At 38.6% G+C, this 278,553-nt stretch overlaps 5 protein-coding genes, 2 long non-coding RNA genes and 1 other non-coding gene across 35 annotated transcripts; 4 read left to right on the top strand and 4 right to left on the bottom strand.

Moving 5' to 3' along the window:
• Positions 1–543: 543 nt before the first annotated feature.
• CLEC16A (C-type lectin domain containing 16A) lies at positions 544–97,511 on the bottom strand. 10 transcript variants are annotated; one of them, XR_011134752.1, is made up of 25 exons: positions 96,782–97,036; positions 87,834–87,962; positions 86,054–86,187; positions 85,094–85,242; positions 84,297–84,402; positions 82,655–82,778; positions 81,580–81,754; positions 79,947–80,000; positions 77,578–77,691; positions 73,356–73,584; positions 71,819–71,948; positions 67,367–67,467; positions 61,155–61,277; positions 60,152–60,261; positions 59,620–59,664; positions 58,869–58,919; positions 56,459–56,587; positions 49,735–49,855; positions 34,203–34,354; positions 33,261–33,465; positions 31,883–32,050; positions 17,535–17,681; positions 11,813–11,932; positions 7,036–7,686; positions 544–5,622 (listed from the first exon to the last, which is right to left on the bottom strand). XR_011134752.1 is itself a non-coding variant. In XM_068908890.1 (25 exons), the coding sequence occupies exons 3-25, from the start codon at positions 87,956–87,958 to the stop codon at positions 7,346–7,348; spliced, it is 3,153 nt and encodes a 1,050-aa protein (XP_068764991.1). In that variant the 5' UTR covers positions 87,959–87,962; positions 89,974–90,164; positions 96,782–97,511; the 3' UTR covers positions 544–7,345. The 10 variants fall into 10 exon arrangements, 8 of the variants coding, with proteins under 8 accessions (XP_068764991.1, XP_068764993.1, XP_068764990.1 ...); XR_011134751.1 differs by having other exon boundaries at positions 544–2,741; positions 5,503–7,686; XM_068908890.1 differs by adding an exon at positions 89,974–90,164 and having other exon boundaries at positions 544–7,686; positions 96,782–97,511.
• A 1,708-nt stretch (positions 97,512–99,219) lies between these two features.
• Positions 99,220–112,860, top strand: LOC104149715 (uncharacterized). The gene is made up of 2 exons (XR_011134753.1): positions 99,220–100,328; positions 109,483–112,860. It is a non-coding gene; the product is annotated as an uncharacterized protein (transcript).
• On the bottom strand, positions 112,049–161,566 carry CIITA (class II major histocompatibility complex transactivator). Of its 17 annotated transcripts, none has more exons than XM_068908881.1 (22): positions 161,352–161,566; positions 156,340–156,850; positions 149,396–149,472; positions 148,130–149,028; positions 138,731–138,874; positions 136,781–136,909; positions 136,275–136,334; positions 134,882–134,965; positions 134,188–134,247; positions 130,353–130,493; positions 130,158–130,214; positions 127,372–127,437; positions 125,209–126,916; positions 124,925–125,098; positions 123,981–124,052; positions 123,141–123,221; positions 121,570–121,662; positions 120,359–120,442; positions 119,376–119,459; positions 117,987–118,070; positions 117,302–117,394; positions 112,049–114,140 (listed from the first exon to the last, which is right to left on the bottom strand). In XM_068908881.1, exons 4-21 carry the CDS (start codon positions 148,428–148,430, stop codon positions 117,322–117,324), a joined length of 3,495 nt encoding a protein of 1,164 aa, XP_068764982.1. In that variant the 5' UTR covers positions 148,431–149,028; positions 149,396–149,472; positions 156,340–156,850; positions 161,352–161,566; the 3' UTR covers positions 112,049–114,140; positions 117,302–117,321. The 17 variants fall into 17 exon arrangements, with proteins under 17 accessions (XP_068764982.1, XP_068764979.1, XP_068764981.1 ...); XM_068908878.1 differs by having other exon boundaries at positions 156,340–160,273; XM_068908880.1 differs by having other exon boundaries at positions 157,753–161,566.
• Positions 161,567–162,188: 622 nt separating this feature from the next.
• Positions 162,189–173,516, top strand: TVP23A (trans-golgi network vesicle protein 23 homolog A). The gene is given in 7 exon segments (XM_068908903.1): positions 162,189–162,258; positions 162,261–162,384; positions 166,463–166,607; positions 167,518–167,607; positions 170,643–170,768; positions 172,451–172,580; positions 173,070–173,516. Coding segments are annotated over 7 exon segments (732 nt in total). The 5' UTR covers positions 162,189–162,203; the 3' UTR covers positions 173,132–173,516.
• On the top strand, positions 162,577–164,135 carry LOC138061104 (uncharacterized). Its single transcript, XR_011134754.1, has 2 exons — positions 162,577–162,991; positions 163,238–164,135. It is a non-coding gene; the product is annotated as an uncharacterized lncRNA (long non-coding RNA).
• On the bottom strand, positions 167,637–181,664 carry NUBP1 (NUBP iron-sulfur cluster assembly factor 1, cytosolic). Of its 3 annotated transcripts, none has more exons than XM_068908898.1 (11): positions 181,559–181,616; positions 181,366–181,470; positions 181,072–181,208; positions 180,749–180,817; positions 179,781–179,813; positions 178,741–178,831; positions 177,449–177,603; positions 176,057–176,167; positions 175,811–175,913; positions 174,980–175,063; positions 167,637–169,921 (listed from the first exon to the last, which is right to left on the bottom strand). In XM_068908898.1, the coding sequence occupies exons 1-11, from the start codon at positions 181,590–181,592 to the stop codon at positions 169,914–169,916; spliced, it is 930 nt and encodes a 309-aa protein (XP_068764999.1). In that variant the 5' UTR covers positions 181,593–181,616; the 3' UTR covers positions 167,637–169,913. The 3 variants fall into 3 exon arrangements, with proteins under 3 accessions (XP_068764999.1, XP_068764998.1, XP_068765000.1); XM_068908897.1 differs by lacking the exon at positions 167,637–169,921 and adding an exon at positions 174,261–174,426 and having other exon boundaries at positions 181,559–181,664; XM_068908899.1 differs by lacking the exons at positions 167,637–169,921; positions 180,749–180,817 and adding an exon at positions 174,261–174,426.
• A 2,787-nt stretch (positions 181,665–184,451) lies between these two features.
• On the top strand, positions 184,452–214,100 carry TEKT5 (tektin 5). The gene is made up of 7 exons (XM_068908393.1): positions 184,452–185,610; positions 186,139–186,222; positions 187,814–187,884; positions 189,956–190,099; positions 193,925–194,147; positions 209,421–209,575; positions 213,783–214,100. Exons 1-7 carry the CDS (start codon positions 185,050–185,052, stop codon positions 213,994–213,996), a joined length of 1,452 nt encoding a protein of 483 aa, XP_068764494.1. The 5' UTR covers positions 184,452–185,049; the 3' UTR covers positions 213,997–214,100.
• On the bottom strand, positions 198,058–204,113 carry LOC138061070 (uncharacterized). Its single transcript, XR_011134688.1, has 3 exons — positions 204,042–204,113; positions 202,020–202,134; positions 198,058–199,346 (listed from the first exon to the last, which is right to left on the bottom strand). It is a non-coding gene; the product is annotated as an uncharacterized lncRNA (long non-coding RNA).
• Positions 214,101–278,553: the final 64,453 nt, after the last annotated feature.

Genomic DNA, 278,553 nt, shown 5'->3' on the forward strand with positions numbered 1-278,553 from the left:
TGGAGCAATGCCTAGTTTGAGAAATAACATTTCTCAAGGAACAATTATTGATTGTAATTAATGCCTATATAGATGAAGAGGCTAATTAACAAGAATCCAACTAATAACTCAGTTGGATTTGATCCATATACTGAACTGGCAACAGGCACCAGAGAAAGAGGCAGAGGGTACCAGGATATATTTGTGGAAGAAATCATACATGACAGGCAAAAGGGTCCTTTCAAAGTGGTTCACAGACGCTAACTGCTGCCCAGCCACTCTTAACCCTTGGACTGGTCTACTTTCCATCACCTCTACACCTTCTTTGCTGCTCTCTCTCTCTCTCTCTCTCGCTCTCTCTCTCTCACTGCTGAGTCTCTCCTATGCACACAATACCAAAATCCTTCCGCCATTTCAGATTTCAGCTTAAAGATTAAAATGCTTAATGTTCACACATGCACAGTATTCTTAACTATAGCAAGCTTCTGCAAATTGTGCATTTCACTGTTATTGAATATCCTTGTGTACCAAAGCCAGCAACAGAACATGAAAGGAAAGGAAGGGTTCAGTAACACCATTTTTATTGCCAAGTTCCATTTACAAAGAAAGGTCTATTGTTCATTCTTGTCCAGGGTTTCAATAGCCATGACACATGATTAATGCCAGCAAATACAGACACAGCTACAGAAATCTGGATTTCGGCACCACACATCAGCATTTTCTAGCTCTGCTCCCTTCTCAGACACCTATTTACATTTTTCTTTAAGTACATTAGGTACTGACACATTTACTCTGAATGTCTAACATAGCTTACATTACATAGTTAATACTTATTGCCTGAAGAGAAGACATTTCAGAATTCAATTCACCCTGTAGAACTTTTTCAGACTTTTTTCCATTTAAATGTAAGTGCATGTTCAGGATGACTTTTTTGTAATTGATTAAAAAAGCATTTCAAACACAACATTACTGAAATATATTTCATAAGACGACAGTCCTTTGTATTCACTAAATGCTTTATGTAATGTTCAAAGCCCAAGTACATTCATTCTTCTAGAAAAATATGTTTTTTCTCCTCTTTGCACTTAACACTAACAAACTTTCCAAACAGCAGAGCAGCTCAAAATGAACTAAAGAGTTTGCAACAAAGTACCAACACACACATTCACAAATGCAGATATCTGCCTGAGGTTAACCCCCATAGTTTACAGTGTTTCCAGCAGGTCTCTTAGAGTCATAACAATCTATTATCCAGTGCTATTGCTGGGCAAAACAAAACTCTTAGAAATTCTAATGGTCCATACACTTGCAAGCTTGAACCTATTCTCAATTAACTTCATGTTCACTGTAAATATTTCTGCAAGCGTTAGTCCTTAAACACACCCAAACAGAAAAAGACAGACTCCCTCATCTCCTTTGATTCATCATATATACTTGGGTACCAGATGGCAATTACCATACCTTATACTGACTTTACACTAGTGTAGAAATCCAGAATCAAAAGCAATGGAGAAAAGAGAGGAAAAAAAACCAAACAGAACACAGCACTGCTCCCCCCCCAACCTCATGTATCTTAAGATCACTATCTTAAAGAATCCTAGGAACGTAATATTCTAGCCTGAACCTTGTTTAACTCTAATTTTTGTCACCAACAACTTAAAACTAACCAAGTATTCTTAGTCACTGTCTGCTTAAGCCCTATGTAGTTACTTTGTTTAAAAAAAATGCATTCCTCCCCTTCATTTATGCTAACAAAACAGTCACAGTAATGACAAGTTTTGCTTTTTGTATTCATTAAGAACCTATCAAGTTAGCAAATAAAACTGGTACCTCCATGGGGTATATTTATTATACAAGCAAAGCTTAGTTTTACATTTATAATACATTAGCAAACATAAAATACATATTTTATAACAACTTCCAAAGGAATCAAATCTGAGCAATGTGCAGATCTTTAAAAATTCTGGGAGCTCAAAATAGGGGCAATTCTGTATAAATGTAATATAAAAATACGTTTCCATATGAAAGAACATTCTGACTGAGAGTCAGTGCAGAACTGCATCTCCTCTGTGCCTCTGTTACTGGTCGAAAATGCTGAGCAACAGAAAAACAAGGACCTCCCCTTCGCCCCCCTCCAAAAAAAACCCCACACCTTAGCAAGTCCTGCTTGGGTCACCATCGATTTTTCAAGAGCTAATAGGACACAGTAAGAATTATAATATACATCTCTAATTTGTGCTGCCAATGTGGGGAAAGATGAGAGCAACAGAACAGGCAAGACAGAGAGCCATCCCTCTAAAAAACCTTCTAGATAATAAATATACAGCATCTAGGCTAGTGATATCCTACGGTAGGGTTGTCAGACAGTGACAGCACCAAGAAGCTCCTTCAAGAGGGACAGCAGTTAGGATGAGGATTTTAAACAAACCATATATTTAGACACCCGAGGTTATGTTGTCTGACAATGAGTAGGAGACTCATCAAGCAGACTTCTTATTGTTGAGGCACAATGCCTTGATCTCACTGCTGCCCCTATTCCATGTCTCTTTCCAAATCTTTTATTCAGCCATATAACTAATAGGTTTAGCTTCCTAGACAACAGCTGCCTGTGCAGTGTCCATTTAAAAGCAACTCACCATTAAACTTAAGCTGGCTAGTGAAGTCAACATCAATGTTTTGCATTCTTACTTTTTGGAAAAGTAGTACATACGGGTTAGCAAAATTATTCATTAGGCTATTCTGTGGTCATTTACCTATAACACCTGTGCAAAAAAAAAAGAAAAAAGAAAAAAGAAAACAGAAAAAAGTGACTAGAGTACAAGCAACAAAATGTCATTAGTGTTTACTTTTATGAAGTGGCTTCATACTTTTACATAAAGTTTGACCTGATTATCTAATAGCTTATCTATGTCTTTAAGCATACAGTTTTAACAGCTTTACATACTTTATGAAAAAAAAACATTTTCTATTAGCAAAATGAAACTCAATTACAGGGCAATTATTGAATTTCTAGATTGGTTAGAATAATCATCCAAGGCCACTTGCTGTAAGCGTGGAAATTACAGCTACTTGTGTCTTACTGCTTAATTGGAAAATATCACAGTAACTTAAGTCCTGCTGAGTATTGCTGATTTTGCTATAGCTCAACTACTTTAACTTTCTATTTTACGATTCTGTATGCAATAACAATACCTCAAATCCACAAAGGAATGTTTTTTCTCCCTTGTATTCTGTTACTGATGGGCAAAGGGTTTTTGTGAATCACTGGACATTGATTTAAACCGTGAGTATCGATTCAGATTTAAGTCAAATTCTGGATACAGAAGAAGGGGTTTTAAATGTCACGTGCCTACACTTTAGCAACAGTATTTCAAAAAAGTAAATTTCATTCTGAAAGATAGCCCTAATTTTTCCTCACTGAGTGAATTATGTGAAAGAAAATTCCATGCTGTAAAGTGAAGAATGCTGAGGAGTTTAACAGGTGTAATTATATATATATATACACACACACACACACACATATATATATATGTATATGAAACTTCAGCTTAGTTTAAGCAATAAAAGTCAGAATTGGAATTTATCACGAGTTAGCAGTGGAGAATATGAATGACCTCAGTCCTTATACTGTAGATAATTCATGACTTCACATGCAAATATAGGCTCCAGTAGGAATACATTTGACTAAGATTCTAACAAATTTGGTTTAATCCACACAGCCCATAAAATGAAGTACAGGAAACAATGTCTAGTTTCTTTCATTATCAGAAACACTTTGGAAAAAAAAATTCTTACACAAGTTTTACACTGCAAGTATTACTTCACTAGTGAGGCACATACATATTAGAATTAGGCGCTATTCTTCTCCCCTTCTTTACCAGATTACAAAAAGTATGCTGCCATTACTCTTCAAGAGGGAAAAGCTAAAATGTTGTCTGACATTGTACACTGGATGAGAGAGAAAAAAAAGGAGCCAATAAGAGGAAGCAAGATATGAAAAGTCTAGGAAGGCAACATATACTTCTGTTTAAAAAATAGTAATATATTGGTAAAATTTGATAAATATGGGAGGCATAGATCAGGAAATAGCAAAGTAATAATTAGTATGCCTTGACTTCACTGGCTTTTCTCAAGGGGATGGGAATAATAGAACTGTTTTATGTTAATATTCAGCAAAGCCATAAAATGTGGTTGAAAATAAGCACAGCCTTTACAAACAAACACTGAGAATTTAGCATCTCATACGAAATTTCAGCATTCTGCCCTGGACCATTTCTGCGTCTATTTTTAAAGTGATTCTAGTTTCCCTACCTTCCATCTGTGGTATTACATTGAAATATTGAGCCTGTGAATGGTCAGTTGTTTGGTTGCTCTTGTCCTTTGCAACTTATTTGGATTTCTTTAAAAAATGATGCTATGCTGATTCAAATCAACTTTTGTTTAGAAAAAAGTTAAATTTGTGGCTGCTGTGCTAATGCTTTCTTGGTTGAGTTTCCTTTTTACAGTGAAGGGGGGGGGGGTTAAGAAAACAGCCCTTGATTTTTTCTGATAATAGAGATAAATATGATGCTCTTCAAGGAACTGTAGATGAGTAACATCATACTTTTAGAGAGATAAAAGATTGCCAGATGACAGACATTTCAGCATCTCCAGATCTTTTACATCCTGAACAGTCCTACTGCTGCATGAAGCATGGGCAGGTTTTTTTTTTTTTTTACATGTCTTAATATTATAAACAAATAGAGAAAGTAATTGCTTCTGTGGCACAACCCTTCAGAAATTTAAGTTGGTCTTTACACTTTGCTAGTTTTTGTATAATAGCACAATACTGGTGCAGCTATTGGTGGCTGAAGTTTTCCTAGTGTAATTGCACATTTGCAGAGAGCTTTTGCCATAACTGCCGACAGATATCCCACTTCACCAGTCCTCATCCTGCAAAGCTCTCCCAGGAGTGGTTTACACAGTAGACCTAGTCTTCTATTTTCTCAATAGCAGTATCTATTTCTCTCAGCCCTTTCCTGTGGAGAGGTCAGTAGACAATTGGTCATGAGATTTAAAAGCCACTCCAAGTTAATGGAGAGCAGCCTTCTTTCCCTTTGTCCCATTTCTTGTTTTGTAGTATGGCTCAAGAGTGAGATTATGCATGCCCATTAAAAAGCCTCTTTGTGCATGGCCCTAAACTTGCTAGAACTGGATTTTAAATTAGATAAAGATCAAGGTTTTTCCTGTCTAAAATTAATTCTATTTAAGAGAACTCAGCAGCACAGTGGCGTTTTCTGTAATCTAGGTCAAGAGTTAAGGTTAACAGCTAACATAAAATGTTTTCAAATTAAGTAAGGCATCATTTTTTATAATGTTCTTCAAAATATTAGCAGAGCTACAGTGTAATACTGCCACATCTTAGAGTAAGTGTAGTCTGCAATCACTTCAGATAATAAAAATTTATGTGGTCCCAGTGGCCGAACTGCTACTGATGCCTAGGCTAGTTCAGGTACTGCAACAGTGACTGCAGTGTAAACTTACCCTAAGCATACGACAAAAAAGGTGGCTCTCATTCCAGCTGCAAGGCCAAATTCTCATCCCACATCCGTAGTAGTCCTGAAGATGCCTAATTCTCAGATTTCATTTAGAGTTTAAGCCTATCTGAAATGGTCAGAAAATTGGTTAATTCAATTTGATACAAAGTGGAAGCCACAGAAAACTAGAAATCAACAAGACAGCATGCTAAAGCTGATAAAGGAAGAGCAAATTTACTGTCTTTCAACAGCAAACATCCTGTATACGCACGTTTTGCAATGATTAAGTTACTACATTAAGGAAAAGACTGAAAAGGTGAGTGAAGTTATACCCGTGTATTATTCAATCTCAGATATACTATTTAAAATCAGTTCCAGTGTTCCATCTAACAGCCAGAAAGAGAGGCAATAAGAGAACGGAAACTGGAAGTAGGTATAAACTTTTCAGATTTACCTATTTGATACCAGATCAATGCAAGCAGACACACAAATCAGGAATCGAATTGCACTGATGACTGAAATCACAATAGCACGTAAAGCAAATAGTAGTCTTCAACCTTTGAGAGCCACAGAGCACTTGATAATGTTATGTGCAGACTAACAATAACATTCTGCTCATCTTATTACTAATTTAAATTAACACACATGGAAACTGATGAGAAAGCTTAAACTCCATTCATGTTAAGTTATGAATCAAGTCAGCAAGAAACATGCCAAACTTGAATCAAAACTTCCATTACTTTGTCAACTCAATATCAGGATCTATGAGGCAAAGTAAAGCAAGCATAAGCTCACAATCACTTTTATGTAGCAATTTCACTTAACTTTTTTTTTCTTTTTTTAAAAACAGTGATACTATCCCAGATAAAAAAATACCTTCCCTTTTGCATTTCATACTTGGAGTTATCAGTTAGATGTGGTGACCTTCGTCCTACATGAATATGCAAAACCAAAAAAAACCACCACCACCAAAAAGACCAAACCACTCTTCAACTGTTTATCTGCTTCTAAAAATTGTCCTTCAGGAGAAGTGATTTCATCATTCCTCAGATGAGTAGCAATTTGACTGTCAGAAGTGAACAAGCTATAGCAATCTCTTAAAACATTTTACGTTCTTCTGCAAAAGGTTAAGCGAAGACTAAGGAAGTCTCAAAAATCCCTAATGTTAACCTGAATAAGCCTTTTTAAGTTTCAGGCTTTTACCTTTAAAATAATCTTTGATATATATCTTGCTTTGAATCAAACCTTGAAATAAATATTACACATGGAAAATACAATATGGAAGTTTAGAGTCCTATGAAGACAACACTGAAAGTGGCCAAGCCTGCTGTTCTCATGCAGACCTCGAAAAGCTGAATGAGATCAGTATTAAAAAAAATTTGTCTCAAATGGAAATGATACATCTGTACAATAATATATACTTTTTTCCTCATCAATGGCATGTCTCCAGTTTCAAAGACATAATGATTCAATATAATGAAGCCAGGTATCCCAAAATTTCTTCACTTTGCTATAATACTGTAGAGCTTTTACAACTAACCTAGTTCCTGCAGCTGGAACTGTATTTAAAGAAAGTAGGTGCTCTGAAATACTTTCATGTTCTTGCATAACATAAATGGGTGTGGAAACATCCAGTTCAGATTCAAAACAGGTCCCCCCCCCCCCCAGTTTAAATATGCTGAACATCTGATGTTTATTCAAAAAGCTGCCAATATTCTCTTTCATCAGTGGGCCTCTTCTTGTGGACCAGATGGCCTCTAATGGTTCAAGAGGTATCTACACTTGCCCAAAAAATGACGAAGAACTTGGTTGCATATGCTTCACCACTTATCAGAGTCCAAAGGTTGCCTTCAGTCAGAACATTCTTCCTCTCTCTCTTTCACCTTGCAAACTTCAACTTCAGATTGCAAAGAGGAATGAGGAATGTAGTTGAATGTACGAATGCTGTGTGAATCAACTGGTGGGACCAATGTAAGCGACTCTACGCTTAGTGCATCTGTATTGTCATCCGAGATTAATGATATTGTGGGCTGCTGTGCAGGAATCAGGCTAGGGGACAGGTTTGCTGTTTCTATGTCACTGTTTTTTACAGCATTCTTGCTAGACTTTGAGACAGCTGAAAGAGTTTCATCAGTCAACATCATCTGACCAGAAATGGTCATCTGAGGCTGCTCTGGAGCTGAAGAGTCATCTGTCAAACAAAACATCAGGAAATAATCAACATTCAAGTTAGCATGTACACTGTACGTTCAAGCCTAACAGTGTATTAAATATTCATAAGGAACAGTACTCAGGTGGAAAATGCAGTTCTGTGAAGCACTATGCTTATACATTCACTTTTCAGTAATTAGAAATAAAACGTAGAATATTATGAAGGCATAATGTAAAATGCCAGCAGTAAACTGTTCACATTAGAAATGAGAAAATGTACATGTTTAATATCATAACGTGTAGCAATATCTGTAATATTCCTGGAGAGATTAAGTCAAGGGGAAGAATAAGAAGGCCTCACCAGAATTTAGTACAGAATGAAATGAACACCCATCATCCCCTATGAGGAAGCTCTTCAGAAATAACAAAGCAACCCCTGTAAAATTAATTTTCCCAAGAGGCTGCCTGGTTCTTGCAAAGCTATGGAAGTCATTTCTGTGCTCAGTCCATTCTCCAAATCCAGATTTAAGTGACAAGTGAACTATAAAAAATAGAACTATGGCAGAACAAGGAGGAGTATAATGGAACAATGTGCTTACTGTGACTGCAAAGTGCTGCAGCATAAGCCTATAGACTTTTCTTATATGAATTTTCTGCTCATAAGCATGGAGCATAAAACATGGATAAAATTAGGAATAAGCAATTGCATCGCACAGAAAAGTGATATGCTGCTAGCTCTTCCCACCCAATGAAAAACATTTCAACAGCTGTTTGTACTGCCCTTTTTGCTTTTAAAATCCTAGCTAACTATCAAGCAAACTGCTCACTGGCCTCAGACAGATATTGAATGAAGGGGATGGGGGAGGTGCAGCCTTATATGAGCAGGTCTTCCCAGACAAGTCAATGTTTTTCTTTTCAGATTAGGGTAATAGATGTCATTAAAGTCACAGGTATCCAGCTTCAAGACAGTCCATTTTTAGAGCTCTTATGAGAAACAGCATGTGTTCAAGTGTACAGGCATCTGCAGAAAAATCTATAAGGCAATGTAGTGAATACAGAATCTAAGAATTAGTTTGCTTTTTTAACACACAACCACCCTAAAATATATCAGTTTCAGTATGATTCCAATTATTCCTGTAAAATAACAGAAAACATGAACATAAAGCAAAACAAGGAAAAACAAAGCTTAGAATGGAATGGTTGCTCCCCAAGAAAGAAAGAAAGAAAGAAAGAAAGAAAAAGAAAGAAAGAAAGAAAGAAAGAAAGTTTGGAAAATCATGGACTATCAGTAAAAGACAATTGTTTTCTCATCTTTCTGCTGAGATAACCCAAAGATGTATTCTCACTTCAGAAAACCACTCAATTTTACTTTTTGCTGAACCTGTGCTAAAACTTCTTGCTTTAACAAACAAAACTTATAGACTGTAAAAAATCTTGTCTCTTTTTAAGTAAAAAGGATATAACTAGTTTTGAAAAGCTAGGACAGATGCAGGAGTAACTGCAGATACTTATTAGTTGTCAGGAAGCTTTAGTAAGAACTTGGTTCTGATAACAGAGGAAGTGATGAACAGTTTGCGTGGAAAATGAAGTGCTAAGAAAATAATGAAATAAAGCTTCATTTCTCTGAATTCCAAGATAAATGCTTACATTTAAATATGTAAAAACATTGAGCTTCTTTGCACTGGGGCTTTAACTTCTGAGCTTATAGAATAGTAAAAAAAGAATATAAAACACTACCAATGTTATTTTTGATCTATAAATATGGTAAAAATATTCACCAAAATTCAGGATTCAGACCCATGAGACATTCTGGTAAACGAAATATATCAGTGAATGATATTTTGGCCAGAAATAGTATACTAGAGCATATTTCTATTACAGTTCTTCATTTCACTTCTTTAATCATTCCTCCCATCCCCAACAAAACATTGACAGATTTTCCAAATCATTTATTGAAATCAGGATGGACAGAAACATATTATTTTGTTATGCTGTGCTGCCCCTAATCCTTCCATGAAGGATCTAAATGAATGCTAAAGGGACTCCCTTTTTAATGTCACAAAGGGAAAGGAAATAGTTGAAAAAAGTCTCCATAGAAAAGTATCTGGAGTCAATAAAGCCAAGTTTTCTGTCCAAAAGTCTGAAAACACATTCAGAAAAAAAGATAAAAGATACCAAAAAAGTAAGCAGAGCAAACTCATTGTGTCCTTTCATTTCAGCTGCAACATTTATAAGTAGAAAATGCAAAAGTAGAGCTTTTCTGTGGTACTTATTTATTATCAATAGCAGTAATTTTTCCTCTCCTCTACTTTCCATACTCCATTAGTAGCTGCTGAACTTCACTTCCTTTACTCTGTTATGGTATTTAAGGGCAGCAGTGATAGATTTGCTGTAATGCATGGCATAACTGCCAAAGCTACTAGGGATTAGCAAACTGCCACTAGTCGCTGCAGGGGCAGAAAGCAAATGCCAATACATGAGTTAGTTTTAAAGAAATATATATTTTAACATTTTCTAGAAAAGGCCAACAACTCTCATTATCTGGCAATATATTATCCTTCCTAAACAGATATGTAAGTAAAAACTGTACTCTACAATCACAGCTATAACTATAGCTACTAGAGGTACTCAAACCTTTGCGACCAAGCTGCCACAGATCCCTAGGCTACTTCACATGTATACTCAGGTTAAAACTACAACTGTAAACTTACCCTAAGTATGGGTTTTAAAGTATGATGATCTCCTATACCTTTGGATACAAACATGCTTAAGGAGGAAAGCAGGTAATCCTAGACTATGGATCAAGGAAACCAAAATGAAAACAGAATGCAAGGCTCTGGCATCTTGGCATAAAAATTTGGAATATAAGAGACATTACAATGAGAATCAGACCATATTCTTGATCTAAAGAGATTGTACACATAACAGTTCCTGGTTAATTGAATACATGGTTTCAGGACAATAATTGTTAATAAGAAAATCTATGAGGTGGAAAACTTCAAAGTGTTTTGAGCTCAGACTTGATTCAGAAAGGGATCCAAACACATAAATATATATTTATGTATGATCTGAAGTCTTACAGTCTACGAAACTGGTATAGACAATTAGCATGAAGATGCACCTTCACTGAAAAAGCCTCAAGAAGAGAATATCAGCTTTCTTTGGCTACAGAGGAAAATGAAGGGTTCAGCAACCTTAAAGTTTGTTCAGCGCTTCTGTAATGCAACAAAGGTTATCATTACAGAAAAAATTCCAAAACAAATCACACATAACAGAAGTTAAGGATGATTATTAGGGAAAGAAGGTAGAAAAGAACAGGACAAGGAAAGAATGAACATAATATACAGAAAAGTGTCCTAAGCTGTACAGCAATATACTATGAAAGGATAACAAAAAAAAAACTCCCCTCCAAGTCATTAAGTGAAAAGATGCAAAGCAAATCTATAAAAGTGACAAAGGGTGTTAATATAATATTAACAGAGCAAAATATTTTCATGCCATGATGGTGGAAAAAAAGAAAGAAATTAGATTCAAGTTAAAACAGGCTTTATAAATAAGATAGTTTGAAGACTATTTCCATCTTTTTCCTATCTGCTCCCACCCTCTCTTCCCCCATTCCCCCCCCCCCTTTTTTTTTTTTTTTTTTTTTTGCTTCAGGCAGACAATTAAACAGTCCATAAAGCCAACTGCCTGAATTTGATGATCTCAGAAAAACAAGCTTCTATCATCACAGTCTAAGAAGAATCTCAGGCTGAATGATTGACTGTTTTATGTGAGTTGTAAACACACTTCCTGCTGCTAGCCAACTACCTGCATTCCTGTCCATTTAGGAACCTGAGCTTGCTAAATTCCACTACAGCCATGGCTGCCCCTGTGCAAATGAAGACATAGCTGCTTTGAAGCTGGAGGTTTGATATATCATTTCCTGGTAAGCAGGACTTCCATCTCTTGGCAAGAGAGAAAAGAATCATGGAAGAAATTGTGAGTAAGAGACTTTCAGAAACAGCTAATTATTGCTACATGATTCTCTCAAAACAGTATAGTCAAATATTTAAGATACTTTCTTCAGTCCCCTACATCTCAGTCATTGCTGACAGCATGAAAAACAAATATCGTTATGTTCTATTAACTGTTGTGGGCTTTTGAAATCTTATGGAGGAACCTGCCTGAATTGATATTGCGTGAGTTTCGGTTGCAGTTGCTGCTTGAAGACCTAAACCCAGTGTCCACCGTGACTGTCAGCCTCCGACAGACTAAACACCCGCCGTCGTCCTTTCCTGCCAGATCTTACTAGAGGAAAACACAGTGATATATCATACGAAGGCTTTAACAATGAAACAAGGAAGGGAAACTGGAATGAAGACAAAGGATAAATGTTAGAGTAGCAACAAGAATAAGTGACAAGGACACATCCATAACTGCTGATATCTTGAATATAATTTAACTAAAGTTTTTTTTTGCTTATCTATCTGGAAATGTACATGATATGTTTTGGGCTAAGTCTTGCAGTTCTGACAGCAGTTACAGTAAGGTGGAACTGGCAGGCCTTTGCACTATAATATGACTCATGCTTTAAAAAATTTAAAAGAAGCTATCTTATTATAGATTCTGGTGATACAGTATTATTCCGATTCTCACTGGCAATAAATAAGAGGTGTACTACTGAGAAGCTGACAGTACTTCAGATCATTCAGCACTGCTACCCTAAGACAGAAAACTGAAGTATTACACTTGGATTATAATAAAGCCAAATGCAGTATTTTTAAAAGATAACAGCAGTTAAGATGATGATGCTCAGTGCATAGAAAGTTTCTGGAAAAGAAACTTTCGAGAAACAAAAGTATTTCTTCCTTACTTAGTTAGAAAATTACTAGCATCATAGAACAGAAACAGTCACAGCACACTTACTTTACCGATCAGAAAGGGAAGAGAGAGGGATGGTTTCAGTAAGATGGCAGGCAATGCTCTTACAGGTTCTCCATGCTTGATAAAGCATCCTCTCCTTGGTATATATAATTTTATTTCACAGACTGGAATACAATTGATTCTGTGCAACAAGAGATAGCTCTTTCTACTTGTTTTAGTTCATTTACCATCAATATCTGCCATAAGTGTGAAATATAGCATAAATGGCATAGAAGATCAATGCCTTCTGAAGTCCTCAACAGCCATTGCTTCAGTGTAAACATTTTCTTAAGTAATGGAGTCAATTGCATTAGACAGCTTAAAAAGTGATAAAATACAGTACAGATGAAATTACATATACATACTTCTGGAAGAATACTAACTTCCAGTAAGACAGTTTCTTTATCTTAATTCTTGGCATATATAAAAATAGGCACTTAACAAAAGTATATAGTTTCTGATAGTGCAGCCAAGAAGAGACTGTATTCTAAGCTCAGAAGCTTAACAATTAAGCTCTGCCCAGCGAGAGAACATTTTTATCTTATGCATAGCAACACAGACATATTCATTTGAAGAAAATTTTAAATATATATGTATGTGTGTGTGTGTATGTGTGCATATATATATATATATATATAGATAAAACCAACCTGACAGCAGTGTTTTCAGAACCTGATGCTGCTTTTTGTGTCTTGCTAGAGAGTCTCCTTTCTTTAATGAACATCTTCCACTTCTTCTATTTTAAGAAATTAAAATCTTGCAAAAGGCTAACCTTAATTCCCAAATATTGTAAATGTAGGAGCTGCTAGGCTTTAAAATACCTATGCCATGAAGCATTGTGACAGTGTTCGGGTAGGATAGTTGGTAAACGCAGGAAAAGTTTAATTTATTCATTACAAAGCAGATAATTCAACTATTGTTCTCTTACAGTGATTGAAAAATGCGTAACAGTCATACAATTTTATGTAAGTTTAGTTAACCACCCTCCTCACATTAAGTAAGATACTACGATAATGTTTATGCAGGTAGGAGTGATAGTAAAATATTCTGAATACAAAATGAAAGTTAATTTTTTTCCTGCAATACATTTCGCAAAAAATTCCTTTAGTATTTAACTGTTAACATGTGCACTACCTTGTAACATTGTTTTTTCTCCACTAACAAATACACAACTTTTCTGTATTTCATTCTCGTCTGTCACTGCTGTATGTAAGCATCAATGTATTATGTTCTAAATCTTACTCCCTGGAGCAACCCTAGGAAGATTACCAGTGCCATCTCAAATGCATCAAACTTTGTACAGCCTACATCTCTTAAGAGCGCATAGCCTGGGGCAACATAATCAGAAGTTTACTGTAGAAACAGCTGTCATGGTTTACGATGTTGCTCTTAAAAAGGTAGTTGGAGTAGTTTCCTTGAAGTCCATATACCCATCTCCCCCTTTTCTTGGCTGGCCTTCTTTGACTGAACTTTCTGGGCAACTTAGTAGATTCTCACTGTGTTCTTAATGGTCAACAACCTGATCAACCGGCAGAAGAAATAGGGTAGGAGGAAGGGAGGGACAGTGAGCATGTATACGTGCTCACATGAATATGTGTGCACACACATGCGTGTGCGTGTGTCTGTGTGTGTGTGTTTAAAATGGGATGGGAAATGAGAGGGGAGACTCAAATATGACAGATGGTGTCAGCATTCAAGTGCTACCCTGGGGCACAAGACAGATGTTGGTAATTCTGCTTGCTGTTCACCAGTTACTTGTTACTTCCTGCTTTGAAGAAGTGACAATCTTTCATGCCACTTCATATCATGCAAGCCTCTTCCTCTACTTCACAGCAGAGTAAGGCAGCTTAGTTTCAACAACAGTCAAGTTAACTGAAAATCGCTTAGTTTTACACTGAAGAGGACAAATACCACCAGAGCTGTTTTAGTAGCTCACTAAGTGGGTTATAAGAGCTGATATGGTAAGAAACATAGTGGTCAAGATACTGTCACTTAGTTCAGCAGCATGTATTTCGGTTCATGCCCAAGCCTTCAAAACAGCCATCTGGACAAGCCAACCAGATTGTCCCTTTCACTGTCATGCTTCTGGCAGCAGTTTCCAGTACAGATCACAATTACGTATAAATACTATAAAAAGGAGAACATTGATTACCAACTTGCAATAAACTGATCAAATCAGTTAACACAGAAAAACTGCTCCCAGAAATACAGATCACAGAATTGCTCTGACACTGAATATTAATGAAAAGTGTGTCAAAGCAGCCATCTGGGGTAGAGGGGACCCTTCCTCAAAAGGACCCAGCTCCAGAACCTAGGGGATTTCGGAATCCTCTCTAGTCTCAGGACCTTGAGACACCATTGGCTACTCAACTATAAGTATTTAGAACGTTACCTGTCCATTACTGGCTGCAAAGACATTAATGTTTTGGTTCAGACCAGTTGAGCAGTTTTGAAGAATTTTGCACACTTATTGTTTTAGTCCAGTTTGAAGAGCAGTTTGGATGTGCATGAACAAGTTTCCTTCACAAGGAAACTAAACGATAAGATATGGAACGAGTGTGCACAAAATGCACTTCAAACATTAACAGAAACGTAGTTCTGAACCAATAATCAGTCTTTTGGACAACTTTGAACCACATGCATGGCAGGGATGCTTGATCCAGGAGATCATTTAGTGGTTTGTGGTTGTCCCAAACCACATGCTGGACAAATGTGTGAACCTCAGCACCAGCTGTTTGTTTTGCCATTGCATTGAATTACCTGCTCATGCACATATAGTCACTGTCTTCCTCCAAGATTACTGCCCTCAGAGTAGACTACCAGAACAAAATCCAGAGTTGAGCTCAAAATTTATCACTGCAGCAATTCAATGCAAGCTGCTGACTTGGCACTGCCACAGCTGACGCAGACTCCTGTTTGTTTCCACCAATTTTGTTGAATGTCACCATCCCCAAGGCAATAGGGCACAGACTTCTTGTGTCATCACAATTAGATTTGCTAAATCATATCCTACCAGCGTCCCTAGATCCTATGCAAAAAAGAGACTCTTCTTTCCTGCATGACATGCAGCATTTTGAACATAATTTATGATTAAGCCACAACATAGGTCATACTAAACGTGGGCAGTTCATTCAATCTAATTGGTAAAGTGCAGACCTAGAAAACAGACTTTTCAAAACCTCCCTCTGATTTTTGTTTTTCAAACAATGAACAGCCTCCTCTCACTAGGCTTTTTTAATTGCAGGAAAAGTAAACAGAATTTTACATTACACAAATGCCTCTATACTGAATAAGTAGATTTTATTTTTGCAATTGCAGCCTATCATTATTCTTCTATGATGTACTATCTTGTTATGCTAGATAGGGAATTATCTACTCTGGAGCTACTCAGTTTTTCCCAGAGGTCAGATTATATGCATTTGGAAAGATCTCTGTCTGATACATGGAGTACAGTCTTGTTTGATATTTCTATGAACTACCATGTTACTTACAGCAACAAAAAAATTTTTTTTTAAACTCCTTTACCATAATTCTTTCTTAGTCACCGTTGCCAAGAACTTGTAGTTGCATTTCATTTCTTGATCACACTGAGGATTAAAATAGAACATAGGGCATAGCAGGGAAGGCTTTTGAGAAATCATACTGCTCCTTCCCTTTGCGTAAACTCCATGTATTTGTCTAGTCTCTCAAAAGACTAAGTAACAGTAATCATTTACCAACAAAGAAAATAAAATGAGATCCTTCCACAGTTTTGAATAGATTGCATATAACCCTCCCCTCCAAATTCTAGTCCAGAATTATGCATGCTGTAAGAATATTTTGACTATACGTGAGTCTATCATAACACGTTTTTTAATCTAGAGTTTGGGTGCTAAAATACTTTCCATATTGTTCATAAACTTGATAAGCAGCCTTTGTTTACCCTTTTAAGTGGTACTTCTTGCAAGAAGGATAGCCACTTCAGATATGTAGTGTACATTGATCTCCTGATGGTGCTCAGTGATACTAAGGCATTTTATGACCTAGAGAACACTAAATGCCTAATAAAGATTGCATCATTTCTGGTATGACTGCACAAAAAGTTAAATTTAATCTACCTGAGGCTTTCAAATGAAGGCAAAATGTTATGCCATAATAGAGGGAACTGGAAAAATCATTTCAAAGTGATCAACACTGAAGGTGACTACCAAAATGAGGCGACTGTTGCATTTCAGTGTGCATGTTTCACAGTTTCTTGCTCAGCCTCCAACTTGAGGCTCTGTACCATATAACTGGTATTCAGAACAAGCAGCTATAGGATGCTCTGATAACACAACAGATGAAGGAAGAATGAAGGAGTTCTAATGCAACAAGCCGTCCCAGTATAAACAGACCCACTAAGTATACAGTACATACACAGCTTCATGAAAGTTAATAATTGTCAGTTAGCTTCTGTGCTAGCTTCCTTCACACCAATGCAACAGCCTCCGCAGCTATGTTTTGTTCAACCAAAAGTTTTATGGCAAAAGCTGTACAGCATTAGCATCTGAATAATAACTGTTTTCAAGTATCTTATATTTGGCTCATAGTCGATTTAAAAAAAGTATCAGACAAATGTATAAAAGCAAATGCTGCCCAGTTCAGAAAAGATGATTCATGTGAAATCTCCTACTATAAATTTATGCAAACCAATACTTTTGGTTAAAAAAAAAAAAAAAGGTTGTATGTGCTAGGAGACAAATCAGACAAGCAGGAAGTTATTTCACCAGTATTTAAGATCATCACTGAAAGATGTCAAGTATTTAATGAATACAGAATTCCAGAAATCTGAAAAGATCACTAAAATTTGCACTGCAATTTACTTTAACTTACTGAATTATTGAGTTAAATACAGACTAGGGCTTTATGTTTTTAGAGCACTTGATCATTTTTCTAAACCAGTTAATTTTATAATAAACTACTGTATATCCCTTAGTTCCTAGGCTGAAAATAGTGATTTAATACCTGATGGGCTCTGTGCAGCAGAAGGAGTGGAATTTGAGCTTGCAGTCACTGAATCACAGCGCCCTGTACTTCCACTGCCACTGGAAGGAGATGGTGATGAGAGTGGTGATGGATTATGCTGATTTATACACTGGGCTACAGCAAATCCTGCAAGACAGGACAATGACATTTACTAATAAATAATTAGCTTGGAAGAGTTCACCTACGTCAGCAAATCGAGAAAGGGTAAGAGAATATTTCATCAAAATAGTGTCAATTTGACATAACAACTCAGAGGAGGTACCTTCTCTCACTTCCATCTCTGAAGTCTGAAACTCTGAATTATTCACAACTGAAATATGCTATCTACAACTGCTGATCGATGAACAAGAAAACAGAAGGTAAAAGATGGAAAACATTTTGAGAATACCAAGCTTGGGAAAAAAGTGAAAATATGTCAAAACCCTATGCAGTTTTTGGCATATTCGATAAATTAAAGGGCCACAGAGCTGGAAGTGATAACGGAAAAGGTTAAGACAAAAATCCTCAGATAGAAAGCCTGCACTACATTTCTTAGTGCAGTGATACTGTCTTTGGGAAATATTGTCTATCAGAGCCAATGCTGGCACTGGATTTAGTCCACCTTCTCATAAGCCAAACGTTCTCCAGTTTAGAATACAGGGCATTTGATAGAGTGTCTGATAGCTCTTTTTAAAGAAGTTTTCTTTTAGCTTCCATTCTAATGTTTCCTCATACTCTTCAGATTGTAGCATCTTCGTAGCATCTGCCCCTTCCTTTCTCCTTCCTCTGCAGTCCTCGCTTCAGTCTTTGACGTGTTGCAAGTTTTTTCACTTCAGTTCCTTGCCTCCTCTATGTGTAACGCCTTGTACACTTAATCCTTCAAGAAGCAATTTCCAAAAGTACTGAGGACCTGCAGCGCACACTGAAGCCCATCAGAAGCTTAAAACTTGGGAGAAGGAGTGCAACAAAAGAAATCGCATCCCTGACTTCTCAAACCCAACATCTCTGAATTTAATGACCTGAAAATGGGGTACTTTGCAATATTTAATTTCACGAATTTGATGAAATTCTCACAGCAAGCCAACATCAGAAGCCATAACTACCTGACATCTGTCATGTTTTCATTACAAAAAATACACTGAATCATAAAGAAAACAACATTATTCAATACATGGTTGCATACAATAACGAAAAGCAGCCTACTGCATGCAGAAGATGTGCTACAAGAGAGACAACGGAAACTTATTCTTTTGTTTACTGGTGAATGCACCTTATCATTCAGTCACATTCCACTAAAATAACTGGCCACAAGGGTGTCTCTAGTTAAAGTCCAGTAGCACAGCGGACACCTGCTGACCACTTAGTAGCAGTAAACAATTAGTATAGTTTGCTTCTATGGGTGACAATGATGATATCATAACATTATCCAAAGTGAATGCCACATAAAAAACTGCTATTTGACATGATCACCAGCTTTTATTTATTAATATCTATATTTTAAATAGCTGTTGCCCTAAACTGTGGTTAAGTGATGACAGACTACAAGAACAGTTTCTCCACATTAACTCATAACATTGTTTTTTGGAGTTTGGTGCTCGTAATTACCTAAGATGTATAAACAATTATTTCTAGCTTTAAAATCCATTTTGACTTCTTGCAAGCGGTCAGCTCTCAGCATTCGACCCAGCTATGTCCTCTGGGGAGCAGATTACGTTTTCTCGCTATGTAAACACACACAGATACTCTATCTTGAAATAGACCAACAAGCGTTAATCAGAGGGGAGTGAAAATAGCAATTTGTTTCTCTGATTCTTATTTCTTAAGCATTTACTTATTTCTATCATAGAGAAAATACACAGCAAGTTTTATTTTTACAGGCTCCTGATAAAACTCATCCATCACAAGCCTACATTAATTAATTGAAAAAGTAAAACACAATAATCGTATCTCCATTATACATGCTTTTAACCAAGCATTACCTAAAACTACAGTAGAACATAAAAGAATGACCATGTGATTTTGTTCAGCTCTCATACTTAGTTCTTTTCAGACTCATTATTTTTTATTCAAGTATCTTCTCAAACCTGCTCTATAATCCAGATCTAAGTAGTTCAGACAATTACGTTTCCAACACTCATGCTATATAATCTAATAAATTTTCTCCCGTGTTCTGTATTGGTAACGGTCTGTTTTCAGGAATGTTCACAATTCTAACAATAATAAAGATATACTCCTAATACTATTGTTTTCTGAGAAATCCTCACACAAGGAAGCGATCTGCATGGTATAGGCTGCAGTGCTGAACTGTGAAGAATGCAAATGAGCTTTGTGCAAGAGATGTTTCAAAGTTAAACAAAAAAAGAGAAGTGGAATTCTAGCTAGATCATATCCTAACTTAACTTTCTTACAGGATGTGAAGTATCTGATCACTATTATTAACCTACTGAGTTTAACAAATTACTTGGAATGTTGTGGGATTTTTTTTCAAGGTACATGGTAATTCAGGTTATTTAATATCTCAATTTCCAAACTGTTTTCAAAAGATCCCGTATCAGATTTCAACATGACTAAGTGGCATTCAGTATTTGTGAAAGAAAATAAGCTAATACATGTTTCAACTCAATAGTCACTCTAATTTCATAAGCGAAGAAAACCCAGTAATTAGTGTGTACTACCATTCCTATATAGTCTGATGGTATTCTCAGTTTCCCTCACCTTGAAATTATTATTCATAGTTTGCTATTACAGCTAGAACACCAGTCAACCACTGGCCAACACAATACTGTGTCATCTTTATTCCAAAAGCATTTTTCTGTAACTTACTAGAAGATTGTTTAGGCAACCCAAGCTGATGTTATTAGCAAAGCATCAATAACTCAGTAGAATGAGCACAGCCAGTTTTGGGGATCACAGAACATAACTTTAATGGACTTCTCTACTCTTAGAAAGTCCTTTCCAAAATTAGTGTTCAAGAAACACCCGTCCACAGTGCCACCTGTTTCCATAGGGAGAACCTATGGAAACTTCCATAGGGAGAACCTATGGAAACTTCCATAGGGAGAACCTATGGAAACTTCCATAGGGAGAACCTATGGAAACTTCCATAGGGAGAACCTATGGAAACTTCCATAGGGAGAACCTATGGAAACTTCCATAGGGAGAACCTATGGAAATAGGTTACTGGAACTGATACAGACATTAACATACGAAGAAAACTAAACAGTAGCCACCGATACTTGGAGCTATCTAAATATGGCTGCTCCAAAGACGATTAGTATCTGTAACAAAAAAGATTTTGTAACTTACATGGAGATATTACTGTACACAGACAATAAGTCTGGTTGACATGATTCACTTGTGATAGTTTCAAACTAAATATAACACTAATAAATTTCAGATATTTACAGATGATAAATACCGAAGGCATACATTTGACTAGTTTCACCTCAACATAAACAGAAATACAGGACTGTCTTTGGAAGATGGTTAGAACACTTTAGAATACTGGTCTTGGAGAAAGTAGTCATTTGTGGAGAGAAGCTGAAAGATGGAGATTGCCAGCCAAAGAAGGACCCAAAAAAAAAAAAGTCTAGTTTACCAAAAGCATGTTATTTTAACAAATTTTTTCCCCCTCAAGAATTCATTTTCTATTCACAGTTGACAAATAGACTTTTGTTTGATGTTTCAATCATCTTGTATTTTTGACTGATTGCAAAAAATTCCTTAAAGCTTATATTCTCATTTAACAGAGGCATTTATTATTGCTGGGACAGAGGCAAGTAAGTGTACTATGGCTTTCAGCAGTCCCAGAATCAAGGAAATCAGAGCACTTAACTTGTATAAACCCTCTGCCAATAGCTTACCAAAGAAAAGTTGCTCAGGGACAGTATAAAGGGCCAAGGCTTGACAGCAAATTTCCTTTGGCATAAACCCCTGCTGAAGAATACCAAGACTTGCAGCAAAATGCTCCAATTCTGAAAAACTTCAGAAATTCTTTTCACACACTTTCTTGACTCAGATATGCGGATCACTGGCTTGGGATGACCTGCCAACTCACTCGTGAATAGGCTGTTTGAATAAGTCAGAATATCTCCCATGAGACGAAATTAGTAAGTTACCCCCTATTGTTTCTTTCAATCAGTCTTATTCCCTTTCTTTTTCGCTCTGTTTTTTTCAGTTGAATTTTTAACTTAGGTTTTCATAGTTTTGTCATTACAAAAGTTGATAATTGTATGTTGAGCTGCATTAATGTTACAAAAATCCCAAAGGATCACAACTTACATTGTCTAGCATCTGAGAATACTATGAAATACCTGCTATAATTTACAATATGCTGTGAAAGCAAATTTCATGAACTGCCTTTGCCACACAATTCCAGTGAAAACAAACATTACTGTATTGTTCACTCTTGCCTGACTCTTCCTTTTGAAGATTACACACTTTGGTGTGGTTTACTTTGCAACTTTCCTCACAACAAGGTGCCTATAACAATTCCTTGATTTTCTTAGCAAGGCTTTCTTTTGACAGACAGCTTTTCCTCCAAAACCTTGGAAGCTTTTACTCATCCTTGCAAATTTGGTTAGCCATCAGCTTTTCAGAAGCAGAAGTACCTCTTGTAGCAAGAGAAATAACTTCAACATGGGTCAGGTGACGTAGGAAACTGTTAGCTGCTTCTGCCGCACTCCTCACTCTCCCACAGCAAGCATCAATAAAAAAAAGGTTACTTTCTATTAGCAGCCCCTGAATTACTCAAAATAGCCATGACATGTACAGTATGAAACACCTAACAACACACCACCCACTTGCTGTCTTTACTACATAGTGAACATTAAAGCATAAAGTATTTGACAAGCAGATATACAAGAAAGTGAATGCTCCACACAGTAGTTTATTCTTTTATTAGTTTATTCTTTTTATAGTCTCTTGTGGCACTGGATGGATGATTCACCCATTTTAGAAAAACTCCCATATGGGGAATTTTCAGGTGCCCTGCAGCAAGCAGCTAGTCAAAACTCAGTTTAAACACGTTTGTTAGAAGCAGCATAGAGCATACGAAAGCTTTAAACAGATGTTACTGCTGCTAAAAGCATTCTCCTGACGGGATGCATTACAAAGAAAAGCCGCCAGAGAGGCTGAAGAAAAGATGACATGAAGAAGAAAGGTAGCAAATATCAGTTCTGTTAATAGTTTGATTTCATCTGTTGTCCCACCTCTTACCCTGCACTGCCCATGGTTCAAGAATTCAAGAAATGGACTGAAGCACTTGCAGAAACACAATACTGTCTAAGCTGCTGTAGTACTTGGATCATATTTTTAGATGGATGAATGCCCCCTTTACTAAGCTTTTCTTGTATTTTAAGTCACAGTTCATCAAGTCCAAGATAAACACCACTTGAAAGAATCACATGATGACCATGGCAGAAGACATCTATTTTAGTTAGAAACAGAACAGCTTAGTTTCTGAAATGAAACATATTTATTTTTATGGAATAGTTAGCCGCTTACCAAACTGACTGATCTTTTACAATCATTAGATGAATTAAGTTAAACTGAGGCCACACACAATGACACCTGATAGTCTGCATAAAGTTTACCACAAACTAAACTACCTCAAATTTGAAGGACTTTACAATCAGGGCCACTGGTATATGTAATTTTTAATACAGGGTGTATTATGTTTACCATACATACTTCACATTTTTGAACACCAGTTATGATGGGAAACAAGGAATAATCAATGGACTTGTGCCCACATGGGCAAAGCCATCTGTCAGAATGAATAAATGAATGAATGAATGAAACCCTTTGAGAATAGTTACTAAAACAATTGGAATGGAAGCGCTCACATCAATATATTTTGTTTCCCATTCACTATTGAAAAAATTGTGGCCATCCAAAGCATTCTATGTCCACAGAAGGTTTGCACTGTTATTTCCAGGGAGAAGTCTCCCATCCTTACCAAAAGAGTAGAGAAAGTAGGCCAGGCCTACTGTACTTATTTCTCAGGAAGAGCTTGCCTGATTCAGCAAGACTGCCTACCTAAAGGTTCTGCAGAACAGTGCTCACACTTTACAGCTTCAGGTCCTTATGCTGAAGCATTTGCTTACAAATGATTTTAACATTTTTTCCTCTCCCTTCCTCCCATGAAACAGCTGTTTCACATAAGACTGAATTCATAAGACTGAACTCCTCTCCACATATCTGTAAGTGACCAGCTCCACACAGAATATGTAATCATACAGAGGGTGAAGTTAAATTATATTTAGCTCTATTTATCTTTTAATTTTAGTAGTCTGGAAAAGAAAAGTCATAAAGGAGAGAGGCCTACACAGACAAAAGAAGATGCAAATTTAGTGTGTTAGTACTACATTAGTAAATAGTAAAGAGACTGCAGTTTAAGCATCCAGCCATGCTAGCAACCCAAATGCAAACTGTCTGGAAACCACTGACTGATAGTAATCTACTACTGGAAAATGTGATCGATCAAACTAGAGCAGGAACGTTCATAAATTCTACGATGGTAGTTTCTTTTGCCATGTAGACAAACACAAAATATCTCATAACTGAACTCTACATCTCTGAGTCTTTACTCAACTCCTTAAGGTGTGAAGTTTCCTTCAAATGTTTATAGTGTCACTCAGACAATTCTCTCTAGCTATAGAAATTCTATAACCCTGAAGAGAGTCTTGTTTTCTTTCTGAATTATGTCCCTCGCCTAAAGCGAGATACGTTACTTGACACACTACCAGGTGTAAGGCTATCTTTCCAGAAATGGCCCTAATGTGTTAGGATGAGAAAGTTTGCTGAATGGAAATACTTAAACATTTCTTTGGCCACCATGCACACAGATCCTTCAATTAGTATTATCTGTGCAGCCACAGGTAACTCATCCTGTCTGAGAATTTAGCACTTTCCAAACCTGAAATTAACTTGAGAAGTTTATTTTCATCTTACACCTGTGTCAACCAAAAATAGCAATTTATTATGTGTTATTACTTTGGCGCTAAGGGAAAAATGTTAAGCCCAAAGCAGTCTGATTCTGGATACCAGTTTAAGATAAGAAAGGCTTGACATTTTGGTAGTATTCGGGGTGTTCAAAACTTTCACTGATTTTATTTGTAGATAACTGAGTTCAGTCAGTCTGTAAATCAGGCTCTAGCTCTCCAGGTGACTTCCAAGACTGGCAGTACTTTCTGACCACCATGAAAACTATTCAGAGTTGAATGTTGAGAATCTAAGAATCCAGAGAATTCTTAACGCTAGAAGAATCCAGTTCTCTGTGTTGATAATCAACTTCTCTACAGAAGATTATTCATCGTCTTTGGAAAATCCTCCCTCTCAGCAGTCATACACCTTCTGACTTACAAAAAGTAAGAACTGAGATTTTAGAGGCAAATTGAGAATTGAGATCCAGGGGTGGTGGTGGGAGAGATCCCTGTTTGTTGCAAGTATTTTCCTAAAACTGAAGTGCACATACCATCATACCAGCAGTGTGCCATTGGCAGTGTGCCATTTGTTACCAAAAATCACTATTGTGTGTGTGCGCATACATGTTTGTGTGTACATATGGTGAAACAATAATTTAGTTGCTTATCAGATAGCCACAGTTAGTCATGTAATGATCATACAGTAGTAGAGATACAGCAAAGAAAATCAACTAAGCACACCAGACTCATTTCTATACTTTTAGCTTCTGAATGAATAAAGACCTTGCTTGTGAAAGCACCTTTTTAACCTGCTTTCAGAGTTGTTCTTTTGTGGAGTTTTGAGTGTTGGAATACGTTTTTGTCTGTTCTGCATTCCACATGAGATGCTTCCTAAAAGCTACAATTCTGAGGCCAAACCAGAATCAAAATAATAATATCTGGAAAGGTACAAAGTAAAAGCTCCTTGCATAAGGTACAGTTATGGAAAAAGAACAAAAAAGACAATACTTTACCAACAGCAATAGAGTACTTCTAAATTAAAAAACAGGATCTATAAATGCACTGTACATAAGGCATTCACCATTCTTTTAGATTTGGAGCTGGCTTTAGGGGAACTGTTGCATAATACCAGGCAACACCTTCATTTAAAATCAGGTAGAGGGGGCTATGTGTCTAGCACATATCCAAAAAAATTGGCACGCTACATGTCAACGGAAAGCAAATAAAAAACCCAACTCCCCCCTCCCCCCCCCAAAATGAGGAAGAGAAAAAAGCTTATTAGGTTTAAAAATTATTCTCCATTATATTTTCTATGATTATAATATATACTTATTATATTATCTAATCTGAGGTATGTTACCTATAAACAGCAGTGATTCAGATTGCCTACGTCCAAGTATCCTTTCTTTAGCTTCTCTTATATTCTTATCCCCTAATACATTGCTTACCACCCTTTTATCTTAAAACCAGTATACATGATCTCCATTAAATGCCATTGGAAGTTGCTGGTACTAACTTGCATGCCTGAAAGGAGACATCTTGTACGTTGCATTGCCACCGGTCAAACTCAGCTCTAATGAAGTATATATCAGAAGCAAACATTTCCCTCCCCACCTCATGAGTCACTGTTATTAATTAGTGGCTCAGGTGTCTCAGTAAATTTCATCCTTCTGTGATCAGAAAGGTTTAATCAATAGAAATATAGCTTACTCATTTCCCATTGTGATATAGGAAGGCACCAGAAACCAAAACAAAGATGATCTCCTCCCAAAGGCACTGTCATCAGAGCCTTCTCAAGGTGTATTTCCACTCTATTTTTGTGGATTACCTTTAGAGTTGCCAAGGCTAAAATGCATGAGAGAATAGTCAAATATTAAGTGATGAGTATGAGAAGATTACACTTGCACTCCATCCTCAAAACACTACTGGATGAAACTGAACTGAATGCAAGCACAGCACCCCGTATTTAAATCGTCAACGATTCCTACTGTTTTGAATTACTTGCTCAAATCATATTTTTGCCAATATCTTGTGAGCACAGCTAGGATATTTTGTCCAAAGCTGTCTGAATTTGTCAGTCTTTTTATATGCTTAGAAGTAGTTAATCGAGGAATATTACAGTAAAAAGTTGATTATTGATGTGATGTGTTAGTAGATAACTTCCATTATTCTCCAGCAGGAGAAAGGAATCAAGAAATATTTTAAATGCACTTCCAGGCTATATAAGCAACTGCATCCTAGAATCATGAAGGAAGGGATGGGGATGCTAACTATCTCACACTTGCTCACTGTCATCACCTGGTTTTCCTTTGCTGAAACCAAGGGCTTGCTTCACTTGCCTACAGGGATGGCAGCTAGTGCCACCTGAGATCTTCTGCAGCAACCTATTTTGCTTCTAGCTGCTCCTTCAGAAGGGCACAGGCTCCCTCTCAAAGGGTCCTTTTAGATATCTGCCAGCCCCATCCAGATGTTTTATTCCTCTCAAAGCATATTAATAGGCGCTAAACAAACATGTTCAGTTAACTAAATCAAGCTTAAAATATCTCACTTTTAAAGAACCACTTGCCCAGATGCATCGGACCAAATTCGGAGCAAACTGACAGAAAGCAATACAACTTTTTTCCTAATGAACACATTTAAAATAAATTAAATGCTGAACTGAAAATTCATCTGAAATGCTTTCATTTATTTGAAAGCTAGAAGCATTCTAAATTCAAGACATAAGTCGTTAAATAACTACTTAAGTAAACTGCCCCGAATCTAATGTTCCTATGGTAGCTATGATTGATGGCTAACGTGAAAGTCCATCATACAGTCCCAAAACAACTTGGACATGACATACAGACATGTTGAGCAATCTAACCTCATTAGATTAGTAACAAGTGCAGATGCTCGTCACCTCTGAATGTCAAAGTCCTCATCAGTACTTTCCCTAAGGGATCTGTTTGCTTAATGTGGATGGAGAAGGCAGTTAAATTAAAGGTTACACACATTTGAAGAATGCATTCTTTAAAAAACATCCACAGTTTTACGCTCACCTTTGGTGACCTGCCAAAAAAGGGCACTTCATTTTTAGAATGCATAACATTTCACAAAACTAAACAAATTTTCTTCACATCAACCAGAACAATCTCACACACTGCTTAAAGAATTCTCTAGCTTTGCTTAAAGTTTTCCTAGATCCATCTCCAAGAAGTGATGCTAACTTTATATAAAATTCTCACCTATTTTTATTTAAAGAGATATAAAGCTACAGAAGGAGATTTTTTTTCCCCTCCAGATTTTAAAATTAAAAGACGGCTATAACTTTGCTTGCAATGGCTAATATGAACAAGAACTTTTACTCAACATTATTCCCCAAAATCTTGGGATAATCATCATATGCAAAGGTATGAATAACAGAGAAAATAAAAGCAATCCATTGATTTATTTTGTTTTTAATAAACATTCTCAGTGGGAAAGTTAGTTGTTGCAGTTGTTATATTATATATAAAGGTATATTTTGCAGGAAATATGTAAGATTTCTCTTAAAACACACTGAGCACATAATCTCAGCATACAGCTGGTATTTGAAATTGATATTTGAATTTGCTTGGAGCACAAGGTGTTTTTTTGTTTTTTTGTTTTTGTTTTTTGTTTTAAAAGCAAGATCTCTCTTCACCTAATGTCTACCAAAATCCATTCATCTGGTTTCTCTGAAAAAAATGTGATCCTTTACTGGCACAAAGAATGCTTCAAAAGCATCAGATGAATACACAACTAACATAAGATGGTGAACCGTTCAGTCACAAAAGCCGTCCCCAAATGCTAGAATGTTTTGTCAAGGGTCATGGTCATGACTTCGCAATGATAGAACCGATCCAGTGAATGACTTTGCTTCTGTTCTTCTCTGTTAAGAATTGTCCAGTTCATCAGGCCAGTCATCGGTAGCGAGTACGATCTCTCACCGTATTTGCATAATCCATACGTCATAGAAACAGTCATAACAGGGATGTTCTGAAGTATGGCGTATTACATTCTTGTCACCTTTCACTTATCTTGAACAAAATCTCTTTTTAAGCTACTGCACGCCTCCCCCTCAAAATCTCAAGCAGCACCTCTAAAGCAGATTTTAACTTTGGAGCACAACACAAAGATAAGTAAAAGGCAGTTTGATTAAGATGAGATAACTGCATATGCTACAGCAAAATAAGCAGAGCTTTAATGTACGTGTAGTATGACACAGATAGGAGATGTGAACCAGAGCTGACTTTCTTGCAGATTTTAAATTCATTAAGAAGTGGAACTAGAGAAGTGTTTCAGGAGTTGCACTAAAATTCTCTGTATGCAGTGAAATCTTCAGAAGGGTTGAAAACAGTATTGTCATTGTTTCATAATGTCTGAAAAACACATACAGCACTGTAACAGCTAACTCTGTCCTACTAAAAATGTTCAACCTTTTGCAAGTATTGCTAAACACGCAAGTATTTTTGAATTCAATAAAAAATACCATCACTGAAGGAAAGTGTAACTTATTTCTTATAATTACAGCTCAACTTAACGTTTTGGTATTATTGGCTTTTTCACATAGTACGAGCTTCAAATAACTCTTTTGAACAATAGGAGTTATTAAGAAACAAATATATGAAAACAGTGATTTAACTGCAAGTTGTTCAATAATTTTTAAAACAACCCCCCAAAAGTTTCTATTAAACTAAAAATCACAAATAAGCACAAAGACTGCTATGAAAATCAGTGTGAACTAGGAATCCTCTTTTATTCCTTACCAAAGGTAAGGAGAGAAGGAATAAGTCTTTTCATGAAGATAGCTACTTTGTAATCAGATGTAAAAGTATTAATACTTTTTAAAATCTTATTACAGGCTACCACAAAATGTGTCAGAAACCGCACACCTTGAGACACACATATCGTGTGTGCACTTGAGAGACACACACATTGTATGTCTGATTTCTCATATTTGATATCAAATAAGAGCTTAAAATGCTTTTTCTCCAGGTTTGCAAGTGCACACAGTAAAAGTCTCCAGTTCCTGGAGTTCAAACAAGTATTCTGCTGTTTGAACCACCTATCATGTGCCAATAAATAAATAAGTAAATAAAATTAGTAGATGAAGTCACTTGTTATGGCTAAGAGTGTGCTCTTCTTAGAGAATGCTGAATCTCAAACAGTAAGCAAGATCCAGAATGCTGGCATCTTTTCAACCACACCTTTTCCATGGAAGTCTTATGTCAAAAGCAGTAAGGAAATATATTTCCGTGATACAATATAAACTTGTCTGGGAATGTGACAACTTCCCAGAAAACTTGAACTGGGAATGTGAAAGCTTTTACGATTTCTGTTCTCCACATGCAGGGCTCTAGCAAAATATAGCTCCAATTTAGTCACAACACAGTAGAACACCTGCTTGCCAATCAGAGTGCCTACACTATATTTTACCTTCCCCCTTTTTAATCTGTAAATTGAGTTTAAAGAGACATACTGAGTTTTATATAATGACTGGCAGCTAGTAGTAACAACAGTCCATCTTTCTGCACTAACACAGCAAAATTAAGTAATTTCAAATAGTATGAGATTCAACTTCAAAATGACTGAATCCAGAAGGAGAAAATTTCATTCACTATTTGGAAGAAAAACCCTACAGAAAGGTCAGTTTTTGAAATAGGAAATAAGGAGCCAAAAAAAGAGAAAGCATCAATTTAGAATCATCCATTTAATCCTAGTTCAAAGCTGATGTCTTAGGAGGAATCGTGGGTCTTTTCTGTCTTGTTAGGTATAAGATAAAGGAAGCAGCACTCAGTATCCAGTTATTTTAAACACTGGTGAGATGATCATAACTTATCCAAACAAGGAACTATGCACAACTGACTGATGTGTTGCATATTGAGTGCGTGCAACATGATGATTCATACTCTAACTCAATTTGTAAAGGATGGCAAAGTATTAAGACACTTCCAGTGTATTTGAAGAAACTGCCAGGGATATATTGCTCACAGCACACCTGGAATACACACCCCGATATTACTTGTTCTCCTATGAGTAATTTTTTCCATAAGCCTCATCCTGGAATTGTGTGTTTGGAAACATATCACATGTATACTCGTCATTGTTTACACAAATGTTACAGTTCAGCTTTTGCAGAGATAAGCTACAAAATACGATGTAAGCACAGTCTGCAAAAAATTAATCTCAATATTATCAACAATTCTCAACAACTCATTGAAATTGAGTAACTTGGATATGTAAGAAATATTTTGCTTTGCTCATGTTCACTAGATGCTATATCAGCTATTGCTAATGGTCTGACCCGTTAAATGAACTTTATCAACTCAAGGTTCAAGGCTTTAAACAACTGAACATAACAGACAGAACCACTGAATTTACATTAAGCTAGCTAGTTGTAGTTATCATCATTACTTGTTTCTATCAAATATATTGTATTGGATACTTATATTGAACTCAAGCTGATTAGAAGTATGACAATCAACAGTCTTCTGTCCTCTGTTATATACATCCTCTAATTCCTTCAGACTTCTCTGTAGAGATCCCAATGCTTGTATGTCTGTGCACATACTCTGTGCTTTGAGTGCAAGCACCTTCTACAGAGCCATGGAATTTTCTTTTAAAATATAGGTGGCATCTCTAAATTTTTGCACATTGCAGGTACAGAAAAAGTTAACCCATTTATCAACCAGCCTTGCAGAATCTTGCCATAAGGACTCGGGAAGCTTTCTGCCAAGGCAGAGAACCTCCCCCACCAAAACCTATGAGAGAATTCAAAGGCTGAACCACACTTAACACTGAGACAGTAAAACAAGCCTGTTATCAGTCCTAGTCCTCAGATTAGGAGCAGTAAACTATGACCACTTTTCTATCTCAGAAGTAACCCACGCTCATCAAGAATTTGGAAAAAAATTATTTTAATACTGGACCCAACAGCCTTTCGATAATTATATGCATTATAAGAAAATAAATTAAATTCATAAGGTAAACGTACACCTCATGTGAGCATGAATTACAAACATGCCTGCGTTCTCATCTATAAGGCAGAACTTTTCCTAAGAACATGAGTTACCACACCTTGCTGCACTAATAGTCTTGCACTAGTTAGGAAATAACCACTATTTGATGGGTAGCTGTTAGAACATTTCTAAACTTTCAAGCTGCTAATCTGAAGCGTTTTTTGAAATAAGTATTGATGCTGTAAAGCTAAGTTAAAATTAATATCTCATTTAAAAGGCATTTGCTAAGCTTCAGAGAAAAGCTGGTTTCTATTAAACATGAAAACAAGTTGGCTTCATTTGTTGATAGTGTATAGCAAGCATGAAGCTTTAAAAAGAATCTAGTTAAGACTTTCAAGGTATGCTCCTTTTTAAGATCTATTTGAAACAGACCAAAATGGCATGATAATGAGTGCCATCTTACCTGGAACTTTGTCAACAGAGGCAAAAACAGACCGCTGCACTGTAGGATCACTGCTACCACGGCGTGACTGATCATAAAATCTAAATGGAAGGTGTTGGGATGTAGCTGCAGAGCTATGTCCAAAACCCATCACTTCAGTTGAAGGCTGAACAGGAAGATCCAGGAGAGCTACGTTTAATCACAATTGATAATTTTTGTTACTCAAAAATATGCAAGAGGAAGAGTAAGTGAAAATAAAGTTTATGGTTTTCCCAGAATCTTAACACTATACCAGACTGTTTAAAAATGCATGTTTGCATTTACCTCTTAATTACAGTTGCAATTACATTGGAAAAGAAGGGGGACATTTCTAGCAATCTTTCCTACCACATACACACTGAGAAGTGCCAGGATACGGTGCAGAAGAAAATGGGGTTACAGTAAACTCTCTGCATTACACAAGTCATAGTAGGAGCTATTAAAAAAAAAAAAAAAAAATCTGTCCTTCCCTGTACAAGTCATTCATTAGTTATAACTGAACACTGCAGAAAACCATTTAAAGAGACCGCCTGCTTTTCACCAGCAGAGAGCTGTCTTCGCACTACTGTTCTATTTATTTTATATCAAAATAGACCTGTATTAACTTCAAATTTGCATTAAGTTTTTTTTTTTTTTTTAAAGTGAAGCAAGCCATAAAAATATGACATAACTGTTCTGTAAGCTCAGAGCATAAGAGTGTTGTCAGCTTCCTACAGAACCATAATACACTAAAATAATTTGAAATCATCTACAATCTGAATAATTCTCTGGCCAACTCATTACAATTAATAGCAGCTATAACTTTCTCACAATTCTGATTGGTTAACTACTGCTCTCGGACAATCCAAGTAAGTGAAAAAGTTGTTCTTTTTCACTTGATCACCTACTTTCCTCTTTATATTTCAAAGCTGCCTTTGCAGTACTCACCCATTCATTCAGCTTGTTGCTAAGCTTCAACCTATTCTTCACTCATTTAATATTAAAATAATACTTCAACCACTGCTTTATTTACTCAAATTAACTCTTTCCTTCATCCCTTAATGTGCTTTGCCCCCAAACACTGAGAAATCTAGCTGCTGATACTCTACTCAGCTTTTCAGACTCCCATCACCACCATCTCCAAGCATTAATCATTATAACACAATGATATACGATTCCTTCTTTTTCATCCTTTGTGTGTCATTGATATATCAAAATCCGTATTTTACTCCAATAAAAGCTATTGCTTGGAAACTAGAATCTGGTTTAAGGTTTTCAGTGGGACATCACTTCTGAAATTTTTGTAACATGCTCTTGCATTACAGTGTGATTTGCTATGACAAATAACTTGTCTCAGAACCATTTGAAAATAACAACCAACCTGCTATTCTCTGCATTTTCATACGCCGAGCTTGGATACGACCTTTAGCAAGACGTTGTTTTGCAATAATACAACGAATGTGATCAGAAAAAATAAATGTAGCTTGAAGGATAGGGAAGGGCTTAGAATGAGGACTAGAAGCAGGTTTATGAATTATTATGTTCAGAGCCCTACTATCATCTTCTACTCCTGTTACCTGCATATCCTAAAAAGAAACAGAAGAAAGTAACTAATGAAAAAGTTAACATTTAAACCTATAGATCAAACACAAACATTTTTTAAAACCCTATGAATGTATCACTTAAAGCTCTTAAGAACACAATTTATGGGTCAAAAACAAAAGAACAACAACAAAACCCTCACAAGACAAATTGGTACTCCTAGACGCTCATTCTGTTAAAAATCAATTGGGTTATTTAAGCATAGTGAATTTTCAAGATATACAAACATTAATGCTGGTATAAGGTAAGAAAAAGATACAAATGAGTGAAACTTCCAAGCTTTTTAAAGTAGTTATATAAGCAGAGGCCAGTCTGAAGTGATAATCTGTCACTTTCCCTACCCTTATACAAGGATCAGAACTCCAACCCTAATGTGCTGATTAAGGAAAACACTTGGGACTTGATCCTAATTCTGTAGGATTTCAGCGTTCAAATGAACATATCCCAATTAACAATTAGGGATGCTTTCTTGAAACAGAAAATACATTGGGAAAGTTACCTCATTTTAAAGCATTTGTCTAAATAACCACATAAACGTCTTCAGAAAAATTGAAGTCACTTAAAAGCACAAATTAGAAGACAGACTTAAGTAACAGAAGAAACAGATAAGCATGCTACAGAACTAAAAATATGTAAGATAATATTGGCATTATTGTTTATACTACTTAAATAGTTTGTCAGTCAAGAAAAATATACGTACCCAGGTTAAAACCTCCCCTACCTGCAAAAGGCCGGCAAACTTAACGACTCCCCAGCCAAGCCTGGCAACATCTGGCTCAACCAAACTCATCTGGTAAATATCCACAGCCAGGAACCTTTGAACTTGACCCCCATCCTTTGTTATCACTGTACAAGCAATTAGATCACTGTTATCTGGAGGAAGGAGAAAGAGTTAAAATGTTAACATACAGAAAAGTGCGATCATCTTTGCAATATAAGTTCAGAGTTATTCATGTTTCCTATTCTGCATTTCCTTATTACATTCAGAGCTGCATTGAAAGAGCAGGATATATTTTACCCGCAGTGGTTCAAATACCTTGCAAGTTATGATACACACTAAGTCTGCCTTGTTTTCTTTCACTGTTCTCTACTCCCAAGCGTAAAATGTCACTTCATTTCAGGGCAAACTAGCACCAATGTTTCTCTTAATAAATGGAAGTCTCCAAGTCTTGTTGAAAGATCACAGATACAGTCCTATATCACTGCAGGCAATTATATCTACCCTTTTCATAAATATCAGTTACATTTTTTGCTGCGACTAGAGAATTTATTCCGAAACCTGATGCTGATTTTTGGAAGCCTTCTAACTTCAAGACTCTTCAGACTCTCCAAATAAACCATATCAATTTTTTTTCCAATACTCGTTACATGAGCTGATATCTTGTCCTTTATCAATCCCTTTTATGGATTTATATTGGGTAGTCATATCCCTTCTTAACTGTTACACTAAGAAAGACCCTCAAACAAGCCCCAGACTGCAGATGTCAAGAAATAAGTACTCGGTTTCCTGATCCTTTCAGAATCTCCTCTTTCTGTTCCAGTTCAAACCCATCATTCTTGAGATGGGACTGGAATCACGTTCTTCAAACCAGATGAAGTCTATTGAGAGCCCCAATAAACTGGCACTGACACCTCCCAGCAGACCTCCGCTAATCTTACTACATTTGCTTTTTCTTTACTTCAAATTAATACCATCATCTGCTTAAATCATTCAGATCTTTTCTCTCACCTCAAACCACCACAACTTATAGCAAATAAAAGCTTCCTACATGCACACGCTTTGTTCTCCTGTGTTTATCCTTTCTGCAGTTCAACTGCTAGACAGTACTCTTTCCAGTTTGATGGATTTGACTAGTTAGGTTGCAGTATTTTAACTATTTCTTGCAACAGTCTTTTTTAGGATGGTGACCATCTGATTTGGGAGTAGTGATTTCTTTTTGTTTTTGTATTTTGTTTGTACCTTAGCCATAATTTTTCAACACACCTATTCCCATTAGCCATGCCATTCATTAGTACTGCCAAGGCAACGATGGACTCGGCAGTTTGAACTTATTTATTCAAACAGTCTTTCCTAAAATGGGGAGGTTTATGCTACAAACATCAATTGCTGCACAGGCAGCTGAGGCTTTCTTCTCCTTTTCTATGTACACTTACTATTTTTAAGCACACTATATTTTTAGATGCATGTTTCAAATACACTGATATTGGCTTGATAAACAATGTCATTTACAGTAAGATGTGTCCTTCTGCAAGATTACCTCATTATTCAGATTACTTATCGCTATTTAAAGGTAGCTACTCTGACACAATTCAGAATTCAATGTTTCTCTAGCGATGTTAAATGCTCTTGCATGTGAAACCTGACTGCAGCACTGTCCAGGTTATTCATACAGTGCATGAAAATAATCCCACTGAAGTTTAATTCCACCTTCTGTATCTGAATAAAGTAATAAAAAACCTTACTATTTGTCCCTTTAGTTTCTCATGGAAGAGAAAAGAAAAAAATATATATATATATAAAAAATAATAAAACTAGAGGAATTAGCCAGATGGATAGGAATGAGGCTGCAGATCATAAGCAACAGTAAACTTTGACAAACTTATCCACCCATATAAGCAGGTAGCTAGCATTGTATTTCATACAAGAAACATCCGTGAGATAGATACAAGCTACAAGTGGGAGGGTACTCGTAATAGTGGCAGGTCATATAACAAGGGACAACAGCCACAAATTGTGGCTTGAAAGGTTGAGAAAATTTTTTTTTGTGATTGGGTAATCACTGCCTGTGCAGTCAGTAGACTGCTCCTACACAGCACAAAGTTTTTAATCAAGAGCTGATGTTTTTCTAGGAATTACACTTTGGTTCAAAAAGAATTAGATTCAGAGAAGTCCTACATAATGCACAGGATATATAAAACACACTTTTCAGGTCATTAAAACAAAACAAAAACAAAACAAAACAAAACAAGAGAATCCATATGAATATAGCTATTAACCTAGAAAGAATTTTGTTCAATAGGCTGATAGTGTATTTGCTCTTTGGAGCCAAGTAAATGAGGGGATTAAGACTGATATCATCTAAAAACAAATCTTGGAGAGACCTAGAATTTTTCAAGGTTCTCTCAGTAAAAAGAAACACTGCTCTCCACTAGAGTTTTCAGATAATAAACAGTAAATATTGAGCAAATAACGTGCTTAGAAAAAATAAAGTTCACATCAAAAATAGATATTCAGAGGGGTGGGGCAGAGTTTCAGACAGGCTGTGCATGACAAAAGAAATCTTAAGAAAAACCCAAAAAATAAAAAAACAAAAAACTAAGACTGGTTGCCTAAAAGAGGTCTGAAGATATATTTTTGCTCTCTGTTACAGAGTAAGTAAAGCATACTCCTCTTTTCAAGGGTATTCTCTAATTATATTTAAGTGAAGGTAAAGTCTTCTGAATAATTCTTTGTCAAGCACAGTAGACCGCATCAAGCTCTTTTAGATATATTTTCAAATTTGAAAGAAAGAGTGTTTACATATACAAAACTATTACGGTTTAACTCAGCTGATACCTCTGTTTTCATCTGGCTACAATTTTTCCAAATAAAGCATCAACTTATGCAGTAAGTGTAGCAGACAGTAAATTGGCTTTTAAATTCTGAAAGGATATTAGTAAACGAGGACGGCTTATCTTCTATATAGCTCTTATAGCTGGTACCTTTTTTGAAACAGCTTCAACAAGCAGCACAGAGTGTTACAGTGTTAACGAGCCCTTAATACTTTCAACACTGTTACAGATGTGTTTCAAAATAGGACTCTGGAGCATGTCTGTCTTCTCCACTTTGAGCCCCTTTCTCCACACCTCCTTTCATGCATTAAGGCAGTCAGCCTGCCAGCTTGCTTACTTCAATCAGCAGGAACTCTAGGAATGGTCATCTTATCTTCAATAGCTAAAGTAAATGAATTTTGGATCCTTCTGAGTATTTAATGTGAGGTAGCTGAAGTGAGGTTTTCAAAATATGTGCCACAACATCGAAGAGAGCTGTGAACCTCCCCAAAAACTGGTTTTGTTCAACATTTATGCTGTTGGTATCACACAAAACACAGATCACAGACAAAAACATTTGGAACTACTGCTGTAGAAATTCAGCAGCCTGACTACAAACATGTAATATTGACTAAGGCAAAGAAACCAAAGTATAAAAGTTATTTTCTAGATTGAAAAGTTTTAATTTTAGATTTGGCAAGTATATAAGGTACAACATTACTGTAAAAGTTTATCAAAGAACAGAAAGGAAAATTACTCATCTATTAGACAAATATGCTACAGGAAGCTTTTGTTATACAATATTATACAATAGAATATAGCCCATTTACACTATTGTTTCTGGTTCACAGCTGCTGAAAAGTCACATGATAGGCATCTTTTATGAAGAAAAAAGAGAAAATGCAGTTAAACACATTTCCAGCGAATTGATCTCAGAACACTTACAGCTACACTATAACTCAGTTATGGAATTATGCGTCTGTATGTCAGATACCCAACTACATTTAGATGAAAGAATTTCGAGCCAAGTACGTTTCAATACTATGAAAATTTGATCTGGGGATTGAAATGGACCACAGACAACGTCACTGATGTGACAAGCTACAAAAACATACAGTGTTGTTAATTGGGATGAACAAGAATGCTTACACAATTTTTCCTCATGCAAAACAGACCTTGTATCCAGTTTAGAAACTTCCAAGATGTGGATGCAAGACATAGTTCCTGGACTTTCTCCAAGAAAAATACAAGTTTTAGGAAATACAGCCTAGGAGGAAGAGTTCAAAGACTTCTGTTGCTTGCAGATTTAAATTAGGTGAAAATGTTACACGAACACAGACAACTATGTGCCTGTGGTAGCTAGAAGTCTTTAAGAACAAAATAAGATACTTTAGGAGATAGCCTAGATGTATCTGACTGCCTCAGAGCTTCACGTTTAGTTATTTCACGATTTACAGTCATCACAACACTAGAAATCCTCTGTAGTGACTAGAAACCTCTTAACAGAGGGATAACAGTCTGTATGTACTTAGCTGTCAGTTCAAGACAAGCAACAGGCTGCAGATAGCTAGTGTACCTCTTCCCCTCCCTCCCCTCTTTACAAAAAGAATTTTTTCCAAAAGCATGTAGCCACTTTGGTACAACATACTGCTTCACTACCTATTGTGCCAGTCTAAGCGTAAACACAACTTCAGAGTTACAATTTCGTACTTTGATGAAATGAGTTCAGAGATGAGGAATATGTTGCCATTCTAGAGAGCATCATATATTCAAATATTATATTGAAATTGTTTTGTAAACTTTCTGAAACTTTATGTAGGCCCTTGGAAACAATTATCTGCTTTGTCTAAAATGTTTTTGACCACCCACATTTCAACCATCTTGTTGAGCAGTTTAAGACTAATTACTTCTGTTACTCCTCAAAGTAAATATTCCTCTTGTAGAGAGGCTCAGAATTGCTCTCTCACTATATCTGCATTCACCCTTTTGTTCAGAAGAAATTCAGAATCTTAGTTCACACCACATGAGTCCTCCTCTTGGTCAGGATGGGGTGCCATCACCTTTCTCAAAGAGCTAAGCAGTGTTGCCCCGAGAAACAGCAGAAAAGAGCAAACATAATTACTAAAAGTGACTTGTCATCTTGACAGATAGCATATACAAATATCACTAAGTGAGGGATATAACAATAAACAGCCTCAAAGGCTCAGTCTGAGCATACTCAAACAGAAAAGTAACGAGAGAAAGTGGCTAACAAATACAGTTTGAAAAATAACATTGAATCTAGTAGCCACCACATAGGATTTTAAGAACACATCGGTTTTCCATTATTATCCCCAGTAATTATTCTTCTAACTATGAATTAACATTCATTTTTGTACACCTCAACTAATCCAAAATACAAGGAGTAATATATTATAGATGGTAACCATACATAGGACACTGCAATCAAGCAGAAGCAAGCTTGTTCCCAGAAATTATTTTGCTGTAGACACAAAATTACTGGTTGTCAGGCAGAGGCGACCCATATCACACCACTGTTTCCTTGAATTTTCTTGAGATTTTCAAGAATGGACATTTGATAAAATAATATTATTTAAAAAAAAAAAACAACTAATGATATAAATTCCTAGATAGTTACATGTACCAAGTTATCAAATACAAATTAACATCAGTTCCTAGACACATGGATTTTTAAAGTATTTTAAACTAGCACTCTTAAATCTGGCAAAGAATAGATCATTACAACAACTAAAAAGAAAAGCAATTGACTATTAGTAAGCAAAACAGGCTAATTAAGCTCTTTTATGTTACCACCAGTATCAGATTTGAACATCGCATACATGACATAGCAGATGAGTTCTGCCAATAAGCCTAGAAAAATCTTGCCTCCTGATGTTATTCAGGGCAAAAGTGGGTGTTGGCACTTAAAAAGAATGCCTCTGCTGGAATTTCTTATAAAAGATTTGATTTTTCCCCTCAGACACTTATCAAGTTTCAAGCACACTGAAAAACATTCATTTTCTTGTACCTTGTGCGCTAGCATTCATTAACTCACTTGGGCAGGCTACTGAAAATACTCTGATACAGAGGCAAGGTCTGCAAACCCTGTCAAACCTCTCAACTGGACAGGCTCTGTAATAAATTCCTGATTATGACAATCTGGAGAATAGATCAGTAGAAACTTCTGAGGAAGTATTTTTTCTGAGGAGGAAGCATTTGCAGTAGCAGGTGAAATAACAGGAGCCTTGTTTCACATGCAAATTTTACTAACTGGACAGTAGCTGGGCAATAGTTACATTTTGGTTAGGGAGAGCATGTTTGTTCTAAAGAACGTTTGAAGCCAATACATTACTTTCAAAACGGGAAGGAAATGGCATTCATTCACCTCTTGAAAAAAGCTGAGCAAATAGGAATTCTAAAACATCCTCTGAAGCATCCGTTAAACTTAGAAAATCCGGGCATTCCCCTCAGAGAAGTGTTTTTATTTAGGAAAGAAGTGAAAGCATACATCACTGTCAATTTCAAGTGAAAAACATATTAAACAAAAGACTTTCCATTACAGAACACTTGGCATAAACCCAGACAGCTTCCTGGCCTGTACTAGGAAGATCAACACCAGCAGGTCAAGGGATGTGGTCCTACATCTCTATTTAGCACTGGCAAGGCGGCATCTGGAGTGCTAAATCCAGTGCTGGGCTCCCAGTACAAGAGAGATGGACATGCTGGAGCAAGTCCAGCGAAGGGCCATGAAGATGATTAAGGGACGGGAGCATCTGTCATACAAGGAGAGGCTGACAGAGCTGGGGTTGTTCATTCTGGAGAAGAGAAGACTTGGCAGGGGGCATGGGGGAATCCTATCGATCAATCCATATAAATATCTGGTGGAAAGATGAAGCCAGGCTCTTTTCAGTGGTATCCACTGAGAGGATACTCATCATCCTTCAGAATGAGAGGACGAGGATGACAAAGTTCCACTTACACTTAAAAGATTTTTTTTTTTTTTTGAGAGGGTGGTCAAACACTGGAATGGTTTGCCCAGAGAGGTAGTATAGTCTCTACCCTTGAGGTTATTCTAATTGCAACTGGACATGAGCCTAAGCAACCTGCTCTAGCTGACCCTGCTTTGAGCAGGGGGGAGGAAGGGTAGACTAGATGACCTCCAGAGGTCCCACCCAACCTCAACTATGTTGTGATAAATATTCACAAATCTTTAAAAAAAATTGTTTAGTATGACAGCCTTTACAAAAAGTGTACATTTGGCAGAGTGGTTAAGGAGACTTAACTACCATGTTAACTTTTTTTAGTTAAAAAAAAGCTTTAAGCTTATTATCATTTACTTGCTGGCCATGGCATTTAAAACGTCGTCATTAACAGAACCAACAGCCTGAAACGAAGATCAAAGCACTAAGACTGTCAATTTGAGCTGACAGTGAACTTCACATGAAAGGTTAGCTGCTGTGCAAGATTAAAGCAGCCACCTACATGAGACACCTGCAAACGCTGCAGACAGACTAAGGCAGGCAGTTTTCATATAAAGTGCAACGGCTTCAAAACTGTTTACAGTAAAAAACTATACTGAAAAGTAACAGTACACACCATTCTGATGGCAACATACCCAGCAATCTAAAATAAATTCTGTGGAACACCTGACTCATTTCTAAATCTACAGTCATATACAGTGCTAAGAACCTTTCAACTACGGTTAACATTGAATATACGTGTATCAAAATATTAAAATGCTTCTTTATAAAAAGAACTTTAACCTTTCCCACCAAGCTTCCGTAGAGCACTGCCATTTTTCATTTAATATTACAGAGCTTCACCTCTATGGCCAGTGTGCCTTGACATACCAGGGAATACATTTGAGACCTAACATCACATTCAGGTAAAAACTGAAAGCCATTTTGATAGAATGAATTTTGTGGGATTTCTGAAAAAAATCAAAAAGTAGCTGAAATCAATACTGCATTTTGTTAATCTCTATTCCTTCTTGACACTATATGGGTACGAATCAGTATAACCACTGTAGGCATCCTTATGTTCAGAAAACTTTAAAAAGTACTGAAACTATGTAGATTGAGGGAAATTAGAGCAAGATACCCACACATAGTAATATTATAGTTAAAAAAAGGTACATATAATTTTAAATTTTTTGGCCATGTTCTGTCAAGCACTAAATCACTCTACAAGATATGGCACCTATATGACAGCATTTATCCTATATGCTTTATGCTGAAATGCTGGTATTCCCTCGTCTCTTGTTCTTGGGCAATGAAAAGGCTTGAACTGGAGGCTGTATCTTCATGCTACCATGCAAGTTAATTGCTGTACTACCTCAATTTAGGTAGCTTGGATAACAATAGCAGTGATAAGCAGTTTAGGAAGTGCTACCAACGAAAATACATAAGCTGATGCACATGTAACAGGGCAACTTCACTCAAAGGCCCCATGAATACAGAGTAATTGACAGTAGCCTTATGAATGATAATAAAATAAATTGTGAAACAGTGTGATTAATAAAGAGTATAAATAAAAAAAAAATCATGAAACAGCATGAACAGGCTTTCACTGTGGGCACTGCCTCTGATGACACTGAGCAACGAGTGTGCAACACTGGAGACAGAGAGGAGAAGGGAGTGTTGGGGTAGTAATCGTCCCAAGGAAGACTGTTAAAAAAAGAAAAATCAATCCTGGATACTCAACAAGTGACCCATTAAAATCAAATAGTATCTGTTTACTGTGAGGACCAGGTCTAAACATCTGTATCTGTGCTGAATAGTGCTATTTCAGTCATTTACTGACAAGGGAAGCTCCCTCCCAGGAAACATGATCCTGCTTCATGGAGATAAACACCACTGCCACTTCTTTACAATAGGTTTAACGCCTGTCACAACTTGATTTGATTAAACCTGTGCCTTTCTAGCTAACCAGAAAGGAAGAGTCTTCTGAAGCTGATATACAAAAGGCCATCATGCACTGGCTGTTCACAACGGATTCTGTCTCTGAAAGACAGAACATGAGAAAAGACAACAAAGGGAGGATTTTTACAGCCTTTTCTGATTTAGCTCGATTTTCTTGAAACAGGCTGGAACTCTATTCAAAAATCTTGAGATGCCAGAATGATTATTATTTACTCTTCTCTCTGGATACAGACTGTTCTCACTCACTGATAATGGAGCAAGTCATCTGTTTAACTGAACCTCTCTAAGTGTTACCTCTGGACAATTTCTTGTTTTCGAGTAAATGCTGGAGCACATGCAGAGAAAAGTTCTGAAAAATCTATAGCTGTAAGTACACATTGCGGTCCCAACATAAACACTGAAATCTTTAGTGAAGATATCAGGAAACAGTGCACTTAACATGAATATACTGCTGGCAGCCAACTGCCAACATTATGTGAATACCTTGCATTTAAACTTAAAATATGTAACATCAGCAATAGATAAGAAATACTATTGATGTACTGTGATACTGTTTAACTGAGTAACACTTTCTTACCACCGTTCATACTGTTTATAAATATTGCTATTAGCATTAGTAAACAGCATCTCTCTCAGCATCTCTCTGGAGCTACAGAAACATTTCTTCAAAAGGTTCAGGCTTAACTCTGGTACACCCTATAGATAGAGCTTCCTCTCTGTCCAAGGAATATACATACATGTATATGTATGTATGGATATGTACACAGACATTTTCAAAGTCCTATCAATCTTTTGGCTTCTGTTTTATCTCATACTGAAAACTGGTTCTGTAGCTAAAAATACGTGAAAAATACATTCACCTACCTGGCAAATAAAGCAAGGGTCGCAACGCATCTAGTTTTTTAATTAAAAAATAAAACAAAACAAAAACAGCTTAAGTAAACAGCCACAAAACTTTAAAATACATTAAGCTGGAAAAGACTCATTTTTCCAAAATATGCTAATGGCAGTGCCACACAATGGGGCAGATAGGAAGCATAACATCTGTTCTGTCTACTTTTGAGTAATACCCCTACTTCCAGGAGGAGCAATTTAGAATGGTTTCTTCTGTAAAGATAGACTCAGTTGCTGAAATCTATACTAATGAGAATTTGTTTTTCTCCTTTATAGAAGGAAGAATCCGCTATCTCAAATAGCATGAGTACAAAAAAATTAAATTTGTTCATTTCAGTAAGTTCCTGGTTTTGTAATCAAAAAATTACCTATGGCAAGTACAGTCATTTCTAGTTAACCACGCTTCATTCAAATTGTTTTACAAAAACTTAAAGTGAGTATAGGGAGGATACTTATTTGCAGGTGACATTTAAGCACTACTTCACATTTTTGAGTCTTGCTCAGTTTCGCACTGCAGTTGCAAGACCTCTTGAATGCTCTTCCAACGTGTCAGATAATAAATATGTACTTAGGAACTCTGCATTGCTACTATTATAATCTTGATAACAGTAAAATATTCACTGTAGAATAGACTACTGATTAAAAAGACAACACTAGAAATCACTAAAAACGATAGATACATTTCATAGCTTAAGATTTTCAACCTTATTCCTAAAGGAAAGAGTCTACTGGCCCTTCTAAAGAAGGGCACTGGAAGATTATAATTTAGCAAAGCAGTTGAGGGGACTACCAGCCAATACTCTAGGAATGACGTAAAATAGGTTAGTTCCTATGAAACGAGCTCAGTTCATTCCTGGGATGTACTACAGTTATGCGGGCATCTCTGCAAACTTTCATTAAGAAAGCAGAACAGCACAGCTAAGCAGCCATCCAAGAAGGAAAAACAAGCAAAAAACTTAAAAACAGCAACAAAGAAAAATATTTCCTGTCCTTTGAATACCAGTCAAAGCTAAATACACACTCAGTCAATCTCAGTGTTGGTATTTACCTGAAATACTGCCATTTACCTTCTCAAATAGCTTAGTAGTGACTCAGAAGAGAATCCAAATACTCTTTCTTATCTCAAAAAATTAATTTTAACTTTAATTTTTTACTTTGAACTTGAGCTTATGTTTACAGTGTTGGAAAAAATAAAATAATCCTCTGAAACTTAAAACGTGAGTCATCAGATAAAAGGGAGCAAAGTGTGTTTCTGTTCCAAGCTTTACATCATTGAAGGCAAAATGAGTCAGAAAATAGCTAACAAACTTTGCAAGTCAAATACATAAAGGTAACACAGCCTTAAGTCGGGCTCAGGAATACAGAGAAATCCCTCCACAAGTTTTAGTCAATGGTTATTCATTCTAGTCTGTCACACCACATTAGTGTGGCAACTCATCTCCAGCTGGTCAAAAGAGACAAGGCAGGATTAGAGCATGATTAAATCCGTGTCTCCTCAACACATCACACTTGCCCTCTTCATCAGTCTTAGGCCCGTTGCAGTGACAATTTATGTTCAATACCTCAGCCATATAGATCCTGAAAAATATAAAAACCATCTGAAACACTAACTTCACTGCCTCTTTTTTTCGCCTTTTTTGCCCTTTTTGCAGTTTTTGGACTGGTAAATTACGTTTCTGCCTTGCCAATGGTTTCATTCCTTACTAGAAACTAGGTTCCTTGGCACAGCTATCAGCTAGCATACAGAAGTAGCTATTTCTGTTCTTTTAAAAAAAGATAGTGGGAACACATACTGGACAATACAGATGCTTTCATATGACACAGAGACTGCTTAAATTTAGCTTAGCATTGTATGAAGTTTAAAGAGAGGGTAGTAAAGTAGTTCGCACATTTTCAGCGGCAAGGACTTTTAACAAACCTTTCTTACAGCTCAACCGTTTGCTTCTAGCCTTAGGACAGCAGGGAACTTGTGAAGCATCTAAAAAAGTCACTTCTGCTTGTTCAGAGAAATATTAAATTATAAAAGGAAACTGTGTTAGAATCTAATAAAAATACTGTGAAATCTCATCAGATTACAGATTAATAAACTGCAGCAGGAAAGAACAGACTCTCACAGGAGGAGTTCCTGCATGTTAAAGCATGCAAATGTATTTTGCTTGCTCTGCTGAGATACCTTTTTAAAGTGTTGAGGTCTAATAACATGGAGATTTTTTTCATTTTTTTTTTGTTCTTCTCAGTTCTGTACCTTAGAATAACACTTCAGTTCTCAAAAATGTACCCAAAAATGGCAACCGTGTTTTGCAGGTAAGGTAGTGGAATACATATATTTTTTGTGTATGCATATGCATGTACAGAGACACATGCTTATGAATGCATGCTAGTATTTATAAACAATAGTTCCATGTACACACATGTAAGCACGCAGACAAGCAGTTCAAATACCATTGTTGCTTTAGTCTTCCATGTTGGTCAGTACAAACGAACATTTTCAGTTAAGGACTATATAGTTAAGGTTTATGAATTCCTTAACAGACAGCAAGTTAGTTTAGAATAACAGTCTTTCAGATTTAATCAAAATCAACAGTACCACTTTAGTTTATACAACTTCTTAAAAATTTATGATATGCATTACTTTTTTAAATTTTAGAATATTTGATTCAAATTTAAGCAAATAAAGATACTTTTCAGGCTGACAGTTGTATTTACATAATACATATATACACATATACCCACGCTTAACTCTTTTAACCATTTATGTCTGACAGCCTGCGTTCAAACAACAGACTGTTCTGGACACCATTAAATATAAAGAGCAGTTAACTTTACTTTAGCAATTAAACTGGCATTACTTTCAAGCCTGTAATCAGAATTACAAGCAATCATATACAGCAGAATGAAGAATGAGTAATCTGCAATCTAAATTACATGTTCCAAGAAAAGGAGACCTCATATTTTGCATAAGCAACTGCCTTAGAAATGAAGTGTCATAAACAGATATCTGCAATGAATTGCACAATACCTGCAGTGTAGTCCATTAAATTGCATACTGAGAACAATCAGTTCTCCAGACTAAGAGATCAGCAAAAACAATGTTCTTTTACAGGGAGGAAGGGACCTAGCAAACAACATTTGGAAATAGTGTTTCAATTTGATTTACTTTTTGTTCCATATGTTCTTAAAAACTAGCAACTGCCTCATAATCATGTTTCCAGTTAACTTATGAACAATAGTTTTTGCAGTAGAAGCTGATTCATTATTTCACTTCACTCTGAAAGACAGTCACTATTACAATAAATCTGTAATTCATTAGAAACAGGAAACTGACTTAATTCTGTACTACTATTCCTTTAGAGTCAAGAGTAATTCAACCATGGACTTCATTTCTTATTTAACAACTAATAATCACGTATTCTGATCAACAATATCAGGTGCTGTTCATATTTTCTCTGGAAAAGTTCAGAATTTTTTTTTCTAAAAAATAAGGAACAAAAAAAGTTTCGAAACTAAAACTAAAATCTCTTGGATAGAAGACACAGATTTCAAAGTTTGTGTAAGAGTAAAGACTCAGAACCAACAGCTGATATTTAACAAGAGAGAGTAAAAATGCATACCCTTTTAACTATTTTAAGGATAGCCTAAAGCTTCTGAAAACGTTTGTTTGCTGTCAGGACCACAAATTATATAAATCCTCTACAAGCTGTTATGCCATTTTGTAACTAGGCACATAGGTAAATTTCAATCTGTTGAGAAAGATAAGGTGGGCATTTATATTATAATACCTTAAGGAGAAAGGCTAAAAGGGGTGAGGTTGCATTGTTCATTCTGAACAATTCATCAAGCCAAAACAATGCCAGTGCAAAGACGAAAACACACAACTACTGAAGAACACATTTTAAGACTCATTTCCTCTACATGTTTTCTTAAACATAAAGAAAGCAGGAATTGAGATGACTATATATCACGCTTCCACACCACTGGCTGCGTAGCCACCAAAGACGCAAACACTGGACTGATACCTTCTCATCTCTTGAACTTATCCCTGTAGATTTTACCGTAGCCTAATGCTCACATTTACTTAATAAAAGCATGTTCAGCATCTATAGCTTGTACATTTTTACCTATAAAAAGTTCAGTTCACTGCTTCCACAGCATTCTTTCCACATTTGCAAATAAATGAATTTAACCCCAAAACATTTTCCTGCCTGGAGCTTATGCCAAAGGCAATATCCTACATGGTCTCATTTTTGTATGCAGATATTTAAATACATTTTAAAAAATTATTAAAGCAACAATAATTTTTTAGAACATATATTTATTAGGTTTATCTTAAAAAAAATTAAAATCTTAAATTTCATTTCAGACTCCATTGAATTTGTGCAAGAAACACATCTTGGTCTAGGCAAATAATCTTAACACTAGCATGAGCTGAATACTAATACCAGATCCTATTTCTACGTTTTTACCCAAAAACTGTTATATGCTTTTATCCATTAAGCTACTGGAAAGCAACAGTGGTTTCACAGATTATTTGCTTAGCTCATTTGACTTCAAAGTTGCCATTCACTCAGGTAATTAATATTCTTGACAGACTTGAGATACGCAAAAAAGGTCTCAGATACTGGACATAATCCCATCATATCTACTAAGGCAATCATTCTTCTAACCTGAGTAGGATCAAGAAGCACTTAAGTACAGAGTCACAATATTTAAAGGCTCAAGTGTCAAATGGAATCTTTTGGGTTTTTTTTTTCCTCCTTCCTCTTGTAAGAAACATCCGAAAATTAAAAATCTGGTAAATAAATACACTCTATTTTAGTAATCATATGCTCCCCAAAGCTAAGAATGCTACCCATAAGTTCTTAATAAGGTAACTGCCTGAACACAAGTTAGACAAGCACTTAATGCTAATCAACTAACACCAGTATGCTGAAGCACATTTCTTCAACTTACTTTTTATTTAAAGGTTTAAAATAAGTGCCTCGTACTACCATAAGATTAACTTGAAACATGACAAGTTACTACTTCTCACGCTGTGCCAGTTTTGAAGACAACAGAAGTACAATTTTACGATTAACAGCCAGAGTTACTCTAGCAGGAGACAACCCAACTTAGCCAAAAACCCACTACCATTAAGTAACATGTATGGCCCTCTAGAGCTGTTACATTTGGTTGTTCAGTGAACACAGGCTTCTTGAATTTGGAGACAAATAGTATTGCTCAAGATAATATTCCTTCCAGCTTTTTTTTTTTTTTATACTACTTCAGTATGGACTGTGCAGTCTAAACAATACACTATGATGCTGCAGAAAGATGACACTTTGCCTGTGCTTAATAATAAGTATTATTTAATATCACAAGGTCATTCTGGATATTACTGGCCGATTCCCCTTGGGAATAGCTCAGTATGCTGTTCAACTAAGGGGGAAAAAGTTTGCATATGCCAGCTTTAAAATGACAGAACTGATGTATAGAAAAAGTACTATGGAGGAGAAAAAAATAGACCACAGCGTTGCTGTCAAGTAATTTAATTCCAGTCCCTTAAAGTTCCTGTGTGATTTAAGAATATCAGTGTATTTTGAATAGATGAAAGATGAAATTAGAATAGAAGAAATCCTCCTAGGATCTGAATTTAAAACAAATTTCCACCGGGAAACCACATGAAGGATTCAGAATCCTTTACCTGCTAATATTTAAACCTTGTGATACTTAAAACAGTTACAGCCATACCTCCCCAATCACTTGCAAAAAGTGCTTCCAAATCCAGTAGAAGATAAACCTAATAAAATCGTCAATTACACAAGCATGATAAAAACTATTTCCAGCCCCCCCCTTTTGTTTTTTTAAAAAAGGGAAAGCTTGCAGTTTTCCATGTCATTTAACATTTGAGAGACTGGGAGGACTACTTACTCAAGTCAAGAACATCATCTGTCTTTATTAGATCTTCCTCCCTTGTTAGTGGTAACTGAGTTTCTGGCTCGTCTCGCAGATGCAGTGACAGTGAACGGAGCATAAAGAAAACTCTGATTGCCTTGAGAAATTAAGAAAACTGAATATTAAAATACTGCTGCACTCAGTGCAAAGTGTTTTAACATAATCTTGCAAATATATACCCACTTTTATAACCCCTGAATTTGCTGACATGCAATAAGTCTACTTTTTAAAATGAGAAAACATTGCAAATTCAAAAGTTAATTAAAAAGAACAGAAAAAGTTGAAACATGGGCCATTTATTTTCAACTAAGTAGAACCAGTAGAGAGTTTATTCCATTGATACAATTATACATCTTGTGACAAAAGCAAATGATTACAGAGCTGTTTAAGCAAAAAGCTGTCAATTGTGGGATTTTTTTCATTACTATTTTAAGTCTGATTGTATCTACTAGACCTGTACTCTTTACATATAACTAAATAACCAACCTTCAGAGGCCCTTGCACTTTGGACTTGAAACAGTGGAATGACTAGAGTCAATCAGAAAAGTTATGATGTATAAAAGTTTGAGAGAAAACACTGGGGTTTTTTGAGCTTTAATTTGCTGGATCATCTAACACTAACTTGATGCAAGACAGCATTCTCTAAGAACTTCATCCTTTCATCCCTCTCTAGAGGTTCACACCAGGGCAAAGGATTCCAGAAGCTGTGCTAGTCCCAAAAAGCTTTCTACAGCTGCTCTGTGAAACTGATATTCCTGTTTTGATTTAGACATTAATGACATATGGTATATAAAAAAAAAAATAGATAAAGTGACAAGGAACAATTGTTTCATTAGCCCGTTTTTGAAAAACATCATTTATAATCCTCTGCAACTACAAGAATTCTGTTTTTTCAGTATAGAAAATGATTTTTCATTTGCTAACGCTATAGTATGTACATTTGTTTAAATAGCTTCCTACATAGGAATTCTGTAAATTGACTGCTGGTTTACCGTAAAAGCATCAAATTCATGGAATAGCTGCAGTGCCCAGGGAACTCCCAGCTTGCAGGAAAGTTTCGGAAAAAAACAACCTAAATCACTTTCAAGAAAACCCCTTCTCTCCTCCCTATTTTTAAAGGCAGAACAACTACGGTTACTGAGAAGCTAGAGACATAAGTGCTCTGCCTGTCATGTTGGTGATGCTTGCAAAAACTTTTGGTAAAAGAGGGATGAAAAGAGGAAAGCTGTGTAATTGACTCTTCCATGATTTGACATGAGAGTGGGTGAATTTGGTAAGCTGCTGAAATCTTAATAGGTGAATATTATTATTCAGTGTTGGGGGCAAGAGGGAGAGGAAGAAATTGTACTCCAGAATGAACAGACTAAGAAGGTCTGAGTAAACACTGTCGAGGATATCTAGCAAAAATATAACACTAACACTACTTCATGAATAAGAGTAGAGGCATTTTCTAATGGGAGATCTCAAGTTTGTAGAGATCACATTCAAATGCACTGTGAATTTCCTTAGTTAAACAGATTATAAAGCAGTTTCTTCTACTGGACGTTTTAAGAAAAAAAATCATTATGTTGGGTTTAAAAGTCTCTAAATTCAATCAAGAAGAGTAACATCTTTGCATTTTTGTTAACCCAATAGTTAAGCCCAAAAGTGTTTTAATTCAGGGAGCAGCCATTACTTGGCCTGCCTTTACTCACTTATTCCTCAACCTCCTTTCCCTCCTAGACAGGGGAGGGGAATAAAAGCATAAGAATAATTTAATATGAACATACTTTAACAAAATAAGTGAGAGATTTCTCCAGGCACGTGAAATGCAAGCAGCCCACTATCAAGTCATACTTCATCTTCTGTGAAAAATCAAGACCAAGATACCATCTAATCAACAGATTAACAGTACAGATCTACCAGAGCTATAGTGAAAATAACAATTTTAAAATGATTTAAGTTTAGAATACCAGAGTATTATAATTAGAAAGCCTCACTGAGCACTTTGGAAAAGTCAGACACATCCTTACTAGGGTAAGCAATTAGAAGTCTTTATGGCCAATCAGCATTTTGTTTGTTGTAGGCAGAATTATCCTGATGAAGAGTTTAAAAGTGTACTCAAAATGCATCAGATGAAGAACAAAAATGTATTTTTTTTTTAAGAATTGTCAAACAGGAGGAAGTGATGATTTTTCTGACACTAACTACATGGAAAAAAAAATAAAAAAATCAGTACTTGTCTTGCTTTTATCATGAGAAAAATTTCCGTACAGGAAAGTCACAAGTCTCTCAGAGACCACAACATTTTATTCCATTCATGAAAAGTCACATATAAAGCCTTTGTCTCCTTAGGAATAAAACCACTGACACTCACTGAACAAACTTCATGCAGCAAAATTAAAGGAAAGTGCACAAAAGATGTTGCTCTGATCATGACGATTGGTTGACGACAGACAAGCTCAAGAAGGTTCCTAGTAACCCATAAGTAATCTAGCAAGTCTGATAAAGCTGTGTATTAAAAAGACCTGTTGAAAACAGTGGCTTGGTATCCATATTCCTCACACTGCCCTGAAACTTACAGCATTTTGCTATGCATCCACAGCCCTACTATTTAAGAATTAGCAATTTATTTTTTATTCTATTCTCTACTTAAAAGAGTCAATGGTGACAAAGTTATTCATCTTTTTAGGCCTAGACTGGCTCATTCAGTTTACAAAGATTTAATTTTCTTCAAGGATAGAGAATTATCAATATAGAATTAAATCTTAAATCAGGAACTACTCAAAAGTTTTTATCCCATTCAAATTTTTCTATATTGTCTAGAAATCAAGGCAGAGCTGAATATCCATTCAAGACCTTTCAGCTTTCTTCTGAGCAGCTGAATCAAAAAAATCCTATCCAGGTCCTGAGCTGGCACGAACCATGGTGGAAACAGTATCAAGCAGGCAGAGCCGTATCTCCATCTGAGGTTGCAGCATACAGAACAGTATTTTTCAAATCTTCTCATTTGGTTTGTGGGCCCCTAAACATTACTCAGTGCAATGTGGGAATATGCTGTTCTGCATAAGAAAAAGAAAGCATTCTATTTAAGCTCTTTAAGCAATCTGTCACCACACTACAGTCAGCTGCCTCTCAGACATCTACTGAGGCAAGAGACAGAAAGGCAGCCATCATGATTACACACTCTTTACAGTACATCATACATTATATTCAGTACAGTCACATAAGAGCCCACAACTTGTGCAAGAGATCTCATTACAGTTTTTTCCAAACCTAGATGCACAAGTGTGCTACTGAGAACGTTCATTACCACATTTATGCCAATTGTTACGCTACTTTTCACCTGGTCCTCTGTCATAGGAGAACACACGGATTACAGCAGAAAGACACTGATACAGTTCCTCTTTCTTCCCTCCCTCTCTCTCTCTCTCTCCACATCACAGCATAAGACTATTTTACAAGGGCTTCACAATAATCAGAAATATTAACTACCCAATTGATTAGTTTTAATGCAAGTGAAACACAGGCAAGAATCATGAACCCTGCAGCTCTGAAAAGTTATCAAGCTGTATTAAAAGTATTCTGCTACCACTAGCCTTTTATCCCTGTAATAGAAACTCTAGAAGATTGTAAGGTAAGGAAACAAAGAATAATTAGGCGAGAGTGCTTTTTCTGCAACTTTTGTCTTGCAAAACGGTGTTAATTTTCCTTGCATGCATTCCCTACGAAATCAATGCCATTCATCTCAAATCATATAATGATATTTACTGCAGAATAATCTACAGGAGCAGGAAAGAAAATTAGAATTTTAGCCTTTGCAAAAAAACAAACTCAGCATAGATGAAAAGGGACTCCATGCTTCCTATAACACTGATAGCCCTCAATCTCCTAGCCATAACCATATAAATCCAAAAGTATGGGAGCTGGGTACTTTCTAACACTTTCAGACCACAATGTAACAATAGAGCTGTTTTCAGCTGACCCCTGTTTTCTAAGAATATATTTTCACAAACTTTGGTTAAAAAGGAACAAATATGAACGGCTATCTTCCCTAAAGAACTAATGCGTTAAGAGGAGATATACTTTGTGTTGATTCCTCTATATACACATACTATTTGCAAAGAAATAACAATGTGCAGGGAGACATCCCAATATCTTCTTATACTCCTGACAAACGGCATCCTCAGAGGTAGTTCAAGACCTCTCAAAAATCTCTGCTATGTACTCCAAAATGCAGAGTTCAAGACCCATTCTATCCACTACTTCCCAAAGAAGCACATAAATGAGCTTGCATTACTCTAGGTGACTGGCAAGCAATACCATTTTTAGGACTAAACCAAAAGTAAAAGCTGCAGACCGCAATCGGACTATCACAAATTCAAAAGAACATCTGATTCTGGACAGAACGCTTGATCAGGCACCAGCAGACTGTTTCAGAAAGCAGCCTTACAAACTAACATTTGCTAACATTTAACATCTTAAGTCAAAGAGGCTGGCTGGCTGGACTTTGAGATGAGCTGCTGAAAACTCTTGAGAGGTATCCTACTTTTGAAAGTTCTTCCTAAAGTCCTTACAAGAAAATGAAATGTCACTTAGAGGAACTTTCTACAGTAAAATAAGAAGAGAATCTAAAGAGGTAAGCGGTATGTATGGTTACTCTAACAAGTAAGAGCTATGGATATAAATAAAGTATGGGACGACTTCAATTGTTGAAGAAACAATTTGTTGACAACTTTTTTGAAATCACATCACGAAACGCTCATAACTGAATCACTATACCTCTGGAACTGTCAGCAGAAAACACCTTCTGGAGATTAAGCAGCAGCAGTGCCACCATGGAGGCCCCTGAAGTAAGTAGCTATGGAATAAGAACGCTAATAAATTCTAAAAATTCTGAGGCAATGTGATCAAGGGAAGGAGCACTGACAACAGTTTCTAATGAAAGAGAGCATTTGAGGAGTTCATGCTGATGAGAAAGACACCCCACCCCAGCCCCCAAAGAGGGCATAATTCCTATTTACAGGAATATTAATATTTATTTTTGAATTTCCATAGATGGGAGTTATTTCTTACTTAGCACAAGGAAAACCACGAAGCAGCTTCCATTAACAGACACTTCTAAGTAGTGTTCTCTTAAATGCCTCAGAGAATTCTAGGAAGCTTTTTTTGCTTTCTAAGAATTATACTGTTCAAGTTAATTCACAGTACTTTATCAAACTTAAATTGCTGTGATAACAAGCAGTGATAACAAGAGTTGTGTGGCTTATAATTAGTATTGAAAGCAAAAGTATTCAGAAGATTCCTGGAAATATCTTTTTTCTTCAAGAGTACTTGAAAGTGCTTACACAGAAACAAGCATAAATTCAAAGCTACCCAAAGAACATTGCAATTCTCCTCATGAGGAATGAGAACCATCTATGAGGAATACTCATATGCCTTGAATTATTCTTAATACTGAACAAGAACTTCCTAGATCATAGTTTTCAGAAAGAAAGAAATATCTGTGCGCTTCAGTCAATTCACTATGCTGTAGTTAGCGTCAAAGCACCTTCAGTTACTGAAGCCATATAATTTTCTGTAAACAGCACTGAAGCTTTCCTTCATTAGCTTTTAAAATATTTTCCTTCAACCAGAATCCTAGAGATATACAAATCACTTCATTATAAGTTGACTCTGTCCTGCTTCTTTGTCATTTCTTCTTAAGCAGTGTAGCCTTTCCACCCACTGGCTTCAACAATCCAACTCACATATTTACTCCCTAAATCCTTGCATTCAAAATTGTGTCTTCCAATACTATGAAGATCATCATGCTGTCCCTTCCTACCCCTCCCCTACACATCACGAGCCTTCAAAACGCAATACTTTTCCCTCTATTTTACCATACAATAATTCTTCCTTTTAAACAACATAAAAGGTTATGTCCACACTACTTTTTCAGTCAGACAGGAACTTGCTTTGCCCATACCCTGACTGGATAGAAATAACTCTAAACCAGGTATCATGTCACTGAATTAGTAATGTTGTGCAGTAATATATCTTTAAGACTTACCGGCACTAAAGGGCTTAGAGGACAGTGCCAGATAAGGACCAAGAAGTGACTACCCCAAGGTTGTTGATAATAAATAAATAAATAATAACCACATCATTATGTCAGCATCACCTCTACAAACTGTTACAGTCATTAAAACATATATTCTGCTATGTCTCTCCTCACTCCCAAAATCTCTGCTACAAATTACTCCACCAAGAGAAACACTCTAGTGCAGAACTTGATTTTTGCTATGTCTACAAATACAACCAAAATGGAGTAACCCAACTAGCTTTCAGTTGGAGATTTTGATTGTGGGAATGTAATGAAAGATAGAGCGAAATCTGAATCAGATTCAGATCAGAACCAGGAAATCAGAAAGAAAACTGTCAATATATTAATGAATCTCATATCAAAAATGCCTTTTCACGTAGATGTCTCCACTACCTAACAATGAAAACCGTAGTACGTATTAAAGCGACTAGATAATAGAAATTAGAGAGAAGGCACTTCTCTGCTGGGACAGGTGAAAATTAGATGGTCTAAACAGGTCTGTCTGCACTTAGTTCTTAAGATTTTATAGATGAAGATTTCAATCAAGCAGCTTTCAAGGAAAAACGTTTGTATTCCTAGAACTGCTCATCAGTGGTATTATCCCACTGTGAAAGAAAGAAAGATAGCCTTACTCACTCTTCGTGTCCTTTCCACATCTCCACAGGGCAATCTTTTCACAAAATCGATACCAGTCAGTGGCGTCCCCGTTGGAGGCAACAGAATGGAGGCATCCATCATCAAGTACTCAACATTCATGGGTTTAATCTATGAAAATATTTTTACATTTATTACTATATAGCACAATAGAAGCTTGTACCTTGACTTTCAAATGTACAACACGGTTGCATATTTTGAGAGGAAGGAGTTATTAGAGCACTCTGAGAATTTTTGATGCCATACATGTTATTTTAAGCTCTTTGCATGCAATCTCTATTTTACATTTGCTCATTGGTCCCTAACAGACTATTGCAGTTTCCACGCTGACAAGTCAGAGTAAGAACTGAAAGATTATATAGTAAAAAAGCTGTTTCATGATTACTGAACACTAAAGCCTCTATCGTGGTTGATTACAAGTTTTGACTCAAATTTTTCTTGTGCTTGAAGCAACTATAAAAGTTTCTTGTTTCTTTCTTTCTCTCTCTCCCTGCCCTCCCAAAAAAGAATTCTCTAGTCCCTAATAACGCAAAAAATTTTACATACTACATATTTTTCTTCAGTCTTACCACTAACAGAGTCTCTCTCTTACATGGTTGCTTATTTTCATGAATTAACTGTGTTTGAAATATTTATCCTTCCGTATAACTTGGATGAAATTGCCCAAAGTTATTATATATATGTCCGCTGAACACACAAGCTTCTTTTTGCCAGAAAACAAGATGAAATGGTTGAAACATATTTAAAATCCCTTCCCTTGGTTGTACAACATTCTGCATAGAAGGCCAGTGCACACACGTGGGCATTCTAAGATAGTCGACAGAACCTGGAAGCGTTCCTGTCAACTTTGCAATGGCCAGATACTACAGAATGTTTTAAACAAACTCTGAAACAGGAACTAGAATTTACACAGTGCGGTCTTAAGCTGCTGCCTTTCACACATAGCAACTCAAAAATAGTCTGTTAGTTAGTTTAAAGGATCTAGTCTCATGGCAATCCATATTCAATGTCTAAAATGCTGGATTAACAAATCCAGTTAACATGTAGAAAATCTAAAACAAAAATCTAAATAGATGACATGAGACAAATGAGAACACAAAACTAAAAGTTCTAACAAGCAAGTAAATGAGTAAGTACAATTCACATGAATGTACACTGGTTTAAAATGTTGAAAAAAATTAAGCTAATCACTGAAAGCAAAAACCAAAAAATAGAGACAAAGTACTACTGTATACCATTTATTTGCTCCTCTGAACTCAGTTTTAACTATGATCATTAGGACACAGCTTTTTCCTTCCTTTATCCTTCAGACAGCTCTCAGAGAAGCTCTCTACCATGTCATTTACACACCTCCTCTGATAAAAAGACATCAGTGTTACTTGGCACTTAAATTAGGTAAGCGTGTCATTTGCTGGCTAGGCAAATAAATACGCTTAAAGGAAAACATAAAGCTCAACTTCTAGGGCTCAGCTCTCTACTGGTGAGTAAAAAACATGCAATCTCAGCAATACAGATACCTATAGGACAGAAAAATCTACAAATATACTGAACTCGTAACATGAAAATAGTGCTAATTTTGGCATCACTTCTCAAGCTAGAGGGAGAGCAACATCCAACTACTAAAAAGAATAAACGTTCGGGGAACGTTTCATTAAGTATCTCTATTATTCAGGCTGACAAAATACATGTAAGGTGCTTCCAAGTATTAAAAGAGTTATTGCAATATATCAACTGTAAATTTTTTTTTTGAAAAAGATAATTAGTGGCTGCTAATTAAATCTCTCTACTACTGTGGAAAAAAAAAAAAGCCTGTAACAATACACACTATTTTTACCTGAATACTAACCTAATAATTGAAATAAATAATTTTTTTTCAAGTATCTGCAGATTAAATATTAACTGTATGAGACTAAGCTTTGCAGTATGTTAAAACTTCCACATCAGTGCTTCACACACAGTACAGCAGTACATCTTTTAGATGACATCAAAAGATCCTGACATTTTCTCACCAGAATCCCATTCTCTGCTAATAAGAAAAGTAGCATCACTCAAAACTGCAACCTTGCAGAGGCTCTAAAAGATATAGCAAGGTTTTCACATTGGTTAATAACTTCAAAAACAATAAATACAATGCCTCATTCCCCAAGATAAAGTAATTTTTGCAAACATGCCTTCAGAAAGTAATGGCTTTTATTTAATAAACAGCTGTGAAATTTCAGATAGATGGTTTATGTAAGTGTAAACATAACTCCTCAGAAACAAAAAAACACTTTTTTATTCTGTTCTAGAGATAAAGATACCAGTATGTCTTCTTACATATTCTTACTCCTGTGTTGTATCCGGGTTTGAGGGTGGGCTTTTTTATTTACTGAAAATTTTTTTGGCTACTTACTGTCATACTCCGGTATTCATCTTCAAACATATCCAGAAAAATTTCTTCTCCCTTTCAGAAAGGGGGATATAGACATATGAATCCTTATGGTTATGGAGCCATCTGTTTTCTTGGCTCTTAATTATTTTCTTTGGTAAGCTACAAATTAAAAATGAACCCTGTGCCACATCTTTCAGCAAATATTCCTCAAGAGCATTCTAAAAAGAAATATAACATATTAGACATTTGAAAACTGTCATGAATTTACTGCTCCTTATATAGGAGTTAATGCCTAGAGCTAAACATTTTACTTGTCTCAAATTGTTTACAATATGATAGAAAAGCTGCAGATGTCTCAAAAGTATAAAAGAAAAAAAAAGTTTAAATAAAATGAGATAAGATGCAACCAAAAAGCAATACCATGAAAGGAACATCTTCCATATTAGCATTAACAATAAAATCCCAGAAACATTTTTCTGAGGTTTGTTTGGTTCTGTTCCATGAAATACCTAGGAGTTGCAACAAAGGCATACGACTGCTCATTTGACCTCTAACACAAAGCCTTTGAGATTTCTAACAGTCCTTTTGCAAAGTCCATCAGCAGGTTAGGGGAGAAGAGGGAAACAAGAATAATCCTCCAATTGAACACTTTCTTCCCTGTCACAAATACGAATCCACCCCCCTGAAAAAGCCACCAGGGGCACTAAGCAGAGATTGGGTTACAGACTTGCTTCTAATTCCATATTACGTAAATGACTTACGGCATACACACCTTGTAAAAACGTCGCAGGAGATGAACACTTTCTTCTCTTGCACCCTAGAAAAGAGAACATAATTTTGTTTCAGGTAGTAAATACTCAATTTACTCAAAGTCCCTTTAAAAAACAAAATAGAACCCCCAAACCAAAAAACCCAACAAAACAGCACACCAAGCCAACACTTTCAGAGCAAGCTATGTCCCCATACTCATAGCTTTCAGCCCAGAACTCAGTAGAAAACAGTTCTTTCAAAACCTCTCTTCATTACATTGTGGAGATGTCTGACCCAGAAATTGTACAGAGAAAATAAAAACATAATTACATCTGAGAAGTTAAGGGTTTAAATAGCGAGGTAACAGAAAACGGAACACTGGGTATCAATTCTTTAATTTTGCTGCACAGAATCACCTATTGAAAGGTGTTCCAAAGGCTCAAACGTCATGTTATGCTTTTTGTAATCAAATACGAAACAAATTCATTCAACTATACAACAAGATTTAGACAAGTAATCTTGGAACTGGTAATCTGAAAAAAAAAAATACTTACCTCAAGGCAAGCAAGGTGAACATCTTTTATGATGCTGCCATTTTTAGAAAATACAAGTTGCTTAAGCAACAGACAGCCGAGTTCTAGTGTTGCCAAACGGATTTTTCCATCTACGAAAAGAGAATTTCAATATACAAAATAGAAGCAGTGTAAATACTGCTCTTTTCATTACTGGATATTTTCACAGGTTTCCACTCTTCTCTGCAATTGTTATAAACCTTCCTTCTCTGCTAAGGACGCTTACCTGACAAAGAAGGGTGCTGATGTGGATACACAATGCTGACAGCTATAAAGAATTCTTCCCAATTACTTAGAGTAATCAGGAAGAAACTTTAACACAGAACCACTCAAAAAGAAGGATCAACGTCATAAGCGCAGGGGAAAAGCGCTATGGCTTAAACAAAAAAAATCATGTTTCCATGGACTACTTCATTGAGCTTTCTATTCCTGAAAGCATAATTTCACAAAAAATGAAGTCAAGGAGAAATGTCTTCTGCAAAACAGTTCAGAGCTGAATATACAGTCTGTGATTAAAAAGACATCATAGACAAAGGGTACCAGCAATTTTCTGTATTTTTTTTTTTTTTTTAAAGACTTCACTGAAACTAGCACTGCAAGCAAAAGGCACCTCATGTGCCTCATGAATCATGTTTTCAGGATGATGCTCTACATTAAGAGAGGTTCACTTGCATCTCTTTCATCATTTCTTGCTGGGTATTTTGCTTACTTAACAAAGCAGAAAGTAGGAATTAAGACAACAGACCTCTGTACAGACCTGAGCATAAAAGCAATTATTCAGAAGAAATGCAGAGTTCCTGATTACTCAGCAACTCAGGGGAAAACTGACACTTGTCTTTTATAGTCCATATCTATTTATTGTTTAGCAAAGAACATGCTAAGCAAACCTTCCCACAAAATAAAGTGCTGGCTAGACTCTTGCCTTATTTTAAGCATCTCCAAAAATTTCAGCTTGGCAAGATGACAGATACTAGAAACGTGATACCTGGTTGTGCAGCATAATTCATTATCCTGATAAGGCCCTCTGCAAGTACATGATTATATGAATTTCTCTCTTCAGCATGTTGAGCTGGAAGTTGAATTCTGTCCAGCTTGATTGGGTCAATTCCTTTTGTGGGAGGATGAAGGAAGGGAAATAAAGAAGAAAACAGGAGTATGATTCAGGGTAAATACTTCATAGTGTACAACAGTTCTCTTGCAAGAGTATAAGCAGCAATACAAAACTATGCAAACTGGTTCTGCACTTGTCTCCAATACAAGAAAAATGAGGAACAAAAAGACTAAACAAACTTGTATATCACTGTAAAATGCCAGACTTAAAAAAGCCTACTAGCAAAAACACTGAAGTCCCAACAAAACAGTTGGGGATAACTAAATCCTTTTGCTCCATCTGGAATTATTACACCCTCTGTTTGCATCTAAATCAAATCAAAGTCAAGACACATTTGAAGAACATAAGGGCTAAAGGAAGAAAAGATAAAAGTCTGATTTTAAATTCTGGTTTAATAGTAAGTGATTAGTTCACATATAATGTAGAAACATAGGAATTTTACTTTGGAAATAGAAGCCTGTTATTCAGGGGACATCCCAAAATCCTAAATCACAGATTCTCACTGACTTGTGGTATTAGGAAACTAAAACTGTCTTTTCTCAACCTATTCCTGTAAAACAGTAAAGTTATTTCTCAGAATGGGTTGGTTCCCAAAATAGATTGGTAACTGTAAGAGGTCTTAAGTTAAAAAGTTATGGATTGCTGAGGATGTCATTGTCCTTGTTCTAAGGAATAATAAACACGCCTCTAAAATAGAAGAGCAGCGTAGCCCAGTTAATTTTTTTCCAACTCAGAACTCATAGTTAACTTCATATACCAATACTATTTGTGATACACATGTGTAATGAAGAAGTAAATCAGGTATTCGGAAAAATCAGTACAGGCTACCTTAAAGATTAATGACAAGTTATACAAGTGTTCTCTGTCATACCAAGACTGACAAAAAGAAAAAAAAAAAAAGGAAGCATTTAAGGCAGTTAGTAGAATATTAGTTTTCACAATAAACTAAGAGTTTACTAAAGAGTTACAATTTTCCTTCTGGAAGAAAAAACTGCTTAGAGTAACATACCTTACCTGTATGCAGATTAAGCTTTCACAGAGAAACATGGCCATTAACCATCAGAAAGCCATTAAGTAGACTGAGAAAACAAGGCAGGGGGAGGAGACAGAACTAAGCAGGTACCCTAAAAATTGTCCCAACTGAAATCACTATGAAGGAATTAGTATTCAGCATCTTTCATTTGATTGTCTACCTGCAAAGGATGCAACAGAGTCCTACATTCTTGAGATACAGTACATGCTCTAGGATCACATATGAAGGGCTTCTTTGGGGATTAAAAACGTCTAGGGCACAGTCTGCAAAGAATCTGTTCAGCTGCATTCACATACCTCTTGGGATTCTTTTCTCCTGTTCACATGGATATTCCTTAGTGGTGAGAAACATGGACGTTTTCTTTAAACTCATTCAAGAACGTAATGCAAAATGCATACTGAAAAGTCCAAATGGAAGGATCCTCAATCAAGCGCCTCACTAGAGGTCTGAGTTTGAGAAGCCTGCTCCTTTAGAAGCTAGGCCTGATACCAAAATTCTTGGTTAGGCTAGTGTAATTCATATTATTTTAATGTGCCCTGTTGTCCTACTCTTTACACTGCCAGAATTAGAAGGATGGGGTGAGAGGTGAAGTTCAAATTGTCCAGCCAGGAAATCACAAACACATCTGAAATGGGAGTATGCTGAAACAGAAAATCTACAATTCATTCTCCTGGGTTGCAGAGAAGACAGTCTTGTTTTATGTTCAATCACAAGAAGGCATCCTATGTTTCTTGTTCAAACACATAGGTAATGAACTGACTCAAGTGCTCAGTAAGGCATTTACCCTCTGTCAGATGGGCTAAAAACCAATTGATCAGATCCTAGACAAACAGGAATAATCTCCCAGAGATTTGCTGCTTTCTGAATCATGGGAAACTACTTTGCACTTCCACATTTTCTTAAATAGATCATCACAGGGACATTGTCAGCTACCACAGAATTTGATGCCCCTTTATAAAAGGGTCACTGGCCCTTACCTTGAGCAAGGCTGCACGGACAGGTTGCTTGCATTCTACTGAATGCAGATATAAAGATGGGTTTCAATCCAACCCTGAGGTACCTTCCATGATGACCCTGATACTGAACTTGGTGTAGGGAGGAACTCTTCTACAGAAACTGCTGAGCTTGTGAAGAACATTTAGCTCATGCGAGTCAAACAGAAGCTCTAGAAGTCAGCAGACTAAAACCTCTCCAACACACAGAGGGACTGATTGCGTGGCTCCTAAGGCTGAAAGCAATTTATTATAAGGGACAAGAAAAGCATGCTGGTGAAAGACAGTCAAGAGCAAAACTGGATCTCATTATCTGTCAAGCACCTAAGCTCTAGACAGTGTGGGGTGGTGGTGGTGGTGGTTAGGGTTTGCTTCCAAAGAGCAACGTGCTAATATAAGTTGTTGACCTGGAACACTAACGAGTATAGCCTGAATATTTGTTCACTTAGAGACAGCTGACATGACTGCTAAAGAATGAAGTGCCAATTTTGAGCACTTAAATGCATAAAATGCATCTAGGTATCTTCAGTTGCAGGGCCAAAAAGTTTCAGCCTCTTGAAATGTAGCTATTTCACTGCCTCTTGTAGTTTTCTCATTAACCAAAAATAAACAGCATAGAGATTGCTGAAACTATGGAGCAACAAGCTCTATCTGCTGCATTCTTCACTGTTTACAGCAATTCCCTACATGTAAGCAAATCATCTTTGACACCAGAGAGCATAGCCAACTTTTTTTCCTAGGAGCAGGACATCAAAGGATGACTTTATTTAAACTGAAAGTAAATACAGTGGGCTGAAGGATCTGCTATTTTATGGTCTTAAAAAGAACTCTCAAGAAATTCAATCCTGGTGCGCAGGCCACCTCCTGTACTCCTTTATAATGGCCTTAAAGGACTGCTGAGAACTCTCCTGAAGCTGCACAGTTACAACTAACAACTTTGGCCATGGTAAGAAAAAGAGAACCCATCTCTAACACTGGGATTTTATAGCACAGTCTTGATTCTCAAAAGTCCCTGAAGAGCAAGGCATTTTTCTAGAGGAAGTATATTGGTTCTAAGATCAGTTTTTTGGGAGAAAAACAAAAATCCACAGAGGTTAAAGTCAGAGAGGGCTAAAGCATGGCAAAGCTGTGGTGCTGCCTTTGGTGATAATAGTTGCACTGCTGCCTGCTTTCTTAAGAGCCTGTGAAAGCCCTGAAATTCTCTGCAAATGATCTCAGAGAAGCATCCCTTCATTCCCAGAGAAAAACGTCTGAGAAGCCATCAAGAGACTACGTCAGAGCAAGAGGGCGCAACTTTGGTTCCAAGAGTATTTAGTGGGTGAAAGAGCAACGTATGTGCTCAAGACTTGGAAGAAAATAAGACAGAGATAAAGAGAAAGTAACAGAGACAGAAAGGGACTATTTGAGGGCCATGGTTGGTCATTTTATATTAGTTGTTTTAATAGGTCACTATTATTACTTGTAGATATTATAAGAGAACAATGAGGGAAGACAGATAATTCCAGTTTTAAGAACAGGACGCTGTCCTGTCAATCTGAGAGCACCCGTTGCTTGCTGGGTAAGAAAGGGGCCCTGTGCTTCTGCTTCTTTGTATAATCATAGTTTAGACTTGCTAAAGGTGGAAGAGAAATCTGAAGGCACTGGTAAAATTGGTAAGTTTTGCCCAAACATTTGACCAAAGTACACATACCTTGTGACTGTTCATATGGGTTGCTTTCCAAGCGATTTGAGTAATAACCAAAGAATTACTGCTTTTACCCATATTTCTCTAAGAGAGGGAGTTAATGGGCATCCCTTCCCATCTGAAGACTGACAGGAGAAGAATCAAGTAAAGTAGCAGCTAAGACAAGAACGGAATGCTGAAGCTTCCCGATACTTTGAATGAGCAGTATTTGCTTTAACTTGTCCAAGAAAAAAAAAAAAAACAAAACAAAACCTTATTTATTCCTATCCACAGGTACTTGTTCAAACAACTGTCAGGCTGGAAGAAAACTATCTGTTTATAAAAACAAAAATTTCCCTTCCTATAAAGCAATTATGAGAAAATACAAGCAAGACAGAGATGCTGACCTGGTTCCAGAGTGAGCCAGGCATAGCAGTATACTCCATTATTACATTAATGCTATAGAGAAGCATGTTAAATAACAGTCCGCCCCTCCCCTCCCCCCCCCGAGTCCTTATATTTGCTATATTTGCTAGAGGAATCATAGCCACCTTCCAGATGCACTGAAGTGAACAAAGGCTAGCTTACACAATACAGTCTGCACGGGCATAATAGTCCAACAGAATGTTTCCACTGTGCTACCAAATAGGATGCTGCTCAACAGCATTCTAATATATTTTCTGTTCTCTCCAATCAACTGGACAGAGGCACTTAAGACAATACATCTGTGTAATTGAATAGCAGTATAAGGGTTTGGAGTTGGTTATTCAATTTACTGTAGTTCATCCAGCACTGAAAGAGACAGCCAGCTCGCTTGCCCTTCCTGAAAGAACCTTCCCAAAGCTTATTGGCAAATAAGTACCCGATCTCATATAAACATAAAAAAAATTGCAACGCTTATTTACCAGTCACAGTAAAAGTCAAATCAGATTAATATCCTTCAAAGTCAACTGTAAATGTACAGGGCAAATATTTGCAACTGCAAGCCAGCAACCCACATAAAATGACATTTGTAAACATACATCAATCCAAAACGTCACTTTAATCGCCTTCCACAGGTCCTGAGCTGCTGCAGCTACCAGTCTCCCACCCCTAACCTATTCAACGTCATATATCAGTCTCATCACACCCACCTCAGAACTGTTGCTGCAATACAGAGATAGACATTCAACAGGGAAGACTGTTTTTTCTTTGAATAATGCCACAAATTCTCTCAATCAGTTTAGTAACCCTCCTAATCCTAAAGGAAAGGGCTACCAACAGTTCAGTTTCACTTCTTTTCTTGCAAGTCCATAAATATTAAGTTTTCTTGCAGAACTTAAAATCTCATAGACCAAAATTCAGTTCATGAGTCTTCTCCCTCAAGAGCCTCATCACCATTCTGCTTGCCTTTTGGAGGCACCTTGAAGCTAGAGCAACATTCTTACTTGTGGGTGGCCATCATACTCATTGCCCTTTTGCTCAGCTCATTGAAGCAGCTCATTGTGTTTTCAGTATAAAGCTCTATAGAAATTATTATAAGCAGAAAATAACTTAAATTCAGCTCTTGATTCTTGAAATAAATGATTATTCACATGAATGAGATACTCACATAAAAAATATATTTGAAATGCAGACAAGAAAGCTAGTAAGTTAAAAAATAAAAATCCAACCACAATCACCCCTTAGGAAAGGTTACATAATCTCAAATCATATCAACTATAACGGGCTGCACTTTTAAGATAGTTTTGCTAGTTTGTAAAACAGTCCAGGCTCCTTGGGAGACTTGGGAGGATGTCAGTGTTTTGTGTCATAAAACAACTTAATAGCTTAAACAAGCCTTCAGTCAATTACAGTACAACATATGAAAAGGCCGTTGAGGAATCGCATGGTAGAAAAAAATAGCTGAAGGTCTGGCAAGCTGAATGCAAACTGGCAATAGCTGACTTCCATAATAAGATCTGATTCTCAAGCCTTGTGCATCATGCAGACATTTTAAGCATACAAAGATTTAATATTAACACATGGGGACAGGTCTTGCAACATTTTATGCTTAGACTACATGTAGCCACCACAGTACATGAAAAGTGGGGAAGAATCACAGAAGGAAGAATCACAGGGGAAGATTCAGACCCCTTATATATTCAGACTGAATATAGTGGCCTTCAACTGACATTGAGAGACTAAAAATGAAACACAATAATCCTATTCCAGTTCAAAGAAACTGTCATAAAAAGGAGATCCTTAACAACTTTTTACTTTCAGCACACTTATTTTCCCTCCTCATATTTTGTAAGGAATTGCTCACCGTTTAAAGCATGTATAAACATAACGTTAAATAGGCAGCATCTGACTGTTTACAAAAAAAAGAATCACCGTGACTCATTTAGTTTTCTCTAGGAAGAACAAAATTTCTTACCTTTATTGTGTGACATGGCATACAGAAGACAGAGCACAAAGAGAGCATAGTAATCATCTTCAGCACAGTCCAGTGCATTATAGACCATATCGAGAAAAGGCCTGTGGAAAGGGTTAACTTTGAGATGATGGAGAACAAAAAGACCATGTTTGCAGCAAAATGAATAATTGGTTATCCTATTCTACATGTAGCTAATGAAAGAAACAAACCTACAGTGATGCATGGTTTCAGGCATTAAGCAAGAATTAACCATTGTGAGATCAATCAGATTACAGTCATAACTTGTATTACTTTTTCTGACATTTTAACAGGATGTTACACAATACTTTCCCAACTAGTAACTGTTCACACATCTATGGGGTCTGTTTCTAGCATATTTATTACGTATGCAGAAGTGTTCTACTGCTTGCTGTAATGGTATACACGGGTAACTGTCCAGAGCTGCTACCACTGCGGCACGGAAAATGACTACCTTAAAACTCATGCTATACCAGCGTTGAAATGTTTTTACTTCTATAATAAGAAAGCTATTTTCACTAAAAGTTTAGAGTAGGCTAGGTTATACTAACAAAAAAAGTACCAAATTTTATAGTCAGTCAGTTATAGAAAAAACATAGAACAAGGAAGGAAAATTGGAAAGGGAAAATGAAAGCTCTGAACTGTAAAAGTTTTCTTCCCTGGTTTTAAGACTATGCAATCTATGACGTGAATATAGAAAACTATAAACATTCTTGAGTTCACTTCACCTGTACCCTGAAAAGACCAGAAAAGTCAATTTAATCCAGAAGCCGTTTAGACAGACCAGATGTGGCTGAGATTCAGCTGGTATTAGCCCAAACCTGGTGGCAAGGCAGCTGGGCTTCTTGTCTTGAGCTGGCTTGCATCCAGTCAGCTCAGAGCACCGTCAGAAATTGAATCCTCTGATCCGTTTTTACGGAGCAAGTGGCCAGGACACACAAGATAAGGAAAGTCACAGAATCACCAGAAGAGCTGGGTTTAGAACTTTGATTTAAAAAAGTGATAAGAATAACTTCTTCACTGAGTTTTAAAGTGCTTTCTTTTTTTAAAGAGTGAAAAAATCCTTATTTACATAACATGTTTCTGATACTTCCTGTAGCAATACACCAGCAATCCGAAATATTTTAACAGAGTAACAACATCCAAAGTAGGAAAAATAAATTTTCCCACCTTCAGACAGAGCAGTTTAGAAGCATTCACTACAAACTCACTGTTGTAGCTAACTGAAGGTCAAAAGGGCTACAGAATCCAACATACTTGTACAGGTATTTCAGATCTGTGGCACTCTCATGGTCATACTTATGTAAACAACTCAACTGAAGTCATAGCGATGTATTTGACACTTCCCTTCAGCTCTGCAACCATTTCTACAACATGCTCTCTTCCGCTAGAGCAAAGCTATCACAACAGTAACAGAACACACTGTTCCTCTGGTCAGTTCATGACATTGCAGCCACATAGTCACACATTTTGGATGTTAGATCACAAGCATCCTCTCTGATATAGTTAACTGACACTGAGTTACAAATCCTCTATACTCAAGTTCAACTTTGTTGTACTTAGCTAAGCCAAACTTCCCAAATGACATTCCTACTGTAAAAGACATGGAGAAGATAACTATTTGAGCAAAAGCAACTTAAAATATTAACAATATTGAAAATAAACATTTCAAATAATAAATGAGATTACCTTCAGTTTTCAAAGCACTCTCTAAGCATTAAACAAGCCATAAAGGCCTCACAACATCCTAAAATGGGGTGTATTACACATAGCCAAGAGAGTTCAAACTCAAGGTCATTAGCAGAACCGAGATATCCAGGCTCAAGAACTATTTAAATACTGAGTCCAGGCTCAAGAACTATTTAAATACTGAGTTACTTAAATACTAGACAATTCTAGGTTTGTTGCCAGACCAACAACTGATGGTAATTACCCCCAAAATAGACCTGAGAGGTCAAAGTCATATTTTAATTTTAGTAAAACCAATGGTTTATGAAGTCAGCTGCAGAAATACCAGTAACCCTTCCATCAACACTAATTTTATATTCTATTAAACTATTTCTATCATCTCTAATGCATTTGTCATTGTTTTTCCCCCACATATTATTTAAGATTTTTTGAATTACACAATTTTATGAAATCCAGAGAAATATGATCATAGCAGTGAGATGAATAATTTTCATGGTAGATGCTTTTTCATAGCATCTGTCTTTATCAGTATTATCACAGCGTATCTGAATAATCTATAGCCCAAACAACTTCTAGGAATCCCCACTCTCACTAACAGATCCCTATATAGGCTATATACAGCACAAACAGAATTAACTTCAGCTGAAAGAAAGCAGCAACAAAAGGGATAAGGTGGCATGAACGTATAGTGTTTTCCAAAATCTATGCTATGTAGTATATCATAAAAGGAAGTCAATTTAAAATAACCCTTAGCCTTAATCTACCGAGGAGTAAGGCACAAACTCAAATGGCACACAAAATACTTAAACTTTTTCCTTTTAGTATTCCCTCCTGTACTAAAAGGGCTAAGGGCAGTTGAAAGCTCGACTTACATTTTACATCTATAGAGTTTCACTATAAACTAAAGCCTTTTTCATTTGTCTTTCTACCTCTATTGTCCATTTTTTTTAAAATCACTTTTAACATCAAATTATAGGGTGTGTGGCAACTATTTTTCAGAAGTATTGCATAATTCTGAAACTATTTTCTTCCTTTATTAGTCTTCTATGAATGACTTCTTATAACAATCAGATCAGATGCCATAAGAAAATTCTTCAAATTATTTATTTTGGCCCCAGTGGAGCATCTCCACAGTTGAAAAATACAACTCATTAGGAATCAATATCATCATACGTATCAGTTACTACTCCAGTTACAAAATTTTCCCCCACTTGCAGTATGAGATAAAACGTTTTCCACTTTCCACTACTGCGTTGGACCTATTACTTTGGTATCACTATGAGTGTTGTAGATAATCAGTGAAGGAAAGAACCTCTGTATATTTAAACAACATTTCTGAGACTTAAGTATCATTTTAAATACTATATTTGGGATACAGAATACTCCCAAAGCTTAAGCTATAATGGTTCATCTTCCTATTACTTTCAATAATTCATTTTAATAAAAGCAGCCTAGCATATGCACAGAACTAAGACCAGAAATACCCTACATAAGGTCTATCCTTATCTTTAAAAATATTTCAGTCTTGCAAGTTTTTTTGATGCTATTTATTTTTAAAAAAAGTGTAGGATATTTTCAGGTCGCTACATACAGACTCAACTGTCCTGAAATGCAAACATCTGCCAAATGCATTGGGATCTCACATGTAAATGTTTCACATCTTTAAGAGGTAAACATCCTGGTTGCTTCAGTATTCAATGCAATCAATGACAATTTCATTCTGAAAGTAATTCTGGCATACTTAAGACAAAATATCGCTAACCTACAGCAATGTATTTTAAAAATCGTTCAAGTCTAAGTTCAATTTCACTTTTAATTCAATGAAATTGAATTAAAAATATTATTTTTACTAGTTAATGTAATCTAAGCTAAGTGACACACTTGCAAGTACTTTCATGTCAGAGATGACAAGTTCAGTTTCTTATTTTTAACGTTCTAAAAATAAGGACACAGCAGAATTCTCACACAAAGTATCGCATGTGCATTTAATACATTAAAAAAATAATCACAAATAAAAATGGACTAGACTGCATTACCAGTTTCTATTCTGAAATCAGGAGAATTCCTGTTCCCCAAAACCACTGAAAACTGAACTTTATTCCTTTGTTTTGAAGATATCACCATACAAGTTAACAGCTTTCAAGAAGAATGCAATTTCATTACTTATTCTATAACAGTTTCATTTAAAGAACAGCTCCTCTTAAAAAACAATCACCAAGAGAAGTGTTCAACAATCCTAAGGCACCTCAGAAATTGTACGTAGGTTAGCAGGGCTTATTCATAAATACTCACAACTGAAATTTTGCAATATTCAGCCCTAAACCAAGGAATTCTTATTTTATCTTTTTGTCTATAGGAGCATAAAAAATTGACAGATGCGCAAATAAAAGTTACTAAGAAAACTGTTTTTCTAGCTGAATTCAGAGGTTTTGGGAATTTTGGAATGAAAACATCTTTCATGAACACATTTAATATTCTGTTAATATGTTTAATGTTAGCTACTTAAGGCATCATAATTGCCTTAAAAGAAAGCACAAAGTTTATGAAGAAACTGGACCATAACCCAAACTGCTCAGTGGGGAGGCTATATTCCATCTTCCTATTGCCTCACTTACTTTTGAGCCACAAGAACCCCTGTAATTTTAATTCAAAGCAAATTTCAGGCGTCCGTTAAGAGGAATGATTGAAGTGACAAAGAGCAAGCAAGAAAGCAACCCAGCAAAATAAATTAAAGTTCTTTCTTACCTATTCCAGTTTGTTATCTCATTCCCAGAGGCAGCTGCACTCTTTTCTTCATCTGTTGTATTCTGTTCTGTCACAGTAGAGACAGACAACTCTGACAGTTTACATCTCTCCATGATTACCATCTCTATTTCTAAAAAACAAAAAAATATATTTTTAACAAAGGATTATTGCAAGCTTTTTTTATATTTTACATTTTGCATTAAAAGCAACTAATGCAACTATACGTAAGAGGTATACGCCACAGACTTAAAAAGGTTAATGAATACCTAGATTGGGATTTTCTTCCCAATACAAGAAGAAAGGCTCGCTCACTTTAAAGATTTAAGAAACTGAAGCGCTATATAAAGAAATACGCAAATTATTTTGGAAAATAAGTAACTGTTGTTCCATTCCCCTTTGAACCATATTAAGAACATTGAACAAGCTTGAGGAAAAAAACTTCTTAGTGAAAATGCTGGTAGAAGTGCATTGGCAGGGCAGGAAGAAGGGGAGTCAAGTTCAATAGAGGGTATAAATAGGTTCCTATTATTAAACCAAATGGGATACCTTGTCCTGAGTGCTTCATATCTATTAGCTGCAAGTAGAAGTGCTAGGACAAAATCTAGCTTTTACTCAAAAAATTAAGACAAAGACAACTACTATATTCACCAGTTTACACAGCAGATTACATCCCGTTTTCTTCAAATTATAGAATAAAACAGTTATTTGACACCATTTAAGGAAAACTGGGATCCCGGAAAGTCTTACCAGATTGTTTACCTAAATCAAAATACAATCATGTTTGGAGAGAGCTGTCAAAGCATAAAGGTTTTGTTTTGGTTTCCCTGTACGCAGTTAGGCTATGTTTTTCTTAATTTCTTCAAAGTAAAGACTATTTTCTTCTAAAAGCTACTTAACTTGTAAAACAAGAAATTGTGGCATGCTTTTTAAGTTCACGTACCTATAAAAAAATAGTTGTTCTTGTAGTTAGCATTAGGTCAAAAAACCTGAAAGTGATGAAAATCTAAAGAGCTTAAAGATGTTCTCTTTAATTTTGAACTGTAAAATTCAACAAGTCAAAAGTGACAGTATGTGGTGAAGACGGTATTTATTCATTAAAACATGCATAAAATACTGTTGAGCATCTTCTAAAGGTAAAGTAGCTACACCATTTGCCTTATGACAAAAAATAGTTAAAGTCATTAAATCTAATTAAAAGTGCTCAATCACATGCAACTATCCGCAAGTCTGGTTGTTTTTTTTTGTTGTTGTTTTTGTTTTTTTTAAACTAAGGGTCAAATACAATAGGAAGAAATGAAAAATCCTTTCATATTTTTTAATCAGATCATGTTTTAAAAGATCATGTTCTGATGGCGTGATTTAACAACAACAAAAATCCAGAAAAACACACCCAAAAAGGAAAAAAAAATTAATTATGTCTATGTTTACCCAGTACAATAAAAGAATGAAAAGTCATTTAACAGATCAAAACTAGGTCTACACAATGAGTAACATTATCCAAATTGTGAGTATCGTTTTTATTTATCGATATACTTACCTTCATTTTCACTGCTTGTTCTGATGCCCTTTGAACTCCCTTCTGTACCTTTAGTTTTATCAAGGTCATCCTGGGAATCCTCAGATCCTCTCTCTTCTTCATCTTCTTCACCAACATTTTTATAGTTGGGTCTTTTCTGCAATCTCTTCTTCCCCTTCTGTTTGTTAATTTCAAGAGACCTCTCAAGAGTTTCCGTTGGTTTTATGAAACATCTGATACTTGACTTTGCCTGCAAATTTCAATAGTTCATACTGAGCTAGAGAGACATTTTACTACAGTTTATAAAGAAACCAGTTCTTACAAACAGGACTTTTAGAATCACTTATAAATCTCAAATTACTATTAAAATACAGGAAAGCAGACCTCAGCTGAACTGAATCAAACCATTACTAGAACAGAATTACCTGCAAAATAACGTACCCTAAAGATTTAAAATTAAGAAGCATGCCATTTTGGGACAAGAAGATATAGACTCATCTGCTTCATCAATAACAGTTTCTTAAGAAAAATTAAAGTTTTCCTCTTTCTAAAGTTCAAATAATGAACTTTACTCTACAGGTGAAGTAGCTTATGCATACAAAAATTACCCTATTCGCAGAAGATGTTTTAAAGACAGCTAAACCAAAAATGTGTGTGAATAGCAAGGGATGAATATGGAATACACTGCTTAAAAGTCTTATGCATTAATGAGGATAAAAATCAGTGCTCTATGCTGCAAGTTTTTTTGGAATCTAAACTTCCTTCAACTACATATGAGGCTTGTGCCAACTACCACAAAGTCTGGCAACTGAAATTAGCTCATTTATTAGGCTTAAATATACTTGTCTTCTATCCAAAGATATCAGTAGTTTGTGTTTCAAGTCAAAACAATGATTTTGGACAAGAAAACAAATAGCATTCAATACATACCTACTTTCCTGAAGATTTATTTATAGAACAAGAAAACGTAGATAATGAATGCCTCCCAGAGGAGATTAGTATTTCCAGAGATTACAAAAAGTTCTGTGACTAGTGGGACTAACAAAATCTGGTTTGGTATGTTTTTGTGGATAGTTTTGGAACTGTGATGTTTTGAGCTTCCTTCTCGCGGCACGTTTGGCCTGCCAGTTGGATTACCAGAGCACACGCTCTCTCTTACCCAGAACTGTACAAACACTGATTAGCTACCAAACCTCTCGGCAGCCAAGCAGCAAAATGGACAGTTTGGGGGCCTCCTGCCCACACAGGTTTTTGCTGAACAAGGGAGTTATAGGAACATCATTGCCTTTCAGACCTTTATACCACAATCAGATTTAGCTGAAATTGGATGAAGGATTCAAAAACTTAAGGGCAGGCAAGAGAAAAGAAATATAAGAATAGAGCAAATACAAAACTGGGATTACGTTCCTTCCCTTAGGTGGCTCAAGTACAGGGAGCACTGAGGAGGAATGTGTTAGACAGATCTCAGAAAAAGTTTGGAAAAATCCCTCCCCTCACTTGATAAGGAACTCCTACATGGAAAAAGAGAATTAGAAAAAGATCTTGGAAGAACCCTAGAATAAGTCAAAAGGCTAAAACATTTTTCTGAGCCTGATTTGTTAAGAGTTTTTATAGAAGTCTTGCATAAATCACCCTATACTTGTCACCAAAACAAGCCACATAGTAGGAAGAACCTTTCACAATACCAAAAAAACCCAAAAAATAATGAAACAAGAAAAATCCCACAATGTGAAGTTTACCACACTCATCTCCCCAGTAACCTCTCTGATATATTTTTAGCCAGATCAAACTGCAACATAAGCAGCTTATAAAACAACTGGAATTGTTGGAATTATTTATTTTCTTTATATAAAGAATACAGGTACTTAACCTCCTTGCATTCCTAATACACTGTTAACCATGTAAGCAAAAGAACAGAAAAGACTATTTCATAACGATATGTTTTTGAGCACTAATCTATGGTCTGTTCAATCTGAAGAAAGAAAGTTTAGAATAAAGCCAATATATGTTCTTTGCTGTCAAATACAATATGGCTATATATTTCAAATAGTCTAAAATCAGAGTTTAAATTAGTTTACGCTGCCTATCGTTTATCTAAGCTGATCATACATTTTGAGATACTGCTATTTTACACTTTTAAAATGTCTTTCAACCATATTTTAATTTTGGTTTATCTTGAGCAATGCGTGCTGGTAAAATAAGGCACTACCAGTAATAACTTCTTACAGGAAGGATAAAGTAGGTTAAACAAAAATAAAAAAACAAAAAACAGAAAACCACACACAAAAAACATGAAACAGGTAGAACTGACCCACATCCTAATTATGCAGGAAAATAGATCTCACAGGAAATAAGGTAAACCTTAGTGTGATGACTGCCAAAATACATTATCTTAACTACACATATTCAATTCTCATCATGAAAAAACAGCCAGTATTTCTACTGATACTACCTAATAACAGAAACAGCAAAAAAAAAAAAAACCAAAAAACAACAAAAAAAAACCATGAAGACCACCATATCTTAACTTGCTACACTCTGAAGTGGATTACCTGTTCATTTACCGAGTGATAACAGATCCATTTTACGGAAAGCTCCATGGGTTTTACTAAGTATCTATCCCAGAAATACAATTCCCCTATTTAGTAACTTTTCAGATGTGACAGAAATGTCATTTTATGCAATGTGAGGCCACATCTTTCTGACCTGTAAGGAGCAGCAACCTAAATACTACAACATAAAACAAACAGAAGTTCACAGGAAACCCCTACCATTCCTAATATTAATTCAAGCACACAAACATTCATGCTACAAATATTTTTCAACGCTCTACAGTAACTATGATAGGAAGGAAGAAAAAAAAAAAAAAAAGACACACACCTCACTTCTGCAACAAATGGTGCCCCACCCTCTAACCACAAATTTCCTAGCAAGAAGGCTGTTTCCGCACAAGTAACACGCCCAAAAACATTCAGTACGCAACTATCAGAAGGTCAGACATTTCCTAAGAGACTGCTTTATCTGAAAATATTCATTCAACCCCATCGTTCCTCCTTAAAGGCTCTTCTAAGCAAGATTAGATTCTAAAAATGAAGGTCAACAGCACAAATACTAGGACCCAAAAGCTATTGGCAAATGTCAGCCCAAATAGCTTCCACCATACAGTAGGAAGAAATTTGGAATAGTTGACTTACATGATAGAAGAGTTGAAGCATAACTCCCCCTTGAAACTTTAACAGCTATAGCTACTGTTGAGAAAGACTGTATATGCATCAATATAATGTTTGTTATAAATTAAGCATCAAGACAATAATATCCTTAACTGTCCAGTCAGACATTAGGAGCCATGTTCATCTTTTCAACAGAACTACAGTCAGAGGCCTCTTAAACAAAGTAAGGCCATAACCCCTTACTATTACTAACCCCAAACAAGCCTTTTTAAAAAAAAGTGCATTCGTAATCTGTGAAACCCACAATAAAGGAGAAAAAACATACATGAAACTCTTGGGGGAAAAAAATAGTAACAGCAGCATCCAGGAACATCTACATATGATTAAATCTGAAGGTATAAAGGGCAATGACAAAGTGATAAAATCCTCACCTATTGCAAGGTGAGGTCTTTTATGCATGCTGGTGGGCTTTCAGCGATGATCAGCCTTAACACTAAAATACTGAGAATATTTAGATGAAAAACCTTATTTCCCTGTATATTAAAGGGATTAACCATAAATTCAGTTATATTTTACTAAGTCTCTCATTTCTGCTACAAGTTGTGTAAGGAAATAATTTTATAGGAAAGTTGTGATGACCGATCTGTATCTCACTACCAGGAAGTTGATAACTAAAATTGAAGGCAGACTGGACTGTAAGAATGTCTCATCAAAAGAGACGAAAGCCTCTGCAGTGTCTGAACCTAGCAGAAGGAACAAAGTATTCCAATTTGTGTGTCCTACACGTTCTTTTACCACCACCTGTGATACATATGCCATGCATAAATGCACAAATATTGTAATGTTGGCAAGTAAGAACACATAAGTTGCTCAGAGCACTTTACTGCTGTCACAGCAGTATAAAAGCAGAATAAAAGATAGTCTCCTGTAGCTTTTCTTCAGTCCTAAACACGATCACCTTAGCTTACCAGTTTCCAAATATCCAATTTTATTTTTCAAATATTTTATTTTGCCTCTTTAAGTTAAAAGAAATGGAAAAAATATGTATATTCAAACATTAGCTGGCCACTTACTGAATTTTTCTGAATATCTTGCTCAACTTTAGAAGAAAACACTGACAGGTCACCATTAAGAATAACCTCAGCCAGAGAGTTCACCAAAGGTGCATAATGTATAATTAGAAAAACCTGTTAAAAGAAGGGGGGGAAGAAACATTACACAGTACAAGACACATACGATTTCAGTCACTGAACATATTTCTTTTGACCTCATTAAATACCATTACCTTAGTTTACATTTAAGAAAAGTACAATTGGTAACGCTGTTCATGAAATCTACCTCACTAGACAGTAGATCACAACTGTCAACAACTAGATATTTGCCCTTTCTTTACATTTTAAATTGCCTAGTTTCCGTGATTCTGCATGCTCTCTTCTCCTTCTAAAATAAAGAAATTATCCCTCCTCATCAGCTTTGAGATTAAAGTTATGCAATATTCTAGCAGGGAATCCACATTAATACCACTTCATAAAAATGTGGTTTTGGGGCAACTATACAAAATTAAATAGGGTACACAGTATCCATTAACTTTCTTGTATGTCAACGACTGACAGTACTCCAGTACACAATCATTTTGCAGTGATTCATGGTTAATGTCATGCAGTAGGCTGATCTGATCTGGACAGAACCAGCTTGCATCTAGCCGCAAGAGTCATATACCCATTCTTTCCAAAGAAATATTGAGGCTGGATCTCTAAACAGTGGTTCTAGCTGAAAAGCCCCCAAATAATTTCCAAACCATTAAACCTGAGCATTGTTAGGACAATATTTAGTTAAACACAGTATCCACAGGTTTTCTGAATCAAGTCAGAACCATTACAGACATTCAAAGGTAAGGTGGTTAGTACTGAACAGAAGCCTACATAAAAAAAAACACTTTGGAAAGTTGCAACACACTTCAAAATACCTTGAACAACCTCACAAATCACTCAAACTTCTAATCCAGAAAACAGGAAGACCAAAACATCCTCTGTATAGTTCAAGCACCTTACATATTCACTTTGAAATAACCCTGGATTTCTATCTGCTGCTACAGGTGTTTCAAGCACTTTTTAATACATGAAGAGCTACAACTAATGAATATGTCTGACATCAGTAACTGAAATAATTAAAAAAGTTTTCAGATGCTTAGTGTATGCTTTTTCAGATAGGATGTTTTAGCATATATCCTACCCCCTCAGAGATGCTCTCTAGGTTTAAAAAAAATAAAGCGTTTCTGCCAGTTACAGAAAACAGCTTGATTTTTCAGACCACATCCCATTCTGATGCACAAAATTTGCTCCCCATTCTTCATCATTAGGAAACAGTGTTTCATTTTCTTTATTAAAACACACTTAATATAGATGCAAATCTTGAAGTGATATCTTAGCTAACACTCCCACTGAAATCAATGGGATTAAGAGAGTTTGAAGTATATAACACTTAATGACAAAGACTGCTTTAGTTGCACAGAGCTGTTGCTCCCAAGGTTTTATTTGTGGTCAATAACACTTTTTAAAAGTTTAGTGATATGGGAGTTAAATTAAGACACATCACATTATGTGTTCCTGACCAATCATTTTTTTTCAGATAAGTTTTTAAAAAGGATGACAATTATGGGCCTCACAATAATAAAATGACTAATTCACAATTTAAAAGAAAATAGTTTAAAAAAAATCTGTGAAGTTAATCAAAACAATTTTCAGAGAGCATAATTTCAGAAAACCATTCTCAGTTAAGCACAGAAGACTACAGCGAGACATTATTTAGCATAAGGTTTTTTTCTTCCATTGTCTACAACCAAAACAAAAAATAAAAAACAAACATCCTAAAGCTTTCTTCATTTGGAAAAAGTTTCAGAAAGAAAAGGATATGAGACTTGTGAGAATGAGAAATAACAGGTACTCTTATAATTATTCCAATTACTGCAAAGCAACAGATTTAAGTTATAGACAAACTGTGAGGAAGTTCAGGTGCAGCTGGGGAAAATGCAAACCTGGAATCCTCCAAAGCTTATGCAAGTTCAAAGTGCAATATACTGTCCATCTAAGTTTCACCTGCAATTTTACTAAATTCTGTCCTAGCATGTTGCATGGCTCTATTACGTGCTGTTTGAAAAAATGTTGGACCTTACAAACACTGAACGTGCTAAAAGCTGCCCTATATAATAAGATTCTCCGAGGAAAGATACTAATTGAAATGAGAGGTTAGTTGGTCCATCCATAATACAAACAAATGAGCGTCTCTTTTTTATTTTTTTTATTAAAGCAGATTTAAACAATACTTGCAAAGTTGTCTTTAACAGTTTTGCTGAAATACATCAAAATACAGTAATTTCACGTACAAATTATGACACTCTTGCAAAACACATTCTGAAATAGGACAAAATAAGCTAAATACATACTTGAGAAAGAAGATAGAGAGAAACTTGGAGACTTATTTTTGGACGCTCCCCACCCTAAGGAAAGAAAAAAGTTATGAAAAACGCTGATTTACTTACAAAAAGTAAAGCATTTACACTATTTAATATCTTATTTAAAACAAAACATTGCGTTGTTCCACATTCTACATCCTACCACCAAACCTTCCAGAAAGCATCATGCCAACATTCATTTCTTGTAAACAATTTTGAAGACTCTCCTATTAAGCATACACATCTGACACTATAAACTTAAAAAAAAATTTATTGTTGTCTTTCATAGTTGCTTCTGCTAACGTTCTAGCAGCTGAAAAACTGAGGCGCATGTTGGTTTTTGTTCTGCCTGTATTTCTTCAAAAAATACTTTTCAGATAACGTTTAAAGGGTGTTCTCATATCTAGTTAGTCAGAAACAACCAAATATTACCTATATATTAAAAAAGGAGTTGTTGACAGACATTTTTCTAAATCAAGTAGATCACAGACAAAACAACCTTTAAGCATAATATGTAAATTCAATATTTTTGTGCTCAAGTTAATATTTATTAAGCTATCTCTAAAATACATTAGTGACACTTTAAAAAATCATCAAATTAATCAGTTATCTCAAGGGGGTAAAAAAATAGCCCAGTTTTACAATGATAATATCTCTGATCTCAGGCTAATAAACACATTTGCCTGAAAACAGGATCGTTGATTTTCAAGTACAAAAATCTGCAAGCTTTTGATTGCTTATGCATGAAAGGAAAGGGTTAGAACACCTGAAAATGAAAGTAAGGGTCAGGAAATCTGCTTTCTGTCCCATTTCAAATACATCCGATCAATGACAGGATGAGATGATGATCCCTATTCAGTCTTCAGTGCATAGGCAACGTAATAAGTCCATTAATCTTAGCTCAATGTAATGAAAATATTCTGAAATTCATAAAGCACTGCAAACCCTAAGAACAAACACCACTACAGAAGATTTAGGAGAACGGAAGGTGTGTGGGGGGGGAACACCAATGAGCTTTTTTTTTCCCCCAAATGACAACTGAGTATAAGAACTTGGCATTTTACAAAAAAAACTCAATTTCATTAAATTTACTTGAAGCTATGTTTTGAAGGCCATATTTTAAAAATAAAGCTTCAACCATATCGTATTATATCACAGCTGTTAATAGCAGAGTCAAGTATCAGAAATAAGGTTTAAATTTCCAGTCTGAATTGGATTTTTACATTGTGGAAAAACTGTATGTGTATACTAGAAAAAGGTATTATAATCTTTTCTCACCAGGAGACTTGTAACCACATCAGAAAACAAAACCAAACATCTCCCAGTGTTGCAGAAACTCAAACCCAGATTCGAATTTATAACTCCTCTTGTCCTCACTATTGCTAACATTTAACAACCACATCATCCAAAATAGTACGTGCCTAAGTGAATAAAGCTTCATCTATTCTGTTCTTAGATTCAGTCTCAGAGTATTTCCCCACAGTCACCTTATTCAAACTTTCATATACAAGAACTTTGACATAAGCGTTATTAATCGCTACAGAATACACCTGCCAGACAAACCACTATACATACCAAAAGTAAAAAATCCTTTAAGACTTAAATATTGGCAGGTATCCCTTACCTTATCTTGATTGACTAATGAATACACATAGAGGGGAAGAAAGAGCCTATTAAGTAGGTGGTCTGTCAGCACATCATTTAAAAATTCACAGTTAATGATAAGGATATCATTAAGGTAATGCAAATGATCAAGATGTTCTGCTACCAGGTCACTCAGTTTGCCCCTATTTCTGTGCCTGAAAGAGAGCAGAAAAAGAAAACCTCAGATACAAACAATGGTAGAAGTGTTTTAAAAAACTTAATGACAGAATTTATATACATCTCTTCCACAGATGACCTTGTGCAGGTTGACTACCTGAAGTAGATGTTTTCAATATAGCCGCCTGAAGCAGCTAGGGAAGAGTATTCAGATTTGTATTTGCTTTAGGATGCACAAATAAATTTTTTCCCTGAGTTTTCAGAAGCAATATTTCTATGAAACTTCAGTTTCTACCTTCAGAGTCTTTTCAGAAGCCAATCATAAAAATAGTAAGGTTTGTTTCCAAAAGTAAAATAAATTTATGTTTTAATGTAACTTTTATCTCCCCTCTTTAAGAAAGTGTGAAATAGCCGCCCATTCTAAGGCATGTGTATAGAACTAAGGACAACTTAAGCAACAAAATGTTTCTGTACTTGACAGTGGAATGTTACACAGGAATTTCAGATCTGACAGTTCAACTTTTAATTAAAAGTTCAAATTTCCGTATTACAATTTTTTCTAGAAAAGCTTTTCAGAATGCTGTTCTACTGATATAGTACACAGAGAAGGAACATTTAAAAAAGCAACGTTAATATGACTAAGAAGCACAAAATGCCATTTCTGTGTTCTGAATATCTATTCAACTTAGTGGAATCAAAACAAAGATGAGGAAAAAGCATACTGCTAGACAATAATTTACTTGTAAGGATATTAGCGCAATTAGGGAACACAGCACTAACCACTATTATTTCAAAGAATCACTAATATAACTTTGTGAGAGTTAAAAGCTTGAAGTGTGTACAGGGAACTGCACTGAGAAACTAACTTAACTGAACTACTACAGACAAAGCAAGGGAAAAGCACTTCTTTACAAATGCTGGGAATTGAATAAGCTTACTCTTCATCAGTCTGCACACAGTTATCCAGTTCTATCACGTGGCTTCCAATAAACCAAACAAGGTTGGAGAAATAAGGGACAGCAGTTTTATCTCTAATGTAATGCAGCATTGGTTGGTTGTCCACTGAAGAAAAATTGTTAAAGAGAAAAATCAGTTTCCAATTTCTTTTTTAAGAAATACAACAAAGTTATTTGCTGAATTTTGATTACATGCTAGCTTTTCATACAAGTATACACCTGAATTTATCTGATGCATGAAACAGGCATCTACAAAAGTTTTGCATCAACTCTCAAATGAGCTTAATGTTGATATATTTACATAGGTGTGAAGATAAACAAATCTAGTGGAATTCAGAAAGTTTTTAGCACATTCTTTATTAAAAAGAAGAGAAAAAGCATAAGAATAAAGCAGTAATGCTGAAAGTCAAGCTAGTTAGACTTACATGACACTGCATTAAGGAACACAGGAATCATCAGTGAAGGAAGGGCAAAAGAAACAGACAACAGTTAACAGGATTAGGAACTGGGATAGTGACATCCTCCAAAAGGGTTAAAAAAGCTAAAGCACGAGGCATCTAAACTAAAAGATATACGGTAGGCGTTAGATAAGAACATTTGCAAATGGTAGTCAGAAAATTATGAAACCTGAATGTCGCGCTGTTTTCAACTGTAACCTTCATAACATTGCAACATTCAGCTAAATATTCTTACCATGAAATATTATCATTTAGTTTAGTAATTATACACAAATAACGCATGAAGCCTGCACTTTGCTCTTTTTGTGAACTCATTCAGGCATACAGTTATTTGAAGTAGCAAACAAATACTACAATGCCTATTTCTCAGCATACAAGAGAAAGAAATTTTGTCCCTAGTGGTCAACACTATAAAAAAGGTACCCGCTATAAAGAGGCTATGTGGATTCTTTGTGTAGTGAACCGTTTATTGCTTTAAGAAAGATCTTACATTCTTATATGATGAAGACTGTCATCAAATCACTAATTCTCTTAATTGATAGAAAGCTGTGTTAAATTTGCAATAGAGTCAAATTAAAAATCGATGAAAGTGTAAGAAGCCCTGTATGAACATATTTCACGATGCCTTACAGCATGCTGGTTTCAGAGACAAATTCTGAATGCACACCCATTTTTCGCAGAAATCACTGTGGTATTTTCAGTCTATTGCACAACGAACATTTATAAACTTACAGAAAAATTGAGGTTAGAAGGGACTTCTGGAGGTCACCTAGGCCAAACTCCTTTTCAAAGCAGGGCCAACTTCAAAGTTGGATCAGGTTAGTTTGGGGCCTTGCTGAGTTTTGAAGATATCAAGTCATAGAGATTTCTCAGCTTCTCTGGGAATCCTGTTCTCATGCTTAGCCACTGTGAAATGTTTTTTCCTTGTGTCCAGTTGGCATATCCAGAACAGGAATCTAACTGCATACTATTTAAAAATACACACTCTAGCTTTGGGTTTCTGTTTCATAAAAATCAACATGTGCACTTGTAAAGCAAGCATATCAGCATGCTAAGGTTTTCAGTCTCATAACAGGAACTAAATTTAAAGATGTATGAAAATTAAACTATAATGAAACAAACATTTCGCACACATGCCTTTTTTATATTAAAAAAAAAAACCATACCTTTGTAGACATTTAAAGTTATAGTCCTAACAGCAATTCTGACCATGCTTTCTGGGTGGTTAAAAAATTTTATAGCTTCTGTATACAAAGCAAAGTCATTAGTGTGCTGTAACAAAAGGAAAGAAAGCATTATGTATTAACTGAAACTTGTAAAATCCTAGCAAATATTCTGTACGTGAAAAATGTTTTCCATGTATTGCTCAGATATTTTTAATTTTTATAAAGTAATTAAAATGGTTTAACAATGCAGAGTCAGTTGCAGTTGTAGCTTTGATATAAAATAAACTGCTTTAACCATCAAAGCAGTCCATGTTCACTCTGAGCATATTCAGAGTTTTGATGCCCTCTTTTGGCAGAAAGTGGTATGCAGAAAGAGGAAGAAAACATTTCAACTTTGGCCTCTGATGAACCAGGCCTTGCAGACTTGTAATAAGCCTCTTAAGAATTGAGTGGCAGAAAGGAAAAAAAAAAATCCTGTTTAGAAAAGCATGGTAAGTAAACAGCACATAACAGGTTGAATTCTCAGTGAAGCAGACTTGAGAATCGCAGAAACAGTCAAAATAATACTAACTTTTAGATTTCAGTCACGCTGTAGCAGTACAAGGACAGGGACCTTCTTTTTTTAAATATGCTTCTCCAGAGATCATCACAAATGAATTCTCAATCACTGATATTACCATAATAAAAATAAATTTAGAACAAAGTCATGTTGAGACTGAATGGAATACACCTCAAACTGGTATCAATTTTTACTCAAACTCTTTTCATCCTTATACTGCAACTCTTTCTTCACTTACCTCATTATAAAAGAAATGTACAGTATGATTGTTGAGTTTCAGGGAAAGAGTTTTCAAAAATGATATATAATAGGCCATGATCTCCTCATCAGAAAAGTCAAATTTGTGGACAATAATAGAATTCACATAGTTATTAGAAAGCAGGTAGTCTGAAAAAATAAGAGATATGACACAGGTTAATCAAAAGAGAAAAAAATCATTATGCTAATTAGCTGTATTTAAAGTACCAGCTAGCAGCAAACTATCTGATGCCTGAAGAGCCCAATTTTTAGCCAAACTCCTTAAGTGACAAATTCAAGCAGTAATATGAGAAGAACAGGAGTCAACTGAGAACAGAATATACTTGCACTTACGTTTCCTCAATTTAAGCATGCTTTATGGTACTTTGTTTTGTGGCTAACAAATTAAACCCTTAAAACAGCACAAACAAATAACATGCGCAAAAAGCTCCCTTTTCTCCTCTCAAAGTACTATACTCTCATAGGCTTGTGTATAATTTTCTCTTATTGATAGTCTCAGAGTACACCTTCAACTGATCATTAATTTTCTGTCTTCTTTCCACGTTTCTTAAAACCTTGAAGTAAACACAACTTTTCAACTGAATGCCAGCCCCAGTGATGTCAGAACAGTTACAGTAGGAATTAGATGACAGACTTCCACTGCATAATCTGCAGTAGCCAAGCAAATGTTTCAGGCCACAACTAACTGCTGAGTTAAAGAACCCCTTGAAATGTGTGAAATGAGTGTTTCAAGAGTATCAAACAATTAACTTTTGTACTACTGAAAATTTATATTAAAAGATATTTTGGAGCAAATTACACTATATTTGCAGCAGTGTTTAATTAAAAAGATTTAGAAATTTAAAGAGAGGGGCACCAGCATTAAAGTTCATGAAATTAAAAAGATTTAAATCAAATCTTGTTCATTTAATCCTAAATAGTTTAAAAAATGTGCCCTTACACAGTGATGTTTCATGACTGATGTTTTCAAAAAGGATGTTCAAGGTCTGCAGCAGCTGTACACATACATAGCGACCAGACTTCTGACGCAGGATGTTCAAAAAGAAAACAAACATATTCTTCTCCAAGAAAAAGCTAGAATACAGTAAAGAGGTGTCAGTAATTTACTTGCTATATTTAACAAGAACATGATTTTACTAGGATCAAGGATGATTCTAGGAAAGATTCACAAGTTGCTTATTTACAAGGAAGTATTCTGCAAAGTTTTATCCGTATAACATAAGAACATCTTTCAAAAGCCCTTAAAAGTAACTAGGGCACTTTAGAAACATTCAAATTATGTGGTAAAGGGATATAAAGACATCAGAGCTATTTAAACTTCCTTTTTTTAAGTTTTAATGCATCCAATTTATCAGGCAGATTCCCTACCTTGCAATCACAAGTTGACAATTTTGAAGGGAGAGCTTTTAAACGAAGGTTAGATTTTACTTAACTTTCACTTGCTCCTAAACTAACAGGCTATTTATCTCCAACACTGTTCAGCTGATTTTTTTTTGTTGGCGCTGTAAAGGCTCTTCTATAGCGGATTCAGCAACTCTCAGTTTCTGCTATCACCTTCAAGCTCAATTCTCAATTACCTATGTGTAAGACCATGTTAGAGTACTGCAAATTCTTATTAAATATGCAATTAAAAAGGAAGTAAACTCAAAGCATAAACTAGAAGAACGTCCACAAGGAGCTGAGCAAAAAAAAGAAGGCTACATATCAGAAGCAGGCATCTTAAAAGCGTGATTTGTGCACAATTCAAAGAGAAGTGATTGCCTGCAGCATTTTTAAACCAGCAATGAACATAGTTTAAAAAAACTCTAAAGGACTTTTTCCTATCAGGACCTCATAAATACAAATTTATGATAAAAATATTTCTGCATAAACTGCACAGAAACAAAACTGTACAGCCCTGAAATTCTTCCAAGCAGAGACTGTAGTGAGGAATGTGATGGAGCTATAGTACAGATATGAACAATCAGAACTGTACAAGCTTTCTTTCTTAGTTCACATCATAACCCAGTCACATTAAACTCACCTTGTAAAAATAAAACTAATCATCCCCTGAAAAAGGAACATTAAAAGTAATTAAAAACACCAAACAAACTAGCTTTCATCATTTCAGTCACAAATTCCCTTCATAAAAGACTAAGTATTTTCAAGTAAATAATTTCATAGACAGTCAAGCTATGGGTATTAATAGTCAGATTTGCAACTCTGAATATTCAGTTTATTTCTTTAAGTTTATTTTTCTATCACATTATTTTACAAGGACAAAAATACCAACTAAACAAAATTTCTAAATATCATAGCTAGAATAAGATACTCATTTAGAGTATCTTATATAAATTAAAGTGAGCAAATGAAAGTCATATGATATTAATAGATGTACTGAGTAAAACCAGACCCTAAAATAGGTTAATTTTGTATTTTACTATGTAAAAGATTTTAGGGACAAACAAAAACAGTACTTGGAAAAAAGGCCTCTGGACTTTGAATACTATTTTTTTTTTAAATTAATAGAATATATTGGTTATTTTAGAACCAAATTCTCTGTTTCTTTATAAGAAAAGAATTTGATCCTGCTTAGCTTTCTGCTACAGGATATAACCCTTCTATCAATATTCATGAAAGGCAGTCTTAGAAGAGTTCGCCTCTTGCAATTAGATCTCTATGCAACTCCAAGCAATTTTGAATCTGGATTTTGTTTTTGAAGAACGATTAAAATTACTTACTCAAATACTGAACTGTCATTCTGATCTCCCCATATAAGGATCTCTGTTATAGAACGAATAGTCTCCACCAGTAGATTGCGGTTGTGATCTGTTACTGTCGTGTTTTTGGTCAAAACATGATACATGTACCTAAAAGAAAAATTAATTGCAATTAATATGCCATCCTGTGACTTTCACACACATACCATGTTTGTCTGTAGTCACTGTAACTTAATTTAGATACACATACACACTATTTCTAATCATTGTATGATTTTAAAACTCTAAAATTTCCTTTGAGTACTGACGCAAAGGGAAAAGTAATTGTTAAACAGAATATGTGACAAATAAATCCGTAACTACCCAGACTATTTATGAATGCTTATGCACATATATTAACAGGAGAAATCACATAAAACTTGTCCCGTGTGCTTGTTATGGCAACTTGGTGAAACTTATTTGTGAGTACTTTGAAGTCCAGTAGCTGACAGAGAAAAGAGTAAGTCCAGAAAAACGCATGTGTAGATCTAGCTAGAAAACTGCCTTCTATTATCTGCAGTGACACTTGTCAGAACATATGTTAATTTAATGGTTAACGATATGGACTATCGAAGACTATTTCACTCATCTTGACAAAGCTTCATCTTCAAGTCTTTGACCATTCAAACATAGAAATACCGCTCTGAAAGGTGGCAAAGTCCAGCTCTACTGTCTCAAAGTTTAAGACTGTCTAGTGAAGTTAGAGAAACGTGTGTCTATAAAAACAGGTTACAGGAACCTAAACAAAATTCGAAAAGCTTGCATTACAGATCTCAGAATTTTACTTAGTCAAAAGTGCATTTTCTGTTTTTCTTCTGTTTTCAAAATAATATATTATGTCAAAGACTATTTCCCTTTGTCTTAAGAAAGTGGGGGAAAGATTTTAAGAAAAGCATGAGAAGATATTCAGAATCACTCCTCTCATCTGTGGCTTTTGCTTTTAGGAAGTAATAAAGAAAAAGGAAGAATGTAAGGAAGTGGCACAATTATTATGAAAGAACAAAATTTAAATTACTACATATTTAGAGAATTTTCACATAATTTTAAGACTGCAAAAAGTTCAGCTTACTAAACACCTGCAAGTTCTGGCTATGGGGCAGTCTATCGTTGTTTTGGGTGCTGCAGAAGTTTGTCCAATGATTACAGGTTGAGACTTTAGCAAACCATTAGTATAGGAGTGTAAAACACAGGAGTTTAAGAGTTAAGGATGCCCATTTTTAAGGAAAGCCACAGACCCAATGACCTCCAGTGGCTGGGGAGCAAAAGATAAAAAAAATATAGATTTTGCCAAGCTACCATACAGTTCCAGGAAATATTGTGCATTTCTAAAACAAAATTTTGGGAGTCTCTGGTTGCAATAAGTTTCAGAAATGTGTCAAAACCAGACTTGAAATCACATTTCAAAAACCAGTATTTCCCATCAATTTAATCTACTTAATCACCGCACAGGGGAAACATGCAGCTGGACATTAGAACGCCACTTAACTGAATACCTGTATAAGACTGTTCCAACTATTTATCAGGCTTCGGAAGAAACAAAAGAAGATATCATCTAGCTTTAGAACCTTTTTCATGTTTTAATTCAATGAAGAAAAGTTTAACCATACTTCCAGTTCCCTTAAAATTTACAACTGGTTTTAGGAATCTTCTTCAACCCCGACAGAGTTGCCTCTCAGTTGGCCAGAACTTCACATGACTTGCTACAAGACACAGACCATCCTCACAGGCCATGCAGGAAACAGGAGCTATTCCATAAAAGTTTATTATAATCTTGTGGTAAGATGTTATATGTCTGCCAATTATGACCGTGCTTAATCATTGAACAAGGGCTTACTGTGTTAGGTACTGCATAAACACATTGGAAGCTAAACGAGCAACTCTGAAAAGTTTACAGTTTTAACAAATTGATATACCACATGGTTCTTTCCCTCCCCCAAAATCAGCAATGTGATAAAGAATAAATCATATTAAGGCTAGCTGAGCAGAGGGAGGAGGAAGAGAAAAGGAAAAGATGGCAGGAAGGGGAAAAGATAGGTCTTTCATACTCTTCCTGTTCAGTAAAAAATTCTCTGTCTCTGTCTCTCTCTCCCTCTCTCCACTGTTTTTCCTCACAGATCAATACCTGTTTCCCAAATCCAGATCTGGAACTGCTCAGGTTGAAACCAGTCATGGGAAAAGATGATTCATAGCTACCTCCTACAGTCATATCTGCCTAGTCACGTGCTGGTTCACAACAGAAGTAACTCGACAACAAGACAAGCTTATGCGCAGATCCTCTTCAGTTAATCCAAGTATCACAGTTCAAAATTCCTTCTGTGGAGACAGACAGTACGATGGTTCACAGAGAAGATGGAGCAGTGTGTAAGTTTGACCACCTGTTAGAATTCCTGAGGCTTTCTAATAAGCACATGGTACACAGGTCCTGCAAAAACTTCCTGTTATGGTACTATACCTGTTATCAGGACAATGAGTCAAGTCATTGCTCTGTGTGCACGTCAGTTAATAGAACAATGAACAGTTGAAGTCTGAAGGCAATTACATCAGAAGAGTTCATTCTGCAATAATCTACTTAGTAACTATTTGTTGAGAGAGAGAGTTAGTTTAGTTTTAAAAGGATAATTAATGTTACACTGCCTAACATATTTTAGCCTATTTATTTGAAGCGATATGTTTATAGATATGATAATTTAGATATATTTATAATTAGTAACATTACATAAACTTGGGAACAAGGTTTACTCCAACTACAGAATTCTGATAAGTAAAAACAATGGAAAGAATTATATGCTATTATCTCAGTTAAAGAGTCACTGCAATGTAGGGCATTACAAACATTTCTGACAAAGCAAGGAAAATTTAATAACCATAAATACATTCTTAAGTCCAAATTTATTTGCTGGATATCAGTATCACAGCAAAGTTTCCTGACTTGCAAACACACCAATGCACTAAGAGAAAATACAGGCTTTACTTTTAAGCTGCTCCTTTATCCATTTACTTGAAAATAGATGAAAAAGCATGCACGAACTTGTTTCCCTTACCAGATAGGTCATTTAACATCCTGTATCGTGAGACTACAAAGTATTGCACAAAACTGGTATTTTTATATTTACACAAATTCTTTAAAAAAAAAAAAACTATCTTAGCATGCTGATTATAAAGGATAAAAGTTTGTGCTCCAAAACACTAAACCCTGACAAAGAAGAGACTCATCTCTATCCCTCTACATCCGAAAGCTTCAAGTTCAAACAAAAAAAACAAACAGAAAAACCCACCATACAGGAAATATCAAAGCACCTGATGATACCACTGACATCAGTGGGAGATTTTGCCAACAACTTCACAAGACAGAAAGTTCTGAATATTTTCTGGTAAGAAACCATGCTCATCACAGTACCATATTACAATTACTCATGAATACATAAATTGTGCAATTATTTTTCTACTTCTTACAAAAAGCACATTAAAACAGATAACAGTTTAGGAAGTCGAGCACTCGGGAAACACTATACTAGAGAATTTAACTATAATATACTTGCTGCTTCATGCTGCCTATAAATACATAATTAAGGTCCTTGTAGAGGAAACTCAATGCACAGCATGGTCAGTAGTTCAGGAAATGAATCAGGTATGAAACAAGAATCTTTAGTCATACTTACTTACGGACACTATGTGACCAGGTCATGAGAAATGTTTAGCAAGCAACTATAATGGCATGTATCCTGCACATAAAAGGATTTAATTAAAATACCAAGCATTGAGATAATAATGAGAAACATTTAAAAGTAAAAACAGGTCTAGATAAAAAACCTCTTTACAAACAGGTTGGAAAAGTAGGAAAAACGTTATTTGTACCTAGAAACAGAGATACCAAGCTCAAATTCCAGATAAGGCTGCTCAACCTTTCACATTAGCAGGAAAACCAAGGTTATAATCAGAAGATAGCTTCAGAAATGGCCAAGTTGGTTCAAGATACTACCACTGAATTACTGGAATAAATCACACAAATTCTCTTTATCCATTCCACTGTGAAGCTAACCAGCTTAAATTACAGTTTGTAGACTGAGAGGGGAGGAAGATCAACTAGATCTGGCTACGCATCTACTGAGGTTAGACTATCCTCAACTGGCAATAAGAACTTTCTTGATATTTTAGCCACAGGTCACAACTCCTAAGGTGAGGAGCTGCAGAAACAGATTACAGTGACTACTGCAGCAGCCAGAGATAACAGTAAGAAACCCTAACCTATACAAGAGTGGCTGCCTTTCATGCAAAAGTAGGCAAGAACCATACCTGAAGAAGTCACACAAACAAGAGAAAGAAGAAAATGAAGCTAGTGAGGAAGCAATAACTTCAGGCTTGCATAGCCGAAAAGACTGTTGCCTCAAACAGCCATGGTGCATTCATTTTTAGGATTGAAAGCACGTACAGAACAGAGGGATAGAGAAACAGTGCATAAAGGGAAAAGATAATTTCATTTTAAACTGCTAGATGCCACCTTTAAGAAGTGGGTTCTGACCCTGTCTCAGAGACACAATTCTCATATAAAGGTAAAGAAGTTATTTGAGATCATTTTCATAGGCAGCCACTACTACTGTTCTTGTTTCCAGAACGTTTAGCCTTTTTGCATTTACTAAGTATTGATATTCCCACAATTATTAACCAAAGGGCATGAAAAGGCCAAGTTCTCTGAAAAATACTAGTGACAAGCAGCCAGGAAGTGCATAGTACCATATCATAACCTCTCCAGATCTCAGTTCCACAAGGTATTAGATAACTAGATTAAATTGTGCCTAACTGTTTCCACTAGACCACAACGTCACACCAAAACACTTAACATACAATATCACAATTTTCCTTTAGTCAATCCATTCCACAGCACATTTGTTCAAAGACTGAATAAGCAAAATTTCAAAAGCAAGCCTTGAAGAAACTGTATTAAGGCTGACAGGAAGGAAGTTCCAGATCCAACATCTGCTGACTAAAAGCAATAATTCTCTCAGTTCTACTGAACCCAGCTGTATTGTTTACAGTTTAGATTAAACCCGACATTTATGCATGTTTAAAAAAAAAAAAAAGTATTTCCATAAGGATTGCCCAGGTTAATTTCATTCTGGTAACATAGCATAACATAATTTCAATAGGATAAGCTAATTGGTAACAGCAAGGTTGGTGTGTTCTACTCAACACATGCACAAGAAACTCAGCATTGTTTTTTGATAGAGTTGAAAAAAAATAATGCAGACAACTCAAAAGAAGGTGAACTTATCAAGATAGGCTTTCCTCCATGTTCCTGAAATGAAGAACCTTTGCTCTTTTTCATTCTGTTACTTTACTCACTTCAACCGTTATCTTAGAAAAGCCCTAAATTTCACTTTACTGCTGGGGAACTGCTTTTGCTATTGACATTTAGCTAGCAACTGTAATTCGCACAGTCCGCTAAACAAACACTTGGAATATACAGAGTCTGAACAGATCAAAGGTATCGGTTCTTTTACAGTAATGTCATTTTAGATTTCACAGTTAAAGATATTACACATACACACACAAAATCCAACAAAGCTAGTATTCTAGAAGAGAATTATATGCTTCAGCTCTTAGATAAGAGGCACAAACCACAATACTTCTTCTAGACTAAGTCCCTTCTGCTGCAAACCAAACAGGATATTACTTGTTCTACCATCCATAGCCACAAGAGAACATACGATCACATTTTTCTTGCCTAAAAGATTCTAACATGCTGAAAGTGTCCCTCTCATCAGCCTCTTTTCTCTAAAATTGAATTCAATTTCTTCAAATTTCATCAAGCATCGGCATTCTTGCTCTCTCTTTCTCTGCAATTGAATTTGTTTCTCTCCGTATCAAAACCAGATAGGTGTTCTATCTAAATGTCCACTAGTACTAAGTAGCTCAGAATAACTGCCTTCTGTATGTTAAATACAACATTCCTATGTTTCTATCTGAGGGTAACTTTTTTTCCCCCTTTCCCTCTCTTCCCTTTCCTTCCCCAGCAATGCCTGATGATGTTGACTTACTCAGTCTGACCTACCATGCTTTCAAAATTACTTTCTGCAGTACAGTTACATTCCGTTTTGTATTTATGCACTCAATTTCTCTTTCTTTGGTAAAGAGTCACACACTTTAAATTTAATCTTGCTGGTTTTCAACATTTCTCCGGTTTAGAGATAAGGACTAGAATACATAGATCACCTTGAAAAAAGCACTTGTAAGATTCAAATCTTATACAAGTGCATCCTACTCATTACTGCCAGAGCCCATTCAAATTCTCCTTGTAATTTGACTAATCATTGAAAACTACCAACTATATATTTCTCAATAAGTTTTGTATTCACAGTGATTTCATTTAGAAAGTGCTTTCCTTGTTAATGCTCTCCTTTTCTTGTGATAAAGATTACTGCTACTGGCATTGCATTGCTGATCATACATCACTTATTATTATTGCAGATAAAAAATAATTTGAGGGAGGAGAGGGGGCACCTCAAGCTGTTAATTCACTGAGTTATCCACTGAGGTCACCAAGAACTGAATCATGAAGAAAGGGCATTGCCACCTGTTCAGAATAGGATTAAGAGCATCACCTTTTTCACATATTGCCCCAAATGAATTTTATTTTCATGCTGTTGAGCAAAATTGTCCATTTTGTTGCAAAGTATTCAGATTTCTCTACAGCTAAGTCTGAAGACAATTACTATACAACATTTGGCTTTTACAGGCAGACTGGGAAGGAAAGAAGGAACAGTATAAAACAGTAATACAGCAAGAATATTTAACAGTGACAAACACTCCAGCTTCTTCAGCTTCATATTTAGAGAACATTACAGCTATTATTTTAAAAGCTACCCTAAGCATAACTGTCAAAAACATAAGTGTTAACTGCTAAAAACACAGATTTTTTTTTTTAAATTAGAACTTAAAAAAGATGAAAAACGTGTTGTTCCCACATGCAACAGTGAATGAATGAATAATATGCTTATATTAGGATTCATTCATTACTGATATTCACCTAAGCTAAACAAAACCCAACAGATCACTACAATTTTTTAATTTAAAACAAAAGCAGTTTTAGGACAACAGATACAGCTCCCTTAATTTGCTTTGGGACCAGATTCTGACATTAGTAAGATGCTTAAAAAGCTGAGCCTGGGAACCCAAAAACATTATCACGGCTATCCACAACAGTCAGAAAATTAAGAGAAGGCAGCTAGAGACATGAAACCTGCACACACATTCAAGTAACAGACCAGGATCATATCTGGTCTTTCCCAAAGGAAAACGAAAATAGGTCCATTTAGATCAATCTGCAGGCTTTAAACCAGGAGGAAGTCTGTGACAATTGTCCATCCACTCACACCATCCAAATCTGAACCCTGATACACAATCGGGGAAAGCCTCAATTTCTAATATGCTGCTCCAGATCTATTTAGGAGCTGCCCATTCAAGTTCGAATGCAAGTTTTAAAGTCACTCTTCGTAGTTTGAATACCACTGCACCTATGGAGGATGAGAAAAAAAGGCCTTAGACTAAAGTAAAGAGGAACCCCAGGTATCATGCTTTTATGAAATGATAGCTATACTAATTGGGAGAATCAACGCAGAGATATGCGGATCAAGAAGAACTGATATCTCACTTAAAAGATCATTAACATTACTCTTGAAAAATTAATTCGCCTATTCATAACGGGAATACAAGTTACTCTAGGAAGCAAGAAGATAAGGCAATTAATTTCTGCAATACTTCAGCTGCCATTAAAAGGGAGACAATATTTCATGCAGTGGATATGAACTGAATATCAACGAATATGGTACTTCTCACTCTACCAGAAGTAATGCAATGACAATTTTCAGTTCCTTAAACTAACTTCCCTAAAATAGGATGGCATCTTTCACTTCGGAATGACAAAACTCAGGAAAAAAAAAATTAATTATGACCAGGTCCAGCACCACAGTTATTCAGTAATGAGAGAAGCTCTCTAAGAAGAGACCTCCTTGATTTTCTTGCAGTAATCAGAACTCTTAGAATGAAACAGAGAACTTAGGAGTTTTTATCCCTTGTCTTCTCTCCAACTGTCCCGTGGCAGAGCTAGAAAAAGTTACTCCATTCCTTCTGCAGTTAGCAATAACGCACGGATATCAGACTGCGGAGACTACCACTACAACTCCCAACCTCAATAGCTTTATTTTCGTGCCAGCTGCTGAGCCTTCTACTCAGGATACATCCCTGGACCTGCAGACCACCTCCCTGACTGTTGTGAATCACTGCTGACTACTAAGATCTTTTTCCTTTTCAAAAGCTCTGTACTGTTCACAGCCCAGGACCAGGTTCCTTGCTTCTTGGCCACTACCAGGAAACAATAAAAGTTCTCTCTCAACAGGAATGTAATATTTCTCGTATGCAACACCTCTTACGCTCTACTCTACAGGGTGAGTCTGTAACATAATCAGAAAAAAAAAACACGTATCACAGCCGTGAGTGTGACATTGCATCATGGAACTGAGTCTGTCCTGAAGATATTTGGGGACAAAGAGACAAAAGTGCTATCAAAATCGGGATTCATTTCACTGAGAAGGAGAAAGAAACAAAACCACGCTAGATGGAAGACCTCCGTCGCTGCTCGAGAACTGCTCCAGGAGCCTTTGGCTCAGGAAAGCTGCAAAACGCGTAAACCGGGGAGGGACCGGGAAGCCTCCCCCGCCCCGCACGCCTCTGAGCCTCCGCGGCCGCCTCCGAGCCGCCCGAGGCGGAGCCCACCAGCTCTCCCCCGCAAACGCCGACAGGCGCCGGCAGCCCCGCCGGGGAGGGCAGCCGCGGAGCGACTCCCGCTCGCCGCCCCCGGCAGCCCCGCGCTCCCCTCAGAGCCCTTCCCCCTCTCCGCCCCCCTCTTCCGAGCCCCCCGCCGGCCCCGCGCTTACTTGAGGTGATCCAAGGAGTGGATGCTGCGGGCGGCCTTCCCGTGCCCGCCGCCCACCCAGCTGCGGGAGCGGCCGAACATGCTGGCGGCAAAGGGTGGTTGCGGCCCGCGAGGCTCTAGGCCGCCATGGCCCCGAGGGGAGCGACGCGCCGAGCGGACGGGCAGCGCCGAGGCGGGCGGAGACCAGGAAGCAGCCGGCACCTCAGCGACCGGCGGCCGCCGACCCAAGCGACCGGCGCACGCAAGCGCCAAGGCGCACGCGCCGACGGGGCACGCTGGGAAATAGAGTCCCGCCGCCCCGCCTCCCCCAGCCTGGTAGCAAGGTGCGGACTGCAAGTCCCAGCATGCACCGTGCGCGCGGCACAGCGCGGGGGGCGGGCTCCGCGCAGGGAGGCGCCGGGGCTGTTGGTGCCCGTTGAGCTCAGGCGGGGGGCTCGAGACCGCGGCGGCGGGAGGGGCGGTGTGCGCCAGCCGGGGCGGACAGGAGCGTCAGGCGAGGGCTTAGGACGGATCCGACATTTTTCTGGGGGATGCCTGTTTTTCCAGGGTCCCCGAGGTGGGGAAAGCGGGATGGGGACGGTCCTTTTATTTCGGCTGTGTCATCGCTCCCTGCAAGGGGGTAAAAACAAACAGTGAAAGCAAAACACCGGAGCCGAAGGGGAAAACACTCCTCCCGCTGTCCTTCCCTGCAGGCTCTGCGACGCCTCGGGTCCTCCTGGCGCTGCGGCCCCTGTCCTTTCCCCCTGCTGCAGCGCGGACCGAGAGGAGGCGCTGCGAGCGGGCGGGGCTGCCTGTCCTCCGCCACGGCCCGCCACGCGCCGCGCAGCCCGCCGACCGCCACAACGGCCACGCGCCGCCACCGCTCGCCAACCGCCACAACGGCCACGCGCCGCCACAGCCCGCCAACCGCCACGAGTCACCACAGCCCGCTAACCGCCGCAGCGGCCACGCGCCGCCACCGCCCGCCAGCCGCCACCGCCGCGGCCATCACCCGCCTCCCGCCTAGTACAAATCGCGAAAGGTCCCCGGGGAGCCCAGAGTTTTCTCCTTTCCTGTCAGTTTGCCCAAAGAAAAGGGAAAACGCTTACCCTAAGCCAGCTCCCTCTGGGAACCTTATTTTGGCAGTTCTGTTAAGAGGAAAGCAAAGGCAAAATATACACACCAAATGACACTTCTGAGGAGTGAAACGCGCTTCATGTCAGGTATGTGATTAGCTAAGTGCCACGTTTGACCACAACGGCAGTTATGAACCTCGAAAGCCTGAAGGACGCCCTGCACCTCCGGGAGCCTATTCTATTTTTAGAATTTTTGGCATTCTGTTTTTAATTTATTCTGCCCCTCTGTTTTGGAAGTTATGTGACTTCGATCTAGTCAAGTCGTGAGAAGACTGTTAGGTTAGAAGAATACAAAAGACTAATTTTAGCCTAAACCAAAAATAACCTTTTAACATGTGCACATAGCTTTCAAATACATTGTACTGTGAGCTATAATATTGGCCTCTGACGTTTCTTGTTCACCTTGTAACTCAAAGACGAAGCAGTTTTTGGTAGGGTCAGTTCTAAGCAGAAGAGAACAAGACGCAGCAGGAAGCAGTGATGGAAATGCAGTTGCTGCCATTCTTCTTAGGTATGAAGACCTTAGGGTCTTTCATACACAGTATTGCACGTCTAATTTTGAATTGGCTTTAAAACCAGCTTAATTAAAGCAGAATAAAGACTAGTAATGACTGTCCTAGTGGATTTATTTTATATTTATTTGATTTAACCAGATAAAGAATTATACTAAAGCAAACTAAAAGTTGAAGAAAAAGAGTTGGGTTTGTCGTCCAGTGTCAAACAAGTTTAAAATCATGCCTTTGATTATAATTTGGTATTGGTAAAACCTTTCTCAATAAATAAACGCCTCAACTGAATATTAAAGTTCCATTATTATTGCCTCTGGCATCAAGAAAACCAAAACCTGACAGCCTACCTGAGCTTCAAGAGCAAATAAAAGAAGCAGAATGACCTATTGCAGAGGAGACACGTGTGGAAAGTCCTAACGCTTATAAATCCATTGGCAGGTACTGGAGGGGATGCTGAAGAAGCTCTGGAAGCGCCTGGCGGCCCCAGAAAGCTTGGGAGCTCGGTGCGTGCGTTGTGCAGCCACGGGGAGCACCGAGAGGAAACCGCATCCTGCCGTGCGGGCAGCGCGGGGCGGCGGCGGCGCTGCTGAAGGGGGAGAGGAAAGAGACGACCCCTCGCCCCCCCTCAGGCAGACGCGGCCGATACCCCCGAGCAGGTGAAATGGGATACGAGTGCGAATAAACCCCCTGAGCGCGGCGGTGCCAATCACGGTGCCTCCAAGCCAACCAGCGGCGGCGAGGGGCGGTGGCGGGCGGCGCTGGCGGAGGAGCGATGCGAGGGGAGCCGGAGCGGGTAAACAGACGCGGCATGCGGCGGCGGGGGGGTGGAGGAGGCGGGCGGGGGGTCTCGCCGAGCAGGCCGGGGGCTGGCGGGCTCCCTGACGGCGGGCAAGGGCTCAGCGTCAGCCGCAAGAAAGTGCCTGCACGGTTATTCGGGGAAGTTTGCAAGCGGGAGGAGGACGAGAGCCGGAGCCGCGGCGGGACTGCAGCAGCCGGGCTGGAAATGCCCCTGACGAGCCTTCTGCCAAAGGCAGCGCTGCGGCAGCGCCCCTGAGGCCCGCGCCGGCCACCTGCGCGCCCGGGAGCTGCGCTGGAAGGAGCCGAGCCGGTCGGTTGCCTTGCGGATTTGCCATCTCTGCTCCCCTTGCGGGGTTCTCCTCTTTCAGGGTCCGCATTGCTCTGTCTCTGGGATTTTGTCGTTTTCTGCAGCTGAGGCTGCGGGTGCGTTCTGGTCTGCCCTGTCTCCGCTCCCTATCTGCGCCCTGCGGCTCCCGCACATCCTCCGCGCCCCGCCAGGCGCCGGTGGGGCAGGTCGGCGCCCGCAACCTGCCGCCGAGCGGTGCCTCGGCCGCGGAGCGCCGCCGCAGTCCCGCACAGCTGTATGCCTGCCGCGGTTTCGGCACATCTGGATTCGCTGGAGTCTTGGGCCTTCCATGCGCTGTTGGTGCTGCCTTATATGTTTTACGTGGGCTTGTTCTTCGTCAACGTGCTGATCCTGTACTATGCCTTCCTGATGGAGTACATCGTTCTCAATGTAGGCATTGTCTTTCTGCCCGAGGATATGGACCAGGCACTGGTGGATCTGGGGGTGCTGTCCGACCCTGGCTCAGTGCTCTACGAGACGGACAGCGAGCTGGATGTCTTTGATGGGTATTTGGAATAACGCCCCCGAGGCACTCCGAAGTGACTGCGGAGTGCAGCCTGCTGGCTGGTGGGGCTGGGTGTCCCGGCATGGCCATAGCTAAGACATCGCCACGGCCCCGGGATGCCCTCGCTGCGTCTCAGCTCCTTTGGCGCAGCATTCTGCGTTCAAAATGGCCCCACCGGTGCAGGGGTCAGCGGGGGCTGCTGCTCCTGGCCGGGCTGCGCAGGACCTGCTGTGGCCGCCGCTGCCGGGGAGGGCACCGCTGGCCTTGCACGGGAAGTAAGTCATCTTCTCCCGCTCGTCCCCGCGAGGCGCGCACCCGGCGGCCGGCAGAGCCTGGCGCTGCTCCGCCCCGCTCGGCCCGCCGTGCGGAGGAGACGGCGGCGCAGCCTGCCCCGCGGCGGCGCTCGCACGGCCCGAGGCGTCTCTGCTTGGGCCGGGGTCGCCCCTGGCCGACCGCGGGCCGCGGAGGGCGGCAGGACTGTCTGCACTGACCCCTCTGGAGGCAGCAGTTAGCCACGGCAGGGCTGCGGAATGGGGGCAGTGGGGACTGGGCGCAGCACACGGGACCAGACCCTGCCCTGATCTTTTAGCATGGACAAGCTTTAGTGAGCAGTGCAAGCTTTAGTGCAGGCAGGTGGCTGTTCCCGGGCTGGCTTCAGAGCACAATTCCGCAGCTCCCTGAGCAGCTTCCGGGAGCCCCCGGAGTGCCCGCCGGGAGCCCCCCGGCGCATGCCTCCCCGAGCCGGTCCGGGCCCTTCCTCCCATCTGGCCCCGGTGACACAGTGCGGAAGGCAGTCGGACAGAGTGCGGAAGGCAGTCGGAGCTGCCGTCTGTTGTCCTCTGCTGCAGAGTGAATATAATGTTTTTCCCTTGGGAGTTATTTTCACAGTACTGAGCCACTGCAGCTCTTACAGCTAGGTATTATGTTTACAGTTGGTCAACAACATTACTAAACAGGTCTTAAAAGTGTCCTGGCTCTGAATCTAAATGATAATTCAGGGTAATACTTGTCAAAAAAATTCACAAATCATACTCTAGCCAGAAATATATCTTAAATAGATGCCTTTAAAAACTGTATCCTGGATAATAATAAACCTACACAATTCACCATTCTTCTTATATTAATTCATATTAATCACAGCATGAGGGTTTGTTATAGTTCTGAGTTACACTAAAACTCTGAAAATGTTTTAAGGATTTAGCATTTTAGAATGTTGAAATGCAACTGGGAAGAGAATCACAATTTCCAGGTAGGACTCTCTGTGCCAAACATATGTTAATCAAAACATTCACAGTTTAACATATGTTAACAAATCTCTCAGTAGAATTTTCAGCAAAATATTGGCTGTAAATTTGAAAACAAATTCAGGATACTGTTGTATTTTCTATTTGAAAATACAGAAGCATGAAATTCTCTTGTAAAGTTGAAAATATATCTTCTTTGGACATATTAGACAAATACCATTTAATATCAAGCTATTTTAGTCAGTCTTCTAATTTAAACAACTACCTTTCCTATAGCGCTCTCCTTCATACAGGTTAAAATTATATCCTTAGAAATTTCTATTCAGGTCCCAAATAAAAAATGGGAGCAGATTTTGTTCAATAGTTTAGAAGGTATAAAATGGAAACTGATGTTATTGGAGTAATATTGGTATTACTCCCTCTGTTTGCATACATACACACAACTGAGCAGAGCTTGACTGAAGGCATGTGGGAGCATAAGAGGTAGGGGGAGGGGGAACAGTTGTGTTACCACAGAAGTAAAAAAGAAAAATAGTAAAAGCATGTAGTTACAGCAAATGAAAGTGTTCATACAAACATTTAGTGGTCTGTCACAAAAAACTCCATTGCTACTACTACCACTTCTGCTAGCACAGAAGGTTTGGAACAGAACTGAACTCCCCACAAAACACTGTTGGCTACTTTTGTGAATGTCTCCTCCTTCTATCCGTTTTAATTTCAGCCAACAGCATATGTGCTCAGAACGTAGGAAACCCAAAAGCCTTTGTCAGTCACCTTCAAATCCATATTCCCTGTCTTCCAGGAAATAAATTCATAATAATTAATGAAAATTTTAACAAAATCTTTGGTGAGTGTGCAAAAAGGCCTAACCCCCCTCCCCCAAATACCTCTTCCCAGAATCCAGATATTATTACTTCAACACTCTTACAGGGATTTTAAAAAATGCTTTATTTTTCTTCTCAATTTTTTGCTGACTAGAATTTGTCAAGATGAATTGCATCTAATTTGCAGGAAGACCCAAGGAGAGAAACAGTCATGCTATGTTTCTCCAGTGGATTTTTCCTATTACATAAACACATAGTTTAGCAGAGCATAGGAGCTGAGCTCAATCCTGTTCAGTTTACATAAATGGGCTTTTTACAATTTCCCTTCATTTCAATAGGATAAGAAGCTTTGCAAACTATTTGATGTTTTCACTCTAAGACCATGTCACCTCTATATGTAGAAAGCAAAATGCAGAAGTCTTCACAAATGTAGAAATTGAAAAGCACAGGTCTTCACAAAGCTTAGAAGTGCATACTCCCACTGGAGCCAGTGTTGCTCTGCACAAGTACCACCTGCAGCTCTGAAACTGTAATTTGAAAGTTGTCATGGTAGGCTGTTGTTTCCATTGATAATCAGCTCACAAGTCCTTAAAATTAGATCAATTATCAGAGACCAAAAAAAGATACCATTAGAGTACTTCATCTGTTTATATATTCAAGTATATTTGTATAGTCAACAACCAGGCCACAAATTCCATAATTATTCAACTTCCAGGCAAAGACTCTGCATGTCTCCGTGAAAAGGAATTTATGTTAATAGCCTGTAATTTACAGAGTTCTGTACTGTTCTGTGGCATTCATCTTCACCGGTTCCCTAGAAATGCACGCAGAAAAGGAGATCCTTAATTCAGAGCTGTGGATTCTGTTTTGGGAGCAGAAATGAGGCATTGGAAGGGAAGATTAAATCCCCTGGGTAGCTAGTCTTTAAGTGACCTGAGTTCTGTATAGGGGTTAACCTATTCTACCCTGGGCTGAGGAAGGGTGTCTATCTGCCCTGCTTGCCTAGGCCAGAAGTACTGAGGATTCACAAGACTCTGCAGGAAGAGTAGATCTCAGTTTTACCAGCAGAGCTAAAAAGTGTATAGGTATTATTCTTTTGCATGAAGTATAAGAGTGTTCTTCATGTGACTCACCAGTGACTGTGGAGAACAACCAAAAAGCTATGATTAGCCTGAGCTGAAATCCTGCAGTATCTTCTTTGCATTAGCAAGGGATGCCTTCCACCCAGAAGCTGAGTGGCATGCTTGAACTGAGAAAGGGAGGAAATCCCTTGAGTTGATTTTGCAAAATGTAGAAAGGCTTATTTAGATATAAAAGTAGAAGATGATACGGATCAGAAGAATTCTGTTCTCTCTTGCACCAAAAACCTCAGCTGAATAAAGAAACTCAATAGAAGCAAAATTATGGCCAGGTTTCTAAGCATAACAGTCACGATTAAATTGGTGGCAGAGGTTGAAGACAGAAAGCTAAGCAGCTTGAAGAAGCTTCCTATCCTATTCAAATGGATAAATCTGTCTGTGTAATTTGAGCAGAATTTAGCTTGCTCATGTCATCTACTTTTTTAGCCTGAGTGTCCCCTGGAATAAGATTATGTGACTGTTCTCCTTGTACTGTCTTAAAATTAGACGTGACTCATCATGAAGTAATCTAATCAGAAAAATAATGAGCAAAAGTAATCAACAATGAAAAATGAATAGGAAATACAGTATAGGCATTACATTTTTTCATCAAGGTGAATTATGAGGAATGTCCTTGGTGAGCAGAATCCAGCACTCAAAAGCTTGTGACTCAGCACATATGCTCTATGCCAGTATCTAAATCCTGAATCAGTCAAAGAAATAGCTTAGTTCACTAGCTCACCAAAATAGTGCCAATTAGAAATGAGCGCTCAGTCTGTATGAGAAACAGTATGGCCCAGTGGAGGTGGAAATAAGCATGCTGGATTCCTTTTCATGTCTGCCACTGATGTGTTCTGTGAGTTTAACTCACTTGTGTCTCTGTTTCCTCTCCCTAAAACAGAAATACCACATAAAGGAACAGATTAGAAGAATGTTTTCACTAGCACTGTCAAGATATATACATAAGCACATCAGAATCCACCTCCTGACTTCTTCTCTTTAGACCTGGAATCTTAAAAACAATATATGCAAGTGATCAGTTATTGATTTTACCTTCCAGTTTCTCAGTACGTTTTTCTCTCAGTCGCAGTAATCTCTATGTTAAAAAAATGGGAAGCAAACAGATTGACTCCATGATACAGGGCAGTTGTCTTATTTTATTTCAGTTATAGTAGCAGTAGGATTAAGAGCAATAGCTATGATTTTTAGAACCGTCTTCCGAATGCTTAGATGTTATTACAATTAAGAGCAGTTGTGTGCTCAAACTCATCTGGTAGATTTGTTGTAAAGAGACTATTGTACTCTGGCTGCTGTTAACAGGAATTCCATTCTAGATGGAAGGAAGACAAAATCTTGGTTAACTGATGAACTGACCATTTAAGCTCGTTAACCACAGCCATGCACAATCCTAAGGGATTTTCTACCAAATGCATTCATTTATGAATTTCAGGAGAGAAGGCAGGTTTTTAAAATGGTTTTCCAAAAGCTGCTGTTAGTAACATGGATTAAAATGGGTCATAGAAAATTAAGAGACATCTGGTATACAACAGAAATGCTTAAGGCCTCCATATTTCATTGGGTAAAAGCCACAGCCCCCAAGTGATTCTGAAGACTACATTTTGAAGAATTTTCTTGTTTCTGTTGTTCTTCACAAAAATTAAATTTACTCTAATCAGCTTGCTTTAATAGAGCCAATTATCAGGTTTAAGCCATAGGCAGAATTAAGAAATGAATGAAATTTAATTCATGCTTGTTTCCTTTGGAAAAATAGTGACACTGTAGCTCAGGCGGCAACTAGTAATCCTGAAATAGCAAAAAGGAGTAATTTTGTTAGAGAAATTTAGTTTGTGTATTTGGCCAATTCAGCTCTTCCCTTTCATCCCTTCATAATGATTCTAAGTTAGAAGAAGAAGGACTGTCTCAAGGAATTAAAGCATACACAGTAATGGCTAAGTCTTTCTCTTTCTTCAGGGAAAATTATAAACCTTCTTTCTCTTTCCAGATATACAAGCTTAAGCAGTTTGGCCACAGACTTAGGAAAAGATAGCTAAATAGTTTTAATGGTCCTCTGAGGACACAAAAATATTTGTAACATATATCCTCTCCAGTTTTCAAGTCTAACATGAGATCAGATTTCACTCATTAAAAAGACCTAGCAACTTTATTGAAATTCTTTAGAGTCAAAGCCTTAGAAAGTTGTGGAGTTCAGACTCTAATGCAGGAAGGTCAATATTTCAGGTGTAATAAACAAGGAAAATCTGGCACAAATGTAGCCATTTAATTTAGAAACCACATTCTCTTTGTATAGAGAGTAGCATATATTTCCTCTCTTAAGAGTTTGTTAAGAGATTGAGCATTCAGTCAAAGATCCCATAAGCATCAGCAGAAACTTCACCATCTGGTGGATATTAAGGGGATTAAAAAAAATCTGACCTTTCACAGGCTGGTAGAAAGGTTTTGAGTGGAGTGGGACCAACAGAAATGAGAAGCAACAATTCAGCCATGACCAATGGTTGGTGCAGAGGTTCCATTGCTTGCATCTTCCTTTGCCATAGATCTGTCAGCTTATTCTTGCTCTGGACATGGGTGCTGAAATGCATCAGTTTTGCGACCTGCTATGGGGAATGACCTACTCAACTTTTTCTTCAGCTCAGGAAGATTTTTTTTTTCCTTTTTGGTAAGGAACAATTTTCTCCTTTGCCAAAGAACATAGAGTAGAAGGAGTTGTTTCCTGATGTTCTGTTCACAGGGAGAGACCCTCATCGTCTTCTTGTGAGAACTGTTGTAGACTTCCAGGTATAGGATTAACTAGGATAGAAAGGGGAAAGACTAGTGGCAGCCATATATGGGAAATAAGGAAATAATGGAAAACAATGACCAGTATTGAATGATTTATTTCTTGATAACGCTCTAGTTAAGTTAGTAAACTTAGGGCTATATTTGACCTACGTACTCCTTAAAGGGCCAGAAAAAACAGGCTGAGGATTGCTCAGGTAGCATAGCCCAAATAGGCCATGATACACAAAACATGCTCTTTCAGAAAGTCAGGAATCAGAAAGTAGACAATATCAGGATGCAAAACTGAGTCACTACATTTCCTTTGCTCCAGTCTGAGCTGTGAGGAACAGCAACTTCCCAGATGGAATTAACAAAAATAGCATGATGGAGTCTCTTTTTTTTAATGATAGAGTTATGCTTTAGTAGACATACTATTAGATACTTAGTGTTATCTTTTAGGCTATAGAATAGTTCCAGGACTTAAACAGATTTGCTAGCTTTTCTTTTTCCCTCTTTCTTTTCCACTTTTGAAAATTAGGTTGAAAGGAAATTTGAAGGATAGACTGTTAATCAGCTGAATAGAAAGGAAAGATTGACTATTCCACTCAATTATATCATTCACACACCATTTAATATCTTCCACTACAAATTACAGGTTTGGACTAGGAGCCCTATAGCAATATTTGAAACCTTCAATAGCTCTATTCTTTAGTCAGCTTTATGCTTTACTCTGGAGACCAAATACAATTTGATGTGTTATTTCTAAACTAGCCTAGGATTTGTTCCACAATGTAGAATAATAAAAAACTCTGAACTATTCACTGTGCAGCAGAGTTTTTAGTTCAGCTTGGAAAGTAATCAGATAAGCACTAAGTGAGTAACTGCTGCTTCCCCTTTTCTTGTTCCTAGTTTAAGTAACAAGATCTTGCACGTATGATTAGTGTTAACAGGTACTGTAGCTGATAACGTTTGATTGAAATTCCTCATTGGGCACAAAAGTGCTTCTTGTTCCGGTCTTACCATCTACAATAAGCGGCAGACATAAGAACATAAATGTAAGGAGTCGGACCACTGGTCCCCCTAGTGCCACGTCCTGCCTCTGACAATGGCAGGAGATGTTATGTGGGAGAACACGTGAACCTGGCCAAGATCTGCAGTCTGTTCTCCCAGTACTGCCCAGAAGCCACAATGCTAGAATTTAGGGTGGTAAAGAGCATGTTGATGCCCAGTTCCTTTTAGCAACTGTTTATGGGCCTGTTTTCTCTTTTTTTTTTTCCCTGCCTGTTGAGGCTGAGATGAACTGCTCCCTCCCCTGGACTATGATAGTTGTTTTTCTCTGCACCTCTCTGCTCTGCTACATTTCTTCTTGAAATGTGGAGAGCAGAACCGTACAGCATGCTCAAGATGTGGGCACACCAAGGTTTTATATGGCACTCAGTCTTGTTCTCAATACCCTTCATGATGATGACCAAAATTTTGTTGGCTTTTTTTGTGTGCCACTGCCCTCTTCAGACTGTCTCTTCCTGTCTTCAGAGACCTGTTAATGATGATGCCAAAATCTTTCTTTAGTTGTAACTGCCAGTTCCAAGTTCAGCATCGTGTAGGCAGGTGTAGATTATTTGTCTGTAATAACTGCATTATATTACAACACCTAAGTTAAAGCTCACCTGCTACCTTTTGCCCACTCACACAACGTTATGAGGTCCTTCTGGAGTTCCTTGCCATCAGTACAGCATTTGAATACGTGAAACAGCTTATTTTTTGCAAGCCTGGAGATTTCTTTGTTCACTCTTCTCTGAGTCACTGATGATGAGGCTGAGTAAAGCTGGTCCCTGGGAGACCCTGTTACTGACTTTTCTCCTATCAAGCCCTATTCTTTGCTTCTAATCTTTTAATCAGCTTTCAATCCATAAAAGGGCCTATCCCCCAATTCTGCGGCAATCTGGTTGCTTATGGTTTCCTGTAATGTATTTGTTAATGACACAGCATTCCTCAGTCTGCTCATGCTCATACAAAACACATGACAATAACATTTGATTCTTCATTCAGGGTCCTCATTTTGTCTTGCCCACCTTAAATGTCACGTTTTGGCAGCCCTCCTGCCTCAGCACCTTTTGTGCCAGACAGCTTGGCTGGCTTGACATATGATCTGCTGAGCCACTTTTCAAGCACAGAAAGCAAAGGACAAGGAGAGAGGCTGCATTTCGCCCTGCAGCCCAGTGAGAGCCTTTTTGTAGAGCTCCATGCTCAAAGCAGATCAGTTAGAAGGTCTATTAAACTCCCCAGCTATGGTTTTGTACCACAATCTCCCCTCCCATTATATGACCAGATGAGCACCTAAATTTACTGCATAGCGTCCCTTGTCTTTACACTCTGTGCAGGAGGCCTATAATATCTGTAAAAGTGGAAGGAGGGAAGAACAGTCCTTGCAGAGAACCTTTCTACACACAGTCACACAGCCTGGACTCTTCTTGTCAGCTGAGCAGCCAGGGCTGCTCTTGGTCTCCCATTCCTTGACAGCTCTTCTGCAGTGCAGACTTATGCTCAGCTAACTGTCTCCACACACAGCTGTGCCATTCTGCACTACATTAAATAGTTCATGTATAGGATCACAGAACCAAAATGATCCTGTCACCAGTGCCCAGCACCTTCACAATCCACACTTCTGCTTCTACCTAAAAAAAGGCTCTTCAGGCATAGGGTTTACTCCTGAAGATAGCAAAAAAATCACCCCTTAATAGCTGTTGGATACTTTGACCTAACCAAGGCAAATTAGGTAAACTGGGATAAAGCACTTTAACAACAATTTGTTTTTGTCACCAAAACTAAGAATATCATGTTATTTAGTTCCATAACTATTTACTGGTGGATCCAAAATGTTTTGAACAAAGTGACTCTAAAGGAAAAAAAAAAAAGTGACCAAAGTCAGAGGCTACGTCGAATGTAGAGAACACATAATTAACTCATCACAATTATACAAAAAATGATAATGGTCTAATGAATAGCCTCTACTTAAGAAAAAGTACCCAATTCAAAAATCAGTTGTAAGTAAAAGATAGATTTAAGGATATCAAACCTAGCATAAAATAGAGTATCTCTCTGGATGTCAGGACTGGTTGTCTCCTCCTAAGCGCAACCCTTAATAATAGACCTGATGGACTGTGGCTGACAGCATATTCTCATACACCTCACACTAATATTTTCATGTTTCTGTGAAAATTGCACTAAGGACTAGTGTGCGCTAACACTAATGGAAACCACTACATTGGTTTCAGTGAGAGGTTGTTCAGGCCTTTACTTCTCAAAGAATTATTCATAGTCACAAAAGGTTTTGAATACTTTTTTTTTTTGTTAAGAAAAAAATGTCATGGTGCTATATCTAACATACATAGCGATTTCTCTGTTCAGTCCAGATCTAGAGGGTTACTCTATATTTGTTATACTTGTGTGTTTTCTTTTAAACAGATTCATTAAACACCTGAAATGGATTATGACCAGGTTAACGGATCAAGTCATGGAAAGAAACTATACTCTGAAATGTAGAGAGGAAAAGAAGGACAAGGGGACAACAGGAAGAGTTGTCATCAGACCTTGTCAGTCGTGACTTTTTTCCTATGATCATTGCACTGAGTGTGCACTAACTGCAGTGATTCATGTACACTACTGAGCTTCCATAGGTAATTCTGGGTTGGACTGAAAAAAAGCTGTGTTGTCTTGTAACAGAAATTCAAGACTTTACTCAGACTATCTGATAAACTTTTGACTGAATACCATGTCACCCAAATGGACACACTCTACATACTGCTTAAACAAGTTTTACAGTTGCACACTGAAAACTCTACCAGCCAGTAGTTCAAAGTCAGTGCTCTCTCAGGGGAATATATCCAGAAGTGGCTGCAAGGGAGGTTCTGTTCAGGGCAGAATTCTAGCAAGAACTGTGCTAGTAAGACATTTTGTTTATACTGTGTTTTGAAATAGATCAGAGAGTGAAATTATATAAGCCAGGTGGATTCATTATCTAACACAAGATACTTAACAGATTGTTTAAGCTTGTGTTCCTATGTACAGATGTGAAAGCAATATAATAAAGACTGACCTTTTCCATGAAAAACTAAAAAGTCATTTGTTGGGGTTGTTCCTTTTCCATTTGAGAAGAAAAGTAGTTAAATATGCTTTCCAGGAAATTCCAGTTTTCTTACAGGTATCTGCAAATAGTTCCACACTACTGTTGAGAAGACCAGCTTACAGGAAATCCTCCTCCATGAATAGCCACTTTAAAAATCAGACCTGGACTGAAATACTAGCAACTGCACACTGTGGAAAAAAGAAAAAAAGTTACTGAGGACAGGTATTGTACTGGTTTTGTCTTATTTTCATTATATGTTTTAGAAAAGGCTACTTTTGGGAACTGTGCAGTTCCTAAGCCAGCTTGATGTATCAAGAACACTTCAGATAGATAAAACAGAATTGAACACACTTCTGAATTCCCTCTGTACCTTATGTCTGTCTTCTGCAGTCTGTGTGTCTACCATCTGCTCCCAGCTCAGGCTTTCGGCTCCAGACTGATGGTGTCATGAGTCCCTTTAACCTCTTCTTTACAGCCATTATAAAGGAACAAGGGAGTGACAGTTTACATCCCCCTTGAAACAATGAGATGAAACATACTTACCAGAGTCTGTTTTTTTCCCCAAGTATGCTCAGTGTGTTGTACTTTGATAGCATTTTTGAACTCAATAGAAATGCAACAGAAATTTGCTTCCAGTCCTCAGTATTTTGTGTCCCCGACACAATTTTCAGCTGCTCTTCCAAGACATGAAGTACTATCCCTGAGCTACTTAGCATTTCTCCATTATATGTTCTGTCAAATGCAGCTTGGGGGGCTTAAAAAAATGACCAATACTGTGTTACAGGCAGTCATTGGCCTGTGATTCAGGGAGGTAAGTCACTTAGAACACAATGTTCTAACACAGAAGAACAGATTTAAGGAGCTAAATCTCTATTTAGGCGCATACATAAAGAATAACGAAGTTTTAGGGAGTTGTTTAGCTTCTGTTTACATGCCCATTTGGCATTAACACAAGAATACTGAATTTTGTTCCTAAAGGTGGCATGCCTGCTGCCTATATAATTAGAACTTTATAGTGTTCACAGAGACAGCTTACACTAATTATTCAGGGTCACATGTATGTTATTCGAAGAACATGGTTCAAACTATCATTATGTATGTATCATCATATGTATAAGATTTGCTAGTTTGTAATTATTTCCCACAGTGGGTTTAGTGTTTTTCCCATGCCACATGATACACGGATCAAGCAATACAAATCCCACCAAATAAATCACTTAGGAGACTCTGAATCTTAGATCACAATTTCTAGTATCTTAGAACAGCTCAGCTTCATACATTTTGAGGATAGGGAAAATATGCAAATTAAAATATATCTGACTACCACCATAACACAGGCCTTAGCATTTTATCACATCTTCATATCTAAGAGAAAGAGCATGGGCATAAGGAGAGAAGGATTTACATTTTTCTCATCCTAAAAGTCAATCGTTTTTAGAACACACATTTGGTTACAGCAGGGTTGGGGGGGAAAACAGTGAATTCAGTCTTCTACACACGAGGCATTCATTTGAAGAAAGCATTTTGGATGAACTTTGAGCCACGAGAATATCCAGACATTGAAACTTGATTAATCTGAAAACTTGCAGCTGAAATGATAAAAAGCAGTACTTCCCTGTTATTAGCTGGCAGCTTCAGTCAACACTTTTATATTTTTTAATTCTAGACTTACGATCTGTCAGTTGGCATTGCAAGATCTCACTGCCTGTTAAGAAAGCATTTTCTCCGTTTCCAGACCACTGAACTGATTAGTGCCAGCAGGACCCAGTTGTCTCCCTTTCCCACAGTGCTTTCTGTTAACTTAGAACGTGGAAGCCATTCGTATTCCATTACATTCAAAACCAGCAGTGATTTCATAGTGTTTCAAAGTGAAAAATCAAAATAATTTTCAACAAGTACAGCAAGTTACTGTAAAAAGGAATATTTTAATTAATATTTTTGAAAGAGGTATAAAAATACCAAAAACACTGCAACACAATTTACAATCTGTACATTATCTATATAAACATACCTCTCCTACCTCATAGAAAGAGAACAGTAGTTTATCCAACACCATTCTATGCAGACTAGACAGAGTCCTGCCTAGTATTTAGCACGTTCTCAAATTTAGCCACAATGAGAAGTAACTGCAGAATATTTCTGTAAAGTGGCATTCCTCTGGCTAGGCTTTGAATAGCCATGTAGATAGTGAAGAAAAAGGTCATTTTTTCTATTTACAATCACAATCAGCCTAGTGTTTTTCACCTTGCACCCTTGTACTATTACCTCCACTCACTAGGTCTGGTTCCTGGCTCTCCTTTGATTAACAGAAACAATCCAAAAGACATACTTTCCTCCCTTCCTTCTTTAATTTGTCCATCCTCCATTCCTGCTGCCAAGATTCTCTGTGCACTAAAACTTCATCAGAAAAGTACAATTTGCTGCAAAGAACAGGAAGATTGTGTTTTAAAACTCTTTAAACTGGTAACTTTTAAAACCAAGGATTCTGTCCGATCAGGATACTGTCAATTCTTCCGGGCAGAAGAGATTTCAAGGGGTTTGTTGAGCTAACCCTGAGCTAGCAGAATGATGTATGGAGATCTCCCTCCCCAACTTTTGAGGCATATAGAATATTCCTAGCTATTTCCATCCAATCTTGTTTTCCTGTCTTCAGCCTATAACCAGCCAGGGAACCAGAATGCTGGTCCTGACAATTGTGTCTATACAATTATGAACTTCCTCCATGTTCACAGAGCTGAACTGAAAAAAAAAAAAAAAAAAAGAGAGAGGGAGAGAGGATCATTGTGCTATTAGAGTCAGCAGGACTAGTATTTGGCCCATAGAACACTGAGGCCAGCAGAACAGACATATGCTAACATATCATTTCCTAATTCTTCTTAACTTTGTAAAAGAAGGCCTCATAAACCGCACAAAGTAGTGATTTCACTTTCAAGTATAAATAGATGCTTGTACATTTATGTTACCACCTGCAAGTGAGAGACTAAATCCCAGTTCAGGTATATGAATGAGAAGACAAATTTGTTTCAGAAGTCAAGCTTACAGTTTTCAGCTCTTCAAAGTTTTATGCACAAATATTTTAGTTGACACATATCTTATCACCTAGAATTTCATTTCTTAATAACTTACACCCATATATAAATAAGTGCATTTTTTTCACTCTTTAAAATAAAAAACACTTAAAGATCTCATTTTAGACAAGCTAAAAAGCTTTGAAGATTTTGTCCCTTCAAGGATTTTTGTGCAATGAACTGAAACTCTTTATAGTATTTGGATTTCTGTGATTTCGTCAGAAAAATCCTCAATAGTTTTCCATTTTGAATTCATTTCTTCTCCTTAACTCTTCTTCCCATTCTTTTTGAAGGAACCAGTAACAAGAAAATATCCTGCTATCCCTTAAGACAGCACTAGTGAAACGTGAAGAAAAGAGCCACTTCTAGGTTCTCATGGATAACCTTACTGTATCAGACTGTGTTCTAGATTGATCATTCGTATTATGCTCCCAACCCTAATGCTTCAAATCAATCCAGATTTATGGGTGAAAACCATTGAGCGTTGGTAGTCAAAAATCATCACACCAAATTCAATTGCAGTTGCCACTGGCACCAGCACCATGAAAAAAATGGATTTTATCTATTACTACGGAGGTGGTAGGTCCAGCAGCTTGCAATCTACACTATGGTGAATCAAGGAAGCAGTTTTATACTATCAATATCCTGATGACTCCTGTTCGCATTTAATAGTGATCACAATATCCAGATGTTCTTTTCATCTCTGAAACTTGATAGTACATCATCACTTCAATCACAAAAGAGTCTTTGAATAGCATGTTAAATGACTGTTGATCATTCACCCATTTCAAGAATCACCCAGGAGCTCAAATGTGACTTTTTTCATTCTGCCACTGTCATGAAAAATCAGCACTTTTTTTTCCTGATTCATAAAGCAGCAAAGAAGATAAGGAGACACAGAGGAGATCTTCTGCTCTCCTTTATGTTACCTGTGAAACGACGAAAACAGAATATTAGATGTATGCCCATTAGCTTAATCCGCATTAACATCACCAAAATTATATATTTATATGATGTGATTTGAAAGCACAAGACAGTGACTGGTAGATGCTGAATGTTTCAATTTTGGGAGACAAGATACAGCCTTCCTTCTGCTACAAATCCTCAGTGCTAATGAAGATGAATGTCTGCCTGCTTCCTCACATACTCAGATATTGCATGCATGGGTAACCTGCATCAGAGAAATGCGCTGCAAACGAGAGGACAGCAGCAGAGGAAGGTACTAGGAAGACCAAGAGGTTGTTTATGGAGATCTGTGTTAAACACACCTGCTTAGTGTGAAAGCTGACCAATGACCAAGAGTCATCAACTCTCACAGAGCTGGGCTTGCTACCACTGATAGCCATTGCTCTGTGGCCAGTGATTTCAGGACTGGAAAACCAGAAGGCAGCAAGGTGATTTGGGCCCTGACCTACATGTTCAGAAGATTCTTATTCCCTGCTATCCTTGAGTGACAGACACCGGAGGCTGTAGCAAGCCTTGCTCGTATGAGGTTTGCCAGCAGTGTTCACATCCCTAGCATCTTCTCTCCCAAGTATGGTTATACAACAAGACAAAGAGGTATTTCTTTGTTGTAATGCAGGCTATGAAGGATCACTTCAGTTAAGGATCACTACAATGTTTCACTGCTGCTGTATTCAGCTAGTCTGTGGAGCTGGTATGGCACCTGTCTTCCACAGTCTGCACCCTGATCAGTACCATATAAACAGCCAAGTCTGTATCTGCTAATCAGTGCACTGAGAGCAAGAGTCATGCAAAACCTTTGCTCACTCCATGACTTAGGGAGCCACAGGCAGCCACAGCCACTGCCAGGACCATTTAAATCACAGCTCAAACAGCTGGTGATGGCTCTGCAATGTGTTTTCGGCCATCTGAAAGAAAGCTGGAGAGCCTCTGGTGTCTGGGTTTACTCTGCCTTCTGCCCCCTTACCAGTACCATTTCACTGACGCGTGCTGAGTAATTTCTCAAGAGCAAGGGAGAGCACATGGCAAAAATTGGGAGTAAAATTACTAGATGAAACCATAACTTCCTGTGCCTGCCCGCAGCTCCTTCAGCCCCTAAATGTCAGGGCAGTCAAATCCTGGAGATTATCAGCAAACTCTTCTTTGGTCATGGTGCAATTATTTCTAGGACCCTTGAGAAAGAGCAGGGAGAACCAATGAAGTACATGTGGCTGCAAGCGGGCAAACTGCACAGAACAGAGTGAACACAAGGACTGTAGGAAACAATGGTTTGCTTTGGGTCCAGTATAGGCACAGCGTCATGATGAGACCAGCAGCTGTTGAGGATTTGTATTGACAAAGGAAAAGTGGAAGGACTTACTAAAAATCAGCACAGAACTTAATCCCTGAGGCGTACAGCACTCATCTATTAAACATGACAAGAACACAGAACTATTTAGTTTTACGCAACATAAAACGGCAGGTTAGTAGGTCAGCTGCCAGTCACTGGGCTGAACTAGGAGGAGTCCTAGGAGGAGTTCGCTCTTCCCCATGCAGCACTCTTGCAGTCTGCTAGTGCTGTTGCTAAGGAGATGGGGCATGCAAGGCGAACGGGGTTTTGGAAAAGTGGAACTGATGTGATATTGATGCGTGCCACTCTGGGGCAGCATCTCTTTACTTAGCCACCTACGCCTTTGTGCTGTTATTGTGCCTGGTAAAACCACTTAGAATCAGCAACTTATGGAGAACGAGCAAAGAAGTAGGCTAACCTCTCAGGGGTATCAGGGGATACTATCTCACTATTTCAAGTGAAAGTGAAGTTTCACAAACTCATTAAGTGTGGTTTGATGCATGATCAGTGATTGATGGAGAGAGAGAGAAGGGAGGACCTGGACGGGGACTATACTTTGGGCATAACATTCCCATTGGAATGGGCATACATTCCCATGCATGGGCATGATATTTGCACTGGACTCTGTGTCTCTGGGAGAAAGCAAATGCTGCTACACAACTCTGGTGAGATAAGCCAGGTTAAGCAGAGGAGGGTACAAAAAGCACGTTTGGAAATGGAGGTCCAGGACAAAACATGTTGTTTAATGCTAAAGCGGGACAAAATCAGGGAAGATCTATGACATGGTGCAGAAGATCACACTTGTGGGAAAAGATCTTCTGAGCGCGTTCAAAAAGATGAAACCACAGAGGCGAGAGAAACAACAATTCAGAGCTCACTGCAGAAGAGTTCACCACCACACACCATTCTTTCTAACCTATGACAATAGTCTGCCTATTCCACAGATTAGGATTCTCAAAGGAGCTCCTGCATTTTAAAAGCATCCTGACTCCTAGCACCTTGTGCCACTCTCTGTGCCTCATACCCTGCAGAGGTCTGGTGATAGTCCTTGAAATCTTTGGAGGAAGTCTATTGTCCTCTAACTGAAAAGGAGCTGTAAACACTATGCCTACATCTCAATTGATAACGCAGTCAAGTTCACCATAGATCAAACAGAATACCTTCCGTAGCTGCCATCAATGTTCTTAAACTTTTCTGTAGGCCTACTGTAAAGCCTTAGCCTTAGCATTGGCCCAGCATTGCTCCAGATCCCATGCTGGGGCAGTTGCAAGGATATGACTTGATGAAGAGTATCTCTCCTACATACACTGTGCACTTTGTGCACAGAATTTTTCTCCCCTAACCTCAGCTCTTCCAACTTGGTCAATGGCAGACTGTACCAGAGGGGCTGGCAGCGTCTAGCACAGTTAGTTCTGGCTTCACAGAGATGTGAATCTGTCCTTCAAGGTCCTGGATGCTGAGACAGAATTGCTAAAGTGTTATGCAAGGTGGTGTCAGGTAAACATCCACGCGAAAAAGAAAATATGTGCACCTACATCTGCTTGTAAAGGAGAGCAGTGTGATACAGGCCTCTGGAAACAGTGACCTTTGAGCATAAGAAAGCACAAAATAAGCAAAAAGGAGCAAAAGAAGCAAAAACAGCAATAAAGTCAGCAAGATTAAGATGGCTCCTGAAAATTGTAGTTCAAGTTTATCCTGCATCATTTCTTCCCGTCATGGACCTGCAGAACTTTTGATGCATCAATAGGTGCCATTAAAACAGATTTTAATGTCTCAGGGAGGCAGGGTTTAAGTTACCTTTGTGGGATCAACTGAATCTACACACTAATTCTAGAATCCAACTGATGAAGGTGTTCAAGAACTCCATAGGGAATGCTAGGATTCCACATCCTGTAAGAGGAAATTTATAAAGGAAAACAATTTTAAGCATAACTTGTTTCATAGTTTCTTTGTAAAAGCTGCCTTTCCCTTTTGAGCATAGCTCTATGAAAGTATTTTAACTATAGAACAAATTAAGATGTATTTTCTTTTAGAATAAAGAAGCCCCTCCAGTGACTCTGGTTACAGGACACACTACAGTCCTGTCTCCCTAAGTACTCTTTAGCTTCCTATCAAAATCCCTGCCTCTGAATGTGTACTGGCAGCTATTTAACTTCTAATGATGGTTGTGCATGGTTTATCCTTCAAACACAAGTCCTGCAACCCAGAGTGGGTCAGGGAGGGTATGCGGAGATGATCGATGAGAAGCTCAGTGCAAACTACGTTTAAAGCCAGACAAGTGTGCTTGCCCAGGGCAGTGGGGAGCTAATGCAGCTGAGACCAGAGATTACATTTGTAATATTTCTGTGACTACTTTTGTATTTTGGTGATTTCCTTGTTGTGTCTCTGACAATGCCTGACAAATGCAGAACACAACTTTAGCATGAATTCTAATCCAATTTACAGACCTAAGATACAAAAAACAGCATATCAAGGGACTCACAGCAAATTCTTAATATGGGGACACCTTCTTAGGCTGTCAGTCAGCTGCTGGGCTCCAACGTCAGTTATTTTGTTATACTGAACACTAAGAAAAAAACAAAACAAAATATATATGTTAATTTAGATCACATCACCTAGTGGTACCATCAAACATTCATTCAACATCAGGAATACCACAGGAGCTTATCTAGGGATGGTGGAAGAAAGGAAAAGAAAAAAAAAATCAGAATAGATCCCTGCTTCCAAAAACCCAATACAAATGAAAACTCAGAAGGCCAAATTAGAGACTCCATTAGTCAGTTTGTGTGAAGGACTCCTTCTATCCACCCAAGGTCCTTCCCCAACTCCCCATGACCCTACTCTCTCATCTTAAAACTTTTTTTTCCCTCTCTGTGCATTTTTTTTCCTCACCTCCAGACAGCTGCTGGACTTACAGCCCTCATATGTTACCAAGCTAATGCTTCCCCTTTTTCTTGCAGAGCCAACATGTCATATATATTCATGAGCAGACATGAAAGATGGTCATGGATGATCCCCTTCAGTTAACAAGGTTTGGATCTACGAAACTCTCACCCCTCTGAGTCTTCCAGACAGTTAAGAAAACATTGGCTAGTTACTGTTTACTTGAGTTGTCACCCTTGGTGCTCTGAGTGAAACAAACTGCATCTCAGACACTAACCGGCTTCCTGGCAGAGTGACAGTCCAGAGGATGAGCTAGAGAGGGAGCTAGAGGAGGAGAATGAAAGACGCCCAGCTGTGAGTTCAGCTGTCTTTCAGATCCATGACTACACCGAGCAATGGGGGATGCATGCAGATTTGCACACTCTCTGTTCCTGGCAGATACGCTCCCTGCCATGGTTGGCTACGTTACCAAGTACCTAAAAAGCTAGAAAAGACACTTCCTTTTCCCTGGGCTCCAGTGGCTCCACAGTATCTATGGTGAACTGCTCCTTAAACCTCTCTAACCATTGACTCTATCTGGCCTCCAGCATAAGCATGTTTTCTCTGCTCATGAGGCTGGGAATGACACAAAGCTTTCCAATATGGCGAGGCAGCAACAAGACAAATCTTCAACATTCCCTAGAATTAAAATAGCCTTCTCAAAAATTCTCTGCTGCTGCAGTCCAGAAGAGTTAACAGATTTGTTTGTATCCAGTGTAGGGGCACAAAATACCATTTTCAGGCAAATACACATCAGGCATCATCTCTCAATCTTTCCACAACCTTTATGTCTTAACCAATGTCAGCCTCTTCTAAGCTCAACATAATCACAAATCAGAACTTCTCTTCCTCAAATATGTGTCCTCTACACTCTCTCAGCACAGATCTTAATTTTCAGTATCTAAGCAACTTTGCTCTCCTGGATCATCTCAGAAGATTTCATACTTACTCTAACACTCTTAAAGATGCCATTGCAGGAAGAATTTTTGCAAGATTTTCTGCTCCAAAATCACAAATGCTATTATTGTACAAGCTGCAAAAAACAAAATCAATATACTCACAACTGAATAACGGAAAATGTAAACTAGTTATATATTAGATCAAGGAATTTCAGATAGGGTTGGTACATCTTAACTTCCAATTTATGCTTATCTATTTGGAGTTAATCTTTAAAATAAGTTCCATATTTTCTATATTAAGTAAGGCACAGAACCACCTCTCTTCTTCAGCTTACACAGCTACAGCAAAAATACATCTAGATTCTGAATGAATGAGAACTTATATTGTCTACACTAAATCAAATTAAAAATTTGCAAGAAGACAAAGCACAAAGATTTGGGGAAGGGCATTAAAAATAAGATTTCCATGTGAACAAGTTATTCCGTAATTGTACACTACAGTTTCTTACTTTTCTCTCTAAGACTCTTCATTCAGTCCTATGCCAGATATTTTAGTGGAGTGGGATGGACCATTGGTCCTGTAGCAGCAAACACACCACCACATTGCTGCCACTGCCCTGTACTCAGCAAGCAGTAGATCTCTTGCAGTAGATCATGGCCCTGTGTAAGCCTTTGTATAGGGCATTATTGATCAGTGGGTATTTTGAATAGGATTTACAAGTCAGTACAGTCTTTGTTACATTCCTGAGATATGCTTCTGTATGTCTACACTGGCTTATATATTTATCTCCCCCCTAAAGACAGATGTCTGGAAATGACTGGAGCGCAAACAAGAGAGAAAGAGAAGTCAAACATGCAGGCCTTCCTTATGAGACATGCCTTACCACTTACAGTGGGACTGGACTTTGTGCAAGAATGAAGTCCAAAGCTTGCCTGTCGCCAAGTGTGTGCATATTTGTTCCATGTTCAGTAATTTTGACAGAAATAGGGAGGTTTGTTGTACAAAATAACTGAACAGGATACAACCACTTACCTAAGGGTCTTCAATGAAGACAAGGAAGGAAGAGCTTTAGCTAGAGTCTCTGCACCCACATCTGTTATCTTATTCTGTGACAAGCTACAGGAAATAAGATGGTTTTGTTAGTTGAGCACATTTATTCTAATGTGGGGAAAATTCATTTTAGGTGTTGTCCTGAACAGCAAATGTGATGCTGCAATATAGTATGATAAAGCCATCTTTGAGCTACCATTAATTTGAGACCTTTCCTCAGTCTAGAATCCAAGATTAGGCTGAATTTCAAGAGACTTAAAAGTAACATTATCCTCTTGCTATATTTGGAGCACTTCTGAAAAATTTAGAGCAGTAACTGGTACCTGCCAGTGGGGGCAGAGGGGGAGAGAAAGAAAGAAAAGAAAAAACAATGGAAAATTTCCCCTTTAATAGACTCCAACATCTAAACTGACACAAGCCCAAAGAGTTCTGTGTGCTAAGCCAGACACAAAGTATCTACATTTAGAAGCCTAGTGACCGCACAGGGCTGCAAAACTGGATGGTTGTCTAGGGCAGCAGGTTGCTAGGGACAGAAGGGGATGGTGGTGGTGGTGGTGGTGGTGGGGGGGGACGGGACAATAGAAAACTGTGTATTCCTACTGAAAAATTCTGGAAACTCATTGCTGCTACTGTACAGGGAGGTCTAGGCTGTGTGAGGTTGTGATTGGGGCAGGTTGCCTGTCCCTCTCCCACTCCCTCAGTACTGTCAGAAGGAGCAATCTGAGCCCTCCTGGAACCTCCACTGCTACTTCGCTCCCTTCCGTCTTCTCCTGCACTTTGTTCTTCTCTTTCCCAAGGGCTTGCTGCCTTGGCCTGGCCCTTGTCCTTTTTGCCTGCATTGCTTGATGTTTTGAGGCAGCTCTGCCTGAAACAGATCCTGAAGTATTTTAAATATTTGATACACACTTTGGCATTTTTAAGTAATTTGCACAGTCTGTTTAGAGCAAATGTAGGAAAAAAGATGAATCACTACCCTTGAAGGGAAATGAGGAATTGTAAATACACAATCCCTAATGCTATTTGATTAACCCATTTCTCCGATGAACATACAGGCTAAATATGCCCATAGACTAAGTGGTCTACCGTGCCCATGGGTTAGTTCTGCCCGTAACTGTTAAGGCACAATCCCTTAGGTTCTAGGATTAATCTATTTCTTCCCAAAATTTTCTAGAACCGTTAACCTTGCAACTTACTTTAATGTTTCCAGCGATGTCAGCTTCGGAAAGATTTCAGATAGACTCTTTGCTCCTTCATCTCCTATGTCATTTTCACTCAGAGCTTCCAAGCTGCGTGACCACAGAGAGGGAATTAGTTCCCTTTCAAAATAAATTTTTGTTTTTTTCACCTCAGACACCACTCTATATCTTGAGAACCTTCCTCTACTCAGTGGCCTCAATCAGCAAGAACCATCTCATAAATTCCAGCTTCTCTAATAAGCAGCTCTCTGCTTCCCAAATTTACATCCTAAGAATTTTTTTCTCTAGTTGAATTGCTTGACCCATTTCCTTTTACATGCAAATGGTAGGTAGCGCTTAATGCCCTACTTCACTATACACTGACAGTTATTAAAATGGTTATGAAATAGCTGTGTTTCAGCTATACTGAAGTAAGATTTCCTGTGCACATAGGAACAAAATGGATAAAATTCAGCCCATGCTGTAAATCCCTGCTTAATTTGTTCCTTCCCAAGATGCTATTAGAAGTGAAGTTTTTTTTCATTCAGGTACCCTGATGGAAAGAGTTTTACGCAATCTCAGTTAGATGCTTGATGCCTTTCTAATCTCACAGACAACACTGGGACTCATCGGGCTGTTTCCAGTTTTAGAGCTCTACTCTTTTTCCAAAATGCCGTAACCAGGCTACTGTTCAGGTACAATACACATAAATCACCAATGGGCTGAGCCAGTAAGGCTGAATGCCCTCTCAAAACCCAGTAATCTTCCCAGAGATATAATGGCAGGATACCGACTTCTGTTGCTGTGATTCTTTCTAGAGTAAAGAAGCTTAAAATTCAGAGATAGCTGGTTTGACGTGGGTGTGAGAGAATAAACAGTAACTGGAGTTCTTGAAACTGTATTTCTAATATTCCTCCTGGTAAAGGAAGGGACAAAAATAGGGCAAAATGAAACCAGGCACTGAGTGGGTTTTTTGTGTTTTTTTTTTGTTTTGTTTTTTAAACAGAGCTCCTATCTTTTATATGAAACAAACCCACAAAACTCAAGCTTTTGCACGTGCTACCAGAAGTTCAAGATGCTTGTTGACCCTGGAGGGTGCACGGCACAGCATAGGTACATGTATGTATCCAAGTTAACCCCATCATTTAACACTGCTCCTGGTTCAGGAGCTAGCCTGTTCTCTCAGGGGACAGATTTTACAGTGAATCTCTCAGAGTCCTTACCATGGGGCAGCCTGTGGCTCAGGTGGGTTATGGAACTTGCATGAAGAAAAAGAAATAAGTGGTCAGTGCCATGGCAGCAAGAGGGAGCACCAAGTGAGGCCACTGCATTAAACCTCTCCCACAAGTTTTAACAGAGGAGAAAGTGATTGAAGGGGTATCAAATGAACCAAGCACCTTAACTGGCATCAGCAACAGACCTGACAAGTCTTAACTGTTAGTCTGTTGTTCTATTCACTGCATAATTTGTTCAGTTTGCTCACCAAAACAGGTAGTCTTTTTTTTTTTTTTTTCAGGTACATGAACTCCCCTATCATCAAGGGCTGCTGAGGAGCAATGTTAGCCTGGTTCATCTTTAGAATTACTCACTCTAAATGCTGAAGCGATGGAAACGCTGCAAGAATTCCCACAAGTTTTAGGAATCCCTGAAGGCCACACACCTGACCCAGCCTAGAAGAAAATAGACACACAGCAGTTGTTTCATGCTCAGAAACAGCAGAAGTTATAAATTTGTTATGCTCTTGCCCTACGACCACTGGCTAGCAGCTGGTAGCTAGTTTACACTCTTCAGTAAGCAGCCATTCCCCACCCCAGCAACCAGTCTGTGAGGGGATGGGACTTCTGCTTTAAAGCCTGCAGAAGAGGACTTGCCCTGCAAGACTAAGGTCAAACAGGGCAGAACTGTTTGCACTGAGAAAGTGCTACATGCATTTGCCACTTTTCTGTTTCTCCTTGAAAGACTATTCTCATTTGTTTTAGATTCCTAGATTTCTGTTCTTTTTCTATTTTCTCACATTTCTCATTTTAAGTATTATAATCTTGATAGCCTCAGATAGGAAAATGGAGCATTTCTGCAAAAAGATTATTTCACAAGTAGTTGGATCATGATCATAATATTTTACATCCCTGTGGGACAAGATCTGCATCTGGTGGAAATGAGCTAAATTTCAGTAAAATCCAAAAAAATTGATAGAATCATGTTGATATGTATCACTGTGGGCGGCAGAAATGACATTTTCAAGTTCTGACCATAAATTAATAATTCTAGTTCAGATTGGCAAAGCATAAATGAATGGGTTTTACTTACTGTTTTTCCTTTAACTAGACTTCAGTAGACTACCTTTATGTGAGTTCAATGATTGTAGCCGATACACATGACTCTTCTCAGCTTTAAATGTAAACATATCAACAGAGAGGCATATCACTTACGCAAATTCTAGTTTTCTGAGGTTTCTGATGGCAGGAATTTCATAGCTGTTCCAACCAGATACATCTTGCACACTAAGTAAATCACAACGGAACCAAGATACAAGAAATATTTTAGAAACCAAAATAGTACTTTATAAAAAAATGTATTAGTAAACTTTTACAAGAAATGAACCACTGCTGCATTAACTACGAAATTTCTAGGAAACTAGGAAACTTAAGAACAACTGCTGCTCCAGCTTTTCTTCACTGGATTGATTCCAGTCCAATAATTGTCCTTCATGGGGCAGGTGTCGGCCCTTTTTTCAATACAACATTTTTGTAAAATAACTGTTTTCCATCAAATAAGAAACTTATTTTGGGTGTATTTGAATCAAAATAATCTGTGTTAATATGGAAGTCACCATTTTGATTAAAAAACATACAAAATACTTTATTTTATGCATATTTTTAATTGTAGCCAATCCCCTAGCCACATCAGCAGCAGGGATGAAATACAGGGCTTGCGGACCATGTAACACAAGCCTTTACCCTCTGAGCTAAAGGACTGACTCAGGTCATTTATGGCCAGTGGAAAAAAAGCTTGTATTTATGGCCTAGGTGCTACAGGGGAAAAATCAGTTAGCATAGGTCATGTAACTGAAAGCCATTCGAAGGTAACATAATCAGAGATTGACAAAAAAAAATCTGAGGAAAAAACTGGCATCTGACTTCTTTGTTGGCAGTTTTGAGAAATATTCTGCATGGGGCTATCGATCCTCCTCCCTGCCATGACTGTCACTCTGCCTCAGAGTAGCAGAACACATGAGATGACAGAAGAACTTGTGTTGCCTCAGTTTACTTCTCCTTTGGACAAACAGAGGACTCCATTCCCCAGGACTGTCACTGAACCCCCATTTTCTTAATTCACTAATATTATGAGGACTTTTGATCATAGATCAGCCTACCAACTGATCATCATCTTCTGCATCTCTACAAGGTCAGAAAGGTCACTGATGTCCTTCATTGTCTTTGCCTTAAAGGGATCAAGAACAAATTTCTCTGTGGACATTCTCAGCAGTTCATACTCTTTTGCCTGTTCTAAAGACTTCCAGAGCCTGATTGTATCTCTGAGGGAAGCCCTGTAAAATAACAAAACATGTGAAATCAGCAGATATAACTGCTGCTGCACGAAAATGTTTTCTACATACAGTCCTATGTCTGATGCTACCATCTACAAAGAATGACTAACCTGAACGATGCCACATTCTTTAGGCCAATCAAGTCTTTTAGCCCTTGCATGTCAATGCTGCTGTTTTGCAAATCCAAGGAAAACTCTTTTCTTGACCTTTTTAAAATAGAGTGCAGCACATGGACATCAGGTGGTGTAAGAACAACACCCAGAAAAGACAGATCTGGCTTGAGTCTTAAGGCCACATGCTGCAAAAGATAATTGTTTTGTGTTTCATAAATACAATGGAAAAGCTCCAGTAACCTCTCTGGACAGAGGTCATTTATCTGCAGCCTTCTAATATACTTCAAGAGTGTTTTCTGCTTTTTGGTTGATTGCTTTACATCCTTGTTTGAAAAGGAGCAGAAGTCGGGGTCATCCTGGAGGAACAGTAATCCAGCCAAAAATCGAGGCACTAAGTCTAACCAGTTATAAGGTTTTTTCTTCTTGGATGGAAAAGACAGGTACTTTGTTAGACTTTTATCCTTGATCTCTTCTGCTAACATAAGATGAAGCGCACCCAAGAAATTCTGAATGGCAAAATTGGAGAATGTGTTCCCAAATTCTTCTTCTCCAGTATCTGAATGTTTGGGGAATGCAAACGGCAGGACGAATCCATATTTCAGAGCAAATTCTTTAACTTCCTTAGAAGGAAAAAGATCACTTTTCATGGCACTTTGGTGCTTTTCTCCAAGATACCAGGCTATACGGGCTAGCCTAGCAAGACTCTCTTGATTTTGCATGGGTGTAAGGTCTCCTTGCAAAGGTGTTAGCTTTTGCTGAACAAATTTCAGGAAGAGGGTAGTGAGAGTTGAAGGAAGGCCTTTGTCACCCATTTCAAGTACTGTCTCACAGAGAAAACAAACAAATCTACACATAACAGGGCTGTAACAATGACTGAACAGGTACTGACAATCTTTGATTAATTTCAGTGCATTATCACAGTAGGGTAATCCTTCAAAATATTTGGTTATGTATAATTCCCTCTGCTGAGGGGAGAATCCTACTATTTCAATAGTCTTATCCACTTTGGACACATACTGGCTCACTTTGTCTTTAGGTCTTGTTGTAAGCAGTAAAGTACAACCATTCAGTATCTTTTTTTGGATGAGGCCTGAAAGTAGCTCCTTTATACTGCACACCTCTTTGTCAGGCTCACTGTCTGAGCAACGAGGAAAATTCTCATTATCATGTAGCCCTTCAAAACCATCAAAAACCAGAAGGACTTTAGCAGGATTTTGTAGTATGTATTCAAAGACCTCATTGCTTCCCTCTTGAGGTTTTACAAAAAACTCAAGAAGCAGATCCTTCAAGCTGTATCGCTTCTCAGGCATGCTTATTTGTTTCCACTCAAACCAAAAGACAAATTCAAAAAGAGAAAACTCTCCATTGGACCAGTCCTGGCAGATCTTCTGAACAAGAATGCTTTTTCCCATTCCTGCTTTTCCCAGCACCACAATCACTTTAGTCTCTAATTTTTTACCTCCTGGGATTTGAAATATTTGACTTCTTTCAAGGGCTGCCTTTTCCTTCCCTTGCAGATTACAAGTTACCAGCTCCTTTTCCATTACTTTTACACTATTCTTCCCACTCTTGGTTTCAATTTGGCCTTGAACAAGAGTCCCATCAATAAACAGATGGTCAAGAGTTACTTCACGCTCCATGGCCACAAATTTGCACGTGTCTCGGAAATAATCCATGAGTGATGTACAGAAAGCTTCCACTGGTCCTAGAGAAACAAAAAGCACACACAGTTTGAAGAAATCAGTTCACAGTTTTCAGCATTGCTTCCGAGTGTTTTAAGTACATAACTGTAATACAGTCAAAATACATTAGTTCCCAGAAAGCATGTAGGCCTGGATTCATCCCATCCAACTTGAGGTACTGAAATTAAGAGTGCAAGCACGACAGGCACCTTTACACCTAGGAGCTGAATCACTTTGGAGGTATTTATGTATTTGATATAAACAGCTAAGCACGTTACACTCCTCAGGTAGATAATACAGCCGATGTCTAAAGGTGGACAAGTCTGACATCTTAACGACAGGAATTGTGCTCATGGCACTTGGAACAGCTTCACAAATTGTCATGAAGGACAACATGTAGCTTTTCCATACAGAGAATAAACACAGCAAAATCAGCCATAAATAGTCAAAGTTTTAAGTTCGAGAGATCTAAACTCACTTGGTCTCTTGAAAGGTTCTTCAGAGGGAACGACAGGAACTTGCACTTCTTTGAACACATCTAAGCCTGGAGAAACACAATAATATACTTCAGGAAGATGGTCATTGATTCAGCTTTACTGATTTTAACAATGTGACTAATCTAAATGTTCAAGTTCATTGCAACATAAATCATGTGCTGTCTAGAGAAAGAAATATTTGCCTATTTCACAAGGAAAGGATGGAAAGAAGCTCACAAATAAAAGTACACTTCAGTTGACATGAACTGTTGCAGTCAGTATGACTACAAGATGACAGCTGTTCCAACAGCTGTGTGAAGCAGGAAAACATATCATAAAAACGTGTAATCCACTGTTCTTTTCAAATGTCAGTGTGTCACATAAATTCATGTTCACACATCAGACTTTTATGTCACCAAAAGTAATAGTTCCTTTTGTTATTCTGCACCTTGTAACCAGGTGTTAAGTATAAGAGTCACAAATAAGCGTCATGTAAAACCTTGACCATACTGCTAATATAATTTATCTGTTACTCTTCATTACCAAGTACTGTCATTGTTCAACTTTCTTTCTTTTTGCTTGTTTTCAAACTACTGCAGACCTTTGCACTCGGTCAGATGAGCAGTGTCTGCCACATAGGAACTGAGAATTTTTCCAGAGGAAGTGTATTTTCTACAAACAGACTATTAGTGAGAAAGTATCAGTTTTGACAAAACTTTCAGTAGGAAAGGCTTTGCAAGTCCAGGACAGAATTTAAATTGACAGAGATGTTATAAACCCAACATCACCAATAGCCTGGTGCTTACCACACCCAGCAGAGATGTGCAAAACCAGGTTCATCTCCCAGATCTGCACAATTGTATTTATTATCATAATACTTGTTTCATAGTGATGTAGAATATGGTAAGAAAATTACAAATCATAAAGTTTCAGAGATCTGGAGATCACTTCCTATCCTGTATGCCAACAGCAGACGGAACTGCTAGACTTCTGCGGGTGCTTCCCTGCAGGAAATCACTCTGACTTCTGATAACTAAGTTCTTTTTCACTAAAAGAATATGTTTGAGTTAGTGCTCCACTTTGTAGAAGAAAAATCCACTGGAGGGTTCTAAAGACACAGAAACTGCTTCTAGTTCAGAAAGCCAAGCGGCAGATATTAGCTGAATGCTGAAAGGATTAAGGGGTACTATGCTTGCCCTCCTCTTACTAAACTCCGGGCATTCTTCCTGCCCGTTGTCTGAGACAGAACACTAGGTTAAGTGGACCTTTAGGGTGACCCAGTATGATCATGCACAACTAAGAAAATGGTTAACAACACAGACATTTAATAACAGCAAGAACCTTTTATGTATAGGTTCTGCTAACCTAAATCACAAAGGTCCTAAGGAGTGGAAGGAACGAATCTTTCAAAATGGTACTGCTAAACAGTTATACACGCATAGCTCACCACAGTTCTATAGAGCATTCATAAAATCAGAGTAGCTTCCATGAGTAAATCCTGTTTCCTGGTTTTGCATTTGAGCTGTCACACGGAACATGCACATACATTTTGTTCAAGGAGAACCACCTTGGAAAAGGCAATTCACATAAAGGCACTTGCATTTTAAGAGCAATAGTGAGAATAAGACAGCAAACAAATTCAGTATAAAAGATAATTAAGCTGTTATTAGAAAGACTTGAGTAAGATATTAAATAAAGAGGAGATTTGTATGAGAACCTGAGTGCCTGTTTTTGTTTTATTATTTTATTTTACTAAATAAAACCAAGAGAATGGAAAACGAAGAAAAGCTGTAATGAGGCATTTAAATGCAAAGTGGGCAGTAAGTCAAACCAATCAGGTGTTAATGATTAAAAAAAATAATAGAAATAGAAAACTGTCTTGCTTGCTAATTTGTGTGCTTATTTTCTACTGGATTTGGAAATGAGCCCAATCTGAGGTTTGTGACACACTCATATATGTAGCGGTGCTGTAGATCAGCTGGAATTATTGTGTACTCACAGAAGCAGTATATACCATTTAAAAATATTTCCCCAAACCTAGGGGTATTTGCCTATTAACCCTCACTTTAAAAATGTACTATTTTGGGTGGTGTTAGCCACCAGGGGGCAATAATATACTTGCACTAAACTGCTGTAATCACCAGGGTACACAGTGATCCAGAACTAAACGTCCACTGCAGTCAAACTCCCTGCTCTAACGGCTCTCTGGGGGTTGGAAGAAAAGTGCCTGAGGAAAGTCTGCTACCACAGGCGGGACTGTTATAGCTTGACCAAGACTCTAATGTGTTTATAAGCCTCTCTGTATATTAGGCTTTTGTATTGTTTACAGTTACTATATTGTTGAAATTACATAGGAAGGAGGTTGTTTTGGTTTCAGGGCTTCCATGCGAGCTGACTGCAATCTAGCTCCCAGCACAGAGTGCTGAAGATGCTCAGGCCAAGCCAGTACCAGCACGGCTTCCCATTCAGACGGTGCTCGAACGCACTGGGTTTTTTTAAACTGTTTTAACCGGGTAAGACTTGAGAAACTGGACTCTGTAGCAAACACAGCGGATTGGTTGCTAACGTCTACTGGAACCTGTAGCTCTACAATCTTATCTACCTTATATTTTGGACTAGACTAAGTAGCCAGTGATCAATACAGAGAAGGAAATGCCATTAATTTTTCTTTTCCTGAAGAACGTCAACATGAGTAAAGCCTGGAGGATACAACTGGCTTTGAGAACAAGCAATATGTTCCCTCCTCCATCCAAAGAACTCTATGTACAAGAAGTCATTTTACACTTACCACATAAATTAACTGGAAAACTTGCGGGGATCAATGATTCAGTGGAAGAAGTCAGCACTGGAAATAAACAAATCATAGTTTTCAGGGTACCGCAGCTAGCAGTGACTGTGATGAGGGAACCTAGTAGTTTGTTGACAGCATTAATTTTCCAGTACTTTCTGCCTATTTATGTGAATAAAAGATTATGGTTCTTACCTGGATATATTATAACATTTGATGTGCCATTTTCTATAAGAAAATTAATTATCTGCTGAGGAGGAGCTGCAAAATTTGTATTCTCTTGGCTCCCTTTCACACTGACAGGCAGATACTCTGGAATCAAATGTGTTGAAGACCCTGGAAAGGAGCGTAGAAAAATTACTCTCCTGTTTTTAAAGCCTCCTGACTTCTAAAAGTGGACTACTTACCGTCTCCTGCAGCTTCTGGGCAAATCTGGAGAGTCTGCGAACCACAATTCATGCAGTCATGTAACGGCCACAAAATCCATTAAACAGAACCTCTTAAAAGGCGCAATGAATACAAAATACAAGTGACTACCCAGCTTTTCGTGATCACTGATTGTCGATAGACTAAAGAAAGTCTGTTAACATAAGGCAGAGCACATAGGACAAAGTCTGATGTTCAGAGCACAGATCCAGAAGAGAGAAAACGTTTAAGAACTGCATGTTTGAGTGAATTTTGCCATTCATTGTACATCTTTCTCACACAAACTGCACATCACGAGGCTTGTACAAGCAGCTAGCAAGCACCTCTGAACAGACTCACTCCAGGAAATTTTTTGATGATGCAGTGCTTGCAACTCAATCAGCCATAGCCCTGAGCTTCTGCGGCGATGACAGAATTTCTTCTGCTACTTTGTACTGTGTCGGCCAGCATCAGGTACTTCAAGACTTCCAAATTACTCACTGCTTTTTGGTTCATTTCCAGCATGGATTTAGCAGGCAAAGGTGTTGGATTGTCTTTGTCATTATCATTTGCCAATGTACTACGCACACCCTCTGCTACACAACATGATCAAGATAAGGTGGCTACATAACCCATTACTCACTCGGATTAGGACTCCCTTTTTGTGAACAAAATTCCACCACTGGTTTTGTTCTACTACTGCAAATACAGTACTAGTACACATCATTGCAAATTTAGTTATCTAGCAGCTGTTTGCAAAACACTGGATGAAAAAACAATTAGAATTAGAACAAATAAAGTTTATTAATGAAAATTTTGCAATATCTTATTCTTAAGCCTAGAACTAATTATTTACATTAGCAGATATTAATTAACTCTGCTCTCTTATTTATTAACCTCTGTGTCACCAATTAAATGAAATGAAAGACTCATTTTATTTCATTAGGGGTAACGCACTTTTAATTTCCCTTGCATATTTTTCATTCTCTTAGGGTATCCCACAATTTTAAGTGCTGGACTGAAAGCGATGTTCTACTTGTTCTCTCTCCATCACTGCTCACGGTCAATGACTGACTGGGCTCATAGGAGGGTTTCCCCTTGTATAAATCAACCTGTGTAAGGGTACACAAGTATAGATGTACTGTACATACCAGGAATTATAAAACTTCTCCCTAATGTATTTACGGTGAGAACAGAAAAAGACATTTGCCAGTGAGTTAGTGAGCTGGAGCTATCTGGATGGCTGCTGAGAGGTGTGACTAAGAAGCTACCATTCCTTGTAGCCACTGCAGGGATGTCCATTTGAAAAAAGCAAAACAAAATGAGGAAGTTATTTTATCATTACTAGAAGCCAAGCAGGCCACAGAAGAGGTCTCAATAGATAGCACAAACCACCTGACTCTGATCAGTTCTGTTTTGATCTTCCAAAAAAAAGAAAAGCGATAATCAGTTTCTGAAACATACTCAGGTATCAATATCTAAAATGTACTTACAAAATTCTACTGTAGTAGAATTTCTTCTCAGTAGTTCACTTTTTTTTTTCCATTTTGTTCATTTTTCCTGGCCTATCTTCTTGCTAGGAAGCTGCAGATGTGTTTTGATGTAAATGGTCTTACACATGGATATAACATATAATAAGGTCTTTAATTGGCTGTACTAAGCTTCTCAGACATGGTCTGTTACCTTAATACTGCAAAAGATTAGACAGGCCCAGGTACAGTAAGCTTCCTCAAGATCCTCATCTTGACTCCCTACTTAGATACTACTGTCCTTGTAAGAATAATTAGGCTGTGTTAGGAGCGTTTCTCAAAAAACAGTCACAAACACCTGAGAGACATCTCTGTTACCTGTTTTGAGTTTTTGAACACGCAACTTGCCTGCAGTGCTGGGTTCTTCCAAGAGGAGGATCAATGGGGAGAGAGACTCCCCATTTGCATGTATTCACCTGCTTATCAAAATAGTCTGTCAAAAATCAAGATACACTTGTCTGTTTTGAACTAGTCTGCTAGTTTAGTCCTATTTGTCAAACCCTTATTCTCAGAGTTGGTTCTGCTCTTTTTTCCCCTTCCTATCCATGCAGTAACAATTAAGTCTCTATTTAATCATTTTCTGTGGTCTAATAGTTTACCAAGTGCTGCAAACCTTCATGGTTTTTGTGCCACCACACTGTACACTGTAGACTGGAATGCAAGCTCGTTAGGATGGGGCATTTTTACACTGTTCATCAGGAACCGATGTGCCATTTTCATATTGGAAACTCTTATTGCTACCGTGGTATAAAAACAGGCTTTAAAAAGTGGCAAATCTATATAAGAACGTAAGCAGCTAGAACATAATCCACCTTTAACAGGTACTAACTGCCAGGAACTTTAACTGTATCTGAGTAACTACAATCAGCAGGCACCGGTTCAGTAGCAATCCAAATTCAAAAACTATTTTTTCGCAGTTTGATTCTGCTCAATCCCCTCCCAGAATTCCACATGGACATTGGAAAACCAGCTCGGGTCATGGTCCCAGTGCCTGTGCACTGTCTAGGGCTTTTGTCCAATTCTATGCCAGCCCTTTGCAATTGCGAGGTGTAGGCCTGAATTTTGCAGAGGTGCAGTCCCACGATCCACCACTCTCTAAATGGCTCTCTAGGTTACAAGCTGCATTTTGCTGCCCATCCTGACGCACACAATGCCCAGTGGATACAGTGCAATCAGAGTTCCCCTTAGGAAGCCTAGGAAGCCTACTAGCATACAGTGATGCACGTGCTACTTCAAAAAACATATATTCAGCAAAAGGTGATTCTTTCAAAAGACGGTTTTTCTGGTCTAGCTATCCCTCAGGCTGCTGTTAGTCTGCAGCTGGATAAGAACTTTAGCATCGCTTTACCCCGGAAACAAGTTACAGCCTACCCGCCTGTCACAGATGCCGTCCTATAGGTGGTCCGACAGCGTTCAGCACCAACAAATTTCCCTTTCTTCCAATACTTATTTTGATTTAAAGGATGCATAGCATGGGCTGGGTCAAGGAGACCTCTCCACAGTTATTATTTTCACTATGCTATTTTATTGGATTTTTGGAAGGTATCGCACTTAGGCCATAGTTTGGCACTTGCTAGTTTTGATCCTCTTTTGTTAGGAGTCAATTAATCCACCATAAACAAAGGACGTATATTATACAAATTGGAAAATTTGGCACTGTCCTAGTTCTCCACTAGACTGCTTTCTGCTCTCAGATGGATTTTTAAAAGTTCAGCTGTGCCTCTGCTGATGCTAAATTATTTTTCCTCTCACTCGGCAGGAACTTGTGCTTTTGAAGGACAAGGATCTCAGCTGTTTCCAGGCTACCAAGTCTTCAGTCCAAATATGCACAGTTCAATAGCTACTGAGAAGAGGCCATAGATTTGTTATATCCTCAATTAGACTGAGGTGCATAATAATAAGAATGTGATTCTGCAGTGATTTCTACTCTGCTCAAAGCATTTCAACATGAAAATTCACCATTATGTTATTTCATCAAATCTGTGAGAGCAGACTTTCCCTAGAAGGCAAGGCTACAACACCTAACAGAGGAAGAATGGTTGGAACACAAGACAATATATACTCAATGATCTTTTCCTATTCACCCAATAACTCACCAATTTTCTTGTATTTGGGTTCTGAAACATCAGAGCAACTCTCTGCAGAGCCTAAGAAAGCTGAAAGAAAGAAGGATGATAGTAAGTGATACAAATTGAGCTCAGTTTGGTAATTTTAACTTTCCACTGTAGAAAGTTTCCATTTTTAAAGCATAAGGGGATGCTAGCTGTTTCAGTTCAGCTATTTCAGAACTGTAGAATTCATATGTATTAAAAATGAATATGAATAACCTCACATTTTTTTTACTGTGACTGTGAACTTCTGACAAGTTTGCAGATTTTTGTGACAGTAATCAAAGGTTTTTTGCTGTTGCTATTGTGGCTGTTAAAGAGAATCATCTAGCTAACACTTGCTAAGTTATAAAACAAAGTTAACACTGTGATATGAATGACAAAAAAAGTAGTGAAGAAATATAATATGCTTAGCATCATATAACACAACAACAAATTTTGAAAATTGTAAGATATGCATGGGGGAGGAAACGTAGTCCCTTCCAGCCCACAGAAGATGAGCAAAGTCACTGCCGATTTAAATGTGCAGGACTATTTTAGAGACAGAGGAAGCACAGCTGCTTATATCAGTGAAGAACTACATGAAGGATACACTAGGACTGCTTTAAAAACAAAAGAACTTAGTGCACATTTAGAATCCAAACACCACAGTCTTTCAAGTTACTCATGGTTTTTTACTCACTTCGTTTGTGACATTTCTGCATCTTCACATCAGTAAATTTCTCAGTGTTTTCAGCAGCCATTTCATCCAAAATAAGGTTCCCTGCTAAAAAGCATTAAATATTGCCAAATATCAACCATTATTCTCCTAGAAAAGTTACAGGCAGAGGCAAAAGCAAGAGACACACACTCACAGGCAGCAATGGCGAAATATACTTTAAATGAAAGATGGAAAACTGAAAACATACTCTAAAACAGGTATCAAAATCTATATGACTCAGCCCACAGAACCCTGACAGCAGACTCTGTCACCTAAAATGTAAGTACTTCTCAATACTCTAACCATGAGCAAAGAGGGTAAAACATCCCAGCTTTTGGACTGCATCTTCGGAGAATCAGAGAGCTTGTATGATCTCAGTACTAGTAGAGTTACTCAATTATTTTATATATGAAAAGGATTAGTTCCTTTAAGGTGCAGAGTAAAAGATTCTAAACAGATCTTATCATCGGAGTATTTTGTGTTGTAAGAACTGCTTAAGTTATCCATATCATTCTTCTACTGGCAAATGCCTAAGTGCTACTACTGTACAATGTTTCCTCTAAACCCAACGGGAATTTTGCCATTAGGTGCAAAAAAACAAAACTCTGAATACACCGGGGAGCATTGAAAAGCATCAAAAAAAGACACGGAACCTTTATCCAGAATTAATTGTCTTAGTTAAGGAATGAATCTTGGTCAGTCATTCCAAGCTATTTTTCCTAGGCATGAAATAGGATACACAGAAATTCCATGAATCTTTCCCAATCTATGAATTTCACAGCAGCCACACATTCATATATATTCTGAAATAATAAACAGCTGCTTACATATCAATATAAAAACAATGATTTTGTATAAAGCAAATCAATGGACTGCAATGAAGAAATCATTCACTATGTGTACCATTGCTGCACTGGTCAGGGAGTGAAGTAAAATCTGACATGCTTCCTCCGGCAGCTCTGTGCATCCTGGAGAGAAATAACTGTGCATGAACTAGTTTAGGTGCATGCTGAGTCCTCTGAATGGGTCGACCTTAATGAACACATGCACATCACCTGTGTCACATACTTGGAAAAAGTCTGATGCTACTTGAGGACATAGAGTGCACTAGACAGTTGAGCTGCGCAGACACTGTGGCCATGGTGAGGTGATCAGCAACTTGGTCAGAGACACAACTGCCACCTCTGAGTGAGAAAAGTCTGCAAAAATACAGAAATCCTCAGCATTTGCCAGGACACAGTTCCCCAGTGGAAAAAGAGGATACCAGATGTATAGAAACCTCAACTAGCATTCAAATTGTGGGGATGAAGTACAGTGCATGTGTTAGCCAGATCACTGTCATGGAGAAAACTAATCTTTGCCACATAAATCTTACCAAAAGTGTCTTCCATCTGCTTCTCCTGCTGATCTTTGAGCACATATTCTGCTAATTCAGCTATCAAGAACAAAAAAAAGAACCCAGTAACTGCAGAGTAAATTGCACAGTAGAAACTATTGTAAGTTTACTCTCATTAACAGAATTCTGCAGTCTCAGTAAAATTGAGGAGTAAAATAATAATTTTTTCTTGCAAAACCTGTAATTGTTGTTCAGGAAATCAGAACACTAGAAAGGAGAAGTTAAGATAGGAAGTGGTAAGTAGAAAGGGCTGTTAATAGAAAGACCACAAACTGTTGGTCATCCGTTTTCCCACAATGAGATGCACAGGTTTGGGTAGCATGGCCAGATCTAATATCCATGAGCGCCACACTGCTTTTGAGCATATGCTATCGCTTTAGAGTGAAAATAGAATTTGTAAGAAGTAAGCAGAAAATAATGATCTTGTTAAGATGCCAATACCTTTTAAAAAAAAACCTAAAAAATCCAAAAAATAGCTTTCATACCTATTCTAGCATAAGCTTCTCTGGTGTTGGAACACAGATACAATTCATCCCCATTTTCATCATTTTCCATTGTACAAAAGAAATCCATGTTATTGAACTGATCATAGTTGCTGGTATCCATTTCAGGATCTAGAATTAAGAAGGAGTGAAAATTGGCTCAATGAATACCATAGCCAAGGAAACGAAAAACAGAAAGCAGGACATCCTGAAAAGGCAGAACTATTACTTTAGCGTAAGGCTTTGGCTCTGCATTGCATGTTGGCTAGTTAGGAACTGAACCGAATTCATGGTAATTCATAGTTATCCAGAAATCAACACTTACCTTTTGCTAGGCTCTGAGGCTTCATGACTCCTAGTAAACTAAACAGTTCCAGAACCTGTTCTCTGACCCTGATGCCTACTGGCACGGTTTGGACCCATCCATACTACTAAACCTTTCTGCCCTCCAGAATATGGTGCTAGCATCCAAACTCCTTGCTGGGTATGGTGCTGGGTCTGTGCTAATCTCTGAACTGTGCCTAGGAATTGCCTGGGAAATTGCTAGTCAACAACCAAGGCCAAAAGTATGCCAGGGACCATGTTAACAGTTTATCAGCACAGATGTCAAAGTTCCAGTGACGGGCCATGCCCTGACTGGTTCATTTACCTATGTCTTCTCACACACTGCTAAGTCTCAAAAGTATTCACGTAAGTGAAATATCTCTGATCTAGTAAGAACTAGTCCTTGATCCCTAATTCATCCTACCTTCAGTCACCAAGCAAGTAAGGCCATGGCAGTGCAGAAGGCACATTTCTGCAGACACTATTAACAGAAATCAGAAGAGCAAAGCTTAAATGGGGAAGTAATGAATCACAAAGATGATTCCAGATTCTGGAGCTCAGGTTTCCACTGATTTGCTCATGTAGTTGTTGACATCAGTCACTCATGAAACCAATGAGAACGTAAAATGGTATCATTCTGATTTGGTAACGTTTTACGCCTATCTGGCACAGAGCTATAGGACTTCTTATCTGTCATACATCAACTTCTGTTCTTCTCCTGTCATTGCCACCTTCAACCTACAGTCCAGCTAATTTGTTTAAAATAAGCTCAGATATTGTTCCACAACGCAGTCAGCAGCACAGATACGCCTGCGTACTTTCATGCTGGCCTTCCCTCTCCCCAGAAAAGCCAGGGAAGGGCAGAAATTTCACGTAACTAACAATTACCTACTACGGGATATCTGTTCCTGCAAGTTAACCTCCACGCTTGCACATAGATTCAGGAATAGAAAGTTTGAGGGCTAGGGCCAACCTCCTCCCTTGCTTAGTTGTAGGAACTGATACGTACAGAAGTACCACCTTTTCACTCCACCCTTCTGCTTTTTCTTCTGGTGTAGAACTATGAAATCATTGATTTGTGTCCCCAAAAGCTGTAAAATAGCACTTGCTAATGGAAGTCCGTTGTGTTGGTGCCTTAGGATCTCAGAAGGAAACAAAATGCTAGTTTGCTTGCAGCTGTTCAGCTTCATCATAAGCTCATCTAGTAGTCCCTGTTTTGCAAAGCTTTTGGCTTGAAACTACAGAAGTGTTGAAAGTTATGCTTGAGCAGCCTAGGATAGGAACATCTGCAAGTAAGCTACTTACAGGAATGACATGTGAACCAAAGACACTACACATCACCTCACATCTTAATAGGTAATACGTGCAGTATGTTTCATTACACCTGCGGAGCAGAAAGCTGTAAATATGTACTCAGTTTTAAACACATGATGGCACCTGGAACTAGTCACTCTTCTATATCTAGATAGACACAGACAAAGTTATTGCATCATAACAGCAAGTATCCATTGAGTTTAGTTTAGCCACCACAATAAATAGCCACTAGATGGCTACTTCATCAAGAGGAGATGGTAATGACTTCCAGAATGATGGCTAAACAGATCAAGCAGCTTTTAGAGTATAACTAACCTGCTGAGAAGTCACTTTCTTCATTTCCAGATGACGTAGGGTCAAAGAGAGTATACAGATGCAATGGATCAATATCACTGTGCAGCAAATCAAGATAGCCATTTTCAGACACAAATGCTGAATCCATGATTTCTCTCTTGCTGTCTGAAATCACATCACAAAACAATGAACAGGACAACAGAACATGTTGTTTATGAGTTATGGCTAAATCACAAGCTTTTGTCAGCCAAAATGTCCACAAGTTAGGCACTGTGGCTTTCTGTTGACTACAAGGCATGGAGGTCTTAAGACTATGGAACTGGTATTGCTTAATAAGTCCTGAGTTGAGTTATAACCCTGAGTTACTTAAACGTATGAAGCCAGGTGCAGCTTGCGGTGAGAATTGTCTAAGTTCACCAACAGCAAGAATCTATTTTTCACTCCAGCCAGAGGAAGGGGATACTACACTGACCATCTGAGCCAAAAGTATCTGTAAATTTACTCCTGTAAATTCATCAGGATACAAAAGGTATCCTGCAAGCACAAATCCAAAAAGGCATTGGGAATGAGAAGACAGCAGTGAAATGGATGGAAGAGGAATCCCATACGGTTCTGCCATGACAATTTCTTCTCTGGAGAAGCACCTTCAGGTTGGGATGGCACATCCCAAATTCCTGAGCCCTGGAGATAGCATTAGGAGACATTCCCTCAGCACAAGAAAGAGCAGTGAAAGGTAGAACACTTATTCTGTACAATTCTTCCCCAAATCGTAAGGCTGAATGTGTACAGAATGGCAAGGTCACCTTGGGACTTGTGGCGACAGGCCACTCACTAACATAGTGGAATCTACCCACTGTTATTTTTTAATCCCTTTTCTTTCCAGAGTTAACAATACCTGTTTGCACTAGACAAAAAGCCATTCACACTACACAGCCCTTAAAAACTAGTACAGGTGCAGAGTGAATGCCTTTTCAGCAGAGTGCCACACAGACTGCAGACGAGTCTCCTTGGTCCAGTGAGCCATGTTTATATGGACTGAGAACTGGTTAGACTGCTGCAGCTGTTTATCTCTTCCTCCACAGTATTTTAAATCCCTTCTCTTTCCTTCCAGTTACTCCAGCAGGCACCAGAATAAGCTCACACATTCTGCCCCAATACTCCACGTCATGGAATAAAACAAATATCGGCTTCTCAGAGTTCACAGACCACTGATATGGATGTATCACTGGGCCGATCAAAGTCATTTATCCAACCATAATGTTCAGATGCCGGCATGAAATGAAAAAGTGGTAATTTTTCCAGTCCACATCCTGTTGAAATAGCTGGCCACATATCACAACCAGGAAAAGTTTCAGCTTGGCAAAACTGTGTTTTGCAATGAAGGATAGCTATAATATGACTCTCAAATATTCTGCCGTTAGTAGAATGCCTCTGTTGTCCCTGGTTGCGCGTGTCTATTTTCCCAAGGTGCACAAATGTGGAGCAACCTGCTGTGCCATCAAGTTTGCCTGTAACCTGAAGAAAAACAGCTATCATTGCAACTCTGATCAAAGGAGGAAGGCAAACCTACTGTCACCACCACATGCTACTTTGTTATGAACTAATCCTCATTCCTCTCACAGCCCTCTACACAATTGTCCCTTTAGCAGCGTGGAAGCAGACCCTCTCTCTGTGTTCTGCAGCAAAAGACACCAGAGCCAGAACCGAAGCGCTGGTGTACACAGCGAGGCCCTACGCGTACAGGTAGTGTAGTTCTCCTTTTTCATGTTGTGTGGCCTCATTACATTATCAGCAGCACAAAAATTTGAGATTTTTGCCTGCTCTGCTATAAATGGAAAGTACAAGTTGACTAGCTGTTGACTTTCATGAGAACCAAGAATGAGATTATAAACATACCGGATTAAACTTTCACTTTGTTGCAATGTTTTGTCTGTCACATCCCTTGCTGAATTAACATAAAAATCTAAACACAGTTGGGCCTTTCAGAATATCAAGTTTCCAGACTTTGTCAATAATGCTGTTGAAGCATTACCTCTGATTCAGTACGTTCCTTGGATTGGGACAGTGAAGGAAGTGGGCAGAAGTCCTAAAGGCAATGTAAGGTAGATAAATGCATCACTCCTTGCAAGCTCAGGGATCAGTAAACCGCTTGAGGACAACAGACCAAGAAATGGACAGGTCCTATGAAAGAAACTAAAACTGGCCTATTTAGTCTTCATGGAAATATTAAGTTATAGTTAAGTCAGAGTCATAAGAGTTTTTGTTATTTTAAACTTTTCTTTGAATGTATAAACAAACGATTCAAAGTGTTCTGAGTTAGCACAGTGCAGAAAAGACAGGAAGCAGCCAAGAGGAAGTCTGGCTGCTGCATGCCCAACTAGAATAGTGAAAAATAGAAAGTAAAACAAATTCACTAGCAGTTTTGCTCAGTGCAAAACAATGTTTTGTCCAGGATTACAATCCAGGAAACAAGTACGAGAGAAATGCTGCCTTCTACCTTACGAAGAACGAAGATTGCCACTCCTTCAAGAATAAAAAACCTGATCATCAGTCTTTTTTGCTTCACCAGTCTGAATGGCCCTCAACTCACCCTCTTTCTCCTTCATTACGTTGGCCTTGACACAGCTCTGCAGATAGCTGCCTTGCTACTAACTGCACTGGGTTTCAGATGCTGTGATTTCTTTCTTTAGCAGAACCAAGAAATCCTTAACAGCAGCTGTGCTTTGCTGCATTAAATGACAGTGCCACTGCGGAAAGCACGCTGTCCAGGGGTGCAGGGAAAAAGAAGAGAGTTTTGGAAAGGAAAAAGGTTCTACGTCCAGAAAGCACCAGAGGCAAACAGAATGACATTTCGGGGTACTGTGTTTTGCTGTGTTTTAACTGAAGTACACAATAAAGCCCAATGTTTCCATACCTGTTTACAACAGCAATTGCTTTCCCAGGGTTCCCCCTTTCTTCTCACAGCACCCTGCCCAACGCAGCGGCCCACCGTCTGAGACCACGGATGGTATGCTCTGTACTGCTCAAGGAGCACCCTGCTCCTTGGTGTTTCATACATGATTTTAACTTAGTTTACTGATGACACAGTCCTTTTGGGGTCCCCAACAGTCCTCTCAGATGGGGGTTAGGCACGTTTTCACCTCAGAGGACTAAAAAGTTATACAATAATTTCTATATTAGGGCTGTGAATTCTAGAGCCTGATCTCAGGGGGAACATCAAGGACTCCTCTGGGACTCCAGTTACCTCAGCTGCAGTAGGCCTGCATGCACACTAAAATTAACGCGTTGTAGGGGTGGGGGAGACAGCAGGATGGCCTTCCAAATATATTTCCATATCCTTCAGAAAGTTCAATTCTTTGTTTTTTGGACACTAGCTAAGGCAGATCTTTTCATTAAATCTTTAAGTAACACCTCCTTTCCTCATCACTCTTTACTCCAGCTTCATTGCTACATTCATTAGACCTGTGTTCCCTCTGTATTACCCCATGAGAGCTCAGTGCACGCCTGCTACAGCAAGACTTAGGCTCAGGAAGCACTTGTTTTAGTCCTGTATTCTGCATATACAGCACAACAACATGATTCACCAGCAAGGCTCTCAGTGTTTTGCTCAGTGCTCTTTTAGAGTTCAAGCAAAACAGTATGAATTAAAAACACTGGAAAAGTAGTTAAGGAAATACTGAACATCATATCAAGACAGAGAATCCAGTTAAAGAAACAGTAGATGTTCACTTAAATCACATACAAGTTTTAGGAGTTGAGCATTTTATATTTTTAAAGATAAGAGGGATAGTTATGATTATTGTTTGGCCCCAATAATTTACTCATGTCTTACATTTTAAAAGATCAACATGTCAAAGACACTGAGTAATGCAATTTGCTAGTAACTAAAATCAAGTGGTAGGTAAGATAAAGGAGAAGATTTATACGAAGACAATAATGCAAGGTTTTCGCCAGAAATAAGGTAGATGTTTCTGAGACGATGTTTTAGGGGGTTTCCTTCCCCAAACTCTGTTGACATCTGAACTGATAGGTGATAAAATGACCTCCCACATAAGTATGGAGGCTAAGAAAATGAAAAAGTGAAGTCATTTCAGGAACAGAGGAAACCCCCTGCAACTTAATTCTCACATCAGTTTAGGAAGCCGTGGATAATTCACAGCAAACAACTAGCAGTGCCGTGCTAATCACACATTTCTGAACTGGAGAATGACATAACATTATTGCTCTGTACAGCTCCGTGTCTTTAGATTACAGAAAGACAAGAGAATGGGACTGCCATCAAGACAGAAGGTTAAAAATCACAAACACAAGAGATTGCTGAAGAAATGCTATTCTTGAAACACTCAGGACCCACAAGTGCTACACTTGAGATTAATCAGTGAAGCAAGCTGTAAAAAAAACAGGTCATATGAAACTAAAATATGGAGTCCAATGAAACATTTGGACTAATATCCTCTTCCCCAATGGTACTTTGAATTAAATGCTATCATGCCACCAGCCATGACTTTCAAGACTTTTTTTTTTTTTTAACAACTTTCTCTTTATCTTCTCTCTTCTTATCCCCCCATCCCCAGGTTATGTGTCATTGTCCACAGCCCACAATAAATATACCAGAAGACAGGGCAGTGTTTCCTGGGTTTTTTTGCCCCTCACACTTGTTTCGGAGTAAAGCTATTATATCCTGATGTTGTCAGGGATGTGGATGGGCTGGTAACGAGGAGGAAGGAAGTGCACACCATGATATAATTACCTCTCTTTCCTCTCCCCCAAACCCTAACACTCCTTCTGCTCAATAGCTACCAACCAGCTTTTCCTTTCAGAAACGGCCTTATTATTCTTAAACTCTAAATGGTGCTCGATTTATATTTAGCTTTGAAAGTTGCAGTTTCTCTTTCACATGCAGAAAAGGTTTATACATCTGAAATCCTATTTCCAGTTATACTACCCGATTTTATTCTACTTCTAGCTACAAATCTTATCTTGCTTGTGCAATTGCGTGCTACCTCCCATGGGCTTTTATAGTCTAAAAAAGAAGAATAGATGACATAGCAAACAAACCTGCTCTATATCGTGCCATACTCTCCTTTAGATGTGTTTAAATAAGTTAGAGAAGCAAAGTATAAATATCAACCAGAATTAGCTTTCTTCTGCTTTTTAATGAACATAGCTGCATGATGATTAGCACAACAGATTAAAGAAGTGTAACTTAAAGTCAGTTGAGTTCAGGCAGCTTAATAACATATTACCCTGTAGGTGTCAGTGTTGTGAAAGCATTTGAGAGCACAACCCACATTCTTATATTCAGTATCACCTCTTGTGTCACAACTGTGCCATGCTCTCCCATTCTAGAAATAGGATGAAACACACTGGCACTGCAGACACGCAGACACCTTGCCAATAAGCTTTTTAGCAGAAAACTACACCTGCGTTCAGAGACTTGCTTTGAGACAGAACCTCAAAGAGGAAATAAAATTCTAGGATTTCTTGCCAGAGCTGAGAAAATAACTGGAAATAAGCCAGTTTCTTCAAATGCTCCTCATGGTTTCACTTTCCACAGAATCAATACTTGTGCAAAAAACAAGTTATACTCCTCACAAAACCAAAAATGAACTACAGCAAGCTTTCTACCATGTAACATGACTCACCACAAAGCAAAAACACTATAAATTCTCCAAAATTTTACCAACTCAAGTGTAGACTTCATCTTACTTTCAAGCAGTACCAGTCTGGGTACTGATACACCGTACTACCTACCAGAAAAGGTAGGATAAGAAGAATTTATCATGACAAAAGCACAGCGTTGAAAAGTTAAGGAAAAACTGACCCGGAGATACTGGACAGTTCCTGTTCTTCCCCTCTGGATTCTGTCCCAGGTGGTCAGCAGAGCTGCTACCACTGCCCAGCGGTTATAGAAACTGACAACAGAAAGGAGGAAATAATCCAGGGCAGCCGCCGCAGAAAAGCTAAAGACTCAGGGGAATTCCAAAGAGGAAAATCAAGAGAAAGCTCACTTTTAGCAATATATAAGCGCTCTTACCTTTATCAGCCATTTGTCACCGGTAGGAAAAGCTTGCAACTTGTCACTAGTTTGGAACTGATCGGTTTACTTAGCTGGAAACTGAAATTGGATGGGAGCAGCTGTAACAATTCTTGCTGCTCCCCAAAACTCTTTCTTTCCTTTAAAAATTCCTGTGAATTGCAGTTCAAATCTGTCCCCAGGTCACAGGGTTAAGTAGTGCATCAGTAAGAATAAAGCAAGCAGCACACAACTACTCTTATCCTGCAGCTCCGTTTGCTCTAACAGAAGTGAAAGTATTTTTTCACATGTTCAGGAACCCTACCAATCCAAAATTAGTTCAGTATCTTATGCAAGTATGTTTTGTCATTGCCCCAAAATGACAAGCACTGGGTTCGATGAAATAGGAACTTGTAAATCTTGTCTGACTTACACCTGGTGTTCAGTGTTTGCATGTACCAACAACCTAACATACCACATTTGTTCATTTAATGAATCTCAGACTGAATCATAGATTTTCCTTTATCCTGCCAGTGCCTAACTGGCGTAAGAAAGAGATCTGTTTCAAAATCAGTTAAATTAATGGTTTCTGGTCAGCTGGTTGGCAATAACTGGCTTCTGTACAAGGCTGTGGCTCCCACTGAGATCCTGTAAGCAAAGTAGCTGCTGTCCCGCATAAGGCTTTTCTCTTTAGATAGGGTATCTACTTCCCCCGGGTTCCCTGAGAACATGCTCACCATGAAGAGATAAAGCTGTTTCCTTCCTGGGGGCTGCTGGCCAGCTCCCAGTATTTATAGAGATATGGGGTCCAGCCTGAGGTTTACAGCACTAGCCATCTCTCTTTGGGCTCTCCAACCAGGCAGGCAGCTGTGTTCTTGGAATTTTCTCCTGTGTGACCATCACGAGGCACTTGATACAGCAGGAACTTTTGGCTGCTTTCAGTTTCAGGGTGCCTCCCATCAGTTCCAACTCTAGCTCATTTTCATTTTTTTTTCTTTTACGTAGTCTCATGAGCTGCAGATACCCTGGAATAAGTCAGGGCCTCTGCCTGGTATCTAGAGGATCAGCCACTCTTAGTCAGGTCAAATCTTTCCAGGGTCTCACAGCATTACTGTTTTACACGTCTCCTCCAATGCACATTAGAGGAAAAGCAACATCTCAGTACAATAGCAGTCAGAGCAGAAACTGCTGAAAGGCCTTCAAGCACAAACATAAATTCTGTATTCTGCGTATTTGGACAGGAGACCGTAACGCAGTCATTGCAAGGGCAACTCCTACAAAAGTTAAGGGAGTTACTGTTAGCCCCATTCTAATGGGCAGCACAGCCCCACAAGTTTACCAGCCTTGCAACCAGATTTCTTTATTAGCTTCTGAACCTGTAATGCCATGAGATGATCTTCATATTTCAGGAATGAAAGTCTAGGGAACAAAAAAGTTCAGTTGCTTACTGTAGTCTGAAACTATAGTGGACAGCGGCTTTCCACATTTGGCACAACACTCATACCTTCTCAGAAACAGCAGAAAGGCATTGCTGTAGCTAATCACATTAATGGTTCATCTAGTGAATTGGAGTATGGAGATGGTCTTAGAGACACAGTGAAAAATAGACTGGGGAACAGGAGGCTGCGAGAAATCTGAGAACTGTCTAAGCTCCTCGGGTGACCACCAGCTTCTGTGCTTCAACTTTTGCTGATTCAGAGTTGAAGATATGCTACCCTATTGCTGAAAGAAGATCAGAATTATCAATTAGTACTGGAAGCTCTGTAAAACTGAGGCCAGTAGTGCACTCTGCAAGAGGCACTTGCCAAGTGGGGAAAGCTGGCACGTTTTTGTCCAGGGAGTTTACATATCTGTATTGTCATTAAAAAAATAGCAGCAAAACTATGAAGTAGATGGGGAGAAACCTGCTGATATCAGCCTGCACCCCTCCTGCATTGTCTTTGCAAGACTTCTTCAGAGTGCAACAATCATGGGATGCAAGGCTGAAATTCAACAAATTTGACAACAAAGCTAGAAAATAACTTGCTTCAAAGGAAGTTGAAATCTCTAATACAGTTTTGAGTCATTTCCTGATGAATTAATGTCTTCCAAACCACTTCTTTAAGCATGTCTTTACTATAAAGCCTAGGGAATAGCGGAAATAGTTGATGGAGGAAAACTAATGGTTCTTCAGATTTGCTTCAACTTCCTTCTGTTATGTTTTAAATAAATGCAAGCTTTATGGCAGAGACATGCGGTATGACAGGATCAAGATCTCTGAGATTTTAGGCGCTACCACTACAAAAATGGCAAGGAGGGGAAATCTTTTCAAGCACTTCAGGGATATAATTAAAAATAGAAAACAAACTATATCTATCCCCAGCATAAATAATACTAGGATACCTGCTAAGATATTCTACCTTTAAAATATGAATTCTTGGCATTAAATTTTAATTTGTGCAATAACTCTAAAATCTTCCAGCTGAGTATTTCTTTTCCCTCATGAACTATCTTTAAGATTTTTTCCTAACGTTCCCTTTTGTACTTTCAGTCATGCCTTGAGAAGTGATGCTGAATATTGTATTTTATGAGAAGAAAAAAGTCTATCCCCCATACACTGTCACCCAAGGTACTTCCATATGTTTTACTACCTCAGTATTCTGTTAAATATTCTTTTATTCTCTTTTCACAGTTTCTTATAGTAGCTTGGTTTTGTAAAAGTAATTCTGAATGCTACAATTTAAGCTGCGGTTCTGCAGCTTTACAAGGGAGGGACCAGGTTAGGAAGTCCCAGAGCTATCCTGTTCCCAGTCATATACAATACCAATTCTTCGGTGGGTCAGACTTAAGTCAAGCGAGTTTATTGCCTCAGAATCACTAGGGGTCTACATTTTCTCTTGTGCTGCCCGCTAAGAAAGTCAAAACTCTTGAATCCAGGCTTTTAAGTCATTAAATATTTTCCACCCTTAAATCTGAAGCAGTCTCCCATAAACCCTGCAGCATTTGCCTTTACAGACATCTGGAACTTAGAGTGGAGAACACTCCTCCTATCTGTGCCTGCAAAAGACAGACATGAGTTGCCAGGACGTGCCATGAACAAGCGCTGCCCAGACTATCAATGGCTGACATGTCAGTGAAGAACAACTGATTGTATCACGGTCTCCTTACTCTGCTTTGCATTTCTGGTTCTTCAGAAGGTTGCAAACAATAGTCTTATTATGGCCTCGCTATGAAAATGGATATCCGGTAGCTATTCTGTATGGGTGGATCTGTTTTTAGTTTCTGTTGCACCACAATCTGCACTCTTCTCTTCCCAATGTGCCCTCCACTGATGCACTTTGCACTATGCCATGACACTATCTCAGAATGCCATAAACAAAAGTAAATGTTTAACAATGCAAAAAAGAGAAAGAAAGTAGATTTACCAGAAATGCACTTGCTTCCTGTTGGCTCATTGTCTGTGATGTTTTGAGGCTTATTGCCACACAGTTTTAAACAACAGAGGGGAACCAAAGTGTTCAAATACAGGTCCCATTTTTCCACAAATGTCAGAGATATCTTCCTTGCAAGGTCCTCTCTGTCTTTTTCATGGAGCAAGCTTTGATGGTACTCCTTGGATATCACATCTTCTTTCAGCATGAGGTTAAGCAATGCATGGTCATCAGAAGCTGTAGCGCTTGAGAGAATATTCCTTACTCTAGGCAGGATCTCCTTAAAAAGATTCATACCTGCAGCTGAAGACGTTTGAAGGAGGTCTGAGCAAAATCTGAACTGCTTCAATTAAAAAAAATCCACTCAGTCAGCATCAAAAAGATGAAGTGAAAAAAAAAGTTGAGACTTTGTCTTGCAATAGCAGAGGTGTTTCCTCATTTGATTAAGACTTTAAATAATGTTTCCAACAACAAATAACTTCTTGATGAAATGACGCAACAGCACAATCCTTCCAACCATTCCTAAAAGACAATTTTCCAATCAACAACAGTCACCTGAAAAAATAATTCAAAAAACATTTGCCCCATTCAAGAAAGACTGCTATAACTAGATCTTGGTCTTCCAGTAGAGATGGAGCGTGGTGAGCCCATCAGTGGGCCCAACAAGGTCATTGCTCAACCAAAACAATTCCAAAAGCTTCAGCACAAAACAGTATTGCACATGCTCTGCAAGAGGGACAGGTTTAAAACTTGAAGACTCCCACATACAGTTAGAGATTAAGTCGTGAGTAAATTCTGCTTTCAGGAAGTCAAATGGATTAGAAAAAGGGTGAAAACTCTGGGCTAAAAAATGATCCCCAGTCTGGCTCTGGTTTCTGCCACATTTGAAGACACTAGAAAGAAGGGGAAAAAAAAAAAAAAGGAAAGAAGTTGGGCATGACTTCCAGCTACTCTTATTCAAAGTCAACATACTTACATTCCAAGGCGGAGATATTTTAAGTAAAATTACTTAAACAGAAGATTTTTCAAGGCTCCAGTTCAAAAGAGTAGCAAATCTTCCATAAGACTAAGCACCCCTGCCTATATAGCTCCAAATCTACTACAACCTGAGCCCTCAATTCAGCTTAAAACTAATAAGAAGTCTTTTTTAATACTACCTTCTTGACTCATTTCTTGCTCTTATTTTGTAGAGCTTATTTTGTATGCAACATCTGACTACGACATTTCAAAGACTTCTAAATGCAATCAATAAAGTCTTACCTTTGTCTGAAGAGATTTTCCAATAGATGCTTCATCTAACAGGTGAAGTAAAGAATGGGTGCCTTCAGTCCAGATTACTTTAAAAGGAAAAAAGTTTTCAATAAGAACAGAGTACAAGGAATACAGTATACGATCTTGATCAGATGTCATCTGTCTATAAGCATAGATTTTTTTCGTATTAAGAGTGCAAAAATGACTGATAAGTCTTGTATATTGTGACTGTAGAATAAATCTGCAAAGCCTGTATCAAAGGGAAAATATAATTAATTGCTAGAATATCTTTAATGTGTTTAACACAAGCACCTCTGAGCTAAATACGAACATCCATCCTGCAGTAAGTAAAAATATGATAATATATTTCACAATGGGTTACCTAAATTCTATTTACATGTTGCTCATTTATAGTAGCTACATCTATTAACAACAATTTGTTACAGATGCAAAGGAAACTATCAATTTTGTTGAGCTATGAAAAATACTGTAATTGAAACTAATTTTCTCATTTATATAACATTTTGTAGGGTAATACATGTTTTACATTTCCAGCTCTTTGATCGTGAAAATACCTTTTATCAGGCCCAAATATACAAGAGCCAATACCTAAAATTAAACCGATAGATGCCATCCGATGTTTCTCAGTGCTGGCTTATTTTTCCTTATGTCTATTTAAAACTTTCTAAATATTGACCTTTATGAAGTTTTGCAGTGGTTTGTGCATAGGTATTGTTTAAATTTGAGGAGGACAGAGTTTAAAGTAGTTCAATGTTTTAGAATAGAAGTGACAATGTTATAAAGATGGCAGTGATAATGGCAGTAAATAAACAACTCCTAACTACTTGCAATTCAGTTTACACTACCATTTTTTCTACTTCACTGTTAGAAACCTGATCCTTATAGCAGAACCTATATTCTTGAAATAAATACTGGGGCAAAATTCCTAGGCTGTCTGGGGGCTAATGGATAAAATCTTTTTGAATGGTCTGCTACACAGCTGCCTAAACAAGCCTGTAGGCTGAGTATAGGATAAGGTTCCAAATCTCATCTAATATTTCTCTGTGGATTTGTTACTGGGTTTTACTACCTTGAGTATTGCCATGACTTCTATTCAGCATAGGAAGCACTTGCAAATAGAACAGTAATTCCACCTAGTTAGAAACAATGTATTGGGAGAAACTTGGTAAAGCTTCATGAACGTTTTGAGTTTTGAGAATTGCAAATTTTGGTTAAGCTCTAAAATACTTTCGTAGAGGAACAAGGTTTTGCTGCTTTTTCTGAATGTTCATGTTTATGTTCAGTATTGGAAAATACATGCAAAACAGAGGAAAAAATAAGCAATTGACAGCTGATTATCTAATGGCATCATTTGGACCTGCAGTGTGGGTAGGTAACAGGTTTTAATGTAACTATATAACTGGCAACAGATTATTTTACTTGTGCTTAGGGAAAAGTAAATCCCTTAGCGCTTTCATTCATTGTCTCATTTTTCTCAGAATTTTTCTTTTTAATGTAATTTCCTTTAAAGCTACTGGCTACATTGACTCAAAACAGAAAAGAGAACTTTGCTTTTTGAGTAGGAAGAAGCTCCACCTCACTCAGAGTATCACGGCTCCCATCATATTACATGGGAAAGACCATTTCCCTTACTTTTATGAACCAAAAACTACGCTGAATAAGATGTCTCCACTTTTACATTACCATCTTTTGGAGTAGATCACGTGCTACAGGCAGCTAGGGGTTTGTCTTGCAAAGAACTGGGAACTGTCGCTATCACAGAAAATGTGAATGGGTTCCCCACAGCTTGCTTCTCCTGCAATGAGTGTGCTCTTCTATGGGTGCAATAGATTAAAAAAAGTAAGTGTTGTCTCCATTATTTGGCCATGCAAAACTTTCAGAAACCTTTCCCAGCATCAGCAGTCACATTCAGGCCCCTCTAGGCAGTCGTTTTCCTGAATAAGAAGTCTCCTTTGTGACAGGCAGTGAAGAGAGTTTAAGCCACGTGAGAAGCTATCTATTAAAAGAAGAAATTCAATTTAAACTGTAATCCTCAAACAGTCTCCGCAACTCATTGACCTGGTGCATCTTAGTTCTGCAGGACAGAACTACAGAGTGCCTTGGTCATTGCTCCAGGGCATAAGTGTGTTTGAATGTCGGGGGACACAATAATGTGGAGATGGCGGATTTGTCTTTGTGGGCAAATAAAGAACTGTCCCCTATTGGAGAGTCCCCTCCTTAAACAGAAAAGCAAATGAGCACATAGCTTATGATAACTTCATCATGACTGCCACTTAACCATGAGAAAAGCAGATCTTCTGTGTCTCACACCTTAAGCAGCTTCCACCTGCAAACGTGCCTGTGGAAAGTCCAACACTAAGAGGAGATTATAGGTTTTTCAACCCAAATACAATATTGTTTCTTCTAACATTCTAGATTTGAGACAGAAGTGAGATCAACAGTGGGACTGCCTTTGCATAGGTGTGAGGAATAAAGATTTAAAGCTTATTCCTATTATACTCTTCCCTCATGTTTTCAGGATTCCTGGGGAGTTCTCCAAAACGATCTGCAAGGCCATCATCTGGGATGAAGCATGGTTTCACGCAGCTGTCTCCAAGTTCTGCTGGAATATAGGCAAAAATACCAAGCAAATAGTGTGCTAGAAACACTCTGCCTCTGACCTTAAAATTTGTTAGCCTGTGGCTACAGGCAAAATGAGGGGAAGGGAACTACAGTGGCATTAAGCTTTGAAAACTTGATTCAACTTCTAGCACTGCTCCAGTCCTCATGTGCAATAATGAGAAAATGGTTAAATCTGCCTTCTATTTCTGCATTTTTAAAATCAAAATAACACTTTCTTACCATCTTGACACTAGGTACAATCTACTAAGGCTCATGAGATACCCAGATACTAGATAATGAAGACCGTTTCCTGGTCTAGACTCGTGCAGTTTCACCTGCTTCACTGTCCTTAAGAAAAAGAATGCAATGAATTGCTAGGATTTTACTAAGTTCATTTGGAGTTCCAAACTAGCTGTGGACATTGGGCAGCATCATCTTTACTTAGAAGTGACACTTCCCCTCAAAGCAGAGAAAGAAAAAAGCACAAGTTCTCCTTTTTTAACTAACTTTCTTCTTTAAAATGTATCACAGCACAAACAATGTATGTGAAAAACAGAACTAAGTCAGACTGTACATTTTTGCTATTTGTTGCTTCTTATGTTGCTTTTGCTTAGCTCTTTCTATATCCACAGAGCGCTAAATTTCTTTTCCTTTGGACTCTGAGAGAAGACTACCAAGAAGGTCATTGAAAAGAGACACAGCTACCATGTAACTTCACTCATGTTTGCACAAGGGTATGTGAAAGTTAAAGAGAATCCTTAAAACAGGAAGGGAAGTTGTGCAGTTCAAAACACTCATTCATATGTGAAACAAAGGAGTGAAATGCTGATGGTGATATATTATACAGGCTTGAGTCACTAGAATCAGAAAGTAGGGAAATTTGTTAAATGAACTGTTCAGATTCTGACATATTGCAGGTTGAACAATTTTTCAATACTATTCAGCCTAAAGAAAAGAAATCCCAAACAAAAATTCTGGTATTGAAGCACATTTATAGCCAAAGAAGTCAAAGACGCTAGCTGATTGGAAAAGCTGATCTTGAAGACAGAGCCAACAGCTTAGACAAAGTAAATTTTCAAAGAAGCACCATTCATTTATGATACAATATCTATTGAAATCAATAGGGACTTTGCAGCAATTTCTGTAAGTGCTGGAGAATGCTGCATGCGATGAATATATAACTAAGGCTTTATCAGCATTTCCCCTGACTTTGTTACATTTCTCAAAGCTGGACTAGAGGAATTTACCCTGACTGACTCTTAGAATGGAGACCTCAACATTGTGTTGTTTGACACGCATACACCCACAATATTTCCTAAGTAATTCTGCCAAAATTTACAGCTCTTAACTTAAAATCTTTTATACGTGTATTATGAAAAGGGACTTCCAGCAGGAAAGTAAAGGTATATTATTTCGGAAGATGTCTTAAACCTAAAAGCCCTGCCTTCTAGATTGCAGAGCTTGTTTTTCCTCTGAGCTTACTTTCAGAACTGTCTGATCACACCTTTTTCTTGCTTCCTCACCTCAGTACTTCCACTGATGCGTTAAAGTCAGGTCTTTCAACATCCTTCCACACATACACTGCTTCTAGTACCCCCTACCACATTACTTCTCAATCACTAAGATGAGCCTCAGCAGTTAAGTATGAGCACTGCAGGTGAGATATGGCAAGATAATAGACTACAGCTCTGCTGGTCATATTGCCTGCTTCCCCAGAACACAATTTTCTTAAGTGAGCTCAGGAACTCAGATGGTTGGAACTTCCAACCTGGCAGGCGCAAAGAAAGATTAGGGCCTCAGATATTTCTGGTCATTCAGAATCTCACAGAACTTTAAGCAAGTATTCTCAGAAGAGTGATGGGGCAAGGCAGACTGAACAAAAGAACTGTTTAGACAACTGCATTGCAAAACCCTGATAGTATTCAACTTCTAAAGGCACTCCTGCAAAAATGACCTTGATTTCTAGTTTTAGTAAACTGTTTGCTGCCAGTCTGCCATAAAAATTCAATGGAATTTCAGTTGTGCCTTTAGTGCTTACATTTCCTGTAAAATCTGAGACTTAAAATTCATAGCCCTCACATTTTTAGCTTAATAACATAAATTTCCCTGCCTGGCTTGCACAGTCTAGATTCATTATCAAGCCATGAAAACACAGTTACCACAAAGCTTTCTTTGTGGAGAATGACACAGATATATGAAGACAAAGACATGAAGCTGTTTTCAACACAGCAAGGTACAGAGTATTTTCTAAACTATCTCTGCATTGAGAGGAACACATTTACATGATGAAATCCAACATCTTCCAACCTTGCCTGAATCCTGGCGATTCATTCCTTTCACTAGCACTAGAATGATTGTGCTGTGGGGCATGCTGGACTTTGTTAGTGAAGAGGAAGCTGTAACAACTGAAAATTAATAAAATATGGCTGGTGTTCAGAACATAAGCACTGCTCCTTTATAAGCATGCTGTTCTTTTATTATATTACCATTAATAGCATGCTAGCCCTCTGGGATCAAATGTCAAGAGATTCTGTTCCCAGCCCAACTGATCTATCTGGGAAGTGCTCAGAGTTGCCTGCAGAGGGGTTCTAAAACTTCTGATGGACTCATCCACTTAGACAAGTGACTGGGAAAGTGGAACATGGGAATGTCCTAAAGGGATCTTCAGTCTTAGGTCACGGACGGCCTGCTCACTTGCAGAGCGCTGACAGTTTGTATAGGAAAGGAATATGATTATCAGGGAACGTTCCCTTCTAGTCTTTCTTGCTCAGCAACTTTCATCCCTTCTGCCTGTAACAAGGAAAAGCAGCTGATCTCTAGGTTTTAATACACATACTCTTCCATAGTGCTAAGAACACTTAGGCAGACTTATTGAAAAAGAGCTTACGGAACAGATACAAAGGTGATGTTAGACCCTCTTCTACTTTTGTGAGAAAGTTATTGTAGTTACATTATATGACATACTTCCTATTTCATGAAAAACTGTCTGGGTAGCTGCTCCTTAATTGTAGTTTATCGGAGCACAGTGTTTCCTCTTTTGCTAGTATCTTTCAGAGTCATTTCATTTATTTTAAAAGCTGCCTGACATTTGTCCGTAGGGCACACGATCCCACCTCTTTGCCAAGCACAGCAGAAACAAAAGAATTTTTTCAGCTAGTCCTGCCCACATACCCTTGCTCTGCAATGGTCAGCATAGTTTTCTATACTTTCATTGCAGATATTAGAAATGATTGGTTACATGTGGGGAAAATTCCTGAGATGACAAGCCCTCATCCTTTGGGAAGTGTTATAGATCTATCCTATTTTCCACTTTAGCTTCATCTTGATGGGTTTTATCACAATCACATAAGTCTGAAGGTCCCAGTGACAGATGTTGTACTCACGAGGGAGAGAAAAGGAAGAGAGAAGATATGAACCTTCAGCAGACTTTCAACAAAAGTTTCAATAGGAAGAGCAAGGCCATGACGGCTAACAAGCAAGAAATTGTGGTATTTCCCAAGATGTGGAAGTCATCACTGTATATGCACAGGTACATTCCATTCTTGTCTTAGGAACAAGAGATACGACCTGCCATCTGCAGGAAAAAGGCCCCTTAAAGACAAGCTGTTCCTTCAGGAAGCTGTGGATGGAGCGTGAAGCATTCTCAGCAGTAGCTGGATGCAGCTGCATTCTCTGCAGGTATATGCTGAGTGCCAAGGCCTGCAGCAACATACAGAGGCCTCCCTGGCCTCCAGAGCTATCTGAGGGGAAGACATTGAGAGAAAGCGTTATCCTTCCTCTTGGTTCTCACGAAGTCTGTGAGTGTCATGCAAACACGCAGATCTCATTGCCAATAGCTTGAGACAGGCAGTGCATAATGACAGCCATCTTGCTAACAGAAGAATAGACTTGTCATTTATCTATTAGCTAAGGGTAATTAAAAAAATGAAGAAAAAAAAAGCTGAGAAACTAACACACTCTCAGTCATCACCACTTGGACTTCATATAATTAGTCCAGTACACTAGAACATGTGACAAAAACTGTAATTCCCTCTAGACTGAAACAAAATAGAGCAAGAATGGGAAACAGAATACTAATGCAAACCCAAACCAACAAGGAAAAGGACGTGTGCAAAACCACAGCTCTGTGTCAAGTTTCAAAATGATGGAGATATGAAAACCGGGCAAAACCACTACACTGACAGTTGGAGAAATCATGTATTTTAGGGGCTTCCCTGCAGCATTTCTGGTTTTTATCAACTCAAATGCACACTAGACACAAAAGATTCTAAAATCCACGCGTCTGCTACAGTGGCTCCATCTTTAGTCACTTTAATAAAACCAGCACTTACCGCTACTTTCATTCCAGATTCTGTGCTGTTTTTCTTGTAACTGCAACCAGAAAACATCATGATCACAGACACAGTTACAAAGCCTTCTTTTTAGGGGCTTCAAACCCAATCTTCCACAGCTGTGCAGTGCCATCTCCAGGCTGGGCTGTGGTGGGGAACAGGCTCTTTCAAACCCTTCTGTTGAAGCTCTTCTACCCTGCATAGAAGAATGCAAGCCAGACAGTTAGTGCATCCTCTGAGAAACATACAGGTTTGGGTTCTAGCCCTTCTTCCAGGTTTTATTTCAATATTTTTATTTGGAGATTATTAATAGATTTTTGATTAAGCAATCTGTGGATCATGCCATGTGCAGGAGAAACAAATGCTCCAACCACCACTTCAGCACCTAGGCAGAACAGCCTTCAGGGGCGGGCTGAGGGGGCCTCCAGTATAGCTTGAAGCTTCCTCCTCTTCTGAGATGGGAGGTTGAAGTAAAGTTTACTCCTTTGTAAATGGGGGCCATAAGTCACACCTGAAAGAGACACACAAACATTACTTTTGGTTTGGTTCTTTCATAAAAAGAGCTTGGTCCCCTACTTTCAGGTGAGGTTCAGAGCTGTGTATTGCAGACAGAAGGAATTGTCTCCAAGCATCGTCTCATGCACCTTGAAAAGAACATGCAGTTGATGTCTGGATCCCACTCCAAGACACTGAATCTTTCTGTGGCTTCTATGAGGGGCCAAATACCTAAAAAGCAATCCTGAGCACCTCTGTCTCTTTGTATGATTCAAGTGCCTAGAGAAACAGTATGGATTTTGTGATTTTTAATTCCTCAGCTGCCTTTTCAAACTCTCTGTGGCTGAGTACTGGGAATTTTAGAGAGCTGAAGGTACTCAATGAAGCAGAAAAAAAGGTATTAATAAATTAAAGAAAGATACTATTAAACAGAAAAGCTATAGAAGCAGGTACTGCTATAGAAGCAGTCTGCTTCACAGAATCTGCATGTCAAAAGAACTGTAGGTGCAGTTTTCTCCTTTCATTGCATCACCAGTTTAGGAACCCTCTCTTACTTCTCTTTTCTGTGTCTTGTCTATATTCTATGCTTTTTTTGAGAAATGTATTACCTTCCCCAGCAGATACCAATTTAGAATAAACTAGATAAGACCAAAAATGCAAACAAACATGACAAAAGCCACTTAACTACAGCCTCTGCAACAAAAGATGAAGTAGACATTGCTACTGGAAGCAGTGGTTGACGAACCGTCCAGCAAGCATCTCTGGAATTTGAACAGAATTACATAGTCCTGCTGTACTACAAGCAAGAAAAAGAAAGATAAGCCAATGAATTAGCTACAATTTTTATAAATAATTGCACCTTTAATTTGCACAGATAAAGCAGTAGAAACAATTGTACGTAATTGCTTTTTCACTAACCTCCTGTTGTTGTACTCAGTTTCTCAACTGCTTGATTATCTTCAGTGTCTTTTTTAAGTAGGTTCAGATTACTTGCAGATTTTGTTCTCAGCCAGCCTACAAAGGACTGGCTCAAGTCAGGAAAGGTGTTCAATACTTAGGTCAATGCGTACAGGTCTTTTAATTTTATATAGTGAAGGAGATAAGGGATCCGGAGAATGCCTGCTGGTGAAAGCAGACAAATGCCATGCAGCAGAAATGGATTCCATCCCTGACCACCACAGTGGCTCTATGAAGTTTCTTAAACTACACTTTTGAAAGGTGTCCAAATAGTCCAAGTTTCTTATTTTTGGAGTTCCCAGACCGATAAATATGAGATGATTTGCAGAAGTAACAAGTACCAAGAACTGCAGCTGAAAATGACTGAAGCTTTGAACATATCAGGAGGTATATACAGCTAAATACACTGAAAAAGACTGTGCCCCAAGTGTTTCAAGTTTTGCACCCCAAGCTCGAAGACAGTTGACATTTTTGCCTGAGTGTGCCTTTGTTTTGGTTGCTGCTAGTGACCATAGTATAATCAATCATATCAGAAAAAGATAGTGAAATAAACTCCTTAATAACTACAAAGTGTTTTGTCTCCCTGCTGAATGCACCAAAGATTACGACAGCATGAGTTAAGTAAGTTCCAAGGCCATTTGGTGAATACAAAGGATAAAATTAGCTATTCAATAATGGCCCATTTGTGTTCTGAATGAAATTTTATACTTTTTCTTGATTTTTTTCTCTCATCCAAAGCAATATAGACACTATTGGTCATTTTAGAAACAAAATTTTTTATTGTGCAATAATGAGTATTTCTTTACACTCCTCGAGTGTACTTCAGAGTGTACTTTACACTCCTCTCCACTTGATACACTTTAAAATTATTTTTCATCTCTCCAGACATAACTCATTGAAAGATCAATACCGCCTTCATTTTTTTTAAAAATCTTCATTTATATTTAGGGCCCACACCTCTTCAGCTTTGATGTGTATTTCAAACGCCCATTTCTGACCTTTTGATGAGGTATGGATGGCAGAACCTGAACTCTACTTTGAGAATGTATTGCTATATATCACCCAATTGAAAGAAATTACTCTGATCTATATCAAGCAAACGTTGCATCTTCTGTTCTGTTAATATAGAACCGCTATTTACAACAGTTCAGATATATGCAGCCAACAAGTTCCATACAAGCAGTCTTTGGGCCAAAGTAGGAAATCAGCTTTTATAAATTAAAGAGATGGCAACAGAAAATAGAAAAAAATAGATGTTTGTTTATTTAGTACTTGCTCTAATTCAGGCAACCTCCTTAAAATTTAAATATTTTACTGGAGCACCATCAAAATCTGTAATCTAGTAAGAGCTAGATAATAGTTACTCTAGGATTAGCACTATTTTCAAACATCTAGAAAAACAGAATATTTAACTGTAAATTGCCCAGGGATACATAATGCTGAGTTGTTCAACTACTACTGAGCAACTACTGCTGAGTTACTCAAAATATTCTTGTGCTATTTGAAACAAAGGTCAAGTCTCTGAACTCATGCCAGTACAAACGCTGGGCACTATGCCAAAGGAGAAGAGAAATCAGCTGACTTGCAGTTAATTGAGTCAATAAAACAATACGTTATTCTTCATGGAGGTTCTATTTATTGTAGGGAAAAGGATTTGATACAGAGAGACACAGAGATCTCTCAGTTAACTCATACCAAGTCTATGGCATTGATAATACTCTACGCTATTATTTTGTTCTAGGAAAAGGACTGGTCATGCAACAAAGGCAATTATACAATAGCAAATGACTACTTTTAAACTAGTTCATGCTATATATCTTAGCAATTAAATGAAATCTTAATATATTTCATAAACGGTCAAGATTTCCCTGTGTACAAACCTTTCTCCCTGCAGAACCCAGTTTGTAAATTCGGTGCAATTATCTTTAAATTTTGTACTGTTGAAGAGTTATTTGAGGACTTATGCTACCTTTATTGTGTTGCTAATCTATCCACTGTAGAAGTCATTTGCCTTTAAATCAGAACACTACAAAAAGTTGAGAATAGGATAGTTTGTTCTGTGAAGTCCCAAAAAACTGGAAACTTCTAACGAGATTTTTCTTGGATGTATTTTTTTTAAAACAGGGAATAATGCTTTCCTCATAATCCCTAAATGAAGAAATTCCTCTAAAACTGTACTCTGCACACCAGTTCTGAATAACCTGGAGAACTGACTTGACCAACAATTCCTCTGCTGACCAGTGATTCTTTCTAGCAGTTTAACCTGCTTTAAAAGAAAAAGAAATAACCGATACAATGCCTTAAATAATCATATAACATGGTTTGACATAGCTTCACTAAGAAAATAATAACCAATACAATGTCTCAAACAATCAAATTGCATAGCTTCACTCTGGGAATATTGTTAAATCACTTACGTGGTATAGTGGCAGCCTTCTGTGGGAAGAGCTAATAGAGTTTACGATAGGAAAACAGATAATGCCTGCAGTGAATCAGTGGAGTAAACACGGCAAGGAGGGAAAATTAAATAAATATGTATGCAGTTTAAACAAAAACCTTCTGTTTCTTTTCCAGTTACATCGGTTCACCTCTAATCTCTCCTGAAGCAAGTACAGTCTTATCCAAAAATGAATGGAGCCTACTGTCAATGTTTTCTTGTGCCTTAGAGTAGAAGTTTAACAGCTCAGACAGGAAGGCACATCTGAGCTGTCGGCACAACCGCACTGAGAGGTGACAGAACAGTTGACACAGTAACTGAGATGAATAATCTGGCAGTCAAACAGAAGCCAGATCTCTATTACTTAATCCTTCCATCACTGCACCTTCAAGAGCTGCTTCTGAGACAGGATCCTGCTCTACCCGAGCTGTTGTTAGTATGTTGCTAGCAAGCAGAAATGCCTGCTGATATAATGAATCAGGTATATGGCAATTTCTTGTGTATATAGAATTATTTAATAATTGTATCTCATGACAGTTCTCAAAAGAGATTAACTACATTTTCTTTGGGAGTAGAAGCCTAATTAAACACTTGAATATTGTAGAATATAACGAGCCATCCCACTGAATTACAGACTGCCTATACAAGTTTGGAATTTAAGTGCTGTAGAGTGTATTTATTGACATACTGTAAAATATTGTTTTAACACTACCAAAGCCAACATATAACTGCCACTGTATTATCATTATTACTCATAAAACACACTCCCCCCCCCTACAATTTATATTTTAATTGCAAATTCTACGGTGCACAGCAGCACCAGTGTTTCTGAGGTATCAGGTATTGCCTCGCTATAATAATAGGTCTTGCACAAAGCCACTTTCCAGTGTTCACCTCAGTAACTTCTGCACTTACCAAAAACTACACGTTCTGTTTTCGCTAGATGTTTTGGAGAAGATTAAGAAGTTATTCTTTCGCAGGCTTATTTAATGCCTGTAATTTGTCAGATCTGTGAATGCCCAAATGCCAGATCTTCCTTGATCCTTCACTTAACAATTATCTGATTCCACTGTTCCCTCAGTTATTCTGAATCCCCCTGAATTTTTTGTTATATTTCCCCTACCTCTACGCTGAAGCTCAGTTGTCTCATTTCACTTTCCTACTACTTCAGCTTTGTCGCGTGACGACTCTGCAGTTTAAATAAAAGCAGGTGACTCTTACAAATATTTAACCACAGGACTGAACGTCCTACATTACCCTAGCAGCACATCCACAGCGTTAACACCGTTACTGCCCGTCCTCGCGGAAGCTGCGCGGCCCCGGGGCAGCGCTGGGGCCGGCAGGCCTGCTCGGGGCAGGAGGGCGGCACAGCCGGGCGGTGCCCGCAGCCGGACCGACCGCGGGCACCGGGCACCAAGCGCAGACACACGTCTGTCACCTGCCCCACGACGCACGCGCACAGATAGGCACTGCGTATGTTCACTTTTTCCTCCGCTACTGAAAACCTTGATTTTGTTACTGCTCCTGTTCTGACCAAAAGGATGCTGTGGGCGAGGGGACTTTCTCAGTTAAGACTAAAACCCACAAAAAATAACTTGCACTTCTTGGCTGTCCTAAAAAAGAACCGCCCTCTGCCTGAGGGGGCTCCAGGCGGGCCCCAGCACAGCCCGCCCCAGCGCTTGCCCCACGCCGAGCCCCCCCCTCAGCGAGGGGGGCCTGCCCCGCGCCGAGCCCCCCCCCTCAGCGCCAGGCCCTGCCCCGCGCCGAGCCCCCCGGCGGCAGGTTCCCCCTCCCGGTCAGGCGGCCGCCGCCGCCGGGGGCCCCGCTGCCGCTGCCGCTCGCAGGCCCCGGCCGGACCCTTTTCCCTGCAGCACCGCGCGGGCCCGGCGCCCCGAGCGCCGCCGCGCCTGGCCGGGGGCCGCCGGCTGCCGCCGAGCCGGGCCGGGCCGGGCCGGGCCGGGCCGGGGGGAGGAGGATGAAGCAGGTAGAGCCGGCGGCGGGGGCGGCGGCGGGGGCGGCGCCCCCTCCCCGCCGCTGACGCGCTCTGTGTGTGTTTGTGGCGGCTCCTGGCTGCAGGCGCTGGCCGACGACACCGAGGACGTGTCCCTGGAGCTGGGCAGCGAGGAGGAGGCGGCCCTGCGCACCGCCGCCATCAGGTAACGGCCGCCGCCCGCCCCGCGCATCGCGGCGCAGAGGCTGGGGGGCGGCGGTGCCGCGCCGGGCCGGGCTCCGCGGCTCGTCGCGCAGGTTGCGCTCGTCGCCGTTCGCTAGGGCAAAGCGGCCGCGGGCCGGGAGCCGCCCCAGCGGCCGGGCCCGCCGCCCTCCGCCTGGCCCCGCTGGCTGCCCCCCTCGCCGGGCGGCCTAAGGGAGGGCGAAGGAGAGGGGCCGGGGCGCCCGGCGAAGCGCCCCTGCCCGGGCGGGCCGGCGGCGGGACCCGGCTGGGCCCCGGCGTGTGCAGCGCCCCGTCGCTTTGCTCAGTCTGCCGGCTCGTGCTGCCTGACAGCACAGGCGTAGGCCAGCCGGGCCGTAATCGGCCCACTTTGTTTAGATACGGATCTCCTTAGAGACCGCGCTTTCTTCCCCGTCTTGTGACAATGCTGAAGAGATGATGTGTTGCCGCCGAAGCTGCTGATGTAGGGTGCAGAAGTGAAACTCCTTGCGTTGCTCGCACAGAAGTCTGCTTCTGTGGCTCTGCAGAGGCTTGTGCCAGCGAGCCTGGAACGCACCCACGAGACGCAGAACTTCGTTTTCTTGCAACGGAGGGTAAAATAACGCAGCTCAATCCTTTGTCTTTGTTGAGCTTTATCCTGGTTTCATACATCTTGAGATTGGTTAGCGTTTACCTGAAGAATAAACCCTGCAATCTGTGCGTTTGTGGGTCTCCTGTGCGTACTGTGTGGATAGTCGTTTACTTGATGGCTACTTTTATCAGAAAGTGATGAGAAGAGGGGTAGCTTACACTGCCTTAAGGTCTTTGCTGCACGTATGATCAGCTCTCTTTCAAATTAGCCAAATAACACCAAACGGCAGAATTTATACCAGTGTTACGGCAGCTGTTGGAGAACAGAGGACAGGCGATCAAGCCAGAAAGCGCTTTGTTCAAAATTAGCCTGGCTACGTTTGAATCGTCAGACAGAAGGTGTAAAGAGCTGCAAGAGGAGCGCTGCCGTAGCGTTTTTGAGCAGGTGCTTGGAATACCTGGCCTCTGGTTCACAGCTGTACTTCTAAGGTAGACCCACTTTGATTCCTTAACGTTGGACGCAGTTAAACTCTTTATGAGTTTACCCCTAGCCCAACAGACATCATCCTTGCAAACGGAAGTGGGGTTATTTTAATGATATAATTGTGTGTTCCACACTTCGTATTTTAGGACATACTGCTCTGTGGAAGTTTAGATACAGCAGGATAACTGAGAGTCCAAGCAAGCAGGTTGCTGTGCCTTCAGGAGCCGAACGTATGCCGAGCAGTGTCAGCGCAGCGCTCGTTACCTTCATCCTTTACTGGGTTTGGATGTAAAATCTAGGAGAACGGTTAATGTGTTTAAAGTCTGCGCTGCATGGCCGCAATGCTGCCTTCCCTGTCAGTACCAGAAACCATGCTGGTTCATACTGTGTTATCTTAATGCCATGGTATTTCTGGAACCAAGCTTTTAAAAAAATGTTGTGAAGTACAGTTGAATTCATTATAAATGCATTCACTTCAGAAAAGCTGTACAGTTTTTTTTGTTTGGATGGCTGTTCTAGCTTAAGACTTTAACAAACATGAATTTTATCTATAGGGGACTATCTGCTTATTAAAAAAATCTATTTGTTTATTGTTGGATTTGTGAATGTCATCTGATGGTTGTGAGTTAGGGAAATACACAATTGCTCTGTTAAATGAGGAAGCAAATAGTTTATTTACTGGATTCAGTTAGTTTCAGGATTTTTTTTAAGCATAAATAAATGGACATTTTCCGAGATTGAGAGCCCTCCAAAGAATGAGGTGCAAGTTATGATATATCTACATTTTCCTCCCTTGGGAGAAGGACCTGGGAATCTGTGTGCTTTGGCTTGACTGGCTCTATCCTTGCGAAAGGACTGATACTCTGTAATCCCAATAAAAAGTGTTCAGCGCTTTAATAAATGTAGACCTTTTGCTCATGCCCCATTTTATCAGTAAAAACGCTTCATAGTTAGAAAACTGAACAGCATCCAAACAGTTATTCAGCATCCAGCTTCCAAAATAAAACACTGTAACTTCTCCAAAGTTATATCTGCTTTCACATTCGAAGCCCTGATATATGCAAGTCCAGTCTGCCCTGGTGCTCTTCCCCATTGCGATCTATGAATAGCTTTTTTTGGTGCGACATGCCATTGCTGTAAGCTATGTAAGCAAACTCTTACACCTTCTTCTGCTAATATCATCAAGACTTGAAGTAGCAAGATAGTATCTGACTGTTCACGTATTCCCCCTGCTCTCTGCCCCCTCATCTGGTTATGTAAGACAAAGCTCCTTTCCCTTCAAGTGTCACATGTTAGGCTGTAGAAGAAGTTTCTGAAAAATTTGAGATTAGTGTGGGCATGATCAGGAATAAATGCAAGCTTCATCTATGTGTCATTCTTGCTTTTCCAGTCAAATGTGTCTACTATTACAAGCACCATATTGCCGTTACAGAACAGTTGTTAATTACTGCAGAAGTCTGACTAGTATATCTAAACAATTGCTTTAAGTTTTGATTTCCACATTTTTATTATTAGAGATACTGATCAACGAACCAGAATAATTTATTTTTCAGAAACAAAAAACAGTTTTTCTCATTTGGCAGGCACACAAAAGCTCAAATACCCAGAAATGCAAATTAGTTTGGTATAAAGAGTGTCTGACTGAGTTCTCATTTACTTTTCTTTCTTATTTGAGCTGAGCATCTTGAAGACCAATGTAATGGCCCGCTGCCCATTTTCTATCCAAAATGCTAAACAGATTAGATTTGGGTTTCAGCTTCACTTGGCATTATAATCCATTATAGATATTTCTATAGCTTAACAAAAAAACCTTGTCCTGCAAATACCTTACATTATGGTTGATAAGTCACTTTGTGACTTGTTTTAATGTACCTTTGTAGGTAACCTAACACTGATCTTATGATTCTTCCTAAAAACTTGTCAAGTCTAAGTTTTAATTTTCTTAAATTATCTTCTTTAAGGATCATTAAAGTGAGAAATAGCAGTAAGGCCTTGGCAAACCCTATTAATTGAATAAAGAGGTAGACGGGATTAATGAGACAATTACCGTCTTACAAAAAACCTGATTTATTCAGAAAATGATTTTATTCACTCAGTATAGTTTTGTGGGAAGAAGTTGCTTAAATGGAATAGCTTCTAGTTAATTGTCATTTTAAACTAACTATGATGTACACAACTCTACAGAATGAAGTCGTGTACTGGTGTGTTACCCTGAAAGTTTAACCCTGTACAGCGTTCTCCACACCCCCCTTTCCTACTGTGTAGGCCGCTATTCTCTTCAGTATAGTTCAGTATAGTTCTCAGTATGTATAGGGGAATTCCACTGAATTCCTCTTTCTTTCTGTTATGGACAAAACTTAGTTTGAAGTGACTGAGGCATTTCAGCAAACCAGCGCAACAAGCGTCGAGTGGACTTAGCGAACATTGATTTGCAAGAACTGTTAGCTTCCCAAATTCTGCTCCTGTGAAAGCAAGAAGTGGTCACTTTCAGTCATTACACGGAAAGGTTAATTTTGTCCTATACCCAACAGCATATCTTTTCTGTGTCTGTGTGTGTGTTTTTTTTTTTTTAATTTCAGAGTTCCTGTTCTTCTTTCTAAAACAATTCTGAACGGCATAAGGTCTGTCTCACTTCTTTTGTGCCTTGCTATGTTGATTTTTTCATGAGGTGATGAGGAGTTTGGAGTAAGAGTGATGAATGCAACCACTAGATTCCTTCATGTAGCACCAAAGAAAGTGATGAAAGAGTCTAGATTTTGCTCTACCTTTGAGAAAGTTTTAACATGCGCAGCACAAACCTTTTTTTTAAGCTTTAGACTGGAGGTTGGCTATTGGAAATATCACTTTGATAATGAAAATGCACATCGACATGTGAAATAATAGCTGCTATAAAACAATACAGACTAGAAATGGTGGTGATATTTCATAAGCTTTATGCTACATTGTTAGCAAATACCATAACGTTTCTTCTTGTCCCATAACTTCCTAAGTGTTCTGCATTGTTTTCTAGGCACCCACTGGCCACCTTTTTCCATCTGTTTTTCCGAGTGAGTGCTATTGTTACCTACTTGTTCTGTGACTGGTTCAGCAACAGCTTTGTTGCCTGTTTTGTCACTATTCTCCTTCTCCTATCCTTTGACTTTTGGTCAGTGAAGGTAAGATGACCCTGAACAGTAATTACCTTTGAAAATGTGTTGTGTGCCATTAAATTGAAAAGGGAAGACGTAGTCTGAAAAAAAAAAAAGTGGTAAAAACCTTGTGATCTGTTAATTTCTAAAATACATCAAGCTCATTTTCATGAAAAGACGCTTACACATCTTAGTTACTGTCTCAGTTACTAGCAGAGTGAGAAAGTTACCTTGTCTTAGGTAGATCCGTTTGCATATTTTTCCCCCTTAGAAGAAATAAAGGGGTACAAGCCTTCAGTAATGGATTCCAGAGGAGTCCAAAGCTGCAACGCGGTGCCTCTCACCAGCGTGCAAGAGCTGCAAAACGCTTCCAGGATCCCAGCCACGGCGCTGGCTCCACAACTGCCTGCGGGCGGATGGGTCCGGCCTGCACAGAATCAGTGTGGAACAAGCCCATAGTATTGGAGGTGTGAGGCATTGGTGTGTTACCCAGGATACTGAAAAGTGCTAGTATTTATCCAACGGCAAAAATATTTTCTTATTTAGTTTGCTTGATTCCATGCAGTTCACCTGGTCATAATTAATTTTCTGTTCTTTCAATGTGCTTTTGCTTGGGGTCGCCTCTCTTACTGGGAGAATTTGTTTATCAGGGGATTTTCCCAGTAACTGACTTAAGAAAGGTATGTCCTATAATTTCCTATTTAAATCAATGTTATTGGGCCAATTGTCATATTAAAACAGGAGAACAGGCCTCTGAATTTCTCTTAGCTCATCCATCCTTAATGACTGTTGCATCCAAGTTGGCATAGCTTATAGAGCTCATTTAGTGTTTGATGAAAGAAGGCGATTTTTCAGAAGCGCTTGCCATTTTTCTTAAAATGTTAATCTGACAAAGGCATTATGCAGCTGATTAACGCAAATAATTGTTTCTCACTAGAATGTGACAGGAAGACTCTTGGTTGGTTTACGCTGGTGGAACCAGATTGATGAAGATGGAAAAAGCCACTGGGTGTTTGAAGCAAAAAGGGTAAGAGTAATAGAAGTAGACGTCGGGCAAACAGAACGTATACAAATGCTTGTGAACCTGATACTCAAAGTAACTGGACTCTAGAGCACCTTTCTAACAATTACTTTTTATTCAGCTTCTATAAATGATAAAGTATTCAAAACAAAAGAATTGTAAGCACACAGGATTTGTCACATCCAGGAGTTCTTTAGTGCAAAATTTGTCTTGCAACATTTTCATCAACAGAATAAGGATGTGTTACTATATTTATGAAACATTTCTGGTAGTCCTACTATTTTATTTCCTATCAAAAACACCCTATGATAAACACATCATCCCGTAGTTAATTCCAACACACTGTTCTCTTCAGGAAAGAGCTATTTTGAAAGTAAGGTTGAATAGTTCAAATTCAGTTTCAAAAAAAAAAGTACTCCTTTCATTCATGCTCACGGAATATGCTGGCAAGTGGAACCTGGGTCATGGCACGTTTCACACTGTGGGCACCTCTCCAGGTGCCCTGGACGCCAAATGGCCCACGGTATGGCTGCCGGCTAGAGGCAAGATTGTAGCTTTCATTTTTGTTTGCTAGCCCCATTCCGGGAAGAGCTTGCTAGAACAAGGCTGTAAGAGCTACTCACTATGACACGAGTTTCATGCAAACCCAGGTGCACAGGCAGCCTAGTGCCGAGGACCGTAAAGCGCTCTGAAATGTGGGTCTGGAATGCCCTCTAGCAGCCCTGCGGCTGTTGGCAGCGCAAAGGCAGCCAGGCAGGAATGCCATACCTAGGTAAGAGCGTGGCCCAACACTGTCAGGAATGCAACAGTTACCGACTTTCTTCCTGTGACCTAACTGAAATCTGAAGGAAGAACATAGCAGAGTCTGCATGAAAGTAAAGAAACGAGAAGACCTCCAGAGTTTCTTAGTCCTGTTGAGACAGGAAGCAAGAGCTTTTGTAGCATCTAAAGCAGTACCATCCGTAAAGTGACCTCATAACTGCAAAATTATCATAAAATAAGCAAGTATACTGCCTAGTTCACATATTGCAATTTGTTAATTCTAGCCTACAAGTACAAAGATGACTCATCTGTATGGACTTAAGCCTTCCAAAAATTCTGGCAAAATAGTAGTTTGATTAGCGTGAGAAACACAGTATCATGAGAAGGACTATATAATTAGGATGGATAACATTTTAGTCATAGATTATCCATGAGCTATACTCCATCACAGCAAGACCCTGGTGCCTGCGTGATTCTCTTACTTTCCAATATCCAGTGTTCTCCACATCCCTTGTCAGTCCTCTGGCAGCCTTTTCAGACCTCTTCTTTTATAGGGTAGATTCATTTAGAAAAATTCCAAATCACTCACCAGCAATAAGCCACTGATTCCTGGTCTGCTACTGCTGGGACAAAACTTAACCCTAAAAATCCTATTTTCTTCTGAGGATTACTGGAAGAACAGTCATTCTTACCTTTGCACTCCAAACATCACACCTCCCCTTTCTTTAAAGGGACCACAGCCTTTTGTAATCTCACTCATCAAGTTAAATAGGTCTTTCAGGTGCAGAGTTCTCAGGTTTATTGACTTCCCCCCCCTCTGAATAGTTACTGCTAATGCAAAGTCACTGCTGAGTAATTTATTATTAATTCTGGATAAAGGAGAGTAAACCCTTTTATCGACTAAGACCATCCTTTTCTATAACTTTGAAGGCATAACATCACATCATTATTCTCTGGATCCCTGCAGTGTCACCGATTTAGAGTGTATGTGAAAAGAAATTAAAGAAAGACAGCTTTTAATTAATTGATCTTGTTTGGCAGAATAGAGTAACTTAACCATGTTTACAAGTTGGATGCACTAGTCTGCTTAATATGGGATGGATGGACAAATCTCATTTGTACATGGAGAACTCAAGATGTTCAAAATGAACTACAAGGCTTTTCAGTTTTCAGAGTGGAAAAGTTCACAGGGTTTTCCTTTCCTGTTGTGAAGCTCACAGTTCAGAAGCCAGCACTGGTGGTGGGAGAGTTTGGATTCTGCTCTTCCACGAAAGAGCAGAACCTTCCAAATAATTCTCTTTACTTAGTTTCTCTGGTGTTAGGAACTAATAGTAGTCCTTTTACTGTAGATAAAGACATAGTAGTTGTGTCGACCAGAAGAAATCTGCAGCCCGGGCTTTTTGCGACCTGCCTTGATGTTTTTGTTCTCCCTGAAGTACACCAGAGGAGCACCTTGTGTAACGATGCCTCCTACAGAGACATGCCAGCAGTTGTCGTGGGTGTCCAATGCTAGCAGGCATTTTTGAAACCACATCTTCAATTCTGGAACATCAATGGACTGCATAAATAAAATTGAGGAATTAGCTAACAATACAAAACAGATTTACACTAAGATAAGCCACAGTGTGCTTTTAGAGAAGGGGATGGAAATGGGCACTGGTATGAGAATTCCTTTGTCTGAAACCAACTGATAAACCCTGTGGGGATCTTTAAAGTTTCCTTGTTAGCTGTTGGAATAGATATGCCTTGCAATTTGCACGTTAACCACTATAGCTGTTCTGATACCGAACTGAATTTTTCTTACGCTTTTGCTTTGTGAACAGGACATGCGCCATGACGCTACTTTATGAGCCATAATACCACTGTCTTCCGTTCCACGCTTCTCAGAGGCCTGGATAGCTTGAGTCTAATGTTGTCAAAGCTAACTTAGTTTTTCTGTAGTTTAATTACTGGTATAGCAGAACTTTTTACTTGTAAGTCAAAGTACTTTTAATCTGTGGTGTTAGAGGCAACTGAGACTGACAACAGGAATAAAACAGCTGACTGAAATGGGAACAGAAACCAGAGCACTTTGAAAATTCTGTCATGTACAGTCGGGCAGCAGGCAGAGACCTTGGCATCAGCTATTTTTCTTCCTGTTGAATTCCTCACCTGTGCATACTAAGTGAAATTTTGGTAAAGATGTGATGTTGTCCATTCTTCTGCCTTTGCTGATTTCTTTTGTAATTTATTGTTGTTTTTGTCTTTCTGACCAAAAGCTTCAATAATTTTCTTTATAGGTATCTACAATAGCTGCCTCAACTGAAGTTGAAGCTCGAATCTTTTGGCTTGGTCTCATTATCTGTCCAGTTATTTGGACAGTGTTTTTCTTTAGCACCCTGTTTTCCTTGAAGCTGAAATGGCTGGTAAGTCTAAGGTATTGAATATGAACTACAGATGATACTGGAGGTAGGTAGAGAAAGAACCCAGAGCTGTTAATTCTGTAACAGTCTTTGAACCAAAATGTCTGACATGAAACAACCCCACTAACAGCTTCCAGTCATAAGGAGTTTTCTGGAGTCAAACCCAGCACTCTGGAATCGATTTATAATTTTTAGCCCCGCTTCTGCTAGGTTATGAGATATCAACTTTTTCATCTAACTCAAATAGAGCATCTTAACTATTGCAGCCTCATTTTTAACTGTAGCAACTTACTTTTTCCCTACTTCTGTATTTCAGTCAAAGGAAACTATTTGATAGAGGACAACAAATAAATCCGTGGTACTGGTTTTCAGGTTTCCATATCTCCTTGGGCTTCGAATGTTATTTGCTCTTACTATTGGAATAAGGCTTTTAAGTTTCTGGTACCATTCCCTTTTGAAAGGATCAGTGTTATGGTGCTTAAAAAAATCTTGATAAATTCAGCTATAATTACTGTATAGCTTATAAATACAATAGTTAGTTATCTGCTCTGTGAAGGAAAAGAAAATCATTATACATAGTTCCAAATAGTAAAAGAGGACATTTACCTCACAGATTGCATTATGCAAAGATGCTTTTTGTCTCTGAAATCTTCATGGTCTCCCCTGTAAAATTATTTCCTCGAATAATTGCCATTCATATTGTCAAATCACCTATTGTGCTAGATCAGAAGCCTCTAAGTACAATTTCTTTAAAAGTTTTGGAAAGATAAAAATGTAAGTGTCTTCCGCACATGCTGCTATATAACACATAACCACCAAGCTAACATTTTGTTACTAAACGGAACAGGAAATTCAGATACATGTAAGAATAAATTGCAAATTTATAATTGCTTTTTAGTGCTCAAAACCGCATAGCTAAACAAATAATAGTTGCAAGTTAAACTGACTGCGTTTCCTCCACAGTTCCACCTTTCTTTTTGAAAGCAAGAGACTGTTTGCTAGACTGAGCGCTAGTTGGCAAAGGGAGCCAAGCTAGTACTGAAGAGAAAGGTTTTTCAGGTAACAGTAATTGTAAAAGGTGAGGGTTACACAAAGGAAAATTTGATAGCTTCCAGGATGTTGTTTCTGAGGCTATTTTTGTCATGTCTGTGAAAAACACTAAGAAAAACATTTTTAAAAATGATTTCATTAGTCAATTAGTTGGATAAATGGATTCTGCCTACTGCTAAGCTTACAGTACCATAAAAGAACCTAATTATTTTCAATGCCAGTTAATGCTACATATTGGTTCATATCTATTGATACTCTGTAAATCAGTAAGTTACAGGGTCTTATTGTATATATAGTAAGGCAGTTGCTGATAAACAAACCTGCAGGCTTGCTATATATCCAGAAATAAGTTTTGAGATGCAAAGCAGGCTTAAAAAGAGGTGGAATGATTATGGAGTCAAAAGATAGCCTTTGGAATGATTTTAAGACCATAACAAGTTCTTTCACAATGCAGAATGACTTTAGCTGGGGAAAAAGAGAGATATTTTGTAGAAAGGGACTCGTGTTTGTAAGTAGCGTGACCCAACTGAAGGCATATTCCATTCTTATGGCATTTATATACATGTATGCATATGTACATAGTTTATATGTAGCAGTGTGTTTTTCCCAGCTAAACAACTTTTCTCTGTCCATAGGCTCTTGTGATAGCCGGGATCTCCCTTCAGACTGCCAATTTATATGGATACATCCATTGTAAATTAGGGGGACAAAAAAGCATCAGCAGAGTAACGCCAAGGTTTTTTGTTGCAGCAGATGTTTCCAAGAGTAAGTACTAAGCGGGTTTGTCACTTATAGCTCATAAAACATCAGATACTGCCCTGCTGCATGCTGTTGGGTTTGGGTCTTTCGAGATACTAGTTCTTAAGTTTCTGCCCTGCTGCATGCTGTTGGGTTTGGGTCTTTCGAGATACTAGTTCTTAAGTTTCTGCAAGTTTCTCGCTGGGCTAGCCTGATTCTCCCAGAAACCCTTCTTGCGGGATTCTAGTGGCAGGCTGTACCCTGTGTCACTTTGCTCCCATATTCTAGCCAAACTCAGAAGCCTGCTGTCCTTTTGTCTCTACCCAACTGGACCTCTTCCAAGCCTGATTAAGAATTTCCTCAGAGGGAGGTCTTCTGACATATATAATGTCTTTACTTAGGCAGAAATTTTCACTGCCTGAGCCCTCTGGCTTCCACCAGGCTCTTCCCTGCTGATAAAAGATTCATACACATGAGGTTAACTGAACAGCCACATTTCATATGTTCGTTCTACAGGACAGACAAGGAGAATTTCAGAAAACCGCATTGAAGAACATGGAAACACAGACAGTAGATAATCAAATAAGGACAAACTAAAAAAACTGGATGAGCAGTAAAAACATTAATTTATGAAAACTGTTCTTCCTATGAAGATATTGAAGTAAAGCTCTCTAGACTTGTGCGTGCATGAAATACAGATTTTCTGTCACTTACATTTTTAAGGTCTTTAGACTCTAAAAGGTTGGAGGCTAATGCTACTTACTTTAACTAGAAATTTCATCGAAAGGCAGTTTCTATAGGCAAGAAAATAGAGCTTACTGTTTATAAGCAGAGACACTTAAGAAATAAATCTGTAAACTGACCTGAAACTTGGATGGTCTTAACCGAGAACTAAGATGAAATAAAAGAAATGCTTATTTGATTAGTTTTGGAAATACAATAAAGTTAGTTTTCCCTACTGTACACAGTACTGATTCCTCAATAAAAAGTGGAAATACAATCACAAAAAGCCTCTTGGTTATTTAAGATACTGAGTATTTATTGTTTAGTGGTCAGGCTTAAAATCTAGTAGAAGAAACAATATGAAATCAGGCAGCAAGTTCATAGAATGCTTGTTTTGTGAAGCAGCCACAGTTATGTTTAAATAATTAAAATTAATCAATCTTATTCTGATACCTATAATAAATTAAATACTGTATGTGCACTAATAATTTTAAGTTGCCTAAACTCTAGGAAGATTTTTATTTTAAAAGTGATGCTGATTAAAAAAAGAGGGGACAATACTATACTGAAAAATACATTCTAAATATAGATCTTTTCCACTGAAAGAAAAAGATACTCAAGTGAGCTTATTCAGTAAGAGAGGTGAGAGCGCATTACAATTAACATTAGTACACAGTGCAGGAAAAAAAAATCCTACTATTGATTTAGTGACTCAGTTAAGTTTATATACATGTAAGTTAGCTATATGAGCTATAATGCCCCAATATCAGTGAAATATATTTCATATTCAAGTTCCTGAATAAAGTCTTGTATATACATGTCTTCAGAAGCCAACTTTATATTCAGTATTAGTACCATGACATTAGATGCAGAGTGCATCTTTGTAACACACATAAAGGCTCAGTTTCATAACATTCTAGCAGGCTTTCCAACTACCTGAGAACTACAAGAATCTGAAAAGTACTATGGAAAAACTAAGGCAAGGACTTTATTAAGAATTTATTTGCAATATACAAAAAGAATACATTCTTTCTATTCAAGGCATAAGTTACATTTTTATAATTAATGTGAACTATGTTTTTATTCCATTCATTGATTCAGATAATCTTTTCTTCTTGAAAATGCTGTAGATCACAGTATTCCTGAACCCCTGCAAAGACAGCGGGGGGGGGGGGGGGGGGAAGTAATATAAATAGTATTTCAGTCACACATCATGGGTTACTGTTGCATCAGTCTGTCCCCTATCAGCACAAATATCACAAGTTGGGTCTTTATCATGGCCAAAATGGCTTCAGAAATTTCCCAGCTGTTTGTATTTTAAAACCTGCATATCATCTGCTCTTTAGGTACTTTTTGTATGTTTTCTGTGTCATTACTATCAGAAGAGTAGGGGCAATAATTAGCCAATGAACTCCCCTCAATAGACCTCCATGAGAATTTTAAAAATTCTCTGTGAAAGCAAGGATACCCACATCTTTTCTGAAAATTGATGATTTAAGCCAAACACTGAAACTAACTCCCAAAAACAAGTAAATATGGTAGTTTCATATGGTAGTCTCATAATTGCTACACACATGCTCTGCAGAGTGCATAGCATTATTAATAGGCAGAATAAAATAATTCTGTTTAGCACCATCATATATTGTAGAAGGTAAGTGCTCAGAACCGAGAGGATCTATTCACATAGCAGTTTTCAGACTTACTTTGAATGATACTCCTGTAAGATAATGTAGCTGGAGACTCAGGTACTTCAGACAAGAAAGACTGCCCTTTATCACAACTTTTTCCTTGAAGGACAGAGAAAAACATTACGAAAGCAAAGCAACAAGACAGATGAGCTTGTTCTCGATTTTACTTTTATCCCAGCCGTACCATTCCAAACAGCCACTTGCTTCTATTCCCCTTAAGAAGCTCTAATTATAAACGGAAGGACTACAGAACTTGTAGTTTTCCAAAGAAATACTTGGTAGCAAAAAACTTCAGTCATTCTTTTCAAAGTACTGACTGTTTCCTTGACATTACTGAATAAAGTATTAATTGCTGATAACTTGGTTCTTCCCCCCCTCGCTATCCCATTATCCACAAGTAAATTTGGGCAACACCAGTAACAGCAGCTTGGTAAAGTGGAAGTGCTAGTTTTAAAGCTTAATGTTTATAAGATGCTATTCTGGCAGTGGTATGATTTCATTCAGTCTGTTTTTAGGTGATCATACCAAAGAGAAAGATATAATCATGTTCTAAGTATATTGTATAGCTGACAAGCCAAGATTAAGTATCAGTTTAAGGAATTACCACTTTTCTCTTTCCACATCAAGCTATGTCACAGTTCCAGCAGTAACTTGATTTCCAACCCTCCCCCCCCCCCAAAAAAAAATCTTCGTAAAAGTAGATATTTACCTAAGAGACAATGTTTACTATTATAGTTTATCAGTGTCTGAGTCAGGGTTTTCCAGTAATGACACTAATAAGAGCACTGTAACAAAGATAACAGTAGGTACAACTGGTTTCAAACCTAGTGCAAGACAGTAACATACCTATTTGAGGATCTAGAGGCACTTTACCCAGGAGGGAGATATTTAGGGCCTGGCACATCTTCTCTGCACCTCCGGTAGTTGGGGGAAAGATCTGAGATTCATTCTGTGACAACATGAAAAATGACAAAATATGACAATTTTGAGAACAAGGCATTTTAGAAGTAGTTTTATATATATAGACAACATCACAATTGAAAAAAAAAAAAAAAAAGAAGAATGCTGCCAGATGCAAACTGCCTTCCTTACCTTACACTTTGGACATATAAAGCCACTCATATTTTCAACAACACCTATGATAGGCAATTTTACTTTATGACAGAAGTTGATCTCCTTCCGAACATCCTGAAGTGATACTTCCTACAAATAAGAAAAAATTGTGTTGTTTTGATAGTCCATAAGCAGAACTTGAAGTACATCCTTAGAGCTATTTTAAAGAAAGTTTATAATGAATTACTGCTCTCTTCATATTTTGAAAAAACAAAACTTGTTAGGTACTCTACCAACAAGTTATGACTAGCAATGAACAGATAGAACAGTTATAGCCCTCTGCTGAATGTGGTTCCATTTTGAAATCTGATTTAATTCTTGTAGAGATTCAGCCATATTTGTTTTATCCCCTACATTCATCTTGTATCTTTAGTTCTTTAAATGAAGCTTTCCACATTTTCAGTTTACAGAAAGACCCTTAGCATTCTCCACAGAGCAGAGAAAAACAAGAACCATGAGGCTTACACTCGCTATTTCTTTTCAAATTAAAATCTGAAATAGCTTACCATTCCCTCAAATTTTTCTCATATATGCCTGCCCTCATTTAGTTCTCCTGTTTGCTTCTCCTTGCTTGCCCTCATTTAGTTCTCCTGTTTGCTTCTCCTTGCTTGCCCTCATTTAGTTCTCCTGTTTGCTTCTCCTTCCCTCATTACCTATCTTGTGTTACCCTTACCACTTCACTTTCTTTACATTTTATTCCTTCATCTGTTCTTAGAAATACTAAGTACCTTCTGCTAGTTTCATCTCCTGCTCCTTTCCAAACCAGACATTAAATCCTATGTTTGAATTTGATAAATTTTAGTTTTCAGTTGTCCAGGGGCTGATTCTTCTTTTCATAAAATTTCATAAACTTTCACAAAGTTGTCTACTGTCTATTTGCAAGTCAAGCCTTCCATGAGATTGTAAGTTTTCTGCCTGAAGTTGTCTCCTCTCTGAAAAATTTATGCAAGAGACTAATGTTGTAGTCTTGAGGCAACAGGCTGTTTTACTTACTGTCAAACAGTGTACATCTTATCACTTAAATCCAAAGCTTTACTAACTTCTGAACGTTTAACCACTGATTATTAAATAACAATTTTGCAGTGATGTCAATTGTAACCTTGAAGAGGGAAGTGAAACTCCCTTCAGTTCACAGTCAAAAGCTGTCAGGAAGTGACATGTTCAGTGGTTTGCAGGCTATAACTGACCCACTTAGATTCTTTACTCCAGTGAGACATCCAGCTAACCCGAAAACCAGCCATCCGTAGGCACAAAACAAGCCAATCAATTTATGTAGAATCTGTACAGTCATTTCTCTGGTCAGAGATTCTAAACCAAGGATTTGCTTTAACTGCCATGACACTTACATCTAAGGAAATGAAATTCCCTTACCTGAGGGGTGGTGATTATAACAGCACCATCTATGTGTGTTGCACTGAGATACTGCACGATAGATAAATGTTCATCTGATGTACCTGGAGGTGTATCTACAATAAGATAGTCGATTTCACCCCAATCCACATCACGAAGAAATTGTTTGATCAACCCTAGAAGAAAGCATAAGAATGTGGAACAGAAAAAAAAAACCATATACATACACACACACATTCACACATCTGAAATTTTAAAGTCTAGGTATGCAGTTTCTTCTGACTACTCTCAATTTAAGTAAAAAATGTTTATGTTGTCAAGGCTTAAAACACATATATATAGCACATTTGACCCACTGTCTGCTATTCAAAAAGACTGGCAGGAATACTGAGAAAGCATTCTCTAATGAAAGTTTATCTTGAGCTGAAATGCAACCAACAACCCTATAACTTGGTGCATGGCTCTATGATGAAAATATATTTACTTAGAGATCTGCTCTGCCGAATTTGGGTGGGGTGAGATGGGTTGGGGTGGAGAAGTATTTTACTATAATTGCAGAACCAGCATGAATGACTAGAACAAAATCAAGCTCATAACTCTGTTGAGTAGTTGACTCCACTATTTCTAGTTAGTTACAGGTTATTAGCTATCTTTATGTACAGCAGGAAAATACAATGCTTCAAGCTACAGTTTTGTCTATAGAATTATACAGGGCCGTACACAGGATGAATGTCACAAAGACACTGTTTTTTTAATTAAGATTTCTGAGTTGACAAGCTTCCTCTTAGAAAACACACTTTTTAAATTTAGCAGACTATAACTGAAGCAAAGTTCAGAAATTCAGAACTGCTATGTTATTTTTTTTAGTGCAGTCCCACTAAATTCCAAAGCATTCTATTCCATTTTCCTGTTTTCACCCCGCTGTAAAACGTTTTACAGTTGTTTCAACAATTAGGTATATTCTATTCCCATAGATTACTGTTTCAAAAGAGGAAAAAGCAACATGAAGTGGGACTTGAAAAAGAAAGGGAAAAAGAAACCCTTATTCCTTTTGCAGAACTAAAATCAGTCTTTATTACTACAGATTCAAAGCGACTGCAGCCCTTATCATCTCTAGTTGAACACATGCATTGGATGAAATTAAAAGGTTCTGCAAATTGCAAAACCAAAGCATTACCCTCTTGTGTAACTAGACTGTTTTCTCAGTTTTTCCCATGGCTTACTACACAAGGTTTATGTTATTAATTAAACTCATCAAATGATATTTCATCTTTAAAGCAGATCCATTATTGGTGAAAACATTAGATACATACCATTTTTTTTTGGTCCTCTCCAGATGACAGCATCATCAGGACTACTGAGCAAGAACCCCACTGACATGACACCCAAGTTTTCTTCAACATACTAAAAGAGAAGAAGTACAACAGTAAAAAAATCCATTCCAAAAAAACAGATTTCATTGAAGTAGTAATTTCAGTGGGGGAATTTAAAAAAAGGACATTAAGAAAACTAAGGCAGATAGCCTTATTCTTCCCTTTTACTAAAGGAAGTTAAACACAGGTCCTTGTGCAACACTAATTGATCTAATGAGTCATCTTGTTAACAGACAAACGGACTTGTCATTTGTCATTAGCTGAGGGTAATTAAAAAAATTGAAAAATATTGAAAAAAAAGCAGAGAAACTAACATCATCTCTGTCATCACCACTTGGACTTATTTAGTCCAGTACACTGGAACATGTGACAAAAACTCATCTAACTACATTCACGGACGAGCAAAGAATTAGAGGTAAGTTTAACAGTGATTTATGGAATCACTGGAGGCAACACGAGGCTAAAAACCACCTTCCTTCTCAGCATCCAGTCTGTCTCTGTTTCTCTCTCTTTTTCTAAAAGATACATTACCTTTAGCATGTATCCTATTAACAACAAAAGCACATGCCATTTCCCCATGTTTTCTGCAGATCAACAAACTTTTTTTTGCCTGTGTTTACAATACTTTCTTTTTGTCTGTCACTGAAAGGGTAACATGCTGCACATCTTGCCTAACACCCGAAAAGAATGAAATCAAATAGCCAGTATTTATTGCCCTTACTAACATGGTGTAGTAGGAAAGCCAGTACAAAAAAGAAATACATTTACAATGATAAAACTATATTGGAAATATGGTTTTATTATTAACAAAAGTAATTTAAAGCTCTTATTTATACAGTCTGTAGCCAGATTCCATAGAATATGGACATTCGTGTCACTGGACAAAGCATGAGTAGGTAGGCCCCTGCTCCCCCCACCTTCCCCTTACAGAACAGTCCTCAGCCCATAAACTACTTTTTGCAACAGTTTAACCAACTCACCACTGGAGACCATCCAGAACCACTCTGATGAACCTGAAAATTGAAGCAATACATGAGATAAATCAGAAATAAATACAGAAATTACATAATACATGAACAATGAAAGTCAAAACTGCTGAAGACATCTGCTGCCTATAAATGCAATACTACTGTTAAGTGAAAAACTACAGAGTACCCTGACCTCCATTAATAGTGGAACAGTAAAGTCTGTTCAGGTGAATCATGCAAATGTTACTTAACGAGCTGACTCGCTAGTTTAGTATAACTGTTGAACCTTTTGGCAGAAAATTTATCCCTGATTTTACATATTTATAAATAATATTCTAGAAATGTTAAAGATCATTGTGCTTCCCCTACTTAAGTTTTAAATAGTCATGAATATGTGATAGATAATCAGTAAAAGCTGGGTATGATGCAATTGGTACGGGCAATTAACTAACTTGCTCAAACATACCCAAATGCCTCAGGAAGGTTCAGCTCTTCTGAGGCCAGCAAACATTTGTGCCCTGAATCAAGCACATGGCAACAACTTTCAACCAATACTAGAAGTACCATCACTGGAACAGAAAGTTTAAGTTCTCTTACCTCACGTTAACTGGAAAAGTCTTCAAGGAAAGACCTTGCTAATTAGTACGCTTCACTTCAAAAATAGTACAGCAGTCCTCCACTTCTCAGAAACTCAACAGCTAGCTACTTGAACAAGGACTTGTTTCTCAGCTTTGTAAGAAAAACTTTCCTCCTCTGCAACTTACTATGAAGTACTAGTGAAACACAGTATTTTGTTCTTTTATTCTACTAATAAAACTGATGTTGCAAAAGACTTTTAAATATCAAATTTTAAATAAACTGTTTTACAACTCACTAGCCTACTACTAGCTGCTCACTTTGTTCATTTGCAGAACTGGCCATCCTGAAAGCAGACAGCTCTTTTGTACTAAGTCATCACTATGAAAGCTACAGAAATATACCTGCTCTCCTTCCAAACCCATCATTTTAGGGATTGACGGCCCACAAATATCTATATCCAGCAGAGCAACCTGAAAGAAAAGAGACCACTGGAAACGCCTTTGCATCGGGCTGTTTGCAGAGACCAACTCATTCAATGAAGACGCTAAAATGCACTTGGCAACGGAGATAGTTTAAGTTTTTAACGAGGAGGGGCGTGCGGTGAGCGGCTCGGCCATGGCACGGCACGGCCCGGCCCGGCCCGCTCCCCCGCTGACAGGAGCCGCCGCCGCCGCCCCCAACCCCAACGGCGGCCCCCCCGCCTCACCCTCGCGCGCCGCCCCACCTGCTTGGCCTCGTCCGCCGCCAGCCCGTGGGCCAGGAGGGCGCTGAAGGTGCTCTTGCCCACGCCGCCCTTGCCGGACAGCACCACGACGGTGTGCTTCACGGCACGCAGCCGCTCCCGCAGCTCCGCCGCCGCCGCTGCGGGCGACACCGACACCGGCCCCGCCGCGGCCGCCGTCAGCCGGCAGCGCGCGGCCCCGCCCCCTGCCGCCCCGGCCCCGCCCCCCGGCCCCGCCCCGCCCCGCCCCCCGGCCCCGCCCCGCCCCGCCCCCCGGCCCCTCAGGGCCTCCCTCACCCGGGTCCGGGGCGGCGGCGGCCCCGGCCGCGCAGAGCCTCTGGTTGGGGCATCCCTGGCAGGCGGCGGCCCTGCCCGCCTGGGCGCTGCTGGTGCCGGGACAGTCTGTAACGGAAAGCGAGAGCTGCAGCACGAGCGGCGGCGAGAGGAGGAATGGGGGGAGAGCAGCCCGCCGGCGCCGCTTGCCGCTCACCCTCCGGCCGCGGCCCGCCCGCCACCTCGGCCATGGCGCCCGCCGCCTGCGTCACCTCCGCCGCGGGGCCGAGGGGGCGGTGCTGGGCCGGGGAACCGCGTGCCTCGCGCGCATGCGCCGGGGGCCGGCACGCGGCGCCTGGCGGCTGCTGCGGCCCCGCCTCGGCGGCGCCGGCCGCCGCCAGGGGGCGTCAGAGCGGGGTCTCGCGCGGCGGCCGTTGGGGCGGGGCGGGGCGGGGTCTCGCGCGGCGGCCGTTGGGGCGGGGCGGGGCGGGGCGCTGGGGGGCGGGAGGGCGGTAGGCGGCGGCAGCCTGTGCGGGTCTGTGCGCGTTGGAGCATGATGTCGCCCAGCTGGAAGGTATCCCGGGTTACTACGTTTTACTGTAGTCCTTCGGCAGCTTTTATACCTAGGAGGTTATGTGTTATTTCTGTAAATACTGCAACGCTGTTATATTTCATTGCAGTTTCGAGTATATTTGTTTTTTGGCTTGCTAACGTACTAATTAATTTCCATTAATTCTGCAGGGGCATTCATTCGCGGTATTATTCTACCTTGATTTAGCAACCATGAGCAATCAGTCACTGTATTTGGTACCTAAAAATGACAAAATTAAATTGATTTTCCAAACAGCAAACCCCCTTTATGTCACAAAGTGTGCACTGCTTTGTGATACAATGTGGCCCTGATTACTATGCCCCTTGGGGCCATCACTACCCCCTTTCTGTCTGTGGCCTTGTCTTCTCTTCCAGTCATAAAATCAAAACCTAACACTTGAATTACAGATTTCAAACATTGGTGATTTTTCCCTGTATTACGCATCAACCAGTATAAACTGACAGTACATCTGACTGAAAATCGTGTGTATGCTCTGCCTTGGTAAAAATGAATCACTGAGAGATACGAACTGAGAATCCTAGTGCTAGAGATACCTTACGAACACTCAGCAAAAGAGAATTCCTGGCCCAAAAAGGCTTGCAAAGTAGGAAAGACAGACGAGCGTTCATGGGGCACATGGGGCACAATATTCAGCCTTATGAGAAGGAGATGTCTTTTAAGACGCTTAAAATGTCTTGTCAATACCCTTTTCTGCCTTCCCTTCCATTTTCCATTACCGTGTAAAAAGGTCCTACAATACTGTTATCGCTAAGACAGTACAGAGTCCCCGTTGCAGGTGCAGCAGTAGCCATTGGAAACTACTTGTATGAGTAAAGTTTATATGTTCTGAATAGGGCTTTAAATGATGTGACCATTTGACTTTGAAGAAACCCCCAAAATACATAGAACACATACACATCCCTTAGAGAAGTTTTCATTTTTTTCTCATGGAGATGCATATAAAAAAAGCAACTAAAACAATAGTCTCTCTTGTCTTAGTTATTTGGCATGAGACGAAGTTACTTAGTCCTGAGACGAAGCCCATGAGTCTTACTTTAAAAAACAATAATGTAACTCAAGCTTGAGAGAAAGGCAAGGATGTGAGGTAGTTTTGGACAAGCTGCTGGTGAGCCAACACTTTTCCTGCTCACAAAGCCTCTTTCTGTTACATTGCTTGCAGGTGGTGTAAAAATGAAGATTTTTTGATTTGAACATTGTCTCAAGTATTCCCACTTCTGCCTGGTCAGTCTCACAACTTGTTTGTTTTAATATACAAGCATTTTAGTTAATGTTTAAGGTAGTTTCACCTTGGAAGACAACATACAGAAAAGCATATCTGGCAATATTTGGAAAGGTACCAGCACATCCTGTTGTGAAATCAACACTCTCCAAATTACAAACACTCTCCACTTTAACAGTTGCTAGTTTTTTAAAAAGAAAATCTGTTTTTTTTTTTGCTAAATAACTATCCACCTACAAAAAAGATAGACTAGGAAAAAAATTAAAACACATTTAATTAAACTATCTATGGAGTTTGGCCTCTTTATTTTTTGTCATTAATAAATAATCTATTACATATTTTCCATTTCAAGTATATTTATCTCAGGTGAATGCTCATCACCACTTGATAGTTATATAACTTCTGCATTTTTTGCTCTGTAATTATTTTCTGCTTCTATGGTAAAATAAAGAAGAGAAAAATATTGCAGGGTAGTAGATCCAAATGTTTATGTGAATTCAAATGTCTGGAATAGGAGGAACCAGCTGGTAAGACGCATCTGAGAAATTTATACTGTACCTTCCACAGGGAAAAAAATTGGCCCCATTGTAGACCAAAACTCTGTACAGTGCTTTTGGTGTATGCTTCCTTTCAAACATATGGATTAGATTCACTGATGTCAGCAGGACTTTTCACATATGAACATGAGGTACGTGTTCAGGAGTCAGCAGATCATTTCCTCGGTTTCTGAGAGTATTTAGAACGTTCCCCACAAAAAGCACCAAAAAGAAAAGGTCTGTCTCTTCCTCAGAACCCACCTTCCTCCTGAGACAGCAAGGACTTTTCTAACAAAGATATCTTGGTAGAAAAATAGCCTTTTAGTGTTTGAGTCAGGCCAAACCCAGTAGTAAACTGCCAACACTCTTGCAGTCGCTTATACTCAGCAGTAACTTTACCCTCATGGGCAGCTGCTGAGAATTAATTCCATTGGTTATTGCAGGAGGAAAGTTTCTCATGTGCATAAGCATTTGCAGTATCAATCTTTTCCTGTTTATAGAGCCCAATCCACTGCCTCTCAAGTCAGTGTGCTTCCCTTGCCTGTACCTCACGTTCCCACAGTTAGCACCTACCTTTGTGTATATTTTAAACATCATGAAAAGATAGAGGTCATTTATAATGACATTTATTTAAAATTACCTCTATCTTTTTTTAGCTGGGCCGTGATATTATGCTAGCTTTCTGAGACAAAATATGTTGAAATGTAATGTACATGCATGCATATATATTTTATTTGCTCAGATTGAAAAATAAGTTAACAAGCCGTTTCATAGTCATGTATCTAGAGAAGATGGTTGTCCTCCAGCCTTCAAACTAGAAAAAATCTGCACTGATTTTTTTTGCACCATTTTGACTTTCCTGGCACTGTCATGTCACTCCAGGCGAGCTCACTGAAGGTGAACCTCTAGACCCCCCCAGAGTGAGTTGCTGGCAAATGGCTCTGCGCCAAAACCGAGCTGTCTGTCTCAGTCTGTGCCTAGACCTGAGGGTAGCCAACGTGTACGGTGCTATGCCCAGGCTCAGAGTGCGGCTGCCCGGCAGGACATCCCACGAGCCCCCAGGCAGAAGGTGGGCATGGGGGCACCTCTGCTCCTGGAGGCGCCAGGGCCCTGGGACACTGCACTCGGGCTGTGCACCCCTTGGCGCCTGCCCACCCTCTTCCTCCCCGCTGCCCCGCTGCCACAGCAGTGTCACTCCAGAGCTCTGTGACACCATCGCTGTGTCACAGAGCCCACTGTGGCCACCGCTATAAAAGCACTGCCTGCTGAGAGATGCCGTCGTCTCTCTTGGCTCCCTGCGGACTGAGGGTGCCGAAGGCTCTGAGCGGGGTGAGGCGAGGATGGAGTTTCTTGGGACCACACAGACTGCCAGCTACTGTGGCACAAAGAGGAGCTGCCTGTTCCCTGACCCAGCTCCCACCAGCACCACCAAGGACAGCTATCAGTCCTACTACCTCCCCGGCTACCGCTACCTCAACTCATGGAGGCCCAGCCTGTTGTACAAGGTGTCTTCAGTCCCTTCCAGCTCTGATGATCAGCTTAATCCTGTGAGGCGGCCACCCACCGTGCTGCCATCGCTGCGATCTGCCCTGCATGCCCGCTACAGCACTCACGACTGGCACCAGGCAAACCTGGTCCAGTTGACAGGGTCCGAAGCCTCCAGGAACTGGGCTGGTAAGCTGAACACTGATTCAATGCGACTGATGCAAGACAAGGACCAATTGACTTACCAGATGCAAGAAGATAGCAGAAGAAACCTAGGAGAGAGGCTCTGCAACCTCGATTTCTGGAGGGCTGAGCTGGTCTATGAGCAGGAATGTCTGCTGACGGAGACCCACGCCTTGGAGATAGCAAAGAAGCGACTTGAATGTGCTGCAGATGAAATGGAAGGACCACTGAAGGTAGGTTAGAGGTAGCTACTTATTCCATGACTTTTTTGGCAAATTGGTGGAGGTAACCTGCTGAAGCAAGTTTCCTATTCACTAACTGAAGTTATGCAGTCATTCTCTTGTAGTTATGCAGTCATTCTCTTATATAGGTATCAAGTTTTCAAACTTCAGCAGTGGGAGGGTGAAAGGAGGTGAGATTAAGGAATTGAGCTATGGATAAACGTCATGGTAAACAATACAGGTATTTTAATCTACGCTCAATTTGCGCCAAAGCTTAGGCATGCTGAGATGTAGGCCTTGCTGCATATTAGTATGCAGCTAATCAAATGGTAGCTATGATGGCTACTAATCCTTAAAGGTAAGAACGAGCTACTGGGACTGATCAGTTGTGTGCAGTGAAGCCACCTCCTACTCTGATCCACCCTCAGTAGAAGGTTATTACTTGACATGCTAGCTCACTGGCCCCTTCAGCAAAACTCAAGGTTTCACTTCACCACACAATACTGAGGCTATTACAGATGTTCCTTGGTTTGCTTGCAGACAGCCCTAGAGTGCTTGTACAACCGTGAGAAGCGGATGGGTATAGACTTAGTTCATGATGATGTGGAAAAGAGCCTCATAAAGGTAAGACTCAATTTATTAACTTATTTCTTAAACTGTAGGAATAACTTAACACCCAAATAAATGTCTGTCAGGGCAAAAACACTGAAATAATTTCTTCATTTACTTAGAGGAAGAAGCCAGATTAAACTACAGATGCTGGGGCTGGTTAATGTTCTGTTCATCCTCCCTGGAGTAGGAGGAACAGAGTAGCACCCTTGGGAGGTCTTGTCCAATTCTATCTTCTCTGATCCTACGAATCAACGCAGAAATATTCATCAAGATTGTTTTCTTGGCCATGATTTATAAAATTTCAGAAGTCCTTAGAGCTTTCAGCATAAAATGCTGGCTTACTCTCTTGCAATATGTATAATCATACTAAACAAGGAAAATGAGATGGATAATGATGATTGCTAAATCCTTTAAATAAAAAAGCAAAAAAGTCAAATATTTTTGCCATTTTGCCATTGCTTCAGGCATTTTTCTGGATTAGAAGATTATGGAAGGATGTCTAGGCCACTTAGATAACCAGGATGTTTGTTCAGAGCCTACAATCTGCAACTCAGAGTTTTAGAGCTTTTAATGAAGCGCTGAGGAGCTAATATGTATTATCTTAAGTGTTTAGCACTTAATTCAGGAAGAGAATTCAGGTCAGGATGAAATACTGCCTACTCTTCCCCATGAACAGATGAAAAATTTTTTTCAAAATGAAAAATGAAAACTATTCACCTGGTCTCCCCAAGCACTGTTCTGATTAGGCAGCAAGTTTGATACTGACCACAAAGGACGGCAAAGGCTCCTTTTGTAATAACAGGAGGGCCTGTTCTACAGTTGCTCTCACTCCTACATATATTGTACAAGTGTGGAGACAGAGCTTGTGTTTTTAAATTTGGTGTGTCTTAATGACTTCCAAATTATTAGAAACAATTTATTCACAGTTTTGAAACTCATATATGACAAAACTTTACACACTCTATTAAGAGGGTACCTTGGGCTAAATTTTTTTTTTTTAAAAGGGAAGAGGCTGGAGTAGCATATGGTTTTTTGAGGGACCATAATTACAGTGTTTACATAATTTTCAGTGTGGTTTGTTTGAGTATTTTTTATTCATTTTAAGCCGAGTGGAATCTTGGCTTTGAATTTCTTTGGCTAATATTTACACTCTCAAAGAATATTACAATATAGCCCCTTATGGAGCCTGCTTATGAAACCAGACATATTTTCAGCCTACACATAAGAACAAAATAATGGTATTGTTCTAGAAAAGCATATAAGTAGTTAGAGAGGGTATCTTAATGTATTAAGATTCATGTTTCAAGTATCTTCATTACACCTAAATAAAGTAAAATCTGACTTTATTTTTATTAGGATGACTCCATCCATTAAAATCTACAAACATGCTTGATATAATAGAAAAACCCATACAAAAATGAGTCCAACAACTTTGCAGCAGAGAGGAAGAAACGGACCAAAACACATCTTTTCTTGATCCACAATACATATGAGATATGTGAGGTGGTTGCAACATCTAGATTATGCAGAATACAAAATATAAATTCCCTAAAACAAATTGAGTATAATGAAAGCACTGACATCTGGGTATTTTCCGCTGTAGGAGGTAGATCTACTCAAGGATTGGCAAGCAAGAACGAGAAAACTTGCAGAAACAATCGGTCAACAGTTGGGGTAAGAACTTACATTTACATTCTGTTTTTCAGAGAGGAAAGCTGAATTCAGTGTTGGCTGGTATCTAACGACAGGTTGAAAATAGTAAAGGCAAAATAAGAGACTTACTCTGTCAGATGCTTATTGCCCTCCACTTCTAATTCTTAACAACAATAGAATTCATGTGTTAAACTGCAGAAGAACAACACATGCCATTTAAAGCACCATCTGAACTAAGACAATTTGCCATGTTCCCTCTTCTGCCGGAGATTCCTCCCGTCTCCCATTCATCGTCACCCTTCCGGACTCGTTCATATAAGACCACGACAAAGATGTGACAGTCTATTTTTCACTAGCTGGCTTAAAAAAAAACATAGCAGTGCAAAGCTGGATTCATAGGGATAGAGAAGGAACAGCCTCATATAACCACTTGATTAATAAATGACAGTTAGCTGTGATAAGACAAACCATCCTCTGGGAACCTGTTCTGGAGAGCGCTAAGAACAGACCTCCCATGCCAGCTTGCCACACAGTGGAGTGAGGAGGCAGCAGGTGAGACAAACAGCATAAGCTAGATGTATTTGCAACTGGAGTTTCCAAAGATGATTGTGACTAAATTTTAAAAGTCATATTTAACCTGAAATCCTTCACTAAAATTAGGGACACCAAAATTACAGCTAAATTATAGCAGTATTGCTATGTGTCACACTGGAGTGAAGTTCAGAAGGAATTGATTTTTTTTTTTTTTAAATGCAAAACTAGATTTAAAGGAAAATTATATTGATAAAAGAACCTGACATCTAAGCACATCATAAGGTATTTATTTAATAATGGAGTTATGGAATGGACCTAAATTTTTTTCATGCACGTTATGGGAGGCTTTGGCATTGGAATTTATTTTATTTCTTTGAGAGCATGCAAATATCCTGGTAAGTGCAAATTATACTGCGGTATTGACATTTAATTAAGTAAAACTCCATACAGTCTCTTCTGCACACAGAACGGACACAAATAAAATAGTCATGATTATGCAACATGACATGACAGGACTCTCAAAAGAGAGAGTACATGTGTTCATATATCAGGAAGGTAAAATTAGAAATAGCAGTACCTGATTGTTAGGTTATTGGAGAAAATGACATAAGCAGATTTTGAAAATGAATGCTCTGATTAATGGCACTCTCACATGAGTCAGGCTAGATGTATTTCTGGAGCTCTTCCCACTGTTGTAATATACCGATCAGATGAAAACTAAGTAGCATGAATTTTGTCTAAGTCCTTTGTCTGGGATTTTGAGCTACCTTTGATTGAGTTCTGTGATCACAACAGGCAGACTGATACTAATGTCAACTGACAGCTACATCACAGAAACAGCAAAAAATGTGAACGTGTTTGCAATCTTCCTGATGCATTGGAAAGCAGAATTTTAATTCTTTCTTCATCTGTATTACTCCTATTATAGTCAAAAGCCTATGTCAGGCCTCGCCCCTCTTTGGAAGAGCCAAAGGAAAATAAATTATTCCAAAAATTGCTTGTGGGTAAGAAAGCAGAGATGGAGCGACGTATTTCCCTCCTAGTAGTCAAGATGAGCAGAAATATTTGAGCTGACTTTCCTTCTAGTGATGTACAATTTGAAATATTCTAAGTGAATTTTCCCCCCAGATCTGGAAACCTGGGAAACCAGAACTCTGGTCTACACTTTGCTTTCTCACGGGCAGCTTTGCTGGCATGAAGGTTACCACTGAAAGCCTCCTCCCTTGTGCTCTGAGGCTTTCCTTCATGGCACAGAACAACTGTCTCTTGTTTTTCATCCTTTTGATCATCTATCATCAAAATGACAAACTCCATTAAATGCACTGAGTTGAATACAGGTCTTTGGGGAATACTCACCAGAGGCCAAAAGTTGAGCAGGCATGAATGGTATAGCAACTCCCTCTAGCTAAATGACAGTGGAAAGCATTTTCATGCCACAGTGTAGATGCCAGCAAACTATAAAATCATGTGCTGGAGGATGCAGAATGAAAGGAATTAGCTATTCAGCACAAAAACATAAAAGGTTGTTCATATTAAGGTAAGACTGTGTTCTTCACAGTATCAACAGAGATGTACAGCACGCCCTGGAGCAGGATCTTTCTGACAAAAATTCAGCCCATTTTATTGATGAAAAATGTTTTAACCTGAGGAACACATCAGACAGCATCAGCTTTTACCATGGAGTGGAGAAAATAGATGGAACGTGAGTATGAGCCGTTATTATAGCCTGCTCTTTCCATGCTCCTTCCTGTATATAAGCAGGTGCCGGAGTACAGCACAAGCCCCAGCCTGATATGTGAGAAGTGATACAGAAATAAGTGGCTTCTTTTTCAATATGGTGCTCTTTTTCTTTAGAGAAACCCTCCATCACCCTCAAGTGCTCCATGCCTCCCAGTGACTGCCATTGTTGGAGGCGCAGCAAAAGTTGGTAGCCTGCAGCACCTACAATACTGAATGTGTAGTGAGCTGTATTTTTCAGAAAGGACCATCCTTTATGACCGTGTAGCAGCAGACTCCTTGTTGTCAAAGTGCTTCATGCAGACTTCTCCCTTGGTTTTGATTTATACTGTTTTGTGGCCTTCTGGTTACAGGTCCACCACTTAGGTGCAATTTGGTAAAAAGCATGCAAATATACATGAAGGACTTTATGTATTTTTCATAAAAATGGCTTGGATCCCTTGGAAATTAGGTCATCAAGCTACACAGAAATGTGTATTAAACAGTATGACTGAAAGATTTGGCTCACCTTTATCAGTAGTGACTGAACCAGTTATGTACAGTTTTAAAAACTGTGTATTGCTAGTTAGTTGCCTTATGAAGACCTGCATCCAATCCTAAAGCAACAGCAGAAAAAAAGCAACTTGCAATAGAGGGCAGTGTTTTTGTGCTAATGACTTATTAGTTGCCTTATCACTCTTTAACACAGCAGTATTTGAATGGTGAACGTACTCCATAATCTCAAGTGATACCCATTCTGCCCTGTTTGAAAGAGGAGGGAAGAATCAGTATCGTTTGTTTATTTATATTCTGCTTTTCATTAAAAGATCACCTCATTCACTACTGAAATGAAAGCATATCTGAGAGAAACTTGGCAGGCATTCTGCTGACACTAGTAACACGACCTGCTTTTAGAATTAGCCATGAATAAGAATATTCTTGCACCAACTCTTGTAAAAAGCAGATTCTTATGAATAAGTTTTACAGCCCTTTTCCTTTTTCATCAACCATTATCCAAAGCAGTGCCATTTTTCCTTATCATTTTACTGAGACATACCTGCAGCATTTAGGAGCAAAGCAGAGCAGGTATTTTCTGCCTGAATCATTCAACAGAGACAGCCAAATAAATTGCAATCTGGAAAAGCAATGCTGAAGAACAGATTAAGTATTACAGAAGGTCAAGATGGAAACCTTTTATGATCAGAAAATGTATATAATCCATCAGACCATAGAGAAAAACAAATTCTCAGAAAGTACACTAAGATTATCGAGATCAGAAGTTGTAAGCACAGCCAGCACTAGTGTGATGGCTTGTCAGGTGTCTGAAACTTTTCAGAGCAACTGTCCAAATAAATGTGTACCACTAAGGAATTCCAAATCCTCTCATTTAGCAAGATCGGTATTTCAGTTTGGAGAGAAAGGAATACTTTATGGAAAACTAAAAAAGGCCACTGAGAAAAGAAGCACTGGAAAAATTAACTTTTTATGTCCCTTTAATATTTATTCTCAGTGTTCAGTTAAAATCTAAAGAAAGCAAATGTTAAACTCAAAAAATAGTGACCTATTCCTGGAGAGTTTAACATGCAAGTATAGTTTTAGGGGGAAGTTTTGTATGGGGAAAGATGTCTAAATGCCTAAAGAAGTTTGTCTCAGCCTTTTGATTTGGCAAGTAATATATTTGTACATTTTCCTAAAATATACTAAAGATTTCTGAGTGAAAGAAGAAGTAATCCAGGAGGCTAAGCAGTGCATTAAAGAAGGAGGTGAATTTAGCTTATGCTGCACCACTTCTCAAGGTGCGTACTCCACATCGTGTCATGCCCAGGGTAGCTTTCACAGCTCGCTCTTCTTTACGCACTTGTCACTGCTCCCAGCTGTGTAACTAGCAGAAAGGGCACTGCCTGCACAGTGGTAATTCTACACATCTCTGGGCTTTGTGCTTTACTGATGTCACCCCTCCTTCCACATGCTTCTTTTTCTTTTAAATTAAAATTACTAGATCTCTTCCCCAAAAAGCAACCACAATTTCCTAATCACTCTAAAATTATAAGTTTTTCTTACCTTTTTTCCCACTGAAAAGGAGAATGAAACACCTTAATACTTTAGAAGACACCACATCAAGGAGGTTCAGCTAAACTTTCTTGACAAGCTAGACACTAGCAACATTATAAGATAAACAGCAGTTTTGTGGTTAAAAGGATGCACTGAAATGACCCTCAAATGCCCAGTGAGACAGAGGGTGTGCCTATTGAAATAAATGAGATTAATGGCCTTACTGGCCATAAAAGCCACATCTGGGTGGGATTAAAAGTGTTCACCTGCATTTTTTTTTTGTCCATCCTTCATATCCCTAAAACCTGCCATGCCAGTGTAAAGCACAATATCTAGATTCAATTTTTCAGCAAAGGAAAGGCTCAGTTTAAAGCTGCAAGTTTAAAGCCACATAGATTCTCAGTTTGGAAGGATCTGAGTTTGGGTTTTACATTCAACGAGTTATGATAATGAAGGCCAACTGTGAAGCTTGGACATGAAATCAAACATCCCAAAGTTTGGGTGTGTACCGCACCCTGCCGAGGAACACTCATGCGTGGTGTTTTTCAGTGCACAAGCCCTATATTCAATTTTACTGTGCATTCCCAGGCTTTTCCCTAACAGAACCAGTTCTGTATGTCTCAAAGATATTACTAAATTTAACTGTAAAAGCCCTGCAAGTAGGGCAGAAGCGTTCATTGTAATACATGGAGAAGTGAGAGGATGGATATTTATCCAAATGACACAGAAGGACAGTGATGGGGTTGGGAAAAAAAGTCCAGTTATTCTGACTCCTAGGTCAGGGCTTTTTCTGGTTTCCAGCTACCATTCCTTCTGATGATGACGGCTCCGAGGAGATCAGAGCCACACACTTCATTACACAGGTCACATCTCAAGCAGTAGGGCTGCTCTAATAGGAGACAGCTGCCTGAAACTATGAGCTGGGTAAAAATCCACTTCTTTGTGGTATCTTGCCCATCTTTCCTAAACTACGTTGGACTCTCATGTTCTCTGGTGGTGACACACAACTCAGTCTTCCCAGGATAAAGGCTTTGGAGTGGCAAAAATATACAGTAGTTGAATCTAATTTAATGGCCTGCCATGTACAGGGGTTCCTGCTAAATAATCTAATAATCCCTTAAAGCCATTAACGCTCTGAAACTTAACACAGAGAAATGAGTCGAATTTCAGCTGAGATACAGCAGGCATCAATTCAGACCACCACCTAATCCGTTAAAGATGTAGTAAAGCTGCATTTCTGACATGCATACCTGATCCTGAAAAACTATTTTTAAGCATAAATATACAACAACTATGCAAGAACAGGTCATTCTTTGTACAGCAATACATAAATCAGCTTACTTGGGAGTTGATGCCAAGGGCATTGAGACCTTTACTTAGCAGCTGTGTAATTACTGGCTAGAAAACAAATATTTTGCTGGGGATTAATGTAATTTACTTGTCCTCTATTTCAGGAAATAGAGATTTTCATTCTTCTTTGTTGTACTTCGGGTTTTTTAGTTTTGGTTTTGTTTTTTACTGTTTCTACTACAACATCTAAGCAAACCATAGGAACTCTGTAGAAGGAACAGCTCTCCATAAGTGCTGACAAATCTTTGGTTTGCATGAAAGAAAAATACACAAAAATAGCAGGTGTGGAACCTGTATGTAAGATTGCACACAGTTCAATGAATGAATGCTTTGTAATTATCACTGAACAGAAGATAGCTGACTTAAGCTTTAATTTTATTTTCTTCTTTTTTAAAAAATTTCTTTCTAGTGTTTCAGTTCCAGAAACATGGGCTAAATTCAGTGAAGACAATATCAGGTCCTCTCAGCATGCAAGGGCCAACTCCATCAGGCTCCGGGACAAGACAGAGGCTGCATTGGAGAATGCATCTGAGGAGACGTGGAGTCGTTTCACGAGTACCAACTTGGCTTTTAATCATCGCATTTCTGAAGTAGCTAATGCAAAGAACAAACTCCAAGCTCAACTAGCCAAGGTAAGAAATTGAGCCAAGGTAAGTGTTGACAGCTGCCTATTATTTGTAACAGAAAGACGCAGAAGGTTTTTCTAGAGTTTACCGCCTTCTTCTGTGAGCATCTCCCCAAAATGTATAGCTGTATTAGCTGTATTTTCCTCAAGCAGTTGCGTTAGAATCACACATACACATGAGAAGAGATCACTCAAAGACGAGCAGACCGACAAGTTGAGGTTTTGCATCATACAACATCAGTCCTATGTGGAGATTCACTCTGATTACATTCATTTGCAACTTACAATTCTACAGTGGGGAAAGATATCTTAGGTGGTATTTTTTGAGGGTATTTTATATTTGTTGATGATATTTCCTGACTATTTTCTGGCCCAGGAATAGTACATGAATTATTTTCATGTATTTAATTTTATTTTGTAAATAATGAGCTAACTTTGGAAAGTCCCACAAACAGCAGCACATTTGGAAGGAGAAGACTAAAAGTCTTTACACTTTCATTTTGCAGTAGCAAGGAAAGAGCTCAGAATTAACTAAAATTTTATTTTTCAATATTTAAGTTAAATGTAATTCATAAAGTTTGAGAGACTGGACAGACAAAACCAGCACTGTTGAGGATGCCAGCACTGATGAGGCTTCTTTCATTTGGTACCTGGGATAAGCTACATAGAGGAGAAATGCTCTGAATGACAGAGCAAGGCTAACTTGCTGGTAACATGCTTCCTTCAGTATGAAGACTCTTCTGCACTGCATTTCCTAGTAATTGATCTGTGCAACAGTTGTCGATTGACCAATTTTTTATTTCTTCCCAATCAATTTGCCTGCTTTTCCAAATGCCTTGTGGACTTTCCTGTCTAGCTGCAGTTTTATACCTCCTTTATTACCCCAAATTATTTAAACCTATTTTGTTTTGTTAGTTATTTAGTAGCTAATCTGAATAATTTAAGAAAGCAATAAATCATCCTTAAAATCATTTTTTTTACAGAAAAACTAACCAACTATATAATAGTATGCTGACGAATTTCAATTAATAGTTCATTCCACTGCGTTGTCAGCAACAATAATAAATTTGAGTCAATAAATTTAGAGTCAAGCTTTAAAAGGGATTTGATAATGTTATATATCCAAACTCCTGGTGCATTTATCAAATAAAGTAGCTTTATCAATGTTCACTCATTTGTTTCGATGCACATCCGGAAACAATAGTGTTTTCGCACCATTTTGCTTGCCGTAAGTAGTTTAAGATGTTTTTAGTTTATTTTTAGGGACTCTTAGGAAAGTGCAAACTGACCAGCTAAATGTGTGAAATCATAGCACATAAATTAATGTGTTTTCTTCTAAATTTTTTCTGCTTATAAAGCAGGAAAGGTGTTGAATGTAGTCTTCATGTATTTTACATTGAATATGAATAAAGGCAACTTCAGCACTTTTCCCTAAATTGGACCATCCATGCAAGTTTCTCATGGATTTTAATCTATGAACATTTGTTTCTCATTTTCCAATGACCTTTTCTATTGCTTCTGAATGCCACTTTTATGAAAGGCCTTAAAGCATAAGGTAGCACAGAGTGTATGTATAGAATCACAAAGTTCATTGTAAGATACCAACATAGTACCAGAGATTTGGTCACAGAGTCCAGTTGGCAGAATGAGATAACTTCTGATAACTGGAGTATAATGGAAGAAAAACTGATTTGTGTCCCTATCCTATCACGCCATTAGATTGCAGTAATAAGCTATCTGGAGAACTGAATAATCATATTTATATAAAGAACAATTAATTTGTGTGGTACACATGAATAAAAAAGTGTCATGTTGACAGGAGAGTCTGCAAGTCCTTTCTTTCTCCTCATGAGCTACTGCTGCTGTGTATGCTGACTTACAAAGGGATAGTTAGCACTTCCATAGCAGAGATACCTTACTCATCGTATAAACACCCCAGTAACATAGAGCAGAATAACAAAATGCTAGTAGAGAAGAAAACTGCATAGGCTAGTGAGGAAAAATTCAGGCTGATCAGTGTTGCCAAGTTTGGATGCAAGATAATGGTTTTGTTTTCCTCCACCATGTCATTTCCATAGGCTGACTGTCATTCCCTATGCCTGTATTTCTGAATAACAGAAGGTAGCTAAGGGGACCGTGTAGGCTAGCAGTACCTGTGCTCTAATCTAGGAGTCTAGTTTTGATTCTCAGTCTCAGCCAACAGCTTTACAGCTGGCAGAAACCAAGAACATGGAATAACTGTGAAAAAGAAAATGGGATAGGTTTGCTCAGTGAAAGCATTGCTGGTTAAGGTGTGGGGGAGGTTATATGATAGGAGTCCTATTAATTCTCTTGCTCATGATTGTACCGTGATTGTACCATGAAAGGACAAGAAGAAGGAGAAGGAATGCAAGGGCAAGAGTAACTAAGGAGCAAGCACTCAATTAACAGTCATCTGTAGCTCAGCATAACAGACCACCTTTTCTTCCTTGCTCCAGGCTTGCAGTGTAGACTGTAACCATCAGAGATAAAAATCTCTAGACTATATTTAAATAAGAGAGCAAACGGAGCAGCTAGGAGACAAGGCTGTCCCTTAAACTGTACTTCTGTTGTTCCTTTGAGATATAATTATAATCAAAAGTACTAACTACAGTTCCTGTTCCCTTCGTATCTAATACCATTAGACAACGGGCGCTGCAGTTTCATTTCTGTGTTAAAAAATGAATCACCCTTTCAAAGGCTGTTTTTGCAATGACTTCTCAAGCAATGACTGCTGCTCTTAGAGTTAGCATTCCCTCTGCCAAATTCTTTTCCTAGTTGAGCAGGCTAGCTTCATGAAATGGGAGGAGAACAAGCATATAAGAGGTTTGCTACCTTGGAACCAGGAGAAGCTACTTATTTAATAAGGTCTGGAACCCATTTCTGAATGAAAAATACTTTTATGCTTTGCAAAGCAGCAAAATCTCTTCCAGACAAATAGCTATGCAGCCAACCTCTCCCAATTGTTTGTTTCTAAAACCAGTACTCTGTACTCTGAGAAAGGAAAGAAAAAAATACTCAAATGAGTAAATACTGTGGCTATGATGATCTAAAAATGATCCCATGATGAAATGGCACATTTTCTTCTGTTTAGATCACTTACACATAAAAGATCAGCTGGTTAAGATTATGAACGAAAGGCCTAATATCTCAGATTGAGGTCCACCACATACTCTTTAAAAATGCAGAGCACCAGATGGAACGGTTTCTATCTTACGCTGTAGATTTCATCTAGTGGCTCTCGAAACTATTTTTTTTTCCTTTGGAGCTAAGCTTTTTGTAAAAACTCATCTAGTTAGACTTGTAAACTCTGGGAACAGTGCACTATAGTAGTATCTGTGTTTGATATTGTATCCATGATTATGCTGCATGCTGTGGTTAGCATTTGTAATATGTGTACTTAAAATTTTTTCCCTGGATCAAAATTTTTCCATGTTCAGTTTATATTGCCTGTATGTATGCATAATAATGGTGACTATCAGCCAAACTAATCACACCCTTTGACTCAGTTAATTAAAAATATGCGTTCCATATGGAAACCTGTTTATTTTCCTACTGCTACTTAAAAAAACAAATCCAAAAGCCATATTACTTGGCCACTGCCTGATACTATCTATCCACATCTATCTTGCTGTCACAGAGAAGAAAAACACATCCACTCAACTTCACGCATGCAGATGTTACCAGTTCCATCCACAGCCAGTGGAACTGACCTTTGAGACAAGCCCCCAAATATGTCCTATTTTGCAATGCATTGAATACATAAACCAGCAACAGTTGTTGCCAAAGATAAAGTGGGTCACATTATATGTGGCTAGGCTGCGGCTGTAGCGACAGGAGGCCAGTCTCCATTTGGAGTATGGGAAGCTTCAAGATACAGTTAGTACCCAACCCTGTTACTGTGAGAATCCTTTAATATTTATATGAAAACGGCTTAGATGTTACAAACACGTATTCTGTGCTGAAGGACATGACAGAGGGAGGAAATGAAGGTTTCCACCAAAGAGGTAGGACCACAAGACGGGAACTAATAGTCTAACCATGGATACGCTGGACTGAAAACCAGTAATAGCAAGGGATACACAGAAGAGGTGCATCAGTGAAGTGTGGGATGTCTGTTCATCATGTAGGCTAACTTTATAGCGAACCTTTAACATTCCTGACTTTCCGTGCAAGAATGTCATTACCTCAACCCTGCTTATGGAAATCTGCTAACCAATGAACATGGGCATTGTCAAGATGAATATTCCATTGGAAAACTCTTGCGTTGCTGTACTCAAACGCCTTTCTCTCCCTTGCTGGATTATATCACATGTGTGATTAGGTGAGCACAGTGCTATTCGTTTAGTGCTTGGAAAACATCTGGTCCATAGAATTTAAGAAAGTTCTGAGAAAACTGGACAAGCACTAGAGAATGACAAGGCTGCAGTACTGATAGATCAACATGATGTTTTACTGGAGTCTTGAGTTCACATTTCTCATCTCAAAGCTTCTTTGCTTCATGCCTTTTCCTTTCATTTATCTTCTATTCTATCAATTGCTTTTCACTACTTACTACCACCAGAATGAACTCACAAGCAGTGCTGGTTTTGAGAAAAGTCAAGGAAAACTATACTGGTTTGGACTTAAAGTCTAATCCATGGAGATCAAAACCAGTGCATGAGAAGTGTCTTAGAATACGCTGTGCAACGAAGTTGCAGTGCAGTTAGTGGTGGCAAAGAAAGCAAGAGACCAAGGGCACCTGCCTCAGCTTCTCTCTTAATGGTGTTCAAACTATTCACACTTCTTCCTTTCCCAGTATCTTGTCCATAAAAATAAATTCTCAGGTCCTTTCTTAGTCAAAATTCACTGAAATGACTAGGAATTAACTGACATAAAAATATAGGAATGAACAAGTTGTAGTTTGTTCTTAATGTGGCCTGGCAAGCTAAGAAATTCCACCTGCAGGTTGCTACACCTGTTACTTTTTCAGAGTTGGGATTTTCCTCTTAGTAGGCATTTTGTATCATTAACCCTCTGTTTGCTGAGAGCTTTTGTCTGAAACAGTCCTTTATAGAATTTCTTTTCAGAAGATCACTGGAATGATGTTCTTGTTCAAAAGTAATTGATTGTAGTTGAGTTACTGAAGGCTCTGTGAGAACAATCTGCAGCAGTTGTGCATGAAGCCTTCCAGTTCCTCTTCCTCCTCCTGAAAAAGTACCAAATTTGCATTTCTCAGAAAATGAAATGTAAAGAGGAACAGCGATCCATTACTATTTTCCTTAGTTTTATTCTAGGACATTGTCTTCTTTTATGTTCAGACAGGTGTGCACTGTTTACTAAAAGATACACAGAATGCATCTGTGCAGTGAAGGTATGCTCTGTTTTTATTTCTGCCAAACATTATGCCAGAAGTTTTGCCAGGACCTTGTCCATCAATGACATAATGTCTCCATCGCAGGTTACAAACTGTGCAAGTCTCAGAGTAATAACTGCATAGCAGTCCATCTGTTTTTATAAGCATTTTGCCTGCTGCTAGCTCTGCTGGTGGACTTGTGTCTCAGTCTCTGCAATGTTCCTGCACCATTTACCTTGAGGTGCTGATAGAAAGACTCCAAAAATTTTCCTGTTGCAGTTGATTGGAGTTCTGTCCCACAATTTAACCTAAGTTTCCACTACAGAATGTCCACATATCCTATTTAGAAGCAGATCAACAAGGTGTGCTGTTCAGAAAAAGACTTCATATAGTTTGCCTTAACCGTACACACTTCCCAATCAAGGTAAGACCATGGGATGCACCTAAGAACTTATCCTGGTATGCATTCGAAAAACAGATTTGAGAAAGAGCACAGGAGCAAAAAGAACCCCAAACCCAGCTGCTTAGCACAAGGCAACACACAGCGTGAAAACACACATGCAGTATCATTTTATAACATATATAACCTGTTCCACCACTTTTTTAACTGTTAACTTACACTAAGTAGCATTTGGTTAGAGGAATGGTTTAGGAATGTACAGATATCTTGTCTTAGGACAGATAGCTGTGTTTTTACCCTTTATTTTAGCAGGTACTTGGAGCTTGGTCTGAATCCCAATAACGAATAGGCTCCAAATTCAGATCAGGTTTCCAAGCCATCATTAGGGAAGTCTCAGAAAAACATTGGTTGTCAGTGATTCCCACTTGCCTTTCTGCAATCTCAGTCCAGCTGCTGTCTGCTCTCACTCTTACTTCATTTGGCACTTGCCCTCCCCATTGATGTATTTGGGAAACTGCCTGAGTTTTGTCCACTCTAGGAGCTGTAGTATCTGCTATTCAGCTCTTCCTGCCTGCCACTTCTTTTGGGGAAAAGTGTCTGGTGAAGCTGACAGTCTTCAAGTTTAACTGAAGTTTGGGAATGGGTTTGCATGGGGGAAACAGTAAAAAAAGGATTAAATTGCTTTTGTATGACTGAACAGGAAATTATTACATGCATAAGGGGTATGTGGTCCTTAAAACCTGCTTTATCTGTCTCCCTGTCCAGCTCACTGTAGAGCTTCTAAGCAGAATTATTCCCTGCCCACTTTTGTTTGATTTTCTTCTAGAAGCCTATGTTGATTTGATATCTTTACAGTGACAATCAAACTGAGTATGTGGGAGCAAGGGTGTAGTATAAAGCATTTCCTACTTCAACTCCAAAGCCCAGAAGTTATCACAACTGCAAGAATGATTAAAGGACTAGAAAGCAGGCAATTGGTGGAATAAGTTCCTCAGCTTTTTCTTTAGCAGACAGAAAAGGATGATGTTAATAGCACTAGATGATACTGCTTTATTTAGCTTTACCCAAGAGAGGATTTGGGGTGGGAGCCTAGAATTGCTAAATCAGTAAGTATCTATGCAGAAGACTCGGCTTGAGCAGACAAAGACAAAAGAAGAATCGGTAGCTAGAAGGCAAAGCCAGACAAATCCAGATGGGAAACAAAAGCACATATTTTTCAGAGCAAAGGAATTCATCACCACAACAGCTTCATCAGCACCAGGAACATGAAATCAAGATCAGTGTTCTCCCTTGAAAGCTCTGCTCTTTCTACAGATGCTGGCTTACAAATAGGAATTTCTATAGGATAGACTACTGACCTGCATGCAGTGCAGGTGGCCAGGTAATTATAGCTAACTTCTTTCGGGCCTGAAGATTGAAAGTGTCCCATCTGCAATTCTGCCCCAATTGCACAAGGAGACAACTCTATCACTAATTTGTCTTATTTAATTTTGGAACTAATTTCAGTCATAACAATACAAGGTCCATCCAGGATTTGGACTGCAGAGCCCTGGACATATGAGGTGCCTGAGGCACAAGCCAAGGAGTCCTCAGTGAATACTTGGCAAGGGTTAGATTATGAACCAGAGAAGGTATTACAGTGCCACTGTGTTTCATCATCACTGAGCTGAAAGAGGATGTGGTCTTTGGGGAATGCAGATGTTCTCCAAGAGTCTAAATAGAACATATGACTGGTTAGGCTCTGGTCCCAGGACCAGATTTTTAGGCCAGTGAATGGAAAACATAGCCTACCTAATATAACGTAGAAGATGGAGGTATGGTGTCTTCAGCATGCCTCTCTACAACAAACACTCAGTTTATGACAAGATGTGTAAAATGTACACAATTCTCTAGGAAAAGAAGGAAAACCTTTAATCATGGTGCGGCCCCTCATTAGTATGTATGCATCTCTTCCTTGAAGTTAGTATTAACATAAATAGTTACCTTAACTTCACTGTCCTGGAAATAACCAATAGGGCAGGATGTTTACTGCATTAGATCTGGGAAACAGTCAGACCAGACAGCTAATGAATTTCAGAATTTCAGAATTTCTGAAATATTTACATAGCCCAGTATTTATATCATACCTTAAACAGCAGATTATCTCAGCCAGCACTGTGCTGCTGTGCTCAGAAGCATTTCTATGCTCAGAGGCAGAGCTGCCCAGCACCACCCTTCCTGCAAGGCCTGCTCTTCCACTACCTGGGGGGCAAAAGGATCAGAAACATGTTAGAAAAGCAAACACGTGTTTAGTAAAACTGTGAAAAAATAGCCAACCACTCCAATAAGCAAGTAACCATGATTCTGAGCTTTCCACTGAATTCACTAAGAATGTGTGCTTTTAGAAATAGCCCTGATTTTTTTCCCAGGGTGCAAAATTAATATTTCATCAATGTGTGGTGGAAACTTTTTACCTGGTATATTTTTACTCCATGCATGCAGAACCTAGAGAATTTTGTTTCAGTAAGTTACTCCATCTCTTAAACAAGTTAGCCCCTGAGAGTCTCCATCCCTCATGCTCACCCTTTCTGACCCAAAATTATTTTTATTAAATTTAAATTTATTTGTTATATTGAAAAAATTCAGCAACTGCTGAATATGTTTATGTAGTGGCTAGAAGGAAATACAGAATACATTTTATACTTACACAACTTTCTTTTATAAAATTCAGGGAATGAACCTACTTAAGTTTATAACTAGCATAAAACATAGAACAGAAGGCACCAAAACCTCAGTGGCTGTAGAAACATAAACTGCCTACCAGCATCTAAAATAGACCCAGCTACAGCTCTGAAAAGGACACAGCCTGGACCTCCTTAGGACAGCAGCATAAAGAAATACTAAAATGCGAGGGGGATGGCAGTGCAAGAAGCAGGCAGGAGAGGCGCAGCAGAGCGCTGCGAGCTGGGGGAAGGAGCACGTCTATAGCAAAGTGAGAGTGGGGCACAGCCCCACTAGGGCTTTTATCTCTGACCCCAATATACCCTCATAAAACTTTTCTGTACTTTTTTCTCCTTCCTCTTTGCACACCTTAAAAACTTGGTCACTTGCAGTTTTCCTTATAATCATACAGTTAATCTTATAATTTAATATTTGGACCTGTCTGAGAATAAAGTTTTCAGGTGATTAATGAACAGTGACTCAGAAGTGGTTGTGAAGGTGTGGGCTAGTATAAGCAGCTCAAACTTGCCTGGAAAAACCTGTTTGAATGAGGAAATATTTATTTAAGCTGGCAATATATAAACATTAGACTTTTACTTACAAACCAAGAGAAATTACAGGTGCAAACTAAGGCACTATCTTGAAGACAAAAGTAGATTTCTGTCTCCTAAGATGGTTGGCTAATATCATGAAATCATGAAGACTTGCATAGGCTAGTCAAAATCCAGGCCAAGTTAAATGGTCCCTTATTTTTCTTCCCCTTTAATTTAAAAAAAAGCTATTTTAAAATAAGCCTCTTGTACATTTTGAGGACCAATGGAAAAGTTAAATAGAAACTGATTGCATATAAAAGTGAAATTAATTGGGTTATTTTCAGAGTTCAAAGTGGAAGCAGGATTTTTATAAGACTTATTACTAAACAAACTGAAGGCCCAGGGTCCCTGGTCCTACATTTCAATCTATGTTGGATAGACCTTTAGGGCCATGCACAAACTGACCATAAGGACCCAGATTAAATGACCAAATGTACAGCTGCAGCCTTCTTTGTTTTATAAGAATCCTGTGTACATTCTTATGGTTTCTTCTTTTCTGTGAAAAAATCATGTTAAAGATAGAGCTAAAACTAAGATGTTGGGGATTTTATAGGTATTCTTTGGCGTGTGTAGAACTTACAGTATGCTTTAGCTTTCAGATCTGAGGATGTCGATGGTATTTACTCCAGCCCTACTCCTGTTGCCTTTTAAACAAAAGCTTGCAATATTCCCAAGTCCAGACCAGTCTCTTCACTCCTGATGTGCTTGATGAGTTGTGCAGTGCACTGGGCTGAAAATATTTTCCCTGGGCCCAACTAATCAGCTGACTCTCTAACTATGAAATTCCATCACAAGTTACTGCTCAGAGGGATTCTAACTCTGCTTCAGTTCAGTTAAACTATCTGAGTGCATTACCTGCTGATGTTACATTCTGTTGAAAAGCGTAATTATTTCTTTAAAATGAACTTGCCTCCTTTAGAGATTGCAGGACTGTTCCCACCATCTGAACAAAAACAAAATAAAACTTGTTAAGTTATAAAACAGTGGCCTGCATTTAAGCTTCAATAGAAAGAAACAAACTCTGAAAACAACAAGAGCAAGGAACCTGGTAATGTCTATCAAGAATTTGGCTATGATATTCAGAAGTTACAGTAGCTTCAAACTCTAAAATATATGCATTGTAAAAACTGTCATGTCAAAATTAATTCAGATTACAGATTTGTGTTATACTTGTAATCCAAAGATTAAAAAATATCATAGTTTTACTTTGAAATAATGTGGCCATATGCCCTAAAATTAATTGTGAAATCAGTCACATTATTCAGTTAAGTATGATAACAGGCACAAAATAAAATGGATGAAATATGGAAACAGATGAAAAACTTAAAAAAAATAAAAGACTGAGAGGCTAAATATTAAACCTAAAGAAATGTACAAAACTATCTGGCACAAGAATGTCCCTCCCACCATAATACCTGACTGCTGCTTTTTTCATTCGCAACTAAATGCTGAGCAAAACCTCAGAAAACAAAAAAATTAATAGTTACAATCTGACTATAGCACTTTCAAAATGCTTACGTTGTATTTAAGGCTACCCAGGTCACACTATATGTGTGACTGCAGCAGCTCTGTCTCCCGGTCTTACAGTATCCAGCCTATAAAAATCCTGGCTTTGGGGAAGTGACAGAACAGTGAGAGAAAAGTTTTTGATACGCTCTCAAGAACGCTCCAGGACAAAGTTTTGCTAACATCCTGGAAGAGAAAGGACCCGGATGGACCGGCTGCCTGAGCCAGTCCTTCCTCATGCTCTCGCAGGAACATGCTGCTCAGGGTTTGTTGTTTTCCCTTCCTGCCTTTGGAGGTCATCCAGAAATGACGTAGACTGGTGCAACGCTATCTGGTGATTCTCCCCACCAATCCATTTATGTACAGTAGAATATCTAAATCATTTTATCCAATGTGTAGCCAGAATGAATAATCAAAAACAGTTTGTACAGAGCTTCTGCGATGCATTGGAAGTGGTTCCCCTGAGGCCATTTTTCTTTGTATGTCTTAAATGACAGTGTTTTAAAAGAAATAAAAGAATGGAGAGCACAGAATGAGCCTAAACCATATGCACTTTTATGTAGCCAAGCAGTGCTTAAAGATGGCTGCATAGATTTAAATTTGAATTTTGAGTTCACAGGCAGGTTTAAACTATTTTTCTTTAGCAAATGACTAAGGAAGGATTTGCTTAGTAGTACTAATCAGTTGTCTTGGTTGTGCATAATGTTCTTGCAGACTATTTCTACCTTTATGAGAAGGACCCCAGAGCAGCTAGGGAGTTCATATGGCATGAGTGTGCTTTGCAGTTACTGCTTGTTGTACAAGCAGAAAAACTTATAATGGCTGGGCATAAAGCCTTGAGTTTTCAGTGACTTTTAGGTGGAAAGCTCTCTTTTCATGAACACCTGATTCTCAATAAAGAGAAACATTTTCTAATTAGACTTCAGAGCTTGTCTCTTTCCAACATTAACATTATGCGAATTGACATTAACGTCGTGCAAGATCCAAGTACTTTGAGTGGCTCCTAGATATAAGACTATTGTCTTATATCAGTTTTCCCATATCAGTTTGTGGTCTGGCAGTTGTACCTTTGCTGTGGCCAATATGAGTGCATTAGAAGAAGATTTGAGAGAAGTGTGGGTCCAGAAAACCTCTCTCCTAAAGTTCTTACTGCCAGCTGACTTTAAAGAAAGCAGCCTTTCCAAGAGACTGAGAACAGTTTATACATAAGCATTTTTCTTAGATGTGCCGTTCTCCCAATCTGTTCAACATTGTCTTTAGTAGGTCCAGTTTGTTCCTTCTACATCTTAAAAAACATTTGATATATAATTTAGTCTTTCACACAAACAGAATGAAAGAGTAAAAGGCACCCAGCTATTGCATACTGTCACATATTACTGGTTGCCACGGTATGCTATGGCCCAAATGAGGATTTGTGGCAGAGGAATGGCACTGTTATCTGAAATGCTGAAGACTATCAAACTGTTTCCCTGGTCCTTTTGTAAATTTGTATGATGCTGCTGAGCCTGCTGCAGCGTGTGTTCCTGTGCACGTGCTGAGTCCCCTTTGATGGCTTACTGCTTTCCTTCCAGGTGTGGAATAAACATGAAATACCTATACTGCTTCCACTGAGAGGGGAGGCAGTGAAAACATTTTTCTCTCAGAAACTGTTAAGTTCATCTCCTTACATTTCTCTAACCTGATCCAAACAATTAACCTGTAGGAGAGCTTGTAACCTAACTCTACTCACTCAGCAAATGACATTGTTTTGATTCATATTGTCACAGAACATAAAATACCAGCATGGTGATTACATTACCATAATATGAGCACATCTGTTAACTGCTACATTGCTCTGGGGAGCTGGTTTCACTGTCATGGTTGATTTCTAACCAAATGCTCTGGGCTGCTTTAATTGCTAGATTGATAGATTTCCTCTACAAAGGTGAATCACCATTTGCCTGTGCTGCCCAAGAGGGAAAATGTTACCAGCAATAAAGCTCAAAGTCTGAACCACAAAGGTCCTGCTCAGAAGCTGATCTGAGAATGCAAGTCCTCTATTTCGTTATGAAACCAAAAAGACCCCCTCATCCCTTTCTGAAACTTAAAGAGAATTTTGCCCAGTTCTTACTGGGCTGAGATGTGTGCTAGTTTGATTGTTTTTCTTTGAATTATTTTTTTTATTGTAAAATGCTTGGAGCACAATGTACATGGAATTAATAATAAAAGGCTAACATCCTCATGATAACCCACTGCAGGGAACAGAATTACACCACAGTGAATTTGGCTCTCTTGCAAGCAATAAGGCGTAGCATGGGAAACACCACAGTAGTGATAGAAGCTGTAATATAAACACAGGAAAGGAGGACCCTGCTAAGCAGTGGGTAACTTCTAAAAGCCGTACATATTTCTTACCCTCACAGCCTTGGTACATCCCAGCAGGTTGATATTTTGGTTGGCAGTGAAGGTGAACTGTGGGAGCCAAGTACAGGGCTTCTAAAATCACTCTGATATACATCCAATAAATCAGGAGCAGCCTACCTAGAAACTGGACCTCACCTCAGGGTGGAGGGAATGCACGCTCTTTGTCATGTACGCACGAACACACGCTACATTCACTTAGCAAAGTGAACTTTGCATTAGCCAAGTAGTAAATAGTAAAGTGCTGGTAACAGCACAAGCTAGTCGAGCTCTGCTTCTGAGCAGCAGAAGATCCCAAACCAAATCCTTTGTGTAAAGGAAGGATGTAGACTTTCTGTGCAGTAAAGACATCTAACTTCATTAAATCTCTTTGCCGTGGTTTGTATCTATAGAAATAACTATACGTAACCAAATATAAAGCTATGTATCTAACAATGCAATCTTATCATAGAGTAGTTCCTCTGCAAAATAAAGTTACTAAAGTGCACTGGATTACCTGCATAAATATTTCCAGTTAAACATAGGTTACTTATGGAGATTGTTTAATTAAGAACCACTGCAGAATGAAATTTTAAGGAGAGATTTACTAATCTGAGATTCACTTTCTTTCACACTGTATTCCCTTCATAATAAACCACATTTTTTTCCCTGAAGCCTGTAAGCAGTAAAGGCAAAGGTGAAGCCAGACGCAACAGCTCTGTGAGAACCAACACTGTACCCACAAGTGCTCAGGAGTACTGTGTGGAGACACTCACCTGGTTTCAAATCTGTACAGTCATGTTCATACGCTGCTGCTGCTTCAGAGTCCAAGATGATTCATCCATTGGCAAATTGCAATGCTGTAAGGGTTGAACTGGTTTGGACAGTGCTAGCTAGCCAGGAGATCTCTCACTTTATTCTACTACGCAGCATAGACAAGCCCTTAAAGATATGGATTGATGTGCAGGCTCCCAGCACCCTTAAACTTTCTGGGTTTGTTTATAAACAGCCTTTCAGCAGCAGAAACTAATTCAATTTTCAAGCCACACACAGCATTAGCTTATCTAGTACATTCTTCTATGTAGGCAAAACCTAAACAGCGGCATAGGTTAAATCACTTTACACCATTCTTAGTCGTTGCTGAAATTCAAGTTGCATGGATCTTAGTAGCCTGGCTGAGAAACTACGTTAGTTAAATTTGTGCTCTTGTCTATAGGAAAATCTTGAATTCATTCAACATATTGGCTGTAATGAATTGCCATAAATGAAAGTAATGTAATGACCAAGCGGCTAGGAAATGTTACCTGAATATAAACATTTTCCCCATTCTTGTTCCAGACTGAGCAAAAAAGCGCCCTTCCCTTGCAGTTTGAGCACTTGCAGGATCTGGAGAGATAATACGATTATATGATAACGTATTCTGCAACTAAAAACTATGCTATTCTAATTCCATGGGCCTACCCTTTTAGGTGATGCTTCACTCCATACCTTCTCCATTTAAAGAAAATAAGCCTTTAAAGCAAGTTGTTTTTCCCCTTTACAGCTCCCAGAGGTGCTTTCAACATTTTCAAAATGTAGTTTCAATATGAAAATATGACTGTATTTCTAAATCTGCAGGCTTGTGAACTTACGTCACCTGAACAGTTGGAGCACACATCAATTTCAGAGGGGACATATTTGATTTTCAATTTTTATGGGGCAAATGGAAGTGAGAATTGAATGAAGGTTTGAATGAAAATGGCAGCTTGTTTGGAATTTTATCTCTGCAAAACTTTAATGATCAAGCAGCAACTTTTTAATTAAGGAGAAAAAATGGACAAGGAAGCAAAATGGAAATAAGCCTCTGTAGACCTGTAAACACTGCCTCTTCAAAAATGGCTTCATACACAAAAGCACAGTTGGAATTTCTCCCTCCCTAATAACTCTGTGCTTGTCTTCTGATTGTAAAAACTTTATATGCCAATTTGCATAAAAAATTTTAAATTTTACAATAGGAAAGAGATGGTACATTTCCTAGTGGAAGTGGTTCTCCAGTGTTGCTATCCAGTTTTCCAGGAATAACTTCGTTAACTGCTTTAATGTTTTGATGTATGTCTGTAAGGCCCCTCCCTTTGGCTCTCCCATGAGCTGTGATTACCATATGCCCTTTTAAAGAACAGGCAGGAATAAGCCAACATATTATACAAATACACTTGATTGCTGTGAGCTTGTAGCAATCTCCTCCCTCCCCTAAACTAAAGCAAAATGACATGCCAGAACGTAAGCCGTTCCAATAGGAGTGTGTAAAGCCGGGGAGAGTTCTGATAATGTATGCATGTGTGGCTTATAAAAATACTCTTCTTTGTTCAGACACTTCAAGAAATCTTTCAGACAGAAAATACTATCATGTTACTGGAGAGATCTATAATGGCAAAGGAGTACCCACTGAAAGTGGCTCAAACCCGCCTGGAGGGAAGAACTAAACGGCCCAATATAGAACTTTGCCGTGATGCACCTCACTTTCAGTAAGTAGAGGCCAGACCACCCTGTCCTTTGCTCAGTCAGCCGCTCAGGAATGTAAAATTTAACAGCAGGATGAATTAATTTGATAAAATTAGAGTTGCATTCATTACATGGTGATGATACAAATTCCAGAAGAAAGAACTAAAATTCAAGTAGCTATGTTCAAATGATGGGCCAAAACTTCCAATGTTTTGTGTGTTTAGTTCCCTCTAGAGTCCTTCTCCCAGGTCAGTTAGGAGATCAATTGCTTGTTGGTGACCGATATCTTTTGGGATTCAGTCTCACATCTGAGTTGGGTTTTCTGAATTGATTTTAATTCCATCCAGTATAAAACAGCAGTATTTCACTTCAGGAGTTTCTTGATTTTAGAAATATATTATCCCAGACAAAATTCTGTTGCGTTATGCAAAAATTATCTAATGGTGAAGCTCTAAAGGTTTACTGCAAATAAGAATGAGGCAGCATCTTTTACTCCCTCAACTTGTTTTCAATGAGTATGTGGTGATTCCAGTATCATCTTTGTATAGGTTAGCTCATCTGGCATGTATTTTGGTTATATAGGTGTGGGGGTTTTCCAGCTCACGTTGGCATTAGCTTGGTGATCTCTCTGCTATGGTTCATTGTAGAGTGCGTACTGTATCTTTCTGGATGTACAAGAAGATGTCTGAGACATTAGTCTTCTCTAATGACTGAAGGCAGTTCTTCTGAATCCTGCTTCTCTCCCTCTCTCCCGATCCATTTGGAACACATCAGTTTCCATGAGAACCCTATCTAGTATATCTTATTTAAAATACTGTCTCCAAAATATTCTGTGGGGGATTTCTCAAGAAATACTGCACCAAGATTTCTACCATAGCTGCAGTGAATTGCACACTCCAGTAAGAGATTTTTTGAAGACTTTTATGAAAAGTATGAAACTATTCCTTTTTGATTTTTGTCTCCAGCAAGATCCCAATGTGTACAACAGCTTCACATACAATAAGATTAATGAGGTACATAGTGCTTAAGTTCATTATTAATTTTCTTAAACAGTGTTTTATCAGCTCAGAAAGTCTTTATTCAAATAGGGAAGTGCTAGTGAATCATAGTTCACTGTACTGTCATTTTTCCCTTTTTCTTCTAACTCCTTAACTCATAAATTGTACAATGCATGTACAATATATATGTACTATATATATATGTACTCTGTGTGTGTGTGTATACATACATACACACACACACACACACACACACATATATATATAAAAGCTTCATACCTCCCTATTCAGACCTTGACATTTCCTTTGGCATATCCACATATTAGATATCTTCAGCTTTATGCTGCTCTCCAAATGCATTTTCTCACAAAATATTGTTTTGTATCTGAAGTCTTTCATATCCATTTAGATAATTTTATTTCTGTGGCTTTTCATGTCACACAAATCATGCCTGTTCTAGGTGCAGGAGTTCAACTGTCAGAAAACTGAAAACTTCTGATTTGGCCACTGCAGCATTCACTGAGCAGTTATCTTTACTATAGGAGCAGATCTAGTTTTTCCATTTGCCACTCACCATTGATCAGCTGTGCAAATATATTAGTCTCAGCATTCAGGGTTTTTTCAGCATTTTAGTTCCAAAAAACCCAAGATGGCCACAAATACTAAACTATAACTCCAGCCTGCTCTTCACTCTGAGTCTTGTTCTCTCCATGCTTCCTTCCTGAAGATCTCTTCCATGAAAATGTATGCATCATTATGATTGATGTTATCCAGTTTAACAGGACACTGCATACGTCCAATATACAGAACTTATTTGATGTGGGATCAATAGCATGCTGAAGCAGAGGCTCAGATCATCCTTTTTGCTTCCCACAATTGCCAATGATGGTCTTGATGTTCCAGAAGGGTCCTGCCTAAAAAAGTTTGGAAGCTTTATTTGAAATCACTGGTATGTCAGGGTATCTTTGAATATTTTCCTGAACTGGAGTGAAAGGACAAAAACATGACATACTTAGAAGATAAAGTGCACTTATGGATTCTGAAGCAATAAAACTTTTACTAGCTTACAAATTATTTAAGAGATTTACAAGGTGTTGCACAGCTATTCTGAAGTATTTTAGGCTTAATGTACACACAAGTTTTGTATCAGTCAGTCTGATAAATAGACAGATAAATAGCATATCCTATTCTCATTTCTCCCAGGCAAACCTAATTCAGATCATGTTATTTTGGATGCTTTAACCGAAATCCAAATCTTTTACTGTTTTGTTCATTATAGCTGCAATTAGAGATGGAAATTCTGACAGAGGGTATTTGAAATTGGAACACTTTTTCACTCACAGTTTTTGGCTGAGCTCGCGTCTCAAATTTTTTAAAGACAAACTCCTATCTAAGAAAGCAAAACCATTGGCTATCTAACTCCCTTTCTAAAGGATTTTTGATTTTTAAATAATTTAACTGTATTTCTCTCATGTGGTTTAAAGCAAGAAGGAGCTCAAGCCAACGGCTCAACTGTAATAGGGAAAGAAAATATCAAATGAACCACTTCTTTGTAACATGCAAATATTATCTGAGTTTGCTGTTTATTTAAAAGGAAGTACTGATGTTGGCACTTGTTCTCTGTGTGCACTGCCAACTTTGTAGTTGAAGGAATTAGACAGAAAACAAATTAATAAAGTCTAGTTTTTCTGTGCTGTTCTGACCAACAGGGACTATCCAAAAAAAGTTAAAGTGGATTCTGGAAAAAACGATGTCTCTTACAGGCTATGGCACTTTGAGCAATTAACAGAACATTAGATAAGGAGAGGCTATATGTGACATCACTTGTAAAACTGAACCTATTCACATTAGAGCAATGTAGCATATTCATGAGATAAAATTTCTAGCTGTTATCAAGATCCCGAACTAAGCTAGCTTCAAATTCAGCCCAATGTTTAAGATTTCAGGTTTGCAGACTTTTTAGTTTTAAGTCTACAGACTTTTCAGTTAGCTTAGGAAAATGTTTCATGGTGAGCCTACGCAATAGAATAGCAACTTTAGAGAGTTCTGAAATGTGGAATCCTACGATATGAATCATACATCAAATGGTGCAAACTTGTAGTACTAAGCTACAGCCAATCAAGACAAAGATACAGCACAAACCTCTTGGAATGTGAAAGGACCTCTTTTCACACGTCTTTTCACTAGATGTATCTGTAAGATCACCATATACAAGGTAAACAGTTTACCACAAAGCAACTGTGGCAGAAATGCTTCTACATATGACCTTCAGAAACAAAGGCTTTTTAATAACATGGTCGCTTTAAAAAGGCTGGCAGAGTGAGCCATGAACATTCCAGAAATCCCAGGTCTTTGCAGCCGGGAATCTGAGATGGAACCGTTAACTTTTGAAAAATGGAGGACACTAGAGAGGGACCCATTTCATACAGTATAAAAAGCAGATTAACTTTGTAACACTAAGATTTCTGAACTCAGAAAATACATTATATTTGAAAATAAATTTTTGCTTGTCAGAAATATTAAATGTTAGTATTTCCCATCTTTCACAAAGTAAATCTGAATCAGAATTCTGCTGGAGACATGCATTTTGCCTCGGTTTATTGGTGGTCAGTTTTTCGGTAGAGTTATCTCTACACATAAAATCCTCAGTATTAAAGAGAGCTTACGAGCTCAGCAAGTACATAAGAAGCTTTGCCACATCTTCCTTGATAGGGCACCGGAAGAAATTTGGCCAATATCAGCTCACAAAAACTTGATTTCACAGATCCACATTCAGTGGTTATCTGGGTAAATGATTCTTTCCTGATTAACATGCTTTTGCATCATATCTATACTATTTAGCACATCCTGCTGCACGAGTTTAAGCTGTCATGAACTACACCAGCGCACTTCAGTAACATCCATCCCAAATGCATGCTACAGGGTCATGTGTAGCTGCTCAACATGGCCCTGCCCTAGGAAGGCTTTAAAAAGGAGATGTTGCAAGCGAAGAATATTGCAATTGAAAAGATAGAAGATAAAAGCAGAGCGACTTAATCTGCTGTTAAAGGTCAATACAAGCAAGAAATTATCACTTCTTACAGGTGCCAAGCATGCAGGTTTGGCAAAGAGTAGTTTTCGTATTGCTTCAGTCTAAGAGCACTGCCTGAAAACCAGACCTGCCACTGTTATAAAGGTATTGTGGTGAGGGATCGCTGAAGTTATTTGGGCAACTTGTCTCCTCTTTTTTCAGGCTTGTCAATGAAGTTTTTACTATAGATGACACCTTACAGACCTTAAAGCAACGTCTGCAAGAGGCCCGTGATACTCTGCAGATGTTGGTCCTCGACAAATCAAAGCTGGAACATGAACTTTCTGTGAAAACAAACTCCTTCATCATTGATAAGAAGTGTATGGACACGCGCAAAACCTTCCCCAGCACCCCACGGCTAGTTGGCTACACTTGAAGTAACAAGTGACCTTTGATCTCTTTAATGCATAACATAAAAATTGCAAATCCTGAAGAAAACATTTATTATTATTATTATTACTATTTTTAATAATGAAATCCAATAAACAAACCAAAATCAATACCATGCTTCTTTCCTTAGAACAACTTAGCCTTCTCAACTGCAGTTGCTCCATGGAGTACAATTAGTAGACTTCTGACAGAACAAAAACAGGCTGAAATAACCAGAAAAATATTGCAACACATGTATGTGAGTTACAAGCTACTGAAAATGTTAGACAGACACTCTATACTCATCAACAGTGCAAGTGCAATACAGAATTTAGGAGCTCAGGCCATCTGTGCCATCTGTGTTTCTATCCTTATCTGGAAAGGTTAACTCTAAATGCTCACCTCATGCTTTCCCTTTCCTCTTTTCTAGTAACGCTAAATTTAATGTTCTGTTTTGAATTAGTGATGGTTGAACAAGCTTGATTCACAGAAGCTGAAGGACAGTTTCAGTGCAGTGACTTCAGGTGCACATATAGCCTGCGTTAACTGAGAGGGAATCTTTCCATCTCTACCTCTCTTTTCTTTTTAAATTCAATTTTTCATATAAGTAACTATGAAGAAAATCTTGTGTATTTGTATGAACTGTATGTGACTTATGATACTTGCCCAAGGGTCTTAACTATTCAGAAATATTAATTATTCATCAGTAGATCTTAAATGACTTCACAAACAAAGACAGTACCAATGCTCTATTGACACTGATTAGAAAGTAAAAGAAGTAGGAATAGAACCGGGTTTTCTAAACCTCAGTCCAAGAACAGGAGAAACGTAAATATTTGAAGAAGAATTATATGTATCCTATTTGCCTGATCAAAACCTGTCTCTGGCCCTGACTCTATTCCATTATATAGTAAAAAAACCACCCTAATTCCAGCATATAGGTATATAATGCACTTAAAGTTACTGCACTGAAATCGTTCTTCAGTCTCTCTAAATTAAGACTTAACGTTCTCTAGTTCTCAACGGAGCTCTATTCAGTGGTGGAGAGGAGAAGGATGAAATGGGCTTTTAGATTTGACTTTTCCAGATAAGGGTTGAAAATCATTGATAGTGCAGTAGTCTTAATAAAAACTTTGAGGAAGAACTAGTTTTTAACTAATGTTAAAGCAGCCTGATTGTTTTGGACAAAATGGAGTAATAATATTTTACTGTTTTTCATGCTTCTTTCCTAAATTTACTCACATTCATTTACAGAATAACCAACAAATTAGAATTCTAGTAACAGAGTTGCCTTCTGCTGCCTCAGGGTGCTTTTTACAGAACAGCTCCAGGAACACACCAAACACATTTTACAATGGACCAAAGCCAAGTCTGAGACAATGCTAGATTTGAAAGGCTCCTGAGTGAACCGGCTCTGTTCCTTATCCTTTGTTTTGTGTGGGTGAGGGCTTATTCTAGCTACGAAATGAAAGTAACATTGCTAAGGTATGCTGAGCTGAGCGGGGCTACTCAGGAGCCCTTGCAAGTTATCCTCAGTTTCCACTGAGTGTGGTCGCGGCTGGGCCATTCTACACTCAGCTTCATTCCTTCAGTTAGAAAAAATATTATCTCCTGGCTGTTGTGTTAATCCATTTGAAATCTTTAGCAATATATTGCTATGTAAAGTGTGAGAAAACACTTGGGAACACATGATTGGGACCTGACATTCAGGCCTACTTCTGATACTCATTAGACCAATCTCGACTACCCTGCAGCTTGATTTGCTGCATGAGGATAATACCTGCACCATCATTATGGACAGTGCAGGCTGGTCAGTCCAGCAAGCTCCAGCTCACGGCTCTTTAGGATGAGTTCCTCCAAGTATGGGGAAAGCCCTGGAAACACAATTTGCATTTGTATTGTGATGTATAACTTCAGAGCAGTTAAAGGGGTCTTGGCAATGCGGCAGCGGAGACAGGAGGAGCTCTGTTACTGAAGGCTTCACTGGTAATCTGGTTTGAATGGTGGTATCGTACTGTTTCTTACTCTGAAACACCCCACAGCAAGCTTCTACCCCAGAGTCCCCCCTCTGGGACATGACTTTAGGTAGGAGGGGGGAGGAATCTCACTATGAGCTGTTTCTCGGCAGGGAAGATTGTTACCACTGGTAACATTTTCCTCCCTCTGTATGCCTTTGTGCGGAGGCAGGGGAAATTTTATCACTTGAGTCTGTTACTACCAAACTGTATGGGAGAAACAAAAATAAAATTTTGTAGAATAAGATGCTCGATTTGCATTTCATATATTATTTTTACAATAAATGTAAAATAAATATTTGTGTTGAGCTGTTAAATATTGACAATAGTTCCACATTATTTATCAAATACTGACAGCTGACCAAGCAGAGCAGTAAAAATTATTTGGAAGTTTGGATCTTCTTCAAGTCTTTAAATACACTTCTAAAAATTGGAGGCTTTCCCAGTTCACACAGCTATTCCAATAGCTAGAAATAGTTTCTCTCCTCTTTATGCCAAGAACTCAATTAAGAAATACATAGCAGAGGGGAGGCACTCTGAAGAAAGATGAATTTTGATATCAGTTTTTGACATGAGGAAAAAGGAAAAACAATTTTTCCTGAAAACAATCAATGTGCATGAAAAGTCAGCCTGAATCAAAGTCCTGCATTTGAAAATTTGGAGGCTGAGAGATGGAGATGTTGAACTAGGTTGCTAAACGTCACAAATTCAACTGTAATTAGAGCTATTCCAGCTCCTCAGCGACTGTGCTTTTCTTCAGCAATGTTCTATGAAAGATCTCTGCTTTGTTTTTGGGTGGAGTACTCACTTGGTACACTGTGTGAACAACGCTGAACTTGTTTGAACACAATGTGAACGCCTACTAGAAGAGGCTGCCTAAAACCGTGGATCTATGATGAACAGATAAAACCTATCTCTGAGTGCATCATTCTGTGTGAGGTGAGAACAATAATCCCCTAAGATTTGGCTACCATCAATAACAAACTACGGAGTACCACAAAAATAACAGCACTGTACAAAATTCACCTTCTTCCCTAATTATAACTGACCAGAAGATACTATGTTATCCTAGTGAAAAAACATTCTTTCGTTAATGACACGCGTACATGCAGCACATTTAGTTTGCTAATAGTGTATCCTCTCTGAAAAACTAAACGAATTAGACTCTTCAGACTCCTAGAGAAGGATGAGACTTCCATAGAATAAGGCTATAACGCTATCTAAATCCAAAAAGACTGAAATACAGTTACCAAATTTTAGATGAAGGAGAAACAAGTCACTGTTTGCTTCTTAAGAGTCAAGGTAGATAGAAGAGGCAAAAACCATAGATTGTAGTCTTGTTCTGCTACTGCTTTACTGTGTACATGAATTCACATTTTGCTTCCAGAATGCTGTCCGTAATCCCAGTTGTGATTAGAAAATTTGAATATGTCAAAGTAAACACATTTCTAAAAAGCAGAAAGATAGTTACCTGGATTAACCTGGGAATCTCTTCAAAAGACAGGATATAAATATTCTTTCAGCTTTATTTTGTAGATCTCTTTCCTTATGGACTAGATTCTTTACTGTACTCACATGCAAGCACAGACAACAAGAAGTATTTCCATGTATGAAAACAGAAGTTTAATGAGCAGACCCACAATAACATTTGAAAGATAAAATCGGTTTTACAGCAAATATACTAATGCAGAGAAGACTAAAACCTTTCCCTGCTCTTTTCAAACAATGAGATAATTTTAGTTTCAGCAAGCTATTTCCTAACATTATCTAAGCTGTAGCTCATAAAAGTTTATGGGCTCAGTCTCCAAACAGAATAAGAAAACAATAGATCTAAATGTCTTTGCTAACGATAATCCCAGTTCAGCGTCACAAGGTTACTGATTACAGTGAAGGCAACTCATTTTACCCAAACCTAGCAATAGTTTATTTCTATCTTTTTTTTTTTTTTTTTAAATCACAGCAAGGAAATAGAATGTTTTCCTTGTCATATTTAGATTAAATTCCCTGCCCTAAAGAACTGACATATGGTGTTCCCAGTCAATATATGTCAGTGGTCATATTCAGTGGAACTACTCACCTGGGGAAGATCTGGCATGTGCTTTCAGGACAGAATGTTACAGAGTGAATAACAGGAGACAAAGAAGAAATATTAACTATAGAGACAAAAAACATGCCGGGTTTGAAAATTACTTTTAAATGACATTACAGTTTGGTAATGCAGTTGTACTTTTTCATACCATTACCGTATTTTCATTTTATTAAGGGGGATACAGGCCCACTGATGTAAGAAGAGTTCCTAAATGAAATGAAGAATATATGCCAACAGTTGGTAGGTATCTAATATATAGCAACAGGACAAGAGGCAATGGGCAGAAACTGAACCACAGGAAGTTCCATCTGATCCTGAAGGAAAAAATTCTTCACTGTGAGGGTGACAGAGCATTGGACCAGGTTGCCCAGAGAGGTGGTAGAGTCTCCTTCGCTGGAGTTATTCAAAACCCGTCTGGATGTGATCCTGGGCAATATGCTCTAGAGGCCCCTGCTTGAGCAGGGGGGTTGGACTAGATGATCTCCAGAGGTCCCTTCCAACCTCAACCAGACTGTGATTCTGTAATATCTCAGGTAAGGTTCTGCTCTGAATGATACCTCTGTAACGTTTGATCTGAAGTAAACTGGAGCCAAACCTTAATGTCTTTCCTCTGCAGCTACTTCAGCAAACACTGATTTCATAGAATCATTGAGGTTGGAAGGCACTTCTGGAGTTTGTCTAGTCCAACTCCCGCTGCTCAAAGCAGAGTCAACTAGAGAAGGTTCCTTAGGACCTTGTCCAATCAGGTTTCTAATATTGCCAAGGATGGAGAGTTCACAACCACTCTGGGCAGCCTTATTCCAGTGTTTCACTACCCTCACAGTTAGAAAGATTTTTCTGAAGTTTAAATGAATCAAAAAGGATCCTGTTTTTTTTTCCTCCTAGAAATAATAGCCAAGAACTGAAAGCATTATGAACATGCATTTCCCTAAGATAACACAGCCAAGAGTTTAAAAAAAAAAAAAAAAAGTGAGTGAGATTAAACGATGCTATATCATCACAAAATTGGAGAAACACAGAGATAAGAAGTCATGCTCAATCTGGAGATGTAGGATGTGGACTAGGGTCAGGATGGAGCTTCAGTTCAATGTGTATTTGGAGCCAAGGATGTGACCCACTGAGCGCTGCTGCGTGGTGAGGGTAAGGAATAAAGAATTTCACTAGAGCCCTCCTGCTTTCCTTGCTCCTTCCTAGCGATGGTGAGAACACCAGTACCCCACGGAGCCTTTGCCTGCACTTCTAAAGAAAAACAATATAAAACACAGACTCCAGTATTAAAGAACAGTCACATCTGCCTGCTATGCATTCCTTGCAGGAAGGAAACTATTGCTTCAATCAGAGATATCAATAATATTTTTGCACTTGAACAGGGTATATTTATCACTGTGCAAACCTGCTGGAGACATACCTATCTGGAGCGCATCCGCGGTGTGAAAGTAACATGAAATACAGGGGAGAGTTGCCTTTGTTTATTCCATCTCTTTCAGGCTTTGATTTGGTTCAATATGTCCTGTTTCTACTTCAGCTGCCTCTCAGCTATTTTGTTCAAATATAGGAGAAGCACACCCTGACAAGCAAGGCCCCAGCACCTAGCAGGAGGAACAACAGTGACAGAAACATGATCATTGCTACTTTGGCGCACAGCTAGATTTCCTCTCACGTTGCTCCTGCTAGCCTTTGGAAATAATGGCAAACTGTGTACATCTGAAGTGCATTCAGCAGAGATAAGATTTGAAGATTTTGTCTTGTTGAATCCTGACCAGAGATTTTTCAGTTAGATGATTGAGTTTTTAATCCACAAGCAGCTATGGTACATGACTGTCACTATATACAATGGTTTAGGATCATTTTAGTTCGTTACTGGAGAGAAATCATATGGAGTGACACCTTCTATAAATAAAAGAGGTTAATCAGAACATGAGAGTTGTAACATAGTAAAAATAGATACATGATTGAAAAATAAAAGCAAAAGCAGATGGCTCTGGAAGTGGATTGCTGCATCAAAGCAGTAGTTTACAAACTTCCATGAAAATTTCACCTTATTTCTGCACTATTTTTTCCTGCAACTTCTTTTCTAAAGAAGGAACCTCCATCCCAAGTAGGTTGCAGGTTTCTTTTTTAAAACAAGGGACTTGATTCTTACAGTAAAGATAACCGGTTCTAACAGTGAAAAATATCTAGCCAATGATAAATAATTCCTGACTGTACAATAAAGAATATGAATTTAAGAAAACGTAAAACAGCAAAACTTTCTTCCACTGCATATCACTTTGACGTGTTTAAGAATAGCAGAAATTTCAGTATCACTGAATTATGATCCTGCATCATGTAAGAACATGCTTGCTGTTTTTCCTCAAGCCATAAAATAACTGCTGTCTCCTGTTATATACATACCAGTTCAGATCTGTTCTCTGGCCTCAGGCATGCCAAAAATCATGGCATACAAAACCCTTCTATTTGAAATTTAATCAGGAGACTAAGACACAGGTCAGAATCGTCTAAATACTATTTCGTGAAGGAAAGACCCTCCTAAACATTTGGACTTTACAGCTCCGATTATTTTTAAACTGAAATCCATCAATGTTTATCCACTGTTCCTATGATGCCCTTTGATCTCTTATATTTTTATTTTTTTAAAACATAAATAACATTCCTGTATCATTATTAGACAAATATGTAGAAGAGACAACGCAGCAGTTTGAACTTTTGTTTGGATTTTCTGTGAGGATTTATAAACAGCAAGGCAGTCCTTCATTGGTTGCCAATGCAAGGAAATTCAAGCTTATATAAAATATACATCCTGATCTTGAGTAATTAATATAAGGTGGACCTATGCTATACAAATGAGACTTCTGGCTAGTTAAAAAAAAAAAAGGCATTTTCTGTTGTATTACTATTTCAGAAGCCTCCAATATTGAATGGAATTGTTAAAGCGGGGGGGGGGGAGGGGGGGAGAGAAATATGTGTAAATAAACAAAGTAGAGGCTGTCTTCTGGTGGGAAATTTCCTGATGTTGTGAAACAAGCATTCATAAGCACAACAAAACTGGGCTTTAAACAAACAAAAGAAGTGATGGAAATAATCTCTAGGTCAAAGGGCACCTAGCAAAGTGTGGTCAGGAAGGTGGTGGAAAAATGAGTGTCAGTGGTTCCCCGTTCTCCAGACTCCAAAAACCATCAGAGTTTTTTTATTTCACAATTAAGCTGAATTGAAACAGCAAAACCAGGAAGTTAACAGTGAAACTGCAAGGGTGCTAAACGACACAGACTGCTGGACTGAACAGCCCTTCATAGTTAGGGCCACATCAGCCATCCCGTATGCTAGCCTACTCACTGGCTCACAGCCATCCTCCAACAACCTCTGCCAAATGATACTTGTGGCCTGTGCATCTTGTTTTGGTCCGCAGCCTTAACATGCAAGAATAAAAAGCATTAATCGAACAGACGTTTTGTAGAGTTGGGCTCAGACTAAATGCTTAGGCACTTATTCTGCTATGGTGTACTTCAGATACCGTAGAAGAAAGAGGGGTCATTGCTTAAAAAACCTCAGCCTCAGAAACAAAAATGGTCATGTTAGTACAAAAACACAATGAAGAGGAGTGCATTCATTCCCTCATACCACATCTGTGCCCTACAGGCAATGTTCTGCAAGAAGTCTGTGAAGCTTGTGCTTGCAACTATCTCAGACAGCTCCACCTATAACTGCCTCAGCTTTGGCTCTCCCAATGCCTGACATGATGCCAGAAATTTGTACTTGACCCCTAATGTTCCTATGTAGGATTAGCTGTGTTCTACTAGCAAGCATATACAAACATACCATACAGGAAAACAAGGTAAATATGTAAATAAAACTCCTAAATCCATTTTTCATCTATTACTCTTGTTTGCTCATACTGCACAGAAGCACAATGACCTGATCCTCCAGCACTGCTGAATGTCAGGGAAGGACTGTGCTTCTGCTCAGTTCTGATGCAGCTCCAGTCCTGGCTTTGTCCAGGCACCTCATGATACTTCCGCACTCTAGATGCTGCTGTCACTTTAGCCCATGGAAGAAAGTAATCCCTTAAATGTTTACCAATGGTTTTGTACAGGTTTTACAGCCAACACTGAGCTCCATACTGCTCTGGTTGCTGCATTATTGCCATCAGTTGCAATACTGTTGGATGCTGCTGCTGAGATGTAGCTGTTCCATTGGCCACACACTCCTCCAGAACTAGCATTTCCTAGACCTCAATAATCCTAACCCATTACTGGCATTAGGAGTACTGCTGTTTCCCCATTGGCCTCAGTTCCAGAGTCCATTTCCAATCCTATCCCTGTGAGGAATAGAAAGTGCCCAGCTAGAGAACTCAGCTAGACATTCTCATCTGGCTTCCTTTATTAAGAGGAGGTAGCAACCAAAGGCTGGTCAAGTGATGGCAGGACAAATCCAGCAAGGGGAATTCTTGAAAATGGTCTGCTGGAACTTGTGTTTCTCTAACCTCTATCTCTGGGACCCTTATTCATACTCCTTATTTAACACTCTTGCTTTCTTCAGCACAGCATGGTACTCAACCCTAAATTTGTGGCAATGATCAGAGCTCCAGAGTTGAAGGAACTTCTTTCATCTGTAATTCAGGTGTGTGATTCACAGCAAAGGAGGCAGAACAGCCGTTCAGCAGTTAGAGAATTATTCAAAGATAAAAGAAATGACTGGTGAAGAGACACCTGAAAGAACTCATTTGGAAGAACAGTGATTTCTGCTTAACCACTGCCAATGGCTCCATAGTGGGAATAGCAGGATTCCAGGTGTCCAGTGACATGTGATTACTGCAATGGCTCACACTTTTGCATAACACATCAGATCTTCGCCCACTTCAACAAGAAACTTCTTTATTCTCTCATAGCAGAGCAAGCATTGGAATGGCTCACTCAAAAGGAACGGCTCCTGTTATCTGGAAACTAGTTATCTCAGTAACTACTGTGGGGACCACAATAACTGCTTTACTGTTGGCAAATCAACATGTTCTAGCCATGGTGGAGACTTGTTATGAATGCTGCTTACCTATAAGTTGTCAGGATCAGTGATACACCTGAAACAAATACCTGCCTCTCAATCAATGGATTTTCAAAGTAGAATGGAATTAGTGATGCCAGCTACGTGTTCTACCTTTTAGCTTTTGAAGGAAGCAACAAGAGGTAAAACTCCTTTCTCTGCAGAGCTTGGTGACCATGAGGATCCCTTCCACGCTTTCTTGTTACAATTTTAGAAAGCCATATCTGAGCAATGAGGAGCCACCCAGAGAATTCAGTTATTCATGTAGCCCTTGCAGAACTAGGGTTGCACTATTGCAGGCTCAGTCTCATTTGGTTTAAATTAGTGTCTTGTTCTAACCTGCCTCTAGCAAGCTACAGTCTGCACTGCTGCTCTGAGGGACTTGCTATCTGTACACTCTGCCACCTCTCCTTGGGGGCTACAACAAACAAGCTCTGCTCTTCCCACTGATACTCCTTACTGCTTGCTCAGCTCTGCATCCCCACTTCACCTTTCTCCCATGGAGAAAAAGGAATCCTTGCCAGCCCTCTCCCTCTTGCTATCCGATTCACAAAAGGGCACCACCATGCCTGTTTCATGCAGGAAAGTAAGTATCCAATAGGCTTGGGGCAAAAGCTATTGGATGCCAGTGTCACAAATGCCATCTGTATGCTGCAGCCTCCTCAGTGTCTGCAGGACACACATACTGCTACAGACTGAGGAAGTCCTAGAAAACGATTGACACTCCAGCTGAATTATGTAACTGGAAAATGCTACCCCAAGCTATGATAAGCCCAGGCATGCTATAGAAATTAGGAATGCCATGTGACCTATGTCTGAAAATATATAGAAAGTTTAATGAATAATTAACTAATGGGTGCCCTGTTATCACCTGTCACAAAATATACATCCTCCTGTAAAACATCAAAGCTGTGCTTATTCCTTTAATCTGCTGGAGAAAGGCAGAGTTAATCTGCACAAGTTACTTGGTGCCTGATTAGTTTCATGGATCATACTGAGCATGAACAGATTGATTTGCCCCATATAATATCAGTTTATATATAAATCTTCATGTCTGTGAGCTGAATAGAGACAGTACTGGTTTATAGCTAGATGGAGGAGTGCCTTTTAAAAGCGTGTTCTGAATACTCCATTGAAGTTTTTTGGCACAGTTGAGGTTTCCTATGTCCTGAGCAGTGAACAGACAATAAGTGCTTAAGTAAACAATGGAGATTTACTAAGGTAACAACTCTATACACGGAAAAACTCGAGAATAATATGGTGAGCAGAGAAGTAAGCATCGGGGGAGACTGTTGAGCAAGTTTGGCTGTTTATTAATTGGCAAGCAATGTACAGGGCTTTGCTGCTGAACAAGTCATCAGGAGGGGGAAAAGCATTAGTTTCTCCTCATCTTCAGTTTATATAGGAAAGCCAACAAACTTGCCAAGCAGACAGCCCCAAACACAGTATCTTTTGCATCTCAACTGAAAGCACTTTCATAAAAAAAATTGCTACCTAGTTCCCCTCAAGGGCAGTTACATTTTAGCTCTGCATTGGAGAGCTGCATGATTTCTATACACAAACATTTAAACACTATGATTTATTACTAGTAAATTGATCCAGCATGCTATTGTCCATTTATCTTTTATATTCCTAGCACAGAGGAAGAACTATTCCTGGCATGATGACATTTACAACAGAGTTTATGCAGCCAGCTTTACCTATTTAAAGGCCATCACTTTGCGTTTAGACCTGTCGTGGCCTGGCAGAGTCCCCCTGGCACATGGCACTGAAGGCCTGGCAGCAAAGATTTTTAATACCTTCAGCAAGGCAGAGGTAGGGCTCTCTGGGGAACGTTCAAAGGGAAAACAACTGATAGCACAATAATATACTTTTTCCCCCCTTCTGATCTCAGCATTATATACAGGGCTTTAGAACAAGCTTCCAGGAAAAGAATATTTACAGATATCAATGTAACTGGAAAGAGGAGAAGTGATACAGATTTACCACAGGCAGAAGGAACCACAGTAACCCATTCTTTTCCTCTGAGAGGATAACAATTTTTTGATAGTAACAACTCAGTTCTGAGTTGCTTGAACGCTTCCTCTGGAGCAAGTGATGTTTTTGCCTCTTTTGCCTTTTCTCTAAGGAAACAGATACTATAGATCACTTCATAATATAGTCTCCATTTACATTGTTATTAGTTGTATTATACTAGCATCTATCTCAAATCCTGTGGTAAGAAAACAAGTAAAGCAGTTAACATAAACAACTGAGAAAGGGCAGATGAAAAGAATTTAAGAAAGCAAACTGTTGTTGAGAAAACCCTCCTTGGTGACTGTGAGGGATGCTACATGCTGCATTCATATCAGGGAAAATTACATTACAAACAATGGCAACATTTTAAGGTTGCTAAGCAAGCTGACATTGCAAAAAGCATTGTGAGGGAATAAGAAAAACTGTCAAGGCTTATTTGAAGTGAATCTATAATCCAAGGCATTTATTTTCAATAGTAAAATTTTTGTCCATATTGCTTCAGGGAAATTTTAATAGAAAGGGAGGATAAAGGCCAAAAAGCTCTCTCCAGGTTGCCACCACTTTTCCTCCACAAGCTTTTGTTCTTAGTCTACCATTTGGTCTTCAATATTAAAACTTTTGCACATGCTGATACTTTGAGAGGTCATTTGGGTTTTGAGTTTATGAAATAACAAAGGAAACAAAATGAAAGAAAAGTGTCTGGGGACTTAGTTTATACAAGTCTAGTGCTACTACTGAAAATAAATTAAAACTAATTTTAAAATCCTTGGCAGTGATACTAAGACATATGGCTAATTACCACTGATAAAGAATATACTTGCTTTAGTAACAGAGCCAACATTTCACGGCATATCCTATCGCATATATTCACTGTCTAGCAAAGAACAAAGTATTATCTCAGGCATTCCAAATATTGTGTATATGTTCTTTTCTTCTCATCACATATAGTGTAGCTACCACGGAAATATAAGGATCTTTGAAAGAGAAAAGATGTCTCAGAGTTTACATGAGGGTTTATTTCTTTCCTTTTTCATCTTTACATTCTCTAGGATAATTTTTTTCTTCAGTTCAACTGAGTGTAAGAGTTGATCTGGAGCAAGAATAAAGCCTAAGCACTTCCAAGGCTTGTCACAACAAACCATGTCCTCCTTGTCTCTACCAGACTGATGATGGGGCAAGTCCCCCCCCATCCATCTGCTGTTCTTGTATCAAAGTTTGCTTACAAGAGATAGTGGTTTTATTTGCACTTGAAATTGTTGGCAAGAACGAATTTAAACTCTTGTGATGTCATTAACTAGATTGTGCTATCTCAGTTTCATTGTAACTGATCATTCAAGTTGAAATTAACGGTCTAATGCAGTAAATATACTCCAGACCTTCTCAGATACAAATTTGTGCTCTTTGTCCAAGTGCTGTATTAACTGTATAGTACCAAACAGAGAAAGTGCGAGCGAGAGAGAACGAGTGCGCGAGAAAAGCCTATTTTATTGGACACTAGTAGCCTTTATGTGGAGCAGAAAGGGCCCACACTGTATCTTTATGGCTAGTACGATTAGACTAACTGAATAATATAGCTCTAATCAGTCACCTAATGGTATTATCTGGACTGCACCAGCATTATAAGCTGATAAAATGCTGATAGTTGAAGCTAAAATATGAGAAGTCCAAAGATATTAAAATGCTCTGAAGTCTTAGGGACACAGATAGATGTCCAGTTATTTACAGTGAACCTTGGATTTCTGTCATTATTGGAACAACCTTTTATATGAGAAGCCTGAGGATAAAGGGTAGGATCAAATATTTGCAATAATTAGTCTTCAACTCAGAAAAGTTACCATATGCTTTAAAAGAAGAGAGTGAGGGAGGATAAATTTATTTTTTTTTTTTTTTTGAAGGGCAACGTTCTGTTTCCCTTTCTTCATTTTATCCTTTGGGTAGTAGGTACAAAGGATGCAAGACACTGAAAAGCAATGCAGCTCAGCTTATGGAACAGCGTTAGGACAACAGGTCAACCCACATGACTTCTGGCCTATGGACTTCAGACTATTTCCTTCAAGTTTTGGGTGACAGCCTAGAAGCCACTTAATCAGAATCATGGTAGGTATCCTCTTTCCCATACCAGAGCACCTTCCCCAGTACAGGGTGGAACATAGTTTCAACTGCTCTGTATTTTATGCTTAATGTTTCTTCGTTTCTAAGCTAAGATTGTTTGGACTAGAAGAACTTCAGAAAAAGTCTACAAGGACCACTGGCAATAACCTATTCCCTTTTCTGCTAATTTTCCATCAGCTAAGCAGCATGAAGGCTGAAGTAGCTCAAAAGAGCTCCAAGCCTGCATTTGTCTTTGCTTTTGTCTGTTTTCATGGGCTGTGTTCTCCTTCCTTTTTGCATTCCTGCTCTAAATTGTCTTTGTTTTTTTTTGGATGCCTACAGAGTTGTTCTTTTTAGACCAGGTTGTTCTCAGTTTAGTACTCCTGCTCAGAGAAGATGCTGCTGGCTTTGTAAGTAACCGTAGAAAGACCCGCACCAAAAAATAAATAAAACCCCACACTAACCCAACCGCCCCACTAAACCCCAGTAACTAAAGTACAGACTACTGATACCAACTAAGTCCTGCATCTGTAACACTGTTTATACAAAATGATTTTTCAAGAATGAGTCAGGAATCAGAACTCTGCAGTAAGTGATTAATATTTTTTTCATTTCATTCCAAATTCAGATAACTAACTCCACTCTTAAGATGGAAATTCAGATTTCATTTGGAAAACAGTAACACACTGGAGCATCAGAAACAAAACACTATGAGGAGTGCACATTCATGTAGAGTTAGGGGAGCTAGTTGCTGTGAGTATTGAAAGGAGAAGCACTAAGCCACAGAGCATTTTTAACAGGCCAGACACTAATTTCTACGCAGTACTAGAACATTAGTTTATAGCAGGACTGAAATGGGCAAAACTGAGTTCCTGAAATAGCTCGGAATCCATGTCACAGGGCCCCTACCAGGGGTCAGGTAACATACTTAAGTCTCCCTTATTTGCTGATTAAGCGCTTACAGTTGAGGTACTTATAAAACTGTAAAGCTCTTGTTGTGATTCAACAGAAGCAGAGGTGTGCAAGTCTTAAAATCGCAATACAAACAGACTACTAATGATGGCCAAAGATGTTTCCTTCATTAACTGCACAGCTGTCCTCCTTTCAGAGGCCTTCCATTGGAATCAGCACCTCTTTTCAGCTGAAAGGTAGCAATCAACAGGTATGGACTATAAGAGCAGCAATAGCCTATTTTCTTTTACAGGGCAGAGAAAGATTCCCAAAGCACAAACAAATGCCTACATAATTCAGTACTGACAGAGTTATGGACCTGAGAAATTTCAAGTGTGTTTGTCATCACATTAGCTAGCTTTTCCCTGCAGGAAGATTGACCCGATTGGGAAAAATAATCCAAGGTAAGATTATCTGGCTCAGCAGGTGTCTTTGTATGAATTAGAGCAGACTTGCTGTTAAAGTTGCATACGTGAAGTGCCTTGGACTTTTTTCCCCCACCACCATTCATTTTACTATTCCAAAAAAACAGTAGATGCTTTTAAAAATTATAGTTCTCTTACTGACATTAAGGTGGACTCAATCTTAATTGTCCTTCCATAACTGCTCATGAGCATCTTCTGCAAGTTCATGTCCTCTCAGGCACCAAAACTGAGACCTACTCATTTAACAGAAGGGCTAGCATATTAGAAGTCATGAATCAAATTGTTTCATTAGCCAATGAAAGAACATTCTTCTTCCATTACTAATGCTCACAGCCATGCACTGCTTTGGCTGCTCCCTGGTATAGGGTTCCTAGCAAAACAAGTATTGACTGCCACCCAGAGCACAGCACTCTTAAAAGAAGCCTTTTAAGAGAGGAGAAACTTGAGGCACTGCTAGCTTTGAGACAAGTGGTGGGAAAGGAACAAACCTCATAGAAAGTGGGAAGAGTAACTTGGACCTATGAGCAGAAGAAAGAGGGAAAACAATATGCTAACAATACAAAGACAGAGGAAGGTGTTCAGAGAGGGAATTACAGGAATCAGCATAATTTTATCATATACGTCAGTATAAGCGCAGGGTGTAATAGTTACCATCCAAATTCATTCTTGCAGCAGGCATTTCCTGCCTGCCTGATGAATTCAGCAATGCACCTTGAGCAAACTGTGACCTCTGTCTTTGAGCTTGTCTCTGAAATGAAATGGAAGAGTTGCAGAGAACAGCACTAGCTACAGATTACTTTTTCCACTGTTAGGCACTGACAGATATATTCCAGATCTGCAGTTCAGTCTACAGGATATAGTTATGCTAAGCATCCTCAATGCAGAATGCAGTGTGCTTCATTATGTCTTCCCCATTTCCTTACTTCCTTGCTTCTGTTTAGTAAACAGCAGATTATGTTCTTATCCAATGGTACTTTGTGGTGAGGTGTGTTGCAGTTCTTTCACAGACCACTACAGAAGAACTAGTTCTCCTTTGGAAAGGCTTATGGAAAGCATGCTGAAAGAAAACCAATAATTGAGTTATTTTTGCCTGTTTCCTCACTGCCATACAATCAGGCTGTATCAAACTGCAAATGTGATGCTTAGAGTTCCAGCTGTATGATAATTTTAAAGCACTTCCAAAGGTATGTTGAAGCTGAAAATCTGGGCAACACACTCGGTAATCACACAAAGTGCAATTTATAAGGAGAAGAAACTTGCATCCTTACCTTATAAGCAGAAGCAAAGAGAAATTACACTGATAAATAATCAGTGAGAATCCTTCACAAATTGTTAGTGTTATTTATCAGTCAGCTGTTACTTACAGAAGTCTGTCTTTTTGCCTGTTAAGTATTGAATCTAGATGTAACAGGCTCCAGTACCATAGCTGTGGGTGCACATTTTTCAGGATGGAAAGTCACATTCTGCTTTTGGTAAAGGCCTTGGGCACCACGTCGGTGAACACTGCTGAGTGGCAATAAGCTTCGCATGTTCCACTTTCAGGAATGACATGACAGGAAAGAAAAGGAACAGTTAATTGTCTCTCTAGATGTTCCTTTACCCATTGGCCTTTTTAATCTTTATGTGAGAGCTTATTACTAGTCTGACTGCTGATACAGCAGTTTGTCACACACAGAAAATGCTTCTGGATATTCAGAAGAGAGGAAAAAAGTCTAGGTTTTATTCTATTTGTAATGTTTGACTCTCTAAGAATTTGTAATTGTTTTGAATTTCTCATGAACTGTATGATTACCAAAGCAGGATCACCATAATCAAACCTCTCATTTGTTATTTCTTGCAAACTAGGAGAAAATAGTTTCTTCCACAAGTACTCTGCATTCTTCTCTTGTTTAGAAATGTCAGGGTGTAAACAGAAAACAAAGTAGTAGCTTGTTTCCATTTTTACTTCCCAGAGTACGCTGAACAAGTGGCCTCTTACATACTAGACACAGAAAAAAGTACACAAAGCAAGTAATTAAAATGCCATTTTTATTAGTTTCAGACTTCTCACATACAGAACATTCTTCCACATTTGCAAAGCTAACACACATTTAAAAAAAATTAAATTCTCCTGAGGATCCGCAAGTCTTGAAGAGTTTCCCCATCTCTCTGGTACTAAAATGCCTGATGTGTCTATTCAGTGCTACTTAAACTAAAATCTGCCTTCCCCCCTCCCCCCCAAGTCGTCGTCTTGCCATTTTTTCCCCTGTACCTTAAAAAAGGAAGCAGAACTTGTTTTAAACGAAATATGAAAGGAATCAAGAGGACTGTGTTGAGCCACAAGTTCTCCTTTCTTTACCCTCACTGTACTCATCTGGAAAGCATCTGGCAAACAAATCCATTGATAGCTTAGAAAAGCTTTTTATCTATTCTTGCAGACTTAAAAAGAAAAGCGGTTAGCATACAAGTTTCATGGACTCATTGTATGCTTCCTCTACATTATTGTCGTTTTGAAAACACAAGAATACGGCATAAGCCACGCTCAGAGAACAAGGACTTTCTTGGTAAGGCAGCGTGAAACCCAAGTTAATAAAATTTGCAGGACCCAGAGCCAGCTACATTGCTTTAGAGCCAAGGGTCTTGCCTGCACAGCAAAGAGACACTGACATATAAAGCCTGCTTGAATGCAGCTGAGTTTTCTGCTCATTATTTGATTATGCTGGATCAACTCCACCCATTTCCTCAGCTTCATTTTACAGCCTTATCCATTACTTTACATCATATTCCCCAGTGCTCTGACATACTCAAGGGGCTGAACTGCTCTCAAACCTTGAGAAAAAGGGAACACAATTGGGCCCAAGCTGGTTCTGTATGAGTTTTCTGGGCCCTCCCTTGATCCACAGTTCCCATATACTTTATGCTACTAATGCCCCAAATAATGAACAGTGGACTGCAGTTCATTAAAACGCTGCCAGATGCAGCAGTGCTTTGTATTGAATACAAAGAGAATGCTTTTGTAGGTCTGTTACATTATGACCATTGCTTGGACAAAGCAGGTAGGCAGGATTACTTACAGAAATACTGTAGCTCAGAAAGTCAATGAGTGCCAAATTAGATCATTCTATAGTCTTCCAAAAGTAAACGAGCTGTGGAAAGCAGTCAATATTCAGCTGGTCTCTTTTCCTGAATTATCAGGCAGGCTTAGTAAAAACCGTATACTTGCTTGTTTATTTGTAAAGTCCTTTGGGTGGGGAAAAGACAGACAGATAGGAGCCAGATTTCTAGAAGTCAGACTGAACTGCCTCTCGTCCTTCCCTCATCAAGGCCAGTGTGCATGCATGTACACTTTTTCAAGGAAGTGGCATAAATAGGAACAAGTCCACACCACCTTCTTCGTACAGACTAAAGTGGAGAGATCAAAGGCATGAGCTCTCTTCATAACTGCTAAACATAGTATTTTCTATTGAAACTATATAAACACATACACTTTTAGCTAGAAATTAAACTGACCATTTGAGAGGCACACGCAAGTACATGCAAGTCCTCCCACACTTGATTCATCCCACATGATATTAAATCAGATCTGCCACGCTCCCCTATCTTCAGTCCAAACTGTTGAGAAGTTTATATGACTGAATAACTATTTATGGCACAGCAGCATTTGGAACAGCCCCTTAGTCCATTAGACCACTGTGCAATGATATTACAGTCTCAGTTGCCTCAGAAGGCTGGAGTTCTTGTCCTAAAGATATTATAATGAAGCCAAGTTTTCTGCTGCTGCTATCAGTGAGGAAGAAACACAAGTTGAGAGTTGGGCCCAAAGTTCTGGTTGTTAAAATTTGACATTTACCTAGATACTTCAAGTTTTGCGCTAACATTTCAGTCATTACATCCTAAAGAATGAATTTAGTCCAGGTAACTAATACTAATATCAATTTCTCCCATTCTTTATAGCCCAATTGTAGTAGTAATTCCAGGAAGTACATTTCTTCTCTAATATAGCATATGATCAGTTCTATTCTCACTTCAGATGACCGTTTGCATTTTTTAAAAATTGTTTTCATGCTATTTAATTTTTCTGATCAGATCATAATATAGGTAGAAAACAAACATAGATCAGTACACTGCACTCTACACAGAGCTGGTTAACAGAAAATAACCCAAGTAAATGCAGATAAATCACAGCCTATAAATCCTGCTTTTATATTGTGAATCAAGTAAGACTGGGCAACTTTTCCTCTTCAACTGGAGGACAAAGTGTACATTTCTCTCCTGCTGCATAAACATAAAGCATACATAAGACAGTGACAGGAAGAAATTATGAGTTGCATTGCCTTCCACGTATATTTACGGAAATTTCATGATTAACTGAACAGCACTATATACAACTGAACATGAGTTTTAAAATTTAAGATATTTATCAGCTAGGAGAATAAGATCAATTTTCAAATAGCTGATCATTGTAAAGGTAAAATTGGAAGTTGGCCTTTTCCTGACATTCAAACACTCAGTTGACTTTTGGGTACCTAATCCCTTTCTGTACTTACAGGTACCCTCAGGGATCAAATTCCCCTCAGAGTGAAAACTTTACCCTAAACCAGCATGAAATACCTATTTACTATCCTGTGCATAATATACTCAATTGTCTGTTTTTAGTTTTCTTAATGTTTGGCTTCTTAGAATGTAAAAGGTTTGTTTTGCTGAGAGAAAAATACAAATACTCCAAGGGTATTTCCCAAAGTGGCCACAGTATCACTTTCTCATTCCTTCTCCCTCAAATATGTAGGATCTACACGCGAGATTAAAAAGAAAAACCACCCAACACAAAGGTCAACTTGGGAAACTTTTTGAAAAAGCACATTATATGAACCACTGCAATATATTCTTTGGCAGATCAATAGTCTCTAAAGTTATTTTAAATCTGCTAAAAGTTACAACAGGTTTGCAAATGATTCAGACTGAGGAGAGCTTTTGGGAATGCTTTCTTGGCTGTCTTGCAATCCAAAACTGAGAAAGGAATAGGGAGGAAAAACTAGTCAGTATTGTTTGCAGGTGGTTTCACGCTTTTAACACTATCACACTGTATTCTACAGGCCTTCATTGTCATCTTTGACATCTCACACACATCTTGTAGACCTACGTAGCTCAGCCATTCACCACGCAGTACTCTTCATTAAAAGGAAAGAGCGTCATATGAGGGAAAAGTATTAAGAACTATCCTAAGTGGTGATCAGCTTAAGTACAACCCACAAAGTTCTCAGGATGATATTTTCAGGTGGAAAGCAAAATAAAAGCTTTTACTTGTCCACATTTCTACGTCTCATTTATAATAAGAGTTAAAATGTTTTGAAGGGTCTACACTAGACCAATGCTGAATTCAGTGCAGCGTTTGCGGAAGCTGCCATGCTAATGATATTACATGGTGTTTGGCAGTCTTCGCTGTCTTGCCACATACTCTTCTCAGCTGCAATTCCAGTTTAGCCATTCCACTATGCTCTCTTTAAAGGACTGTAAGAGACTGAGGAAGCCAATGTTAACTACCAACAACGAAAAACAAAACCAAGCACAAAAAAATAGAACAAGTCTGCTTTTCCTGAGCACATGACTATTCTTCTCCTCTCTTCCTAGAGAGGGCTGTTATTTGAGATTGAGTTACCTTTCTATCTAATATCATGCTGTTACTTATGAGTTTGTAATTAACTAGCACAGGCCAGATAAAAGAATCACTGCCTCTCCAGTAATTTGGTTTATACTCAGAAGAAAGGTGCAGAAGGTTCTCTGCCTTGTTCATTCACTTTCTTTGTGTGATTTCCTTCTACTTACTACATATTTTATCTTCCCTTCCCTGCATTCAGTTATTAGTAGTGCCTAAGTTCAAATGGGCAATAGCTATGCTGTTAAGTTACTTTTACACAGTGAGATTTGTGAAAAGGTCCTTTGTCAGGATAAGTAGACTAGATGAGAACTCTGTGACAGTAGAAGAATTTCTAGTACAGTGTAAAGAAATCCTAAGAACTGCTTGTCATCTGTTGGCTAGGGGAGAAGGGAGCAATTCCAAACACATTTAAAGAAAATCCTTTTACTAGAAAAAATAGAAAACACACATAAGACGTATAGGATTTATGCTGAGCTAACATGCTATGGATTATATCTGCCAATCCTCATTCATTCTGCATTAATTTAAGTATTATAGCAACACACTTCTCTTACGAAGCCTTTAATAATGCACGTTTCAATACAGAAGCCTTAAAATTCTCAATATTACAGCTACTTACTCTTTCTCAGACTAGGAGGACAAAAGGTATTACACTTCACATTCCAGTAAAACTATGTCAACCCATTTGATTTCTATAGTGCTCTCAGGAAGCTGCCCTCTATAATTTCTAAATTCAAGCCACAAAAGTGATCTAACTGTACACTTTAATTTTAATTCAAAATAAAAGTATAAATAAATTATGAACATACTGTTTAGAAAAAAATACATTCCTCCCATATTGCCTCCTCAGCTATATGTGTGCATATAGCTATATCCTCCCTATTTGTATGGTCAGGCTGTCTTCCCAAACTCAATGGCACTGTGATAAGCTAATGAAGAGAAGAATCAACTAAAGAATAAGCATGGACTTAAGGCAAGCACCATTTAATGCGAAACAATGACAGGCTATAGGTGAGAGATGTCTATGTGCTGGAAGTCTGAAACATAATCAGATGTTACTACTATGTTCAAGAAGCAGCAAACTCAAAATTGAGGTTGTTTCACACCTACCAAGAGCATAGTGGAAAAGCTGTGATGAGCTCAGTCAGAAAGAAGCACAGCCATAATAGCATAGAGGCTAATTCTGCTAACACAGCAGCAGGTGCATATAGGCTGATTACATCCTGCTTTAATAATATAACAGAAGAGATAAGTCTCAAGTTTGAGATATTGAGTGGCCTGAAATGACATGCTCAGATTGCACGCTGACCCTTTAGCCTCTCCATACACGCATGGCACCCCAGGACACTTCCAATCTGCCTTATTTTTGCAGTGCTGGAACCTAAGGTTCACTTGAAGTGAGTTTTACTTGTAAAGGGTATTAAAGTCTTTTGAGCATGAAGATATTTCATATTATTAACTTAAAAGTCAACAATCAAGCACTAGCAAGATTTGAAGGGCTGCAGCACAGATCAGTCTCATGAGGCAATGCTGTTCCAGTCTTTTCCTGCTAAAGACTTTCAGCAAAAGGAAAAATGAAGCTTAACTTTCGCTGTTTAAAATCCTTTTTTCATTTTTGTTTGCATTCATATTAAGTGGTACAAGCCAAAAGATTCATCCTACTTCGGCTTGCTATATGTTTATTCATCTGCAGGAGCTAGGTATCTAAATCTGACCATCACTTGTATTACATTTATTACATATCAGGGAGCCTTGTGCCTTGCGGTGGTTAATACAGTTCAGCATTTTCTGAAAAGCAGGGAGAGGAAGCTTCAGTTTATGGTTCACACTGTCCAAATCCTGTTTATTTCAGAATATCTTTATAAGTCCTGAAACTTTTTACTCCATCTATGTTAACCAATGAAGCTGCAAGTGTTAACAGCTAAGGTTACCAAACAAACGAAAAACCCAAACACCACACAACTTTCACTTGGACAAGATCTTGAGGTTAGACTTCAGTTTATGACAGCTATGCTGTATATATTATTCCTTATTAAATCAGATTATTTTGTACTGTAAGACAGACATTTTAATACAGTGAAATAACCACTAAAATGGATTAAACTGCTTTTCTTTTCATACATTCCACTAACTGGAATTTTGCTCTAATAAAAAACACAAAAAACAAAAAAAACATGCACTCCTAGGAGATATATTAATGTCAGAAAGAAGAATCTTCATTCCTGTTATCTAAGCATCTTCTTAATTTATAACTAAATATTAGTTTTGTTATAAAAATTGATACTTAATTCATCAGATGTAAAGAAGGAAGAAGAGAAATCATTTCTTTATACCAGGAAAACTAGAACTTAAAATAAAAAAAGCTCAAACACACAGAGCAATACAAACTCACAAGGAAGAAAAATAAATCAGTAGCCATTGTGCTTGAAGTAATTTTCTCCTTTGGGCTGCCCTTAGACCACGCAGGAATAGCGCTAAGCCTGCCAGGCCAAGGACAACACCCAGCCATGACTCACATGTTCGCAGGTGGCAGTGAGAACCTGGCACTTTTCCATGTCTCCCAAGGCCAGGGCTTGCAGTGCCCTCCGCCTCCCCTCCAGCCCTGCCCACAGGACTGCTCTGAGACAATGTTTGCAAGTGAGGTGCAGAGCCCCAGCTAATAACATGTTTCTGCTTCACCAGGGAGCCTAGGCAGGAAACTGTTAGGTATGAGCTTGCTCAGCAGCACCCCAGTCAAGAAAGCGGCAAGAGATGGCATCTAGATATATTTTAAGTGGAATTTAATTTGCTAACACAAAGCCCTGAAATGAGATGGCCAGCTAGTCAGAGCACTGCTCTAAACAGTCCCTAGATTGTGCTGACAACAAACAATTCTCATGCACCAATCATATCACTAATCCATCCACTTGTACTCCAAGGTCTCATGTCTCCAAAAATCTCCTGAAACCTCACATATTCTGGCATGCCTGAAATCACCCTTTCCTCAATGAAAGTTTTCTTCTCCTGCTTGCTATTTACCCACCAGCTGTGGGTAAAATTACTCTGATTCATATTCCTTGTGATAAAAGCTGCTTGCAAGCTTACCCTTGCTAGATATGCAGTAGTTAGGTGAGACAGAGCAAACAGGCTTGAATTTTTAGGGTATGCCAACAGCATAACAAGGATGTGAGTCACTATATACCACTGGAAGATTTCAGACAAGTGAATCTGTCCCTTAATCAGCATATTACCCCTGTGCTCCTATGCAAATCCCAACAACATAGCACTTAGCCATAGCCAATCAAGGAAATCACCCTTCTAGATCTTTTATGTTTCCACTGGAAGAACTTTAAATCAAAATTAGCTTCTAAACAGCACTACAAGGTGTACAATTACATATATATACATTAGATGAGTGAATAAAGCCTCTCTCATACTCTCTGCTGACAGATTATGAGCACTGGCCTATTTCTTTTATTGACAAGTTCCACAACCTACTGCCTCTGCAATCTTAACTTCACCCTTTGGATCCCCTAGATTAGTAACCACTGCTTTTTGTGCATCAGTAGTTGTGTTGTCGGCAGAGCAAGTGCAGTGACAACCGATAAGAATAGAAAAGGACAAACACACAAGCGTTGAGTCAGAATCTCCACAGACCTCTAAAGGGGAATTTGGAAGAGTGAGGCCACATTCTTAACTGCCTACTATATCTTTCTGATCATAAACAAACTCTACCCACATAAATCAAGAGCACTTAAGACAGACCACAAATGCAAGTCTTTCAGGAAAACCTATGGAATTACACACACAAACATCACCTGATGTACTCAGTGACAAAGAACAAAATTTAATTTGTTTATTTTCAAAGTGACATTGTTGTCTTTGTAAGCTCAGAAGTGCCTCAGAAGCGAAAACAATATTCAAACCAGACATTACGGTTCAGATTCAGCTGTCTATTCACACAGGCCTAGTGCCATTTACTCTCTGGAATATCCCGCTGGGCCTCTTACTAGCATGCTGCAAGGCTGTAGATCTCCTCAGAGTCCTGCGTCACAACTTCCACTCCTGTGCACAACCCCGACACCTTAGGGCATTTCAGATGGAACCTTCAATCATAACACATTAACCCCAAAATAAAATCCCTCTCCTCACCACCCCTTTTCTCAAGGAAGGGTACCCTGTTACCCAAAAGCTAGAGATGCTCTGGTAAATAAAGGAGAAAAAAAAAATTTACAACCTTGACAGAGGTCCCTTTTCACCTTTCCACTTCCTTCCAATCAAAGATCTTGACAGAACTAATTGAAGTGATTTGGAATAAAGCCTGTCTGTCTATAGCTTTTGTCCTGAGAATGACATGAGGAATAATGAACTTGGAACATATTAGAATCCCAGTCTGGAACCATTACTCACCTAATATCATCACCTAATTTCTCACCTAATATCATCATAAGTTTAATATTCGAATGTAATCAGCCTTTTCAGCTTGGTGGGAAACACCTCAAATTAGCTTTATAAACTTTTTCTGGATTTCAAATTCTCTACAACTTCAGCTGTTTGGGGGGAAAAAACAAAACAAAACACAAATTCCCCTGCAAAACACCCCAAAACCCAAACCAAGATGCTTACACTTCACAAAGTTGTATGAGGCTATCATTAGCGCTGGGCAAATTCAAAAAAGCTAACAAGTTTAGTCTAGCAAAGCAGAGGCTTACATGCTCAATTACAAAATAGGAAATAAAAAGTTATCAACAACAAAACATAGAGATGTAAGACACAGAACATAGTTGAAATAGCTCAGTTCTACCAGTTGTCTCAAGACTTTTGAGTCCTGTCTCGGGAGGAGACATGAGAAAAGACATAATGTAGCTGTACCGAATCCTGAGCTTTGACTTTCAGAAATGGTTTCCCGTTATCTTGGGACGAGAGCTAGCTCTGCTCAGGTTGCTCACAGCTGAAGCTACCATTCTCTTCACTTCATGCAAAATCAATTTCCCTCCCTCATGTATTTGTTCTCAGCTTGGATCACATTAACATCTTCTCTGCCTGGGTGATTTTCTGACTTCATAGGCTGTCTTTATACATTCTTTTAGCTTAAATAATTTTCAACAGGGATAACATTCCTCAAGTTCTTACAGCGCTTTGTATGTTACATCTCATAAACATGCTTGCACTACTACTACTGTATGACTCCTTAACTGAACACATTTTAGGGTGTCATTATGTCTTCAGAGGGATCACTATACAATATTGATCATAGAGATGATAGACTTGGTTGCTAGCGCATGCTCCTTCCCTAGTGTTTAAGGGAACTTCCTTAAATTAAGGTGTGTTCTGCTTTCCCTCATCTTCTTTCCTCTGCAGGGAGAGGAGAGGAGAAACATAACATCACACAGAAACAGCATTTCCATCTTTGGAGATTTTTGGGACTCTGCTAGACAAAGCCACAGCTTGTCTGATCTAATGGCAGCAATAGCCCTGCTTCAAGTAAGAGGTCAGACCAGGTGACCTGCAGAGGTACCTTCCACACATCTCTAACTCTGTGGAAAAAATCCTGCTCCATTCTCCTGGCAATTCCATATATTTTCTCTTTTTGATTAAAAGGAAACCCACCTAGCAGGAAATCAAAGATCACTTTGGTCATCCCGCCTCGTTCAATCAATTTGCATTCACAGATTGCAGTTCTATTTCTACTGCTGGCAATTAGATAGCTCCCTACAAACTGAAAACAAGGTGATGCCTTAGTAGTACGTGTACAGTTATGCATTTTTAATATCATGATGCTTTGGTCTCTTAACTCTAGTTAAATCTCGTCTACCTTTCATGAAATAATTATAGCTTTTTAGTAATATGTTGCACACCTATCTTCTTTTCTAATTCATTTAAAAGCCATTGCTAATATCTGCATAAGAGATTGTTTTAGAAAACTAATAGGAAAGATGACAGCAGTTCAGTCAAGAATACACAAACAAGTTAAACTTTAAAAAGCAGACAACACCGTTTAAATGAAGTAATACAGCATATACAGCCACAGTATTTAAGTGTATTATTCTTTACTAACTTAAATACTACTCTTCACAATACTACTTACATTCGGTGAATAAAAGTTAAGCCCGTATACTCCATTTACTTGCAGAAGTACTGAACTTTTAACAGAGGGAACAGCTAGGGACAATTCTGCTGTGTTTAATTGGCTTTTGCAAAAAAAATTTTATTTGAAAATGATAGAAATGAATTTTGCCCTGTCACTGAGCACTGCATGACCAGTGGCCTCTCTCTTACCCACAAGTTATGGAGGGAATGTGTTTTGTAAGAATAGACATATCTTAGCATTCTCCATCTTGGCTAGCATCCATGCTAACAGGAGGGTGCAGGAATCATTGGGGCTTTGAATTGGGGCTAATACCACGAAAGGTCATCACTCAGGTCTTTGGCCTGGTATGGATTTGTGTTCAAGGTGAGCAATACAGAGAACAGTGCACAGAAGCCAAGAGTTCCCCGAGAAGTGTTGTTTATAGAAAGACAAATTTTGACTAATCCATTTGATAATCAACCCTTATTTTTATATGCATATAGGTGTAGTTCAGGAAGAACACATCTTTGGTGTGCATTTGTGTTACTTGGTAGACAAGTACATTCTAAAGCAATTTACTAGTTTATTAAGGAAAACATCAATCTGAAGTTTTTCAATATTTATCATTTCTATACACTGAACTATCTGGATGAACAGGCTTAATATAATAGTTTTTAATACTGAATGAACCCGGGCTTAGTCAGATATGAAGAAATTTACTGGGTACTTGTTGGTATATAGCAGTTTCTACCTTCGATAGTCCAAAAGCATTGTATGCACATTAATAGATGGATTTTTAAAGGGGTATTAGGAAAATGTGTTCTAGCTACTAGTTGTAATATTAGAATTATCTGCTACAACTATATGCTAGTAAAGAGACAGGAACGAGATGCATCATTTCCTTAGCAGAGGTGGAACAAACTGAGGGAAGAAACTGCCTAAGAGTCCATGGGAACATATCACATAAAAAAGGGATAGATCACAGTTCTGATAGAGACTATAACATTCATTCTTTCTCAGTCAATGAAAGTTATTACACTTAATACAGGCCATTAATCTTTCCATGTGCCCTGGAGACCTAAGTCAGCCTATGCACACTGTTCTCTGATGTTTTTGTCAGCAACTAACTGATCTTAACGAGAGGGAGCGCTGTTAGAAGTTTTATCTCACTGTACTACAATTCGTTTTCACTGCCATTTGAGTTTTCCTTTTCAACAGGCAGTTATGAACTTTTTTGACAATCTTACAGAGACACACAGATGGACAGTAATTGATACATCCATATTCACAGAATTAAGATTTTAAAATTTGCAGTTCTGAGTCCCATTCAGGTACCAAGCCAACAGTAATTTAAGGTTTTATAATAGCACTCTCAAGTGCTATTTCAGTTGCTTTTTGTGCTTTCTATCTTAGCCTCTTCCCTTAGCTCCTTCTTGGATAGACTCACACATCCTCTCTTTGCTATTCTCTGAAGGCTTTGGTATTCAAATCACTGCCATATTCCTCCCCTCCCCCCCCAACTCAACAGCAGCAATACAAAGCCAGGGACAAAGAAATCAGACTGTGGTACTGAAACACAGTCATCACATTAGCTCTCTCCAAATAGTTTCTTAAAGCACATAACACCTGGAAGAAGCTGTTGTATAATAAATATGCTGCTATTCTATTTACTATATGCATAGTAAATATTTGATTCCGTTAATCAAATAAAATACTACTTGAAATACAAAATCTGAGGGAGAAGGAACATAGAAATGAAAAGGTAAATCTACTATGCCAATTGGTGAAAGCAAAACAATACATTCCTTTCAGCTCCTGAATTCAAGTGTTGTGTTAAAAATGTGTTTTTCAGAACAAGAACCAAGTGCTTAAAGCTAAAAATAAGATATAGAAACAATTTTATCAAAGTTAGAATTCATTTTTATGGGAGAAGGGAGCACACAGCCAAATTCGCCTAGCACAAAACAGAAGACTAAAGTAATGACTAGATTGCAAAATAATCTTGAGTGCATGAATTTAACTGGCACCACCTTTGTTCTACCAGTGATCCCCTGTAAACCATCATTACTAAGTCCTAGATACTTTCTTGGCAGTAGAGCTCCTTCCACACCCACACAGAAGTGGAACGCAACTTTTTAGTTTGAGGCTTTAGTACTCTGACCCATCACACAGGATTGTAAAGATGAGAAACTGGAATTCAGACTATAAAGTCTTCACTGCAGTTCCTAAGCTTTCTCTTTCCCAGAACACACAACTTATTTCAAATATCACCCATGTTAATAAAAATGCACAGGGCAAACCACTTGATACGGTCGCATCAGCTATCTGCTTCTTTTGATTAGCTATTGCTCAAATTCTTCTAAGACGCAGAAGTAAAAAAAGCCGTCCCTCTCCTCCCCCCCCCCCCCCAAATCTACCTCGTTTTTCAAGATCACTGGGCAATGGTGATTAGCTATTGCTAATTTATTGCCTATTATCCCCCATCTCTCAGATCATTTGAATGCTGAATATAGATTTTAATAAGTTAACATGAAAGCCATTATTGATCTTAACAGGCCCAGACTGAGCTCTCCTAAAATAACCAGCGCAGGTCACAGCATTGCCAAAAAAAGAACCACACATCAATGGAAATATGGATTAAGATTCAGCAGCATTTGTGCCTTTGGAACTTGAATGCATTCAGGTTGAACAATCAGCTTCCAGTAGTTTTCTGTATAGTACTTTGCACTGCTATCTGCTGGAAAGTTACAATGAAATTTGAGAAATTCTCAGGCCCCAGTTTCAAGAACAACATCCACAGCTTCTCAGCACACATCATACATCAGCATAATCAAACTATTCACTGGCTGGTCAACTAGCAACATTAAACAGAAACACAAGTCCAAGTTCAAAACTTAAAGAGTTAGTGTTACTATTGCTTCCTTGATTAAGCACCCATGAAGACAGGCATTTTATTATTGCATTATATCTGTTGTCTTAAAAGATGTGAGCTGCTTATGTTTTAAACAACCTCAGAGCTTGAGGAGAACCTGTTAATGAAAATTTACTGACTAATAAATTTAGAATAGAACAGTTCTGAAAATTCCTAAACTTATCTAGTGACATTGGCTAGAAATATTGCAAGGAAAAAACCATAACAAGTCCTTAAGTTATTTTCCCGCTATAGTCTCTTGCAGATTTATCTAATACTTAGAAGATGTTTCTCCTGCTCCTCCACAAGATACTCAAAAAGACAAATAATGGCATTCACTGCCATGGGAAAGCACTCTGAGATTAGTCACCTTTACTGGACTGATTTTCACCATTAACCAACATATGTGTTCTGCCTGTGACTTAGGAAATCTCATTTAGAACCTATATTTTATATAAATTTGCCTGCTTTTTTAATGTGGATGACTTGGCCTGTCAGAAAGCTTCTGACATGTTACATACATAAAGAGGACTTCTTGCCCTGCCAAACATATCTTGACTGCTTTTTTTAATGTGACATAGTAATAAAACAAACATGCAAAAATCTGTTTGACTTCATCATTAATTCTGTGCATATTTCTTTCACTGCACTTAGTCATATTTCCTGTAAACGCTAAGCAAATTCATTTTAGGCTTTTAAGCACTGAAGCAGAAGGTTTAAGTCCAATTCCTATAATTTATTCATTAAAATGAAAGTGAACTTCTCTCAGAAGTGTTCCTTTTGTCCTGTAACAGAGCAGTCAAATAGACAACTCTGAAGATACAAGGAAAACGACAGCCACTATAGACTGACCACAAGTGCTCTCAGACTCAAGTGCATTGACTAACCTCTAATAGCATAAACATGCTGGCAAAACATGTGAAACCAGCCAAATGTATGCGTGTGCATTTGTGTACTTTCCCGTTAACTTCCATTTCTTTTCTTTTACTCTGCATTTTATGCACGTTTGGGCAATATTATGCTTTTTCAGTAAGATTTCTATTGATGGGGGATGAACGTGTGGTTAAGACATGGGATTAAACAGTGGGAGTTATATTCCATCCCTTCTGTACTGTTCACTGATTGGACTCTGAATCCATTTCCCATGAGGTAAACTAACACCTCCTTCACAGAGGGGTTGCGCAGCAACATTAACAATTGAGATTCTGCATTCAACTTAATGTTTAACTCACTGCAGTTTCTCCTATGGCATCATGTGTCAATCCTGCACATGCATTTCCATGATTTAGAACTCTCCCTCTCTTTTCCCTTGCTGTAATAGCTTAGCTGTGATGATTCAGGGATATTGGCTTGCAGTAGAGGGAATTGCGATAAGCTGTTTTTAACAAGCAGGAGATTTCATTTTAACCCCCTCTGCACAGAATGCAAAGCCTTGAGTATTTTCCAGGAGTCTGAAGTATGCTACTTCTGTACTCAGAATAAACATAGTTGTGCTTGACTCTTACTAAAGAAAGAGGAGATGCAGTGATGTTACCAATTGATGATACATCAGTCAAAATACTTTCACCCTGTCTATTCTGTCAACAAATGGCAACTCATGCTCTTAATGTAAACAGGGATTGAGCCTTTAACTTAAAACATCATATCTGGGGGGACGGGGTGTGTGTGTGTGTGTGTGAGGGGGTGCGTTGTAGCAGTTCTTTGGACTTGCAGCCAAGTTTTCAAATAGTTACCATTACACAGATGACTAATAATGAAAGTGCTTCTCACAGACTCTGCCACTGAATTGTGCAATACCCTCATTAGGGCATTACCACATGCTAAGTGCAAACGGAGTGTGCCACTTTGCATTGTCAACAGACAGCTTGGGAAAATATAGTTCGCCTGGCATAATTCTTTAATTTAAAAAAAGTCTCCAAACTCTAAAGCCTCTAGGGATGTTAAGTTTAGCTAAAAATTTAAATGTTAAATTATATCCAACTGGAACACATAGCAGCATCTCAAAGTAAGATGCTGTGACTAAGCATATGGTAATGCCAAAAATCAAAGCCAAGCCAACCCAAGCTAGGCAGTTTAAAGCTGGCTTGGTTATCACAGAAAGCAAGTCACACCAATTCTGAGAGGCAGAAGTTACCCAGCTTCATCTCACTCTGCTCTTACTTTTGTGTCTAAGCGATACTAATACGCAAGCCAATACTCAGCTAAGTCTATCCACAGCCCCAAAGTCATTGCCATACCTAGACTCACTGAAAAACTTAAAACAATCAAATTGTTCAGCACATCGTTCAATTAAGACAATGCAAGATCAGACAAGGGCAGGGATCGCGGTAGCTCCCTCTGAAGTCAGCATGAGGTCTTATTATAAAGACTTCTTATCAGAGTATCAGCCAGAGGAGAAAAAACTTGGCCACAGGAAGGAGGTGCACTCTAGGTACTGGCACTCTCTCCTTTTGTTTATTCCCATCTCTGTTATAGACAGTCAGGCACAGAATATTTGCCTGTACCCATAACAGTCTAGTTTTCTAGTTGTTATTTGTATTGCACACAAGTATAGAAACAGAATCCAGTCTTCAGCTTAAAATATGTTCTAGCTTAATTTGGTATGAAACCTTAAGTTCTTTATAAAGTACAAGGAATGTTGTGTCTAGGCTTTTTGTTAACAATATAGAGAAATTCTGAGATTTTTATACTACGATAGAATAAAATATGATATGGACTGGGCAACATTAATCACCATGTACTCTACCACCATCAAAACCTAGTAGAGCTCACGTGCAAGACTCATCTGGTTAGAGCTGGTTATAGACTTTTCCAGAAAATAACAGATGTCAGAAAAGTAACATGCATATTATTTCAAACATTATCTCATGCAACAGAGAAAGAAGAAGATAAGATGCTGTAGGAACTAGGGAACACCAGGGGAATACCACAGACATCTAATTTATGTAAGCAGCATTTAGTACCCTCTACAAGGCTCAGTGATAGTGAAACGTGAAATAGTATACAACCATTTAAGGAATCTTTCTGTTAAAAAGAAAGACCAAAACAAAAAACCCTAAAAACAACACGGTGCAGTCTTGTTCATCCTCCAGGCAACATTTCAAGAAGGTTTGGCACAGATGATTCTGCAGTCTCCAGCATGCAACGTGGTCTTTATCAGCAATGAGGTAATCCCAGCACTCACTGCTGAAGAGGCACTGTGAGATGCTGCTTTCAAAACATCGTTTGACTGCTCTCAGGTAGTACCCCTGCTTGGAGTAGTCATTTTCTAAGCTGCAGCATTACCTTTTGATCCTTTGACTGCAAGGGACAGAGCAGCGTGTACTACTCAGCAGCTGAGGTTGAATCTCTTGTACCTCAGTTGTAACAGACTGTACTCAGCACTGTACTCTGCTGGGCAGCAGAATAGATAAAAAGAAATAGTAGATTATCTGTTACATGACTGACTTTCCCATCCGTTTGCTAAGTAAGTTTGAGGCTTGTAATATCAGAAAACCCTTATGTATAGAGAAGCACTATAAATGTATTTCTTAACTGTTAAGTACAAAGATAATCCAGAAGTTGCCTAAAGATTCAGGTCCTGTCTTTGATTTTCTTCAGGAACAGATAAGGTCTCCCTGTACAAGACAGAGCAGTTACCCACTTCCTTTTCACCCTGCTTGTATCAATGACATTGAGCCTTGGCACTAGATCAATTACAATCTCATTTTCTCTTCAGAGGAAGGATTCAAGGGCGTATTATCTGGAGATATCTTTAAGCAGACTGATGTTTGTACAACAGAATATTCCAATATTCAGAGGATCAATATGTTATGACATTAATATGTTGACATCAACATCAATATGCTGACATCCATAAATCCATGGGCCCTGATGGGATGCACCCACAAGTGCTGAGGGAGCTGGCGGATGTTATCGCTAGGCCACTCTCCATCATCTTGGAAAGGTCCTGGAGATCAGGAGAGCTGCCTGAGGACTGGAAGAAAGCCAATGTCACCCCAGTCTTCCAAAAGGACAAGAAGGAGGAGCCAGGAAACTACAGGCCTGTCAGCCTCACCTCCATCCCTGGCAAGGTGATGGAACAGCTCCTCCTGGAGGTCCTCACTAAGCATCTGGAGGACAAGAAGGTGATCAGGAGTAGTCAGCATGGCTTCACCAAAGGGAAATCATGCTTGACCAATCTGAGAGCCTTCTCGGATGGAACGACTGGCTGGGTAGATGAGGGCAGAGCAGTGGATGTTGTCTTTCTGGACTTCAGCAAGGCTTTTGACACTGTCTCCCATCCCATCCTCCTAGGTAAGCTCAGGAAGTGTGGGCTAGATGAGTGGACGGTGAGGTGGCTTGAGAACTGGCTGGATGGCCGAGCTCAGAGGGTTGTGATGAATGGCGCAGAGTCAAGTTGGAGGCCTGCAGCTAGTGGTGTCCCCCAGGGGTCAGTCCTGGGTCCAGTCTTGTTCAATGTATTCATCAATGACCTGGAGGAAGGCACAGAGTGCACCCTCAGCAAGTTTGCTGATGATACTAAACTGGGGGGAGTGGCTGACACACCAGAAGACTGTGCTGCCATTCAGAGGGACCCGGAGAGGCTGGAGAGGTGGGCAGAGAGGAACCTCCTGAAGTTCAACAAAGGCAAGTGCAGGGTCCTGCACCTGGGGAGGAATAATCCCATGCACCAGGACAGGCTGGGGGTTGACCTGCTGGAAAGTAGCTCTGCAGAGAAGGACCTGGGAGTGCTGGTGGACAACAAGTTAAACATGAGCCAGCAGTGTGCTCTTGTGGCCAAGGAGGCCAATGGTCTCCTGGGGTGCATGAGGCAGAGTGTTGCCAGCAGGTGGAGGGAGGTGATCCTGCCCCTCTACTCAGCCCTGGGGAGGCCTCACCTGGAGTACTGTGTCCAATTCTGGGCTCCCCAGTACAAGAGAGACATGGCATTCCTGGAGAGAGTCCAGTGGAGGGCTACCAAGATGATTAGAGGGCTGGAGCACCTCTCCTAGGAAGAAAGACTGCAAGAGCTGGGCCTGTTCAGCCTGGAGAAGAGAAGACTGAGAGGCGATCTGATCAATGTGTAGAAGTATCTGAAGGGGGAGTGTCAAGAGGATGAGGCCAGTCTCTTCTCCGTGGTGCCCAGCGACAGGACAAGAGGCAATGGGCAGAAACTGAACCACAGGAAGTTCCATCTGAACCTGAGAAAAAACTTCTTCACTGTGAGGGTGACAGAGCATTGGACCAGGTTGCCCAGAGAGGTGGTGGAGTCTCCTTCGCTGGAGATATTCAAAACCCGTCTGGATGTGATCCTGGGCAATATGCTCTAGAGGCCCCTGCTTGAGCAGGGGGGTTGGACTAGATGATCTCCAGAGGTCCCTTCCAACCTAAACGATTCTGTGATTCTGTTATAAATTCTCTATTCAGGACATTTCAACCAACGGTAGATCCACAACCTTTGGATCTTTTCAGATCTTTCCTCCAAATTGTCATTGTGAGAGCTTTCTCTCTCTTGGCTGGAATAAGCAGATGGCAAGAGGACATATCAGTGCACCTTACCTCAAGACAGGGCCTTGCATATCCACAATCATTATTTCTATCTGGGTAGGCCTCAAGGGAGTTTCTCCCTTTATTGAGCTAGTTATAGCTAGATAGGCAACTATAAACTGGAAAATAGTTTCAGCAGCTAAGTCACAATGCCAAACAGTGCCAGTCCTATGCACATCTAAACTCTAAATCCGACTTTGGCTGACAGTGTTTTCTTTGGGAATTTAGAAGAAAAATATACACTTCCCAGCAGCTCCAGCTGCAGTGCTGTACTTCCTCTTGGTTAGAGAGGTATAGAGAACTAGTTCTGCTTCCTTTAAACTAGTGAAAATCCAGATAAACTTCTCTGCATTTCATTAGTCAATCTGCAGGTATTATAGAGAATAAAAGTCCACTCCATGGCTTCGTTTATTTGTAGTAATAACAAAGTTTGTACTTGCGGAGGCTATTCTTGGCCAGTCAGAAGCCAGAACTTAACAGCAATAAAAGCATATAGAATCTGTTAGGCTAGGAGCTACAGATCATAACAATTTGCTAACAGTCATGACTAGTTTAAACTCATTTCTTTATAGAATTCTCCGAGGATAAGCCACTTACTATTTGAAACTTATAATTTAATCTTTATTTCTACTTCCCCACCTTCTAAATTGAGTTTCATGTAGAACAGCAGGCAAAATTCTGCCAGCTTGGATCACAATAAATGCTATTTTATTCCATTAATCATCTTATGAAATATCAGATTGGTAATATTTCTTGATCAAGAATAATATCAGACTACAGCTCCATGCTAGCTTGTCTGTTGCATTTTAAAAGCTAAATATGACAAAAAGGAAATAACCTGTTGTGCATTGATTATTTAGAAATAAGTTTTCACTACCCCTACAAAGTGTGAAACAAGACATCGTGCAAGAGCTACAGTTTCATCCAAGAAGATATTCTGGCCCAGATTCCAAGAGAACCACCTCTAAAACTCCTCCTACAACAATGAGATATTTTTTCTGAATCAGTATAGACTCAAGAAAACAAATAAAATTCTGATAATCCTGAAAACCAAAGATTACAGGTTAGTGTTTGACAGAAATCACTAGGTGGCACTGCTACATGTGGCTTAAGTTTCTTTACTCTGGGTTCAAATTAAGCTTAGTTTTTGAACAAATATTGGTATGAAATTTGAGGGCAGTGTTTTGAGGGAGCTTTGGTAAGCAGCAAGGAAGCTCCCTCTTTGCTTAAGCAAAACAACTCTTGCCATGAAGTTATTACCTAGAAACCAGCCAGTAGCAGTCTTGCTGATAGTGCTGTTCTCTCCTTCACAACTTGCATACATGCTATTTAAGCCAGTCCTTTAATAGTCACTCCCACAGTCAAAACCAGACGCTGCCTTTTCAGCACAGATGGAAACCCAGTCAGAACCCTGACAGTACCAAAGACTGCAAATGGCAGAAGGCTCACAATACTTTGGAATTTGACCTTTATTACATTAATACATTGACCTTTAATACATTAATACATTTATTTCATCTTCTTTTCAGGGAAAGATAGCTCCTATAATTCTAGCATCGCTGACATTGGCAAGGCCTTTTCAAACACCATGTCTCGATCCTAGAAAGTGTTTAAATTAATGCCATGTAATAACTTCCCACCAGAGTAAGTTTTGAACACTGGAAACCCATTTCAGCCAAAGAAAATGTGTGAAGCAGATTTTTCAAGAGAATGAAGAGATAAAAGTTGCATTGAGCTAATGGATGCATCAGCACTTTGCCACACCCATTCCCATTTCAGTCCAAATATGAGCCATATCATCTAAAACTGCCACTTGGAATTTATGGAGAAACAATTTCTGATAATTCTGCAACCCAGTGCTTGCTAGCCTTGCTTTTGTGGATGGGCTTCAGAACCTGAAAATCTGTAGGCTTTAACCTTGATGATTTTTAGTATTAGATCAGTTTTTATTGTATGCCAATACACAGTAAGTCTTCATAAAGAAGCTAAACTCCGATTCCCCCCCTTCCAATAAGGGCATTGGTGTTTCACCACATGCACAAAGAAAGACTTGATAAAGTTGGTTGTGGTTAGAGTGGGTGTGGAGCAGCAAGGCATGGGTTTGCCTAAGAGCAAGCAGGGTAGAATGAATTTCTGACAGATGCATGAGCTTATCCTGCAGAAGAACACAGTTTCTGCAAGCACACCGAAATAGGTTCTGGCCAAACTCATCTTCCATTCTAAGTTTCATGTTTTTCAAATCCCTTGTCAAAATACTGAAACAGAGGAATTAGTCAAATGTCATTTTATGCACTAAAGGAGGAGTATGTGTTTGGAATTCATTTATATTCAGCCACCTACAATAACTTACACCCATCTTTTTAAGCGTCAAAGTAGTAAAAATGCTTTTTAAGAACAATCCCACAAGTAAGATTTTTTGTGAACAAGGAAAAAGTGTAAAGTTTTGTAGGATTCCTTAATCTTAATCTTCTGATAAATATAAACATTCCTTTAGACTCTCCTCCCAAAACTTCTCCACTTAAAGTTATCGTGCAGTGTAGTAGAAGAATCTTGCTATTAGAATAGATGAGTTTTGAATATCCCCCCAATAAAGTCTTTTCTAGTCAGTTTAAAAGTTCAAATAGAAAAACAAGCAGAAGATAATCTTCTGTTCATTAAGAGCAAAAAAATTTTCGTTCACATGAATTACCTGAAACTTACTTTTTCCCCCTCATATACTCAAAATGGCAGTGTCAGTGTATATAATGCAATATTTTTGCTTTCTAATCAGTATCTTTACCATCACAAAACAACCATATCCTGAGTGAATTTTAGAGAGAACTACATAAAATGGGGGGGGGGGGGGGGAGTGGGAATTTTATATGAAGCAAAGTAGGACAAGAACCAAGATCTCAATGACCAAACATCTTTCCTGAACTAAACTCTCTTTTAGGGATTTTGTTTATAGGGGACAAACTGGTGGTCCCTTCCTCAAAGGGGAGTTAGCAGACATAGCTACACCAAACACTGATTTGTGGGATTGCTGCTATCTTGAAACCAAGCTTGATTCAAATTTCAGGATCAGAACAGGAAGCAACAAACTGAAGGCAGACATTCCTGCTCCAGTCAACTGTAATGCTCCTTAGCTTTGGTTTCGTTTCAAGTGTGTGACTAATTTTTATCCAAGAAAAAGGGGAAAAAAATTCAACATCTTATGGAAAACTGCAAAATGGAAATGTTGAAATTCATAAAACAGCTCATTGGCAGGTCCTCCTGACGAGTCTAAAGCTATTCCAACAGATTGCATCTTTCTTGGAAGGCAGAAAGTATCCAGGAGACCTAAATTCTTCAACATATTCTACCACATGACTTCAATTATGAGGAAAAATAGCACTAGCTATTACCTTTATGAACTTGAAAACTAGCACTGTGAGTAAGTTCACATATTCAAGGCTGTGATCCTCAGATGGAGTTCAAAAGCAGAGAATTACAGTCAGCTGGAACCCTATTGTATTCTACAGGATCATTCAGGGGAGCGAGGGGAGATACATGGTCATTTAAGGAGAGAGGGAAATTGTTTTATGTCCCGTGATGCCATGGGATAGGTGTACTCTGTTCTCTATCTGGATGAAATGCAGATCTTGAACTATTTTAATGAGGCTTAAGAGTGGAAAGAAACATGTCTAGTCTACTCTAGAATGGTAAATAGCCCCAAAGACATGGTGCTCAGAGGTGAGGTTAAAGCATGAAATTAGTTTTATCAATTCAGGACAAGAACTTCATCCTCAGTCTGTCTCTACTGAACAAGCAAACAATTGGCGAACGCTTCCCAGGGTAGACACCTGACATATGGTAGGAACAGCAGGGCAGGAGTTTAAACCAGGGGAGTTCCCTATACAGTCTACATAGAGTCAGTCTCAGATCCGTGCAGAAGGATGTGTAACAACAGAGAAGTAGTGAAGCAACTTCAGTATGAGAACAAAAAACTGATTACAACTTACCAGACAAGGCTTTAGACATAGCTAAATTCAATGGAGGGTAGAACATGTGGCGAGGGATTTCTCCTTCCAGGGAGAAGGATCCGTCCTTGACAAAAAGGCCAAGAAAATTGTTTGTTCCCACAAAGTAATCTGAATTTTGACAAGCCAGTATTTTCCCTCCTGCACTTTATGTAAAGCAGCCATTTTATGTAAAGCCACTAGAAAATTCCCCAGAAACACTTGCATTAGTATTCCACTGCAAGTCCAGGATCTGAAAGGCAGTGCTGTATTCTTTAAGATTCCAAAAGCAACAGGCCTCTGCAATTCTCCATATTATATATGTCACACTTATGAAAGTCTATTTTATATATTTTCATCTCTTGGATGAACCATAAGGCTGGTTTCCTTACATTTCTGAAAAGCCAGACAAGATGGCTTTTCTTTCTCTTTCCCTTAAATGAAAACTTTGATTTTCATGAAATCTTATCTTTCTGAAAGAGGAAAAAGGAAAGATGGAAGGTGAGGAGAGTGGAAAAAAATGCAAGAGCTTACAAAAGAGACAAACAAATTAATGTTTGTTGTCCTTAATCCTGTTAACACAACAAAAGAATTTCTAAAACTAGGAACCTGTTTGTACTACAGCTGCATTTACTTATGAAATACAAGTTTGCATTCAAATACCTACTGGCACATGCAAATATCTGATTTAACAGTAATACTACTGAAGCATTTTAGTACATAGTTTAATACAGATCAGCTGCTTCTCAGCTGCCTGTACTACTGACCGTGCATCTGTGAAATGAAAGCCTCAAGGCAGAACATCTCTGTGGGTTAATAAAAACAAATCAACCAAGCAACAACTCATTACTTACTCTGAATGTTTAGAAAACGGAGAATATAGGAAGTTCATGAAGCAATAATTCTGCTTTTGGAAGGGTGAATAATTGTTCCACCAGATTTTAGTGAAGTCTATAATCTTTAGAGTTGCTCATTAGGAGAAAGAAAAAAAAAAAGATTCCCAAAGGGACCAATCTTTATTATTACATGATAGGCTTAATCATTCAGTATTAATAGATGCAGCCCCATGGCAGCAGATGGAGCTGTTTTCACCACTGGTGGTCTTATCTGAGCACTAAGCCTAAGCTCAAAGTTCCCTACCACAGGCTGGTAAATGCAGGTTTCTCAGCAAAGATAAACAACTCTGCACAAGGCGGTTCAGATCCCATGCTGCCACACCTTGCACCTGGCAGAGCTGCAGGCACTATCAAAGTGTGTGTGTGGGGGGAAGCCTGTTTCTCACCTGTCAGGCTGGTTTTTGGGTGCGTATGAGCAAGGAGGGTGAGAGAATGACTCGCCAGCACTGCCTCTACAACCAGTTCAATCAGTCCCCATGACAGGAATATATGTTTTCACAATACAAGGAATTCAACATTTAAGAATTGTTCCTTACACTATGCCTTAATTTATGGCATATACTTTTTGATTGCTCTCTTCGGGCAAAGCTACAAGAAGTCAAGAGTGCTTAACTTCCTCACACATATAAAGCAGCAGAAGGAACCTGTCACCCAGAAAAATTGAAAACAGACTTAATCTGAAAGTTGATGCTGCTGTCCTCTATAGCACAGGCAAAAGCCAAAGCTTTAATCAATCAGGGGTTTGAATAAAAATGAGAACTTTCTGATGTTCAAGGTTAGATTTTAGAACAAACTAGAAGATGCACATCCACACAGCCCCCTGGCTCCCTGTGACACACCTGCTGTCTCTGGTTCCATTTCCACCCTCTTGAAGAATTCAGTGTACATTGCCAATTAGTCTTAGTAATTTATAAACTATCATATATATTCTGGAACAATTGCCAACAGGTTTATTGGTAGTTGATTACTTAAAACTTGTGTTTTCCTGCAAGTAAAAGCTTTAATCCAATTTACCAAACACCAAAAAGTGAAGGTAGATAAGAAGGCCTTACACCACAGGAAGAAGTTTTAATCTTTTACAAATGTGACCGTCAAAAAATGCATGGGATAGAAAGTCCCAATATCATCTTGCTAAGACTAAAAAAACACCTCAAAACCTAGAATCTCAAAAACAAAGTGTCAGGACTGCAAGCTGAACACCGAAGTCAAACTATCCAAGTGAACAAAGCACTGAGTAATCTTCTGTTTTTGTGTAGCAGCTATTTCAATAGACTTTAATATATTCTTAGATCACATCCTGGGATTACAAAATAGAGTATCAAAATCCAACAGCCTTGGCTGCTTTCTTGAGAGGAATACTGAGTAAGGAAAGATGTTACAGGAACGGTTGGAAGAGTGAGCAGGGTTTATATACAAAAGGAGATGAAACATCACAACAGTACTGGCTGACAACTTATGTAACAGATTCCACGTGGGCGATATTGACCTGGTTGAAAAAAGGGAATCATCTCTGGTACAGAATGCAATGGGCAATTTATTGCATTTAAAACACACATGAGCATGGATTCAGAGCTTCACAATAGGCTCTTATTTGTAGCTGGACTCTTGTAAAAATGAAAAAAATCTGCTTTTAAGAAAAACACTATTTTTTCCTGTAGATAAGTATTTTCCTTTTGTTTTACAGGGTAACTTAAGCCATTGCTCTTCTCAGGTGTGAGTAATAATTCACAAGTACACATTACTAACATACTACAGAGTGCTTTGGGCTGAAGAAGGAAATGAAGACTATAGCATATCTTATGGTTTGCAAAAAAGAGATAAGAGATGTTGCTGCATGTATTTTGATTAAGTTAGTGCCTGAAGCAAGTAGCAAGCACAGCTAAGTCAAAAAATGAGATTGATTTTTAAAACACTGATAGCAGCCCTAGCACATAGGAGCTCCTTGTTTATAGTAAAGCCTCAATAGAGAAAATGAGTAGTGTTCTGTACCTCAGTGGTCTCAGCATCTCCTGTTCTGTCATTCCTGCCTCAGGGCTGCAGCTTTCTTTTCCTGCTTACCCTGAGGCTGCCACCAGGGCCAGCTCAAAACCTGGTTCTGCAAGCAAGGCAGGGAGCCGCTTGAGCTGTCCAGATAAAGAGCCAGTCTCAGAGTAGTCATCTGAGCTGAGTATCATCAGCTGCGATCAGCACCTTGTTCCTGGGCCATAACTAGTGAGACAAGCAATCAGCAACTAATTGATGCAAATCTGGGAGAAAGGGGGAGTTAGACAGAGGTTACAGGTTAAACACAAGAGAAACTGAACGTATATACTTGGGATTAAATGTGGATGGCTATATATTATTATTGGAAATGTATAAATTAGGAAAAGAAGCTGTAATGATGGCAACAAGTCTGCATATAATTAATAATGAAATAATGAGAAACTATAGGAATGTTTTCTCAATTATAGTTTAATAGACTACAAAATAGGCTCCCAGTAAGAGGAAAATAAGCTGTCAGCTACAATGACTTCCTTTATATATAAAGCTGCTAGGGACTAGACTCATTCCTTCCAGCACCCTCTGCAAAGCAGCACGACCCTGAGACCAGGGCAGTCCATCGACAGTCCTACAAGGCAGTAGAAGAGCAGGGAAAAAGCCCGATTTGTACAGGAAAAAAAGGAGTGATTGAGAAAATGTGGAAACAACTTCTAACCTGTATGACTAAATAGGAGAATAAGAAGGCAAAGAATACTCCCTCCCTTTATCCTAAGCATGTACAACCCAATCCTGTAGATAGCAGGATGGGGGACCACAGCCTTACAGACATTACAGACGAACAGGAGAATATCCTATTCTTCTTTAAAGGAAAAATAATATAGTATTTGGGATTACTTGTCACTGTCTTCCAAACATCTGACTTCTTAATGATGCCATCTTTGACTGTGGACATGTTTTCACACTAATCTCACTGTTCTCTTCTGCTCAAGCTGAACAACAAAGCTCTCAAGAAACTAAGAGTATTTGACACGTGTTTGTCCAAGGTGTAGCTCCTCCACCCTCCCATTCTTGTACAAATGTAAGCTTATGCATGTCTATCACTATTTTAGGAAAAATAAGATTGTATTTTAAATATCCTAATTGCAAGTATAAAATGGGTTCTTTCAGGGGAAAGTTTGGGTAAAGCAACTTTAAAAACAGCTATTTTTTTCATACCATATTGCACCACCACTGTTGAGAGGAGATGATAGATGCCAAACTTCTGACTTCATTTAGGTGAATGCTGTGACAAATCAAAGAATAACAGTGAATGGCTGTGTTACTGCAGAACTGAGGAGCACTGGCCTCATGGGTGCAAAAAAGCCAACCTACATACATGGGTCTTTCATCCCTTGTTTGGAAAGCATCTCTAATGTTTGGGATGATCTTTGTCACAACCAGAGGAAATGAAAGATCCATTTCTGAATCTACAAGCAAACATTATTTATTTAAGCTTCAGTTCTAACTGTTACCATCACCTCACTGCTTTCCCAGCATTCATAGTAGGAAACTAAGAGAGAGAAAAAGACATCTACTTTCTTTGCCGGAGTTTCCCTGATTCACTGACCAGTTCAGGCTACAGATGTTGAGATTCCCCACATGCACTCTGCAGCTCAGCTAAACATCGCCAGATAGATATATGCTAGTCAGCTGGCGTACCCCTAATACAATAGGAGCAGCACCTGCTTAGCTTTCAACCACCAAGTATTCAATATCCCAGGTCCAAAGCTTACTTGAACAGCCCATCCTGTACATATCATGATTATCCTTCTCTGTATCCAAATTAACTAGCTCGGTTAGCTTAAGCATAGCTATACAAGTTACAACTGCATCTCTAGATTACAGAAGATTTACCTTTTCAGACACCAGTGACAAAACATCTAGAAATTCATGCCTGTGTCACAGAACCATTTGCTTACCTTAATATTACTTAATGAGGAATAAAGAATCAGGAAGATATTGTGTCAGCCCAATAAAACCAGCATTACGAAACAAAAAAAGTAGCTACCTAGTACTCTTCTAGATGGACAGAAGAGGTTTTAATTTACTCTTAATCTTTTGAAACTGTTACAATTAACAGTTTTAGTTCTTCCACAAAATATCACCTGAAAAGCCCTCTCCCTTTTCAAAGTAGGTAACAAAAGCAGGCTTATTCAGGCCTTGAAAATGATGATGAGAAGATTAAATTTAAATGCATATGGAAAGTAAAATACATCAACATACTCCTGAATAGCCAGTGGAGACTGGAAAAAGTGTGTGAATTCCAGGTCACTTTCAGCCACAGTTTACACTCCAACACTACTAAAAAAGTATGCTTATCAACTAGAAAGAGAAGGCATGAGGAAAGCCAAAAGCCTGCTTTGGATATGGAAATGACCTACAAGTGACGGAGAAGCAAGAGTCCAAGGATGACCCAATGCAGATTATCTACAGTGTACTTGTTCAAGCAATAACAAGATAAACTTTACATCCTAATCAGCGCGTTTTGGCTCAGGGCAGGTCTATGGAAAAAAATTCAGAAGTAGGAATGGAAAGTAGCAACTAGCAACTATCAGTTCAGATCACACACTGAACAGAGAAAAAAGCCGTATTCACAGAGAGCCTGATGTCTAAAAAAGTCAGAAAATGAAAGGTCGGGAGACAGACACAAATAAGACAAAAGCTAAGGATCACACAGCAGCAAAAGACTTTTGCGTCAAGAGTGATAGAATAGATACGTGTGAGGAAATATGTTAATATTAGCCAGTACATGAGAGACTGATAATGAGTACCCGCAGATAGTTGTTTTCATAACAGATTGATTTCCATACCAAAAGAACGCTCTGCCTCCACCTCACACACTCAGGCTCAGCAACTTTTAAACAAAGGATCTGAATTACGCTCACAAAAGCCAGGAAAGGCCAAGGGAAAGCTTTCTTCTTACCCCTGTTTTTGCCTAGCCTCTGAAGAATGTAATTCCTCTAGGAGCAGACAGTTGAAAGTGCTTGGTACAACTGGGAAAGCTCAGGCAGAGTTTTGTATCTCCACTATGCAAATGTTGTCTAACATGGTGAGAGATGCTAGGAAGTGACATATACGAGACACATGCCACACTGAAGAACGAACCCTACCTGCCACTGGCGAAATGTCAGATGGAGCTCTGCGCTTTTGTTTTGTAAAAATTTGCCTCTGTGCCTCTGGAGTGATTTATCTAATTCACATTTTTTTTAACCAAAAAATTCAATCTTTATCATTTTAAGATACCAGAGCACTTAAGGAATGGTAGGTATGTGGTGTTGGACTGTACACAACCTTCTATGAAAGCTAGAATTTATTACATGGTTCTCATTTGTTGGTCAGGTTACAGAGGCCATATTCAATTTCTGAATCTTAACTCAGACATTCCTTTATAGGCAGATGAGCACAGTCTCGGAGTCTCTTATACCTATTATTCTCAGTAGGTATGAGACGCAAAGTATCTATTGCATATCTTAAGCAATTAAGCAACTCACATTGCTTTCCCCTTTCTTTTCCATTTCCTGCAAAGAGGGTTCTAAAGGGTAGATAAAACAAGCACCAAAAGCACTACATGGTGGGAGTTCCAAGAACTGAAGCAGGCAAGTCAGAAAAGCTAGATTCTCATTCCTGGCTCCTCTGACCCACTGTGTAACAAATCACTCATTCTGCTTCAGCGGAAGAGATCATGATCTTAGGCACGAGCAGATACTGCAGGAAAAATCTAAAATTATGTCTTTTGATAAAAGGAATTAAGTAGCGCCAATCAAACAGAAACTTGCATTCATTCCTTTGTAAAACCTTCATACTCTAAAAAGTCAAAGCATAAACATAACACAATCTTTAAAATCATGATTAAAATTCTGAAAATAAAGCCTTCCAAAGGCATACACTGAGCACAGTTACTACTCCAGTGGCTTTAATAGAGATTCTGAGCTAAAAGCTAAAATGCATTTTGTTTTAAGAAACACCTTTCTCTTACACAGAACCTGTGGGCTCATGTTTTTCATGGCTAATGTGATTCTAGAAGTGAATGGATTACAAGCTTCAGTTTTGCATATAGGAACAAGATATACTGCCCTGTCTTTTGGAGAGAGTAATCAGTGGTGCATACAGTTCTGGCATTCCATGTGCAATGTATTTAGGAATATTTCTTGCATGGCTGTCAGTGTGTAAGGGCATTTTTGTGTGCATAAAACATTTATAATACTACCTATGTAATTGCTTGTAATTAGAAACCGATTCCCAAGACATTTTAAGTGGATCAGAAATTTTGACAAAAAATTGCAGACATGAAACAGAGAGAAAATTCAAAATATCTCCTGAGTTTGGGACATTAACTCCACAATTCAGAATATACCTACCAAGTTTAAGGTTTCTGTAAGAGACCCTTGAGAAGTGCACAATATTATTTTACCTAATTCTAACTGAAGATGCTATTTAGTAAATACAGTATAAAAGAAAAATGTTTTCATATATAATAGCATTTCCATTCCCCAGGTCTGGAAGAAGTGAAATAAACTTGAAAAAAACATCAATTGTGATGCTTTGAAAGAAAAGCTGATAGAAGCAGCTAAAGTAAGAGTATAATAATTGCTAGCTGTGCCTGTAATCTGAATCTTTGTTTAAAAAAGAAGTTTCCTTCAACATTTGCCTCCCACAACATCTGAGGCTGATGGACTCACCCTGACTTGTTTCTTCTAAAACACAGGAGCACATTGCAAGCGAAAAAGGATTAGTTTTCTACTGCAACATCTGTTTTGCTTATAAAACTGAAGCCTTCAGGGTTACACACAGAATTACCAGTATGCGGCTCCTATTGTCTAGTTCTTTATTCACAAAGGCCTGTACGAAAAAACCTTAGAGACAAATCACTACAGTGCTGTTGCAAACTACCAGTTAGTTTTCCTGGTCCCTAGGAACTGATTAAAATGCTACTTAATTGTTTCTAGAAGGTTTATTTTAATAATACTTTTACAGTGCATGTTGTGGCTAACCAAATCATCTGAGCTCAAATACTGTGCATAGATTCAAAATATGCTAGAAAGAAGTAGCTAGAAACCTGTTCCATGCAGCAGCTGCTGGTAACAGTAACAGTACAAAGCTGCACTGAATCCATAGGTACTCCTTCTCATGATCCTTGGTGATTCACAACTCAGGACTAGTATTTTTCCATATTTGCACGTGGATGTGCCAAAAATATTTCTGTCAAACTGGCAGAAAGAGAGAAGCTGCTTATTCTCTTTCAAAGGCCTGCAATCATTAGAAGCCTATAAATCTTACTTAAAATATGGCGACCTTTGGGAGGAGAGAGATTGCCTTTACTATAATTATTAGTTTAAGTTAATATAGTTGAACTACCTCACCCTAGTTAGAGTAGGCTGACAGCAATCCTAAGGCAGAACACGTGCGTTCCATTGAACTACTTCCTCAGAAGAAATATTAACTGGAGCTATATGCCTACTTGTGTCCCAGACCAAATTTGACACAAATACAAATTTCCTTAGCTTAAATTATGCAGTGCCTTAAGCTGCACCTAGCTAAAACATTAAGATAAAGAAATATTGATGTTAAAGACCAGAGAAATATTTTAATATTTTGGACAAATGTTTTATTTTTGGATAAAAAACAATGTAATAAAGAGTGAAGATGTAGTTTGGGGCTCATCCAAATTATTCATAAATTTGGGCTCAATTCAGACAGTGTGGGCCAACATCTGTAGAGTCAAAACAAAAATACTCCAAATTTGGTCTTAAAATATATCAAAGGGAAAGAGTGAAAACCAAAAGTAATCCTCCTTGAACCCTCCCCTCCGCTAGAAACATCACCCCCAAAACATTTTTTGAATTATTTACTTCAGCCCCTAATTAAACGGGACTTTTTATTTTCAGCTACCAAAAAGGTGGTAATTTCCACAAGCCTCTTGCAGCTGCTAGTGAGAACGAGTATACCAACCTCCTACAAAAACATCTGCTTAATGCTATTATATTGACAGCACAGATGAGCTGTTGTCATTTTGGCTTTGGCATCCTCTACACACGGCTAAGTCTACCGATTTAGTGTAAGCCCAGCTCTGTTATTGGGCTAGCTTGATTAAGGTTAAAGTGAAATTTCATTAAGCTAGTTTGTCCTTGCATAATGCTTAGATTTTAGAAGACTGTGTCCTGCAAAAACTCTCCACTTTCTCCAAAAATACATGACATTTTTGTATCCTATTTAAAAATATGGCAAAAAAAAGTAACGGGTCACAAAGAAGTCACAAAATGGGATTGTTCATAATTAATGGATTGGTAATAAATACAGAAGACAAGCAAGGATTTGTCCTAGTATTTTGGTAAAAACAATCTATACTATTTAATATCATTAAAACAACCTAAGCAAGAGTCAATTACCTGTAGAGTCCATTACCTGTATATCTATTTAACACTCCAGTTCTAAATCCAACTTATCTTAAGAAAGTGTGAAACTCCCTAAGATACATCTACATGTCTTTGTTTTCCTTAGCTGATGAGCATTTATATCAGAAGAAGGAAGGCTTGCCCAGAAGACAGATTCTCCAGAGAATATGCCTCTAGTCTCATTCTCCAGTCGCATATGAAATATGTTTTTACTCTTCACATATCAGCTCTCTCATGAAAAAATGTGAGCGTGATTTGGGTTTCTTTACGTTTTGTTTTTGTAGCTACGTCATTCACTGCCTTCAACTATTATTTTAAATATGTATATCTTCAGGATAGACCTCCTTTGTAGCTAAGATGTATTTTCTCCCTGAATTCTATGAATTCTACAGTAAATCACCATGTAGAGATATGTGAACAACCACCATGTACACAAGCTTTGGGATCAGAAAAAATGCAGCATCAGTTGACTCAGGCATACTTATAGGGCTTTTTTTGTAGAATTTCACATTGCAACTTCAATTTTTTTACATAAGTTTGCAAATTGTAGGCTCACATGTTAAGATGCAGATGAACACTTAACTGGTACAGATGCATGTAAAATGATCTTTACCATTTAGAGTTTTCAGTCAAAATATTTTTATTTGTCTTAAGGAAGAAATTAAAAGAAAGAGAATTGTTAAGTAACAGGTGGAAGATTTAAAAAGAAAAAACACTCTTTGAATTAAGTGCCAATCTCTAAAGCGGGTATCCATTTATCTGCATGAAAATCTGCTGCTCTTTTAGAAGGAGGGAGAGGAAAGAAAAGGGAAGTTATTTTTAAAGTTATTGTCTTTTTGAAAGCTCAGAGGCATCACACAATCATTTGACTGCAGCTTTTGTTACCAAGTAAAAGCTCTTAGAAAGAAAAAATGTAGAGCTAGGTAACAGGAATCAAGGCACAGGAGATATCTTGAATGAGGACGCTTGAAAAGAATGAGTCTCTTTAGCTCACTGAAAAGATGAGTAAGGCAGCACAGAATAAAAATAAACAAATTAATGAATTACATAGTTAATGTACTTCTGAAACATTTCTTGCCTTATGAGTACTGAATAATCAATTTTCTTTGAAAGCAGTCATAAGTTCATAGCTGGAAAAAGTAACACCTTTATGCCGTGAATAGCTGACTCACTGTCACAAAACATTGCTGATGTTTATTGCTTCACCGGGCTCAGAAATGCGTTAGATGTTTCTAATAATAGCAATATCTGTAGTTTTAAAATAAGTATTACAAAATAGCCAGAGATTTGAAAGGCATATAAACCCTCCAGCTTCCTCCAGGGAAGAACTTTGCCCTTTTGGAGGTTAAAGGAAAATCTGCTGCGTTGCTTCCTTGCAAACTGGCACCGGCCAGTTACACCCTGGGGAACAACTGGGAGTAGAGTTGGTAACAGCTGGTATCTGCAGCAGTAGCTGTAGTATAACTGATAGTATGTTAGTAGGCATTTTGCGATATGATATACAGATAACAATATTTACAATTTCTATATTTATTGCACTGTTAAAGACCAGATTTTATGCCAATGCAATCTGACTTTCCAGCAATACTCTCCCCCTCAAATATGTGTACGTAGACCAGCCTCATCTCCTTGAGGGGGAATAAAGAAGGAGATGGATTATGTGAGATGTCTACAACACTCTCTATGTTCATTTCTCCACTACAAGGGAAGAAGAGGGAAATGACTGAAAAAATGAAACTATTCAATGCCCCAGTTTATTATGTACTGTCAGTGTTGTCTCATCTCTTCCAACTTCTGCTCAACAATGCGGTTTGTTTGCAGCACTTGGCAGACACAACAGCAGAAAAGGCATCCCACAGTCTTGCTATCTAGAGAGAAATCTTGCTCTGTGATCTGATATTTGTGCACTTCCCCTGCACTCCTCCAACATGAAATATATTATGGTGTTCCCTGTTTGTTGCTTCTCTGCACAAAATCTAACGATTAAATTATTGAAGACTGAGACTATACACTCCTTTAGTATTTATCTACATTGTATATATTGTATATATCTAGAGTGCATACCTATTTTACATATATACAGTGTATATAGAAATATACATATACACACACACATTATTAGGGAACTGTGATTTATCACTGATGAATTCACAGTTCTTTGCAAACCATTACAATAGATAAGGAAAGCATGTGATAGAAAGGGAGAAAAACCTATGTATATAGTAGGTGCACCAGGTTAATAGTTTAAGAGCTTCTTGAACAGACCTGTGGGTGGAAAAGGTTACCATAGAAGTGTTCTGCATACAGTTAAAAAATTATTTAATATAGATTTTTACAAGTTTCCTTGACAAAAAGCATTCTTACTTATACACTGGACTGAAAGTCCAATTCTTACAATCTCTACCATGAGTGTCTAGAGATCTTGTCCATGTATTTAGCGACTTCATAGATCATTAATGTACTGAAACATTTTTGCTAAACAACAAATCTCCTCAAAGAGAAATTACTGTAATCAACCAGAGGCTGAGTATGAGAGTTCCTAAAGAAGTTTTGTGCTCTTCCCGTAAATTTAAGCGAAACAGATACTACGTTGCAGACTGCTGCACTGTTTACTCTTTAAACTGAATGGCAGAAGAATAGTTCTCAGTTAAAAATGACTGAGGCATATGAAGCAGACCTACTGAATGATATTTAGCACTACACTCTTGGTTAACGTAAGTTTATTAGAGCATAGAGACTTTTCAGTGTTTTCCAAAAAAAAAAAAACAGCTGGTACCTATGAACTACGCTCATCCTGTTGCACTTATTCACATTGAATGTTGAGAGATACGAGGGGTAAAAACATAGTTCCACGCCAAATCAGCATCAAAAGTATTTCTGTCTCTGTAAATTTAGCTCTAGAACATACTGGAAAAATAACATACAATGGAATGTAAGTTATTCCCCAGTAATTACTATCAAATGGCATCGTTGCATTAGGAAAATCTCATTCATCTTGGAACCTTTACAGTAACCAATAGTAATCAACGGTACAAGCAAAGAGTTTTTGCACAGCCACAACCCCAACACCAAGCACAGGAAAAGATATCTTGCATGTAGAATTTTCAAACAGGTTTCTTTCTCCAGAAAAAAGAAGCAATCCCAAAGCAGAAAAACAACAGTAAAACCTGTTTCTTCACTCAACTTGCTGAATAAGAATAGTCCTAACCTGGTATTCTCTACTCTCTCTCCTGACGGCTCAGGAAAGCCCAATTTACATAGTTCTTTCCACACTGCCACAATACTGGAAGACCCATGTCCATTTTTGCATGTCCTTTGTTGGTTTATAAACTTTGAACTAAAACTTTTAAAGCTAATTCTGAAAAATGATGATGGCAACAAATCACTACGAGCTTCTCTACATGTGCCCAAAAGCACCCATAAAGTTAGCTGCAACTTCCATATTCATCAGCTTTCCACTGCCTTGTACATAAAAAGTGCTGAACCTATATTTTTTTACGTCTACTTTACCCAGCATATGGGGTGAAAGCACAGTACCACTAGCAGCTGAAATAGCTACCTTTATTTCATAAAGAATGAATATGAAATCACAGAGGAAGAAGAGAAGGTAGCTTTATAGATAAAGTTACTAGGCACTGGTGGAGATAACTTATGGTGCCTATAAGGACTGCCTATCTCAGCATGTCCACATATAATTGCTTATAAAAAAACCCAATGCATTCAATGCATTCTTCTATAGAGCCAAACTTGAGCGTTACTAATCTCTTTTCCTCTCACTGAAAGAAAGCTAAGACTGTGAGAAGAGTCTGAAACCTTCAAATAAATTATTTTTTCTAGTTTATATTATTTATATATCCCATGACGTTAGGTCAATTCCAGTGCACCATCTCATCTATATTTTTATGTCTTAACTCTCCCTTTGGTTTGGGCTCTATCAACAAATCATCTCACTCCACTCTCAAAAGTCTCTAAGTTAGGGTAAACACTATCATTTATTGAATTATATGTATTGCCCACCATACTGGCATAGGCACAAAATTAAAAACAATTACAACCTGCAAAATTTACTAAAACTGAAATATTCAGCCACCTTGATGCAATGATAGCTTCAGCTAACGAATGACCTGGCGAAACAGGTCACGTGTTACTTTCTTCTAGCTCATTCATGCTAACAGATGGCTCTATGCCACAGGGAAAAATTTCCAGATGCACACTATTACTTACATAAAAACACACACACAGCTTTGAATGTTGAACTTATATGTAACTGGGAGCAAGAAATTTTTGTTGCTGTTGTGCTATTGAGGGTCAGTTTCTTCATGGCTAGGACATACTGTGGGTTACATAAAAATGTAATTGTTATGTTATCATGTCCTGACTGATAGATTTTTAAATTGGATATACTTCTCTTTACACTGAGATCTCTAGAACACGGGACCTGTAAGCTCACAGATCTTAATTCCTACAGTAACCTGTGCACATGTGAACACATCCAAGCAGCAATAGCAGGGAATGTTTAGACACGTATCATTCACATTTTATGAATAGCTGTCATTTTAGAATTATCAGCTTCCCAATATATAAAATGATTCATTTATTTGTGTCTAAAATCTGACTAAATAGGGTACTAATGACAGAAATGTATTCACAGATCCTGAAAAACAGCCATTGCTAAGAATCTTCTTGCCAGCCTCAATACCTCATCCCCTCTGGTCAACTGTGGTGCAAAGTGTGACCTCACCCATTCAGGTGGGGCAGTGTTACTCGCCAGAGAGAGCCTCTGTGGCACCCCGCTCTCATTTGGCTATCCGCTTCTTCTCGCCCAGCTAGCTCCACACTGTAGTGTGCAGGCAATCTCACATATGTCCTACAAAGAGAGTATTTGTTTAATTTGGTGAAAAAGAGGTTAAAAGGAATTTTATTAACTGTCTACAACTACTTGAAAGGGAGTTACGAAAACAACACAGCCAAACTCTCCTCAGTAGTGGCAAACGATACAGCAAGGGCAGTGACCACAAATTGCAGTTTTGAAGGTTCAGACTGGACTTTAGGAGAAGCTTCTTTACCAGGATGGTCTAGCACTGAAACAGTTTACCAGAGAGGTAGTAGGATTTCCACCCTTGGAGGTTTTAAACACTTAGCTAGACAAGCTTACCCGAGCCTCCCAATCAACATTTCCTGATTTTATCATTCCTCGGATGAAAGTGAATCACTATGAAGCAAAAGGGAAAAAAAGGCAAAAGAATTACAATTAGAACCATATTAATGGTTTAATGGAAATAATCATAACTATTGTCTTGAAAGGTTCATAAAATTCTTTACAAACAGGCTGACTAAGCTTCATAAAAGTCTGGGTGGCAGGTGAGTATAAATTCCATTTCACAGATAAGAAATGATGCGATCATCTAAGCATTATAAGAAGAGCAAAGCCAGGACAGGTTCTGCAGTGTTGAGCTTGTGTTCTAGCCAACAGAGTAATTTATCTCAGTAGTACAGAATCAATGTCCAAAACCCTTTGCAGTGTTCAGGGGGTGCTTGGTTACCTGCCCAACCTCAAAAAAAAAAAAAAAGGAAAAATTCTGAATCTGAGGCTTCCAGTCAGTGCTGAAAGTACCCTTTCAGCAAGCTTTAACCTGCAGGAGAGCTTCAAGAGATGTGCATGGCCTTCTTGCTTATCCCATAGGCTATCAAGTGAATTATGTAACTCGGATGGAAATAAATTGCAAGATGTCATGTGAATTCCTCTTATTCCTTTCCTTCTGAAATATTTTGGATTTTGTCTGCCATTAAATCTTCATGAATACACACTAACAAAATGATTTTGTGCAGAAATAAAAATGAGATACAGATTCTCTTACCTTTCTCTTAGTACCCCTTGTTGAATCTTAATAGCTATTAGCCACTCAGTTTAAGTGAGAGAGGGAGAACTGCAAGGCCATGTGTTATGTGAGAATACATTCTTCCAGACACAGGATTGTGAATAGTGTCCTATGTGATGATTTAACTGTTTTGATAAGATGTTTTAACTGTTTTAATAACAGGAGAAAAGAACACAACACAGTTGAGAATGAATTCTTAAATGGAACAGACTTGAAGCTGCTGTGGTTTTGCGCACGCAGGCCAGCCTGGGCATTCCAGCTGCATCTCGCTCAGTCTGAGGAACTTAACATGTAGCCAGCAAGACATATGTTTCCTTAAAACTGCCAGGAATGCAAAGCAATGCTAGACAAGTCTAGACTGATTGCAGGATAAATGCAAGAAACAAAGAAGTGGATCCAACTGTGTGGTAGACGACATGTGCTTGGCAAGGGAACAGTTACAAGTGTTCAAGCCCTGGAATGGGAAGAGGGGAGGCGAGGGAGGGAGGAAGAAACAGTTCTCTCAGAAGTGCACTTGGTTCCAGAGAAGACTTCACCTCCTGTCAGTGGGGAAATGCAGCTTAGCTAAATTTGCTCTCATCTTCGTTAGATAAATACATCTCCCTCTTTCTCAACACAAGTATGTGCAGATCAGGTGGAAAAACTAGACCTGAGTACAGCTACTTCACAAATTATACAAATCAAATCCACTTAAATATTTCTGTTTCTACTCAAAATACCAGATTATCCCCTTAACTGTTGCTCTTTCCTTCTCTTGTAGGCATCTCTCTGATGCCCCTTCAGTTATCTAAAACTTATTTGAACAAATCTCACGCTTTGCCATATCTCACTTCCTGAACCTCCTAGTCATACTAACCTCTTATAAATTAAGAAAAAAATCATTAAAAATACAGCTTTAATGACTTCTACTTAAAATTTTATAGTGCTACTCCTACCGTCAACAAAGTCCTGCTCCATGATCTAAATCCCGCCACTGTCCAGTTTACTCCCAATGACACTGTCCAAATTGCCTAAGTGAAAGTCTACAATGAAGGTCAACCCTGGACAACTGGCCAGCCTGGCGGAACATACTTATGTTCCCTTCCGACTAACAGGTATATGTTACCTTCCTGTGGAGGGAAGTAACCTCCTGTGAAGGGAGTGGATCAAAGGGATACAGGAAGAGGGCTATCTGCACCCAGATTTGGAAGCATAGTACAGACAAACCTAATTGTCTCATTAGTACTTTCCTTCTCAGCTTCAAACCTTCTACTTCTCAGTAGTCTTTTTGCTTGAACTAAACAGTATGTCTTGTTCATACCTTTTATATCAACCTGATTTTTACAGTTTGCTGCCATGCTGTAACATTTAAGTTCCCAAATTTTTACTTAAAATTAGGGTGCCTATGCAGGTCCCACCTATCACAATGCAGTTTCATCAACTTTGTGGTCTATGGGATTCAGGACGTGGTGTCAGCATGTTAAAGGTGTGGAGTTACTGGTTTTTTTTTTTTATTTGGACCAAGACCTGTATGATAACATCTCAGTATTGGCAAGTACATACACTCAAAAATCAAGTTTCAGGTCACGATGCATTTTATGATTGGCTTAAAAAATTATAGGTTTCAACATACGAATTTGAGTCTTTTTTTTAGGTGACAAATATGTCATATTTTCTTACTTTTTTGACTAAGAAGGTAAAAGGCTTTCTCATATTCCAATGACAGTCTTTGAGAAAAACAGTAAATGCCTTGAGACTCCTAATAATGTTGTAAGAATTACAAAACACTGCTGTCTTCAGATACCCTTATGCATGTTTACTTAGTAGGACTTAAAATGTAAAATTTTTAAGATTTGTTAATACCTTTAATTTATGCTTTTGAGTAGAATTGCCTGTAATTCCCTAAAGACTACTTGGTTCTTATTTGTCGCAGGGCTCATGCTGTGCCAGTTTAGTATTATTTCTTGAAACCACTGTGAAAATAATTTCCACTGTGACTAGTTATAAGGAGTACACAGGGCCAAATCCTGTCTATAGCAACACCCAGTTAAGTCAGTGGGTGCATACCTGAGGGCAGAATTTGGTTCATTGCTGTGTCTGCATCTCACGCAGCACCTAAATGCTCCCAGGAAGAGTTAAATGCAGATCCCACTGACTTCAGTGAGCGCTAGAATCTACACAGGCTGAGCTTTCTCCCTGTTCTGTAATGGTTTTCCTGTGAAATTTAGCATAGTGATGATTAAAATACTTATATTTATACTAGACATCAGTAGGAGTATCACTGTTCTGGGTTTCTAATAGACAGGCTTAGAAAGAAATAGCACTTTATATGCATGGATATGTACCATAACAATAAACAAAGATGATTAATTTTCAAATGGTGTACAGAATAAGAGCCTTTGCAGTGTGTGCTAGTCCTCAGACAATACATCAATCTAAAAATTCTTTTCAGATGACCCAGTTACTGGATTTCAATTTTTATGCGTGCATATTTGGGAGCGTACATGTGTATGTATGTGCAAATTTGTATGGAGGGAAGTGTATCTGCACAGTAGGCTTGCCATTTAAGTGTTTAAGTGAGAAAGCTGCAGGAATGCTGTGGTTTGCTCCATGGGGAGGGCAGCAAAATCTTATAGAGGGGGACAGAGCGTAGAGCTGTATATTTAGATGTGTTCTACAGAATAGATTTATACAGAAAGATAGTGTCCTCACTGGTGGAGCCGTTTGTCGCCCAACTTTTGCTGCAAATGAGTAAGTCTCCTTACATGTGTGGACGCTATTAAAAAATAACAGTGCTAATCAGCTTATTTTACTTTACAGATCAGATGAAAAATGTGATTTATTTATATCTTATATTCTAAATATTTGATGTTATTTGAAACGTGCTGAGAGAAAGCAGCTCTTTTGTGGAGCAGGCAGGCATATTTTCTAATTCACTCAGTGATTTGTGAGCAGTTAAAGATTGGTGCTTTTTGGGGTAACAGGGTCAGTAACCAAAATGACAAAATACATTTTTCATCTAAGCAGTGCAAGAGGCTACTTTTCAAAATAATGTTTATTGTAGGGCACTTTGACCTAGTTTTGGATTCTGTTTGCACAATGATATCCTAATCCTGTCATCTTAACCACACACTCAATTTCAAACAATGGTAAGCTTTCTGTGGCCAAGTTCATATTATCCCTCTTCTTAATAAAAAGATTGTCTCCTGCTTCATGTCTCTAGCACAGTGACCAGTTAGCAGTTGTTTTCTTATGTATTTCATTTGTAAAGCTAATATGTTTAGAGGGTTGAGTTGCTGTTGCAATTGTTTTGGCAGGGTGGAAAGCAACATACAGGTTTATTTGTAATGTATGAAGTCCTTAACATACTGTACCGTACTTCAGAGGCTCCACAATTTATTTTTTATTGCGGCTTGTCTTTAGTCTTTGCCAATTTGTTTTCCTTCCTTTTCCAAACAAAGCTAGGGTTGTCAAATCCTAACACTACAGAATGTTAATAGCTAGATCTAGTTACAGATTTCATTTTTAATTTGTCATTGCCTGTACAACTTTTGACAATATAGGAAAACTCTCCAAACGGCCTAAAGAGAGCTGACCTGCTAGCCAGTAGCATCCAAATATCCTCCTGACTTCAAGGCCCCCAGACTCAATGGATGCTACCATCACCTATAACCATTTTCTGAAAAACTGCTTTGAAAAAGCTGTTCTCTAAGAATGAGATCACTGCACTAGCAAATAGCTTCGTCAGATCCAGTAATAACATTTCCAGGGGCAGCACTACAGTTTGTCTTGGCATGTTTCTGTTAGAATTTTTAGTGGTTTTCTAAAGTAATTATACATTATAACAAAAAGAACATTTTTCAAGAGAACACACAGGAGTGCGGAAGAAAAGGAAGGGTGAGCCCTTCCCTTTCGTTTAATGCTATCTCCACAGATTTGCAGGTCTTGCAGATCAGCATGGCAAAGAAAAAGAAAATTAATATATCCCATATATGTTTATGTATAAACTATGGAACATAGCTCCCTGACACACTGTCCTACTTATGCCCAAGTCTTGTGCTTGTTTCAACAGTGCCTTACTGCGGCTACCTAAAGGCATTCATTTTCAAGCACATTTTTGGTGAGGGAGGGTCTCAAGTATCATTTGCTTTGGAGGGTGACAGGAGAATAAGAGGCAGTGGAGAGGAGTGCTAACTGAGCTGGAAGAGGGGAATGAGAAAGGGAAACATCTTCATATCCCTCATCTCAAGACTTCCTAAGTTTGTCAGAACTCCTTCCAACTGCCCTGTCGTAGTCTCAACAAGCCTAAACAAGGACTCAGTTCTCAAGGAGTTAAGGACTGCTGGGAAGCTGCTGCTCTTATTTAATCTCATCATGTTCCTTTGAAAGGGTGGAAGAAATGTTCCCAAAACTGGAGCGGGAAGGGGTATGTGAGTAAGCTTGTTTACCAAGGACACATTAAGGTTTGTAAAGGTCTGAGATACTTTACAAGTACGCCAGGGCTCCCAGTGATGAAAGCAAAGAGCTCTCTTAACAGCTGCAGCAGGGAGGATAAAGGGGGCACAGTTGTGAGATCCTTGATGTGGGGGTCTCAGGGGTTTGTAGGGCCACTAATGAAATTACTGATATGACGTTCTAGGTCTTGCATGGCAGCTCCCTTTGTAGAGACTTTTAGAGAGCCAAGAGAGAGGAAAAGTCCATTTTCCACTCACTGTTTTCTCATTCCTTTCTCCATTCCTCTTCTCATAGAGCTGTCCAAGGGTGGAATTGTTCTACAGCATACTTCCTAAATCTGCAGGAGAAAGAAATCATACTCATCTGGATTTTGAGTTTAGCAGACTTTGATTTTGCTCCTAAAGACATAATACATATTTATGGTAAATAGATTGATATTTCTATCCCTCTATCCCTAACACTGTGTGCATCACATGATAGGGCATGGATGCTTCTTACGCAAGCAGTTTAAGCAGTCTCAGCTCCAGATTTCTAAACTTTTCAATGTTGGGAATTTATCGTTATGCTTCACATTACTTTTGAACTCTCCAGGCCCTATTTTACAGAACTTCCTGCAAGAATTTTTAATTCTATATAAACACAATATGAATCTGACCTCAGTATTTCTGCAAAGCTTTTTTGTCTACCAGAACTTACATTAAAAAAGGGTGACAGGGAATGGAAGGATAAAAGCTGCAGCATAGGAAGCTCTCATTATGAATTATAGGTAACATTTTACCATTTACAGGAACTGCTAGACAAAGTATTACAAACATGACTTCTGTTTTGTTTTTTAAATAGACACATTTGTGAGTTGACCTTTCAATTACCTAAATCTGCATGCTAATTTTCCCCATGCTACTATACCTGGAATACACATTAGGCTTCTTCCATCAGTACTCTTTTAAGAATGCTTTCAAGTTCACTTTAACACCTCCCTATTTGGCAATTACTGCCTCTTTGTGTGAAAAAATAATATGGAAAAATATAGTTCGAACAGGAGTATATTCATTGTCAAACAGCTTTTCTTCGCAGCTAGGGGAAGCAATGACTCCGGAGTAATTCAGAATCCATCCTGCCGGGAGACAGAAACTAAGAGAGGTCTGACAAGCTACAGTCTACTTTTTAGGTAACCACTTTCAAAAATAATGTATAGGACAAATTGCAGTGAATGGGCCATTCTCTCACTACTCTACACACAGCAGCCATCAGGAAAAAATTCCCAAGGAAAATATCAGAAGTTACAAGCAAGTCTAACTAAACAGGTGAGTGAGAGTCCAGTGTCTTATTGGACTTCAATGCATCCAGTATCTTAAGAGTGATATAAACCATCTGCCAGTACTGAGAAAACAGGTCCAAGGTTGCTAACTAAGGCCTTTCTATTCAGCCCTTCATTCTACTAATCCAGAAGCAAAACTAGAAGTGTCTTACTAACAACTTTATAATATAAAATCAGCCTGAAAGACACTGAGTTTTTAAGGTCATCTTATACATATTCCTTATATGAACCCATGCGTGTTCAGAGGTATAGTGCAAAAGTAAATCACCACATCTAATAACGGTAATCATTGTACATTTGAACACAAAAAATGGAATAAGCAGAATGTAAAATAAAACTAACCAGGAATGCGGAAGACAACTACTGGAAGAGAAAGATCCAACAGCCCCCAACACCTTGTCCAATTGATTTAATTATATTGTTAGCTGTATTATCACCAAACTGGTGAGATACAAACTGGAGGAGCGGACTATGCAATGGGTGGAAAATTGGCTGGATTGCTAGGCTCCAAGTATTATGATCAGCGCTGCAATGTCCAAATGGCAGCTGCTTACTTCTGGCATCCCTCATCAGTCAGTATTGAGACCCATATTGTTTAATGTCTTGTTAATGACTTGGATGATGGAACAGACTGCATACTCAGGAAGTTCCTGGACTACATCAGACTGGATGAAGTAGTTGTTCTAAGTTAGGTGTCAAGGCTGTTAATCAGAAGGACCTTGAAAGATTGCAAAAATGGACTGAGAGGAACTTTACAGTAAAGTTCAACAATGTTCAAAAAGCAAAGTGGTACTTTGCAGATTGAATAATCACAAGCAACAATATAAGCTGGGACCAACTGTCTAGAAAGGAACTTTGCAGAAAAGGACCTGGAAGTCACGGTGAGCAAGCTGAACACTGAATCAGCAGTGGGCCCTTGCAGTGAGGAAGGCTTACCATACCCTGGACTGGGTCGGCACGACTGTAGCCAGGATATTAAGGTATGTGCTACTCAACACTTTTTAGGCCAGCCTGGGAATACTGTGTCCAGTTTTGGTCCTCCCAGTTCAAGAGAGAGACTGAAAAACTGGAGAGGGCCATCAAGAGAATTAGGAGGTTGGAGAATTTAACATATGAAGAAAGCTTGAAGGAACTGAGTTTGCTCAGTCTAGGGAAGAGAAGGCTCAGAGGGGATCTAATCACAGTCTTCCAACACCTAAAAGACAGTTACAGAGAAGATGGACGTACTTTCTTCACAAGGATGCATGGTGACGGGATGAGAAACAACAGGTACAAGTTGCTTCAGGGGAAATTCTGTCCGGATAAAAGAAAAACAACTCTTCATTTTAAGAACCAACTGTGAGGTTGCCCAGAGAAGTGGTAAAATCTCCCTTGCTGGAAATATTCAAGACTCAGCTTGACAGGCCTCTGGATAACCTCATCTAAGGCCCTACTTTCTACAGAAGGTTGGACGAGATGATCTTCAGATGTCTCTTTGAACCTAGACTTTTTCTATGATTCTGTATGTGCAAACACTTCAAAAACAAATAATGGGTAAAAATGAAAAAGATTCATAATACTGCTCATATACATCATTAAAAGTACGTGATTGCCTTCATTCATTACACTGTCCTTACACCATCTAGGATACTTCCCTGTGAACTGTTTGATCAGAAAGCCAAAGCTATTTTTAAAGCAAAATAGTATTAGTATTTCATTACAATGGAAACCTGATCACTTTAGACTTCTAGTCTCATTCATTTTACCAATGATGTTCTCTCTGAAAAACCTTATAGAAGCTAAGAGTCTGAACCTGCACATCTAAGCGCTTAATTAAGGCTTCTATAGCCTTGTGTAAATCCCTACATTTAAATTGGTTATGCTTGCAAGTAGTCTGCTTTTTGTCATAGGAACATAGTTTTGGGGCTTTCAGCTTTCAAGTCTCATTTCCCATCCAGTGGCAATGAGCAAGCTGAAGGCTCAAATTTTAAGTCTTGCTTACAGAATATAGATATCCATACCATTCTTCCTAGCAGATTAACAATCACTTATTTCATAAAGAAAATGCCAGCACAGCTCACATACTTTTGGTTTGTTCCAAAGAAATGATAAGGACCAAACGCCACTGGAGTCTCAGTAAATAACTGCTTTTGAGAACACTTTGATATAATGTATGTTCTGAATTAAACAGTAACGCTGGGAAGAAGATACTATTTATATTAATACTTCTGTTTGAACAATGTTTTCTCTATTTAACGATATTTCATTGTGGAACTTGTTATTCCCTATTTCTACATATTTGTGAATGACGGATCATTTAAAAGCTCTGACTGAAATTTCCCAAAACTTGGAGAGTCATATTCTTTTAAATTTGTATGGGTACAAGGGGCTGTGAGGTTTATTGCCTGTGCTGTTATCCACACACACAGTGCAAGCAGGTTTTTTAATTTTAAGTTATATACATGATACAGTACTTTAAAATGTATCTGCTGTCTTCATGTCTTCAACCAGGGCCTTCCTTCAGCGAAAACTTTTAATTATTCCAGACTTAGTAGTGATTTTATCGTGTACACCAGTCTCCATTACAATCTAATTGAAGTCTCAAGCACATTTGCTTGCATACAAGTCTACGTTTGAATGGTTTCATTGATGAAAACAAAACTCTTACTTTCTGCATGAGCTCATTATGATTACTTGTATCTACGTAGCCAAAACTTGCCAGTAAATACAGTTTCTTTTTGAAAAGTAAGCATTAAAAGGGTCTATTAGTGTTGTATACTCTGAATGCAATGATCTGGATGATGCTTACACAGATTCTTGAAAAAAAATACAGTGTCAGTTTTGTTACTATACTAAAAATTTTGCATTGGCATGTCTCAACAAAATAACGGACGAGCATTACAAGGTTGTCCATAGAGAATAGCATATCTTGATCCTCTTTAGTCATCTAAATACTGAACTTGTTTGCTAATTTCACCAGATACATGACTAGGCATAAACACAACCGTGAAACATATAAAAGAAAAACTTTGTATTCCACTCCTCCCCTCACAAATTAACGAGAGCAACACTTATACCATTCGTCCCATTTTGCATATGTGCATTTTGTCTGCAAGCTTTTCATATGAAATTTTCAACATTCAACACACACACACATATTCCATTAAGATGATCATTTAAGATCAACATTTTCCATTATACAGTCTCTCTGGGACATCACAGCTGCTCAGCGTGTCCTTTCAGACCCTACTTCCTAAAGCTCCTGAAGTATTAAAGGGAATTACAACTACTGGAAAGAAGTGTTATCTCAAATATACAGACAAATTGTGTCTGTTGATGCACAGTATAATAGCTGGTAGTGGGCACTGGGAGAGGTATGTCTGTTCATTTCTGAATTCCATCTGGTTTTAAAAATGCAGTTTATGATACCTGGTAGGGTATGGTTGTCTTGTTTGCCCACTGTGAATTCTGCTATCAGCAAGTTTGCTTTCCAGCAGACTATCTTTTCACATAAACTTGCTAAGGTAGAAGAGGTACTTGGATACGCCACCTCTTTCCTTCTTACAGTCATCCTTCAAGTAAATGGGTCAAGGAGGAAGCAGGAAAAAGGTACCACGTGTTTCAGCATCACTTTTAGATGCTTGGCGCTGCCTTAAAAAAAATACTCAAAGCACATCAATCCAACACAAGCCTGGAGAGCAAAACCTGGATAGTCCATTTCTGGTGAAAGCCTGAAGTCATTTGACAGTGTGCCCATTTTGCCTTAAAAATATTTAGCTTCTAGCTAAGAATAAAATATGGATGACAACTATACAACAGTTAAAAACACACGCAAGAAAAAGTGAAGAAAAAGAAAGAAGGATATTATTACCAGCAAATGTTACAGTGTTTTCTTATAGTGACAGTATTATAGAGTTTACTAGCAAGCAATGCCTTTGATGCAATATATGATGAAGGAGAACAGTCTAATTTTCCTCTTGCCAGCCACGTTGTAAGCAAAAACATCTTTTGTTTAGAAATCAGTGTTCTGTTTAATACCGTAATTCCACTGGCACACTTAGCTATGTATGAAGGGCACGTTTTAAGTGACTTCAGTTCTAATGCTTTGGCCCAGTGGAAGTTAGGCTGCTTATGCTTGTAACAGTTGGCTCAGGCTGAGGGGAATCTTTCCTGAAATCCCTTGGAATTGATAAGCAGAGCTTCTTATTCCACTGATACTCCCAAATTTCCTCTTCTTTTTGCTTCTTCTCCTTCAGTTCCAAAACTATAAGCATCTCCCTTGACAGCTACTTTGTATTCCTCTTCCAGTCTAACAGCAAGGCAACTACTAAAAATTTTGGTGTACAAAGGAAGCAGCCACTAGAGGTCTTTACCAATCCCTTTTACCAAAAAACTTGGAATATACGATAGTACAGAAATCTGAAGTTCCAGGGTATATTTGGGACTGTTTATGGCACTGGATATGTGGGATATGATTTTGACATGATTTATGAACAGAATATTTTTCTGATATATTCAAGAGTTGTAAGAATTAAGGCTCATATCAAGCTGAGTGAAAGAGAGATTACTGTGTCACAATGTCATCTACGCCAGTCAAATTGTTTGTGCTGTTCGATGGAGTTGGTGGTGCTGAGACTGCAGAAGCAACTCTTTCATAGTGCTTCTATACTTTTGCTTTTTAGTAGCACGAGATTCCCAATAGCTGTACTGACTTCCTCAGAAAATAGATGCTGTTGCAGGAATTCATTACATATTTTTTCCAGAAAAGATAATCTCTAGGATAGGGAAACACTGTCCATGAGTTTGTATATACAGTCTTAATCCAAAAGGTCCTGATCTAGATTTTTAGGTAACATTCAATACAAATGTTAGAAAATAATCTATGGATTATAACAGAACATACAGATACAAAAAAAAGCAAAAAT

Source organism: Struthio camelus, chromosome 15 (genome assembly GCF_040807025.1).
Source record: "Struthio camelus isolate bStrCam1 chromosome 15, bStrCam1.hap1, whole genome shotgun sequence".
Lineage (NCBI taxonomy): Eukaryota > Metazoa > Chordata > Aves > Struthioniformes > Struthionidae > Struthio > Struthio camelus.

Coding starts and splice junctions, on each gene's coding strand:
- CLEC16A (XM_068908889.1), bottom strand. CDS start 96,861: ATGTTCGGCCGCTCCCGCAGCTGGGTGGGCGGCGGGCACGGGAAGGCC. Junction 86,188..87,833: donor AATGACAGTTCAGTATTTGA/GTAAGTAATTTT, acceptor ACTGTATTCTAG/CTTTTTCTTGGAGAAGAATA. Junction 61,278..67,366: donor TGCCATGTCACACAATAAAG/GTAAGAAATTTT, acceptor CTCCCACAAAAG/GAATTGACCCAATCAAGCTG.
- CIITA (XM_068908881.1), bottom strand. CDS start 148,430: ATGAATCTTTTTAAGGAGATCCTGCCTAGAGTAAGGAATATTCTCTCA. Junction 138,875..148,129: donor AGGAAGCAAGTGCATTTCTG/GTAAATCTACTT, acceptor ATGTGATTTCAG/ACAGCAAGAGAGAAATCATG. Junction 121,663..123,140: donor CCATCGCTTCAGCATTTAGA/GTGAGTAATTCT, acceptor GTGGTCACGCAG/CTTGGAAGCTCTGAGTGAAA.
- NUBP1 (XM_068908897.1), bottom strand. CDS start 181,592: ATGGCCGAGGTGGCGGGCGGGCCGCGGCCGGAGG. Junction 179,814..180,748: donor TGGGTTTGGAAGGAGAGCAG/GTATATTTCTGT, acceptor TTCAATTTTCAG/GTTCATCAGAGTGGTTCTGG. Junction 175,914..176,056: donor TTATATGTCCAAAGTGTAAG/GTAAGGAAGGCA, acceptor ATGTTGTCACAG/AATGAATCTCAGATCTTTCC.
- TEKT5 (XM_068908393.1), top strand. CDS start 185,050: ATGGAGTTTCTTGGGACCACACAGACTGCCAGCTACTGTGGCACAAAG. Junction 190,100..193,924: donor GTGGAGAAAATAGATGGAAC/GTGAGTATGAGC, acceptor ATTTCTTTCTAG/TGTTTCAGTTCCAGAAACAT. Junction 209,576..213,782: donor CGTGATGCACCTCACTTTCA/GTAAGTAGAGGC, acceptor CTCTTTTTTCAG/GCTTGTCAATGAAGTTTTTA.